The 288,358-nt window shown below is 46.6% G+C and overlaps 2 protein-coding genes and 2 pseudogenes across 2 annotated transcripts in view; 3 read left to right on the plus strand and 1 right to left on the minus strand.

The window, feature by feature from the left end:
• The window catches only part of Stx8 (syntaxin 8), a 243,616-nt gene extending 198,922 nt beyond the window's left edge, over positions 1-44,694 (plus strand). Inside the window, exon 8 of the mRNA XM_027427108.2 lies at positions 44,520-44,694. Within this exon, the coding sequence (XP_027282909.1) occupies positions 44,520-44,587 (68 nt within the window). The 3' untranslated portion in view covers positions 44,588-44,694. The remainder of the gene's footprint in view (positions 1-44,519) is intronic.
• Positions 44,695-53,110: 8,416 nt separating this feature from the next.
• Positions 53,111-225,610, minus strand: Ntn1 (netrin 1). The gene is made up of 6 exons (XM_035447480.1): positions 224,593-225,610; positions 115,149-115,337; positions 98,910-99,059; positions 95,547-95,600; positions 66,157-66,231; positions 53,111-53,530 (listed from the first exon to the last, which is right to left on the minus strand). The coding sequence occupies exons 1-6, from the start codon at positions 225,608-225,610 to the stop codon at positions 53,202-53,204; spliced, it is 1,815 nt and encodes a 604-aa protein (XP_035303371.1). The 3' UTR covers positions 53,111-53,201.
• A 50,891-nt stretch (positions 225,611-276,501) lies between these two features.
• LOC100750638 lies at positions 276,502-277,700 on the plus strand (annotated as a pseudogene).
• A 1,533-nt stretch (positions 277,701-279,233) lies between these two features.
• On the plus strand, positions 279,234-279,957 carry LOC118238267 (annotated as a pseudogene).
• The last annotated feature ends 8,401 nt before the right edge of the window (positions 279,958-288,358 follow it).

Below are 288,358 nucleotides of genomic sequence, written 5' to 3' on the forward strand. Positions count from 1 at the left end.
TATTTTTCTAAGATTTATTTTTATTTTTAATTACATGTATGTGTATGTTGTGCTCACTTGAGTATGTGCATGTGGAAGCAGTTATCCAAGCTGGCCAGAAGAGGGCATCAGATCCCCTGAAGCTGGAGTTATAGGTGATTGTGAGACTCCTGCCATTGATGCTGGGAACTGTACTTGGGTCCTCTGTAAGAGCAGCAAGCATTCTTAACTACTAAACATCTCTCTAGCCCCCTTTTCCATTTTGTTTTGTTTTGTTTGGATTTTGTGCTGGTCATCGCATTAGATGAGTGCCCTACATGTTCCATTTATGAAGCAATAGAGTAGTCTCCAAAAAAAAGGAGAAGTAGTCTGGTGTTTACTGTATCATTAAAAGGTGGAGGGGGTGTGTCTTAAAAGTAGAAATGGAGGACTGCACAAAATAGCTGGGTACAGAGCATGGAAGGGGGCTGTGGAGAGATAGACAGTGGTACTGTTTCCCATTAGCTGCCTGTTGGAGAGAACTGAGAAAGCTGAGACTGTAAACCATTTGATATTGCAAGACACTGTCATCTACAGCATTCATACCCATGAAATACACAACTGAGTTAAAGAAATGAGGGGAAACTAAACAAAAACTGATCATGTCTTAAGTAAATTTATTGTCTGAGGTTGGGCAGCATTCATAGCTATTCACGTGTAGCTAGGGACACATATACATATCAGTTTAGGGAGAGGAGCCCCCAAAGACCAGCACCTGCTGTTCATCCTCTCTGCTTGCCCAGTGTCCTGCTGGCCTTCAGATCTCAGCTCGAACATCACTTCCTCAGGGAAACCCTTCTCATCTCAGGGTCAGTGGGCTCTGATGTTCTCTTTCAATTACATTTGTACATTTGTAATTACTCATATTTTAATGATCATATAACCATCTTTCCCCAAAAGAGGCAAATCCCCTATGAGTGTTTGATGCACACCATTGTCTTTGCTATAACTGATAGGTTCTTTTTGTTAGTTAGTTAGTTTGTTTTTCTAGACAGGGTTTCTCTGTGTAGCTTTGGCTGTCCTGGAACTTGCTTTGTAGACCAGTCTGGCCTGGAACTAACAGATATCCGCCTGCCTCTGCCTCCCAAGTGCACCACCACATCCAGCTTGACTGATAAGTTCTTAAAAGTGTTTGCTGAATGGATAGATGAAGAAGTAATGAGAGAATTTTTTTTAATGACAGGTGAAGATGGAAGTGAGTTAATGTATAAATTGATGTCTTCATACATGGAATAGAGAAAGGAAAAGAAAGCAACCATAAGCCTCAAAAGTATAAAGATACATTGGGACCAAGCACAGTGGTTCACGCCTGTAATTCCAGCACTCCAGAGACTGAGGCAAGAGGTTCACCTCAAGTTTGAGGCCAGCCTGCACTGTAGAGTGAGTTCAAGGACAGCCTGGGCTACAGAATGAAATTCTGATACACACACACACACACACACACACACACACACACACACACACACACACACACACACACGCACAGTGAGTGAAAAACGGATGAGACTTGGAGAGGTTTTTCTAAGGATGGAGATGAGTGAGAAGCCTCTGGCTTCAGCAGCAAACAGAAAGTATATAGCCCTGGGACTTATAGAGCTGTCATCAGGCAGGAGGGATCCCACAAAGGGATACAGGGACACGTAAAGTAAAGGTGTAAAGGTTTGACCTCCCACCTGTGCAGACACAGCTGACACTCCAGGACAGGTAGGTTAACAAGAGAAAAGCGTAACAATTGTGGAGGAAACCCAGCCAGACCAACCTGTTAGGGCTCTTCTGCTTTCCCATGTAACACTCCTTTGCCCAGAGATAGGGTAGGACTCTCTGGAATAAGGATCTTGAAGGGTGAGTGGGTTCATGGCTGCCTTGGGGGGAAGGGATGGCACAAGAGTTCTAGTTCCTATGGCTGGAAGCATGAGGAATCCTGGTTTCTATGACTTGCTTCAAGGAGCAGAATAGGTAAAAGGCAGGAGGATGGGAGAAGACCAGAAAGGCCTTGCTTCTGGAGCTTCCTATCTCCAGTCCATGTACCCAGCAGACCAAAACACCATACTTTGGGGTAACACCTTCTGAGCCCCAGCAAACACCGAGGGTCCAGAGCTAGTAGTAAATGTACCCATTGCCTTTCTTCCAAGCCGGGAGACAGCAGAGTCCCTAGAGCTAACTAAGAGCATGAAGCAGAAGCACAAACAGAAGATAGAAGTTGGTGTTAGAGCACATGGCCCTTGCCGGAACTCGTACAAGGGGCCTCTTTTAGTAGAAGCACTATCCAGAAGGTAAGACAGCAGCATAGCCAAATGGCTATGACAGCATAAGGGCCACTGTCATGTGAGGTTGTTGTGACTCTTCAACACACATGCTGTGGCTGTATGGATGTAGCACTATATGAACTTCATCAGCACTTAGCAAGCACAGGCATTAGTATGTATGTGCCTGTGTGTGCCTGAAATCCCCAGAAGTGGACACTTGGGTTAGTGTTGCCAGATTGTCCTCTATGGGGCACACATGGTCTGTGGCCCATCTGCACTGTATGAGATGGTTTTTGCAGCTGGCCAAAATACAGTGCACAGCCTTTGGAATCTGGCCAATTTGATAGATGAATATTATTTCCTTGTTTTAGGTTAATCACATGAAATTTAAATTGGTATAGGTCAGAAATGGTAAGAAATATATAATTTTATGTGGCTTAATAATAACATTATTTTGTATTAAAATAAAATACCTTAAAAAAAAAGAAGGCTTTCACCAAACCCCAAGCTCTTACTGTGCCCCAGGCTGGCCTGGGAAAACCTGTCTTCTTCCATAGCCTCTCAGTGCAGACTGCACCACTGAGTCTAGAACCGCCTTTCTGCTTTATGTAGCTGCTCTAAAGTGAGCAGTCTAGGTAGGAAGGTAAGGTCTCCTCTCTGTGAAATTGTTTATTTTCTGGTTTTGTTTAAGCTGAATTTATTAAGTTGAATTTACATGTAGGTGACCAAGTCTAAACAGCGAGTAAGAAAACTGATCACTACCACCGCTCAGGGCATATCCTTTCTATATCTCTGTACCTCCTGTCACCTCCCTACCTTCCCTACTCCCAGCCCTGAAAGCCATGCATCTGATTTCTGGCGTTGTGATTCTCCATGGCACCTTTCCCGGCCCACTGTCTCTCTGTCTCGCTTCTCTGATGTGTGTGCATATCCTCATCCACTTGGTCAAAGGTGTATCCCGGGCTCGTCAAGGCGACATTTCAGGATGTTGAGAAGAGCTTCCTTCTCAACTGTGGCTTCCTGGGAAGCTTGCAGGAGGGCCTTGAACCTCACAGTCTCATCGCCTACTCTTGGAGACACAGTAGTAGCTTGTTTTCTCAACCCAGCAAGGCCCCACTTTTCTCATGCCAGTTCTGGGATGCGATCACTACTCTCCGGTACTGACTTGCTGGAAGCTAAAAAAAAAACTATCCCTACATACTTATTCTGTAAAGACTAACACATGTTCACTGTCTCTAAATGAATTGTAATTATTTTTAGAATTATGATTGTTTTTGTACTTTTTGTGTGTGTACACATGCCATGACATTCATGTTTAAATCAGAGAACAATCTGTAGGAATCAGCCCTTTCTTCTAACATGTGAGTCCAGGGATGGAACTCTCAGTCCATCAGGCTTGTTATCAAGTTCCTTTACTCATTTCACTGGCCCAATTTGGTTTTTGGGTTTTTTTTGGTTTGTTTTTTTTTAATTTTTAAGTGCTGAGATTGAACAAAGGGAGTCCCATATGCTAGGCAAGCACTCTAATACACACACACACACACACACACACACACACACACACACACACACACACACACACACACACACACACCTTCTCCCTGTCCTTGTGATGGTTTTTTAATAGAAAACTCTTTGTTAAGCAGTCTCCAATCACTAAATTTTCAGGATCAAGTTAGATAGCTAAGAATAAACTCCTTAAAGCACACATATAAATTCAAGCATCTCAACTGGTGCCATTTAAGAGCAGAAAGCAGCCTTGCCAGCTCTATTAATGAGGGCCAAGAGGTTCAGAGCGTCAGCAGGGAGGCAGAAGGGCATTACAGCGGCAGGGCGGCTGAGGACCAAGCCTGCCCCACTACTCCTGGGTTGTTTTTTCTTGGTTTGGAGATTTCTGTTAAAGCAAATGAGAGTTTACAACAAAGAAAATGTAAATGTTGCTGTCCTCAATCTGAGAGGCTCTTCAAGGAGGATGACCTTTAAGCTCAGTTATGAATTCAAACCATGCAAGGAATAGAAAAACATAAGCTGCCGAAAATGTGGTAGATAACCTGAGGGCTCCATTGAATGGATCAAATGAAACCAACTTCAGGAACAGAGCAAGGGCCTTATCTATACATATAAAGCTGTCCGCAAGACTTAAAACGGTATTAAACGAATGTGTCACATATAATTAGGAAAAACAGTGCTGTGTTAAAAATGAGGGGCTGAGCTTTAAACAAGGAGTGTTTGGGTGCAGCCCAGTGGTAGAACCCCTGCACGTTTAAGTTGACCCCCCAGCCCTGCAGAAGACATGGTGAGAGAATACTGTTTGTAGATCTGTTCTAATTTAGCTAATGCTCACTGAAGATGACACTCTAGAAGATGATGCACTCCAAAATAGTTTAATGAGTCACCATAAAACTTAGCCCGAACAGTAACTGAGAACTGGGAGATGTAGACAAAGACCGATCCTCCAATAATGAATGTGCTGCTGAGCAGTTTTATGGGTTCAAATTTTTCGACTTTCCAGGAAAAAATACTTTCCATGCCATATAAAATGCTTCAGAATACAAAAAGGAAAGAAAGTTTCTCGTTTTACTTCATGAAGCTAAAATAACCCTGATATCAGAGCCCAGCCAAGTTAACATAAACACCCAAGTCTGTAGGCCAGGCTCACTACAAATTGTTATCCTCCCCAGAAAAGTCCTAAATCAAATAGGAGCAAATTGAATCCAGTTTTCTATTAAAAGAATAAAGCATGGTGCCCAAAGTCAAATTAATTTCAAGAATTCAAAGAGAAGTTAGCATTTGGAGACATATTAGCATAATTCAGTTCATTAATAAGTGGATAAAAGCCCTGTGATCACCTTAATAGACACTCAGAAGATGTCTAATAGAACTCAGTGTCTGTGCTTAGACCTTTTTCCTTTAAAAAAAAAAAGTTCTTTAGAAACTAGAAATTAAAGGGCATTAATTATCATACTAAATAATAATTATCACAAACTAAATGCTTCCACTCTGTTTAATGATGAAAAATTAGAAGATCAGATCATGGACAAAGTAGGCTTGTCCCCTGTCATCACTAATACATATCATTAACTTGTCAAGCCAAGCCTCTGCCATATGCAGAATATTGAATAATAGAAGAAAGGAGACCAAAATGGTTGTTTGCAGATATTTGCAGTTGCCTCACTGGAAATGTCAAGGGAAGCAACTGAAAAAGTAAAAAAGACAGGCCCTTTGCCTGGTATAAAATAAAGTGTATGGAAATTATGTTCTCATATAGTATCCATAACTGCTTAGAAAAATGCCACCAAGAATGGATCACATCAGTGATAACTATAAAAACTCAAGAAGTATCAGGACCTATGAAGGAAACCCAGACATACCTATGGTTCAAAGCTGGGTACATACCAACTGAAGCAAGGTAAAAGGGAGAGTAGTTGTCAACATAATTGGGGAAGGATGGGCGGAGCTCTGGATGCAACATAAGTGACCGTACTACAAGGTACAGCTGCTGAGAGTATGCGCTAAGAAAGCTGGACGGGCATGTGGTCAAAATGCATTGCCACCGCAATCAAGTGTTTGCATGAATGTGCATGTGGGCATGTGTGTGCATGGGTTCGTGACTGTGTGTGTGTGGGGGGGGGGGTCTCACGGCTTGTTTCTAATTCCCATGAAGACACCATCATTTGGGATCGTGAATGGCACATCATTTCTGCCATGATCTTACTCTTCCAGCTAAACTTCTCTTTAGGGTGGGGAACATGGCCACTGCATATGGTAGGGAACATGGAGTCCTGTATACAAGTCTTTCTTATTCTGTGGAGATATTTCTTGTATAAAACATGGAGGAAGGCCTTGGTGAAGGTTTTTCTGGCCTGGCTGGGATCTTGTGTCTGTCTCTGGAAAAGGGGGATGAATTGCTGTGTTTGTTTTAGCCTGTGGCCAGATTTTATAAGGCCAACTTGGTTGGGATGACAGTTGCTAGGCAGAAAAATGTAATTTCTAAATAGATATTTGAATGATGTAAGGGTTACCATGCACACCACACTCCCAGATAAGCTGACTGAGTCTGTAGTGACCATGTTTTTTTTGTTTGTTTGTTTTTTTGTTTTTTTGTTTTTTTTTTTTTTTCCAACTTGACACAATCTGGAGTCATCTGAGAAGAGAACACCTCAATTGAGAAAATGCCCACCACAGGCAGTGCCACCGCTGGGCAGGTGTGGTACTGGATAATATAAGAAAGCAGGCCAAGCACACTCCCATAGGCAGCATTCCTCCATGGCCTCTGCTTCAGTCCCAGCCTGTGGATTCCTGCCTTAACTTCCCTCAGTGGTGGAATGTGTGACATAAGAGTTGTAAGATGAAAGAAACCCTTTCCTTCTCAAGTTTCTTTTGTCATGGTGTTTTATCACAGCAATAGAGACCCTAACCAAAGCCAGGCTGTGGTGGTGGTGCACACCTTTAATCCCAGCACTCGGGAGGCAGAGGCAGGCGGATCTCTGTGAGTTTGAAGCCAGTCTGGTCTACAGAGTGAGTTCCAGGACAGCCAGAGCTACACAGAGAAACCCTGTCTCAAAATAAATAAATAGTAAAAAAGAAATCCTAACCAAGACATGTAGAGATAGTTCTCCCCAAACTAATGTATACATTTCATACAATCTAATTCCGAAGGTGACTCCTTGACATTATAGTTCTGGCAGACTCATATGTAATGAAAGTATCTCAGAAAACTACCTAGCAAGAACCAGTGTGAGTGTGTGTGTGTGTGTGTGTGTGTGTGTGTGTGTGTGTGTGTGTGTGTTTTAAATCAGGGTGTGATCTTGCCATTTATCTCAGGCTTAAATTGTGATTATTTGTCCTCTCCAATATCAGCTCCTAATATTTGAAGCTTTTCTCTCTGAGTTATTTTTTTTAGAACCCAGAGAACTACTTGAATTCGATGTTCAGCATCCAGTGTCTGAACCCCTCTATCACTCAGTGTTTGAGCACTCACTGCACACAAGAGTGCTTCCCACTTATTACTATGTTTGGCTTTCTACCCTAAGGTGTATAGACACTGTAGGTTTGTCGCTCTTTCATTCTTGAATATGTTTGGGAGACCAAGTTTTCCAAAGTGAAAAGAGCAGAAAGAGGGTGTGAAAAAGACATGATCTGAAGCTAGAAGCGTGTGGAAGAATGGGGAGGTGAAGAAGCCTCCGCCAACTCTAGCTTGTTTTCAAAGGCAGCATCCGATGACGTGGGTCTTAAATGTGTGGTATTTGTGGAGTAGTAGAGAATACTGAATCTACACAGCAGTTTCAAATGCCAGAGATGCCCAGGCACAAGGGAGTCTGCTACATACACTAAAGAGGAATCCAGAGATGGACAGGAAACATCAGTGGGGGGGTGGGGGGGTTCTCCCAGGGAAGGAAAAGGTAGCATTCCTGATCTCACTTTTTGTTTACAAATGGCACATTCCTGGTACAATCCTTGTGTGCTTGCAAAGGAATGAGAATATGTGAGGCCTGACAGTGCTGTTGAAATATGTGCCACATCTAAATTCTTTGGCTCTTAAAACAGTTGGAGAGTTTTTAAATGTGGAAATTTGTAAAAGAAAAAAAAAAAAGTAGGTGAGGAGTATCTTGTCTGCTTCGTGTTTAGAGCATGCCTGGGTTTAAAGACTCAGCCAGTCACTCAACGCTGCTTCATCTGCAGGAGCTCGGAAAGCTGCTGGATGGAGGGGAATCCAAACTGAATGTAGCCAAGTTTGCATTGCATTCAGAGTGCCAGCGGGGAAGTGGGGGCAGCACCAAGGGAGAGAGGTAACTCTGCCCCATTGACCAGACCAGAGGCAAGAACTGGTGTGACCAAGTTTAAGTGAAGGAAGAAAAAGGTTACCGAAGTAGGCACCGCCCTTTCTTCTGACACAGTGGTATTCTCTCTGACGCTGACACAGTAGACTCCATTCTGGATAGGGAGTGTCTAGAATTCCTCCTGGAACCACATTTATACAGGTTGAAGTTGGAACTCACGTGCATGTGGGAACCTGTGGTGAGACGAGGCTCTGAGAGAAATGGTCACGCTGCCTGTGCACACTGGAGAAGGAGGGTCCTCATCCTCATCAGCAGTTCCTTGTGAGGACAGGAGCGTATGTGAACCCAAGATGGCCGTCAGACGGTGGTCCCCATCCTGAAGGCAAAGGGAAATGAACTGCTTCACAAGAAGGAGAGTGAATGAAGTGGTGGGGGCGGGGGCGCTACATAAGAGAAATGTCAGGTTGGTAAGTTTAGCACATCTGACTGACTGGTCACAGACTGGAAATCCCCCTCAAGCACCTTTCCCTCCTGCCACATCCGCTGTCACCACTTAGAAAGACCTGGATCTGCAGGCAGGGGAGTGTTAGCAGGACTGGGTGCCACTCAGGCCTAGTGGTCTCTAAAGTGTATCTGCTTACAGATACTTGAAGATGGCAAAGTAAGAGCGGCTGGCAGCAGGAGGAGACTGGAAGAGCATTCCGGGGAAAGCTGGGCTCATTTCTTTGTGCTGCCAGGAACTCTCTCCTATGCCCAGTGCCAGGCCTGGAGTAGGACTGCAGAGGCTGGAAAGTTTTGTCCCCTCCACCTCACAGGCTGCACTCCCACACACTGTCTCCAGGCCTTGGGGTTCTTAGCTGCCCAGTGTCTTCTGTCAGGAGCCCAGGACCCCAGGGAGTCCATTCCTCCAGGTGCTGGAGACCATGTTCTCCTGGCCAGCCACACTTCCAGTTTGGACAAGAACTAAGGATAAGGATAATCTTGACTCAACAGTGACGCACCTGTGGAAGGGCACACTGTGGTGGGCAAAGCCATAGTAGCAGAAAGGGCTTCTTTGTGTCATCAGGTCATCCTAGCCTAAGTGACTGCCCCAGCTGGCCTTGCTAAGTATACACAGGTGGCTTTGTTTCTGGCATGCTGCTTAATACACAGTGGGGTGTTCTCTCTCTCTCTCTCTCTCTCTCTCTCTCTCTCTCTCTCTCTCTCTCTCTCTCTCTCTCTCTCTCTCTCACACACACACACACACACACACACTCTTTTTTGAGACAAGGTATTGCTATGTAGCTCCAGCTGGACCAGAACTCACTGTATAGCCCAGGCTGGCCTTGCCTAAGTACATAGATTGCAAGCAATGTGCCTTCCTGTCCAGCCTCCTCTTTTTTTAAAAAAAAAAGTGCCTCTGACTGTGTCCCTGGATATTAGGCTGGCATTTATTGAGTACATGCTGGTGCCCAGTCCTGTAACTGTGACCTCTGCTTAACTTGTATGGGCAGTCACAGTCCTGAAATTGAAAATGTTCATGGTCGTTCTCTCAAAACTATCTGTCTCTGTCTCTCAGGTCCTCTCTGTATTCTTGGTTCTGTGGCCTCCCTTTAGTTTCTAATGTTACGCTTACTTGGCATTTGAAGTAGGTGAAGAATAGTTCCATTAAACAGAAGTCAGACTTCCATTTCCAGTTCTCAGGCTGAGTTTCCATAGCCATGTAACTGCTTTGGGAACAATATTCACTTTCTTTTGGTAAAAGTCTGTGCATATAGTACCAGGCTCTATGCAGAATGATAGGAAGTATGGATGAGGTTCAGACTTTGCAGTTAGGGTAGGCAAGTGTGAGGAGGCATAGTGAGTGCTGAACATCCTGCTGTAGGTTTCACAAAGTGCCATGTGAGGACCAGAAAACTGGCTGAGATTCTCTTCTTTCAACGAGTCCAAAGGCCAAAGCAGCAGACGGACTTAATGTTTTAAATTGTGTCTGTAAAGTGTTATGGATTCCAGGATAAGATGTTCTTCTGTTGAGTGTAAGGGGGAAGTGGCCATGGTGAGCGAGGGAAGCTTCATAGAAGAGGTGGCTGAAGGACTAGAGAAATAGATGTCTTCTGGATAAGACAGGAACACAGCATGCATGAACTCACAGCAGCAGTGGTTGACAGCAAACAGATCACACAGGCTCAAGCAGGTCAACATTCTGGTATAGAGGAGGGAAGGGCTCATGAGCTCCACCCCAACCAAGGAGCTATTGATACCTCATGGCTTCTTAGGAAGGAAGGTTCAGTTTTCTTTAAGGGCGTGGCCTCCGATAGGTCCAGCCAACCATGTTTATGTAGCTTCACACCATGAATATATGGGCTACATAAATTGGATTGGGTGGGTTATTTTTAAAAAGACACCATGTTGTGAGGGGTTCGAAGGTAGAGGGTGGGTCTTGGAAGAGTTGGGGGAAAGAATGGGGGTGAATATAATAAAAATACACAAAGTTCTTGAAGAAATAATAAAATATTGTATTTAAAACTATGTAAAAGAAATAGCTGAAATAGCTGAAATATCATTGTTAGATAAAGGCTAGTAAAGGGTGGTAAGACCACAGCTCATGATACTGGTCGGCTTGCACTCCTGTAAAATCCAGATAGTGTGGCTTAGAAACCAGACATGGGGGCTGGGGTGGTAACTCTACCATACTGTATGTACTGAGCTCACCCTTGGCACCTAAAGCCACCACAGAACACACAGGATTGTCTTCTCCCAAAGTCTCAGTGCCAGAAGGGTTGATTTCTGGTGAGGGCTCTCTAATGATGTCTCTTTGCTATGTTCTCTTTTCTACACACTCAGGAAAGGGAGACTCTCCCATCTGTCCTGTTGCCTTAGTGCCCCAACCTGCCTCGCTTAACCTTTCTCTCCCCAAGGACCCTGTCTCCAGACATGGGCTCACTAACAGACAGTACCTCATCATCTGATAGAGCAACGCACACAGGTGCACAGGTACCCGTTCCCTCCTGGTCCTCACAGCTGAGGTCCCTTTCTGCTTAAGAATCTTTTGTTCTGTGTTCTGCTTGCACCCAGGAAATCTTTAGTAACTCGGAGGAGTTTCCAGTTGGCCTCGTGCTGTCTAATTTAAAGTGGGTAAGGCTGCAAACATTCTTCTTCGTAAACTACCTGGTTTCAGACACTGTAGCGCCATCCAAAGTGGCCATTATGGAAAAGATTCTTCCTTCCATGAGGCGTCTTCTCTTCTTGTGACTCTGTTCTGTTTCCAGCCCTCCTAAATCAGAAGGGTCCAGCATGGAGTTCTGTGTGCACACACATAGCATGGGGGTAGGGGGTGGAGCTCAGAGGAGCAGCTTCTCCACAGGCATTGCTAGGCTTTTCAGCCCAGGGCTCCTGTTTAATCACACCCTGCCCCAATAGCCTTTTTTTTTTTTTTTTCCTGACCCCAGGGCCAAATTAGCAGAATGTGGTGGCAGACAGCACTGTGGGAGGTATTAGAATACCCAAACCCAAGTCCACCTGTGGGCCAGGACACTAGTCTTCATCATCTACTTTATCTGTAAAATGGAAAACAAATATGACTGTGACTGTAGATTGCAACCCATGAAAAAAGTTAAACATAAACCCCAAGTTACTCCAAAGTGTAAAGTGAATACTATATGTGAAGATGGTTTGCAGAGGATTGCCTCTTTATCCCAGTACTTTTTGTTGGTGGTGTTGTTACATCATCAGGCAGTCTCACTACCACCCCCTTTCTGTGCATATGTACCCAGAAGACCTTAATCAGATCCATGACAATTCTTCAAGAACTGCTTCAAGAAACTGAACTGTTCTTTTCCTATGCTCAAATTACAATAATTTAAAAAAGAAAAACACAAGCTCTAACATTCCAGACCTTCCTTGAGCCTTCCCATACAAGTAAGAGATGGCAATGACTTCCCTAGGATCAGGGTAATGTAACAGTCATGTGAGGCGTCTCAAGTCTGACTTTCTAAGTTAGAATTCAGTTCCTTCATGTACTAGCCATGTGAGCCTGGGCATTCCTTTGTTCTGTCTCTTTACCAATACCAAGGATGTTGATGGTAACTACCTAATACTGGACTTAGAAGGGTTAAATTGGCTGTAACACATAGAGCCTCAAGAATAACGCTTGGCACTCAGTATTTATATTTTCTTTATCTTCCAAGAATTATTTGATGTTTCAACCTGTATTAGTTAGTTCTCTCATTATTGTGATAAGATACCTGACAAGGACTTATGGAGGAAATGGCTTATTTCTGGCTTTGGTCTGAGAGGATACAGTGTAATATGGCAGGGAAGGCACAGACAGGAGTGTGAAGCCATTGGTCACATTGCATCTGGCTTGCTCCTCCCCCCCCTTTTATTGAGTCTAGCCGGTGGGATAATGCTACCCACATTCAGGGTGGGCTTTTACCTCTCAGTTAACCCTCTCTGGAAGCACTCCCACAGATACACACAAAGGTGTGTCTCACAGGAGATTCCAAATCCTGTCGAGCTGACAAAAAAAAAAAAAAAAAAAAAAAAAAAAAAAAAAAAGTGCATCTCTTGTCGACGTGATGCACAAACACATCAGCTCCATGCAATAACGTTCTACCCTTGACCCTCAAAGGTTCATGGCCGTCTCAGGATGCAAAAAGCATTTAAACATGATGCACAAACACATCAGCTCCATGCAATAACGTTCTACCCTTGACCCTCAAAGGTTCATGGCCATCTCAGGATGCAAAAAGCATTTAGTTCATCTCTAAGATTCCCCAAAGTTGTGAGAGGCTCAACAGTATTGAAAAGCTCCCCTAAAATGTCCAGAGTTTCTTTTGAGACCCAAGACAACCTCCTGACTTAGTCCCTGTAAAATAAGAAACAAAATTACATACCTTCAGTATACAGTGGTATATTTACCCATTCCAAAAGGGAGGAATGAGGACAAGGCAAAGAAAGATCATGCGAAGCAAGACAAGACCATGGAGGGAAACCACCAACCCTGCAGTTCTTTGTTTCTGGGCATCTGGAGCTTGTAATAGCATCATCTGGGTTTGCAGCCCCTCCTTTCCAGTTCTGCCACCTGTGGTCCATGCCTGGCATCTCTAACATACAGGGCTCCTTGTTTCACCTTCACAGCTTCATGCAGTGACCTCTTGGGGCCTCCTTTCAGGGAATCCCACAGTTCTGCCATATATTGTTTGGCTTCAGTGACTTTCTAGGACATTGGTACAAACTTCTATGACCTTGTAACCCTCATTGCTACAAACCCAACACTTTGTGGTCAACATTGCCCAGTTCTGCTGCCAGCTTGAAACATGCTCTAGACCTTCATTCTGTACCCCTTATGGCCTCTGTGTGCTTTGGCTGCTGAACCTGGGGAAACACTCCCTTAACCAGTTGTTTTCAGTCAGAGGCCCTATCAGTGTAATTCTCATTCCAGGCTCTCCCCGTTTAGATTAATTAGCATTTTCACAAGGTGGACCCTTCACCTGATGGAGCTTTAGGGCACCAGGCTTCTCTTTAATAGAGCTTATATCTTTGTAAAACAATTGTTTAAAGTTAATTTTGTGTGTATGCATATGTGTGGGGGTGCAGGCAGGCTTGTGCCCCAGCATGCATGTGGAGGTTCATGGACAGATTTGAAGAGTCAGTTCTCACCTTCCACCTTGTTCAAGCAGGGTCTCCCTGTCTCCACTGCTGTGCTGCACACTCCAAGGTGACTGGCCCATGGGCTTTCTGCCAGCTCTTCCGTCCCTGCCTCCTATCTGCCATAGGAGTGCTGGGATGAAAATGCCTACCACCACTTCCATCTTTTTAAAGCAGGTTCTGGGGCTTGGACTCAGGTTACCAGACTTATAAGGTAAGCACTTTCACCTCCTGTGCCATCTCAACGGCCCAGATATAGCAGATTTCTTTAACAATGGCAGCCACTTTCTCTATACCTTTAAACTCACCCACTTTCCCTGCCAAAGCTGCACATGCTCTGTGGCTTTGTGTTCCCTTTTTACTATAGATCTGACTAAGAATAGTGAGCCAGTCTTTGGTGGCACATGCCTCTAATCCCAGCCTGGTCTACATAGTTCTAAGGTAGCCAAAGTGAGATACTACCTCAGAGGGAGAGAGAAAGAGGAAGGGATGGGGGGAAGAAGGGGGAGAGAGAAGGAGGGGAGAGTTCAGATGTTACATTTTCTTGAGGTTTCTTCAACCAAACAGCATAGTCTTTTACTTTTGAATTCAGCCTCACTCGGTTCTTTCAGGACACAGCCAGGTTCTTTGCCAGAATGTAGTATGAATAGCCTCCCAGTGCCTCCCCACTCTGAAACTTCATGGGCTGGGCCTCCACTATTTGCATTTCTCTCAGCATTATGGTCTTCCAGACTCCCACCAGAATGGCCATTAAGCTCTGCTGACAGCATTCTAGGGCTTCTCTAGCCACAGCTCCAAACTCACACACACACACACACACACTTCTCCCCTAAACCTATGGCAAAAGCCTAGAACCACATGCACAGGCTCATCACGACGACACCCCGACTTCCGGAGCCAGAATTCTGCATTACTAACTTGTAAAGAGAATTTCTGTTCCACCAGTCCTGCAGTCTTTTAGTCCCAAGTAAGCACACTGAGGCTTATATTAATTAGAAACTGTTTGGCCAATGGCTCAGACTTCTTATTGGCTAGTGCTCTCTTAATTATTAACCCATTACTATTAGTCTGTGTTTTTCTACATGGCCTTATCTTACCAAAGAACGCCAGGCGCATCCTATCTTCCCCATAGCTACATGGTGTCTCCCTCGAGGCCTCTCTCTGCATCCTCTCCCCAGAATTCTCCTCATCTAGTAGCCCCACCTATACTACCTTCCTGGCTACTGGCCAATCAGTGTTTTATTCATCAACCAATAAGAGAAACATATATACAGAAGGACATCCTCCATCAGTTTCTTTTCTCACTGCTCTGATAAAATGTCTTACAAAAGCAACTTAGGAAGGGTTTATGGAGTTCATGGCTTATGGAGATACAACCCATCATGGCAGGGTAGACGTGGTGCCTGGAGTATGAGGTCACTGGTCACATTGCATCTGCAGTCAGGAAGTAGTACACCAGCATTTAGTGTAAGTCCACTCTTGTCAGTCAGACCTCTGGAAAAACCCTCATATAACCCATAGAGCCATGTCTCATTGGTGATGCAAATGGAATCATATTAATGATGTAGATTAACCATCACACGAACCAATTTCATAATTAAGTAGATTGAACTGAAATTTGCTTAACCAAGAACTATCCTGATGAAAGCCTTCATAAACTTCCTTGTTCTCCCTTCTCACTCAGTTACTTGAATTCATCTTGCAAGTGTCTCCGCTTGCTGACCAGATGTGAGCTCATGGGTTTTTGGGAGAGTGGACAGACAGGTCATGACATTTGGGTGGTTGCTTCTGACATTTAGGACACAAACTAAACAATAAGTTCTAGAACTAGCTCAAGGATAGTCAGGGAAGGGAAGGCTTGCTAGCTTAGTGGGAAAGTCTGTCATCTCCAGACTTGGTTAGGGGGAGTTGAAGGAAAAGATTTTGCAAGGACTGGTGAACCAGAGCTAAGAGCTGTACTGTGGAAGAAGGGGTCCAGGCCCAAGTGTAGAAGGGGCCTTCTTCTCAGTTAGAGGTGAGGAGAGGAAACGTGTTATAGGCCTCAAAATAAAGCATGCTGGGTTGCCTATTAGGGATCTAGGGGAAAGTATGATTGCACTCCCTTAGTTTGCTGGAAATCCATCTTTGTAAAGTCTGTTTTCTGTTATGAAAGAGTCAAGTTTAATAAACAGATTCTAATTTTGTTCCAGGCTCTGGCTTGGCAAGGCATTTTGAGTGTGTGAACCCAGACCCAGTTGGTTCTGTGTGCCTGTTACTCCTCCCACCACAGCCTACACAGGGTGGCATCCTAAAAGCTGCTGGAGTGGATCTCTACAGCCTGCAAACACCAAAGCTCCATGGTGGATGCTGCCAGTGGGATCGCATCAGTAACTTTTAAGGCATCCCATCACTAACTTTTATGGAATCCCTGCCTTCTGTGTCTTCTTGTCTGATGCTCTTCTTTGATGGGATAAAGGGTTTCTCCAGTGGGGAGGGACAGCAGCCATCCACCTGGGGGCCAGTTCTGTACCTCCTGGACTCAATGTGCCTCTGCACTCAACTCGAACACCTTATTCCTGGATTCTAGTTCTGCTCTGTTTAGTTGGCAGTACCACATCCAACACCCAGAAACACATAGGCACATGAGAAAAACAACCCTGATTCCCCTTAGTTCAACTAAGGCAAGGCTGGAGGGATTCAAAAAGTACTTTTCCTTGGAAACAGCAGCAAAATATACACAAAAGCATAAATAAAAGGCTAAGTTCATGGAGGTTAGCCGGCAGAGCAAGCCTTAGCAATGAACAAGGCCAGCAATGCTTGCAGACTAGCCAAAGTCCAAATTCTTCCCCCACCTCAGTCTCTAACAATCCTACAAAGCAGAGCTCCTCAAAGACAGCCCAACTTTTAGCCCAAGATAGATTTTATTTATAGTTGTAACCTATGTATTACAAAGAAGACACGAGGGAGCTTATAATGAAAAATGTGTATATATCCATAAAATCTCAAAGCTGTTAGGAAGACAGAGAAGATGTTTAAACGTGGAAGAGAACATAAATAAAACGTATCAAGTCCTCTAACTGATGCCTTCCCTGAACACTAAATATACTACCAAGAATAGACTCCTGGAAAACCAATGCAGAAAGGGAAATATGATGTGCACACAACGATAAAAGGAAGGGAGACATGCTTTTCCAAGAAAGGCAAGCTTTTTTCAGGTATTGACTATTTAGCACAATAAGGGAAGTATGTAATTCTATGGTGGCTTTACAGAATACAAATGAACTCTTTCCATTTGGTTAATGCCACATTGAGTTGGCCCTACTTTTTTTTTTTTTTTTGAGACAGGGTTTCTCTGTGTAACAGCCTTGGCTGTCCTGTAACTCACTTTGTAGACCAGGCTGGCCTCAAACTCACTGAGATCCACCTGCCTCTGCCTCCCAGAGGCAGGGATTAAAGGCTTGTGCCACCACTGCCAAGCTGACCCTACTTTTATTATATTATTATTATTATTATTATTTATTTATTTATTTTAAAGACAACATCACATGTAGCCCAGGCTGACCTTAGATTCACTATGTAGCCAAGTATGACCACCTGCATTTACATCCTAAGTGCTGGGATTATAGGTGTGTGCCACCACTCCAGGTTTCTGCCCCTACTCTTTTTTTTTTTTTTTAAGATTTTATTTATTTATTATGTATACAGTTTTCTGCCTGCATGCCAGCAGAGCTCATTCAAGGTGGTTGCTGGGAATTGAACTCAGGACCTCTGGAAGAACAGTCAGTTCTTTTAACCGCTGAGCCATCTCTCCAGCCCTCTGCCCCTACTCTTACAATCTAATGGTATCTTCATTTCTTCCCACAGTTAGTTCCCATGTGCCCCATAGCTGTGCCATACTCATTTTTTTGAAGCTACCCATAAAGTAAGGAGACCCTCCCCACCCTCTGCTCCCAACAGAGAAACATCCTTCTCAGTGGAGGACACTGAGCAGGAGGGGATCCTACCCTGCCCCAGGGAACAGCAAATGCAGCCTGGTTAGAATACTCTTGATTTATTAGTACCATTTGCTTTGCTGGTCCCAGTTTCCCAGGGTTGTTGAGGTTTTCATGGGTGAGCATTGCAGTGATTTGAATGAGAAATGTCTGCCACAGGCGCAGGCATTTCAACACCTGGTGTCCAGTTGATGGTGCTGTTTGAGGAGATTTAGGAGGTGAAGCCCTGATGGAGGAAGTGTGTCACCGGAGGCAACCTTTGAGTGTTTACAGCCTTGCCCCACTTCCTGCTCCTGCTGCCATGTCTTCCCGCCATGATGGACTCTTGTCCCTCTGGAACCTAAGCCAAAATAAGCTCCTCCTTCCACAAGTTACCTTTGGTCATGATGGATGTCTTATTACAGGAACAGAAAAGTGACCAAGAGAGAAACATATCAGATGTTTTGGAAAGAACTAAATTGTTTGCTCATAACGTGATTCAAGAGTGTTTCCACTAACCAGAAATGTGTGGAACAGAGCCATGTTGAACTAGAGTAAATTGGTCTACACCAGACAAACAATGGGTTTGGCCCTTAAAGGGGCCGTAACATATAGCCAACTAGTGATAACCTATCTTGATAAGCAAGCCTGACATGGATGTGCTTTTGTAATTAAGCAACTGAATTTACCCAATCCCAGGAATCTCAGGAGCTGAGCCCAGGCTGAAGGCTCTCAGATTATGCCCAAATAAGGCAAAAGCCCAGCCACACCAATCCAGTAATCTTTGTATATCTTTGTATGTCATTTCCTGTCTTTCTAGTTATAAAACATTGGTGGGGAGGGAGCATGCAGGACCATCTTTAGTCTAGAGTACAGTCCAGTTCTAGAACCTATTTCCTGCGCAATAAAACTTCATTAAGTTGAGCTAGTCTCAAACTTTTTCTTAGAAGACATGTTATCTCTATGTAGTAGCAATTTATGATTTGAGATTTCCCCTTTTTGGATAAGAAAGTCACTTTGGTTGCCCTGGGAGAGTTGTAGTATGATAGTTACTGTTATTGAGGTTTTGTTGTTGTTGTTCTGTTTGGGGGTTTATTTGGGAGGAGTGGGTGGGTGTGTATCCATGCACACATGTGAAATTCAGAATACATGTGGACGCTGGTTCTCTAGGCTGTATTCTTTAGCCTAACCTTCAGTTTTTAACCCAACCATCCTTCTATCCCTGAGCCTTTTCAGGGAACCAGTGCACCAGTCACTTCTTGGTTTAGATTCCAAACCTTACCCTCAGTCAGTTATTCAGGTCTTGTTGTCTTCTGAGAGTCACTGACTGCATAACCATCTACCTCTTATTTTCCTATAGTTCATTGCCATATCTGGTTAGTTACAGTTTTCATTCTGTTTTGGTTCTTAGATTTATGGCTTTGGGGAGGGGGCAGAGATAACTGTAGGTAGGCTGTCTGCCATGTTTAGGAACGTCATCACATGGCATACAGCCCCCTCCTCCATTACAACCCACTGGGTAGATAGTGTTGTATTTCCCCGTCACAGATAAAGACAACTCAGGGGTGAAGAACCTGTCCCCACGTCACATGGCTGAGGAGTGGAAGAGCAGCCATTTGAGCCCAAGCCTCTTTTTAAGTCAGGTTCTCCAGGATTGCTCAGGGATTCCTTCTTGCCATGACAGACAATAGTGATCAGAAATACATACAAACCACACACCGTCCCATGGGGCACGTAGTTCGCCTAACAGGGCTTTTTATGCTTGCCTTTGTTCCCTGAAGCAATTACTTCTTTATTTCATTTAAAGACTCACCCTCTGCAGCTGCTGTGGGCAGCTTAGTGTTGTCTGAAGTTAGAAGATGAGAATGGAAGCCATGAAAGATGTGTTGGGGTGAAATACCCTAGCCAGCCTCCCTCCCCCTAAATCTTTTGAGAGCACTTTTTCTTTCCAAAAGGAAAAGGAACGGCTTGTACTGAGCATGTCTGAAACTGATGGCTCTGGTGAGTTAAAGATGGTGTTTTTGTCTAACTGTGCACCCCACTGGAGCAGACAGTATAGGTTTCCAAAGCCAAAATAGCTGTGTGTTGTGCAGTGGTGTTTAGAAGTCGGGGGTCATGGGGGAAGGGAGCAAAGTGTGTGCCTTTCTTCTTTTTTGGAGAAGATGCCTGTGCTAACAGTTTAAACAGCTTTGTTTTCATACCGAATATGTAAGTTGCAAATTTGAGCCACATGGGCAGGGGTTCCAGATCAAGTCAGCCAAGGGCCGAGGTGCTTTGAGAGTTCATCCACTTGGGTGAAGCCTACACTGACTTCATGGGGAAGGATCCAAGTGTAGGTTTTCATCCTATTTATGACCTTGCCCCCCCTACACACACACACACACACACACACACACAAATCCTCAGCGGTCTGGTTATTTCCCTTGGCTTTTCCAAAAAGGTCCACATAGTCCTTGGCAAGTGTGAAGTGCTTAATATGGACGCTCCAGAAGTCTATGAGAGCTTTTCAGAAGTATTTAAATTCGTCACTTTGGAAGGGAAAAAGCAAGGTATTGTTTGTCTTTACAGTATTTGTTTGCCTAAGCACAAGTACCTTAGCAACTGTATGTGAAGACAGGTTTATTTCAGCAGGATTTGTAATAAACAGTGTGTTCGCTTAAGACCCGCAATGGACGCTGCATGTAATGGCATCATATGCAGGTTTCAGGCGAGATATCCAGACTGTAACTATTCCAGCAGACGTTTTGCCACTTGGTATTTGCTCAACTGAGGTGACCCCTGTTTTGAATTTCAACAGTCACAGCCATAGCCACTCTGAGTCTGCCCTATATGCCTGTGTGTGGTATCTTGTTCCTGGCCATGCACTGGGCTGGCCATAACCCTGAAAGCCCCAGAGAAATGGTCACTTTACCTCAGATCAGAACCTACTGTATCAAAGACAATGAGTTGTCCAGGGACGTGGGATCTATTGAGTTGCCTTAGCTATGTCTCCCTTTTTAAAATCAGGACTTCAAACCTCTCTGTTGCTTTCCTTGTGTTCTCTGCATTTTATAGCCAACACATGCAAAATGGAGCTTAGTGGTTTGTCAGCACCAAACAGTGTTTTTCTGCAAACCATATACTGCTGAAATCTTTATTTAAAATTCAGGTTCCTGGCTGAGAAGTGGTGGTGTATGCCTTTAATCCCAGCACACAGGAGGCAGAGGCAGGCAGATTCTGTGAGTTCAAGGGCAGCCTGGTCTACAGAGTGAGTTCCAGGACAGGTTCCAAGGCTACAGAGAAACCCTGCCAAAAAAAAAAAAAAAAAAAAAAAAAAAAAAAAAAAAAAAGAAAAGAAAATTCAGATTCCTGAGTGTTCTGTGGCACCTGGAGATAGGCTTCCCCATTTCTCTCCAAGCTCCTCTCTGACTTGTGATGAGTAGGTATGTCATATGTCCTAGTTAGAGTGTCTATTGTTGTGATGAAACACTATAACCAAAAGCAAGTTGAGGAAGAAAGAGTTTATTTGGCTTACATGTCCACCAATGAAGTCAGGACAGGAACTCACACAGGGCAGGAACCGGGAGGCAGGAGTTGATGCAGAGGACATGGAGGAGTGCTGCTTATTGCTTTCCCCACATGGCTTACCCAGCCTGCTTTCTTCTGAACCCAGGACCACTAGCCCAGGGATGGCCCCACCCACAATAGGCTGGACCCTCCCCCATCAATCACTAATTAAGAAAATGCCTTATGTAGCCAGGTCTTATGGAGACATTTTCCCAATAAGAGGTTCTGTCAAGTTAACATAAGACTAGCCACTGCATCATATTATCTAGGGCCTTGTTCTCAAACTTTCCTTGATGATAAAGCATGTTGTTCCTGCTAAAATTCCAATTCCTGGGCCCCATTCTGAACCAGTGAAGGAGAGTCTCTAGGGCTGGGGTCCTGGGAGCTGGAGAATAGAACCTAAAACCCTCAGGATTCTAAGGCCAAACGGCCTGCTCAAAAACGAGTCTCACCTGTAACTAAAACATAGGGGGAAAGACTACAAAGGACCCCAGGATCTTTATTTAGGTCCTAGCAAGTCAAATGAGAAATTGTTTGATGTTCATTTTGCCTGTTTACCAGTTACCTCTCTAAGAGCTTTCTCATTCCAGTAAGTTAAAGTGCAGATGTGGGGTCAGTCATTATTCTTTTGATGAAAGTCTACATTTATTTTCTTCTCATTAATTACTGCAGAAAGTATGTTTCAGCTGATGTTCTTGGCACATGCCATCTCAGTACTTAGGGAAGAAGGGGGGTGGGCCAGGTCTGTGAGTTTGAGACTAGCCTGGTGAGTTGCAGACCAGCCAGGGTTACATAGTGAGACCACGTCTGAAAAAAAAAAAAAAAAAAAAAACCCACAATAAAGTACTTTTCAGAGGCTGGGGGTGAAAAACATTATGCTTCAGCCTAACACGTGTCAGATCTGAGGTTTGATGCCTGGTTTTTAGACATGTATTTTTCATTTGTCTAGACTGTTCAAAAGCAAGAATAGCTTTATATGATTTTTAAAGAAAAAAATTCTTTAAACAACTGTCATTTCTAATGTCTTCTGGTGTTTCCTACATCATCTATATATAAACTACAAGCTTTTGAGGTCCAAAAATATGTATTGTTTATCTCCATTTCCCCAGGGGCAGATGGGGTGCCTGGCCTGTTAAACTGATGTGGCTTTGTGCATAGGGAGGGAAATATTTTATTTTGCCTCTGGATCTATTTTCTTTAGCTAATGTTATCAGAGTTGAACTTAACCTTTTTGTTTGTTTGTTTGCATTGGTGAGCCTTTCACTACATAGTTGAATGTTGGTTTATTAATTAAGATTTATGAGAAGCAAAATGCTGGTTAAAAAATAAGCATAAACCTGAGAGACAACCTATGTGGTTGTGACCCCCAAAAAGAGCTGTCCAAGTCCCTCACCCTACTGAGGAAATATCACTACACAAATGGGCCGCTGTTAGTTGATGGAAAAATTACATTAACTGGAATCCCCAGTTCCCCGATCATGCCAGTTAACTGAGGTATTAGTGTCCTGTTTAAACTCTCAGGGCTATTAAATTAAACGGTCATGACACGAAACCCCAGAAAAGTCTTATTGTTGTCTCCAAAGATTGTGTACAGGTGTTGCTCGTCTGTGTTAGAATAAAGAAGGCTTCAGTATTCTCAAAAATCATTTCCTCTCTCGAGGAAATGCACCACAGTAAAAATCACCTTCCCTGGTGCTGTAACTGCTGGCTCTCAGCTTTGGAAGAAAACCCTCAAGTACTATCTGGCTTATAGTTTCCACCAGACTTCTCTGAAGGGATTGTAATAAATTGGTGTTTGATTAACAAAATAATTCTTACAAAATGAAGCACTGTGTCCCATAGACACCCAAGGCATCAGAAACAACTGCTTTTAAACTCACTTTTCATTTCTTTCTTTTTTCTTTCTTTCTTTTTTTTTTTTTTTTTTTTTTTTTTAGTTTTTTGAGGCAGGGTTTCTCTCTGTAGCTTTGGAGCCTATCCTGGCACTCACTCTGGAGACCAGGCTGGCCTTGAACTCACAGAGATCCGCCTGCCTCTACCTCCGGAGTGCTGGGATTAAAGGTGTGTGTCACCGAAGCCCGGCTTAAACTCATTTTTATCCCAATAAGCCTATGTATGAATAAAATGTTTCTTCCACTATGGAGCTGCACAGTCCAGGTTGTCACAGGAAACATTTTTCCTGAGTTTCTGTTTTAATCTAGTGTCATGAAAACTCTGAAAAGTCTACTTTAAATATAGAAAATGGTAGATTATTTATAGAAAGAAAAAACTCAGTTGAGAAAAGACATTCTGTATGTCAGAGGGAGGGAATGCTGGGATGGAACCCAGGGCCTGGTGCATTCCAGATGTGTGAACTTCATCCTCTGCCCAAGAAAAGCAGTTTCTAAGTATCTCACACCAAGTGATATTCCTTGATGTCACAAGGTTCCAATGTCCTGTGAACAATGCCGTGAGCTCTGTGTGGTGGAATATCTTAGAGTCTAGTAAGCTGGGGTCACCTCCACCCAGGGTCTGTATCTGTGAATGGTTCATTTTTCCTTTTGTGGATACCTGTTGGGCTTCCTGGGCTCTCCCTGCCCTCAGCCCCCTGTCTAGGCTCTGCCATGACTGCATACCTCCCTTTCTTTATCTTATGACCGACCCTGCTCTCAGCCTGTGCCGGTGGAGTCGTGAGCGTCTGGAGGCTGGATATGTGCAGTTCTTCAGTTGGGTAACACAAGAGAGAAAACAAAGATGTGTCTCCATAATTCTCTTCTCTTGCCTAAATGTCTCTTCTCAGAATTTGTAAGTTGTATATGCTGTCACCAGGTGAGGGGCTTCTCTGGGCTTCTCTGGTCTCTTGGCAGTGTATGTTGGCCAGGGGCGTGTCTGTCTAACCAAGAAGCTTCCTCTTGGTCAGCACTGTGCTGAGTATTTAAGTGGAAGTACACGGAGATGTGATAGTTATAATTGATGACACAACAGAAGCAGCACCTGTGTTGCTCTCCACCTCTGACAAAAGCCCCTGAGAAAACTGGTGTCTCGGGAAGGATTTACTGTGGCTTCTGCTCTCGGAGGGTTTCAGCCTGTCACTGGTTGGCTCACTATGTGGGGGCTTATGGTTAAGACAGACAGAAGACTACCATAGGGAGCCTATGGTAGACCCAAGCTGCCTATCTCAAGACAAACAGGAAGCAGACAGGAGAGGGAGCCAGGGTCCTGGTGTCCTCTTTAAGGGCACATCCTTGTGACCTATCATTCCACCAGGACCCACTTCCTAAAGGTTTCTGCCACCTCCTAGTGGGGGGGGCATCTAAGACCCAAATGATACCCCAATGTTTCATGAGTGAAAAGGATGGCTTCTAGTTGCACGTTTCTGTTGAAAATATTTTTGCCATACTTTGAAACCCTATGTTTGAAAGAACAGATAGTGAAGGAATGCATCCCAAGATGTCAAAGAAAGAGGAATTACAGTAAGAAACCATCAACAGACCAACAACAACAAAAAAATTAGCTATATCAAAAATATTTATGGCTAAGAGTCTCGGGGTAGAGAGAAGAAAACAAGAATAGCATCTGCCTCAGCCATTGACTGAAAAGTGTGAGGTCCCAAGAGGACATTTCTAGGGGTCTTGTGCCAGCTGTCACTGCTAGACCTGAGCCCTTTCAACACCTTTGTGATGACTCAGGACCGAATAGGGTTCACATTAGGTGCTCACAGTAGATGTAGGTTTACACATGACCCCCCACCACGACATGAACACTGCCCCTAGTTACTCACTGCCCCAAACCAAGTTCTCTATAATCCTGGTGGGAGAAAAGCAAGCATTGTGCTGTCAAAACCTGCTTGTAATAATCCCAAGAAGTCAGAACTGGCCTCCTGTCATCTCCAGCCCCGCTTCTTTTTCTTATTTCCCATGCTGATGAGCTAGACCACCAACCACTCAGTCTCAAGCCAAATCCTCGACGTCATTCTTGATCCTGCTTGGCCCCCACATCCTATCTACTGCTAGTTCTTGTTGATTCCTCATCATTAGTGCCTGTGGAGTCCATACACTGCCGTCCCTGTGGCTGCCTTCCCTGCTCCTCAGCCTTCACCCACCCTCACTCTCCGTAGATTGCTCCTGTCTTGTCCTAACTTGTCTTCCGGCTCCACTTTGCTCCTTCCCATTTCTTGCACTAAAACTCAGGGAAGGGGTCTTTGCTTCTGTCTACCCTTCACCTCTCCCATCACTTGTTAAAACCTTTCATAGGCTCCCCATTGCCCACACTCAGCTTGACAGCACTCAGGCCCTGTGTATAGACACATACCTCTAAGTCTCTCATCCATGTCACTATTGCTATAGCGTACCTTACTCTGCCCTAGGCTAATCTTTTAGAATAGATTCCACACACTTAACCTCTCCAAGCCTTAGTTTTCCTTATCTGTAAAATGGGGAAATCTCTACTTGGCTTCACAAAAGTTCCTGAGAGACCCTATTTTGGTTTTTTATTATAATTAGATTGAATGTTTTGTTGTTGTTTTACTTTAGTTGCATGTTTTATACTGAATTTGTTTATGGGACATAGTTTTTGTTTGTTTGTTTGTTTGTTTTCTGTCTTCAGTTTTGTCTGGGTTATCGCTTTTTCTGTGTAGCCTTTTTTCATTTGTTTGTTTGGTTGGGTTTTTTGTTGTTGTTGTTGTTGCTTAGAGAGAACTTTTTCCTGTCAGGAGGGAATGCGACAGGAGGGACTCAGGTAAGTGTTCTGTGAATATGTAACACATTGGTTCCTCCTGTCCAGTCTTCATACAGTTGCACAGAAACCATGTAACATAAATGAGATCCTGCCACTCTTGCCTAACCCCCAGTGACTTCCCTGTCATCCTGGCCCCCAGGTACTGCAGGATGAGTTGACTCCAGATTTGCCTTGATGTCTCTGTTTCTCACAAGCTTTCCAAGGCTCTCTGGGGTCTATGAATGTCTGGGTGCTGGGTGCTCAGTGCTCAGTGTTCAGTGCTCCCTCCTGCTGGGATGACCTTTGTTCTGCCAGCTTCATTGCCTCATTTCTTCTCATAACGCCTTGCTTCCTGTTACCTCTTACCTAGTTACTTCACTGTGATTATTTGGATGTCTGTCTCCCAAGCTGCCTTGCAGATTCCTCGGGGAGCCTTGTTGATTCCCACTATCTAGCCTGATGCCTGCCTGGGACAAAATAGATTAGTGGTGGGTGGTGGCTGATGGCCTTCCCTCTCTACTCTGCCTTGACCCCATCCACAGTCATGGAAGTCCTGTTGTCACCAACCCTTGCCAGCTCTCATTTCCAGGTCCTTCTACCCACAGTCTGTCTCCATGGAGCCTCAAATCTTTTTTTTTGTTGTTGTTGTTGTTGTTTGAGAAATTGTGGTGGGTTCTGTAGCATCTCAGAGCCGCTAATGGGAAGAGAGTGTGCTGTGTGTACTTGGCTGAAGTCATGAAGATGTTTGTCCTAACCTCTTTCTGCTTAACTGAACTGTGATGGGGATGGATGGTGAAAGGTGACCCTGACTGCAAGTCATGTGATTTGTGTTTGGGGTATTTCACCAGTGGCCTAAATGTTCTCATTTCAGAGGGGCTGGGAAGGTCCCTTCCCCTGCTGATGGCCAAAAATCTTGCCGCTAGAAATTTATCCTTAGTCAGAATTTGTGCTTTAAGATATATGTGTATATAATTAAACATTTGCTATTTGACAATCTTTTCATGGGGGAGTCCCAAGAGAATCACATTTACACACACACACACACACACACACACACACACACACACACACACACACACGTTTATCATAAGGGTCACATTTGCTGTGAGGAGGCACATGGCTCAGCCGAGTAGAGTGCTGATTTCCCATCTGAATTATCCCTGCTCAGCCTTGTGTACTAGGCTACAGAGTGGCTGGTTTCACTTTGTATGCCCAAGTCACCATGGCTTGGTGTGTAAACCATGAGGCCTGTATCAACCACCATGACTTGCCTTTCTGCCAAAGTCTTGATCAGAACAGATCCCATTTGAAGGGCTGTGGGTATGCCATGTCACATAAATGACAAAGCCTTCACAGTGAGAAAGCGATTGTTTATTGAGGAGATTCTTAGTGATTGTGTATGTGTTGTAGTCACACCCATATACACTGCTATCCTGTTGTTTGGATAAGGTCAGGAGTTGAGCACAACAGTCCTCTTTAAAGTCACAGCTTGATTGTTTCTTACTGTCTGAGCAGAGAGATGACAGCATGCACATTTTAAGAGAGGGAAAAGTAGAATGCCATTGTCAGGGAGAGGGCATTAAGGTGGGGATCATAGGGCATCGATGGTCGCTGAAGCAGCTGGACAAGTTCTCTGTGTAAAAGTGATGGGGAAGGGAGAACGGAAGAGCACCACAGCTGAGGGAAAGGTGTTCTCAGAGATGGAGTGAGAGTAGAGGAAGGGGATCCAAGAGGTTTGGGGAACGTGCTCAGCCCTAGTAGGCTGCAGCCCAGAGGATGTAGTTTTATCAGAGCAAAAGAGATAGCAGATCGTCTACCCAGGCTTCAATCTTGAGGGCTCAGTAATGAAGACGTGGGTGTGTTCTGTGTCCTGATAGACACTGGGAAGGAGTTGCCGTGGTCTTGGCAGCTTTGTTCAAACAGATGTTGTGTATCACATTAACTGCTTTGGATATTTATTGGTAGAAGTGATGAGCAAAGCAAGTGTCAAATTCCTTCTAGAGGTTGCTTGACCCCAGCCAGCAAGCAGGTGGAGGTTCATGGCCAAGGATTGGTCACAGTCATTTCCCCCAAACCAGCATTAGACTCTATTTGTTAAATATGACTCTGGATGACTACTGGATGAATCTAATCTTACATTCAGTACATCCATCAAAACAAAAGAGAAGCAGCATCTAGTACCCCAGAAACTGACAAAAAGAGCCCCATGGAGTGGTCCCAGAATGCAGACAATAGGTCCCTGCAGCTGCCAGGACTATCCACGTAAACACAGGCCCGCTCCACGAGGCTTGGATTCCCTGTGTCCAAGTCCCACCCCAGCAGGAGCAGAACCCTCGGCAGAGAGCCCTCTGGCTGTGTGTGGCCCGGAGCAGCCCTCCCTGGCAGTGGGAGAAGAGTCCCCGCTCTGGATGGAGACTGGAGCCAGACCTGGGGACCAGCTTGTCCTAAACATGCTGCATGCCTCCTCACCCGCCCCCAACACCTCACTGAAAGCTGAGAGGACATTAATGAGCAGTGACAGCAGCTCCAGAAGGGGATGGGGTCTCTGATCACCCTCTGTTTGGAGAAGATGACCTCTGGGACTCAGCAAGGAGAGCTGGGCTCACTTGCTTGTCTTTGAGCAGCTCAGAGTGCTTCCCACGTATCTCATTTACTGTCACGACCCCCGGAGAGGTGAGCCTGTTTGAGGACTATACAAAGTTATGATTATGCCTATGGATTCCAGTTCCTGACTTCATGTCATCCTAAGCCCCAGGCTCATCCCCATCTCACTTTTGTGAACATAACGAAACCCTTTGGGTAATGAAACATCTCAGGCTCAAGCCTTGCCAAGGGTGCCCCCCCCCTTTTCCTTTTTGTTGTTGTTGTTGAATTTGATTTATTACTTAGCGTTCCAGCCAGCTCTCTGGATGTTCAGAATATTATAAATAATGTGGATTAGAAGATTGTGCTGAAATGTCTATTACATTCTTAGAAAGAGAACGAGGAATGGCTCTCAGAGTATGGCGGTGGGAAGGAGGGGCGCAAAGGGAAGAATGGCAAATCTCCTAGAATGCTTCAGTTTGCCCATAAGAAGTGCCCAGAGGGGATAAAATTCACGTTAAAGTCCCGCTATCAAGAATACAGACGTGTTCTGGGGGGTGCAGGCGATACATGTGAAGGATGTGGGGACCATGAGGAACTAATCATTGGACACTCCCTCACCCATTTCCTCAACCACACTACTCAAGAAGGCCTCATCTTAGAGTGGGGCTGCCTGCGCCTTCTGACGGGCTCCCGTGGGAGGCTAGCTGTGTGTGTCCTTTGGAGTAGCAGGCAACAGTGGCTAGCCCCACCAGAGTGAGAAGGGCTCTCCTCCTCTGACTAGTGTACAGTTAGAATCTTTAATGTGTCCTTTCAGGGCTTGAAAATACAAGTGTCATCCAAAATGAGAGTCCGATTTGAGAAATGACTGTCGCCTCAGCCCAGCCATCATGTTGGGAACTGAAGCCAGCCTACCCTCTTCTGTCCAAGCCTCTTCTCTGACCATCTTCTTTTAGGCCCTACCTTCTGCTCTGTGAGGAAGAGTGGAGACTCTGGGCAGTAGAGACATAGCTCCCTGGAGCTAGATGGAAAGAAAGTCTGGCAATCTGGTGGACATGTTTCTTGGAATCTCTTTGTTGTGAATAGGAACAGTCCTTTGGCCCCGTCAGCTGCTGCTCTGGGCCCTGCAGACCTCCTCAGGAGGAAATGAAGCTAAAGGAATGCTGTGGGGGTTGACTTGTGACAGTTTTGTGTGTCAGATGCATTTTTGTGTGTGTCAAATGCATATCCCATTTCTCATGAGGCTTTTTCATGAGCTGTTGGAGACTGGGTACCCGCCTCCCAGGCACAGGGACCTCCCTACTATCTAGGGCCCCTACCTTGTTACCATCTAGTGCCCAAGGAATACAGCCCTTCCTCTAATACTAGTATTTTGTTGTCAGCTTTTGATCCTAATCTCTGGACCAGTAGTTCTCAAACCTCAGAACCAGGAGAAATCTTGCAGTCAGACTCCTGGGTGTTTCTGGAAGTAGCATTTCTAGCAAGATCTTAGTTGAGCCACTGGACCTGGCCCCCATTACACTGAGTATAGCTACCTTCAACATAAACTCTTCCATTGCAAGTAATTTTCAGTTAACTTTTTTTCTTAAGAATGTCTTCAAAGAAAGGATAATAAAACAGTTCGGGGAGCAGATGAACTGTGAAGTGGGGCTGTCTAGTTCAATTCAGAAAAGGGTGTGAGTGGCTGGAAACCCTGCGTTTACATCATCTCAGGAGGAAACCCATGAGCAGCTGGTGTAGCCTTCCATTTTACTGAAAGCTAAGCCCAGGTATCAACTGGGCCTGCCTACACTTTCACACCTAGGTTGCTAGCCACAAACGTGGAATGTACTGATTTTGAATTTGGAAATTATTTTAGCCCCTTTGTAGTTTTTTTTTTTTTTAAACCAGAACTTCTTAAATACCTTAATGACATCTCTGTCTATAATTCAATTGCTCATTCATTCATTTATTCAACATATGTTTGTGAGCAGTTACTGTGTTCCAGGTACTGTTTAGTAACTGCCACTGAGTCAAAAAGTCATTGGAAGGCTATTCTGCTGGTATTCAAGAGAGTGAATCTAAGTTATGAACTTCTGCCCATTCAACCAAAGCAGAAAAAAACCAAAGCACTGTGAAATGACAGTTTAGTCAATGGTAGACCAAATGTATGACCTAGTCCCCAAAGATTTTGTCATGTAGTCATGTAGCCATGTTTAGTCTGTGCAAATGCACTATGTAATATTCACCCAGTGACCTAGTGATGGAGTCACACAATGATGAAATTCTCATTAAGGGCTACAGGATGGGATCATAGGACCTCTGTGTACACATGGAAACAGGCAAGACACAATCACAGAAATGCATGGCCTGCTGTCTCAAAGAATCCACAGACTATGAGGAATAGTAATTCACTGGCCCAATTGTTAATTTTATGAAGTTAATTTTTTGCAGTGCATACCATCTGTGCACAGAAGCATAGGAAAGGCAGGCCTAAGGCGTTGTGAGCTTAGGGAGAGGGGTCTGTAGGGAGGGGGGGTGTTCTTGAGCTGAGGCTGTGCCATTGTTGGGCATATGGAGGCTCTGAGCAGTGTGAATGGTGAAGATCCATGCCAGGTCTAGAGGTGCAAGCAAGCATGCCCAGAGGTGAAAGCAAGCATGACATATTGAGAGTGGGAGGCCAAGGTAGGAAACCTGATCATTTTAGGGATGTGACACGACTCACCTACTTAGTGTTCTAGGAATCGACATCTGACATAACTGACAGATTATGTTTAACATAAGCCAGCAAATATTTCAGACCCAGATATCATGTTCTGGATCATCTACTTCTCTTTCCAGAAGAGCAGAGACGTAAGCGTTGATGACACCATCTCCATATTATTCTCAAATGACTTTTTTTGTTGGCACCCACAACTTGCCCTCAGAAGGCACATATTTGTATTTTTCCCATGTCACATGACACATCCCTGGTATTGGCATGACAGTCATGTGTCCTTTACCAATGTGACTTGTGCTATAACAGTACATTTCTGACCTATTTCATCCTTTACACATCAAATGTCTACATTTATTAATTTGCTTAACCAGTATTGGGGTCCAAAACCAGGGCTTCACACATGCTAAGCACATATGCCACCAGGATCTGCAGCTCCTGCCCCCCCCCAAAAAAAACATCTTAAGTAGAGGAAAAGACTCCCACCTTGCTTATCAGGTCCTCTGAAGTCCCAAGCCCTATTCCTTGCTGTTCCCCCAGATATAGTTGTTCCCCCAGATACAGCTGTTCCCAGCCTTCCAGCTCTGATCCAGTGTGCCCTTCCACCTTAAATCCTCTTTGCTGGAAGAATCTCTGCTCAAGTGTTTAATCATATTCTAGATTAAACATCTTCTGTGTTTCTAGAAGGTTCAATAGAAACACTGTCCAGTCTGCTCATGATGCTTCCCTGAGGTGTGTATCTCAGGCCACAAAGGTGATTGGGGGTCCCCAGTTCTAGCCCTGAGGTTTCACTTTGCATTTGCTGCTACATTATTAAAAGCTTCCCTGCATGAAGGGCAAATTTTAGGGATCCCAGATGGCATGCTGTTGAGGTAGTGAAGAGTGTTTGAGGGTAGTAGTGAATGGAGGTAGCATCATTGCTAGTCCCCCATGATGCACCGGCAGGTTCCTTCAGTCTGTATTTGTGCCACATGCTTATGGGAGAGCTCTGCAGGTGGCTGTTCTATTGCTCCTGTGATCTCCTAGACTGGCCTGTAAACTCTAACACTGCTCTGTGTAAAGGACAGGTTTTCCCAGGAGCCGATGTAGAACACAGTTGGAATGTCTGTTCTTGTTCTCACTGTACCAATCGTGCTGGGTCCCACAGCACTCATGAAGCTCATAGCTTTCATCCTGCTAATGAAAAGTTAGCCAGATGTCGTTTTCACTGCATTCCTGCCATCAAGCTTCTCACTGTAGCTTGAGCATTAAAGTTGTGTTCCAAATCTTAGGGAGAAGAGCACTTGGGGCACTGTGCAGATTCACGTCCTTTTTATTAGTTATTTTTCCTGTTGCCGGGATGAGATGTCTCCCAGGAAGCAGCCTAAGGAAGAAGGACTTATTTTGGCTCATAGTTGAGAGGCTGCAGTCCACACTGGCCAGTCCAGTCCACATCTGGACAGATCACAAAGCGGAGAAAGGGGTGTGCCCATGCTTACCCAGTTTCTTCCTCTTTCCCCTTTCTGCATCCTAGACTACAGTCCATAGGATGCCACCACCCACTTCTGGGTGGGTCTTCCCATGTAATCATCTCTGGAAATGCTCAGGGAGATGTGTTTCCTAAGTGATTCTAAATCCAGTCATGAAGATGAAGATTAAACCATCATACCTCCCATAGACCAAATATGAACTCCACTGTATCTACAGGCTTTTTATTTAGTTACTTTTATACACATGCAGAGTGTTGGGTTTTGTGAACATACACTTTGGAATCTGTTTTCATGGTAGAGCCGAAGGGGGCGGGGGGGGGAGGGGAGAGAGAGAGAGAGAGAGAGAGAGAGAGAGAGAGAGAGAGAGAGAGAGTGTTTGAGAATAGCCTGGCAGCTAGCTCTGCTTTTGCTGAGAGTGGTCAGGCCCACAGTTGGGAGACTGGCTGATTAGTACTTGTTGGGGCTCACCCTGCTGCCTTGCTGCAAAGAGGGAGACCTGGCATTTATGCACATGCGCATCTTTCATGGGCCTCTCGTTCGTTTTGCTGCACACGTGGGAAGTGTAACATGCATGACAATAATGGGTGAGAGAGCTCCGACTGCCTCACGATGACCAGTTAAAAGCTATGGTGACCCTTTGAATTTTTCTCCTTCCATGATGGGAACAAGTCACAGCCACAATAAATAGTTACGACTTACACTCTAGTTACTTGAGAAAAGACTTGGCTTTTAACGTGAAAGATGTCTGGCTGTTCTCTTGCCAACCTTTATTTTTCTTTTCTCCCATACCCTTTAACAGTTGTCTTTCTTATATCCTTGCCACCGTGGCCCATGGTTCCCTATGTAATGCATGTTACCTTGGAGGCTAAAGGAACACTGAGACTAGTTGGGGCAGATGTGGCCTGCAGGATGACAAAGTGTCTTTCACCCTAGCTCTGGAAGTGGTGCTAGTTTCCCAACATTTCTGGAAGTGCATTTACCCTGGATCTTCCAAACATAAGGGGACATCTTGCACTTCATCTTGCTTCTACAACCTCAGCCTGGCTTCCTCTCAATTTCAGAGACCAGCTGGTGGCCAGCACTCTGCAGCTCCCCGCCAGTGCTGTGATGAAGTGAAACGGCCCCTAATAAAAGCAGCCATCAACTAAAGAAGTATAGTTTTCATTTAGGCATAGAACAGTCGAAGTGGGTCACTTGATGAATAGCAGCTACACAAGGAACAGCCCACTGCTTCCCGATTCATATGAGATCCCATGTCCCCCACAGACCAAGCAGGAACTAGCACCCCACCTGACTCCTCCCATCCTGGAAAGTGCTGAGACCCATTGATGAGGCCTTCCTCTCCAACTCGCCCTTTGCCGCATTCTATAATAAGTTCCCTGTCTGCTTCCAGTTGTCATTACATCACCCTTCATACCAAGAAACTCTCGTAATGTGTTCTTTCTTAGCTTCCATGCTGTTAACATTTAAGGTTGGAAATTTCCTGATGCCGCGCAGAAGGGCACCCTGGGAAGGGCACCCTGGGTTACCTGTGGTGTGCTCCCACATCTCATTGTCAGATGGTTAATTTCTAAAAATTATTAGCATATCAGCAAGTCCTCTCTGTGTGCCTCTCAGACCTGAAGAGAGGAGGCATGGCTCTGAGCCACTACCTAGATACCCACCAGGAAGAAAGAAGCTGCTTTTCTTCCTGGCTCTCAGCAGCTTCTGGGACATCAAGTTACCTACTTGTCTTTGTCTCCTCACTTCCCCTACCACACCCACCCACCCACCACTAAGTCATGGGGCAGCAGTTTGCTGGTCTCCTTTACTCATTGCTGTAGTTGCGAGATGCAGACTTCCAGAGACTAACAGTGCAGTTCTCACCTACCTAGCCATGTCGGGAGTGAGAGCTCTTGTCATTTCTTTGTTTAAATGTTTATTGAGTTTATAGTGTATACAGCATATACAAGGTGCATATAAAGCTCCCTGCACTATGAAGTTAATGGATATGGCCTTTGCTAAAAGCGCAGTAATGGCAGGGACCTCATGCAGTTGCTTGGGATCTACCTGAACCAGACACTCAGGCTGCTGAACATGGATCCCTGGAGAAGGTGGGATGTAAGCAATTAATCTGCTCATCCAGCATTTTCTTGTTGGCCTCATTTACAGAGACTGAGCTATAATGCCCTGATAGTTACTCCAAGTACCTGTTGCGTCCAAACTGGGGCCTATCTTTTTTACATCTTGACTTTTCCAAACAGCATCTATGGCGTCGATTAGAGAACACTTATAGGATGTGTGGCTGGAAGAAAAGGAGTTGTTGGTGGGGAAGGTGTCACTGTACCTGTGGTTTCTATTTGGAACCTGACTCATTCAGAGTCAGGGGATACAGCCCAGGCCACATGCTCCAAGGAGCAGCACTTCCCAACTGCCCATTTGAGACTAAACTGGTAACAAGAAACCACTCACATGCTGTGCTTAGATTTTTCCAAAGAAATTATTCTTGTTGATCCGTCAGCTGGAGGAGCTTGGTTGCAAGCAGGAGGAAATGGCTTTTATTCCTTTAGGTTCAAAACAAAGCAAGAAAAACCATGAAATTAATTTGAATGATTAGGGTTACTTGCAGAAGGGGTGGTTTGGCCAATCAGGTTTAAGGGAAGATCATAACCAAGGCAGGTGCTGGGACCTTCAGAGCTAAGTCTGTGTCCATTGTTGCTAGAATGTCACCAGGACTATATCCTGAGCCTTAGCCGTGCTCCATTCAGAGTACAGAATTCCTGGCAAAAGGTCCCTGATGATCTCTTATGGACACCATCGTGTCAGCTGGGTGTCAGAGGCAGAGTCATGGTGAAGAGGCAAGGCCCCTAGGCCACTCTCACATGTCACCCCAGGGTCTACGAACCCAGGGACTCACCTTAGATCTGGTAACCTTTGGCCCCTTGTCCAGGTGCTTTGCTTTTCACCACTGATGGGTGACAAATGCTGTGCTTCTGTCCTGAGTTAGGACGTCAGCAGCAGAGCTCTTGGGTCACCTTGCCAGTTGTCCCTAATTAATGCCAGGTGGCCCAGCTTCATCTAAGCAGGACAAATGAAGGAGTTTGTTATAGTGAATCCATAGCCTGGCTGGAACCATCCAGAAATCTTTTGACACACAGTCCAAAGGGAATTGTCAAAACAAGATATCTGTAACAGTGTTCCTGCCTGGCTTTTCTGAGACAGTTGGACTCCTGCCAGACAGATTTGCCTTCCCTGGGGGTAACAGGCAGCACGGCCAGGGGATGTTTCTTAGAGAGTATTGATGTGCCAGAGAATTGACTTTAAATTATTGCCCTGACAACTCATAATGTGCTGCTTTCGATTGCCGATACGAAGGATTATCTATTTGCAATTGGATTCTGCTGTTGAACTGCAGTGAGTACTGAGCCGAGCTTCTTTCAGAGGCAGGAAGTGAACACAGATAGGGCCTAGATGTCTCAGCACTTTGCTTACTCTCTCGAGGGAACACTGTCATCGAAAAGTTTGCTTTCTTTTAGGAGGTGGGTAGGATTGGGGTTGGTCTCCTCGGGGGTCTGTTGGTTTCCTGTTGCCCTTGTGAGACTGGCAGACCCATAAAGAGCCAACTATGCATCTTGGCATGTAGTAGGCACTCAGTGACTTTTGTTGTTAGGTTCTGATATGGATACATGTCACTCTCCTGGGTAAATCCTTTCTAGGTAGTACTTTTAGAATGCATAATGAAGTCTCCTGTGTAACCAAAGATAACCTCAAATTCATGATCTCCTGCCTCAACCTCCCCAGGCAGTGCTAGCACTCCAAGCATGTGCCATCACATCTGGCTTCTGGGCAGTACTCTCTCTCTCTCTCTCTCTCTCTCTCTCTCTCTCTCTCTATATATATATATATATATATATATATATAATTTTTTATTATATAATAAATAATTTTAATAAATAGTAAATAATTTTTTATTTGAATTAGAAACAAGATTGATTTACATGACAATCCTAATTCCCTTCTCCCTCCCTTCTCCTCCCCTACCATCCCCCCAACTAAAACCCTACCTATCACATACTTCTGGGCAGTACTCTTGTTCCACACTGGAACCACTTGACCAAACCTTACCTCTTGTGACCTAATTTGTTTTGGCCAGTGAGGCGAGTTCTCACACAGGGCCTCTGTTGACCAAGTGCTGGCCAGTCCACATCCCGGGGCCTAGACTGCTGCTCCACAGCTACCTGATGCTGGGCCAAGTGTCGGGCCCTGGATCCAGAGAGCCTGCCTTACGTTATTAGGCTGCCCTCCAGCTTCCCCAGCTCCACCTCCTTCACTGTCTTAATTCCTTTTAATTTCCTGTTCCTAGGCCAGTTCTCCTTCCCCCTCCCCTACTTCAGGTGGCCTCCTTGCCTCCCACTTCCTGCTGAGAATGCTTGCTCCCTCTGGCCCCCAGATGTGTCTTGGTAACTGCTGTCACCTCTTCCTCGGCTTCTCTTTCCATGTTGCCAGTGCTTTCTGTACTGTTGTCAGCATGGCTGCTGGGCTACTGCGGTGCCAGCCCTAGGGGCTTTTCTCCAGGTGGGGGCTGGACCTTCAAAAGAGAGGGCAAGGTGTCTCTGTGTTCTCAAAGTAGTCACCTCAGCACACCTCTAGCCCAGACACCCCTGGGTAGCGCTGGCCCGGCCTTTCTAAAGAACCACCTGGGGAAAGACCATGCTTCTTGCCTTCAGGGGCCAATGCTCTTCTGAAAGTCAAGTCACCATTAGTCAGCACCCACAGTGTGCCAGACCCTGGATCCTAGCAAAATCACGTGAAGCCCTCATGACCCTGACCCCGAAGAAGCATACAGAGGGATTGGGCAGTTGGCCTGCAGAGGGACCAGGGGAGTGTCTGAAGGCTGCCTTCTTTCCTCTACATGGTCTCCAGACCATGATGCCACCTAAAGGCAGGGCCCGTTTGTTTCCTCCACCCAGTGCAACATGACACAGGTAAAGTGAAGATCAAACAAATACTGTTTCACCCTAGTGTTGGTTTTCAGTCAGAACCGAAACAAAGGTAGGTCCCATATGCTGGCCAAATTTTTGCCTTGCCATGTGGTCCGTTGAGGAACCACATTGTCACTTACATGTCCCAGACCATGCTGTGCCACCTTCCTCCTCCAAGAACTCACATGACCAGTCCAGTCTGTCCTCTCCTGTTAGGACTTCCCAGCCGGCCTGAGCCTAGCTCCGTGACTTGCCCACCCAGAGATTTGGCCTTCTGCCCAAAGCCAGCTCTGCTGCTGGCCATGGAGAGACCTTCACGGAGCTCCCTTAGGGAGTGCAAGTCTTCATTCTTCCATCAATTATTACCCTTGATGTGGGTGGGAGTAGCAGGATTTGGACACTATAAAACATTATTTTCTCTTTTCTTTTTAGACAGGGTTTCAATGTATAGCCCTAGGTGACCTGGAACACACTATGTAGACCAGGCTGGCCTTGATCTTACAGAGATCTACCTGTCTCTGCCTCCTGAGTGTTGGGATTAAAGACATGGATACAGTTACTTATTATTCTTACATGTGCCTTCTCATGTAGCTATTGCCATTCTCAGTGTCACTGGTGTTAGTAATACTCCTGTTTCTACCCAAATAACCTCAACTCTCAGGTTCCCTAGTCCATGGCTTCTTCCTTGTACCTCCTCCCCAATGGCCCATAGTCGAACAGTAAGTCTCCTTTCGGTTCATTTTAACCTTTCTTCTCTTGCCATGACTCCATCCTCAGACTGTGCCCCGGCTCTGACCTCCACTTCCTCCAAGACTTTTACGTTTCAGCTTTTCACAGTTTCTCTCACCTGGCATCCACTTGGCTGAGCTCTGCCTGCCTTTTGACTCCAGCCAGCACCCAACTGGGCACAGCTGCCCTTCCTGTAGCTAATAACTGAGGCAGATGCTGCCAGATATTCCACTGTGAACTTCCAACCTTTCCTGGACGCCATCATTACGGCCCGGCCCAGCTAGAATTGGTCTCTGTTTCTACCAGATGCCACCCAGGTGTTTCTCTGCCTTTTCTCCTCTTCTTTGGAGTGAGTGACATGTCACACTGCTGTTACCCTGTCTTGTGGGACATTCACAGACATGGAGCATCTCCTATACATTGTTCTTGGCAGTGGGTAGACAGGAGTGCCCACTGTTTTCAACAAAGCTATCATTTACCGAGAACCAGTTACGTTCTGGAAACTCCATGTCCTTATGATGAAATTCTCATAATGTGTCTGTGGTGCTGGAGCTTTTTAGCTTCATTTTACAAGTGGTAGAACCAAACTCAGAGTTGAGACAGTTTCCCCAGGCATCTTAGCTACTCGGTGGTAGACTTGAAGTCCTGTGTCCTTGATTGTAAAACATCAGACAGTGCATAATCTCTTTTCTCAGAGATTCTGTGACCTGGGGAAGGGGATTCATAACATAAAAGCTAAAGATAAAGGACTGTCCTTCCTGAGCAGTGGCCTTGTATAGACGTGGCTTTGTAGATGTGTCTTGATTTCGAGGAGAGGAGGGTGTGTAGGGCTGAGCATCCTTCATGGAAGATAGCATTGAGCTCATGACTCTGAAGTTAGCTGAGAATGGAAGAAGGGGATAGGTAGAAGGAGCAGGTAGAGAGAGTGTTGTCCATGAAGAAGATAGAGGGTAGCTAAAGAGATAACTCAGTCGGTAAAACCTTGCAAGCACAAGAACATGAGTTGGATCCCCAGAGCCCAGAAGAATGCATGCCTGTAATCTTAACATAGGGGAAAGGGGCACACGAGAAGGACAAGTGAATCCCAGGAGGCTCACTAGTGAGGCTCACAGGCCAACCAGCCTAGCGTATCTGATCAGTCCCATTCCTGCAAGAAACCATGCCTCAAGAAATCAAAGTGGCTAGCTCCTGAAGAATGGCACTTGATGTTGTCCTCTGACCTGCACACATGTGATTGTATGCACGTAGACAGGCACGTGTGCTAAAGACGGAGAATAATCCTGCCATACCTCAAGCCGAAAGGAAAGCTCAAAGTGATGTCTGGATGCCAGACAAGAGCAAAGCCAAACTCGGGGGAGGCTTTTGCCTTTTTCCTGGTGTTTTAATGAAAACACCACTAGAGGCAGTTAGCAGGTATACCCGTGGGGTAAATTAGCCTTGTAAGACAGGTGAGACCAGGGCCAGGGAGGAGCTGCTCTGCCCACCAGTGTCTGGCTCTCTGTGAGGCTGCTTGATGGAAAGCTGTGGTGTCCACACCACGAGCAGGCTAGTAGCATAGACTGCGGCAGAGCAGGCTGCATTTCCCAGCTGTCGATAAATCCAAAAAGCAAAAGGCAAACACGTTCACCTTCTCCCACGGTCTTCTTTTTTTCTTGGCTTATTTACCTAGTAATGGGATTCAAGAGGACATTTACATGAACTTTGGAAAACAAATACCCCCATTCTGTCTTTTGTCCTGCTCAATCCCCACCTTGGCTCTGGAGTCTCCTGAAAAAGTAAAATAAAATATTTTTCAAAATCCATGTTTGAACTGCAAGAACCAACTGGTTAATACTTAAGCAAATGTCACCTTTGACAGCACAACTGTGAGGGGAAACTCACCCACTGCAGGCGTTAGTCATGGGTGTCTCCTCTTCACAGGTGGCTGGCTGTGTGGGGCTGGCCTATTGACCCGACTCTTTGCAGTGTGACACACAAAGCAGACCATGAGAATGTGTATTTTGGTTCAAAACAAGTATCAGGGAGTCAGGATGGCTTTCCTTGTGACAAATGTGGATAAAAAGAGCTTCTGGACAAGGTGCCTTGCATTTCCCTGCTGCCTCCCAACTCCACAATGCTCCCTAATACCCTGCCTCTACAGGGTAAAATGGCTGGTATTCCCTGGAAAGGCTGGCCTCCATATTTTCTGTGTCTTCTTATCCATGCAGTGAACATGAAGAACAGTTACCTGCACTCTGCCATGGCACAGGTGTGGGCAGCACAAGCCATCACTCATTGGTTTCCAGTGTTTCACTGGAAAAAGCATGGGCCAGTAATCCAGATGAACAATCTTCAGAGAACATGGCCCTGTTCCGAAGCCACAGTGTTAATGTCCCTGCCTAGTTTGTTTTCTTACATCTTTTTAAATCATGTGCTAGACTGCAAATATCCTAAGTGATGGGTACTCATCTGGTAAACTGACCAAAGGAAGTGGGCATTTTTCCCCTACTCTTGTAACCTTTCTTGTGCCTGGCCCTGAAAGGGACTCTGGGAGCTAACATCTGCCTGGCCAGGTGCCTGCAGCGCCATGGCAGGAGCTGAGTGAAATGCAGAGGAAGGACCTGACCTGGAGCAGGCGCCCCACAGGTGTTCTGAGCCTGGGCTGGGCCCAGAGTGCTCATTGTTTAGAAGTTGGCAGGCTCCCAGGAGTTCCACTGTCAGTTTCTTTCTGAAATGTCAAACATTTCCTTAGCTGGGGATGGATGGTGAGACCGCCCCCCCCCACAAGGCCTGAGCACTTTTAGGAGGGGGAAAACCCACCCCATTGTCTGTCTTTGACACTTGATTCGCTATGGCTCAGGTGGTTCCAGGAGCCATCCTGCAAGCCTAGACCCATTTTCCATGTCAGAAAGACTCTGACATGGGGCTCTGTTCTGCCTCTGTCAAGCTCGCTGTGGTTATGTGACAGTGCCCCATTTTCCGGTGACTCTTACTGCAAGTTTGTAGGCAAGATAGACCAGGGACCTACTGCTGGCCACAGGGGCAGGTGAAGGTGCAGAGGGAAGCAGGCTGCTGAGAACTGATCCTTGTTAAAGCCCAGGGTTTGTGACAGTCAGTGTTCCTGGTTTCTCTCTCTCTCTCTCTCTCTCTCTCTCTCTCTCTCTGTGTGTGTGTGTGGGGGGGGGTTGTTTAAATTTTTCTACCATAAAAAGTGGAGGGAGAACACAAAGAGAAGATGGAGAAAAGAAAGAAAAGAAATTGTATCCTAGTTCTTCAGCCCCAAAGAGTCTGGGCCTCTGCCTGGTAAGCCCTGTGTTCTGTGGGGTGTCAGACCCCTGAGTGAGCTGCCATGGGAAGGGGTTAAGAGCATACTCTGAGAGCAGACCCATCTGGATTCCCATGCAGCCTTCCAGAACCTCTGCTTCCTTGGATATAGAACAGAGAGGAGAATGACTAATTATGGAGCAGTGAGTCAGGTACTACACCCTTTACACAGTCCCAAACCTGGTGACTAGTGGGGTTCAGCTTCAGTGCCTTTGAAAGATACACTTCCAGGGCATCTCCAGAAAGGTGCTGGAGTTGTGATCTCACTTTGAAACAAGGTTGCTGTGATAAGGTCCCTAAGTTAAGTCTCCTTAGCCCAAAGGATCCCAAAGCTGCAGTTGGCTTTTGCTTATCACTTGTTTCTTCTCACCTAGAAATGACTTCCTTGATCCACCCAATGCTGTGTTTACTTAAGCCTGAAAATGACCTCTCAAAGGGCCTGTGTTTGCCTGAACACGTTTAAAATATAAAAGTATTATTTGTCTTTGCTGTTGAAGTTCCCTTTTCACCTTTGGACAAGCGCCTACTTTATCACATGCTATCAATGTGCCATCTAAGGTGTCAAAAGGGAAGTTCACTTCCTTGTGCGTGCATGCATATGTGTTTGTATGCGTGTGTGTGTGTGTGTGTGTGTGTGTGTGTGTGTGTGCGCGCGCGCGCGCGCGTGTTCTCCTGGCGTGATGCTGAGGTGGCTAACTTGGTTTCTATGATAGACACATCAGCACCTGTTTTACCCCCTCTGCTGAAACTCTGTCCCCTTCAAACCTTTAGAATCCAAGAAGCTGTCGTCCCTGGGTCCCTGTAATTTTTGTTGGTTGGTATGGACCACTTTTGAGTTTCCTATCTGACGCATCTTCCCAGCTTCTTCCTCCCTCTTCACTACTCTTCCTGTGTCTTCCTGTCTCTTCTTGCCCTTCCAGAGACTCGGTCTGCTTCTTCGTTTATTACATTTCTGTGGTGCCTCTGTGTGCCAGCTCTGTGTTGGGTCCTGCAGTTTTGGTGAAGGGGAAGGGGCAGTCCCTTCTGTTCACACCCACCTTCCAGGGAGGGTCAGAGGAGAGCTAGCACCTCAAAAGTGAAGCTACTAAATCCCGCCTAGAGATGTGGAGCTGTACAAAGCACCAATGCCTGCAGGTGACCAAGGAGACCAGCAGGAAGTAACCCCGGTGCTGACAGAGAGCCACCAGGTGAAAGGTTCAGAATGTGTGAAAGCAGAGGGGTGGCATGCTGGAGCAGGGAAGGGGCCGCAGAAACAGTGGAGTCAGGCAGATCATGCGCGGCCTTCTAGGCTACAGGGACCTCAGCTGAGTCAATGGACCTCGGCCGGAATAACTGGAGATCTTTGAGCAAAGAGGCAACCCGATCAAATTCAACGTCCAAAAAGACAGCCCCATCAGCTTTGTGAGGAACTGGCTGAGTCTGGAGCAAGGCGGGTTTAGTCAGGTATTGTAGTACTCCTAATCAGCTGGAGGCCCAAGGCCTGTTCCTGTAGTGCATACAAGGTAAAATCCATGGGTGTTTTTCAGTTCTCTCTCTGTGTTCCTTCCTTCCCATTGCTTATTCCACCATTTTCATCTTCACCATGGCTTGAACATTCAAGACTCATGGCATCTCTACTACTGTCATTGCAGCCTCTGGAGTTAGGGTGCTTGCCACTGGGAGCCTGCCTGAGCTGTAGTGACCAGGCCCCTCTCAGACTTGTCTACTTATTTCCGAAACAACCAGCCCCTCTTCCCAGGTGAACTCCAGGCCTTGGAGTCCCAAGAATGTACCCCATCATGGGCCCTGTCAGCCTGGCCACCGGCATCATGCCCACTGTCGTCTTCTGATACTGCCTGGTGTAACCCTCTTCCCCCAGCCAGGAGCAGAATCTCCATCACAAGCTGCACTCAAAGCAGTGGGACTCCTGCCCACAGGGAGCTCTCAGGCAACCTGGAAGTGCTCCCCAAGACAGAAATGAATGAAAAGATAATGATCTCCTGAGTCCCCAAGATATGATAATGTTAACATACATGTACACACCTCCTTACTACAAACATGTCGAAAAGGTAGCTGAACAATGTACTAGAACCCACCTTGAAATGTCGTGCCAAGCCAAGTTCACAAGGAAGAAAGAATTCCCTAGCTGAAATAAATGAAGACTGAAGGTCAGAATCCAATAACAAACCGGTAGGCAAACTTCTCCAAGGGGACAGATAAATAATATAGGCTTTAGAGGCCACAGACAGCGTGTCATATAGTCCCTCCTTTCACTTTTTTGTTGACTATTTAAAAATGTCCAAGTGGCCTGGGGGCCTAGCTCAGTTGGTAGAGTGCTTGCCTAGTATGTACAAGACCATGGATTACAGTCTCCAACACCACACAAACCACACGTGCACACATCTATAATGCTAGCACTTGGAAGGTGGAGGCAAAAAGATCAGAAGTTCAAAGTTATTCTTGGCTACAAAGTGAATTCAAGATCAGCCTGGGACACATGAGATCTTGCCTTACAAAATAAACTACCCTAACCATTCATAAGTTGCACAAAAATAGACCACAGCCAAAAGTGACTTACTAACATTAGGCATTTTGCTTTATGGGCACTTCAGCAGTGTTAAATTGTGTAACAGAGATGACCGAATCATCTACAGCTACCATGCTTGTCACCTCAGAGGCATTCTAAATCTGGAGCTAGCTCCTTGGTGTGCACAGGAGAGCCAAAGGCTGAGGCCTGGCCCTGGCCCTCCCAGGACCACCGGCACCACTCTCAAGGTGGCAGGGGCTGTTTACAGGCCCCCCCAGAGCCCTGCCTGCTGTGTCCAATGGCCTACAGAGCCAGTGCTATGCCCACTGCCCTTTCCAGGTACTTCTAGAGTTTGATCCTTTGTTCTGGTGTAGCTCATTAAAAGAGACATGTCTGCTTCTCTTTTGCAGGGATGATAATGGTGATTTTATTGCTGCTCGTGGCTATTGTGGTCGTTGCAGTGTGGCCAACCAACTGATATCAATAAAGGGACCACCCGCTGTGACACCTGCCAGTGATGAATGAAAGCCCAGCACCCTTTTGGTATACAACACCTGCTCTCAATAAATTTCCCACCACCCCAGGCTCTCGGTGTCCGTGGCTTCTGTAGAGGAGCAGAGATGAACAGTTCTGGAGATCTTTCTAGAGCTCTGGCCCAGTGTGGCCCTTCTCTTCTTTTGGTGGTTTTGTTGTTAGCCAGAAGTCCCTCAGGTGGTCACTGTCCCACAGCTTCCAGTGGATTCTAGTCACCCTCTGTGTGCTGGGCATCCCGAGGGATACCATGTTCATATGCAGTGTAACTTTGGTGGTTGGTTGCACAGGGGAAGTCATGTACTTGTGTGGGAATAAGGGCAGAAGTGAGGCAAGAGGCACACAGAAGGCATAGCCACGTGGACATATGTCAAGTATAGAACAACCACCCTGTCAGCCTGCCATGTTTAATTGCCCATGAAGCTCAGACTCCTGGTGGTGCCAGCTGTGCTCTCAAGAGTTTCTGTGCTGTCTTCATATCTAGACACGTACCCTTTTTCATTTTGCAGCAATGATAAACTCACCTTTCAATGTCAATGCCTTCCTAAAACAAAATCTGGGTGTGGTGGCTCACACATTTAATCCCATTACTTGGAGGCAGGTGGATCTCTGAGTTTCAGACCAATCCAGGCTTCATAGAAAGAGAGAGACTGCCTCAGAAAATAACAAAAAACAAATTTGACACCTAAGTAGTCACAAAGCCTTAGAGATTGGAGTGAGGAGCAGTCTGATGGAAGCATGGTTAGAAAGCTGGGCATTGCTGCCTCTTCCAGCCTCTCCACTGGCTCTGACATCCAAGTGTGTCCAGAGTGAGGGCATGTACACACAGATTTCAGCGAATGAACCAAGAGTAGAACTGACTCAGAAGATACAGGCCCACAGGTGGGTGAGTTGTGAATCAGAAGGGTGCAGAAGCCCAGGCAACATACCCTCTCTCCTCTCTGTAGGGAAAGCAAGATGGGCAGCTGGCCTTGCTTTTTCATGGTAGGAGGAGGAAAAGTTAAGCTAACGATAGAACTCTTGCTGTAGCATTGGCTTCAGTGAGGAGGAGATAGGCTGTGGTAGGGAACTGTGGGTGGAGAGGTCCTGTGACTTTCCTTGGGAGAACATAACACAAAGCCTTCTCTGAACAGAGTAGGGCACCAGGAAGAGAGCCCTGGTGTCACTGAGAGTGGGGCCCTTTCCTGGGACCCTGAGACCAATGATTCCAAATGTTCTGGGAGGTCTGGGGTCTCCAACTCACTCTACTACTGGGTCTCTGTGGCAAAGGAAAGGGTCTCTAGGAGCTTGTAGGCCAGCAGTCACCTTAAGTCACCTCAAGACCCCATTGCCTGAGCTCCCAGCTCTGCCTGACCAGTATACTTACTGGGCCCTGTTGTATCACCAGAGAATAGGAAGTCATAGGAAACAGAGTAAGAAACATACTGTGAATAGCCCCAAGGTTTTCCACACCACTTACCAGCTCTGTGACCATGGGCAGACTCCCTTTCTATGCCAGTGGCTGGAAAAAGGAGACTATCATGCCCTGCCCTACCCTGCCTCATGGGGCCGCTCTAACCCCAGGTGTCTGGTGGCTCAGGGTCTTGTTGCCTGCTTTCCACTGCACCAGGCAGAGACTTGGCAAATGATGCTTGAGTTCCTGAAATAGACTTAGCAGGATGACAGGGGTCATGGTATGCCAGAAGGTGGCAAATGACTTTGAGGTCATGAAGCAGGCTGTGAAGAACAGACTGAAGGAAAGAAGAGCAGGCTTGTGTCAGGGGCATGTGATTGGGAAGAAAGGGACTGTGCTGTACCGCAGGCCAAGGCTTTAGGATGCAGTGTGCCCTGGGACACATTTGTCAGGGCAGGGTGGTTGCTAATGGATCATCCAACATAAGAGCAAGAATCCGTAGAGCTCTATCATCCAGTGTTGTGGGAAACCCCAAATCTGTACAAACAGTGTCTCCTCAGAGCCCCCCACTTTGGATCTCAGAGGAGGCAGCATTGATAGTCTATTTGACTTTCTCACCTCCTCTTGACTTGCTCAGCACGAAGCCCCGGCAACTCACAGGGCACATTGAACCAGAGCCATGAAGGCCTGGCTCAGTTGCACTGAAAGCCCCTTTTCAGGAAGACACTGGCCCATGCCTACACACAGTTGCTTCTGTTCTTCTGGCTGAATGGGCATCACTAACAGCATGACCCCAGACAAGTTGCTTCACTCCTGTGTACCCATGGGCAGGGAAAAGTAGAGGGGAAGCTGCCTGGTAGGTCATAGCATAAGGACCCCATGTCCCAGCCATGGGCATTGCTGCAGGCAGGGACTCTCATCCCCTGTCAGTCTCCCTTAGGGACGGCTTTCTCACTCCATCAGACCAGAAGTAGCCAGGCATACCCAGCTGGGCTCGGTGTACCAGAGTTTGCTGCCTCAAAACCAACGTAACATGGCTCCTGTAGAGTGGCATTTGCCGGCTTGGTTTGCAAGGCCTGGTTTCCTAGCTTGAAAATGTCAGACCTACCTGCAGACCGGTGACCTGTAGCAAGCTTTTAGACTAAGTCTGTACCACTCCCAGAACACAGAGTGGCAAGGCAGCCAGAGTACCCACTCCTCCGGGGCTTTGTCAATAGAAATAAAGCTTATTAAAATAACAGCATGTGAACTGTTTAACTTAACCGATTATTAATTATATGCATTTTAAGTCTGGATACCATATAAAGAAATCCAGATACCTGGGCACAACCTGTACTTTTGTTCCATTTAAACTTTTTGATTATTAATAATTATACTGAACCTTAGCTGTCATTAGCCCCAGGACAACCTCCTCACCCGATCTGCAATGCCTGGGGGCTTAAGCACAGCATCCAATCCACTAGGCTGACACAGAGCTGACATGGAAACCCCTGTACCCTTTTAGTCTGCTGCCTGCAGCTGTCCACAAGCCTGCTGGGGTTGTGCACCATCTCCTTGAGTTTAGCTCCTTAGGGCTTTCTTACCATGGGGTGGGGGAGGCTTTTGCAGAATTCCCAACTGGTCCTTAGCTTCAAGAGCTGTCCATCCTGCTTGTCAGAACTGCCAGCAGCCAGCCAGATAGCTGTTCACCCAGCTCCCTCAGGTCCTTGTATTAGCAGCTTTTGTGTAGACCTTGCTGAAGTTAAGCAGATACCCTCCCACCACTTACTGTGAAGATAAAACTTAACTCGTTTATTCTCTTATTGTACCAGAGGATTTCTCAAGCTTCCTCCTAGCTACATGCCAACAACTAAAGGCCCGGACCTCCTTCCAGAATGCCTTGCTGTCCCGCCAAGGCTCCGAGTTGATAAAGCAAGGAGTTAAGCCATCCACGTTCGGTATTTCTCTCCCTGGCTGCTGTTCTTGTACTCCCGTTTTTCTTGGCAGAGTTCTTATGTGTCTTTATTTAGTCTGAGACCACAGGGTGTGTCTACCCTGGGTGGGCATCCCCATTCAAGGCACTGTCTCTGGGAGATGCAGAGATGGGATGGGTGAGCCTTGGCGATTTATGGGCCCTCCCCTCCCTGGTAGGTTCCTGTTGTTTGTACCAAACCATTCCCCGGGTACTGCTCAGCTTCCTTGGGAGCTTCCTCCCATCTTCCTCTACTTTTCCCACCACCTTGGGCCAGTGCTTAGTAGAGACCTTGCTTGTATTCTGTTTTCTTAGCACTGGACCGATATCAACACCTCGTCTCCCCAGCCAGGTGGAAGGCCCTAGGAGGCAAACGAGCTGTTCAGTCCATTCTCATGCCTCTGATCAACAGTGTGTTTCCTGCCAGAAGACAGCCCAGCTGTGAGGGGGTCAGAACACACTCAGACACAGACAGCTTTGTGGAGAGAGAAAAAGCTGTATCATAAAAAGTCCTTGAGAACTGAACTCTTGGCTTAAAATGACCAAACTGCCAAGTAGTCACAGAACTCTTAGCCCCAGCCCTGAAAGCCTGACACAGCAGATGAGGCTTGTTCTTCCTCGGCCTGGCCAGCCAACCAGGAACTGCTTTCTGTCCCAAACTGCCCACCACCAGGCATTGACATTCAACAAGGACCCACTTCTGAGATGGACACCATGTATGTTCCCTGCCTGCCCTGGCTTGGAACCCTGCTCCTCAGAGCTAGCTCCAGTGGAGGTTAACCCAACAGTGTCAGCCTCAAGCTGCTTATCTGCTCTACATCAGGGGAAGGCTTTTATGCCCTGAGAGCAAAGGCACCCAAAAATCCACATTGCTGAGGACCTGGACCAGACCAGCAGGTGAGTCTTGTCTTCAAAAATACTAGGTGCAGAAGGGTCATGTCCAAGGGCCATGGCAACATATCCTCCCAGGAGCTGGCTTGTTGTTCAGTAAAGAAATCACACCATTTGGAAGTTTAAACATAGCCTCTCTAAAACCACTGAGCTCAGCTCCTGGTGGCTGCGTGGTGCTGGCACAGACCCAGACCCTGCTCAGCACTAAGCCTCAGCAACAGGCTGGGGGGAAAATCTTTTTGCATGATCTCTTGAGTTTCATCAGTCTCCTAGATTTTCTCATCTCTACTTCATCTTAAATAGAAGAAAGCGATGGTATGAAAGCCCAAAAGGGCTTGCAGGCTCTGAATCTAGAAGGGAGGTCAAAGATACCCTATCCAATGCTGCTGGTGAGGGTAGGGCAAGTCAGGAGAAGCCTCCCTTCCCCAATCTATACTCCTGCCTGGGAGCTCCAGAGAGCGGGAGGAGGATCTGACCCAGTGGTGACTTGGGAATTGCAATACAGACTGTCCCATTTGATAGCCTGTTAGTACAAAACAGCGGTCAGGGCCAGCAAGCCCCCAGAACTTGCTAAGCAAGGCTCCACTTTTCCTGCCTTTTTTGGGTAGTTAGGGTTCTTTGTTTAAAACACACACAAGATTCTGTCTTGCTGGGGTGTTCTAGGGCAAGATGCCATATTCCTTAAGTTGCTGGAAGTCTCCACCCTTCTACCTCCCCACATGCTACCACCATAGCTCAGGCCAACAAGAAAGACTGGGACACAGAACAGTATACAAGAGTTTATTTAATGATATCTGAATTTAGTTCTATCATGTAGGGCCCATGTTACAAGTTCCATCTGGGTCCATTACAACTCTAACAACAACAACAACAAAAAACCTTAAAAAAAAAAAAAAAGAAAATCCACAACTTTCTCCATGTCATTAAATATATTCATATATAATAACCATAATATATTAGTATGCATTGGAAAGGAACACTGACCCAAACAATATGTCATGGTCACAACTAAACATTTACAATTCTGAGTGAGCAGAATCGGTACACAGAGGGAGGCCAGGGGTATCCAGAGCAGGAAAGGAGAAGGTGTCCACTGACACAGGTGAGGCTGGCTGAGTTTTTGGCAGGGGCAAGGCCCCACAAAGACAATTTTGATACCCCTGGGGTATGGCATGGCTCTGGTCCACAGGATGGTCTGTCTGTGAACCATGGCCCATCAGTGAGCCTAACTTGCCCACTCTCTAGGCTTCCTGGATGGAGGAGTCCTTAAAGTGTCAAGACCCTAAAGAAACTGCTTCTCAAGTCAGTCCCAAAGGGTCTCTTTTTTTTCAGTCTTGTTCCAGCTTGGGGCAATTCTAAGATGGTCTGTACTCATTGCCTGTATGTAGCTACTGAGGCAGAGTTCTAGAAAGTTCCTAAAGCCCCTAGGCCACTCCAGCCTCACAGGGCTTTGCCTCCCATCTGAAGGAGCCCGATGGTCCTGCCTCCTGCCCTGCTTTCCAGGACAAGAAGGTCTGACCCAGAGGCCACAGGAGTGTCCAGGAGCACGCCATTTCCTTTACTCCACACCACTGTGTGACTGTGTGTCAACAAAGGAGGCTTTCTGATGGCAGGGGCAGCAGACTACCCAGTTGGGAAGCGAAAAGACAGCTGGGGCATCTTGACTGGTAAGTGACTAACCGGTACGGCTTTCTTCAAAGACCTACATATCACAGCTCTGTTAATACACTCTCAAACTCAAAGACCTACTTCCATTTTTGCATCCCTTCCTAACTGTACAATAGGATGTCTCCTTCCCCCTTTCCATCTCCTCCCTAGGATGGGGCCAAGGACAGGAGGAAGACCGACAGCTGCTTCCCCAAGGCTGGCTCTCAGGCAGAGGAGAGGTGGGATGGATTCAAGCTAGTTACAGAGGTGGCAGCTGTGACCTCATCCATAACCTGGCTCATCTGACCAGGCAATCCGGGGGAGGCAGAGGGAGTGGGCAGGGCAGGATGCCTTGGTGGATTGATGTCTTGTTGCTTAGCTGGCCCTCGGCACTAGTTAAGGGGCTTCGGTGGACGCCAGGCGAGGCTAGGGTTTAAGACTCATAGGTCAAAGCTGGCCAGGGCAGAAGCTACACTGGTACAGAAACAGGACAGGGGCTGCACAGTGTGCTGCTGTTTGCTGAAGCTGGCACCCCAAACCACACTGGCTGTCTGAGCCTGGAGAATGGCCCTTGACCCCCAATCTCAGTCTTGGACCACAGAAGCCACATGACCCTTCCCAGGGTAGGTCTATATGCTCCCTGCCAGCCTCTCTGAAGCCTTACAGTCTTCCTTCCCACACTTGGAGCGGCCAAAGCACCTTTCTAGGCCCTCTCAGATGGCCAACATCTGTCTTCCCTGACCCTGGGACTTCCTGGGGCTGTCCTATAGGGAAACCATTCCTTGTCCCCGATCACTCTTGATGCCTCCTCCTGGAGGTGTTACTTTGTCCCAGACCTACTCCTCAACATTCATTCTCTAGGGACAAGCTGCCTGGGTCTTGGTGAAAACCCCCACCCACTGTGGGAGTGAGTGCCCAGTGGGCTAACAGAGCTGGTGTGCAACTATGGTGAGGCCAGGGTCTGAGTCCCAAAGCTGGTGTGAGCTCTGGCATGTGCACACATTTCTTGACTGGCAAAAATGAGGACCAGAATCCCTGTCTTGCGGGTTTGACAGGCCAGGAGCATATGCATAAAGTGCCTGGCACCAATCGGGTGCTCAGTAAATGGCAGTGGTGGCGTGGGCAGAAGTGGGAGAAGCAGGGGGAGTCATGTCACTAAGGGGCTGAGCTTCATTCCTGGTATGGCCCTTTGGGGCAGCCAAATGGGCAGGGGAAATGAAACCAATTTCCTGACTGAGAGGGAAGCCAGGCCTCTCATCCAGTGTGCGGGGCGTGAGGCTGGAGGCCCAAGTGCAGGGATTCAGGGAAAGGCAAAAGGGGGGCTGTGAAGCAACCACAAGAGAAGCTTGGAGCTGCCTGCCTGCGTGAGGACAGTAAGACTCCAAGAGAAAAAAGGGGTAGGCACACAGGAAGACCTGGCGACTGCCACAAAGGCAGCCAGAAAGGAATGGATGAGACCGCCCAGGCTAGATCAAGACAGCTATGGGCTACAGTGGACTTATTAACCCAGGAGCCTGTTCCTTCCCTTTGGGAGACAGCAGTGAGGGCAGCAACAATAAGTGGTCACAGCTTCCATGGACCTCTGCAACCTGACCTCTCCTGGCCTTCACTACTCGGGCACCTTGCTAAGCAGCAATCCCCAGACCTTACTTAAGCAAGCCCCTTCCCCCAAGCCTGGGCCAAATGGCCTCTACAGCCGCTGGCATTCCAGGCCTGACCAGGCCCTTTCCAGCTGTTGACATTGCTGTGAGGCCTTGTGGGAGTTGATGTCATTACACAAATAGTGTCATTGCCCTAAACCCTGCCAGTACCCCCTCCCCCTCCCCTGGAAAATGTCATAAAAGGGGCTGTTTCCAAGTTTCCAGAAAGGAAACTCTCTGGGAGGTTTTGGTTTGCAATGCCTCCTCCCACAGGCAGCTCCAGCAAAGGCAGTGACCACCCGGCTTGGGCTTCAGGGGTGTCCTTAGGCCCTAGGCCCTCTGATGGGCCAGGAGCCTGGGCCAGCCCCACTAGGGTAGGGCAGGTCCCAGGAGGGGCCTCCCCTCCCTACAGACGGTGAACTCCACCCAGGAGACCAGCCCAGCAGGTGGCAGTGGAGACCTGAAGCTGGCTGATCTCAGTGCCATCTGGCCCTTTGACATACAGACCTGTTGTCAAAGTCTGGAGTCCAGTGGGAATTCTTAGACAGCAGGTGATGGAGAAACGAAGGGGGCATGACTTGTGGTGGACTGGTTGCCCCTGCCCAGGCTGCAGGCCCGAAAATTCACATTCTCACATCCCCTTCAATAGCCATCAAACACAGTGACTGTGGTCCACTGTGCCATTCTGTGCCCAGGACCCAGAGTTGGGTGCCTCCAGCCCCTCTACAGCGACCCCCACCTTAGCCCTAGGGAAGCGCATCTCTGTTCTGGAAGGAGCGCTGTGAGGTAGCTATGTCTTGTCCTCATTTCTCCAGGGCCTGGCCTGTCAATACAGGGTACTTTCTGCCATGCGCACAAGGGCACAGCCAGGGGTGTGAGGGTGGGGCTGGGGCGGAGCCGCTGAGGGCCCCGCCCCACTCAGACTTCGCCCCTTCCCCACCCATCCCCCTCCCCGGGAAAACCCTGGCGGGCCAAGTCCAAGGCTGCCAGCCCCTGCCAGCACCCTACCCGCCCTCCTAGTGCCTGCGCCACCTCCGCGCTAGGCCTTCTTGCACTTGCCCTTCTTCTCCCGCTGCTGGAACTTGCGCAGCCGCCGTGCCCACGTGTCCCGCCACTGGATCACCAGGCTGCTCTTGTCTGCCACGATGCCACTCTGGTCAGGCGAGTCCTCAGCATTGCCCAGCAGCAGGTATTTCTTGAGGGGCTTGATTTTGGGGCACTTGCAGGCGATGTCGCGAGAGCGGATCCACAAGCTCTGGTCACCGCGGCGAATACGACTCGTTCCCTGCTTGTACACGGAGATGATGTTCACCGTGAACTTCCACCAGTCTCCTGCTTTGTCCGCTTTCAGGATGTGGATCTGGACCGCTACAAGGAAGCAAGCAGGGGTGTTGGGCCATGGCTGGGAAGAGCAGCCAGGTGCCCAGGTCCTGGGATGGGATGGACCCTATCTGCACCATGCCTTCTAAGAACCTGGAGAATAGAGTGTGCTCTGGAAAGTGACTGCAGAGGGCTCCCCAGTTGGCAATGGGCAAGGTGTAGCCAAGCAGATCCCAGAACTCCACCTGCCACTACTCCAAGAAGTGTTGCTCCTACCTTTGTTGAAGGTGCCACCTAATACTGCCTCTTGGGACAAGTACCATCTTGTGAGATGTTAAGGTCCACAAAGGAGACTTGGGGAGCGGGGCTAGATGAATTAAGCATACCTCTGGGTAAGATCCTGCCCCTGAGGACAGGTGGCCTCAATGACAGCAGTGCTGACCCCTCAGAGTCTGGAAAATGCTCCTATCACTTCACCCCAAGCTTTAGGATGCACTCACAACACCCCCCCCCCTTACTTCAACACCACTGAAAGCCCATGATGGGATCTCAGTGACCAGTAGCAAAAGAACCTGCTAGGTGGCCGGAGTGCTTTTCCAGGGTCACGAGTCAGCTACAATCCTCAAACCCTCCCCACCAGGCTGCTCATCTTCCTTGGAGCCTCTCAGGTTCAGCACTACCCCCCACCCCCACAAATCTGCCAGGATTTCCCCTGCACAGGGGTTCTCAAACCAGAGTGTTCCAGACTCCCCTGGAGAGCTTCTGAAAATACTGCTGGCTCTACCCCTGGGCTTCTGATTTAACATAACTGGGTGAAGCCCAGAGACCTCCATTTCACATACACTCCCCAGGATTGCCCATGCTGTTGGTCCCTAAGACTGAGGATAAATGCCTAGTATGTGAGGAGATGCTGCTACAGAAGGACAGTATGAGGCATTTTAAAGGAGAAGGGAATGTTGATAAGGAGAAGGCTGGGAGGTGGCTTAGTCAGTGAAGTATTTGCCAGACAAGCACCAGGGACATGAGTTCAGAACTCATGGGCAAAGCACCAAGTATGCCTATTAATTCCAGTGCTGGGGTGGGGGTGTGTGAAGGCAGGTGGGTCCTTGGGGCCTGGCCTGTTCCAGGTTGCGTGAAAGACTGTTCCAAAAGGTAGAGAACAACAAAGGAAGACACCCAAACCTAACATCTGGCCTACACATATGCACGTATACTGGTACACCCACAAGAAAGATGGAGGACCTTCATTCAAATAAGTTGATGCAGCACCAGGTTCCATTCAAGAGTTTCCTTGGTACAGGGGCTTTGGGGAGCCTGTAAGTGATGGTCATGTCTGCGTGTTGGCTTCCCAAACATTGCTGTCTGCAGAACCCTTTGGGTGGCCCATCTTAGAGCCTACTTGGAAATTGCTGGATAAAGAGGGACACATAGCCATTCTCCCTCTGCAGTCCAGGAGACTCCTAGAGAAAGCCTCAGCTATGCTCAGCCTCATTCAAGGGAAGCAACTATCTTTTCCATCCCCACAGTCAGGGTCTCTTTCCTGTGCTCACCCCCTATGTCACACCCTGTACACATCATCTCACAGGGCAGAGAAGCATTACTCCCTGAACTACAATGAAGATTACCCTACCACTAAATGTATTGAGCCCTCCCGAGAAAGAGCAGCAGCGGCTTCATGGCCCCAGAGAAGCCCAGCTCATCACCCTCACCTAGGTCCCTTCCTGTGGCCACACTGGCTGACCAAGGTACTAGGGCAGGGGAGCAGACGAGCACCGGATGCTCCAACTCACCCTCCTGGGTGAGGGAAGGAGTGGATTTTCCCATATTTTCATTTCGGCTTTTCCTGGGCATCCTGAACTTTGCACTTCAGTCTGAGGGCTCCAAAGAATGGCTGCCATGGCAACCGTTTCCATGTTTTTGTCACCAAGGGACTCAACACTCAGTGTGAACTCTGAGGGTGGGGGTAGGGAAGCCCTCCAACCTAGAGAAGTGACTCTGCAGACAGAGGTCACCGTGGCAACTGAGTGCCCCCTCAGCTAAGGGATCGAGAGAGTTACCGCCAGGGCCCTGGTTTCCTTTCCCGGGGACTGAGCTGAATACAGAATGAGCCTCTCTGGGGACACAGCAGTTTCCCTGTGTGGCAGTCCTCAGCCAGCCAGTGTTGTCCTGTCAGACATGGGCTGGATGTGTGGAGGTCCCTCTGGCTGGGTCCTTGGAGATGCAGCTAATCTCAGACTCAGAGCACTGGTACCCCAAGTCCCTCGGCTGGCGGCCTCATACCCCTGTATTTCTGAGAATGATTGGATCTAGAGAATGATTGGATCTAGATTGCCCCCTTTCTGGGGCAATCATGATGAGGTCATGAGGGCGACCCCATTCAAGTGTAACTGGTCCCTTAAGAGATTACGGCACACAGAGGGTCTGGGGCCTCAGGCTGATGAACTGTCTAGCTTAGAATGGGTCCCCACATTCCCCAAGATGAACATCGCTGGCCCACCCCTTACCTCAAGACCTACCCTTACCTCAGACCTTTCTCACCGAGTAAATTATTCTGGAAAGGCAGACTGCCTCTGCCTCGGCTCCCTAGAAACAACTAACACAGACCTCATGAGGACCTGTTTCATCTGAGCCTGAAGATCCCCACTGCACACTGCTATGTTCAAGAATTAAGAGGTTGAAGAAATGGCATTTGTGAGCCAGCAGATCTAGCTTCTTCTGGGGCAAGGACCTTCCTAGCTGCAGGCTGAGACAGCATAGGCCCAGGGGCAGGGGAGGGTGGCAGTAGGATTCATGTGATTATGCTGGAAAAAATCCACGTTTCCGCTGCCCTTGGCAACGCCTCTGCACATTACAAAGCCCACCAAGTATGAGCTGCACATGCAGCGCATGGGCCAAGTCCCCGCAGCGCACATACCACTGAAAAGATTCAAAATACACATTGCAACAGTGACCTCAAACAGACCTGCTCTGTGCGCTCAGGGAGCGTGAGCTCTGGCAGCCGCGTGGCACACACCAGGGCTGCTGTCACCTCTGACCGGCTGCTGGCAGCTGCCTCTGATCAGGAATGACCAAGGTCTCCAGACTATACCTAGATGTGTGTATCTGATAACACATGTCCAGGTGACTACACACAGTTCATCAGCAGCTCTGCCAGCCTTCGGGCCACACAGGGCTCTTAACACCCTGCTCTGATCTTCATATTGGTGGCCCTCCCAGATGTCAGTATTAGGAGTGGGAGGGTGTGGACCGAAGTTTCAAAAAAAAAATAGCAGCTCCACCCTCTTGAGCAGATCAGTCCCCCTCTCAGAGGCTTAAGAGAGCCCTTGCCTTTCTCATCATGTGATGCCACAGCAACAAGGTGGTATTCTGGAAGCAGGGAACAGCCCTTGCCAGATACTGGCTCTGCTGGCACCTTGATCTTAGAATTCTTCGCCACCCACACTACAATCCATAGGTTTCTATACAGTCAGCTGTACTTGTCAGAGCACTGCAAATGGCCACACAATGAAACCTGCCCCCACCTATTAACCCAAGTGCTAAGCTCCCATTTTTAGGCTAATATTCTGACATTGTCCTGTACAAGGCTTGGAACATGGGTTTTATCTGTGGTCTCCTCCATTCAGAAAGGAGATGATTCATAGAAAGGTGACCACAAACATGGGGAGCACCCTGGGAGCCCTTAAATTACAAGTTGCTGTTGGTGGGATGGAAGAAGGTCTCAGCTGTGAGCCAGAGTGGGGCAGCTCTGGGGCATACTGGAGGGCCCACGAGGCAGACACTGGCCTGTGCTTCAGGCCCTGCTGTATAGAAGGGACTCCACACCACAAACCTACCCTCTCTCCCTGAACTTCTCCAGTTCACTGGCACCAGCTGAGATGAGTGAATGTCCCCACCTCAGCATAATTGGCGCAGATAAAATCAGTGCTAGAAGAGCAACCCCAGATGAGCTCCTTGGGGAGGAACCAGCCATGGGATAGAGCAGAGAAAAATCTCATCACTAAGGAGACACTTTGAGAAAGTCTAATGGGGGGGGAGGGATTTGGGGGGCTGCCTAAAACTTGGACAGGAAGCCAAGCACTCTGCTATAGCAGCCCAGAACTTAGCACCTTATAGCTAGGTGAGGTAATTTCCCAGTTCACAGAAAGGACTTCCATGCTAAGCATATTTCTCAGCCACCAGGGTGGGGTAAGCCACAAAGCCCACCATCCCTTACCTGAGTTCTAGTCTACATCTCCAGCTAGCAGGGCACCTGTGTTCAGTCCCTTGGCAGAGCCCAGTTGTGGCTGGGGATGAGAACTCTGAGGCCCAGGCCTATGGGAGTCAGATTTGTGCTGCTCCTGGTATAGGGGATGGGTGGAAGGCCAAGGGTAGAGAAGAGTGTCTAAGGGGCAGGCCCAGGGCAGCCAGTATGCCTTGGAGCCATGTCACTCTTGGGCACAGGTGCAGAATCCAGCCTGCTGCCTACACATATCCTTAGCTGCAGTTCAAGGCTTGTCTTGCAGTTCATGGAAGTGAGGGAGTGGCCCCCCTTCACAAAGGCCTCCACTTCCTACAAGGTCCAGTGTCCAGGAAATTCCCAGGCCATTCAAGGCAATTTGGGGAGCCCCTGGCCATACTCTGAGCTTGGAGCCTCCATAGGGAAACTTGCCGTTCTCTCCCTAGAACCAGTTCACTCAAAACCCACCTCCTTTCCCACCCCACTCCAGCTCTGGACCAGGGGCAAGAGGGCCTGCAAGGAACTCTAGGCCTCCCAAGGGCCTGGCGTTTGCTGGAGGGAACAGGAATTGATAGCTCCACACAGAGGTCAAAGGTCCCCACCTAGGCTGTGTTCTAGGAAAGCTGTCTGGCCTATGAAGACAGGGCAGACACCTCTGTTGGCCAATTCATGGCTGGCTGAGAACCCGCAGCCAGACAGGAAGGCTCAGTACAGCAAAAGCCACCTGCTGGGCCAGAGACTCAGCAGGCAACAACTGTTCCCCTAGGCCACTCCCCTCTCTCCAGCACTGCTGTGGGGGAAGCTTCTTCCCTTCCAGAGCTTTCCAGGATTTATAGGCTGCTCAGAGTGGGCCTTAGGGGCCACCCACAGCTGCCCCTCCTAAGGGCCGCCCCTTGCTTCCCCCTCACCTCCCTACCCACCTATACTTTCCTGTTGGGCCAGTCTAGCTAAGGATGGATTGTCACCCGCCTGCCTCAGAGACTGCAGCCAGAAAAGATGGGGGAGGACACCAATCCCACAGAAACCATTAAAATCAAAAGCCCTGTTAAATCTCCAGGTGGAAAGAGCATGCCAGGAGCCTCCGCTGCTTCCAGGAAATGCAGCCTTGTCCGAACACTTCCAGGCCAGCATCAAGCCCTGCTCCCAGGGCTTCTAAATGTAGACAGTGGCACCTGTGGAGAGTGCAGCCTGGGACTAACACACATAAGATGTAGTAGGAGTCATGCCTACATCATGCATCAGTAAGGTAGGGACACACCCTGATGAGACCCAGCAGCCAGCCACACAGCCTTGAAACCCTGGCTGTTGCCTCCTGCTACTCCATTCTTGAGAGGGGAAAGACCATCTCCTAGAGTAAGCGACATCTGAGAACCATCTTAGAGGACGGCATTAGCCCTGGCCCTGAGCAAAAGGTAGCCTACCTGATGCAACCCACTGTGTCAATGACCTTTGTGTAACTGTGACAAAATAGCCGTGCAATCAATTTAGAGGAGACACTTTATCTGGGACCACAGATTGGGAGATTGTGGTGCATGTCCCCAGCGGGCTCCAGAGCTTAAGGCCCAATGGTAAAGCCAAAGATGGTGGCAAGAACATGCTGAGCACAGCTGCTTAGCTTCTGCCAGCCAGGAAGCAGACAGCAAGCAAGGGACAAGATGTGGGTTGCATGGGTACAGCCCCAGGACCCCACTTACTTCAACCAGGTGTCCCCTCCCAAGTTTCCAACCTTTGGGAAGCATTTCATATGCAAACCGTAACATCTACTGCACTCTAGTTCACAAGTGTGAAGCTGGGGTGGCCTTCTCTGCACGGAAACCCTGCTGGCCTGTGCCCCTCTGCTTGCCTCTCTGGATACATTGGGCTGCCAGAAGGACATCCTACCTCAGAACACCTTGAACAATCTCATGAGCTTCTCCAACCACCCAAACCTGTCTCCCACACTGGCTAGACCCAAAGCCTACCCAACTAGCCATATATCAAAGGGATACTGGAAAGAGCAAAACCTGCTGGGTGTTAATTCATAACCTTCCTATGGGAGAGTAGACGATGAATGGTCCCCAGGCCAGAGGACTTGGAAAGACAGGCTCTAGCCTCTGAAGGAGGGGAGGTGGCAAATAGCCTCTCCTGTGTGACTTAGGTCCAGGCCCTCATCACCCTCTAGGATTCACTGAAAGCCTAGTGCTGAAGGGGTTTCTGGACAGCTCAGGACAGCAGATTAATAACCCACTCTACAGAAGAGGGCAGTTCACACAGAAACCCCTCAAGTAAGTGTTGCTAACCTTCATTTCCCCCTTGAGGATCCAGCTCCAGGAAGCTACATAAGAACAAAGAGCATCTCATCCTTCCAGAGGCCTTGGCTGGAATGGCACTACCAAGCTGCCCCAAGATACCTACATCTGGAGTTTTGTCTCATGTTGGATCAAAACCACCATGCCTCATTCATAACAGGCTTGGCTTCTGAACACAAGTTCCTTAAAGTTAAACCACCCTCCAAACTTGCTTCTCCCAGGAGACACAAAGTTCCTGGGGCCCTATTCCAGGAACCATAGTACAAAGCTAGCCGTGCTATGTGCTGTTGACTGACAGCAGAGTTGGATTAAGCAGTTGGTGTGAGAGCTTAGAAGGTATGGTAACCTCAGGTCATGCTTCTCAAAGCCCCGAAGGCTGCTCAAGAGCATCCTCTGAGACTACAGGTAGGGAGAAACTGCTGTGTCTATAAAGACTTCTGGAAAGGAAGCCCGGGACCAGAGACTGGCATGCTGGGGTCCTTGCACCAGGGACTGCAACCCTGGGACGCCTACCCCAACTCTGCTCTGGCTCACTAGACTCAGGCTGGACCATTCACTCTGAATCTCTTTAAATGGGAAAAGACACCCTTTCCCAGATAACCTGTGGTTTCTCTAGGCCACCCTGAGCCATGTCTCCCTCCTACAAAACACAGGACACCACAAGGAGCAAAAAAAAAGACAGACGAGCACACAGGCAGATGAGGGCCTGGTGCTGTCCACAACCAGGACAGCCATCTCCCCTTTCTGGATTGGCTAGAGTGACAGTGGCAGGAGGCCAGCTCAAGGCTGGGAAGGGCTGCAGAGTCACCCTGCTTGTACCCACCCCCACCTGGCTCCCCAGGAGGCACTTTTTTGTGGGCACAGGGCCTTTGCTGTCCAGCTGTCACTGGGGCTGCCTGGCCTTTCCTGCCCAACCTGGTGGTCACCCACATTCCACAACCTCAGTCTGACTCATGCAGCTCCAGCCCCACATCTGGCATCCATATGTGGCTGGCACTCTTTGGGGGGGTCACATCTGGCTAGAGAAACAGGAGGATCCTCAGGGGGCCGGTGACCCCAGGGAGGGTCAGCAAGCCTCTGAAACACCATGCTGCATGCACCCCATTCTCTCAACCAGAGGATGTCCGGATGCCACAGCTCTTCCAGAAATCACTACCAGCAGCCTCTGGCTCACATGAGAGCCTTGCCTTGAAAAGACATCCCTGGGGCACTCTAATACCTGTGCCCATACCCAGTGTCACTGGCATAGATGCAGTAAGCTCATCTCCATGACATGGCTGCTGAGAAACACTTGATCCCAGAGTCACTGAGAAGGACAGGGAATGCTCATGAGATGGCAAAACTCCATGTCCGCAGGTAGGAGACCCCAATCCCTTATTTCCAGTCTGATCCAAGAGACAAGAGCTGGGCTAGCACTGGGCCCTGTTGTTCAAAGCCAAACTTCCACCACGACAACCCTCTTCTCCATTTCAGCACCCTGTAATCCACTCACTCCCACATCTGCCTCTTCCCTGCTCACCACCACAAATCCATCTCCTCATGGCCTTCCTCCATCTCTGCCATCCCTCCCTATGTTGTCATCTCTGCCCATCAGCTCAGGGGCTCCCCACCGTGGGAAGGACACCTTCTTCCTTGCCCATCAAGATGTTCCTGCAGCTTCTGAGCTGAGAGTCAGTGTTCCACTAGGATATGAACTCGTGAGCCTTCTAAGAGCTGTTATGTCTCCTCTAGGCTGCCAAAGGCTAAATCACCAGCATGGGGAAGGAGAAAGCTCAGGCCTGGGCTCCCAGAGCACCCAATATAGGGCTTGCTATTTTACCTCACTAGGACTTGGTGAACCACAAGAGTAAGAATTCCTCCCAAGTGACTGAAGAGCACTAGGATAAGGGTGAGGCAGGGCTAGCAGGTATTCCCAAGGGCCAGCGGGGGTGGGGGGGGAAGCCCAGTCCTGGCTCAGCTATCCTCACCCTACTACATTTTCACTGACTCCAAAGGTTCCTAGGCACAAAGTCATGCTGAGATACACCAGAGGTCTCCCTTGGCTCAGGCCACCTGGGCCACAGCACAAATGCCACACAGGGCCAAGGGATGCCTGCCCACAGCACTTCCCCTCAAGCTGCATCCTCTGAAACCACGGCATAGGCTGTCAGGTGGAACACTTGAAGCTCGTGTGAAAGCATCTTCAGTTTTCCATCTGGGAGTGCCAAAACGTCTTTCAACAAGGGGGTGACTAATAAACATTTCTGGGAATGAAGCACTTTTCCAAGAATTGGCAAGAGGAAGATGATCTCACCTTTCACAAGAAGAGCTGATGTGCATCCCAGGGAGAAGGAAGAGGACACTTGGGCTCCCTGGGAAGCTGCTAGGGGACAGGCGTCACCCTCAGTGGGGTCACAGTGGTTTCCGAACACAGATTTAAGCAGCCCAGCAGGCCAATTCTGATCCCCCCCCCCCCCCAACACACACACACACTTCCCTGCCCTCCTGATTCTCAGACCCTACCAGCCAGTTTCCAGCTTCTGGGCACAGGCACTTTCCCCACTACTAGGGATCCTGCTTTGTGGGTCCAGGCTATTCAGACTTCCTCCTCCATAAAGCCAAGCCAGGCCCTGGACACCCCCACTCAGGCTTCTTCTGGGGCTCTCATCGGGTATGTCTCTTCCAAATGTATACTCCCTGAGGGCCAAACCATGTGCCATGCAGATCTGCAGGGCCTAGAGCTCTCAGTGAATGTGTGTAGAGGGAATATCTTGAGGGTGGGAATGGGACAAAGTATTAGGACTCCCTAGGTCCCTATGACAGGGCCACCACATGTGTGTGTTGTGTTGCAGGTTGGTGGTGTCATGAGAAGTAGCTCAACGTAGTGGGGGTCACTGTAAAGGTAAAGGTAAAGGTGTGACACAAGTCAGAGGAACCGGAGAAAAGAGACACCCAGGAAGTGGAGGGCCACAGCCAGGGTCAAGCGGGCCAGAGGCCTCTAGAGCAATGGGACTCCAAGTGAAGGAGTCTCAGGGTAGGCAGCTCCTGACAGATTTGCTCCCTCTATGTCTGGGCTGGCAGAGGGATGCCGTTGTGGTGGTGAGGGGAAACACATGTGTACACACACACACCATCATCCCACAACAAAAAGGTCCTTCTAGAGTGAGGTTTTGAGACTTGCAAAGAATAAAAGCTGTCTTCGTGACAGGGGCTCTACACTTGGCTTGGCGCTGGCTTTTGAGCATCTGTAAGGTAAGCCAATTCCCCTAGAGGGCAACAGAGGACTGAGGTGCCTCAGCAGAGGTGGGGACAGGTGATGGATGACCTGATCTACATGGGCTAACAGCCCCCTTAGACATGGTGACTAGCACTTGGATATCATGTCCCCTTGATCCGAGGAAACAGAAGCCCAGACTGGGAAAGGAATGAACCATCTTCTCCATGGTGGGGGCCGGGGGTCGGGCCCTCTCCAGACTGGGACCAGCAGCCTGCTGAGGCCCTGTCATGAGGCTCTCCCTGATCCTGGTTTTTCTTGCCTTGCCTAGTATCCACACACCCAAGCTTGGTCTGACATACCTTGGGCTGCCCAGCCAGTCTCTTCCCATAGGCCTCCTCAGGCTGTAGATTTCTGCCCACTGGCTACCACCCAGGAATAGTGGAGCCTGAAAGAGCTGTCTCTAGCTGTCCCAGGTCAAGCCTCACTTGGTGGGGCTGGAGGAGAAAGGGGCTCTTCTCTCAGCAGGGGTGGCAAAACCCAGATTCTAATTAGCAGCTTCTGGAACATCCAAGTGCCCTGGATATGAAGGAAACCTGTTTCCTAATTGGCCCCCTGCCGGAGTGTCAGTCAGCAAACTAGCAGGGATTAGGCAGCCTCTGAGCCAGCTCCCTTGGCCTGGCCTCACCTCCTCTGTATCTAGGCAGGTTCTCTCCTGTCCTCCTCCAGTCCATATTCTCCCTGAGCTGGCCAGATCTTCCGAATAAAGAAGAGCTACCTCGACACACTTCTCGGGTCAATCAAGGATACATGGAAAATTCTCATAGCCCAGCAATTCCAATGAGAGGCCTTACCCCCTGCAGTACTCACCGGCCCACAACCCTGCCTAAGCCCTATCTTCTCAAACCAGGCTCCCGAGGCCATCCATATCCCTTGGTGCATGGTTCTTCTGAGCCCTCTGTGGAACTTATGTGACCCCATGGTAGACACTGGCCTGCACGGAGGAGACTACCCTTATTTCAAATGACCTTATTGCATAAGGGCAGCCCTGGCACCAGAAACCGCTGCAGTGCTTAGAACAAAGTATGTCTCTACCAGAACCTTGATGGATTGTAACACCCTAGCATAAGAGTGCTGAGAGGTGGGAAGGCACTTGGGGGTGGGGGGGTTATGCTGGGTCCATGCTCATGAAGGTCCCCATGAAAGGTAGTTAGGATTGTAAGAACAGGTTATGTAAGACACCTGGCTCCCTGAGTCCCCTTGTCTCTTCCATGGCTTGACACAGCACTTGTATCACTAAAAGCCAAGTGGCCGCAGGTGCCAAGCTCTTAGACATTATGAACCATGAGGCAAAAATATACCTCAGATATTTTGTTAGGGAAACAGAAAACAGACTAACTCAGAACCTCTCTGAGCTGTTGGGGAAGGAGAAAAGCAGAGCCAGAAAGTGACGCTAGGGGCACAGCACATTCAGGCCTTGTCAGCCCTGAGACAATGTACCAGAAAAGAGAGGCCATACCCAACCCTTCCCTAACCAAGAAGAATGCCTCCTGCTAGCTCCGGGAACACCCACTGCATGTGGAGTCAGGAAAGCCCCAGTCTTAAATCCATGAAGGAAAGTCACCACTAACCTGGCGAGGGCATTATCACAGGCCAGGGTGACCCTGGAATATTATGAGGAGAGCAAAACTAAGTCCAAAAGAGTCAGGTGGAACATGGGATCAATGTCAGTAACTTTAGTGTTTCCCCCTTTCCGTCTAAAGATCAGAATCGACACTGTGGATCAGAGATAGCTCCCTACCTCACCCCAGCCCACCCAGTCTTCCTCAAGTAGGCCTATCCTATTCCTGGCCCAGTGCCGGCAATGGGGTGGGAGTGGTAAGTTAGCCCTCACATTCCTGACTGCACCCAGCCTTCTGCTTTGCCAGGAGCAGTGATCAGGCTTCAAGGCCAAAGCTCAGGAGAGTACAAAAGCCATAGGTTCTTGGCCCACAGACTCTAGGACCTGCCTCTGTCAGTCTCTGGCAGAAATGGGGCTGGACTTGAGAGGTCAGATCCTCCTGTAGTCGCCACCCCAGCTTGAAGGAGGCAAATGCTTCCTTTCATTCTCAAGGATAGCCAGCTCGTGGAAAGCCGGGATTGTTCCTCAGGGGGCACTGCAAGCTTCTGCAGTGCTCTGGGCTGCCCATCTTTGAGAAGTTGGCCATGAACCCCTGGTAGAAGGTGGGGCTTGAATCTGGATACCCACAGCCTGGCAACTTGTGAATCTGAACCAAAACCCTGCATGTTGTTCTTGCTTGGTTCTGGGGAAAGCCACATGGCCTCTGACTAGTGGAGCTGTCTGGCTTCTAGCTTCATGTGAGGGGCATGTGTCTATGTATGCTCACAGTAAAATGAGGTTTCAGAAGGTCTCAAAATTCCTGTGTACCTAATCATGAATTCCTATGCTGAGAAGCCCTGGCTACTAGCCTGGTTAGGGAGAAAACCGTAAGTCTGGCTCAAGCAGCTGGTCCGGTGTGGACTCCCATGTGGCATGGGTTCCTTTTGAAAGCCTCAGGAACTGCTCAGGGCCCTCAGCGTTGGGGGATGGGGGTAGAATAGTTTACAGCACAAACTCCTCTTCTTGACACAGCCCAAGGGAATCCCTAAACACCCAGAGTTCTCACCCACTCTGCTGCTGGAGAACTTCACTCAAGCAAGTCTTGAGACAAAGGGCGGTGTATGAATGAGGACTCAGAAGAGCAGATGAGTGAGCCGTAGCCAGACAGCCCTTTGGAGCAAAGTTACCAGTCCAGGCTAGGGATCCCAACCTCGATGTCCCATACTGGTTTGGATGGACTTGTACAGGGCAATTGGGAAGGGTCCTGTGGCTTCTCAAGAGACAAGGCATTTTTGGGCCTGAGATTTCATGGATCCCAGGGATTCTGTGACACGAGTCATTTGCAAGCCACCCCAGAGAAGCCCCGCCCATACTCACCATAGTCTTTCCTGCAGTATTTCTTCATGTTCATCTTCAGCTTCCCTTTGGAGGCCTTGCAATAGGAGTCACAGTCTGCAGAGGAGGACATGGACAGAAACTCATTAGGCCACTAAAGAATGGGCTGATGGCCGAGTGGGCCACCTCCCTAGATACCCATGAGCCAGGCCAAGCGGCCCATTCAGGACAGGCTGGCTTTCTAAAGAGACCAGTGGGACAAAGGCCACCCCTCTCCCTTCAGCCTGGTGGACTATTTCAGCCTCCAGGAGAGCCTTGGGGATCACTGTATAATGCTACCCAGGGATTCAGAGTGCCACACCAATTCCTTCTGCCATAAGATTCAACTAGAACCTGATTAAAGCAGATAGAGGCCTCATTGTCACCAGGCTGCCGGGGTCTGTGTCAGGCGCTGGCTTTCATGGCATGAAGCCTCTGGCTGGGGTTAGGCCCCAACAAAAGAGGTCACAGGGGAAATTAGCAGCCCATGAAACATTTGAAAACCTCTTTGGTGTCCACTCCAGTGAAGTGTGCAAATAAAATGCCCACAAAAAGAGTTTAGCCCTAATGGGCCCCACCGCTGAGAGGCAGGCCTGCTGGCCACTGGCTGCTGGCCATACCTGCTGGCCACAGCTTTGGGGGTTCCTGGCTCTAAGAAATCCAGGCAAGCAGTAGATGCAAAGTTTATATCTCCTGTAGTGACTTTGTTGACCCTACCTCCAAATGCAGCCTAACCTTTCGCTCTCCTGCCAGTGATTGCTGCTTATTGGAAACAAGGTGATGTAATCTCTTCATGAGATCTGTATGATAGCCTGATGGGAAACCACCAGATACCTGCCCAACCTGCATAGCTGTACATGCTGCGTCTCCTGAAAAGTCTTACAGTTGGTCTCTCATGTAACCATGCTATTCCCATTAGGTAGTTAAAAAAAAAAGGCTCAAAGCTACCTACATGGGAAAAAGGAATGATGCATATGGAAACACAAAACAGGAGGATAGGTGTACTCCACTACCATCTGCCACCAGCCTGTGGCTAAGATCTGCAGGGGACATTCAGTGGCCATCTCTACAGAACCTGCCTCTAACCCCAGCAAACAGTTCTCTCAAGGCACCAGATGTCCTGACTGATGCCTGCCTTAACCAGTGCAACTGTGTCCTACCATCGGGAGCCATGGCCCAAATTCCACAATTGGGGGCCAGCCTGTTGGGGCCAAAATCCAGGAACCAGTTTCAAGAAATAGAAGAAAATCATGTTCTTTTCCTCCTTGCCCTGTGGCCTGTCCCTTTGGACCCACCTCAGAATGGCCTTGCCCAGGGACAGTGCCAGCTGGGGTAGGAAGATTTTGGAGTGCAAGGGCCAGGCTCTCCAGAGAGTGTGGACTTCACTCTGTATGGCAATGCCCCAAGTGAAGACAGGAATGGGTGTAGCCCCAATACAGACGTCCACTACACCATCATTCATCATGGATGTCCTTCCTATTTGGGAGCATCTGTGCCAAGTGTCTATGCTGTCAGACTGGCAGCAGCCACTCTGTGGATGAACCCAGGTTGTGCCTACATTCTAGTGTTTGCAAGTAGGTTTGGAACCCAGGTTGTACATACATCCTGGTGTTTGCATGCAGATTTGGTCAGTTTCCTGCCCTTCGCTCTTCACTTAGGGAGGTAAACTGAAATGCAAGTGGAGCCAAATGACGTCACTGCAGGGTCAGCTTAGAGTCTACTTGGAGCTTTTGTGTAAATTTTTGTGAAGTTGTTGGCCCAAGTGAGTGCGCTCATTTCCAAACAGGAAGAAATCATAATGCCTCGAGTCTTACACAGGCTCAGTAAGGCATACCCATACAACAACCCAGGTAGAGAGGACATTATTGGGTGTGTCAGTTTTGCAAGAGGGAGACATGGTGCCCAACTTAAAATACTGGAAAAGCTGAGCTTGGGCCCACCCAAGGGAAGCCCCATCCTGCAGGGTAGAAGGAAAACATTCAAGTCCCAGGAACAAGCCACGCTCAAACCTTCAGTATCACTACCCAGACCCTAGGAATAGTCAAAGTTCTAGAGCTAAATGTACACCCAGGACAGACATTATCCAAGGATGGGCAGCATCCACCATTTCCTAACAACATGGTGCTGTCAATCTAAGTGCCAGGGCCCAACCATCTCAGTATTTCTCAAAGGCTGCACACACCATGGTGGCACAGCCAGCTCTCAGGCGGCCTTGGCACTGTTCTGTGGCTTGACGAACTCCTCTCTACCTATAGCATGATCCACTGTACAAAAGATAATCTAAGGTTCAGAAAGTCTTACTGAGGCAGCCTGTGAGCCTAACCCCTGGTCCCTGGGACCAGCCCTGAAGTAGAAATACCTCAGAGTTTCAAATACAACTAAGGTCTGAGATCTGTCCACAACATGCTCTGATGTCCTTCACAGAAGAAGCAGCCTGCGTGTCTGGATTATGAATGCTTCCTGGTAGTTCCAGAAGGTGAGAGATGGTGTCTGCACCCAGCACCTGGCTCAGCAGAAGAAAGTCCAGACAGGTAGTTAACTCAAACTCAGAAAAAGACACCAGTCTCCTCTGCAAAATGTCCCTTACTCCTTCAGATTCCAATTCAGGGCTGAGCCAGGAAAACACACCTCACCCATTAGAGTGGTGTGTGAAATACAGGTACACAGGCTGGGAGGAACGGACTGAAGCAGTTTCCTCTGGAGAAAATGAATAACCTTCAGAACATGGACACATCAAGAGCTATCTGGCTGTCTGTGGACTCCACGTTGGGTCCAGATCGCTGAGGTCGCTGGACAAGTGGTCCCTGGGTAAGGAAAATGGCCTTGTACTTGCTTCCTTCATTACCATCACACACAACTATAAAGACAAATCCCTGATGAAAGCCCAGCTCTGACTCCTGCAACATGGTATCTACTTGGCAGCCACTCACAGGGCCTCTCTTGTTTTGTTCCAAAACAGCTATAAAGACGGTGAAAAAAAATGAAAATTCACACTAAGGCCAAGAATGAAACTGATAGATGACCCAATGCCGGAATCTGGGAGCAATCTCAATTAATTAAAGGCAGATGGTGGTGGATGAGGCAAAGCCTATCTGGGTTTTACCTCCAGAAACAGTTCTTTGTCTGATGAAAAGAAAGATCACAAAAAAAAAAGAGGAAGAGAAGGGGGAAGAAGAGGAGGAGGAGATGACAGCAAGACAATGAGCAGAAAACAAATGGATAGGAAGCATGGGCAGGGAGCAGGAGTTTCAGGAGGGCAGGACTGCAAGCCATTTGTACTGATGCTCCGAACTTGTATTTTACCTAAATAGTGGATGCGAAGAATCAGAAAAGGCATGGCGACAGGAGAAGATGCCAACTCCACAGAGCAAGAAATGAGCCCCACTAAAGGCCAGATAACAAGAGAACAGTGCTCCACCTGTCTGACATGGGGAATCCAGCCATCAGGGCTGTGCAGGGATCTGCAAAGGGCCAAACCATAAATATGCGATACGAGGCTATAAACCCTCGTATCTACTAACCTCTCCCACAGCAGCTCAGAAGCAATCACTTACAATGGGTAGAATGGGCCCAAGAACTTCTAAAAGGACACAGCTTCTTTGAAACTGGGGAGGAAACAGGGCCCAACGAAAAGGCCACAGAGTACATAAGAATTGGGAAAATAAAAACTGAAGTAACTCAGAAACACATTAAAACTCACTTCTGAAGCAGCAGGGAGAATGAAACTGTAGAAAGTGAGTCAGAACGCAGAAACTCTCCATATGTAGAAGGAAAGGCTCAAGATGGGAAGACTAGAGAGAATAAGGAGATATACAAGACAGGAGAGTTGACGTGTGACTGGGCTTCAACAGAGTCCAAAGAAAAATGGAAACAAGAATCAAGGGTAGGACTTCTGAGCCTAGGACAGAACCACATGTGCAGAAGCAAAGGGTTCAATGCATTCTTTTTCAAAAGCAAGGAAAACAGGCCAACACCCAGATATATCTTTGTAAAATACGTAGGAAATGCCACAGTAAGAAAAATATACAGACAGATTGAAAAACAACAATAAAAAGAAATGGGCAGATGATTACTTAGTGATGGCTATAATGTCTTCAGGGAGGAAACTTTCAACACAAGAATTTTATACCTAGCTGGACAGTCTTCTCATGCACACTAACCCACACAAAGCATTCTCAAGTGTGTAGAGCTCAGAAAATAATTCAGTATTTGCCATCCAACCATTTATAAAGTAAATTAAAAAAATGAGGACTTTAAGAGGGGAAAGTTATGCTATAAACACAGCGTGTCCCCTCAAGTCATTAAATATAAAAGTTTGAAATTTGGTTCTAAAACTTAAGGCAAATATAAAAATTGTTAAAATGCTTACAAAGGAACATTAAGAATATCTGATTATAAGAATTTAGTTGAAACTTCGGATCATATTAGCAAAAACCAGTAGAATAAGGCAGAGAATCAAACTGCTTAAATAAAAATGTCAAAGATGTTATTTTATGCTTGACTCTACCAAATAAGATATTCTTTTGAAATACCACAAAATGCCAGAGAACTCAAGAAATGAATTACAAATAAAATTGTGTCAAAAGATAATCCAGAGAAAATAGAAAGTATAAGAAGGCATTTTTGATACATTAAGATCATAAAAGGAGTGGGCAAGATGGGTTTGGTGTAATTTTTATAAAAGCTTTAGAAAAAATCATAGAGCTGGAAAGATGGCTTAGTGGTTAAGAGCACTGACTACTTGTCCAGAGGACCAGAATTCAATTCCCAGCACCCACATGGCAGCTCACACTGTCTGTAATTCCAGTTCCAAGAGACCCAATACAGGCCAAACACCAATGCACATGAAATAAAATAAAAACTAAAAAACAAACACACACACACACCAACTGACAATAAAATGATGAAAGTAAAACATCTATCACTCCTTTTCAAAAACTGATTCCACAATACCCTACTGCTTAAGAAGGTGTTGACAGTTATTCTTCATTGTTGTTTTTTTGTTTTTGTTTTTGTTTTCCAAGACAGGGTTTCTTAGTGGCTTTGGACCCTGTCCTAGAACTTGCTCTGTAGACTGGCTGTCCTGAAACTCTCAGAGATACATCTGTCTCTGCCTCCCAAGTGCTGGGATTAAAGGCGTGTGCTGCCACTGCTCAGCTACTCTTTGTTGTCAATTTAACTGCATTTAGAATCAACTAGGAGGGGTTACATCTGCTGAAGTTCTCAGTACCCACATGACAGCTCACAACCACTTATAACTCCTGCTCCAGGAGATCTGATACCCCCTACTGGCCTCCACAGGCACTGCACTCAGGCAGCACATGCTCAGAGACACACAGTCACTTCTCTAGGAATGCAGATGCTGGTGTTTCCAGAGAAGCAGCTGAGGGGAGAGGACCCAATATGAATGTATTAGCATCATCCAGCAGCCACAGGCTCAGACATGGCAAAAGGAGAAAAGGACAAAGTCAGAGAGTGGTCACCCCTCTCTCCTGACACTCCCTGGACCTCTCTGCCTCACCATACCTTGATAACTGACCCCACTGACGTCCTGAGCCAAAATAAATCCTACCTCCTTCCAAGTTGTTTTGTCAGGTTCTTTGTAATAATGACAAGAAAGGTCACTTATATACAAGGATATAAGTGAAAATTTAAAAGACAATTTAAATGGGGAAAAGGTTTTGTCTATCAGCAAATACAAAAAACAAAAATGAGGCAAGAAGAGGAAATGTTAATATCAGAAAAGGCAGGGTTCAAAACAAACATGCTCAAAATGAGTTCAAAAAGTTATCAAGTAAAAAAAAAAGTTATCAAGTAAAATCATTTTATGGGGCCAGCAAGATGGCTCAGGCTAAAGAAGGTTGCAACCAAGCCTGACAACCTGAGTTCAATGCCCAGAACCCACATGGTGGAAGGAGAGAACCAACTCCTACAAGCTGTCCTGTGACCTCCACACATGTACCATGACACACTTATACCCATACAGATGCATATAATAAATAAACAAATGTAAAAGTGTTTTGATTGTTTTATATGTGTAGTAAGATTTCACTGAAATATATTAAGCAGAAAGACAGGCAGGCAGACACACAGACACAGACACAGACACACACACACACAGACACACACACACACACACACACACACACACACACACACACACAGAAAAATGTTAAATTTAAGAGGCTAAATTTGTACAGGCCACACTTCCTGACCACAGTATAATTAATAATACTTGTTATGACGGAAGAAAGGATCATAATAAGTAAACCAGACTCAGCCCTAGAAACTTTTAAAAAATAAGTTAAACAAAACTCAAGGAGAGAGGAAGAATTAATAACAGCAGAAGCAGAAAAAAGTAGAATGGGGGGGGCTTAAAATTACAAATATACCCAAAGCTTGACTCTTTGAAATGCCTCCAAACAAACTTAAAAAAAAAGACCAGACAAAACATTGTCATGTCTAATTATGAATAAAAGAAAGAAAACAGACAGACTAAGAAGAATGAGAAAACCATGACCTAAAGAAATGCTGTAAATTAGAAGGCTATTGTACAATGACTCCAGGCAAAAATCCTGGAATCTGAATGAAATGCATATTTTCAGAATTTAAATGACCAAACTGAATAGACAGACTTGAGAGATGTCTAGAACTAGCCAGGTTCAGAGACATGGCCATGTCAGCCTGTGATGGGCATGGCCATTTTATGATACTTGATTCAGTTAGAAACAGAAAAAGATGGAACATTATTAAATGACCAACTGCATAAAAGCACTGAAATTGACCATTCACAATGTGAAGAAACAAAAACACCACCACACTTTCATATGTCTCAACCTTGATACATAAACTGCCATGCCAGACCCTGGACCAGACATGGGAGATCCTACAAGCCAATGATCATCGGCCTCATCTAGACACGCATGCACTCTACCTGGTGGTCTGAGCGCCCACCATCTCACTCACACCATCTCACTCCTATAGATCTCTGGCTGAGTGGTCAGGTAAACACTGGCGATCTTTAGGGGTACCTGCTCCAAGGTGCTCCTTCCACAGGCTCTCTTCCCCCACCAAAGACAAGGGCTGCCAGGGTTGACCCCAGGTGCCACCTGGTCTCCACTTGGACATTGTCAGTCCGGGGGAAGGCTGCTGGGACCCAGAAGGAGCCATCTGCCCAGCCTGCGAGGCTCATCCCGGCTGGCTGGCATCCCAGCCCCTCTTGGGAGCAGCCTACCTCCTTTTCATTCCTCCCACCTGCTCTCCTGACCAACCCACAGCTAAGAGCCAAGAGGTGCCCCGCAGGCTGGGCCCCTTCAGGCCTCTCCAGCACCTTGGGTAGCTGGCCCCCCTACTCTGCCTCCTGTGCCCAGGTGCCAAAACCCTGCTGGGGCAGCCTGCTCGATGCTCCAGGCTCATCTCCAAGCATATGGCAAGCAGAGCCTGGCGGACTGTGGTTGGAGCCTGGGGCACTGCAGCTGGCACCTCCCCTCAGAGCAGGGCGGGGAGCTGGCAGAGGTCTCCTTCTCATAGCCCTGGCCCACTCTTCAGCCATACCTCTGCCCCTGATCCTGTTGCCATTGGGAAGCTGTGGACTGGATAGGGTAAGTGAGGGACATTCACTCAAGGGATGGAAAATCCGAGGGAGTTGGGTGAGCTTTTGGCGCCAATGGCTAGGTACTGGGTAAGGGTTCTTGGTTCCCTCTGAACTGGAGGAAATGGCTCAAGGAGAGAAGGGAGTACATCCAGCTGACTGTCTGCCTTGGCCAGGTCGTTCTCCCCAGCAGGTGATAAAAGACAAGTGGACCCAGTTTGCCTGGCCCACAATTGTAGGTTGGTTGCATGGACTCTGCCCAGGCCAGCAAGCTCAACTTCAATGTGCTCAGAATTCAGGGTATCCAGGGGCGTTCACAACAGCTATTATGGGACAATGGGGAAAACACTCTCAAGTCTTCCTCGTGGTCATTGACTGCGGTGATTCCTTTCTGTCAGGCAAGACCACCTTCCCAACCCTCTCACCAACAAGCGCTTGTCTAAGCACTGAGCCACTCCTAAGATCTGAGCTTCATGCAGCTCCTTAACCTCCATGCAACCATATCTCTTTTTGTGTGCTGGTCTCACCCATTGGCTCATCACCCCTAAGTCCCACCAGCCTTAACAACAAAATGGCCACTTAACTTTGAGCTATAGAGCTCCTAAAAGGAAGTCACTTCTAGCAACAGGCTGATATAGGAGCTGAGTGTGCTGTGCTCTGCAACTTCTGTATCAATCAAGTCAAAGAAAGCCCCAGATGTGGGGCCAATAAGATGCTCAGGAGGTAAACAGTGCTTTCTGCCAAGCCCAATGACCTGAATTCAAACCCTGGTACCTACATGGTAGTAGGAAAGAACCAACTTCGGCATGTTCTCTGATCTACACACACACACACACACACACACCACCACCACCACCACCACCACCACCACCACCACCACCACCACCACCACCACACACTATGTAATAATTAAAAGGAGAAAGCCCCAAAATGTTTAAACAAAGAAAGCAAATGATTGGGTCTTTAACCCAAAAAAGAACTGTTGTAACTCAATAAAAAAGAGACTGGCAAAACTTCAAGGAGATGAACCTGTGATTCACAAGAAAGTAAACTCGAGCCGAGCAGTGGTGACACACTCCTTTAATCCCAGCACTTGGGAAGTAGAGACTTAGAGACAGCTGGATCTCTGTGAGCTGGAGGCCAGAATGGTCAACAGAGTGAATCCCAGGACAGCCAGGACTGTTACATAGTAGAACCCTGTCTCAAGAAACCAGAGAGAGAGAGAGGAAGAGAGAGGGGGAGGGGGAGAGGAAGAGAGGGCAGGGGAGGAGAGAGGAAGAGGGTGGAGAGAGCGAGGGAGTGAGAGAGAGAGAGGGTGGAGAGAGAGAGGGAGTGAGAGAGAGAGAGAGAGAGAGAGAGAGAGAGAGAGAGAGAGCCACTCTCCTCTGACACAGCCACACCATTTCTCTGGTTTTACCATTTGCTTTCCTTCTCCTGAGCACCTCCCTTCGTGGCTGACTCTGGGAAGTTCTAGGTGGGTCATGAGACAAACAGAACAGAAGCTGGCATGATGACGGGGGACGGGGGAGAGCAGGCCAGTCACATGAGTTCCACTGTGAGTGTCATGAAAGAATGAAACCCAGAAAGTGAAGTCAGTGAGCTGGGCACACTGGCAGAGATGGTCAGCAGGCAAGTGGAGGCCCACAGACATGAAGGTCATCCTGGTAAGCTGGACAGAGAGCCACTCAATATATAACCTTGTCACATATGGATCCCACAGATCTGCCACAGTCTCCCCAGGATCTAAGCTCCCCTCTTCCTAAAACCTGTGTTTCTAACAATAAAGCCTCCGCGTAGCACACATTGCCAAGTGCTCACTCTGGAGACCTCAGCTCTAAGTGGAAGCAACTGAGTGGGGGCACTAGCAAAAACCATTACTGTCAGTAAAAATGGATCCTACAAGTGTGTCCTTCTGGTATGTAGCAATGACCATTCTGAGCCTCCATGTCCCCTCCCACCCTCCATCGGTGAACTGGGGTAGAGCAATGATGGTGATAGCAACACATTGCAGGATTCAGGCAGGGATGATGGGGTGGAGGGCTAGGACAGACTGTTAGATATGACAGTTGGACTAGGGGTGGCCTGGGGTAGCAAGCACCCACACAACAGGCCATTCCCAGGTTTGGCAGCTCTATCTGGATCTCCAGTGCCTTTCCCTTTGGGACTCCATTGAGCCTCCATTGAGCCTGGTCCTCCTGGGCAGCCTCCCTCTGAGCTCGTTAAGAACCTTCTCTGTTCTTAGCATCTACAGTCTGGAACCGTCTGTTCCTCTTCCTCACAACCAGACCTTAGTGTCCCCAAACTTGGTATGGGGTTCATTATCAATGATCCTGGGGACCTCAGGACAGTGTAAAATAAGCTAGGGGCAGTGACCAAGTCTGTCCAGACAAGCAGGGCCACAAATACAGGCTCCATTGCACTGACAGTGGCTGGCTGCTCATGAGGTAACCTGGCTAGTGAGTTCTTCAACCTTCTCTACACTCTGACCGTAGAATGTGCACACTGGCACTGGGTGGAGCTTGGGGACGGGCATAGGAGTAAGAAGGCCAAGATGCTTTCAGAAGCACAGGCTGCTGTCTAGAAAGGGCACCTGCAGCCCCTGCACCGGGCAGTGAGCTGTCTTTAGGGTGTGGGGTGCTGGTGGGCAGATCCTTTAGAATCTAGAAGGCAACTGCTCACTTTGGTGGGGATGGCAAGTCTTAGAGCTGAGGACCCTGCAGGGGACAGGGTGTTGGGGAGTGTGAAGGACCTGACAGCCTGGATGGTGGGGAGGCTACCGAGGCATAGAGGTGCTGGCACTGGGGCCACACACAACCGTGCGTCCTTGAGCACAGCACTGTGCCTTACAGCTCTGGATTCCTGACTTAGGTCACTGGAGATATGGCTGTCATCTTTTACAATCCTGCTAAGATGAGGCCTGACATGTAATCAGCACTAGGGTCATCGAAGCCCTCATTATTCTTACTCTAACATAAAGAACCGTGAGAGAAAACCAATGTTACTGTATTTCTGTCACATCCAATTTCTACTTAACCCCAGAGATAATTCGAGCTCAACTATGTCCTTGGTTCTCTGAGTTATGGCTAACCTCTGCCTGTCCTGCTGTCTTTAGAGGATTTGTTTCCTCGGGGCACGCCTCACACTGCAGTGAAAGGACTATCAGTTTATTTGTGTATTGTCTCCTTTCCTAGTTGAAGTCAGAGGCTGTGTGCTGGGTCCCCAGAGACCAGGACACTCATCAGGCCCTTAGCAGATATTTGCCGAAGAGGCCAGGCTGCCGCTGCATGTGGTAGGCCAAGACCCTAGGCCCCACTTGCCTTAGTCCAAGGGCGGAAGTCACTAGGCTCAGTATCAGAACCCACAGGAAGCAGCCAGTCTGGGTCAGCGTAGAAAAGTAAAGGCTGGAAGCAAGATTCCAAAGGATGGAAAAAGGCAATTTGGGAAACACCGCAATACATAAAAAGTGAGGCTTGGCACACACAGGACCCTGCCTGAGGAGGAGGGTGGGAGCCGATAAATCTTCCCTCTCCCGGGAGCTTGGATGGGCTTTGGTGTTTTATTTGGACTTTAATAACATGGATCCAAAATCCACCACCTTATTATGAAAATGTATTTGCAGATTTTAAATAGCAGCCCTTGGACTCTGCAGGCAGCTCTCATCCAGAGATGGGAGGTCTGTGCAGGGGAAGTCCCTAGGGATAAGCAACCCCAGTCCCACGCTACCTGGCCTCGGGACCCGTCCTGCTCCAGTCTTTCCTAACACACTGGGACCCCCAAAGAGAAAGACAGAGGTATGCTGGGCTTCAGGAAGTGGTACAAACAGCCAGGCCCTTCCGCCTTGGCTGATGTGTGTCAGAGCGGCCTCAGGCTTCTTCTCCCTCTAAGTTCTATGGCCTAACTGGGGGTGGGGTTCCAGGCTGGAAGAGGTCAGGGGCTGTACTGACCACAGGAGGGAGCAGCCCCTCTTTCCCCCTTGGAACAAGAGGGTGCAAATGAGTCCTCAGCATGCTCTTTCTTCTTGCTGAACAAGATGGATTGGAAAACAAATTGGCTCAAATAAAGCATGTAATTAGATTAGAGCCTCTTGCCCAGAGCCTCTGGGGCTGCAAAACGCCCTCCTGACTGCAGAAAGGACACCTTGGCTGGCTGAACCAGCTCCCAGACATCTAGAATTTTCTCTTGACCCTCAGCTGCCCTCCTGCAGGTCCCCAGCCAATGTCAATTATGTAAAGGGGATAGCATGCAGACCACCCCAGACTTTAGGATTGCCCCGCACCCCACGGGAAGATACCACCTCAGTCTTGGAGGGCAATGATGTCCAATCCAAGTAGTACGAACACCTGGATATGGTAGGGAAAACCAGGATGGCCCTTGCCAATGCGCTCTGCACACCTAGCTGGCTTGTGTGACCTGTGCCACTGAGAAGTAGGACCAGTATTGACTGCCACCCATGAGAAGACAGAGACCCAAAAAGCTGTGCTAGTAACTTTCTGGAGCTCCTAAGATAGGCCTCTCTGTCCAAAGACATGGACACTCTGAGCACTAAGCCCTAGGTGTCCCTGTCCAGTGCAAGGGCTGTCTCTTCTTAAAGCACCTGTGCAAGAACCTCTCTGTGGCTGCTGTCGTATCATTCATCCCTCTGTCACTCCCTCCCTTTCCCGCATACTGCCTCCTGTGTGCATGGGGCCCTTGCGCTTTGGACCACCAGCCACGCAGTTGGGAAATTGAGCCACATTCACAGCCTGCCATATTCGAAGTGTTGTTGGACCCAGAGAAGAATTCCTTTTCCCCAAACTATTTCTAAAATCCTCCATCAAAATGACAGATGAGTTCTGGCACCGGCACTGAATAAGAACTCAGACAGGAAAAAGAAAATCACAGAAAGAAAGAAGGGAGAATGACAAGACACTTGGGGCTCAAGGCTTGTGATAAACAACTTATCTCCAGAAAGTAAAATGAGGGCTGACAGAGGAAGCCCTATTAATAAATATCATCCTGACCACCCAGCTTCTTGGCCAACCACAGGACAGACTTCACCAGCACCCACAGCACCATCTGGGGCCTAGAACTTGCTAAGGAACTCCTAGATGTTTAAGGGATAAGCAGATATATTCTTTGCCATCAACAGCCCATTCTGTATCTTTCCATGGACTGCTAGAATGACACAGGCCACAGAACTCACTGTGGCAGAGCTCCAGGAATTCTCATGACCCCAGCAGCAGGCCCATCCTAGCTTTCCTGCTGCCTCTGGACCTAGCTGAATGAAGTTCTCTTCCCTTTGGCCCAAGGGTAGAATAGGACTGTTCTTGGCTGAGCTCACCTGACTTCCGTAATCCTCCATAGGCCTTAGGTCCACCTTCTGGAACAGCCTACACCAGCCCAACCATTGAGCCAACAGAAGAGTCCTCCAAAATTCTACAGGAAAAGCCCTCTCTCTCAGCTCCTGGTACCACTGACTCAGCTAGTGTGGTGTGTAGAACCCACGTTGTCTGCCCATCCAGTCTCCCTGTTCCTCAGCTGTTGCTGTGAGAATGGCACAGGACCCTCCTCCTCTCCACTTTGTGGCTAACTGTGCTGAGTGAGAAACAGCTCCAGATCCCCTGGAAAGCGTGACGGGAAGCCAGTGCACACTGGGAGCCACTGAGCTGTTTTTCTCAGTTCTCTGGGGAGAAGCAGTGCACAGTGAAAGCTTTCTAAGAAGCAGAACTGCTACTCTCAGGGGAAGCCCCTCAGGCTGTCACTCACAGCTTAATTATTCTTTGTTTACAAACCCTGAAAATAAAATTTACTGCCACATTATGAACATAGTATCCTGGGGTCTATACACAGTCACCCAGTATCCAGGGGAGATTCACAGGTACCAAGATTCACAGATGCTCAAGACCCTCATTAAAAAAATATCCATTCATATTATCCCCCCCCCCCAATTCTGTCTCATCAAACTCAGGATCTCACATGCACTAGGAAAGTACTCTACCACAAAACTATGGCCAAACCCTTTGATATTTCATCTTAAGATGGGGTTTTACCCAGGTTGGATTAATTTTTGTGATGGCCATGACTACACTTGAACTACCTGCTGAGAAGTTCCTGGTCAGGCCTCTTAGAGAGAATCCAAGAACACCTCTGGTGGACAAAACACCAATCAGCTTTCACTTACATCAGGGGCATGTGTAGCAGACATTTGTGGTACCCACAAACTCCAGAAGCCAGGAAGCAGCAACAAAGGCCCCCTGGGGTTTGTTCAGAGGGCTAACTCAGAGCTTCCTCCTTGGTAGCTGAGCTTTCTGGTGGCTGTCATCCTATTTCTTCCTGGCAGAGACGCTCACAAGTTCTGAAAGCTTTCATCAGCATTAAAGTTCAAAACTCTCACCACCCCCAAGAGTTCCGAAAACCCTGGAAAGTACAGCCTGAGCTTCTGTCTACTTGTGATGAGCTACTCAGCTGGCAAGGGGTATCTTGGAGATATGGGGAGATGGGGATAGGTACCCATCCCAGGATGGAAAGATGCAGAGACAAGAACTACATCCAAACTAAGAGGCCTCAGGTAGCATCCTAAGACTTCCCCAAGATACCTCCTAAGATCAGTCTTTTAGAGCTTTTGCTTGAAGATCCAAATTTCCAATTCTATCACAGACACCAAGTTCAGTCAGCCCTCCACAATGACAGCTCTGCTTGAGCAAATTCAACAAACTGTAAACAATGTTTTAGAAAAAAAAAAAAAGGCATGTGTATTAAACATGAACATCTTATCATTATTCTCTAACGAAAACCATTGTCTGAAGAGATGGCTCAGTGGTTAAGAGTGCTTGTGGCTATTCCAGAGGACCTAAGCTTAATTCCCAGCACCCACCTCAGCTATTAACTCTAGCTCCAGAGAATCTAATGCCCTCTTCTGGTGTTTACAAGTACTGCACTCACATGTGCATATACCTAGATACACACAAACACAGGCACCCACACACAGTTATAAATAAATAATTGAATTGAAAAATTATGCTATATATACATAGCATTGTGTCATTTTAGGCATGTGCAGTCAAGAGATGAATTAAAGTATATGTAAAGATTAGGACAATTGCATGCATACACTGCATTCATTTATGGAAAGGACTTAAGCATCTGCAGACTCTAGTCCTCTGAGGTCCTGGAATCAATCCTTGTGAATACTCAGGGACTACTGGATCATCCTCTTATCTGCCATCTGTGCTGTTAGGAAACAGCAGCCCATCTGGAAGATCAGCAAGTCACCTTGGACTTGAGGCTTCATTCATTAAGCAGCAAGGACCCAGTAGGCTCTCAGCAATGCCAGTTGGGCCACAGGTGACATCCATGTCTGTGGATCTGGCGTTTGGTTAACAGTTAAAAATGGAATTAGAACCACCTACTGTACTTACACATCTTTCTCACACAGTACACCTTGAAGGGTCCCTGGAAGGCACGGTACTGTCTATTCAGCACGGTCACCCCAGCACCCACAACAGGCCCTAAAAATGCACAGTGGATGAACGAATGGGCAGAAAATGAATAGCGGACAAGTGCACAACTTCCTCAGAATTCCCAAGGAATTCTGGGAGTTGGTGAAGGAACAAGGGGAACATAAAAAAAAAAAAAACTACTCCCAAGCCTGGCTGAACAAGAAACCCCCACTTTCAGCCTGTCGCCCAAACGAGGCCAAGAGAAGGATTCACAGCACAGGCTCTGTCTTCTCTAAGCCTTTCCAAATTGCAGAAAAGGCCGCACCTGCCTCCGTCCGTCTGCGGCCGCTAATCCACTGTAACAGCTCTGTGCCCCCATTCTATCTCCCACTTGGCGGGCAGAGTTATCCCGTGTATTCGCCTTTAATAAGCTGAAGCTATTTGGGCCGCTGTATTCACTGGTATCTGCTCCCACCGGCCTGCCCCACAGGGTCTCCTTGTCAGATTTCCCAGTGAACAGGGGATTTTGTGTTCAGCAGGGAAAACAAAGCTGTCCCAACAGGGATCCAGTTGGCTCTCTGCATACTTCTCCAGCCAGAGCCAACAGTGGACACAAGCTGGAATTGCTGTCAGCACCAAAGGGGGATTCAGATGAGCTGAGCTGGGCTCCCTGGGAAGCCGTGAAAGAAGGGGATGGTCATAGCCCTGGCGCATCACCTCTGCTGGCTGCCTGGTTGGCTCGGTTGGTTAAGCCAGTGTTGATGAGGTCATACCTTGGAACCCAGTGGCACCCTTGCTCAGTTTGCCTGTACCTCAAACCCAGGCAGCTGTCAGGCAGGAAGCACACTCCTGGCTAATACCGGGCTAAACTGCTTCCTATACAGAAAAAAATGGCCTTGCTTTCTGATGCCAATTGCTACACCATCTCAGTGACAGGTGGCCACAGATATGCCAGAAGTCAGTAGAGTGGTCCAGATGATTTATGTGCAAACTATTCGTGGAAACCAACCACTGTGTCATTCTCCATGTATGCATACATATGGCTTGCATTACCCAGCACCTCCTGCTGTTAGGTATGGTCATGTGACTGGGTTCAAACAAAAGAGACATGAACACAAGTGATACCGAACAATTCTAGTCTAAGCCTATAGAATTCACCCAGGGGCTTCCCAGCAGTGACTCTGTGGCTCCAGGGGATGGCAGAGCCATACGATGGACTCATTGCCTATAGAAGAGCATCCAATCGGGGACTGATGACTGTTGTGTGAGCAAACAATGACTGGACTACAAGACATGTTTATTACAGCACATGCCTGACCAATACAGGATCGTAAGAAGTTACATGATTCTGCATAAAGACAGCAGCAGTGGTGGCATGCATGGCAAAGAAGAGGTGTGAGATTAGCAAGACTGAGTGACCAGCTAGCTGTGAGAAAGGCATGAGGGCCCCAGGGAACAGCCAAGACTTTCTACAGTGGAGAACCGCCAGAGAGTGGGCAAAGAGAAACCCACACGTGGCCCCTAACAAAACCTTCTCAATTACTTACTACCATTGTCCCTCAAAATTGGAGGGGTCCAGGACCCCTGACAGGGACCAAAAACTAAGGGTACTCTATAGGTAGAGAACCTATCCCCATCCTCCCACGTACTTAAAATCATTGTACCTGATACAATGACAATGTTAAACAGTTACTGTATTCTTCATGGAAGGAGAAGGGACAGTGTTGGTACAAGTTCAGCATAGAGAAGGTTTGGGGGTTTTGTTTGTTTTTGTTTCTTTTTTACTATGATTGATTGAAACCATATACTCCAAACTCACGGTTACAGAGGACTGAGGTAGCAAATGCAGTGGGTGTCCTGCCCTGCCCTCCTTTCTGGACCACCATGTCCAGCTGCTGCAGGTGCTGGCTGCTGATCACACATGCTTGCAGCCTTTGGCTGATGCACACTGCTTTGCTGGGCAGTATCTGGACAGTCACAAGTTTCGGTCTAGTTCCAGTAGGGAGTCCACAGCCAATCGTCAACTGATACTGGCAAGTGTAATGTCATGGCTTCTGCCTTTATCTAGAGCAGCTCTCCCCCATGGCTGCCTCCTCAGAGCTGTGACTAGTCTGGAAGCTATGTGTTTTTTAGCCCTACATTCCCGTGCCTAGGAGCACCCCTCAGTAAACCTCATCCACAACAACCCCTGTCATAGGTCCCCAAGGTTCCAGGAAGACTAACTTAAGACACTTGATTCCAAATAACGTGGACAAATGGCTGGCACCGTATTGCCTCTTGAACATACAGCAAAACTGACGCATACAGGAAGAAGGGCAGGCGTGGCATTCAGCGTGAAGACAATGCAGGATTGTCTGGCCCCCAAGGGAGAGCTCGAGGTTTCTCTGGTGATGATGGAGACCACTGTGGAACTTTAGAAGCTCAGCGTGCTTCACCCCTCCCTGCAGCTAAAGGAGGTGGCCTCCTGGGACAGTACAAATATTTAGCCAGGAAACTATGGGCTCAGGTGCCACCTGCTCAGGTGAGTGAGGAAGAAGCACCTGCTTTGGTGTGCCCAGCCCAGTTTGGACTTTTAAGAAAACCTTAAAGTATAAGCTAGAGAGATGACTCGGCAGTCACGAACACTGGCTGCTCTTGCAGCAGAGGACCTGGGTTCAGTTCCCAGCACCCACAGGGCAGCTCACAACCATCTGTTAACTCCAGTTCCAGGGGAGCTGATGCCCTCTTCTGACCTCCAGAGCACCAGGCATGTGGCAATGCACATTCATACATGCAAGCAAAACACTCATATGTATAAAATAAAAGTTAAAAATATAAATGAAAGTAAAATTTAAAAAGAAAATCTTCACATGGTTTCTTAGAAATCCATTGTCTCAAATAGTCCGGATCTCCCTCCAGTGGGAGGGAAACAAATTCAGGATCCACAGATGGTATCCAAAAGGGCCCCGGGATCTTGATATATAGCCTAGGCTTGCCTGAATCTCATGGTGCAGCCCAGCCTGGCCTCAAACTGGAATTCCCAATCTTCCTACCATGGCCCCTCAAGTGCTGAGATAACAGGTGTATGCCACCATGTCTGATACTGGCCCTGGGATTTTGAGCTGAAAGGGTACTTAAAGGGGTCATTTAGCCAAATCCATGGCTCCTATGAGGACTGGGCCCAAGGCTCTGGAGTGGCTTGCAGGATCTTCCACAGGGCTGGGGCAAGTATTCATGGCCAGGTTCTAAAGGGTGGAATTGATGGATCTAGCGGTGGTTGTTATAATCATCAAGTATGGCACCTGACAGCATGTTTAATCAAAGAAGCTACCATGGGTGCTCCAGTCTCAGGGTAGGAGGGATTTTAGTCACTCATCCCACTTCACTGGCTGCTGGGGTACTAAAGGGCAACACTGACAGCAACAGCCTAGCCCAGTACTCATTAGGAGTTTAGGGGTTCAAGGCAGAGGTATGGGCTGGCACGGCCCAAGACACCCTGTCATCTTCCCTGCCTCGGCCAAGCTCTGAAGCCTGAACCCTACCCCCACAGCCTCTGCCAGTGAGATCCCTGGGATGTGGGATGTGGGGTGTGGCACCAGGGTTCCCTATCCTCTTTATTTCCCTGGCACCTGTCATTTGCCCCATCATGCATCCCCCCCATCAAGTCCTAGAGAGAAGAACGCCCATGAAGGGCTAAACAGTCCACTCCACTTGCTCCTCTGACTGTCCAGCTCATCCCTTTGTCCTCTCCACCTGCAAAGGCCCAGAAACAGAAGAACAATGTGGTGACTTGATTTGTGCTGCTTGGGGAGACAGGGATCCCTGGCAGCAGGGGTGGGGACAGATGCTTTCTAGCCTTGCTTGCACCCAGCCTGCCCTCTGCCCTGCCCTCTGTGCAGGCCTAGGAAGGGGAGAGCTAGGAGGGTGGGGGAGGGGAACCAAAGAAAGCAAAGAGAACAAGGAAGGTAGTGGGCAGGGATGCAGGGGAGGGAGGGGGACAGGAGAAAGAGATGGAGGGATGGAGCAAGGGAAGATAGAGCAAAGGAGAATTAGAGAGGGAATACAGAGAGGGAGAATGAAAGAGAAAAGGATCCATCCAGGCTGCCCAAGAGCAGTCACACCACATCAAAGTGGCACTTGGGGATCCACAGCAGTGACCTGTAGGTATAATTCTACACAGTTCAACCTAATGCAGAACACATCCCATAATACATATGGGATGAGCCTGGCCTCAAGCCAGTGGGACCAGCTAGTGGAGGAGGCCGTATTCCTTGGCTCTATCTCTGGTTTCCTTTCCTGAGGGTTCTGGCAGCTGAGCTGATGTCAAGACATCTGATCTGGGTTTAACCCAGTGCTGCTCCACAGCGGCTGCTTTGTCCCATGGGGACACCCAATTATCATCACTTGCCTGAGACACTCCACACCTTCCAGTGGGGACAGCCCCACCACTACCACAAGCACCCCAGCCCAAGGACAGTTTGTGCTGAGGGTGGAAACCCTGGGTTAGAGAACTTGCCTAGAATGTGAAGAACACTGGGATCTACCCCCAGCACCTCAAAACAAAACAAAACCAAAGCAAAAGGAACAAACAAACAAACAAAAAACCACCCATGGCTGATACCCTTTTAAAAAAAATCGAGCGTAGTCTTTCAGCTTCCGTACCCTCTACACGCACCAAGACACAAGACGATTCTGGGTATTTCTCTCTGAGGTACCCCTGTGAGGGAAACTCAGAGCTCACACATCCACAAAGCCAGGGGCTGACCTGAACCCAGGCTGGACACAGCATGGCCTCCTCCTCAAGGGCGCACAAGGTTACCAGTGACAGCAGGGACCACATAGTCAGCACTATTCACTTTCGGTGACACTTCCCATTCATCATGTTCTCAAAAGCAGCCCAGGATCCTTCTTAAATACAATGCTTAGTGGATCACATCATCACAGAATTGCTTAATGAATAAGCCACAAGCGACCCAGCTGCACAACACATTGGGGAGGGGTACCAAGAAATTCCTGATCATGGACTGTGTGTCAAGACACTTTTCAGAGGTGCATTCTGAAACATCTACCGATGGACTGTCATAATGTCTAAATTTTTCTTTCAAGGTATTTAGGTAAGGCTGAGGATGTATCCCATGGGGAAGTGCACTTGCTTGACCTGCACAAGACCCCAGGTCTGATTCCAGAATTAAAAGTATTTTTTTCAAAGCAAAGAGAGGCTGACACAAACACAGCAAAACCAAATTGTTAGGTTGGTCTAAGCAATGAGCATGCTGCTGTTAGCCATTCCTGCTACTTCAGTGAAATTTCTCAGAACAAAAAATAAATAAACAAGAAATTAAAAATTAACAAAGGCTAGTGAGAGTATACAGGCACTTGCTGCCAAGCCTGATGACCTGAGTTTAATCCCCAGCACCCATCTGGTAGAAAGAGAGACCCAACTCCTGCAAACTCCCCTCCAACCTCCACACACACGCCATGGCAAATAAATAAATGTAAAAGATATTTACGGAGTTAAATTACATTATTGTGGGATTCATCAATTTATAGTGAAACTCAAGACACCTTTTGTTTGTTTTTTTTTGTTTTTGTTTTTGTTTTTCAAGACAGGGTTTCTCTATAGCTTTGGAGGCTGCCCTGGAACTTGCTCAGTAGACGAGGCTGGCCTGGAACTCACAGTGATCTTCCTGTCTCTGCCTCCTGAGTCCTGGGACTAAAGGCTTAAAGACAACTTTTTTTTTTTTTTTAAACTACAGCATCAGTGCTCAGAAGACTATTCATTTCTAGGACAATATATGCAACTAATAATATGCTTTCTCTCTCCCTTTGTCTCTCTCTCCCTTCCCGCCTCTCTCTCTCTGGCCCTCCACCCTCTCTCTCACACACACACTACGCCATTCCTTCCACTTATAGAATTGTGTACAGATTCTTTTCAGAAAACAAAGATGTCCAATACCTATGTATACTTATTTATAGAAATAATGAGACTGTTTCTTGGGATATTCTTTGGAAAGCCCCAAATTCAGGTGAGAAAAATCAGCCAAGGCCAAAAGTGCCTGATGCTACATAATTAAGTCGGGACCGAGTTTTATCATCATGCAAGGAGTCAAAGTCTTTTTGCAGCCAGGCGTTGGTGACACATGCCTTTAATCCCAGCACTCGGGAGGCAGAGCCGGTGGATCTCTGTGAGTTCGAGGCCAGCCTGGTCTCCAGAGCGAGTGCCAGGATAGGTTCCAAAGCTACACAGAGAAACCCTATCTCGAAAAACCAAAAAAAAAAAAAAAAGTCTTTTGCTTCCTATCAGATTAAATCTCAGGGTTTGTTGTTTGTTTGTAGGTTTATATTTTGTTTTGGTGTTGTGAATTAAGCACAGGACCTTATTCCTACAAAATATCTGCCTGACTATTGACCATAGTCCACTAGTTGTGGCCACATGGAAGGCATGGATATGTGTGCCTGTCTACATGCATGCAAGACATGAGGTTGGATATGACGTCATCCCTGTTTTGACAGCCATGTCAGAGAATCATTGAACACACAGATTACCCTGTATGTTTAGTCTTTACCTCCACCAGGATATTTTAATGATTAAAACTTCAAGACGACTTTTTAAAAGATGAATTTTAAGCATGGAAAAAAGTAGAGCAGGCAAGCAGTTAAACACAACCCCACAGAAACACCAGCGGGTTTAACGGCTGAGGGCTTTCTGACTCCTCAGCGCCATCCATGCAGTGGGCTGTATAGCTAATGAGCAAGCGGTCCATCCAGGAAGACTGGCCTCTCAGCAACTGTGCAGAGAACACATGGGTCTGTACTGTATAAATACACTAGGATTTCTGACAGCCTGGTACTGTCAGCCTTGAGGGGCGGCTAACTCTTTGTTGTGGGGCTGTCCTACGCATGTGGGGTGTCTGGCGGCCTCCACCCATGAGATGCCTGTGGCGCCCTACACCCAGTCGTGACAATTGAAAATGTCTGCAGACAGTGCCATATGTCCCCAGGGGAACAGAAGAGCCCCTGGTTGAGAAGCAGTGAAACACACAGACATAATGAAACGATTTCATCAAAAATGCTCCATAAATGCGTCTCTGCAGCGAAGATGCTCTCTACATGCAATCTGCTGTGCAGCCTGCTCTGTCACTGGCTGTGTACAGTATCGCTCCAGTCACATATCCTACAAGCAAACCACACCAAGTAGCAGCTAGCTGCTTCAAGCTGGGTGTGCTGGTACACAGCTACTAGGTCCCAGTGCTAGGAAGGCAGACACAGGAGGACCACTCCAAGTCCAAGGCCCACCCGATGTACATATGGAGTTAAGTTCTAGCCCAGTCAGGGCTACACAGCAAAACCCATCTAAAAAATAAAATAAATAAAATAATGAAAGGCTGTTCTTTGATGGCTAAAAACAAAGTGGTAATCATCATCTTTGGTGCCAAATCCCATTAAACACCACTATTTCCTTAGGCAGAGGCCAGCCCGAGGCTCATAGGTGTGTCTGGATATGGTGACCAATCTCTCTTCCTAAAAGGTACCAGTTACTCCCCCAGTAGTAAGTATGCAAGTGTCTGTCTCTCCAAGCCTTTTCAACACTTTTTTTTTTCTTTTTCTTCTAAATAGTGTCAGATCTCCCAAATCTGGTGGCTTGGGCCTGTAATCCCAGCTATTCAGATGGTGGAGGCAGGAGAATAAAAAGTTTAAGGCCAGCCTGGGCAATTTAGTGAGACCCTCTCTCAAACTAAACAGGGGTTGGTGGCTGGAGATGACACAGTAGTTAAGCATACTTGCTGCTCTTGTAGGGGGCCAGGAAACCAGCACCCACACGGTGGCTAGCAACCACCTGTCACTCCAGTTCCAGGGGCTCTGATGCCCTCTTCTGTCTTCAGGGGGTTCCTGCACATACTTGGTGTACATAAACTCACACAGACTCACACAAACACACACATGCATAAATAATTTTAAAAATTAAATCTTAAAGTTCTTGAAAAAATGTCTAGGGAGATAGCTTATTGGTGGAGTGCTTGCCTCACATATGAAAGGTCTCAGTTTCAATCCCCAATATCATATGTACAAAAAGTACCAAAACTAATAAGTTTAAGTTGTTAACATTGTCATGGTTACTAATAAGCCTAATACCTCCTGTATTCATTGCCATTTGTTCAAACTCGCTGAGTTTCTAATTCACTTCAACTTGATTTTATATTAGGATCTTTTATTGAGTTGCAAATGCTTTTTATTTATTGAGGATTTTGACCTTTGGTCAGCCACATCACAATAGCTTTCTCAGCTTTGGGTTTGCCTTTTATTTTGCTTAGAGAGATTTCTAAAGTACAGGAGTTTTCCACTTATATTTACAAAACCTTTCCCTTTATGATTTTTGGGTTTTTATGTCCCATCAAGGAGGACTTTTTTTTTTTGCCCGGAGATCACATGGATGGACATGAACGTGTGTGTGTGTGTGTGTGTGTGTGTGTGTGTGTGTGTGTGTGTGTGTGTGTGTGTGTGTATGTGTGTGTGTGTGACACATACATATTATTTTAGAATATTCATTTCGTCAATGATTTGCAGCTCTATCCCTCTGGTGATATACTACAGGAAGCAGGACTCTAAGCTTGTTGGTAAGTTAGGAACCAGTTTTCCCAGCACCATTTGCTGGCTGCCTCCCTCATTTGCAGCCACACACTGCCTGGTACCAAACCCTTCTTGGCCCCTCTCCATTCCTATGCCACACTCATTTAAATGCCCTGCTTACACTATTTTTAAATATCCAGTAGAGCTAATTACCCTCACTAGTCACCTTTTAAAAAATCTTGAGGTGGAAGGGGAGAGGGGAGGAAGGAAGGGGAGTAGAGAAATGTATAGCTCAATAAAAGAAAATAGAAGTTCAAAAAAAAAAATCATGGCTTTTCTTACTACGCACTCATTTTTCTGACTGAACTTTAGAACCCTGCCCCATCTAACGGAGACATTGACCAGAATTATGCTAAATCTATGGAACACTTCCGGGAGAACTGGTATTTTGACAGTTTGAGTCTTGCTCTCCCTAACATGGCATGTGCTTCCATTTCCTTTTGTTCTTTGGTGTGTATTCAATTTTGAGGATAAAACAAAACATTCATCACATACTTTTATTGCTTCACTTATTTTTGCTTAGCATTTTGTTGCTATTCTAATTAAAATTTTGCTTCAGTATTACAAAAAATGATGTGTGCTTTGCTCCAATCCCACCATCCTGGACAGAAGAGTAGACAGAAGCTGGGCACTTCACCTCAACCCCCTTGCCCTGTGCTGGATTTTGTTTGTTTTCTGTACTGGCAAAGGAACTCAGGACCTTGTGTGTACCAAGCAAGCATCCTACCACTGAGCTTTATGCTCAGCCTTCCTTTCATTTTTTTTTTTTACCTTGAGATAGGGGTCTCACTAATTTGTTCAAGATTGCTTTAACCTTGCTTTACAGATAGACCACAAGAGTCTTGAGTTTGTGATCCTCCTGCCTCAGGCTCCCAAGTATCAGGATTACAGGCCTGTGCCTCCAAGCCCAGCTGTTCTTGTGGTTTTATTAATTCCTGCTGGGGGCATCCATCCCTGAATCAACTGTTCTTGCATTAGAATCCCACCACAGCCCCTCACACACAGGATTCTCATTATAAGTTACACAGAGAAAGAAATGGCAAGCTCAGATCAGCAGGGCTCTGGGGATCTCAGAGCCCAGGCTAGCCCACACTGCAAATCTCTATAAACTCATTTTCTTTAGCAGAAAGCTGGGGAACTCGGCACACACTCCCTACCCTGCCCCCACTCCCACCCCCATGCATACCTGTTGGCATTGAAGGTAGCATCCCCAACACACCAGCTGTAAAGTCTTCTCTCTGGGCTCTCCTGAAAGGCTACATAGCACCCTAGAAAGACACTGCTGCTCCACCCCAGGGCCACTGAGGCAGTAGTAAAAAGCCCACCAAAGACTCTATATGGGGTGACAGCTATGAAAAAGGCAAGGCTGGGGAAGAACCCAAGACCACTGTTGAGAGGTGGAGAACCTAGAAGGTGGCTTGCTGCTCACTCCTGGACCTTAACCCAGATCTAGTATCCACAAGGAAGAAGAGCCTTGGAAATGAGGGGAACCAGCAAAGGCTACCCTTCCCTGTTTTGGGTTTTGCCGGCTCTGGAGGGAAGTCCGTATCCCAGGTCAGGTGGGGTGGGCTCTTAGTCCTTGCCACAGGGCTCTTGATGCAGCCTGTGTGTCTCTTTCCTACTCAACCCTCAAGGAATTTACATGGGGTGTTCTGAAGCTAGCTGCAGGTAGGATGGTCCTCCAAAGAAAGCGATGCACGCTGCAAATGAGCCAAGGTTGCGAGTGAGCCAAGCTGAGGCATGTCTACCATCATGGCCCACGTGCCTCAGGAAGGATTACAGGTGAAACTGATTGTCAGGGGAGGAGAGGAGTGAGCGGGTATTTCTGCAGAGGCGGAAGCTCTAGTAGGAGCAAAGGGTCCTTCCTGCCCAGGGACACCAGGGTAAGAGCACCAGGCTCCACCTCTTACTGTTTCAAGTAGAGGGGAGAAGCTGTGGCAGCAGCAATACCCTCAGAGCCAGCCAAACCTGAGCTCCTCTCACTCACTCAAGTGTCCATAAAAGCAAACCACTGCAGATCAAGAGCTGCCTAGAGCTGCCACGGGGCAGGTGTTTCTTTTGAAGCCACAGGAGTGGTGGTCCCCCTACCCAGTCACTAGATGTGTCCCAGGCAGCCTTGGTCATAATACCCTTTTTGAGTGGGGGCTTCCTCTCTCCCTGGCCTTCTCTGCTGCAGACCTCTTAGTCCTTGCCACCCTCCCAGCATGAGAGCAGAAAAGAACATTCTCCAAGGAAACTGGCTCTTCAAGGGCTTGTGTTCAGGGTGAAGTCTCGACTCCTGGCTTAGTAAATAAATCCATGGCTTATTAATTCCCCTCTAGTATGTGAATGCAGCAGTTTCCACAGGTGACCTCACTCAAGGGTCCTCACTCACTGTGGGAGTGTGCAGTTTGGAAGCGCCAGGACCCACTTCCCGGGTGCCTCCCAGTCTCCAGCTCAATGTCTCAGCCAGGCTCTCTGTGATAGGACATCCCAAAGGCCAGCCCCAGAGCCTCAGCTATGGCTCCCGCTTTGCAGAGCTCACCAAGGCAGGCTGCAAAGATTGGGCTGAAGCCCCAGGCACTGCTCCAAGCTCCAAACCTGATTTCCCACTCCCTCTTTGAGCAAAGCCCTGGAATGGTTCACTTTCAGTCATATTCACTAAGGTTCTAAATGAAGAAACCACAGTCACAGAATCAAGAGGAGTAAGAAAAGGTAATTAGCTAACCAAAGACTGCTCAAACTACTACCAGAGTTTAGGAGTGGGTGTGGCTCAGAGGAGGCTGGAGCCAAGTGGAGCATTCCCATAGCCTCAGGCTTGGTTCCCCAGCACAGCAGCTATTTTAGACTTGTCCATTAAAGCTGAGAACCATCCGATGCTTCACATGGGCTTCTTGGAGTCTGTGCAGACATGTCAGCAGTGCCTCTACCCCCTTCATCCCTTCAATTGCCCATTTCTATCAGAAGGTAAAAAGCCAAAAATAACTACAAGGAACACAAAGTCAAGTTGCAAGGTCTGCAAAAACCTCCAGGAGACAGACAGACCATTGAAGTCTATCTTGTCCTAGGGCAACCTGTGTATCCTACCCCTGTACAGCCCTGGGCAGCCCAAAAGCCATCCAGGTGAGTCTGTCTATACAGGTGTATCACTGTCACCTTTGACTAGTCACATGACCACCAAGTATCAACAATCAAGTCTGGGGGCTTAAGAAATAAATGCTTCGGAGGTTAAAAGTGTTTTCTGCCCTTCCAGAGGACCCAAGTTCAATGCCTAGTACCCACATCAGGCAGTTCGCAACCAATCCCAAAGGGTCTAACACCCTGTTCTGGACTCAGGGGGCGTCTGCACATACCCACACACAGACACAAATCTTAAAAAGAGAGAAAGAGAAAGAGGGGGGAAGGGAGGGATGGAGGGAGAAAAGAAGGAAAGAAGGAAGAAAAGAAGGAAGAAAAGAAGGAAGAAAAGATTGAAATTCTGGAGCTGAGGAAATGGCTCGACAGGTAACAAACGCCCTTAAGAGTTTAGAAACCCAGAACCATGTATAAGCTGGGCAAGCATGGCAGCTGCCTGTCATGTCAGCCCTCAGAAGATAGAGATGGGGGATGCTCAGCCAAGGTGGCTTAATAGACTAGCCAGAAGTGGAAAGGACAGAGTGTAGCAAGAGACCCTGCCTCAATAAATAAAGTGGAGAGCAATTGAGAAAGATGCCCGTGGCCAACTTTGGGCCTTAGGCATGTAATAGCACACACACACACACACACACACACACGGACACACACGGACACACACACACACACACGGACACACACACACACACACACGGACACACACACAGACACACAGACACACACAGACACACAGACACACACAGACACACAGACACACAGACACACACACACACACACACACACACACACACACACACACGGACACACACACACGGACACATAAAAAATTGTCCAAGTTCCACTTTAACATCTTCTTACTTCAAAACTACTGTCCCCTAATTTTTGTTTTAATTAATTAATTGATGGTAGAGATTAAACCTCCATGCTGAGCTTGTGCTCAACTGAACTACACCCTCAGCCTCTGACTTAATTTTTAATTTTAAAAACAACAACAAAACTGTGTTTTAAAAAAATATCTGTGTCCTCAGCAAGAGAGAACAGTTTTTTTTTGTTTTTGTTTTTGTTTTTTTTGGTTTGTGTTTGTGGTTTTCATGAGACAGGTTCTCACTGTGTTACCCATCTTGGCCTCAAACTTGTGAACACAAGTGATCTTCCTGTGTTAGCCTCTCAAGAAGCTAGGAAGAACAGCCTTTAATTTTAAAACACCAGTTTAGAAAATAAGCAGCTTCTGTCCTCTGAACCTGGCCTCTGTTGGGACAATGGAGATTCCACTGTGGCAGCTGGCACCCAGGCACCCTGTGATAGGAGTCCCCAGCCTCTGTCATTACCCTTCCCCTGCCAGGGGGTTCAGGTGAACCTGAGTGTGTAAGCTCACAGCTCCCTACAGAGCCACCTAAAAAAGCAAAGTTCCCAGAATACTAGGAGCCCTCCTGTCAATCTGCCACTCACACCACTCCTACCCCAGGACCAGGGTCTCCGGGTGTGGCCCTGTACAGACCTCACAAGGCACAGCATCCTGTGGGGCTCTAAGCTCCCTGTGTACCCAAACCTAGGATGTGAAACCCCTCCCGTACCAAGAAGCCCTTTCTTATAGTAGGGGTTTTTTGACACTAAAATAGTCTAGATTTACTACAGTGTGAAAACAGCATTCTTGAGTAAAAGCCATGCTTTCAATTTGTGTCTTCCTTGGGCTGACCACATGGGGTAGAGCTTTCTTTCTCTTGTGATGCTGGGCAGCATCGGGGAGCTGTACCCACCCACCCTGAGACCGGTACAACACTCACCCTTTGTTCATTGCTCAGCTGGTTGAGGATGCTCTGCTGAGGGTGGGGCATCATATTGACTGCATTTTACAGTATTTTTCACTTACAATAATCTTATCAGGAAGTCACGCCATCCTAAGGCTAGGAGCATCTATCTGTACCTAGGAAAATACTATTGAAGTCCAGTTGTCTGATCTCTCCCGAGTTGATGGTGCAGCCATGTTATATATGTGCTTCCTCAATGACAGCAGATGAGCAAGCATCTGGCTGTGGGACTGGGAACTCGTGTAAGCAGCCAGGGACACACATGGTGTCTCGTGGCATCTGCATCAAGTCTGTAATGTGAACACAGCTATGGTTGCTATGGTGAGCATGTGACAGACACTGCGGGCAGCTGTGGTACGGACCTGCCTTTGTCATGAAGGAAAGGCTGCATCTTCAGGTAACAGGTGGATGTGAAAATGGGATTATCTTCCCATCTTGGATGGCAGAGCTCCTGAATTGTGACCATGAACCTGTGCCCAGGTACTCCTTCCTCTCAGTCTCTGGCTGGGCCCCTGCAACCCCAAGGAAGGAGAGGAATCCTTGGCCCCAGTATTTCTGAGGTTCTGGCAACTTCTTAGCCTCCAAGGGTCAGAAGGAAGATTGTTCCACTTTCAGGGTTCTTGGCCCTTGGCTCTGGTAAAACATCCTCTAACTTTATTCTTAGGAGGAAGTTATGACAAAGTGTCCAGCAGCTCCTTCTTCCGAGCAGCTGAGGGGACCGCTCACACAAAACCCAGAGCCCAGGTGACAGGGGTGGGGCACAGAAGGGTCTGAGCCTCTAGTCCCCACCCCATCTCCCCACTCATGTCCTACCACACAGTCAATATAACAACCAAAAATCTATAAGGGATGTCTCACCTTCCGGTTCCTCCACACTGCTGGCTGCGGTGGTGGGCGGCGCTACAGGAATCTCTTCATGAGGTTCAGAAAAGAGAGGAGGAAAGGCAAGGTTAAAAAAAAAAAAAGACATTAGTTTTGTTCTTGGAAAGAAAAGGGTTTCAGCACAGACCCCTCCCAACCTTCTAGCCTCCTTCCCCCATGCCCACTCTATAGCTCAACTGAAAGGAACAAAAAGTCAGGGAGAGAAAGGGAGCTGGCAGCAGGGTCCCAGGGGTCCTAGCCACATGAGTGTCTTCCCCTGTCTTCACTGGGAAGGGAAATCATGAATCCCATCTGCTAAGGAGGGGCTGGCAGTCCACGGGGCTGATGCTGTACCCAGGACCTGACATACATGCCCAGCTCACTCCTACTCCTCTCCTTCCTGTTCATCATGATATGACTACCTGGGCCTTGCCCATCTACAATGTTAACTCACAGGTGGGAGGAAGGAACTAGAAGCAGTGATGGTGTGTGGGGGGCAGGGAACCTGCCCTTGGGGGCACCTCTCACAGACGCATCTGCAGCCTGGCTCTCGTTCTCCTAGGCTCCCCTCACATTGGCTAAGGCCTTCTATTAGCTGGTAGACTGGGATGTTGACTGCAGGAGGCAGGGCTCATAAAGGTGTGGCCTTTGTGTTGAGTGTCCCCTTCTACCTGGAGTAACAGCTTCGCCCTCTACTTCCTGGATCCATCCCTGTGCTCCCACAGGTGAAGAAGTTCAGCCAGTCAACTTCATTGATTCAGCCACTAGCTGTCAAAAGTCTGACCTTCCTCTTTCTAGGCAAGACCAAACCATGGAGCGAAAAGTCCCTCTAGGACAGTGGTTCTTAACCTGTGGGTCTCAACCCCTTTGAGGAATGAACAACCCTTTCACCGGGTTTGCATATCAGATACCCTGCATATCGGATATCTACATTATGATTCGTAACAGTAGCAAAATTACAGTTCTGAAGTAGCAATGAAATAATTTTACGCTTGAGGTCACCACAACACGAGGAACTGCATTAAAGGGCCACAGCATTAGGAAGGTTGAGAACCACTGGGCTAGAAGGAGCACACAACTTCGGGTCAGCAACCTCTGATCTGTCTGTCTGTAGCCACCATCTAACTCCGCGGTAAGACTTTCCTCTGACCTCACATTCTAGACACCTCAAACCCGAGGCTTCACCTAAGACCTGTCTGTGTCTCCTAGAGGAACCATGCTTTGTGCCTTTCGGAGGTAAAGACGGCAGACACGGCCCACAGCCCACGGGCAGATTTACTCTCAGTGACTTTATTCACACATCTCTTTGGTGTCTGGTCACAGCAGCTCATTAGGAAGCTGGACGGAAGCCAGGCCCTTTCTTAGTCCTGCAAAGCTAGGTTGGTCCCAGCAAAAACTCTTTGGAAACAATGTCCAAATGGCCCAGTCTAATGCTGCAGGTCTACAAAGGGGGGGGGGGTTCACACCAATGGCCACGGGGCATATTGGCCACCCAAACTCAGTGTCTAAAACAGGGATGTACACACAAGGCCTGTGGTTCCCTGGGCTTGAGCCCTCCCCCTTCAAAAGCAAGTCAGAAAGTATACAGCATGTGGGAAGGGCACTTGAAATATTAGTTATTGTCATTCTGTGTAACCTGACAACTCCTCTCCCTCTTAAAAAAAAAAGTGACTATGCAGTGGCAAAATACGTTTCCAGAGGCCCAGATATACTTGGCTTTCTAAAATTGTTCCTCTCATAGCTTTGGGATGTGCAGTTTCTATGGACCATGAGAGTGGTGCTTAGATGCCATCATGGGAAGGATTTCTTTCCATCCCTTCCTTTGAATGCTAGGGGTGAACCCAAGGCCTGGGGCATACAAGGCATGTTCCCTTCCACTGAGTGACAGCCAGCCTAAGCACCCTTTCCATCTCCTGTACCCTGGAAGGACACCTCAATCTAGTCCCTTGGGCTAGTACTAGGTCATCTGCTGTTAGTGGACCTGCAGGGACACCCTGGCAGAAACTCTTGATTCATGGACTGGTCAAAATTGTCATTGGAACCAACAGAACTGACTTGTTCTGGAAGCAAAGGCCACGTGTAGTGGGGCAGGTTAGAACATGTAAGTGACATGTGGACTGTGGAAGGCTCCCACCTGCTTGCGGTGGGATGTTGACAATAACTTCTGTGAGGAACAACTCTAGGACTTGGTGGGTGGCTCCTGGCATAAAGAGACTCCAGGCACCGGCTCCAAGACTCTCGGGCTATTCTGAATCCCCATCGCTAACCAGACCTGGGAGCCCACTGGGGTCTCTGAGAACCTCAGCAGTCAGACTGACTGACATCTGAAAGGGGCCAAGCAGTAGTATTTCAGGCTCTGTAGGATATATCTGCTGCAGCTATGCTGTTTCATGTCTTTTTCATTTCCTTTTTCTCTTTTTAAAAACACGGTCTCACTATGTAGCCCAGCCTAGCCTCAAACCTGCACTCTTCTCGCCTCTGTCCCCCAAGTACTGGGATTACAAGCTCACACCACCATGCCCGGTGACTTTGCATGGTTTTTATTGTGTCTTGAAAGAGTATCCCTACTTTGATTTTTGTTTAAATCATTAAAAAGGTTCGAGGCACTGTGCCATTCAAAAGCAGGCAGCAGCCAGCTCCCTGGGCGGAGCTCGCCAAGCCCACTCTCTAGAGTCCACTTGGTTCCCTGGGCTCTGGCCTGTTTGCTGAGACTCTCCTGCTCCTCTGCGCCAGGCATCCCTTCTTGGCATGGTCAGCCCTAGCCCAGGAATAACCAGGAGGAGGCTGGGCCTCTCCAGGTTAAGCTTCAGTTGCCAGCCAGAGCCCATTCTGCCCATGGTCACAGCAGCATGACCTACAAGTTGTGCAATGCAGAGACCCTTGAGAGCCGAGGCCAGGATGACCCACCCTGTCCACGGAATGCCTCTCTGAGACCCCCGACTCCAGCTCTCTATTAATCCTTCACAGGGACCACAGGGCCACAAACAAGAGCCTGAGTAACTTTTCTCAAAGGCCCAAGGCTTTTGGTCTGCTCTCTCTGAATCTGCACCTGTGGCAGGCCTCTATCCCCCACAGGGTCTGAGGTCCAAGTACAATGGAAGAATGGGACTCATGTTGGTCTCGCTGCCCCCTAGAGCAGGTGACTCAGTGTTTGTCAGTACTGAGGGCTATGGACAGGCTGGCTCTAAGGCACACAGCCACTTCTGAAGGAATTCCCAGGCCTAGAGTCTCTCACAGGATCTCACTGAGCACAGGTGAATAAAGACATGCCCATTGGTGATAGCTAAACCCACAGATATCAGCAACCAGCCCCCACAGGGTCCCCCCACCCAAGCAGAGGGGAGGAGGAAATACACATACTGATGCAGGGGGCTATGGGGGAGCGGCTCTGCTGGTAGCCTTTGGCACAGCGGTTGCAGGTGATGCCTGTCACGCCGTCCTTGCAGGGACACTGGCCAGTGGTTTGATTGCAGGTCTTGCCAGCAGCACCCACAGGGTGGCAATCACAGGCTGTGAAGAACACAAAAGAGAAGGGTCAGGGGAAACAAAATCCAAATGGGCCTACTTCAAAGATTTACTTGAGGAACAGGAGAAGGGAACCAGGAGCACCTTCAAAGTCCAGGAGGAGGGCTGATACTCAAATATGATGTCAAGGGATGGAGGTGAGGGACACTGGAGTGTAGAAGTACTGGCTTCTCCCCCAGGTTTCTCTGTGGATTCCCTGGGTGGAGTAGGGTCTCGAGCGGATGAAGTTCAGGGATGCTGGTCAGAGGGAGGCACAAGAAGGAGGCACCTAAGATGCTACCCCCACTTGCTCAGCGGCCAGATGCCCAGAACCCAGACTTCTGGGTCACAGTAACACTTTACCATAAAACCCCAACTAAATGGGTAACTAGTGAACTGGTGAACCACCTAGGGGCCTCCCAGGAATGGAACAGTCAAGCTGAAAGTGAAACAAGGCCAATGATTTTCAGGTCAGAGGCCATTGTGTGAACTTTGTAAACCCCCCCCCCCCAATTCCAACTGCATTCAGAAACTTCCTCACTGTGTTCCTGCAGTGATGCAGCCAGAACTTTGGGGGAGATCTCTGCCACCGTCATGAGGCTCTAAGCAACATTCACCCCCACCCCCAAAGGCAGAGGCTGCCAAGGCTTCTTGCTAAGTTCTGCCCACCTGTGCCTGAGCAGTGTCCTCACTGGTAAAGGGATGGAGTAAAAAGGAGGCCATGCTGTGCCTGTTCCCGCTGCAGGAAGCCCAGGAGGGCAGTGTGCACCAGTAACGTATCTGCAGCCATTTCAATTCATGCCACATGCTGCTGTGTTTCTGTCCCCAAAGGGGACAAAAATATCCAGGAAAATAAATGAGAACTGAGATTCCAAAAGAGCTAAAGTAAAATTCTCTCCTCAGTGGGCCCTGAAAAGGCAGCCTCTCCCGTAGGCCTCCAGCTTGGGAGTGCAGTGAGGAGCATCTGGGAGATTAGAGCCAGCCTGTCCACAGCAATCACAAAGGAGAACAATGTGAGCATACCTTGTGCTAGTGATGTCAGGACACACAAGAACTTCTGGAAGCACTAGGGTGAGAAAGCCCTGGGCCCCACAGGATAGAGGATAGAAGGTCTGCAGGGCCGGCTGCTTGCTGGCTCCTATGACACAGCATCTCTGAGAAGCACTGGGATCATTCCCACCTTGCCCCTTTCTTAGATTTGACTCTGAAATTCCCCTCATAGCTCTCCCACATTTTAATTATTTGTTATGTGGCTTGTGGTGCGATTTTGAAGGCTGTGGATGGTGAAAGTAGGTCACTAGGGGTGGGCCTTTGATGGCTATATCTGCTCCTGATTCCAGTTCTCTCCTCTTCCTGGCTCATTCCACATATAGAAGCTGCCTTGAGTTCAAGCATACCATGCACAGAGTGGTCACCTTTGCCTCTGAGATTGTGAGCCAAACTTAACCTGTCTCCCCTGGAGCTGCTTTCTGTCACTACCAGAATGAAAGTAACCACTGTAGTTAGGACAGTGTCTCTGGTGAGACGTTGTCTTCATCAGTGTACCCTAAATTCAAGTCTGTGGGAAGGAATAACAGTGAAGAGATGGTTCAACCTTTCCCTGCAGTAGGAACGGTGAGTGATACGGTGCACGATTGGCCATGTGAAAGTAGAGGGCCACAGTACAGGATCTCACAGTCATGAGACACAGATGTGGGCTTGGGCATAGACATATGGGGACACCAGGTTCTTGTGCCAGCTGACCTCTCTTGGCCTGCTCTGGAAGCCCATTGGCAATCCTTCAATTCATACTTTGGGTGCCAATGGAATTCCACTGTGTGTCAGTAACTCCTGGATCCTTAGAAGGTCACAAAAGGTTACTTGGATCACTGAAGATTCCAAGCCACGTCACACCTAGGCACCAGCACTGGGCCAGAGTGTCTTTAGTTTGGCAGGAGCTGACCCAAGACAAGCTCTGGGTGGAGGAACACTGAAGACTATGCATTAAGTCCTGCAAAGCTGGTGACCTCAGCTGCCTTGGCTGGCCCACTGCTGGGAAGGGCGGGGACCAGAATTCTGCTGCAGCGAAGGAGGACCGTTGTTAGCAAGTATTTTGTATGGTCAGCTCATCCTAAAGGTTCACCCTTAGATGAGATGTAAGCTAATGCATGCTGCTGGGTTTCCAAATCTTTCTCCCAAGATTCTATAGGAAGCAAAACCATGCATCTGGTCTAACTGGGGCAGCAGTATGTAGTACACTTCCACACCAAGTCATTATCTATGCACGAAAGACACTAAAGGGTCACATCCAGGCCACTGTGACCATCACCAGGCTGCATCACGCCACCAACAGAGCATCTGACAGCAGAAGTATACCCACCAAGACTCCTACAGAGACATCAGCAACCTACATTCCCTTACATGACATCTCGGTCCCCACAACAACCCTGTGAAAACAGTATTACAAGGGAAGAGGCTGGTGAGGAGTCGCAATAGAAATGAGACATGGAAAGGACTTGCAAACCTGAGGAGAGGGAATACCCCCCACTCTCTCAGGACACCCTTTGTTTCTTCCATGGAGAAATAAGCTCTGGCCTGTTTCAACCACTGTGAGGCAGGTTTGCTGTTACTTGCAGCCAAATGCCCCTGGATGGAGCCTCACCCAGCACTCATTCCCAATTCCCAGGCAAATGGCCCCAGAGTAAGGCCTTTCCCCATAGACATGGGAAGTGGGATGGCCTAAATTATACCCTCTGAGCAAAGAAGGGTGGGTTTTAGGTGTGATAAGAAAAGCCAACAAAGGGCTGTGTTCCGTGGTAAGGTCCTCTATAGTGGTGGGATGGCTGTTCTTGGTTGTCAACTTGACTACATCAGGGATTAAAATCCAGGTGGCTGGGCATATCTGTGAGGGATTCTTTTTTTTCTTAATTAAATCATTTAAAGTGGGAAGACCCACTTCTAATCCAGTTGTTTGAGGTGGGAAGATCTGCCTTTAATCTGGGCCACACCTTCTGCTGGCAGCTTATGTAAAGGACACAGAAGAAGAAAGGTAGCTCTCTCATTGCCTGCTTGCCCCCACTCTCACTGGTCAGTCCATTCCTTCACTGGCATTAGAAACTACTTCTTCAGGATCTGGAGTATGCTGGAGATCAGCTGAGACATCCAGCCTTGTGGAATGAACAAATACTGGATTCTTGGACCTTCCCTTGGCAGACCGTACAGCTATTGTTAGACTAGCTGGACCACAGCCTGATAGCCAATCTAACAAATCCTGTATGTATGTATGTATGTATGTATGTATGTATGTATGTATGTATGTATGAGTGTGTGTGTGTGTGTGTGTGTGTGTGTGTGTGTGTGTGTGTGTATTCATTCTATAAGTTCTGTTCCTCTAGAGAACCCTGGATAATATAAGTGGGAAAAGCAGAATTCCAACAGACTTTATCAAAGAAAGTGAGAGCCAGGGAAGCCTCAGGACCCAGCCTTAGGAAGAGAAAGTCAGAGGCTCCTGCTGTAGTCCCTTAGCCTGTAAACACACAGAAAGACACATGGGTACATACATACATACAGAGATTCACATATACAGCCACACAGTGACCAGCTCACAGCAGGATGGTTACATGGGGAATGAGGCAAGGGGAGGGGGGTTTTACTTTATAGGGGCTCCAATGAGGGGCCTTTACTCTGTAAGGGCTCCAATGAGGTGATGGCCAGAGAGCTTCCCTAATTCTTCTGAGAACAGGGCCCAGGCTGGAACACCCTCTGTCACAGGAAGCCCTCCTGGTGACTTCCATTTCCCTGGAAGCCAGCCATGGTTTTTGGAGGGAAGTCAACCCCTTTCATACAGGTCGCCAGTCTGCATGGGGCAGGCAGCACCTGCTCATGGGAAATAGGCTACCAGAGGTTTTTCCATGAAGAGAGAATGTGAGGCCAGAAGGAAGTGCGGGTCCCTGAGAACATGGCAGGATCAGGTTTCCCACGAATGTGGCTGGCTTCAGGGAACCCTGCCTGTGTTTGCACTGGGTCACCAGACAGGGACAGACTGCTCAAGAGACCCAAGTGGTTTCAGACAGATGACAGAGGATCCAGGCCTGACCTGGCCCTGTCACTGAAGTAGTGTACCCCCTTCTCCCTGGATTGCAGGTGACTTCTCAGTAAGGACAAAGATCTACACTCCACTAAAGGTTTTTGTCTCATGGATCCAGAGTGTAGACTCTAACCCTATGGCTGCTGTTTATCACTGTGACCTGGGCCAGGGCGGGGGAGGGGCTTGTGTTGCAGGGTGCCATGCTCAGGCAGTCACTAGTACTGTGCCTGAACCTTGTCAATGGAAGGGACTTCTAGAACTCTGGTATAGTGGGTGGTGCTGACCACAGGCTTCCCACACCCAAGCTTGACCCTTCCCTTCTACTGGGTGAGCATACGCAGAGGTCAGGCCCTTCCAGCAGCTCACAGGGCCAGCTGGAAACCTCCTGGGTCTCCTATGGGAAATCTGGCTACTTCTCCTGAGCGCCCTGGCTCCAGGGACTGAGATCAAATGGAACCCGCAAGAGGCAGCAATCTAGAACTCGGGCTTGTAGGAAAGGTGAAGCTCAGCATTAGTCCCTTTGAAAGTGGGAGACAGAACAGACACAGACTCGGTCCTCAATCCAGATACCATCTGGCTACCCCCTAGGCCTCCAGAAGCCATGGAGACTCATTGCATTGGCCTCCTGTTAAGGACTGGCTCACATGCCAAACCTTCAGCATGCACACCCTGAAGTCCTACTCCCAAGTGCATGAGATGAATATGAATTCTTTAGAGGTACTTGGGTAAAAATAGGTCATTGGAGTAGGTACTAATCAGTGACTGGTGTCCTTGCCCAAGACGGGGCTGAGGTACAAGGCGGCTACAGAAGAAGGGCCATGTGAACACACAGGATAATGGTGACCATCTGTACTCCCGGGAGAAAGGCCTGCAGCAGATCCCTCCCTTCTGGCCCGCAAAAGCAATCTGCCCAGCTGGTACCTTGACCTTGAATGTCCAGTCTCCAGAGTTGGGAGGGACTAACTATCTGTTGTCTCAGTCAGCAGGTGCACACTACTTTTTTTAAATGGCACCCCAAGCTGGCACTCCCATGCCTTACCCTAGATAAGCTACCTCTTTCCTAAGGGCTCTCCCAGGCCAGTCTCCAGACTTTATGGGGAGATTGTCCTGCCTTACATCAGCCCATGGGGTTTCTCATGGCCTAGCTTTCCTGGGAAAATCACCAGCCACATTTGCTGAGGGAAAGAAACCTTCTCTATGGTAGGTCACATCCCTGGGAGATCTGAGACTCCAGCAAGCTGGCTGGGCACCTGCTAGGGCTTCTGTGATCCCTAGAATCCCTCCCAACTTTGATCTCCCACCAGCCTCAGGATGTTGGCAGCCATTTCTGAAAGGATGGCCAGCAAAGGCCTGAATGGGGAATGGAGTTGGGGTCAACGCTCATCAGAGACCAGCTGGAGTCAGGAAGTCAAATTTCAAGCTAGAGATTCTTCTGCGGCCTTCCCCAGAAGGGATCCCACCCTTCACACACATGCTTGCACTTGTGAATATGTGTGTGTGTGTGTGTGTGTGGTGGTGGTGGTGGTAGCAGTACCCTTTACTCTTGTCCTTGAAATAGAAAGTGCTGGAAAGCCAAGCGCTAGTAGCACATCTCACCAGTCTGAGGAGGTGGGGAGGCGGGGATTCTTCCATCTCTGAAGCCTCCCAGAGCATAAAGGAATGTGCTAGGCGGGGAAGCCACCTTACCTGAAATATCAGGACCCTGCCCCATCAGAGAACATGAGGATCTTTCAAGGTTCCCCAGCAATGGTTGATGGTAGAACCAATCAGGAAGCCATGTGGCTTCCAAGGCCTGCAAGGCTCATTCACAACGACTGCCTGCCCCTGCCCTCCTAGGAAAGGGGGCAGTGCTGATTTGGTTTTTGTCAGCCTTAGTATAAACTAGGGTCATTTGGGAAGAGGGAACTTTAATTGAGAAAATGCCTCCATCAGTTAGCCTGTAGGCAAACCTTGGGACATTTTTATTATTGATGTGGGAGGGTCCAGTCCAATGTGATTGGTGCCAACCCTGGGCAAGTACTCCTGGGTTGTATAAAAAAGCAAGCTGAGCAAGCCTCAGAGAGTAAGCTAGTAGACAGCACTTCTCCATGGTCTCTACTTTAGTCCCTGCCTCCAGGTTCCTGACCTGCTTGCATTTCTGCCTGACTCTCCTTCATGAGGACTGCAAACTGTAAGATGAAATAAACTCTTCCCCAAGTTGCTTTTTTCATAGTGTTTATTACAACAATAGAAATGTGACCAGGACAGGGGACATCCTTCTGTTCTTGGAACAAGACTGGGCTGTATACCTCAATGGGGTTCATAAAGAACACAGACAGGAAGGGTTCTGTGGAGATATGGGCCACCTGACTCAAGGTCAGGAAGAAGAATGGCTCATGGAAACAGACAGGGCCAGTGTCTTCTGATAAAACAAGGGCCAAAGGCTTCCTCTGTCCCCATACCTCTTGTTTATGTGTCCGGCCTGATGGACACCCTGCCCCCTACTGCTTAGAGGCTGCATAAGGGAAAGGCAGATGTCAGCCACAAAGGGATGTGGCTGACACTCAGTCCTCAAGTTCCCCAAAGGAGGCTGTGGAGCAACCAAGAGAAGAAACGCAAGAGATAGCCAAGGTTGCCTGGGCCTCTGCAACGGATGGAGCCTGAAGTGGAAGCAAGACAGGGGACTAGCAGAACAAGCTGGCAGGGACCCTGAAGGGCCAGGGAGAGGGATTAAATGCTGAAAGCAGGTTAGGGTAGCTCTTAATGATTTCAGAGCTGTGAAGGAGACAGGATCAAAAAGACACTGGAACAGTGTCATAGGTTCTTAGTCGATTTTCTGTTGCTGTTACAAAAACACCCTGAAACTGGTTGCTTTAAAGCATGCAGGGCATGAAAGCACATGCATTTAATCCCAGAACTGAGGGAGCTGTGACAGGAAAAGTCAGGAGTTCGAGGCCAACTTTGTTTCAAAAAGCACAATAAGAATGAAGAGAAAAGAAAAGAAAAAGTATATTTAACTCATTATTTTAAAGACTGTAAGTCTAAGATTGGGTGGCCCCATCTATTTGGTGTCCAGTATAAGGGAACACTTGTTTAGACCACAGCATGGTGGAGAGGAAGAAAGCAGCAGAACAGCTTCATGTACGAGCTCACGTATTAGGAGATGTGGAACTTTCTTGTTTTGTTTTTGTTTCTCTGGCCAGAATAGGAGCCAGAGAAATGCAAGAAAGCCAGGGCTACCCTGTGTTTCCCTGTTTGCTAGTGCTGATCTGAACCCAGTGCTGAGCTGGGTACCCTCAGCCCTAAGGGCCAGACTCACTCTCAACTGTCTGAAGATCAAAGGTTGCAGCATGCGCTCAAAGATGAACTGTAATCCGTGATGGTAAAATCTCTTTATTCAAGAAAGCACCAGGGCAAAACGCAGGCCAGAGCGAGGTCACAGGAACCCAGCAAGCGCGGCCAGAAAGAGGGGCTAGGGTTTCCACGTGCAGTCTTTAAGAAGCTTCCCTCCTTCACCACGCCCTTATGGGCGAGTCCCGGTCCACCTGGTACCTGTCCCAGGACTATTGGGCGGGGCTAGGGTGTCTCCCTACAACTGTCACAGGAGAAGAGTCACATGAGACTGTCATCAAGCCTCTCCCAGGATGATGGCCCTGCTGACATTATCATCTACTAGGCCTAACCTCTTTTTTAAAAGAACTATTTATGTGCATTTGCATGTGCCCGAATGAGTTTACGGTCCATTATATGCACACAGGTGCCTGCAGAAGCCCAAGGGTGTCAGATCCCCTGAACCTGGCACTGCAGGCAGCTGTGAACTGCCTGCTGTAGGTGCTGGAAACTAACCCTCTGGAAGAGCAGCGAGTTCTCTTAGCCACTGGGCCAGCTCTCCAGTCCTAGGGTCCCACCTACTAAAAGCTCCACACCTTCAAGCCAGGCAATGGCGGCTGGTGACACAGGCCTTTAATCCCAGCACCCGAAACAGGCAGATCTCTGAATTCAAGCCCACCCTGGTCTAGAGTGAGATCCAGGCCAGGGCTACACAGAGAAACCCTGTCTTGAAAAACAAAAACAAAACAAGAAAGTTCCACATCTCCTAACCTTGCTACATTGGGGATCACACCCAAGCTACAGCTCTAGGGAAGGATTCTTGTCCAACGGTGCTGTAATTTGCACAGAGTAAAATTCACTCTTCTTGGCTGTACGGGTCTACCGATTCCTATCACAGATGCAGGTTCTTCTAATCACGACCTCAGTCAGGGTTCAGAAGCCTCTAGCTCTCTCGGGAATTCCTTCCTCTGCAGTCAGCCTCCACTCCTTCCTTTCTAGTTTCACCTTCTGCAAAATGTCTTACCCTGGAATTATACAGCATTTACACGTGCAAATGGGATTGCCAGGTAGGTCATCTGTTGAGCCCAACCTTTTGCACTTAGCCATGCATTTGAGGCTTGTCTGTGGCGGCATGAGAATCAGTTCATTTTTCACTAATGCTGAGCAGTCTTCTTGAGTGGGCATGTGTCCACTTTGTCTGTGCAGATACTGACATACCCTTAGGTTGTCTCTAGTTTGGGGCAATTACAAATAAGACTGCTACAGATTTTTTTTTTTTGGACTTAGTTTTCATTTCTCTTGGAGAAATACCTGTGAGCAGGCTCCCAGTTTTACAACAGATCCCGGTCTCACTTTTCAGGGATGTGCTGGGCTAGTTTCCAGAGCAGCTATGCCATGTGGAATTCCCACCAACAGTGTATAATGGCTCTAGTAGGTCCTTGTCCTCGCCAAGCATTTGGAATTTTTAAATGGCTAATATTTTTTTTTTTATTTTCAATGAGTGGGATCTCATTGTGATTTTCATTTGCATTTCCCCAACGTCAGCTAATGTTTCGTGTATTTATGTGCCATCTGTCCACCCTTGAGGAAGTGTCTGTTCAAATATTTTGCCCATTTTTAATTGGATCATTTGCCTTCTCATTGTTGAGCTTAGAGGGTTCTTTCCACCCTGGATTCACACTCCTGGTGGGATATGGAATGTCTCTCCACTATGGCTTGTCTTTCAGAAGAAGCTTCTGTAAATGCAAGCACACCCCTCGTCACTCTTGTCCTTGGTCTTACACTGGCCTCCATGCTTTGGTGACAGGACCTGGCTCCTCTCCAGATGCCAGCAAGATGGCCCTGTCCTGCATATATCCTTAGGTTGTCTCTTGTTTGGGGCAATTACAAATAAGACTGCTAAAGATTTTTTTTTTTGGACTTAGTTTTCATTTCTCTTGGAGAAATACCTGTGAGCAGGCTCCCAGTTTTACAACAGATCCCCGTCTCACTTTTCAGGGACGTGCCAAGCCCTCTGCTGCTTCCTGACTTTTTACTTTCCCTCACATCCTAGGTCTCCTCTCAAATGCCCCATCTTCAAGGGCTTCCCCTCGGTGACTTTGTCCTCCAGCTGTTTATTGCCTCCACATAACTCACCTCATTCCATAATTAGCTTCTTTTATTTTTTCATTGTTGTCAACCTGCCACCAGTAGGAAGCTCCAAAGACCAGTCAAGCACTCAACAAACACTTGCAAACCCAATGAACAAATGATCTCACTACCAGACAGTAAAGTAACTCAGGGCCCAATCTGCTACCTTCTCCTCTGTCTTGTGCATCTGGAGGAAAGAATGAGGCAGGGTATGGGAATGCCAATGCCCTCACATCCTGGGTCACAGCAAGCTCAAAGGCCACACTCTCCGGTCTAATGGGGTGTGGGGAGCCGATTGTGGATATCAACAGATAATCCCCAGTCTTCGCTTCAGCTGTCCGTGTCAACCTTCTCCAAGCCAGGCCTTCCTCTCCCCCCACCCCCAACAGTTGCTAACAAGGCAAGGAAGAATAAATGTTTTCAGTTGCACGGCCTCGCCTTTCCTCTGACACTCAGATCAAGGTGCTGACAGCAGGAAGCGCAGGGGGAGGGGAGCCAGCCCATAATTCCAAACTGGATTATGTGACCCGCTGTGATCTAGTGAACTGTAGTCTCCCTGCACCTGTTCTGCAGTTGAGGAGGAAAACCCCCGTGTCCTAAGCATGTTCCCAGAGTAACACTGTTGCTGCAAGTGTGCACCATGCACTTGGACTGAGAGTGGTTAATGGAAGGACCTTAGAACTTGATCCAGCCCAAGCACCTGACCTAGTACAGGTCCAGCAGGATGGTGAGAATCAGCCCAAGCTTTGGTGGACTTCGTGCCAGAATGTGGTCAGGCAGACAGCCCTCAGATGCAGTCAAGTCTTGAGTGGCGCTTTTCAGCCCCGTGTTTGGCTGTATACAGCTGTCCCCACCTTTGCACTGAGCCTCCACAAGCAGCTGCCGCCCACTCCACCACTCGGCCCATTCATCATTTCTGCTCCCGAAGCATGCAAATCCTTTATGGACAGTGTACAATAGTACCGGTAAAATCCCTAGTTCCCTGCCCAATCCTGTGGGAATTGCCCACAGAATCTAACAGGGGATGAGCCCTTTGAGTGAGGCCAGTCACCGAGTGCTACATTCCACACTAAGAGCTCAGCAAGCCTAAATGGATGGGACATGCCCGTCAAATCACCACCTAAATAATTATATTTATACCCATAAGTTAGGCAGCTTTGGTCAGAGACGCAGAGACGATTTTTTTTTTTTTTTTTTTTTTTTTTTTTTGCAGATGGTAGTGAGAACTGCAGAGACTCATATCTGGTCTAAGTGCTGAGAATTAGAACTGTTAAATCCTCAGCCATGAATGGGATTTCTCTACTACCCTTTCCATGACTCAGGGATCACCTTCAAAGATGGGGCAGAAAGCATCTAAGAGCTGGAGGAAGGAACCAGTGAGACAAAATACTAGAGACTGTTTCCCCAAGTCAGATGTCCTCAACACTCTGACTGCCAGGCCCAGAAGCACCATGAACTTGGGGAACTCAGAGATCAGGGGTCTTTTCTACTCAAGCACTGAGGACCCCTTCAATGTCCTTGTGGAGTCCAGGAGTGAGAATAGGCCAGAGGGGTAAGGACAGTCACACCCAGGAAGGTAGAGCTAGGAAAGATTCCCAGGGAGCTTGCTCCAGGGCTCGGAATACTGTTTCCCCACAGTGTTACCACACAAGGTAAGGTGTGTCACAGGATCAAGGACACTTGTCATCTGTCTGAAGATGTCTGAATAGAATCACCCTACCTTATTTCTGGGTTCTTCCTAATCACAAACACACTGCTCTAAAGAATGGCCCCTGCTGAATCAGGGGGAGGGAAGATTTTTGACTCCTGAAGAATGGCAGGTAGAATGTGGAATATCAAAGCTGAAAGGGAGCCATACCTGTAGCTGGAGCTTTGACTCTCATTCCCACTCCGAGAAAGCACAGCAAAGCTATTGCAACAGGGTCACACTAAGGTAAGCTCTTGGAGTCTTCTCTGCTGGCTGCTGGATCTGAGCTACCTCTTCCTCTCCTTGCAAACAGGAGGCCACTTCCATGGATAGGGATCTTTGTGCTCAAGACTGGAGCTGCAATGAACAGTCACTGGCTACCTACCTACTTGCCTCAGGTAAAAATTCTTCTCCCTGAACCACCCAAATTAGGGCATTGGGCTAATCTCACAGCACCTTAAATCTCAGTCATTTACATGTGAAATGAAATTATCTTCAGGTTTCTGGTTATGGAGTCCCTTTCAGCTTTGACATTCCACATTCTACCTGCCATTCTTCAGGAGTGAGGCAGGTGCATTACTAGGGCAGAAAATGGACCTGTCACAAGGGGTACCCGGAAAGTGGGAGAGTATACTCCTGAGGCTTTTATGGGGTGAGTGGAACCGGTCAGAGAGTCAGGAGGAGGGGTGTGGGAGGGACTTAAGACTTCTGAGACTCAACTAACTGAAGACTAAATCTAAGCACATGCACACCCAAATGATGCACCTGCCTCACCCAGAAAGATTTCAAATGAAAATAATTTTAAGCGCCTCCTCCAAATGTTCACCAAAAGAATCTTTAAAACACTTCAATTCATCAATTAGTAATCTCTCCCTTCAAAGGAATTAACTGTAGGGCCTAGGCCACCCCAGGAGACTTTCCTAAATCTACACTAAGAGCAACCTGCCATCTTTATTTCTTATACCCAATCCCCACCTCAGCGGTTCTCAGCCGTGGGGAGCTTTTCCAAGGCCAGGTGTCTACCTCTCATCTGGGCCCACTGATTAAACCAGAATCTCTGGGGTGGGACCCAAGCAGCATTTTTGCAACATCCCAGATAATTCTCACACACAACCAAGAATGACAAGTTGGGAAAGATATGCTTATGATGCCAGGAAGGGAAAGTACAAAATTCAAAAGAAAAACAGCTGTGGATGGGGTCGGTGGGGGCATGGTGGAGACAGTTCCACATGGTGGCCCCAAGAAACCAGAGTGGGCTGGACTGGGGTGCTCACTTCTCCCCCTCCCCCAACCCTTGGCAGAGCTGCAGGAAGAAATCAAGGGTGCACTGCAGAGCCGTTGAGCGCTGTCTCAGGCTTCTGCCCTGCTAACGATTGCATCTTCCTAAGGCTCGGGCACCTTCTTAGCAGCCTTCTTTCAGCCACATTCAGTGCCGAAGGGAAGGGGGCAGGGCAGTGAGTGAGCGGGAGAACAGGCTGCTGCTCAGTGAGATGGAACGAGGGGCCCTTTGTGATGGGGAAGCTGGATGTGGTGGTTAATTTCTTAATTCTCATCACAATTCGGTTCACGGGAGCCTCCTGGAATGTCTTTATCCATCACAGATGGTTTGGGAAAATGATAAATTAATATTGCTATCAATGGAGGCATGGCTGAGATGGTTAAATGGCAACGTCTTCTTTGCAGGCTATAAAAAGAAAGTGCCTCCGCAGTCCATAAAGAAGTCAAATGGTAAACAAAAACTCCTATCTTTTGACAGATTCCAGGACGAGTATCATTCACAAACCATTCTGCAGAGAAAAGGGGAGAAATTCATCTCATCTGACTTTGTATAGGACAACAGCCCACACCATAATGAGGCTGGCCCGGCGCTGTGAAATCGTGCTGAATAGCTGAGAGTGCAGCGGCCTGTTCCCTGGGCATGTTTATTACAGCCCTTTGTATGCACCAACCCTGCCAGTCCCGGTTTGCTCCTAAGCTAGGGGAGGGGAGAAAGACCCCAACAAATTTGTTGCTATGAAACTTCCCAAATGGGGAGACTGCATAGTAATGTTTGGAATCAAATGCCCTTGCTCCAAGCTGTTCTTGTCTGGGTCCACCCCTGCTCGACACTGAACAAGGTCTTGAGCCAGCCAATCACCAACAGTGTATGGGTGGCCTCGGCCCCCTGCCCGGGCCCCTCCCAGGCCCTGAGAAGTCAGGGGGTAAAGAGGGCCCCACGGCCATTCGTGAGCCAACTTGGGAGTTGAGAGCCAGTTGTCCCAATTCCTCTGTGAAATTAGGGTAAAGCAAAGAAGTGGAGCCTTCCTGTGAGGACATAGGATGGGGCTCCCCAGGGGCACTCTCAGAGGCTAGGGCAAGGGACAGAATGTTACCCACAAGATCTGGACTCCCCAGAGAACAAGCTGCCGAAAGAGGACAAAACTGGGGGCCAACAAGCTTGCATGCAAGGAACTACTGCTTAAACTGTATGGCCCTAGAGGACAGGCAAAAGGGTCCCACATGGTGGCAGAGAGAGGTGGGTGTTTTGACCAGGAGACTCAGAGGCACACATCTCCCCACCCAGCATGCAAGCTGCTCCTAAATCCTAAAGCTGCTTCCTGCCATGATCACCAGGCTAATTTTTGGCAAGAAGTATCCACAAAGGTATTCAAAGTTCCCACATCCCCTAAGGAGGAGATCCTGGGAAAGGGAAGAGCTGGAGGTAGAGAGTGAGAACTCTCAAGGGATTCCTTCTCCATCCATCAGATGGCTAGTGTTGTCACATTTCTGCCCCTGGGTTGGAAAGCAGCCTCTTCTTGCCAATCATGAAGCAGGGTCTCTTTTCAGACTATACTTTTCCTGGCCAATCATGATGCAGGATCGGGGAGCGCTCTCTTTCCTTACCAAGGTGTGGGGCTCCGCAATCACACTGCCTTTCTTCCAGACACCCTTTGCTGTCTCCCCCTGACCAGGATCCATCCTTAGCTTCTCCCCACCCCAAGTTGTTCTTGGGTTCCCACCAAGGCTGGGGACAGGACTACAACTGAAGACAGCCACCTGGGTTGGCTACAGCATTTGAAGTTACAGAACAGAAACACCCCCTCCTCTGTCTGTACCTGCCCCACTCCCAGCCCCAGCTGGCAAAGGAAGATGAGTATCTCTGCCCCAGTAGGAAAACCCAGCAGGGTAGGAGGTAGCCAGCATCTTTCCTCATGATGAACATGGACCTTCCTGCTCTAGGGCACAGCACTACCCACTGAAGTGGCTGTCCCTGGTTAAACTTCTTGGCCAAATGACCAATAAATCTGTGTCAGCCGATTGTTTACAAGATCCTAGCTTCCATCTCTTCTATAAAAAAGAGACAGCAGACTCTTTGCATCTAGGCAAAGGAGTTGTGTATGTTCCAACTCTGTTTTCTGAAGTCTCTAAACCATCTCTCCAGTCCACGCCTGCTCACACCTTCCTGACAGTGTAGAACTTCCTTGGGCCTCACTCTGGGCCACCTGCCCATTCTCAGTTTCTCTGGGCATTCTCTCCCGAATCTGTTGTCTCTCTGATTTGGAAATAGCCCTGGCACCTTTGTGCTCAAATTCTCTTGACAACCAACAAAGGTAGTCAATGGCCACAGATATGGAATGAGAGCTTGTCTACATCTCGAGAGAGACCTTACTCATCTGTACATGTGGAGTCCAGGAGTTCTCTCTCAAGAGGAGAGAGTCTGCAAAGCCAGTGGGTTTTGTGTTGCAGTTTGGTTATCAAGGAAGTGTTCTCTGTACACGCAGACATGATCAGAAGGGCACACTCCTGGTTGAAGGTCTGCCATTGTTTTTTGAAATTCATCATCATCTTTGCATAAAGAACCCTGTATTTTCATTTTGCATTGGATCCCTGGAGTTCTATAGTCGTTCTTCACATAGGCGTCCCAACATCTGGTGTTTTTCCCTTTATGAAGACAGCACCTCTCCTTCATTCAGAGACTGAGAAGTATCCAGGACGGGTCATTCACTGTAGTTGCTCACCCAAGCTATCTGCCATGCTTTACACCCTCCTGGATCGGGGTCCCTAAAGGAGCCCTCAGATGTAAACATGCTCAGACATGCTCTAGGCCCAGTCCCCAACATCAGAGAAAGAATTCCCAAAAACTAATGGTGTGTGTGTGGGGGGGGGGGGGGCGTTGCTACTTTTCACCCCACCTCATTCAGTTCCCTGGCATTTCATCAGCTCCTCTGAGTCCTCTGACCATTGCTTGCTTCATTTTTGTTGGTGAGAGAAAAACAAACAGCAGAAAGTTAAAACATTAATGCTTGCTTCGGTGAACAAAAATAGTTGCCCGTCTCCTTTTAATTTTTTTGTCCTAAAAAGTAAAGCTATTTGCAGATGGATTAAATGTTCCTTCTGAGACCCTGATCCTGAAACTGCCAACCTCACTGCAACTGAGTATGTGTCTCTGTGTGATGGGGGTGGAGGCAGTACACACACATCCAAAGGAGTGTGTCTGCGAGGGATTGGAAAAAGAGGGTCCTTTGTCCCAACAACGGTAAGCCTGGTGAACATGACTCTCTTTCCTCTGGTATGCAGCACACCTGTGCTGAGGAGAAGCTGAGGAGGAGGGAGGCAAAGGGGGAAGCGTTGGGAGCCCTGCCCTGCACCCTCATAAGGCATTGCACCTTCTACTTTCTTCTTTGAGCTGTGTCTCCATTGCCCTGTTGTTTTGGCTTACACCTCCAAATACCAGGGAGGCCTAGAGAGAAACAAGAGAAAGAGACTGTGTGTGTGTGTGTGTGTGTGTGTGTGTGTACACCCCTGGATGCTTTGGTCTACTCCACTTTGTAAGGGATCTAGAAAAAAATTAAAAAGGAGAAGGGGAAGAGAGGGAACCCAGTGTCCCTGAAAAATCCCTGCTCCCTGACCCAAGACAACCTACCTTTGCAAGCCTTCCGGTGGGTGATGGGCTTGCCCATGTCTCGGTAGAAGCCCTCCTTGCAGTAGTGGCAGTGGCGGCCTGCAGTATTGTGGCGACAGTTGAGACAGACACCCCCACTCTTGCGCCCTGACAGCTTGTAGAGCTCCATGTTGAATCTGCAGCGCCTAGCGTGGAGGTTGCAGTTGCAGGCTGCAGGGGAAAACAGAAAGAAGCCATCAGCACAAGGGGATGGGAAGGCCAACACCCTAGAAAGAGGTCCATCCCAGGTCTCCCTCCATCTCCTGGCAGGACAGTCCTATGTTCTGGGAGCCTTTCCTTAGCTTCCTCATGGCCACAGTACCACACTGAGGCCTCCTGAAATCCATGTGTTAAAGTCTTCCCCACACCATGATCTTGAACTTTCAACTTCCAGAGCTGGGAGAAATAAATGTGTTTAAGTCCCTCAGTGGGAACAGTGGGAACAGACCATTCCTCTGCCACCAGGGACTCTGGAGTCAACTGCCCCTCTCCACCCCACCATCCAGCACCACAGAAGACCCCCCCCCAGTTTTCCTCTCTATGGTTCTTCCCTGCCCGTTCCACTTCCTTTCACTTCCCAGGTCTGTGCACTAGCTCGGAAGTCAGCACCTCACGCTGCCTGCCCTGATGTCCTTGGGACCTACCTCCTGCATCTCATACCACCTCTCCGCTCATGAGCCACAAACCCTCACTTACAGCTCCAAGTCTGGGGTCTCTACTTGGACCCAGAAGTGTTGCCCTCCCTTGCCGCCCCCCCCCACGCCTGCCCCGGCACATCTGCCCCTTCCTCTCCATCCTGCCTCTGTCAGCCTGTATCTGCAGAATTCAATCAACCACGTGGAACCAAAATATCTGGGGGGAAATTGCATCTATACTGAAATGTACAATTTTTACATTTTACTGGGCAGTATAAGCCACCTAGAGATTAGTTCTAATAAGGAGTTTCATTTACACAGCCATAGGAGGATGGGTGTACGCTATGTGCAAACACAATGCCACTTTACAGAGGGGATTCCATGATGGAATTCCTGTGTCTTCAGGGAGTTCTATGGTGACTTCACAGAGACAACTGCGACCAGAACGGGGTTTCTAAGCACCAACCTGAGGGTGTCCATAAGGACAAAGTCAAAATCATTTAGCACAGCCTTGGTGCTCTTAACAGGCAAGACCTACTCACTGTATCTTCAGGCTCCCACTCTGTCCTACTTCATTTATTCATTTTCCAGACCATGACAAGTGTGGGGGTGTCCCTCCCCCTCCAAGGCCAGCATGTATTCCTTTCCTCTAGGACGACCCTTCTTCATGTGGCTACAGCTGCGTTACCATCCAGGGGGTACAAACTCAGTGTCATTTCCAAGCTCAGCTCTAGCCCTTGCTTGGCAGAGACCCCCAGCATGTTCCCCAAAGGGCTCTCTCTACTTCACGCTAAGATCAACCCCTCCCCCACAGCTGCTTTCTCTGGGCTTCAGACTCTAGGATACTGCCAGCTGCAAGCCAACCACACTGGATCACTCTCAGACACACCTTACCCTCCGTTTTTTAAACTTACATAACGGCAAGCATCATCATGACATTTTTGCACGTGGCACACGGCATGCTTTAATCATATTCACTCTGTCCTGTTCTATGCACATTTTATGGAATTTCTAAAGAAATGTGTAATGTCATACACTGCAAAGCAAAAGCAAAAAGGGAAAAGTTCACTCACGTTTCCACAAACCACAGTGAGCACAACGGCTTTATGTTGGCCCCAGCCATGGGACTATTTCATATTTTCTAGAAATAAGGGTCATACCTGTCTGCATCTAGCCTTGTAGCCTTTTTTTCCCCAGGATGAACAATCGTTAGTGTCAAATATGGCTTAATATGGGTCTTCAGTGAGAGATGGATGGACTCGCTGAGCAAGCTGTTCCCTGCAGCTCAGGGTTAATCCCTGAGCCACCTTTGAACATGCACATCTACTGATGGACAGTGCATTCCTCAAGGCAGAGTGCCGAGTTAAAGTTTGGATCTCCGTATTTTTAACATTGGATCGAAAACTCCAAGTTGCCCTCAAGGAAGGCTGAACTGGCTTTGCCTCTTTCTAGCAGGAAGTGACAGCTCTTATTTCACCACACCCTTGAAAAGAAGAACAACACACATTTGGTGTCAGCATTAAAAAAAAAAAGTTTACAAACTGTCTGGGGAAAAGGCCGAACATGATATTTACTTGTGTCTATGATTACAGAAGAGGGGGTATTATCTTCTTGTGTCTCCACCATGGCCCAATTTTCTGCTCTCTATGGTTGGCTTAAAACATTTGCCTTTTCTACTATATAAGCTGTAAATGGTTTTACTGGATGCTATTTTTACTTGTGATTTTTTTTTTTCTTTACAACTGTGCCACTTTGATTTTGCTCTCTGGTGTTACAGGCGTCCTTAAATGTTCTTCCAAGAGCCATTCCCCAAATCATGTGCCCATTAGTCACTCAAATGGGTGACTAATAGTCAAGCAGAGGTAGAGGAGGGCTTTGGTGGGGGTATCAAGGTACCACCTGTCCTTTAGTCCAAAAGCAGCTGGAATCCGGTTTGGACTGGAGAACAACTCTGACTTCCAAGAACTGAAGTGTTCTTGAGCAGGTATCCCCAAGGGATGATCTGAAACAGACACACAGAAGCTGCATCTCCACCCCACACTCAGTTAGACAAGAGATAGGACTTACTCAGAGACATGTGGGAACCAACCAGCCAGCACTTAGAAGTCAGTGAGTAGAGCCCTGGCCTGCAGCAGGTTGGTCTTCCTGCTGTTAGACTGCCTCAGAGAAGATGACCAGCATCACCATACAGGACGGGTGAACCTGAACTCAGGCCAGAACTTGGATCTTTCCTGCAAGAACAGAAACTCCAAGACCTGGTGTACCTGCCCAGGACCAGGAATCTGCAAGGATCCTGGGTCTCACTCCCCTTAGGCCTCCCCTGTATACAGAAAGGTCTCATAGCAGCATCTTTTGGTCCTTCTTGGGGGCACACACATCCCCATGCCCCGCTCTAGCTGTCCAGCATCCCACAGGCCTTCTAGGAGTATGAGGCTGCCTTCCATAACCCTTGGGAAAGCTCAAGCTATCCTTCCATGAACACCTCACACCAACAAAAGGTTCTTTCCAAACAACTGGTCATACAAAAGAAAACTCCAAGGCTAACATCAAAAAGCACCCCCTACCCCCCCTTGGGGCTGTCAGGGGACATCAAGTGATAATTACCCATGCTCAGACTTCTGCAAAGTATTTTACAGCTTGTTTTCTTTTCTCTTTGTTTTATTTTCTCTACGCAAACGGAAAAATGCATTGGACAAAGTGGCTCACATCTGGATCCCTCAGGTCCACAAAGAGGTGTCACCCAACTCTCACCAACCGCAGGCCTTGCCTCAGAGAGACACCCTAATCCCTCATGCTTTCCTGTTTATCTCCTCCTTCTCTCCCAAGCAAAAATATTGGGTATTAGTTTCATTATCAGATTTCAAGGCGGGAAGGAAAGGGCAGCCTTGTAAGAACAGAGGTCAACCCAGGAGAGACGGGGTAGGGGGGAGCAGAGACCCTCCTGGGGGACCAGCCTGGCCCAGATCAAGGAGCCCTGCACCACTGGTATGACTTAGTAGTTTATCTGGGTATCCAGATAAACTCAGCTATGTCCCTGCTAGCTAGCATGTTGAGATAAGTCAGATTCATCTTGCGTAGCTGTTATCTCGGGGTCCCAAGGAAAGGCAGGAAGGAGTAAGAAGAGCAAGGACTCCCCAGCTTCACCCCCCCCCAACCAGAAACCCAACAGAAAGAGAAAGGGAACCAAGAGCCAAACATCCTCTGAGTCCTTAACTTCCAACTTGAAGCCATTTCATGCATCTCTCCTGTCAACTGAACTTACCCAGCCCCTGGACACCTGCAGCTGAGTTATATTCAACACACATACATATACACTAGCTGCATGCTAGTCCATGCATGAACTGTGTGAGATACAGAGGCAGGGGCTGGAGAACTGCCCAAGGGGGCTCCTCTCTTAACAGATGAAATGGTCGAACAGAGGAGCACACATTGATCAAGTGGGACGGATGCTCTTAATCAACTTTGTTGCTTCACTGGGGACAAGGAGAGGGTTTGATCTACTAAGCCCACAGCAAGCCTTGATTACATTTTTGCTGTACAACTGAGAGAAAGCAAACACTCAAGAGAGAAGATGCATGCAGGGACGGATAATGAATGGGTATGGGTGGGAGAATTAATTGATGGGTGAGTAGATGGATGGATGGGGTAGATGGGGAGATAGATGAACAGGTTGATGGATGGACCCATGGGACGAATGAGTGAGATGAATTGGTGGATGAAATGGATGGATGGAAAGGTGGATGGGGTGGCTGAATGAATGGGTATGTGGATGGTGAGGCAAGCAGGAAGGTCAGAAAGTAGATAGGTAGGACCAAGAAGATTTGCTGCCTAGCCCTCGTCCCAAAGGCATAGTCTTGTAATTTTCCTGTAGTCTTGCTTTGAACTAATTTAAACTAATCTTTGTACTTTGATATAACAATTTAATTCCACTTAGATAGACTTCAGTAGTTTAGCGAAAAGAACCTTTATTTATATGCCATGGACTTTCTCTAGGGCTCTGAATACAGGGAAGTGAGTCTCAGCTATTTGATGAGTTTACAAAAAAAAAAAAAATAGGTGTATTGATTCTCTCCACAAAACACCTGATAAATTAAGACACATGCCTACCAAGACTATCCCAGGTCCAGAAAGCACCCAGCAGCATTGTTAATTCATAATGTGACCCTGACTCTCCAAAATTCGCATGGCTGTTTGTCAATGGAAACAGGAAGACCATCTGGTCATGGGCCTGCTCAGAGGCTCTGGTCTTGGACCCAGAGCCCCTTCTCTGTCCTCCTAACACACAGAACCATGGATGGGTGGGTGGGTGGGTGGGTGGATGGATGGGCAGTTGGCTTCATTTCATCCTTCCTCTCTGGAGCAGTTCTTTTGAGAAACTTGTCTGTGTTCTTTATACAATTGGTAATAGAATTCTGGGCTTACCTGCCTGCCTCTGGGCTGACAAAAATAACCCACAAAACACTATCCGCAGGCTGAGTGCTTTCTTTCCATTTACTTATTCTTGTTTTTGTTTTTGTTTTTGAGGCAGGGTCTCACTATGCAGTTCAGCTCTAGCTGTCCCATAACTCACTATGTAGATCAGGCTGGCCTTGAACTCACAGAAATCCACCTGCCTCTGCCTCCCAAGTGCAGGGATTAAGGGCATGAGCCACCACCAGATTAGGTATTTTCTATAAAAGAAACTGCTCCCCACCCTGAGCTCTCTGTGATCCCTCAGAGGCACATTTCAAAGCATATATATCAGTCAAACATGGTCAGCACTTCTGGGTTCCCTCATTGTTCCTGGGCATGCTATGTAAAGAAAAAGAAACCTACTCTGGCTTGATTTTAGGAGGTCCAGAAGCAAGCAAGACAGAGTCCTGCCTCGTAGTGCGTCTATTCCCAGAGGGAAGACAGGTCCATGAAAGACCGGGGATCTCTCAGCTATAGGCAGAGCTGCTGGGATAGTCAGTCAGGAGATAGTCATCTTCCTGGGTCCATCTGGGACCAGGACAGGACCTGGAAGGAGAGCCAGAGACTGGCCAGGACGCTCTACCTTCACGGTTCCCACTGCCTCTGCATACCAGTCCAGCTGGGGATGCATGCAGATGCTTCTCTTTCTCTGAGATAAAGTATAACTGTCTATCCCAGGCTGGCCTTGAATTTGTGGTGATCTCCAGCCTCAGCCCTCCAAGTGCTGGGATTGTAAGTATGCATCCCTATGCCAAGTTCCAGATGTAGCCCCCTTTCTCTCTGGCTTCAAACTCACTATGTAGCCAAGGGTGGTGTCCTTCCACCTTCTGATCCTCCTGCCTCTTCTTCTAGGATTATAGGCTGGTGTCTGCCACCATACACAGTGTATGCAGTGCTGGGGACAGAACCCAAAGCTGTCTGCATGCTGGACAAGCACTCACTCTACAAACTGAACAACAGCCCCAGTTCCTGCAGATGTATGTCTGACAAACTCCCAGGCCACGCTGCTGCCTCTGGCCTGTGGATTTGTGTTGACTGATGGAACCAAACAGGTAAAGAAACCAGTTGGACTGTCGCCCTGTGGAGAAAGTGCCTTGTAGCAAGGTGAGGGTGGTGCTTACAGCAGGGGTCCTGTGAGGAGGCAGTGGACAGAGCTCTAGCTTCATTTAAAAAACAAACAAACAAAAAACAAAAACAAAACAACAAAAAAACCTTCTTAATTAATTGGTGCAGTCATAAAAATATTTGAGAACTATTTTAAGAATTGGAGGCTACTCCTATTCTCTTTTATTTATGACCTTGCTACTCTATTTACTTAGAAATTGGCTGTTCCTTGTTTATGAATTGTAACCATTCCTCCTACAGTAAGTGTCTTCTGAGCCTAGTTTGTGGCAACTCCTAAAAGGTCCGGCTGAGCAACCCTGACTGCACACACCTGGCACCTGTCTGTACCCAGCAATGGTGCTGAGCTGAGCTCTCCCAGGCCTCTCTTTGGAAGAGAGGCTGATGCAAGATGGGCCCAAACCACTGATACAGTAATTTGTGTTTGGTGCTAAGCTAGATCAAGGTAACCCTGATGGCCCATACATTTACGTGGGAGACTCTAGGTGTTGCTTTATAATTGGGAAGTTCAGTTGCAGGCCCCACTGGCGGTCAACAAATATTTATCGAATGCTACTATAACTCAGGAGCTACACAAGGAACTGGGATGCATCAGTGAGCAGGACAGAGCCTCCAGAGACAGCCAGGTGTGGTCAGTTAATACTGTTGCCTCAGCCCAAGGTTCACTATTAACACAAGGATTATAGATTGTAACCAGAGATGCCGAATGGCCAGAGACAGTGCAGTGAAGACCAGTCAAAGAGAACCCAAGGGCACAGGCAACCACTAAGAGGACACAGTGGGCATGACACAAGAGGAGTCTGGTCCCAGTCGAGTTCTTAAGAGTGCAATCATTGAAGCTTCCTCTTTTTAACTTCAACTTAATAAAACCACTGGCAAACATGGTCCCCATACATGGCTAAGAGAACTCATTTATCTAAGTGAAGAATCAGGCAACAAGTCCCTTCCACAGGGGCAGGACAGAGCCCACACTAGGCAGTACATGGGGATCCTAGTGAACGTGAAAGTCAGGGAAGGCACCTTAAGACTGGAGAGGGGGACTCTGAATGATGCCTCCCACCTTACCCCTCTGGCATGACTAACCCATTCATTTCTTCAGGTGTTAGCGGAATTCCTTGGAGGGACCTGATTAGGAGGTAGCCACTGTAGGGTCAACCCTACCTCCCTTCCCCTCTCTCAAGACAGCAGCACCCTCCTCCTTCTCTCCAGCTATGGTTTTCAATTGAAATAGCCCTGAATAATCTTTCAAGGCCACCCACTCCAGGGCTCAGGGGAGGAGAGCTGAAAATGTGTACATCTAACAAGGTCCCAGGTAGTGGGGATGCTGCCCATCTGAGGGCCACACTCCAAAAGCCACTGCTCTAAAGAGAAAGTGGGGAAAAGAAGAATGTCTGAGGCCCCACGTCCTGGGAGCTCACAGAGAGCAGGGTACATGGGACTATAACTTACATATATTTAAAAAGTCACACTGCATGCAGCCATCCACCCATCACTAAGAAAGAGCAAGACACCAAGTGAAAGCCTCTTCATCTGCTTGGCCCCACTGAGCCTGTATGTTCTCGTCTGAAAAAGGAGCTCATTCAGTCTGACCTTGTCTCTGTATTGTGGGCCCCCTCCCTCTCCATAATGTGTAGACACATTGTACTACAGACTTGCTGATCAGCAGCAGCAGATACGGAGCCCCATCTGTGAGATCAGGACAGGGGTATCTCAGGATGCAGTGAGGACTCTGGGCATAGCACAGGTTGGGCTGCACACAGCGAGCAACAGGGAAAGGGGAAGATGCAGGCAGACCATGGCTCTCAGGAAGGAGTCCTGCAGGTAGAGGTGGCAAGTCTTGGCAGGGTAATGATACCAGAAATGGTGTGGCAAATGGCAATGGTAAATGTCTGGGTCTTCCAAAGAGGGAGAGCATGGGAATGGGGTACCACTCTTTAGGGTCCTGGACCAAGGAAACTATTGGGACAAACAGCAAAGTGAGTGGTCCCCACTGCTTGGAGCTTTCCCATCAGCCTGTCCTGGGTCAGTGACCTGAGAAGATGCGGTCCTTCTGACTCGTTGTTGGGTCAACAGTAATCCAACCATACATCACAGCACCTGAGGCCACTCAGCTCACAGCTTCCCACACCACCGAGATAGGGAGAGCATGGCATGGCGCTAAGCTATTTTAAGACAGCGGCCACATAACTTTCATTATAGTCTATTGTTACAATCGATCTGTTTAACAATCAGTTATTACTAATCTCCTACAGACACAGGAAAAGTATGCACAGGGCCTGTTACCATGACTGGTTCAGTGTAGCCCATGACATATTGGAAATCATCACACACACACACACACACACACACACACACACACTCTGGGGGCGGGGGCACGGCAGTATGCTGTAGTATCCTCTGAGGCTGGAGCAGACTGAAGGGCTCTAACAGAAGACTGAAGAACAGTGAGTGAATGGCGTTCTATTCTTATCAGCCCAGAAACCCTGAAGCCAAATTCTCCCAATGCAGCCCCTTCCCTCTCAGTGTGTCCTCTTGGAAGGCAGGCTTAAAGAGCCCTTTATCCCAAAGTTCCCATTTGAAAATAAACCCGACTACCTCTTCCTTACCAAGGCTTTATTCTGATACCAGGGATGCTGTGGGTGGTAGGAGAAAGGAAAAAAAAATATGTGGGAAGTGCTTTGGAAATGCAATGTCCCAAGTGAGTGGGTCAGGGAGGCCTGCCTGCCAAAGAACGGCTTAGATGGTTTCTGATAAAGTCTCTCAGATAAGTGGCCGATGTTTGTTGAGGGCTTAGGGAGCCTTAGCCAAGTCTGATCACAAAGCAGACCTCTGTCAACAGTCCTTCAGGCCACTAATAGGGCAGAGCAAACACTACAGTAACAAGTTCTTCACACCTGTGTAGGGCTTGGGAAAGGTTCGGCCCCTTTGTCCACAGGCAGACAAAGAAGCTGCCAAGAAAGCCGGGGCCCCCACCCAGCCTAGCCTCTGGGCATCTGGAGAAAGGCCTTGGGTCAAGACAGACAGCTTGAAGTCTGGCCAGCCCCGTCTCCCTCTGTGAGCAGAGACAGCTCCCAGCGGACAGGGAGACCCTCCAATGAACAGAGTCCCTGAGAATGGGCAGCAGAGGACATTTCTGAAGCTGGGCCCGGGGCCACGGGAAGTATTAAGGCCCTGGAGTCGGAGTGTCCCCAGAGTACAGCCAAGGCTTAGAGGCGCATTCTCCCCCCTGTGTAAGGCCACTGTCCCCTCCCCTCTGTTGACTGCAGGGCCATCTCCCAAATCTCCTTGACCTCGCCGTCATTTTTTCCACTGACTCCTTTCTCTGTAAACATCTTAGCCTTTTCTTTCCCCTGCCCTTTTTTGGCTGCTCCGCCTTCCCCTAAGGCTTTGAAATGCTCCTTTCCTAACTGTCCCGGGCCTTCCCTGCACAGGAAGACTCAGGGTTCACACTGCACAAACACCCTCCTCCCCAGCCCTCTCTGTGGAGGAAATGCCGAGGTCTGGATAAGCCAGGAGCAGTCATCAATTCTTTGTCTGCAGCCCTCCTCACATCCACCAGCTCCAGAGCCTGGACCCAGGCAGCTGGAGGGTGGGCCTCCATCTGCCCTGTCACCTCCCCCAGGGAGGTCATCCCTGACCCACTATGTACCATTCCCAATTCCAGGCCTTCCCCACCTCCAAGCAATCCTTCACTCCAAGTCTCACTTCAAACATTCCTCTCAACTCGTCGCCGCCCTGCTCTGGAACCTTCCACAGCTGCCCATTTCTGAAGAGATGCAAAGTCCATTATTCTCAAGGGCATTTAAGAAAGGTTTCAAAATGGAGGTCCAGGGAATTGGAAAGGTGGATCGGTGGTTAACAGCACCAGCTGCTCTTCCAGAGGACCCAGGTTCAATTCCCAGCACCCACACAGGAGCTCACAGACAGTCTGTGACTCCTGTTACAGAACCCAATGCCCTCTTCTCGACTCTGTGGTGATAAGGTGGTGCACACACATGATGCACAGACATACATGCTGACAGACCACCCACACATGTTTTTAATGGAGGTCCAGAGAGTGACTTATACAAGAAACACCTCACCCCACTCCCACTCATGACTGAGCTCCATCAGCCAAACAGGAAAGGAGATGTTGTTCACCCAGGGCAACACAGAACTTGGGACAGGAGTGGCCTTCCAAGGTTCCCTAGCTTACCCTCTTATGGGAGAGAGGGGAAGAATGTGGCAGAGACTTTGCCAACGACCTGGCAATAGTTAGTGATGGTTAACTCTTCACCTAACTAGTCCAGGGCACTCTCTAGACCTCTTTCCCCAGGGAAGAGTTGCATGGTCCTTCCCCCTGGCTGTTGGAATTCCTTCCTAAAGGCAGATAATATTCAAAGCAAAGGAGCATGTCTGAGAAGAGCTCATCCCCCCCTTCCCTAGAGGAGAAGGCACTGCCATGAAATCCTCTGCCTTGTGACTCACATGCCCTGCCAGATGCCTGCTTGAAGCATGGGGGCTTCCTTCCAATCGCTTTCCCCAGAGGTGGTGCACAGGCTCCATGAGCTGGACGGATGCGAGCTGACTTGCCAGGGGAACGAGCCAAGCCTGGCTCCCAGCTCCCTGGAGTCATTTCCCATCTGTAATGGGTCCCATCACCAAGGCTGGCGCATGTGCGACTCCAGTAGTGATGGGGGGGGTGGCTGGCATAGAGGGCTTAATGACTTGAAGCTACTCCATTCTATACCAAAGAGGAGGATATGCAATTCCAGGATGAAGCTGTCCTTTGACCGCAGCTGAGGCTGCATTTCTCTCTACCTGATCAGCTAGCTAACCCAACCCTCTGGCTAACTCTGACTTGGGTCTTCAGCTCCAGAGACAAGTCAGCCTACACTGATACAGGAACTCCACACTGCACATAGCCAAGAGCCTCACTGACACAGGTCCCTGACCATGAAGGAGGCAGGCTGACACCAGGGTTCTGGTGAGTCATTCTACACTAACATTCGATCTCCTAATTCATTTGATGACCAGAGTTGCTAGATTTTACCAGTCAAGGGACAAGATGCATACTTCAACATGAACTGCAGGAAGTGACGCTTAGTATCTCACACACCCTAAGGCCTGCACAGCAGTCCTCTATCACCCACAGGTCCCCTATCCTCATAAGCCCAATCCTTGCCTTGTTGTGTGGTTCCACGTGGCAGTTTTGTGGGTTTGTTTTGTTTTGTTTTGTTTTTTTCCAAAGGCAACTCTACTGGTCTTAGCACTGGTGGGTCCCAGAAGTCAAAGGGATCCCACAGAACAAGGCAGTCCTGCTGTGCTTTATAGAAATTAAAGGGTTGTCTGGTTCCGTAGTGCTTGCTTGCTCTTTGCCAACTTGTCCTTCCCTGTACTAAAACACAACAGAAATCCTGTGACCTCTTTTTGTTTGTCCTCAAACCAGGGTCTCCCTATGTAGCTCTGGCTGTCCTGGAACTCACTATGTAAACCAGAATGGCCTCCAACTCATAAAGATCTGCCTGCCTCTGCCTCCCAAATGCTGGGATTAAAACGTGTGCCACTTGCCTGGAGATATACCAGAAAAGGGAAGGTACTGCCCATTGGACAGCTTCCCTGATGTGTGACATACAGAAATAATGAGCATGCCACTCTGCCCCACCCAGGTACCCAGGAAGCTTACTTATTCCTAGAATGCCTTAACTTCGAGTGCAAAGATCTCCCTATTATGGGGCAGGGTGTACGAAAGCAAGTGTGTCCTAAGTGGCTCAGAATAAGTAACAAAAGAGCTTTTCATCAGGGCATGCTTTGTGAAGGACCTCGTCAAAATCTGAGCCCCAATTCTGGATCTGGTTATTTTAATCAACTCAGAAGGTAAAATTTATTTAGAGATCAGTAAAGGGCTTATGGGATTATAATTAAAGACTTTAATTAAAAATCATGTCCTGGAAGAGAATGTGGGTGACCCACCACACATACAGAATGACAGGGGACAGCAGATTTCAGCTGACCAAGGGAGCTGGAATAGGCCACCCCTGGAATTGAGTGACCTAGCCATCCCTGGAGACATTCAAGTAGAGGGACAAGATAACAGGTTCCAGATATGGAGAGGAGGTAAAACCTTCCAACTCAGAGGACCTCAAACAGATAGCCTTGTGGGTGAGAGACAGTTACAGGCTTGCCACTAGGTCTGGCCCAATGAATATTTTTGCTCAAAAGTTAGAACTGGGGTCAATTCCACAAGTAGCCTGGCTCCTTACAGTGAGCACTGTGCCTATGAGGAAGAGACGGAAGATGTACAAGCAAACCTTGGGCTTTTCTGTAGAAAATAGATCCAAACAGCTCTTCTGGAATGGTGTTGTCATTATGGCAGCACACAGCCCACAGAAGCCTGTAACTCTTCCTCCTGGAGATACCAATGGCAGCTCTGTGCTGAGTTGGCTTATGAATGCAGAGAAGCAACAGAGACACAGGAATGATAAAGGAACTTGCTGTCAGGCCCAACAATCTGAGTTTGATCCCTGGAACTCACATGGTTCCATGGTAGAGAGACCCAACGCCTGCACGTTGCTCTCTGTCCTCCACACACATGCTCTGGCACACACATGCAACAAACAAACAAATAAATTCAGCCACATTTGGGGGTTTCAAAGGCAACGGGATTGACTGGCCTTCCGAAGAAATGCACCAATATGACTGTCTACTACAGCTGAACATTTCCCCCAGGTTTAAGGATGATATATCCTAGAGTCTAGACAAGAGCCCCTAAATGGACAGACCCTTACCGGAAAGGGGAGCCTGTGTCAAGAAATAGAAGGTGCCTAACTCCTTTGATGCTTGCTTTAGGTATAGGTCCCGTGTGTGTCAAGAAGAAAGGCTATTCCTTTCTTGAGGCCTTGTCCCCAAGGGGAAGGGAGCTACAAGCTAGAACTCATGCGTGTCCAAAAGGAGCAGGGAGCTTATGGAAGTCTAGGAAAGAGGAGACATAGAACACAGGAAATCGCAGAAACACCAGAAATCATAGTCTGAAGAATGTGGTAGACAACAGAGAGCTCGAGGTGGCACTTCTGATCAGTACTCACAGACAGGGCAGCTGACACTTGCCACTGCTGCTAACTCTCTCTGTAAACAGGTGATGTGCCCAGAGTGGCTCTGTGCACCCTGGGGCCATTTAATCTTCACAGCCTCAAGAGGCTTGCCTCTAGAGTCCTCACCCTGCACCTTATAAGAGCCCCCACTCCATCTGCTGTTTCCTGTGTATTCCCATGGGGAATAGGTTCCAAGACAACCCTGAACCCCATGGATACCAAAATCCAAGGATGCTCAAGTCCCTTGTAAGTCCCTAGCACCTACCCATCCTCCTATATACCTTATATAATCATGCCTGGATTAATTCCAATACCAGTTACAACACAAACAGTGACTATATTGGATAGTTAAGGAAATGCTAGGAAGGAAAAAAATCTATAGAACTTTTAATGCAGATGTAAATGCCTTTTGGATATTTTTGATCTGAGGCTGGTTGATTCTTCCAATGTGGAACACAAGCATATGAAGGTCCAACCAGATTGTCACTCCAATAAAAGAAGCCACAAATCTTTTTTTTTTTTTGGATCTGCATGCATTTCTTTTTTGTTGCAGATTTTTATTTGAATTAGAAACAAGATTGTTTTACATGACAATCTCAGTTCCTTGTCTCTCCCATCCTCCCCTACCACTCTCCCCCCCAACTACAACCCTACCTATCTGCCTTCCACGGGGTGTCATCAGAGTCTATGGTATCCTTTGGGATAGGGCTTAGGCCCACCCCCGTGTGTCTTGGCTCAGGGAGTATTCTTCTATGTGGAATGAGCTCCCAAAGTCCACACCTATGCTAGGGATAAGTACTGAACTACTACAGGAGGTCCCGTAGATCTCTGAGGTTTCCTTACTGAAACCCATGTTCCTGGGGTCTGGATCAATCCCATGCTGATAACCCAGCTATCAGTCTGGGGAGCAAAAGTTCCCCGATGTTCAGGTCAGCTATTTCTGTGGGTTTCACCAGCCTGGTCTGGACCCCTTTGCTCATCACTCGTCCTTCTCTGCATCTGGATTCCAGTTCAGTTCAGTGATTAGTTGTGGGTGTCTGCTTCTACTTCCACCAGCTGCTGGATGAGGGCTATCGGGTCAGTCATATAAGGGCATATAAGTCAGTCATCAATCTCATTATCAGGGGAGGGCATTTAAGGTAGCCTCTCCTCTGTTGGTTAGATTGTTAGCTGGTGTCATCTTTGTAGATCTCTAGACATTTCCCTAGTGCCTGATTTCTCTGTAAACCTAAAATGTCTCCCTCTATTATGGTATCTCCATTCTTGTTATCTTCTATTCTTCCCCTGACTCAACCTTTCTGCTCTGTCATGTCCTCTGCATCCCTCCTCTTCTCCCCTTCTTATTCTCCTAGCTCCCTCCCCCTCTTCCCATGCTCCCAATTTGTTCAGGAGATCTTGACCCTTTCCCCTTCTCCAGGGGACCATGTATGTCTCTCTTAGGGTCCTCCTTGTTTACTAGCTTCTCTGGCAGTGTGGATTGTAGGCTGAAGCCACAAATCTTAAAAAGATGGAGAGTCTGGGGCCTGATTTTTATATACTTTGCCCATCTAACACGCTCATAGGCACCAGGTGGGGAAGGTCTAACTGCCTCCTCCCATCTTACAGCTAAAGATGTTGAGGCCCCAGCAGTTCACATGACTCACAGCAGTAAAGGGACTGGAAGCCACTCAGAGACATCTCCCAGTCCCTATGGGCAAGCGGAAAAGTAGAATTGTCCTTACTAGACTTAACTCAGTGACCTGGTTGGTTCTCTAACATGAACAGAAGTACTAGGGGCACAAGCTAGGCTGGGCAGGGCTATCTTCTGACTACCCTCAGGTAGTCTTTGCAAATGTTTTCCCAGGGTTTGAAAACCAGACAGGTCCCTTGTACAAGTCTGGGGGAGAGGAGCCCTGTGTGATCGCCCCACATTTCTTGGCTTTGGCACTCCTGGCTGCTTTGCATGTGGCTAATTCCCCCGGCGTCCTCTGTAATTCCACAGTAATGTGGTTTTAATTGTCCCCAAAGTGGGCCATTCTTCCTTTATTGTGCAGTAAATTTCCCTCCAGAGTTCAGATTTCATGCGCCAGCACCAGCTGAGGAGCAGGCCGGCCTCAGGGGGAGGCAGTGCTAGCCTCATCGCTGGCCCCTGGCCCTGGCCTGCCTGGCTGCTTCTCACTCTGACCCTCCCTTGGCCAGCAGCTCCATACTGGGAGCCATGGGGCAAACATTAGGACCCTTAAGGGAGGGGCATACTTGAGGAGGCAGGGACGCTGGTCTGTGGTTCTGTCTGGAAAGCAAATTAATTCGACAAATGCAAACAAGCTGCAAAGCAGATTCACTGGGCTAGAGTATGGGCCAGCTCGCTGCTGTGTGTTCATTTGTATCACTGGCAAATGCCACTGAGGCAAGGTAGCAGGTGCAAAGAAAGCTAGGCACTCAGCCTTTCTCACTTCCCACCTGTGGCCTGGGCCAGTCACCTGAGCTGTTTCTTCCTCCTTACTGGAACAGAAAAGAGAAGTAATTATGCCCCCCCCTCTTAATCAGATGAGCAGAGGTCCTTAGCCCCAGCTTCATCCTAAAGAGTCAAGGAAGAGGGTGAATCTGGGGCCAGACATGCAGGTTCAGATCCTATCTGCCACAGGCTAGCACAAGACACTTGAACTTGGCTGTCTGTTAACTTCTCATCCATTGGCTTCCTTATCTAGGAATGAGAGCAGCGATGATACCCACCTGCCAACAGTGGCTGACATTACAATGACCATGACTGACAAGACTTGTTCCAGGCATTCCCGGCATATCTACTAGAGATGTCAGAGACACTGGACTCAGAGGTGGTCCGTGTACTAGAGTCCATCACGGGAGGATGAATAAAAAGCAAATGGCAGTGTTCTTAGGTTACCAGTGAGTCTCAGGGCCTCTCAGGTGAGGCCAGCTTGTCTCCAAGGGCTCCTGGTTTAACATATGATGGTCCTTACACTGGCCTGATGTGGTTTGTGCCCATACTCATAAGTTTAAGGGTCTGTCACTGTCACAACCTCTCCTTCCCAGAACCCAAAGCATCTGAACACAAGTGAGAGCAATACTGAAGCCATGCCAACTCTCCAAGTACACAAAAGACTTTCCCTAGTAGCCTGCTAGTCGTTTACACAGAATTGAATGCCTTTAGAGAGGGGCGAGCCATGACTTATCAGCAAGGAGGAAGACGGCAGCTAATCCAAGGACCAAAAGGAACACGGTGGTGTGAGGTACAGAAAGGGGCATATCAACCAACACACACCTCAATGTTCTCTGTTGCTGATATGAGAACTGAATGGCATCTGAACAAGGGGCTGACAGAGTCCCCAGGGAGGGTGTTGTGTGCCCCTCAAGCTCCAGTGATGTAAAACACTTTCGGGGGAAATGTCTTCCTGAGCTGTAGTCTACCACCCGCTCCCAGTTTCCTGGCCATAACTGTCTTTCTCTACTCCAGGCCTGGCTGCCATCCCTGAGCCATGCCTACTTTAGGAAAGAAGTCACAGCCCTGGGCCCTTAGTCCCTGAGCAATTCTCCACGACCTCCTCCCCTATCTGCTCCACGCCTTGCCAGCCCTTCTGCACAAAACCCGCCCCAGGAAGACGGACACATGAATCAGTTCATGACTACCTGTTTCCACAGACAGCCTCCTTCTACTCTCTTTCCACCTTAAGTCTTAACTCAGCTTCCCCCTCCTCAGCATCCTCCCTACTTACAACCCCGAACCCACGACCCCAGTCCTCTAAATCCATGCCTGGCACTCTTCCTCCAAAGCACACATAACCTTAGAGAGACATGTGCTTACATGTTATCTAGAAGCAGCCATGCGCTGACTTTATTTTCAGCTCAGCACATCCACGCGCTTTACTTAACAACTTTATTGGTTGTTACCTTATAGCATATGCAATCATCCCTCCGTATCTACGGGGGATCAGTGCCAAGACCCTGGCAACAACAAAAGCTAAAGCTGTTCCAGTCAAAGTCTCCTAAGAGGGCATAGGATTGCAACAGAATTCCCACACGGCCTTTTGTATCATACCCTATTGTCTGGGAAATCATGAAGAGAAAACTTTGTCCACACCTGTTCACTACAGTCCTAATTTTCCTTTTGTTGAGACAGAATCTCACTATGTAGTTGTAGCTGACCAGGACCTCACTATGTAGACCAGGCTAGCCTTGAAATCACAGAGCTCTGCTGCTTCTGCCCCCTAGCACTGGAATCAAAGGCATGTACCACTACATCCAACCCATGCATATAGGTTTTGTTGTTGTTATTGTTGGCACGGAGGGTGGCATTGCCCTGGGGATTGAGCCCACAACTTTGCTCATGCTAAGGACATGCTCTACCACTGACCTACATACTTTCCCCCAGCCTGTAATTTTCTTCAAAACCATTTCAATCTGCAGTTGGTTCCATCTATGGATGCAGAGCCCCTGGACATAAAAGGCCAACCACACGTTCCATACAGATTCATTGGCTCTGCTTCCTGACCTAGCTCAAAGCTCCACTGACTTTCTCATCTGTTTTGTTGTCTTCGCTGATATCTACCTGGGATCTGGAATACAGTCTGGAACTCAGTAGGTACACAGTGACACCTGTGAGTCAGTGAATAAATGAAAGAATCTGTCCCGGGATACATCAACTTTCTCTCCCATTCCTAGAAATACTTCCTAGGTCAACCCTTCTCTCTCTGCTCCTTATCAAGTCCCTCCTGGGAATGTGTGCCCTCACCTTTTGTTCTCAGGGAAAACGGAAGCCCTAATATTAAGTGGCCAGTCAACCCCAAGGTCACATCCATTAAGGATAATAATATCCTCCTTCTTATCCTTACAGCCAGTTGTCAGCTGTGCCTTAGACCAATCTCTTCCCCTTGGTCCCAACTCTCCTCCTACTTAGATGCTCAGGCTGTTCTCCTTACAAAACACCTTTCTTCACTGACAATCTCAGCCCTCCACTGTCTCACCCCAATCCACGACACGCAACCTTCCTTGCTCCCAAGCTCAGGCCACCTGCACCTACCATACAGTAAGTCACCAGATAGCTTCATTTCTCTTTCTAGACCATTAGCAGTTTAGACAATGTTGCTCATCTCTCCAGCAATGCAGTCAGTCCGCTCTTTGTTCTCTGTTGTTCTGCATTCCAATACAACAGCCTCATCAGACTGAAATTATTGAGGAAAAAAAATTGCGCCTGTACTGAGCCTACACAGACGAGTGCTCAAATAACTGTATTCGGTGTTAGAAGTCATCTGGGGATGATGCAAAACACACAGGAGGATGTGCAGAGCAGTATTATGCAAACCTGGTGCCATTTTATGTAATGGACTTGAGCATGAGACGTTTATTGCCCACAGGGGTGTTGGAATCAGTCCCTCGGGTGCCCAGGGATGACCTTACTCTCTTCCTTTGATTTTCCTATTAGCACATAAGCCTTGTTCCCCCATAGTACTGACTCCCTTTTGGGCTCAACCTGCTCTATCCTGTAGCTAATGCTGAACTGCTTCTAGGAGAAGTGGGGCCTCCTCTTCTCTCAGTTCACTATCTTCCTTGGTAATCTCACCCAACTCAATTATTATCTTCTTGAGGAGTGATGACTCCCAAGTTTATGTATCCGGTCCAGATATCTTTGAGCTTCTGGCATGTTTATCCCAAATTCCTTCTCCATATCTCAGATCGCTCAAAGACACTTGCAACTTTTCACAGTCCAAGATCAAAGTCATGATATTTCCTCCCAAATCCAGTGGTCTTCCACCATTGTCTCTTATCTACCCACACATTCGAACTAGAAATCTGCAGGTCACCTTTGCCACATCCTCCTTACCCCCAGCCCAATGACCTGGTCCCCCATTAAGTCCAGTTCAACTGTAGTTCACCTGTAGTCTCTCCTGGATTCCACTTGTCTCTAGGCCAAGTCACCAGCAGCCCTTACTGCCACAAATTCAGGCTTTTGATCCTCTGCCAGCTAGCCCAAGAGTCAAAACAGACTGGGATGTTTGCGCCCTCTCTGTGCCAGGTCTATTCCTCATCTGCCCTTACATAGAGGGGGACTGGCTACCTGAAGGAACCTTGCCTTTTCCCCCTGTCCTCAGAGTCCTGCAGAGCTGGCAAACCCGACCTCAAGGTTATGGGTATTGACCAATACTCGCATTTGCAAACCTGGTTGAGGTCAGGCCATCTCTGTGAGCTCTGCTACAGGACGGGGGACCCCAACACTAGCCTGCACAGTGGTACCTTTTCAAATTCCAAGCTTTTATTTGATTTTAAAAGCAAAATCCCTCTGTAGTTGGTTTCTGTTGTTTCCAAAGTCAGGGCATCCACTCTGCTGCATGGCCAGAGCAGGACAAGGAGTGGCTGAGAGAGGGCAATCCACTCTTGCTCCTGAGCCCCTTATGTGACTACAGTCCAAGCAAGGATCTGGCCTTTTCCTGGTGATCCAGGGCACACACAGCCCCTACCTCCGACATGGTCTTTCAGAAACACCCCTAAGCCAGCAGCTAACTTTCCACTGTGACTACTACTTACCAATCCGTAGGTCACAAGTCACTAGCAGGTTATTGGACCAGCTTAGTGAATTATGTACAATATTTAAAAAAGAAGCAAATTAAGGTACCAAAATGTATCACATATAATAAGCATGAAGTAAACTCATTCTTGATGGATGGGTAGATGGACAGGTAGGTGGATCTTGGAAGGAGGGAGGGAGAGAGGGAGGGAGGGAGGGAAGGAAGGAGGGAGGAGGGAGGGAGGGAGGGAGGGAGGGAGGGAGGGAGGGAGGGGTGCATATATGAGTGGGTGGGTAGACTGACAGAGACAAAGTCATAATGCATCGGGACACAGTATGAAAGTGTTTCATTTGAATACTACTACAGGTAGTTATGGTCTCCTCTACTCACTGGGCAGAGAAACACACTGGAGATCACAGTGGCAAACTCCATGAGACACTGGTCTGACTGAGACTAGAGAAGGGGATATTGAAAAAACAACACCCTGTGGGGCAGCATGGACCCTCTGGCTTATCATGAAGCTGGTGAGGGCTATGTGACTTCTAGATGGAGCCTGCCAGCTAAAGGCCGAGCCCATCCTCCCTCAGCCTGGCCTGTGACCTTAAAGGCAGGGCTCCATGTTCGATGTGTGGTGTGGATCAGGCTACCTGCTGGGGCATCCATCCATCTGCCCACTTTTTGCTTGCAGACTCAGGCCTGAGCTCCTAGCCCACTCCTTCCTCCAACACTCACTTCGCTCTCTCATTTCTCAGGTCCCTCAATCAATCACCAACACATTCTGGCCCCAGATCCTAAAAGTCATATATCTTAGCTTGATATATGAGGTACCTACAACCTTCCCAAACACCCCTGAATTTTCCCCAGAGTTAAAAACCTGGGTTCCGGTTCACCCACTCAATCACTTGGTTCTCTTTGGTCAAGCCCCTCCTCCATGGCACTGATAAATGTGTCCCGCTCAGCTTTCCCAACCTTCATTTGCTACTCCCCATGTTAAGAAATGGAAATATTTGAACCACAAGAGTTACCACCCAAGGGAACACGGGAGTCCTGCATGTGTCTGTTCCCAGCATCCCCCAGAGCACACCTTGTGCAAAGCTCAGTTCTAGAGGAGGGCTCCAAACAGCCCCCGTGACCCTCTATAGATCCCCATCCTCAGCCCACAGGCCCTGAGTTCCCCTCCCACAGCCAGGCCCCTTGCCTGTACTCATATAGCTGCCTCATCTTATGCCCTCCTGTCTTTGGCAGCTCAAACTGCCCCTTTCCTACACATGTCATCCAGCCCCTTGCCCAATGAGGAGGTGCAGATAGATTGACTGACGGCAAGAGATGCTGAATCCCAGGTGGAAGCAGGAGTCCATCTGGCCTCTGTCTCCTAACCACCTGGGGTCCTTGGTGACAAGGTGCAGAGAGAGGGGGACAGGCTGAGGTCAGGGAAAGGCAGGGTCTGGGGTGCAGCTGTGGAGCCCCGCGCTGGCCTCCTGTAAGCAGAACATTCTCGTCTCCTCCAGAGTGCACAGTTGTCAGAGTTCTGGTCAGGGACAGTCTACAAAAATTGCAGACGCATGTGCTGGGGCAAGACTACATCCCCGCCACTGGTCTCGACTGCCCCATTAAGAGGTCTATTTGAGCTACCTAGGCCTGGAGCAGTATCTCACCACTAAAATTTATGCAAATGAAATAATGAGCAATTTGGGGAAAGGAATGAAATGCTCAACAGTGATCCAAACCACCCCAGACACCAGCCTGAAGGGGTTTTCAAGTTGAGCAATCATTTAAACACAGTTTAAGAGTCACTGGCTGGAATACACACACACACACACACACACACACACACACACACACACACACACACACACACACGAGGAGGGAGGGAAGGATGGAGGGAAGGAAGGAGGGAAAAGAGAGAGAGAGGAGTTCATGCAAGCCAGAGGTCTTGTTGGACTCCTAGTAGGGAAAGGTGAGGCAGGGCAGGGAAGGAAACATGAGCAAATCTGGTTGTATGTGTCCTGCGAGAGATTAGTGACTTCAATAGAGCCTGCCCAACTCACTGCAAGGATGTGGGCATCCAGAAACATCTATCTCACTCCCCCAATCAGACACTGAGAATGCTGGAGATGCTGACCAACTCTTAATGGTAGAGACATTCCAGCCCCAGGAATAGTGTGCTCCACATGCTTGTTTGTTCATTCATTCATTATTCGTTCCCTTGAAAAGTCTCTCCAGTGCCTACCACAAGGCAGCTCCACCTAGGTACTGGGAACACAGCCAGAAACTGTCCTCTCTCGGCCAGCGCTGCTCAGTGGCATCACATAACTGACCTAGGAGGGCAGGTGAGGAGGCAAAAGCAAACAGCAACAGCGCTGTAGGATTCCAGAGTCTGAGTCTGGCAGGGGGAGAAGGGCAATGCATGAGTTAATTCCAAATCCCAGCCCTCAACAATGTGGAAGAAAACAGGCCCCTGCTATGTGGTATCTGAGGGGTCTTCTTGGAGAAGGTGTCATTTGACAGTGGCCCTGAAGAACAGATGGAAAATGGGTGGCAGAGGACCAGAAAGTCCAGGTGGAAAAAATGGCACAGGAAAAACACAGTCTGTGGGAAAACTGTGCGCTGTGGGACTCTGCAGACCTCAGAGGGGGCAAGTTTGGTGGGAGTTACTGGATGTTTTCTTACATCCTCATACATTCCTTGCCTCCCTCTCTGTGCCACAGTGGGGGTGACAGAGGAGTCAGAGAATGTGTCTTAAGTTCCAGGAAGAGCATAGCCTTGACTCCCCGGAATTTTCCCATCTCAGAGTGAGTGTTCCCTGTTTTCAAGACAATGGCAGGAAGAAGGGGCATCCAGGTTAATTGATTTCCTTTCCATTTTCTTTTTATTAACATGGAGTCTCACATAACCCAGTCCATGGGCTTGTGAACTGGCCTTGAAACTGAACTCACTATGCAGCCAAGGATAACCTTGAACTTCTGATCCCCCACCACCACCTCTTGAGTGCTGGGATTAGAGGTGAATATCTCTACACACTGTTGAGAGATTGAACCCAGGATTTCAGGCATGTTAGGCCAGCCCCTTACTGACTGCACTGCGTCCTCAGCCAAGACTAATGTCTTTGAAAACAAACCAAGGGATGTGAAGACATACATACACCTGGAATGTCAGCATCGGGGAGGCTGAAGCAGGAAGACTCCCATAGGTTTGAGGCTGGCCTAAACTAGAGTGTGAGATGGTCTCAAAAATGGGGGAAGGTTGATTGACTCTAGGAGGATTCCAGAACACAGGATGAACTGGACACCAGGGGGGAGGTGAGGAAGATGATTAGAACACCCCAGAGGAGCTGAGGACAGGTGCCACAGGTGACAGCCATAGGACGGTGGGTAAGCACAAGCATCTCAAGATAGGAGTGTACAGGACCCAGGAACATTCTTGCTGCTTTCAGAGTATAGCTTTGTCTCAGTGCATAGGTGTGAGATGGTGCTCAGAAGGAATGGTGGGCCCACCCTGGACCTCTGGTCCCCTACATGCCGTGTAAATGGTAGAAGCAGACACATTTGACAGGACAGGGCTCTAAGGGCAGATACTGAACTGTGTCCTGTGGCAGGAGCCCTGGGCCTCAATAGCTCCAAAAGAAATGAAAGCCCAATCCCTGCCAAAAGAATGCTTCTCCATGCACAGACTAATGCAACCAGGTTGGGCCATCAATGTGGGAAGAAACTGTGAGGTTTGGGGGGTACTGCTCTTGAGCAGGGGCTGGAAGAGCCTGGAGGTGGGTAACCATGACAGTGTCTACGGAACTGCTGCTGAGCCCAAGTCCTCCAAGAATAGTGGGGGGGGGGGAGATGTACACAGACCCAAAGACGTGAAGGAGTGGCCCATGAGAACACAGGTGCAGTCTCACTGGCTGGGAGGCTGCACAGGAAACATCTGGATACAGGTGAGGAGTGAGCAGAGGAGGAACGGATGGCAAACACATTCAGAGAGGACAGTGGCCTTCCCTAGAGATTGACAACAGGATCAGGAAGAGATGAGGGTGAGTGTGCAAAAACCTGGCAAAAGTGAATGAATGAGCACTGAGGACGGAGGCAAGAAGCCACTCACTCTGGGGCAGAAGAACTTCATTAGAGATCCCCTGAGTAAAGGGGTGTTACCTCGCAACCAGTTCAGAGAGAGACTATATCCATTCCCAAGCTTGCTGGGGTTTTTCAACTTCTATTTTTTAAAAAAAAAAAAGGTTTATTTTTATTTATGCGTTGTATGTGTGTCTAAGCAAACATGCAGACAGCTACAGAGAGCAGAACAGGGTATCTGGTTCCCTGGAAACGGAGCTATAGGCAGGAGGTTGTGAGCCACCTGACGTGAATGCTGGGAACTAAGCTCAGGTCCCCTGGAAGGACAGGACACTCTCTTAACTGCTCAGAAAACCTGAGGCCTGGACTCATCATCATGAAGTCACCCAAGGAGCCAGGCGAGGTGGCTCTGATGACTGCTCAGAACCTACAAGACAAACCCTTCAGATGGACACCCAACCAGACTTGGCAGACTTGGCAGGTCCAAATCACCTCTCCAGGTGAAACAGGAGAGCCGTGGCATTGCCTTTCTAGAGGCCTCTATGGAGTTCTTAACAGGTCCAGGCAATGAGCTACAAGTCCCTTGGACTTGTTCATGAGCAGCTGATCTTTCTGCTGTTTGTCTTGGGTGGGAGGAGAAGATTAAACATTTGTGCAGGGTTTGGGAGAAGTTGGCACAGCACTTGGGAGTCCATGATCAGCAATGATGACAGGTTGATGAGACCTCACATCCAACCTTCAGTGTGCCCAGGTTTAGCCAGAACTCTTAACCAGAGGCATTTAAAACACACCAGGGAAGCTGGGTTTGACTGTACACACCTGTAATCTCCACACTCTGGATGGAGGCTGTGGCAGGATGATGGTGAGTTCAAAACCAGTCTACTGTGGTGATAGCTTGCTTGTACAAATAAAGCCTGTGGGGGGGGGGTAAGAGAATGGAGGCTGCCACTAGCTAACCATAGATGTCTGGAGGTCTGTACAGACAGACAGGAAGTGAGGTAGCTGGGCAGAAACAGGATATACTCAGGAAGAAACAGGAAATCAATCTCTTGTCTGCTGAGACGCTAAGGAAGTAAGGTGTGCTAGGACTTGCTCCTTCTCTCTGATCTCTCTGTGTTTCCCTCTATATCTGACTCCAGCTTTTTTATTATCTAGACCAATTAAGAACCCCATTTACAGTCTGTGCTACATAAGGAGTTCTAGGCAAGCCAGAGGTACTTAGACCCTTTCTAAAAAAAAAAAAAAAAAAAAAAAAAAAAAGGAGTCAGACTGGTTCACACTCATCTGACCCTGCAGCAGAATGGAGACACACATTATCAATGATGTGGACATGTTCTTAGCTGTCTTGCTGGCTTACTCAATATATAGGACAGCCTGGTGTCAAACATGGTGGTAAGCAGGTCCAAGGGACAGGCACAGAGACTGGCATTGTGTTTGAGGACTCATATTCTAACACAAGAGGAGGGCATGATAGGGGAAGGAGGCCCCTCCTTGGGAGCCACACATTTAGTATGCGCATCAAGAAGAATGGTTGAAAGCAGCTGAGGGGTCATAGGCAAGGGCGTTCCTGGCAGTCAGAACAGCAAGCACACAAGTCTGCAGCTGGAAGTGCACTATGTTCGTGGAAGTGCATGGCTGATTAACAATCAAAGGGAGAGAAGGAGGGGCCCAGAGCATGGGCTGCTGAGAACCCAAAACTGCAGGCAATGCCTAGCAGATAGAGACAGGAAGGAAGCCAGCCACCCCTAACCCAGGAATGACCAGACTACCACCACAGGTACTTGAGCAAACTCTCAATGGCTTGCAGGCACCAAAATATAACATCTCAAGGACCATGAGTACCAACATTCCAGGTGCTTGCCTACACATGACATCTTCCAGATCCAGTGTCCAGGCAAGTGGCTAGTAGAGGAGGTCTGGACACTGTCACTCACCCTGTGAGGTCACACCCTTTCAACTCCTCCATTACAGCCAGATTTCCTATATTTCATCAACGTTGAGATGCAGACCTTCCCCTATTGTGTCAGCAGGATGCTCACAAATGCCCCATCTGCATAATGGGATATGGCAGTCAGAGGGTTCAGAGAGAATAGACTCCAAAATGTCCAGGAAGTGGCAGTATGGGGAACACCACAGGCATGGGCAACAGTGTCAAACAGAGATTTAGGGTCAAAGACACTGAATTTGATGTACTTTTCATTTATATTTTTTCTCTTGACACATGCAATCAGCCTAAGTCCCAATAGAACCTTAAGACAGAAGAAATGCAATACGTCACTTAGAATGCTAGACGTTCCTTCCAAAGAGAAGCAAGCATCTAGCAAATGAACAAGCCAGTGCTCATACCGGAAGCCAGTCCTGAGACCTTCTGCAGCACCCTCCTCCATATCCAGCTCAGGGTCCCCACCTCCGGCTGCTCCTCCCTCCTCCCTGGCTCTCTGGAGCCTTTAGGTTAAATGTCTGGATTTCATGAGGCTTGAACTCCCTGGCCACTTACCAGAGTGGAGTCTTTTAAGTGTTGAACCCCTGGATGGGGTGTTACAAATTGTGATGCATTGGATGGTGACCCCGAAAGTCCTGCGGTAAGCCTACCCACACTGGCTGGGTGCTCTTCACATTCCCAAATCTAAATTCTGCAACAATGAAACAAAGGTGTTCATTGGTGCCCTGCATTTTTGTATCATCCTCACATCCAGGAGTGTTACTGCAGGAAGGGACTTGGGGGATCATGCAACACCCCTTGTCTTGCAAGCAGAGGGGGGAAGGCATTAGCCAGTAAGGCAATGTTGCTGCAAGCTCCTTGATTCATTCTTTGACCTGCTTTCTTCCGTCCCACAACACTGTGGATGAATGAACAGTCAGTGGGCTTTTTGCCTAACTAGCTTCTATTCTGTCCTATTAATCCCTGAAGCTCCTCAGCTATTCTGATTTTGTCACTCCGTAATTGGGTTAAGTGAACTCCAGCCAGATGGCCCTGTGAACTGGGCTGGGAAAGAATACTCTATGAGGCCCCACAAAATGAGTAAGGTCTTCCTGTGGACACTAAAAGACCAGGCAAGAAGGCAAGAGATTTCCTCCTCCCACAGCTTGAATCAACAGAAACCATCTACTCGCTGTGCCTTAGGTTCCGATGGAGAAATTTAGCTACAGGAGCCTGAGACAAGGAAGGGATGTGGAAAGGATGGTGACATTCTTATTGCTCTAGACTGCAAGGAGCTCATGGGCTAAAGATGGCTGCCAGCTTTAGGGACATCATCATGTCTTCCATCGTGTCAGCTGGCTCCTAGGCCCAAGGCTGTATGTCACAAGCACCATTGTCATCACCTACCACCCCACCCTTTCACCCCCTCACTTCCCACACCCTCCATACTTCCCTGATGAACCAAAGAAACAGCAGAGGCTTACGTTAGGGGGTGCCCTTGGATGAACTTGAACTCCCCCCCCCCAGACCCTAGAAGTCACAAGCTACTTCAGGTCACTGGCAATGGACCACATTTTCTCAGATGACTTTTCAGATCCCAAAGGAGGCTGCAGGAGGCTTGAGGTGTCTGATCCTGGCTTCCTCTGGCCCTCTTGCCTGCAAAGTTTCCCAAGATCAAGAATATCTAAGGAACTGAGGACATCCAAGGATCCCAGCCAGAGTCTGGTCCCTTATCTACCTCTGTCATTCCTATGCCATGCTCCCCTGTGCCACTAAGAGGGGACAAAATAGCCCTCACCTTCATCCTGTGTCCTTGAACCAGAGATATCAAACTCCAGATTCATACCAATACTTGAGAGGAACTTGTGTCACAGCTCTCTTCCCTTTCTTTGCAGCAACAACTCATCAAGCCCTGGTGGCAGCACCTACCACACAGATACACTGTGCCCAGGGGCCACCACAGTCCACCCAAGCCCCCGCCAGCTCTTCTAAGAACCTCCCATAGCTCTCTGGCCATTCTCTGTCTTTGCTTTCCACAAAGCAATGAGGGTGATCTCACTAAAACACAGCCCAAATCATAGCACCCATGCTTTCAACATACACCCTATCTCCCTTTCACATATACTGTCTCTCTCACTTGCCCACTCTAGGCTCCTACCCACTGAGTAGATTCTATCTCCCCCAGACCTCCCTCTCCATCACTAGGGTTCTTCTCTGAGAAGGACATGGGACACAGGGTGGACTGTCACACATTGCTCCTCGGAGCTGAAACAGAGCTCCCGAGTCTCTCCTTCACAAGATTGCCTCTTGGATCCCCATGGCCTACTCTGCCTAGACTCCTACCCCAAACTCTTGTCCCCAACAGCTGACCTTCTACGCTGTTTGTCCCAAGGCCTGTGCCTGGTGTGTCTTTAGTTTGGGCTATGGTTACCACATAACCTCTTTGCCCAGTGCTATCAGCCATCAGAACTGAACTCCAAGCCATCCATCTCCAGGGACCATCCTTAGCAGGTCCCAGCCTTACTGAGCCAAGATAGAAGGGGCTCGACCATAGCACTAGTATGTTGGGGTCCACCTGGAATATTTAAGCTTCTTCCTCAGGCAAAACAGCCTTATACTCCACCCCTGTCTTTTCATTTCCTTACAAACGAAATGTCAGTGAGTTCGAGCTGTGTCACCCACACCATGGACCGTGTTCAGTTTGTGGAATCTATACTGTCTCAAAAGGCTCTCTCTTCTCATCAATTCACCCATTCACCTCATCTACTCTTCTCAACTCTGCTTTGTAGGAAGCCTGTGTGTGTGTGTGAGGGGGGTCTTGATCCTGCCACCTATATAAGCCACACAATGCTGTCAAGTAGCTTAGAAGTCCAAAGCTTCATGCTTGCCTATAACATAACACCTCATTTAAAGACTTTGTGTAGGTTAGAGTCAGTGATGCAGTAAAAAGTCTAGAACAGAATGCAGGAGGCATACTAAAGCTCCATTCTGGGGAAGGCTGTGTAATGATAAACACAAAGCAGAAAAAAAAATGCCCCAGATGAACTTCCAGGGTATGCTATAAGAAGAAAACAGGCACATTAGCCAGTCAAGGTGGTTGATACTTGTTATCTCCACAACCAGAAGGCTAAATGAGATATATTGAGACCATGTTTCAAAAAAAGAAAAAAGAAAAAAGGCAGGGAGAGTTGGGGGTTGGAGCAGGGGAGAGAACTCAGTTGAAAGAGCACTTGACCAACACACTCAAAACTCTGAGCTTGGTCTCCAGTGTTGCATAAACTGGGTATTACCCAGTTTATGTCTGTAATCCTTGCACACAGTTGGTAGAGGCAGGAAGAGATTCATATCTGTAATCCCTGCACACAGTAGGCACAGGCAGGAAGAGGTTCATAGCTGTAATCCCTGCACACAGTAGGCAGAGGCAGGAAGAGACTCATGTCTGTAATCCATGCACATAGTAGGTAGAGGCAGGAAGATCATAACTTCAAGGTCATTTTTTGCTATATAGCAAGCTATCATTAAAAAAAAAAAAGTTAGGCAGCACGCCAGGGCACACCTGTAATCCTGGGACTTGGGAAGCTGAGGCAGGAGGATCGCATATTCAAGGCCAACCTAATTGGCCTAGTAAGACTCTGATTCTGACTTAAAATAAAAAAGACACATGTACATGACAAACACAGCAACAGTGACTATGAACACACATATGTGCCAGGCACTGTAAAGTGCATGCAAATAATTACATAATCATTTACTAACTCCTTATGTTGAACCTATTAATTATTATCTCCATTTGAAAGGAAACTAAGGTGTAGAAAAAGTTCCATAATTTGTTCAAATACCCTAGTAGGTGCATGGGCAGTGTTCAAAGCCAGGCAGTCAGGCCTTGGTGTGTGGAAACTCAGCCATTTGACTCTACTACCGTGGCCAATAGGACAAAAAGAGCACTACACACACACACACACACTCTCTCCCTCTCTCTTTTAGGGCAGGAAGTAGTTGGCACTCAGTCATGGGAGGAGGCCTGCGTAGGATTTCCAGCTCATCATCCGGCTGCTGTCTGGTCATGATGGGAACTGTTCATTCTCCATCCTCGTCACCACCATCATCGTCAGCATCATTGGAAAAGAAAGCACAGCTGAGTGTGGTCTGAGCCTAGCCTGGGTCCATATTAGGCAGTGTACAAGGTGTGGCCACCAATCTCTTGGAAATCTGGGCAGACCACCCACCAGGTTTCCCACCCACAAGCTCACTCGGAGGGCAGGAAGTGGAATTCAGAGAGAAGCTGAAGGAAGGGGGGCCCAAGAGAGACATGTCTGTCCACTTCGCTGCCATGGCAACAACCCAGGGATGCACCGAAGAAAGGGTGACCCAGTCAGATTAGTGTCCCCCTTACAGTCCTTGCCTCAGGGAGGGAAAGCTAAGAACTGGGCTTGACAAACCCAGTAAAGAAAGAAAGCATCCTGGAGAGGAAGATGGCTGGCAGAGCAGGGCTGCTGGCTTCTTGGGTTTTTTTGTTTGTTTGTTTTTTTGTTTTGTTTTTGTTTTTTGTGGGTTTTTTTTTTGTTTTGTTTTAAGAAAAAATGGACATGAATGAGATTGGGTCCTGGGACTAAGGGACGTGGCTGCTACAGACCTGGCGTTTCCTGGCAGATATGCACTTAGCAAAGCTTGGGGTCAGGAGACAAGTAGACCTGAGTGTTCTTCCATGCAAAGATGAAGTCACCGTGTTCCACACTGCTGGAGAACTGCTCTAAAAAGTACAGACTGACCCTCATCACAGAGGCCAGGGGTCCAAGTGTTTCCCAACGGTTAAGCCTGACAAGGAGAACAGCTCTTCGCCTCTGCTGGTGGGCCATTCAGAAGGCTTCCCAAAGCCCTCCTTCACCTCACCCAAGGCTGGGATAGAACCTAGGGCTTGAACATTCTAGGGAAATCTTCTACCACCAAACTACATGCCTAGTTAGTTTTTTGAAAAAGGATCTTGCTCTATAGTTCAGTTTGGCCTCAAACTCACTGATCTACCTGTTTCTGCCTCCCACATGCTAGGATCATAGATGTGAATCACCATGCCCAGCTCCAAAATCCTAAAATGTATCCTGAGGCTGGTGTGGTAGCACACACCTTCAATCCCAGCACTTAGAAGGCAGAAGCAGTTGGATCTCTAAGTTCAAGACCTGCCTGGTCTACAGAGTTCCAGGTCAGCCAGGGTTTCACAGTGAGATTGTTTTTAAATAAATAAACAGAAAAAGAAACAGGAGATCACAAATGGAGTCATTGTGACAAGAACAGAGAAAACCTATGTAAATGTTTATATCATCTTGGGACTAAGTGTAAAGGATGACACCACCAGCAGAAACCACTAAACACATAGACAAGGCAGGCTGGAGAGATGGCTCCCCAGTTAAGAGCATTGGCTGTTCTTCCAGAGGACCTGGGCTCAATTCCCAGCACCCACATGATGGCTCACAACCATCCCTAATCTCCAGGGTTACCAGGCACAGTAACAGGGATGCATACAGTACACATACATGCATGCAAGTAAACACCCATACAAAAAATATTTTTTAAAGGGCATTCTATTTGGTCCCCAATTCCATCTGAGGGGTTTTATTCTAAGGGAACTCTGAGATTATCACAAAGACCCAACAAAGCTTGTAGTAGAAAAAAAAAATCTGAAAACTCATTCTACTCCAAATATGACCAGCTAAGTTGTACAAGAATACTTCCACAAACAAAATGCTACACAGCCCCCAGCGATCTGCAGAGAGTTCAGCAAGATGAAACACAGCGTGTGTGCACTAAGAACAGAGTAGGAGATCTGCACAGGCTGGAAGCACACAGAAACGGAACATCCTGGCAATAGACAGGCCAGGGATATTAACAGAGTCAAGACCTTGTCCTTTACCCTATTTTACCTTCCCCAGTTTCTACCCAGAACAGCTTTGTCTTTGCAACATATGAGATACAACATAACAGTTTGATGAGAAACAAAAGCTCAATTCTGGGGTTCTAGAATATCACCCAATCTTGGTATCTAATGCCTGTCCCTCAGATCCAATCTCCCCAGGTCAAACCCCCCACTACCCCTTTTTACTGCTCAGGGGTGTCACCAGGAAATAAAAGCCACTTGTCCGATCCCCGAGATTCCAACACAAGTCACTCTTTTAACCAAACTGTTCAGAACTTGAGGATTTGAAAGTAGAGAAGTTGCTTTAAAACCATTATCCTGGGACTGGTAATGCAGTTCAGTTCATAGAATGCTTGCCTAGCATGTTCAAACCTTGGGTCCCATCCCTGGAACTGCAGAAAACCAAGTTTGATGGTGCACATGCATGATGCCAGCACTAGAAAGGTAGTGACTGGAGGATCGAAAGTCAAACATTACTTAAGGATAAAGAGTGAGTTCATGTCCGCTGACATTATGAGACCCATCTCAAAAGATGATTGATAGGTGATCCATAAGACAGATAAAGATAGATTGTATAACGAGCTTCCTAAACCTCAAAACTCATGCAGACAGAGAAGGATAATATCCCCCTTGTGGTGATATATTGTCTCTGGATCTTTTATTTATCATGCTACACCCCCTGGCACCAACTGTATCATATTTCAGCCATTTCACACATAGAGGGACACTGACAAACTGGAGGGTGTCAAGGGAGGTGACTACAGCAGTGAGCTATCTGCAAAGAGGTCAGAGGAGGACTGACCTGAGGGAGTAGGTGTGAGGTCGCCTAGGGAAGAAAGGACGTCCGTCCGGGGCTGGTGGGTGAAAGGGAAGCTGGTCCCTAGCACCCAGGGAGTTACCATTGCCAGGGAAAAAATGAGTTGATGACCAGAGCTGCCTGCCCTGGGCTGGGGCCTTGGTGTGGCTAGCCAGCTGGAGCACTCTGCCGACCACATTCCTTTGGGATGGGGTGGGGGATGGCTGGATGGCTTACAGACACAAAAAGGGGTGGAAGGAAGCAGCGGGGCCTCAGCAGAGTACGTGAGCAAGCACAAATTATCACAGCGCCAGAATAATAACAACCCAGGTATGCAGAGAACTGCAGAGAGGTCCCAGGGAAAAAAATGAGCATAGGGTTGGAACCACATGCCTGGAGGTACACCGATGAGCAGTGAAGATGGGGAAAGAAATAAAAAGCCAGATGAGGCTCAATTGCCAGACATTCTGCTGAAGGAAACATGAACTTCCCCTGCATGTGAGGAGAGTATCGTGGAGGGGTTCCTGACAAGGGGAAACCCAGCAGAACCACCAGGACTAGTACTTGGATACAATGGCCCAGGAAAAGAGCTGCCCACGAGGAGCAAATGGGAGTGTATAACCAGTGGGAGAGCTTAATTGACAACTGGCTGTGGAGCAGGTTCCCTCTAGAACCAGCTCAGCCTTTGTGGGGATTTTAACTGACATCCAGGTCTCCACCCACATAGGTACTGGACCATTTGCTTCCTTCCTTCCTCCTGTCCTTCCCTTCCTTTCCTTTCTTTCTTTTCTCTTTTTTTCTTTTCTTTTCTGTAACCACATCATCAGGATGGAGGTCCAGCCCCTCTCCTCCCAAACTTGGGTTAGCTACTTTGAGATGACCTTTCAAACCCCCTATAGCTTTCTCCAGAATTTGAGAAGGGTCTTGAGGGACAGCAAAGGCTCACATGAAACCTAAGTATCAAGCTGGATCTATAGGTATTCATCACCAAAGACTGAGGCCACCTTTGGAAATACCAGGAGACTTGGTTTGGTTATAAAAAAAGTAAGTGGAAAACAAAGCTCAAGCCCAGCCTGAGCACCACCTAATGTTACGTGACAGTGACAGAGGACCAAAGGCATCACTGTGATACCTTGGGGGTTGTGCTAGGAGGATGTGAGCTGGGCAGAACTTGTTGAGTCTAGATGTCCCCAAGCAATGAATGTATCAGCCAACACTCTCTGGAGCAGCTTCTTGGGAGTACTTGCAGGTGACCAGAATCCAAATCTAGTCTGTGTACAAAATAATGTATAAGTCAATAGTACAACACATATGTGGTGGCAGTCCCTGTGTATGAGGATTTGGGTGTCAATAAACATATTCCACTCTAGCTGTATAAAGAAAAAGCACATACTCGTGTGCATATGGCAGTTAATGGCATAAGTAACAAATATGGGGCTCTTAGGTGTCCACACCTTTTATCACTATTTTAAGAGTAACTCCTTCTACTTATTAAAAACAAGGAGTTTACTGTATTGTGCTGTGTTGTGCAGGTGGCAACCCAACATTCAGTGTTTACTGTCTCTTGACTGTGTAGTGTTGACCTATGCTGTCCACATCTGGGCAAGTACAGTGTACAGTGTCAATACCGGAGAGAAACGGCCTCACCCTGTGAGTCTCAGCTGTCCTTGTTGTTAATCCATACCTGGCTATTGAGCAGCACTGGAGTGGCCCTCTGTGGCCAGGTATGCACTGCAGGTGTGCCCCACTTTGGGAATTTGGAAAAGCACTAAAAAGGGTCAGATGGGAGTCAGCCATCTGACTAAGGTAGGATGGCTAATGATCTATCCTCCCCCTCCAAATGGACTATTTGAGGAAAGCTAAAAAAAAAAATGTAGCCACCCCCATATCTGGCCACTTTCAAAGGTCACTTTCAAAGGTCCTTCACTCAGAAAGGAGAGGCTGGTCTTCCAATCCCAGGGAGTCTACAAGCAACTTGCAGAATATCATGTGTGAGCTCTGCTCTCAAGCATATCTAAGACCTACTTAGACAACTGGAATGGGCAAGGCTCTGTCCAGATACTTCTTCAAGGAAGACACCCGAATGACCCCAAAGAGTAAGACAATGTGTTTAACCTCTGCAACAGGTGGAGGCCATTACAGAAAACCACAACCAATCAAAATGCAGAGTTGTAGAGCCCAGTCCCAACTGATACATTCAAAACACGAGCCCCGCCCCTAGGGTTCAGGGATCATTGCAGAAGAGGGAACTCAAAGATGGAAAGGGTCAACAGAACAGGAAGTGTACTGTGAGAGTGTGTCTCCTAGAAATGTCAGGGTACACCCAGGAGGTCTCAATAACATGGCTGCCTAAACATAACCTGAATAAGGATGACACCAATAGTCACGCTAAAGTGGATGGGGCCGGGTGTGCCTCACAAAGCTTCCATCTTAGACAAAGAACTACTGGCAACTAATAGTCTCTCCCAGAGAAGAACACATCAATTAGTTACCCAGTACCAAATGGTCAGCACTGAAAACACTCAAACAAGCAACACTGTACAAACAGAACAGGTTATATTTATGTATTCAGCAATATGTTATATATACACATATTGTATAACAACAATTAAAGAAAAAGAGGCTATTAATTTGAAAGAGAACAAGGAGGAGGGAACATGGGAGAATTTGGAGGGAGGAAACGGAGGAGGAAATGATGTAACTATAGGTTTAGTCTCCTTTGCCAACAGGGAAATGCAAATCAGAATGACAGTGATACTATTTCACCTTGCGTAATGGTGAGAGGAAAGTAAACCAGCCACAGTGCTGATGAGGGTGTAGAGACACTGGATCCTCGTGCATTACCGGTAGGAATATAAAATGGTTAAACTACTTTGGAGAGCAGTCTGGTAGTTCCTCATAAGGTTAAATAAAAAAGCCAAGTGATCCTGGATGAATCCCCAGGAAAACTGAAAACAAAAAAAAGTGTCTGCACAAAGGCATGTACACAAATGTTCAGAGCAGACTCACTCAGCCAATAGAAATGATGCAAATGCTCCTTGACTGATAAATAAATAAAAACAATGGTATATCCCTACAATAGAATATTACTGTGCCATAAAAATGAATAAAGTACTGGTATGTTCAATGTAGACAAACCTTGAAAACATGATGTTAAAAGTCACCAGTCACAGAAGATCACATTGTTATGAAATGTCATAATCCATAAAGACAGAAGTACATTAATGGTTGCCAAGGGTTGGGACAGAGCAGCAGTGATGGGGAATGACTGTTAATATATACAAGGCTTGTTTGAGGGTGACAGAAGCTGGGTGCATAATTCTGAATATAGGCAATGCCACTGAACTGTGTGCTTTACATGGTTAATTATATAGCATACAACTTGTAAGTCTTTCCCCTTTTATAGGTAAGGAAACTGTGGCCTCAGTAACTGACCCAAATCACATACTTGGAGAGTACAGTGGCCAGGTAGTGTGGTCCTATGGTCCCTTTCAGCTTCCACCATGCAAGACTCATAAAGAGGCAGACCTCAGCCCTCCCATCCTTTTCCAAAGGGACACAGACAAGACAGCTCCCTCTTTCCTACTGTGAACTTTGGGTAGAGACCATGGGGACATAGCCCCACACTGATGGGACATCCAGGAAACAATTCACTTAGCTGTCCAAAGGCAAGGCCAGGGACTGGTGGCTCAGTGCCAGCATGAATGTCCTTGTGCTTCTGTGGCTCACAGCATCACCCCAATACCGCCACCCCAATGCTCCAATGCCTGGCCCTTCCCTTGGATACAAACATCCTTCATCATCTTCCTTCCCACTCCTGGAGCCTCCCAGGCAGCATCTAGCTTAACCCCTGATGACAATCTACTTTATGTCCTCAGCCTCCCCGCCCCGTCCCCTCGGCTTTCTCTCTATCCGCATGCTATTTCCTCAGCCACGGCATATTTTCCTATAACATCATGTCTGATCCGGGAGGTCCTAAAAGCACTCCTTCACTCTGCAGGGCTTCCCTCCTCCACCCAGCCCCAGCTAGGCCATCTCAACCCCTCCCAGCCCCCATTCACAGGGGGTCACAATGCACAGTTTCACAGCCACATTCCCACCCAGTTCCTCAGCCACAGATCCTCCCTGACGGCAGACAAGACATCCACATCAGATGGATAGGAGATGCTCACTACTTAAAAATATTTGAACCCCATATGTGTACCTGAAGAGCAAGACTGCTCCTACCTTCTACTTCTTGGCTGCCTTCAGAATACCTTTCTCGGTGTATTTTCTGGGAAAGGGCAGTCAGGCCCCAAACAGTCCAGTGCAGACAGTGTTGAGAAGCCATTGGAAGATGACCTCCTGGAGTCTTCCAGAGTGACAATGAGAACGTGATAGGTGTGGCGGTATGCTGGCCATGGTGTCCTAGTGGAGGCATGCACTGGCAGCCCATACTCCCCAGCAAGTTTGGAAACGCTTTGTAAATGAGACAGGGAGCAATCAGCAAGATGTGAGGAGAGAATGGGAGGGAGATGAGGGGGTGGGGGTAGGGAGGAAACCCCCACCATCGCTGCTCTCTCATCAGCTTGTGAACAGCTAACAGGGCCTCCAGAAGCCTGGCTGGCAGGGTGCAGGCCAAAACTGCACTCCTTATGGTAGTGAGGGCTCAGCCCATACCACCCTGCCTGCCTACCAAGGAGGAGCGTCTGCCCCCTTGGGTGTTCTGCAGAGCCACCTGCCCCCTGGATGTGGGTTTAAACGGTTTGCCATTCCACAGCAACAGAACGCTGGCCAGCAACAAGAGACGATGTGCTCAGTTAACCAAACATGATGACGAAGGCTCACAGGAGGCTTTCCGGCCTCTCAGAAGCTTCCACAATCTGCCCCATGGAGAAACAAACGCAGAGGTTGAAGGACAGGGCCACCCAGCCTTCCCCGAGGGCCGCCACCCCTCTAGCTCATCTTTGTTTTGTTTATGAGAGGAAAATTCTCCCACTCTTCATGGAGATGGGGTCACACAGTCCTTCCTCCCAAGCTTGGAGGATGGTGAGCATTAGATTCTGATAGCCTCGCAGGCTCCGAGTACACTAGGGCAGACCAAGAACAGTAAGCTTCATGCAGGGCAGACAGACCTCAGCTCGGGCCTGTTCGTTGTTTCTGGGTGCTGTGGCTTCAGGAAATGTCAGAGGTTTGTGTCACCAGCCCCGGGTGGAAGAATGAGTCAGTGGTTGCTTTCCTTCTGAGGCCACAGAAGCATGTCTGAAGCTGACTTTGAAGTCATGGCACACAGGAGTGACAGCACCCACAGCACTGATAGATCCCTCTTCCTGGCTGGGATCTGTCCAGCTCTTGGGGCCTCATGTGGATAGGGGAGCAAACTATGCAGACAAGAAGCTCTGGGATGGAAAACAGACAACTGGTTCATGTTATGTTATGCCCACATACCCTGGGAGCGCTGGGGGTGTGCACCATGCAATATGAAGTTTGGAGAACACCTCAAGATGACCCCCTATTTCCAACTGGCCCACCCTAAACTTGGTCTCTGAATGGCCTTGAACTTGTAGAATGAGCCTCAAGTTGCTTCCTGAAGTGCTGTGATGAATGTGTCCCGAGTTCTTTCTCCACCTTCAGGGGACCGCAAGCTTGGCAGAGGGGTCTCAAGTCGGCACACCATTATAGAGCACAGGGCTCCAGTTCTACACTCCACACTCACAGCTCATCTACCCAAGGAAAATGCAGGGAGCATCTCCCACACACTTCTAACAATGTCAAGTTCTGGAAAATGCAAAGAATACCTTCAGGAGCCCTGCAGGGGCTTTAATTTTTAAAACTGCAACACAGGGGAGGCCAGTAACTATGAGAGAACTGGGGAGGAAGAAGGGTCCTAGGAGATCATCGTTTGTCTCCACTTGATTTTTCTTTGACTTAAAACACCAGACACTGTCCAAACAGATGCATTTGTATTTTTAATTAGAAATATTTGGTGTGTGTAGGTATCATGTGCACGTGCCACCATGCACATGCTGAGGTCAGTGAACAATTTATGAGTCAGCTCTCTCCTTCCATCATATGGATCCCGGGGATCAAACTCACGTTGTCAGGCTTAGTGGCAAGTCCTTTACCTACTGAGCCACCTCAGAGGGCCCATTTTTATATATCCAAAGCAACTTTCTTACCCCCACACCCAAGCTAGGGATTGAACCCCTGGCCTTATACATGCTAAGCAAGCACTCTACCAGTGAGCCGCATCCCCAATCCTTAGAGTGACTTTCATTCCATCCGTAAATGCCTTACTAGAGTCACACATATCTCTTCTAAATAAATACATATGCATTTTTTAAAAGAAATAAAAAGCACTATTTTAAATCCTGCCTTTCCTGTCTTACTCCTTTTAAGTCAAAAAAATAATTCACAACATCTGAATAGCTGAATCACACATATTTCATTTTATGGCTACATTAGAGTCGCCTTAACTACGTCCCCATTGTTGGACACTTTTGCTGTTACATAAACCATGCCTCAGTGAATATTCTTTTCTTCTTTATGTTACCAGGGATGGAACACAAGGTCTCACGTCCACTAGGCAAGCACTCAACCACTAAGCCACCCAGCCCAATATCCCCGAAGATCCACCCCTTGCTGTATGTGCTACAGGCTTTTCACTGGGCATTTCCCATCGTAAATTCTCAGTGTTCTTAGTTCATCTCTCCTGCCATCTTGCCCCCACTGCCTTTCATCTTGGGCCTCTACAGAGCAACCTTTGCTTCTATTGCACAAGGTTTCTTCATGTGACGTGAGGCTGCCAATCTCAGGACATTTTCTCCCCAGTCCTGCTCTCTAATCATTTTCAGAAGTGGGTTCCTTCAGATACAGCTGGCTCTCATTATTTGCTGTAGTGACAGTCCATAAAGTTGCTGTGAACACGGAGTTACAGAATACCCACCATTGCTCTGAAGGGAAACACCGGGTTAAGTTCTTGCAAGCCTCCGGTTGCAACATTCTTGCAGATTGATACACAATCTTGTCCCCTGAGCTTGTATTAAAAGACGCCTGCTTAACACACATAGCTGATTCCCTCAGCACTGAATTCACCACCCTCAGCGCTGCAAGTTATGCCTAAGACGAAGTGAGATCCAACACCTACACTTACTCTGAAAGACACACCACTTCAGGACACTAGACAGCATGTCAGCGCCGTGCTCAAGTGCCATCTAAAACAACAAAACCACCAAGGGGAAAAGGGGCACCAAAATGTGAAAACACAGCAGCAAGGAGACTGTGAAGAGAACACTTGTTTACAGTCTGAGGGCTCAAACTTGTTTACAGTATGAGCTGGAGACAAGAGCATCTCCTCATTTGACCTCGCCTGGGAACGTGAACATGCCATGACTCAAATCTTTCACCTCTTGGCACACATTGTTGTAAATAAGCATGAGGAGGCATATTTATTTGGGAGGGGGTTACAAATAAATTTAGCAAGTAGATGAGTATGCCTATGTGGTACTCACAGATGGTGAAAGTCAATGGTCGTCTTCCTGCCCTTGGTCCTGCTGGTTTCTATGGGTCTTACAAACTGACTTACTTGCTCATCAACAACCAGCCTTTGATCCTGCTGAGATTACCTTTTCCCAAGGACATCAAATGCACAGCTCCACAAGAGGATACAGGTTCGTGTCCATAAGGAGGCTACTGCCCGATTCCTCAAGAGATGGACTTGATTTTTAAAAATATGAAAAATCACAATGTCCAACATGAACAAGCTTTCATCTCTGGGGACCTGAGAATATACTGCCCTTCCCAGAATTCATTCTCCGTCATCTACAGCTCATGCCCACCCCCCAGTATACACGTTAGGCTTTCATTTCGCTGCCCCTGAGACATGCAGTGTTTGGTATAAGAATATGCCCCTTCATTCTCCCCCAAAAGTGGGACCACGACCTAACACCATTTCCTATACATGTGACTTTCTTTAGATATAACATCTTTATAGAGATAAGTATGGCTCTTGATGGAAGCTAATCTTAGGTTTCAAGTGGACATTAAACCAATAACCAGTGGCAGAGGAGGTGGTGTGACAGTCAGAGCAGGAGGCAGAATCCATAATAATCCATAATGCCCTGCCATCCAGCCAATGCTGTTAGCAACTGGAAGTGAAGACTCCCTCACAGCCTAATACCTTGTTATGGCTGAAAGCCTCCCAAGCTGAGAAATTAAAACTGCTGTTGCTCTAAAAGGCCACCCAGTTTGTGGTAATTTGTTGTCATAGTCCTAGAAAGTAAACACACCTAGGTAGGCAAAGGAAGTTCTGTTCTTCACACCTGAAAACACCTATGGGGTTTCACCAGCACAGACCTAAGGGTCTGAGTCCGGCTGTACCCGACGGCGAGCCGTCCTCTGCCTCCCTTAAGCAGTTGCATGAAGCAAAGCACATGTCAGAGGATGTGAATAACCACAGGGAAAGGACTCAGACAGACTGGGAGAAAACACTAGCATCACATTTAACAGGATTTTTAAACAGAGTATATGCAGAGACTTCCAACAATAACAGCAACAAAAATAAGACATACAACTAAATAGAAGACACAGACATGCATATATACAGAGAGAGAGAAAGAAATGTGATATTTAACAACTCAATGAAAGGCCTAAATCCCTGGACAATATAAATCATTCTGAGGATGCAGATGACAGGTGACAATTCCACCTTGGGAAGGCTTCCCAGAGAAGGTAATTGTGTAACCTTAGGGGATAATGGACAGATATTAAAGACAAGTCTGGGAAGGTCTCCCATACCACCACTTTCTTGGCCATCTTAATCAAGCTCATTGGTTATGCTTACAAAGTAATGTTTAAGTATTCAAAATTAATGTGAAATAAATGAGTTGAACATTTTATATCTATCTCTCAAGACAAACTATCAGGGAAGCAGTTGTGAATTATTTTGTTAACACCCATGAGTTAGAAGATGGAAAAATCTTTTCCAGACTCCCTTGCAGCTAGGGTCTATATGGTTTAGAGTTAGAGTTTTGAGGTGGCTCAGTCCAGAGACCGCTAAGATGTGAGTTATCCTTTTGTGGAGAGGGTGATGCATTAGGAGCCAGGGTTCTGGAGCTGTAAACCATTGCCTATAATCTTCTGGCTTTGCAGTCCTTGGTGTTCTAGAGTAATTCGAAATGTTTGTTTCTGAAATACCAGCCCAGTGTCTCTGCTTCAGTCTTTCAAGCAATTCTCAGAATTATCTAAACTCTTTTTTGAGACAGGGTTTCTCTGTGTAACCACCCTGGCTATCCTGGAACTCACTCTGTAGACTAGACAGGGCTCAAACTCACGGAGATTTGCCCACCACCCAGCAAACTATATAAACTCTTAATCACAGCGCTTTCACTCTGAATCAGCAGACTCTGTTATTTGCAGCCAAGACCCCATATCTGTAGTTCCTTGAAGGTGTGTACCAAGCCCACAATCTTCCATTACATTCTTTTCCACATGGGTCCATAACTCCTGAGCTAAGATACCCTGCCACAATGATGAAACCATATTTGACAAGTGAATACACAAGTGAATTAATAAGTTTCAACTGTTTACAACATGCAAAAAATTTAGGGAGCATTATCCAGAGATAGTAAGCCAGTCTATCAAGTGTTTCCCCCTAAAGGACCAGATAGATATTTTCAGCTTTGAGGACACATACAAGTTTGTCACAGTGTCTCAATACTGCATAGTACTATGAGTTGGGTGTGGCTGCGTATCAATAAAGTATCATTAACAAAAAGCAGGTAACTGACTTGACTTTGTTCATGACCCAGAGTTTGCCACCTTCTACCCACCCTAGGCTAAAGGTATAATAAACTAACCACCAAATGACCTCCACCTAAGAAGACCTTCAAAGAGGTCAAATACATGCTGAGTAGCCATGCCCAGTTCTAAGCTGGATGAGTTGGGGTTCTAATGTAGAGGCTCCATGTTCAAATGTAGTTTCTCTCCTTGGTTTGCTCTTGGTCCTAACTGGGGAGTGAGCACCCACATTTATTTTGCAGCAGCAAAAAATCACATTTTACCAGCCCATCTAAAATTCTTTTCTATCAACTGGCTGAGAAAAAGAGTTTCCATTTCAGTCTTTAATTAAAATATAATGAAAATGCATATGGAAACTTAAATGCACACAGATTCTAGTGTTTGTGTTGTTAAGTGCCTTGAAATGCTTTGACATGTGGTAATAATAGCTAAACAAATCTGGCACTTAAAAGATAACTTCTGTAGCAAACGTCATGTGGCCATCTTCCCAAATGCCGTCCTTTCTTTCATTTGCGAAGTGACCAGCACTTATCTTCCCATGTCTCCATCTCCTTAGCTTTAAGGAACTGATGTATGGTGGTAAGAAAAATGACATGATGTGGGTGTTTGGGGCATGATCTCCTCACAGGATCAGCACTGTGATGATGGCAACACAACAAATGATTAGAACTATGAGGGAGCTGCTCTGTGTTAAGAACCAAACCTATGGGCGGGAGAGATGGTTCAGTGGTTAAGAGCACTGGCCACTCTGGATGCTTCTAAAGGGACCAGGATTAAATTCTCAGCACCCACATGGCAGCTCACAACTGTCTATAACTCCTGTTCCAAGGGATATGGCACCCTCTCAGACATACATGCAGGCAAAATCCCACTGTACAGAGAGAGAGAGTGAGAGAGAGAGAGAGAGAGAGAGAGAGAGAACAAAGAACCAAACTCAGAGCCTTTATGCTATTGAGCTCACTTAGCCAGCTCCGAGGCAAGGTTACTCCACAGTTCTACCATCTATCTATGAAAAACATCCTTTGTTTGTTAGTGTTTTGTCACTTGGCACAAGCTAGGGCCATCCTGGAAGAGGGGTTCTTAATTGAGAAAATGCCTCCATAGGCCTGGCCTATAGCCAAGCCTATAGGCCATTTTCTTTATTGATGATTAATGTGGGAGGGCCCAGATCACTGTGGGTGGTGCCATTCCTGGGTTGGAGGTCTTAAGTGCTGCAAGAAAGCAGGCTGAAGCTGAGTAGTGGTGGTGCACACCTTTAATCCCAGCACTCAGGAGGCAAAGGCAGGGGAATCTCTGTGAGTTTGAGGCCAGCATGATCTACAGAACAAGTTTCAGGATAACCAAGGCTACACAGAGAAACCTTGTGTCAAAAAAAGAAAGGAAGGGAGGGAGGGAATGAAGAAAGGAAGGAGGGAAGGAGGGAGGGAAGGAGGGAGAGAGGGAAGGAGGGAGGGAGGGAGGGAGGGAGGGAGGGAGGGAGGGAGGGAGGGAGGGAGGGAGGGAGGGAGGGAGAGAGGACAGGTTGAGCAATAAGCAGCACTTATCATGGCCTCTGTATCAGCTCCTGTTTCCAGGTTCCTACCCTGCTTGAGTTCCTGCCCTGACATCCCTGGATGATAAACTACAAGCTGTCAGATGAAATAAACCCTTTCATCCCCAGATTGGTTTTTGTCACGGTGTTTTGTCTTAGCAATCAAAATCCTAAGACATTCCCCAAAGATAACAAAATGCAAATAAAATTCACCCAGGCATAAATCCACAGGCCAGGTGAGACAGTGTGCTAAGAGTTCCACCTGTTCAATGAGCCACCTACATGACCACAGGTAAGTCACGTGCAGCTCTGGATCAGGAATGGTGGCCCACTCAGGCCTCTTCCAGCTTCAAAGCCCACAGAAATCAATGGAAAACCCTGCTGAGATGCAGGAGCTGGCACAGGCTGGGGTAGACCAAAGAATCCACACGGTCGGCAAGTTCCAGGTGGTGCTGTCCTAGTCGGTCCAGCAGACCACACTTTGGATTGAGATGATCTGTTTGGCACCTCACTCCCACTGGAAGAGCCTGATGTGATCAAAGCAGGACGTTTGAGTCATGTGCCTGCCTCTTCCTTCTCACTCCCAGCCCCCACTGCCTCCATCTTTGAGCTGTCTCTTTTTCTATCCTACTGCAAGTTAGGGAAGGAGAAGTTTCTCAGTTCCAGAGATAAGCTGGCCACTCTCTATCAACAGCACGAGAGATAGCACAAGAAAAGGTAAGATAGAGTGATCAGCTCCCCAGAAACCAAGTTCCTTTTTTTGAGCAAACCCACCTCTCAGCATGGCATCATCAGCCCACGTCTGCTCTTCCCACAGAAACCAGGCATAATATTATCACAAACACCGAAGAACTCCCATACCTCCATAGTTGTCTAAATCATCTCAACAGGAAGGATTAATGCCTCCTGTGATATCCACCTGGGAACTTTAACTTTTCCCCAGTTCCTAAATGCCCCCAAGTTTCCAGGGCCACCATTCACAAAACACCAAGCTCCAAATGCCTTTATAAAAAAAAAAAAAAAAATCATGGTGGGTGTGGGGAGAGGGGCTGGGAATGTAGCTCAGTGGACAAAGTATTTGCATAGCATGCACAAAGCGCTGGGTTCAATCCCCATCACCACATACGTAAATGTGATGGCACACAACTGCAATCCCAGCACTCAGGAGGTGGAGGCAGAAGGACCAGGAGTTCAAGGGCATCCTCAGAAGCACTGCCAGTCTGAATTCAGCTTGGACTATATGAGACCCTGGGGAGAAACTGGGGGTGGGGAGAGGGAGAAGGAGAGAGAATGGGCACACAGAGGCAACTGACTGCCCAAAGGAACAAGCAGTGAATGGCCTACATAGTGAGGAAGAAAGCCAGATTTCCTAGGACAGGGCAGCCAGAGTGGCCAGAGCTGACCCAATGGCTGGCCCTGGAAGCCTGGGTTGAGGTGTAGTGCTGTCTTTTAGGCTCTCCCTAAAGGTTAGGTCCTGAGGGCAGCTCTCTGGGCATGTCCCTGACGGCCAAAGAAAATCATCAGCCTTCCCTCTTGCAATATGGTCTCTGGTTGACCCCACAAAGCCAGAGAACTTCTGTGCCCATAGTCACCCCACCCTCCCCACTTGGAGGCCTGGCACAAGAATGCCCTCAGTATACAGGAATTCAACTCTGCAATGTCCAGCAGGCAGCAAGCCCTGGCTGCCAGCTCAGGGCTGTGGTCCCAGCCTCTCACCAAGCAAGACAAAGCCCAGGGGGGTGTCCTGCCCTCCCACTAGCCAAGTCCCCTCCCCAGCTCCAGCAGCTGGCAGTAGTGTTGTTAGAGACCAGAACATGGGCAGAGCTAAATGTCCTAGTGTTAAGCATCCAGGCAGCCAGAGAGGCCAGGCTCTTTCAACTCCAAAGTCAGGGTTATACACATTCATTTTGTACGGCATTTCACACCAAAGCACCAAGGCTCTGCATGCCAGTTCATTGACCTAGTAGGTCTGGCTAAATGGTTACCTCCCAGGCCATTAGCGGGTCTCTCCTCTTCAGGGCTTCTGTCCTGGGCTCCCTGGTGGCACTTTTTGTTGGAGCTTCTCTTTGTTCTGTGTTGTCCTATATCCAACTCTGTGTACATTATCATTTGCCATCGTGGATATTTTATTATGGTCAAATATATACAAGAACATTCACCATCTTAACCATTTCTAAGTGTCCAGTTCAGTGGCATTACACACACCGACACTTCAGTGTGGTCACCTGCATCGGTCCATGCAAAGAGTTTTTGTCTTCCTGAAAATAAGACCCTGTCCCCATTTTCCCACCCCACCAGTACCCCCGGCAACCACCTAATATGTCTACTTTACATCTTTGGAAGATCTCATGAAGGTGAACTCCCAAGGCTGCTGTTCTCTTGTGACCAGCTTCTTTCACTTAGCAGAATGCTTTGTGTTTCATTCCTATTATAGCATATGTCAGGACCTTCTTCCATCTACAGTTGTAAACACACTGGGTATTGGTATCACATTCTGATTATTTGTTCACTGTTACTTCTGCTTCCGGTATGTGAATAAGGTGCTATGGGCATACGGGTATATAAGTATGTAGCTTTTGCTTTGGGAAGAGCATAGACCTTTGTCTTTCAATTCTTTTTAAGTGTGCAAAGGAGAGAGGAAGGGGGAGAGGAGGAGACAGACAGACAGAGAGAGAGAGAGAGAGAGAGAGAGAGAGAGAGACAGAGAGAGAGAGAGAGAGCAGGTACCCACAGAAGCCAGAATAGGGCATCAGAGCCCTTGGAGCTGTAGTTTCAGGTGGCTGTGTCTGATGAGGATGAACTCAGATCCTCTCTAGAACCTGTATATGCTCTCAACCAATGACGCATGTCTCCAGCCTCCATCTTTCAACTTTTTATTGGCATATAAATTTGTCAGGAAATTACTCATAAAGTGTACCACTCAGGGACCTTTCACCAATGGAACACATCCACAGGAATTAGCATCAGATAAGAACCAGAACCCTATACTGAGGGAGAAGTGTAGCTCAGTGATACAGCACTCGCCTGTATGTACAAGGCCCTGAGTTAACGATCCACCATCCAGCCAGAGTAACAGCATACTCCTACAGCATACACAAGCTTTGCCTGTCTTCACGCTTTATATGATGGAAACACACAGTCTATGTCTGGCTTCTTTTACTCCACATGGCTAGGTTAATGAGGTATGGCATGTCTTGTAGATTATACACTCTGGCTCATTCTGTATGGCATCCCTATATGGTAGGCTACCACTTATTTTCCTGTGGCATTGTTAAAGGACTTTTACACCTAGTGTCACACATAGTATTGCAATCTGCACTGCAGTACATGCCTCTGAAAAGCATACATCAGCATTCCTGACAGACACATCGAGGAGTGGGTATTAGAAGACAGTATCATGCTATTTGCCAAAAATGACTGGCCACTTTATACTCCCCCCCCCCTTTAATGCATTTCACTAGCACTTGATACCCTCAATCTTTTTTCATTTCAGGCACTCTGGTATGCCTTGTGGCTTTAATTTGAGTTTCCCAGATGACTAGTGAACCTGTGCACTTGGTGAGGTTTGTAATTCTCTTCTATGATTTAGGCACAGGTTGCAAAATCCCAACAAGATTGCAAAGAGCGGGGGATTCAATGTCTTCTACAGCTGTGACACCCCAAACGTGCCCAGCTAGGGTTCTGGGTGATATCAGGACTAAGCTGTTACATAAGATGAGGCTATTCTCCATCCACCTGGCCAGGTTGCTGTCAGGGTCCCTGGAGAGGATCAGACACAGCCATCCTGCTCCTCAGTCACTGTGTCTGCTTACAACAGTGTCTCGGGGATCAGGCCTTTCGCCAAGAGTGTCAGATGTCACCAGGTTGGCAATGACTGATGCAAAAAGCCAGCAATGCCATAAATACAAATGTGCAATTCTTTAGAACAACAAGTTCTTCTTCAGGACACACCACAAACAATTCAGAGAATTCCGCTGTCAGTAAAAGAAAAGTCACCCATGTCTGGTCTTGTTCTGCGGCTCCTCAATCAACTCCTGAACGAGACCCAATCCTTTAGTCCACTCAAACTCAACTGGACTCCATCCAGCAATACCTACTGAGGTCCTACTATGTGTCATGTATTGAGATAAATTCTCACAGTCTTACAAAGTCAGTTCTAGACCTCAGATGGCTTGCATAGTCTATCAACAGAGTAAGTCAGCATGCTACAAACACCTTCAGTAAGATCTGAACACAATGCAGGCAGTTCACAACATACTTATGGAGAGAAAATGCCTAGTTATAGGGGATCCAGGAAGCTTCACAGATGATGAAGAGCTTGATGTGGGTTCCAAGAAATAGCTAGCAGTCAGCAGCTGGTAGGGGGCCTCCACAAAGAGCAAATGAACTGAAAAGAACTGTCTGGAAAAGTTGCAGCCTAGCAACAGAACAACAAAAGAAAAGGCTATGGAGAAAGGTGCTAACTCATAAGATGACAGAAAAAAAATCAACCACTGGATTTAAAAACAATAATACTCTTTAGGTTAAAACAAAACAAAATAAGACTACCAAGTATGGTGGTATATGCTTGTATCCTAGTAGCTGGAGATAGAGGCAGGAGGCCTTTGGGAGCTGCTGCTCATACTTAGTTACAGAGAAGAATTTGGAGTGGTGATCTGAGTCAGAATCAAACCCGTGGGCTCAGATGTTTGAAAGCTTGGTTCCCAGTTACTGCAACTGTTAGGGAAGGGTTAGGAGGAGTGGTCTTACTGAAGAAGGTGTGTCACAGGGGGTGGTTTTGATGTTTCAAAAGCCCAGTCCAGGCCCAATCTCTCTCTCTGTCTCTCTGTCTTTGTCTCTCTCTCTCTCTCTCTCTCTCACTCTTTCTCTCACTCTCTCTCTCTCCCTCCCTCCCTCCTCCCCCCTCTCGCCCCCCCTCCCTACAACATGCAGGACAGATGTGAGCTCTAGCTACTTCTGCATTATGCCTATCTGCCTGCCTGCTGCTATGCTCCCCACCATGATGGAAATGGACTAAACCTCTGGAACTGTAAGCCAGTCCCCAGTTAAATATTTGCTTTCTTTTATAAGTCATGATGTTTCATCACACCAACTGAACAGTAACTAAGATACCTGGATTACATGAGATCCTGCCTCACAAAATAAAAATAAATAAAACTGAAATCCAGGTGCGGAGGCACATGCCTTAATATCAGCACTTAGGAGAATCATTTGTGGGGAGTTAGAGGTCAACCTCGTTTACAAGAGATCCTGTCTCCAAAAAGTAAACAAAACCTAAGACACCAAAACCTATAAATATAATAAAAAAGGCAAACACCACATTGGGGGAAAAACAACACACACAATACCCAACTGATGGTGAATGGAATTATGAATATTAAGCTTCAGGATACAAGGAGAATGATATGCATTAAATAGACACACTTTGCATTCTGATTTCAGATTTTTTTCCCTAGGCTAGTAAGGATGATAAAAAAAATAATGTGTATAATTCCATTTAAGAACTCATGTAGGAAAAAATACTACAAGAATATATGCTGGAATATTATCAAAATTTTCTGAGAGGAAAGATTTCAGATTTATTCTTTTCTTTCTGCATTTTCTTAAACTCCAAAGATCAACACATTGCTTTTAGAGTGAGAAAGAAATGACTATCAAAGGTTAAAAGCAAAGGGTGCCGTGCCTGAGGGAAAAGACAGAGATTGCTCATCTATAAACCCATCAATCTCAATGGTGCTCTTCAGCTGCATTTTGCTAGCCTCTCTCATCCAAATCCCAGTCTCTGTGTTGGGGTGTCTGAGAAGGCTCAGCCTCCTCCCACAAAGTCCCATCCATCCCCATCCCCCCTACACACACACACACACACACACACACACACACACACACACACACACACACACACACCGTGTAGCCCAGGTCCTTTGAAGATAGCTGCTCACTGAGTCGCATGCCATGGAACCTGGAGAATAAGGCTCCTGCCTGAGACTGTAGCCCCACCAGCTTGTTCCCACCTTCTGCATTGTGTAGCACACACTACAGTAAGTCCTCCTCCTCCCTACCCTTCGTGGTCCCCTCTCATCCCCTACGGTCTTCCATTTACTGTGGGAGGAATGCGGTTCTGCTTGTACAGGTGTATCTCAGGACACCTGGGACAGCATCCCCAAGGGTTCTGTGGCTCCATAAACCTCCACAGGATGCTGAGATTAAACCAAGATAGTAAGTAATTGCAGTGGATACAGGCCACAGACAAGTACTATCAACATCATCTCTACAACTGCAATGAGGGGGACCCACAAAACCTATTCTCAGTTCTCAATCAATCTTAGAAAGCACCTCTATTTTCCTGTCTGAAGGAGATCATGGCAGGCAGATTAAGCAAGTCAGAAAACTGGAAAAGGAGAACAAAAACCAAATAATCCCTTGGAGTTAATTCTGTTATAACAAAGGCCTGGAAAAACCAAGGTACATACAGGAACTGTTTAAATGCATTTTGTTATATGTAGACATGGCACAGTACTGAAGCACTGACGTGGGCAAAGGGGGTACTTATTCTGCAAATAGTAAAAGTATGCAAAGATAGGTGACTCCATTCTGCCCTGTGTATGCACAGAACACAGCTGAAAGAAGGCAAAAGGTTGCTTTTTCCAGGGTGAAAAACACATGGCACATAAGGACTTACATTGTGCAGCAGTGTTCAGAGTTTGGGCTCCTGCGTTTTCACTTCTGTAGCGTTTGAAATGTTTTCCACGTCTGTGAATTATGGCTTCAATTAACACAAGAGTTTAGAAAAGAAAAGGGGGGAAGGATAACTCTTGGAAGTAGAAGTAATTGATAACAGACAGCTTGGGAGTGAGAGAAGAGACACAAGGATGTGTCAGTCAACGATGCAAATGAAACTAAAGAGGATGAAAGAAAAAGAGAGGTCTGGGGCTCACAAATCAAACGCATGTGGCAAACCCGCTGGTTCCTGACCATATGACTGTAAGCCAGAATTAGATGATGTGTTAATAATGCCTCTGAAATATCAATGTAAGCTTGAGAAAAAATTCTTTATGCAGAAAAAAATTGGAAACATTGGAAATACTACAGTTAAAATCAAAATTAAGACAAGGAGGGCTGGTATCATCCGTTACTGAAAATTGTTCTAGATGATGTAGACAATGCAATAAGACAAGAAAAGATAATGTGTAGCAGAAAGGTTGGAAAGGCAGAGACAGAATTGACACTGCTGAATATGAAACTCAAGACAGCCCCTAATTCAGGCAAGCAGACTAGTTACTAAATAAATACAACAGCAACTTCTTTCTGCCTATGTTGCAGACTAGTTACTAAATAAATACAATAGCAACTTCTTTCTGCCTATGTTTACATCAGAAACACACCACTCCTCAAATGAGACAGCATCAAAGCATAAAGAAGCCAACCTCAGAAAATCATGTGGACACCGACTCTCTGGAGAAAACTGAAAATCGTAAATATTCCATTCCTTCAACATTCTTATGTAAACAATGCAATTTCAATCAGAATCATGACGGATTTTTTTAAATTAACTAAATCATTTTTAACTTCATTTGGAAATAAAATGCAAGAAGCCAAGCCAAGAAATTTTGTAATCATGGGATTCATGCCATGATTATTCATAACTAATTAAAATATTAAAACAGTGTGGTACTGGCGAAAGAACAAAGATTTCTATCATTAGACAGAAAGAACTCCAGAAACAGACCCAAGTATACGGCAGAAGGGAAGAGCAGATAAGGATATGGAAAGGGCAGGTTGGACTCCAGCCCATAATAGGTTTTAGATCATTTTAGGATTGGATTTAAGATATAAGTATGAGAAATGAAGAACAGTGTCTAGAATAAACTAAAATGTTGACGCATGCCCATAGCGTCATTCAGAAGTATGCTAAGGATGACACCAAAGGTAGAAGTTTAAAGGGAAACTTAGAAAAGACTAAAAACTAAGAATACTTGTCTTCTGGAATGTTGTTTGTTTTTGAGATAGAGTCTCATATAGCCCACAATGGCCTAGAACATGCTATGTAGCTGAAAGTGGCCTTGAACACCTGATCCTCCTACCTTTGTCTCTCCATTTTGGTACGTATCAACACATCTGACTGGTAAAATGTATTTTTATATCAACAAACACAACAATCAAAGTGCAGAGGCAAAGGATAAATTGGGAAGTCATTTCTATCCACTATAGGAAAACAATTCACACAAATGAACAACAACAACAACAAAAAAAAATAATTAACCCTTCCATGGAAAAAAAAAGCGTGAAGATTGTAAGTAAGCAACCCCTGCCAAAGGAACACAAATGGTTAAGAGATTTTGGTTTTGTTTGTTTGCTTGCTTGCGTATGTGTTTGAGACAGGGTCTCACTATGTAGCTCTGGCTGTCCTGGAACTCGCTCTGTAGACCAATTCTTAGAGATCTGCCTGTCTCTGCCTGCCAAGGGCTGGAAGTAAAGGCGTAAGCCACTATGTCTAGCTTGTTAAGAGTTATTCTGAGGTGTGTTATACTTGTTTAAATTCAAAGAAATTCACACCATGGCACCATTTCTTACTATATCAATTAACAGGGTTTTTTTTTTTTGCATGATAATACACAATACCAACCAGAGGTTAACAGGAAACCCTGATATCCTCTGTTGTTGCAGACAAAGATGGAAACCTAGACACCCAGCAATTCACCAACACATGTAAGTCTCAAAAGATGTTGCCTGGTGTAGCCTGTAACTGTATTCCTAGAGCTTGGGAGGGAGAGGCAGGAATACTATTGAGAATTCGAGGCCAACTTGGGCTAATCAGTGAGTTTCAAGCCAACAAAGGATAAGGAATGAGAATCTCTCTTTAAAAGGAGGGGAGAAAGAGGTGTCGGGATGGTAAAAGGTACACCCACAGACTCGCCAACTGTGGTTCTGAGAATCTATCCCAAGGAAAGAGCTAACTGCTGAACACAATGGTCCAGTTCTGAGGATGTGCCTCCATGAACTGTCAGTAATTAGTAAACCAGAACCAATCTTCAGACCCAGCACATCTTAAAATCTGTAATACATTTATGTACTAAAATGCTGGGAAATCAGAAAAGCTAAGAAACGGCAAAAGAAGGAAGTCAAGGTTTTTAAAAGGCAGGTTACAGTTCCAGCATATGGGAAGTTCGTCCAGGAGTTCAAGACCAGTCTTGGCTACACACAGAGAACTTTAAAAAAAGTTACCTGGTAATATGTATCCAAATTACATACATGTATTTTTAAAAATGAAACAAAGTGAGCCGTGTGGGGTGGTGCATCCCTTTAATCCCAGTACTCTAGAGGCAGAGGCAGGCAATCTCTGTGAGTTCAAGGCCAGCCTGGTCTCCAAAGCGAGTTCCAGGACAGGCAGGGCTCTTACACAGAGAAACCCTGTCCCTAAAAATAAAAGAGAGAGTGCTCATGTATATACAGACAGGTATCCTATATTCAAAATTCTTGGGGCTAAAAGTGATTCATATTTTAGAATGTTTGCAAATACATGATGAACTATCTCAAGAATGAGACTCAAGTCTAAATATAAAAATGATTTTTCTTTCACATATACATCATCTTATCAAGTACTGAACATAATTTCATACAACATATTTAGTGTACCTGCATTTTGTCTTGTTATGGTTTGATTTCTTTCTTTTTTATTTTGTTTTTTTGAGACAGGGTTTCTCTGTGTAGCTTTGTAGATCAGGCTGGCCTCGAACTCAGAGAGATCTGCCTGTCTATGCCTCCCGAGTGCTGGGACTAAAGCGTGTGCCACCACTGCCCGGATTTGATTTCTTTTTTTTTTTAAATTTTGTTTTTACTTCTATACATATGCATATAAGGCAAGAGGAAGGTGTTGGATCCACTCAAGATGAAATTGCAGGCATCCAGAGTGAATGCTGGGAACTGAACTCGGATCCTAAGCAAGAACAGCAAGCGCTCTTAACCGCCGACCCAGCTTTCCAGCTCCTTGGTTTGATTTTTTTCAGATAGGGTTGCCCAGGCTGGCTTCCAATTCACTAAGTAGTTGAGGATGATCTTGAACTCCTGGTCCTCCTGCCTCTGCCTCTCAAAGGGCTGATATTATGGAACCACACCACCACCATGCCCACACACCTGCATTTGGACCTTGACCTGTAGAGTGAAGTCAGGTGTGGAATTTTCCACTTGTGGAGGCATGTCAACATTCAAACAACTGCAGACAGGGGAGCATGGCAGATTTCAGATTTTTGGAATGTTCAATCTGTTTACCAAAATGTCAACAGAATATATATTATGTGTCTCCAAGTAATGGGATAAGGTGTGATTTTTTTTCTTTTAACTTGCCCACATTTCTGAATGTTTTCAATGAATACACTTCTGAAACAAGAAAATATTTCTTAAAAGTTATTTTTAAAAGAAAGTCTGGGTACATCTATATTCATAGCTGCATTGCTCACAGTAGTGAATGGCCACAGACAGATGAATGAATAAACAAAATATGGGTTATCCGCACAGTTACATAGTATTTAGCTTTAAAAAGGAAATTCTGACACATCCCACTCATAACACAGATGAGCCACGAAGAAACTGTGCTCAGTGAAATAAGCCAGTCTCTGAAGGGTAAATACTGTACATCCATTTAAGGCGGTACCTGGAATAGTCAGACTCACAGACAGGGAGAGTAGGAAGGTGCCTGTAGCTGCTGGGGCTGGGGGGTGGGGAGCTAGTGTTTGTTGGGGGATAGGGTTCTGCTTTGTGAAGATAAAAGACTCTGGTGGCAGATGGCAATGGTGGCCACACAACCATGTCAAAGTACTGACGCTGAGCTGCGCAGTCAAGAACGGAGGTGTAAAATCATGCACGCGCACGTGCGTGCGTGCGTGTGTGTGTGTGTGTGTGTGTGTGTGTGTGTGTGTGTGTGTGTGTGTGAGTGTGTGTGTGTGTGTGTGTGTGTGTGTGTGTGTGTGTGTGTGTGTGTGTGTGTTACCACAATTAAAATAAATTCAAGCTGGGCATGGTGGTGCATGCCTTTAATCCCGGCACTCAGGAGGCAGAAGCAGGTGTATCTCTGTGAGTTCCAGGCCAGCCAGGCCTTACATAGTAAGATCTTCTCTCAAACCAAGCTAAAACAAAAACCATTAACAGACTAGAGAGACAGCTCAGCCCACAGGGCCAGAGTTTGGTTCCCAGCACCCACATCCAGCAGCTCCCAACCACCCATGTAACTCCAGCTCCAGCGGATCCAACACCCTCTTCTAATTTCTACAGACAGACAGACAGACAGACAGACACAAAGAGCTCTGCTTTGCAGGTCCAAGAATGCTCCAGGTCAGGTTACTTATGAGAAGTAGCTCATTCTCTGGTGAGGTGCTATTACAGAAAGTGAGACATTACCTCTACTCTGGGGACCTTGAATTTGGCCCAGTTATTACCACCTGGCATACAGAGCTCTTTTCGGGCTGGCTCTTTTTCAGCCATCTCCCTCTGGTCAGCTTGACATACCCCAGGCTCATGACAGACTGGGACAGAAGGTTCCGTCCTGCAGGAGAAGCAGAAGGGGCAGAGAGGCTGCCCAGCTCCCAGCCACCCTTTTCCTGGCCCACAGCAGTCTCAGGATGGGCAAGACCCCAAAGCACAGCTGAGCCTCCTCAGGTACCCAGCTCCCTGCTCCCTTCTCTTGGCTCCCACATGCCAGCAGAATTTGACTTTCTAATTCTCCCCTCCTCACAACAAAAAGTGAAATGTTCCCCAGGCACTTGGCCTGGTTTCTGTACCAGGACAGAGAGAGGGCCAGCAAAGGCAGGCCACAGGAAGCCAGCCACACCAACGTCCCCAGAAAGCTGCTTTGGGCACGATGAGAAGGGGATGTTCTCATCCTTTCACTTACAAATTACCAGAGGCATTAAATGTCTTTCCTTGCTCAGTGAGTCCTCGGGCCTGGCTGTGAAAGGGAGATGAGACCTTTGCTTAGACAGAGATGGTGTCAAGTGCATGGCCTGCAACTGAGAACACAAGACCCATCTCCAGTGCTGCAGGATTCAGGCTGGAGTGCAGCAGAAGGCTCTAGAGAAGCCAAGAACACGGAGTGGAGGTGCAGAATAGTTCTCAGAAGAGGTGACTGACATACGTTCAGTCCAGCGGTAAGAAACTCAGCAGGGGCCAAGAAAAGGGGCCAATCGGGAGCATCTTCTGGCAAAAGCCTGCTGTGTCTTATTAACAAGAAACGGGTCATTTGGGACATCGCTCTAATGGGTGTATAAAGGTATAAAGAGGTGGGAACTGGAAAGCAGCCAAAATGCATGCTGTTAAATTAATGATAAAGGTAACATATAATGTGAGCTCCTCAGCCTGGTCTCTCGGCTCCCCACTCCAAAGACTGTCACCGCCGCACTAATGATCCAGGATGATGCTGGGAAAAATTAATCAGTAAAGGCAACCATTTAAATGGTCCAGACACATCATGCTTCGCAGGGTGAACAGGTGCACCGGTTTCGTGGTGCCTCGCCATAAGGAACTCGGAGTGCGCCTGTTTCTTCTCTGTACTTGGAACCATTCAAACTCTTGATACTGGAAGGGAAAGGACAGATTTTTCCACCCCGAGGTCCTCCGCTCTGTGTCTCCAGCCAGCTCGGAAATGGTTACTGTGGCTCAGCCAAGCTGCCAGTCCTGTCTGAAAACCCACAACCCACAAAGAAGATAATTGATGCAGAAAAATCCCCCATCTGTGACATCTGAACTTGTTCCAGGCTTCCGGGTCTGCCCAAGGTCTCAGTCCTCAAATGTACAACCTACCGAGGAGTGGTGCCGAGGTCATCCACCCATCTGCCTGGGGCCCCCATGAAGTGTGTGCCACTGGGGTGCTAGGTGCCTCAGGAAATACTAACCAACCAAAGGGAGAATGAGACCCAAAGACAGAAAAGGGCTAGTCCAGTGCTGCCGGGTGAGCTGGTACTCCTGCTGGGTCCAGGACCGAGAACTCTGTGTTCATTAGGAAACCCTCAAAACTGTCAAGAGTAAAATGCTAAATCACACAAGTGGCCAAAAGACCCTGGAGGCTGGCCTAGAGGTGGATGCTCAATCAGGCACCCCCGGGCCCTCCTAAGCTATTTCTTATTCTTCCCCGCTCCTGCCCTTCCTACCAAGTAGTCTGTTCTCAACCACCACCAGTTTGGAGGATCTGCAATTCTGGCCTACTCGCTGCACACTATTGTGTCCCGTCCTGTCCCTGTTGATCACCCTCACCCATTCATCATCCCCCCCACCCCCACCCTAAGCACTGAATATGGAAGGCTCACCCTTCTGAATCCTCTGTAGAGGCAGACAACAACAGAAAGCCTAGGACAAATGGCTTCACTTGGTCTACTACTGGTAGAGCCAAGACTTTGTCATGACTAACACGCAAGCTCCCTGGGGGCAGGGTTCACAAGGAGCCATCTCTGCAGCCCTGAGCTATTAGACTCAGAGCCTTTAGAGGCACGCTCAGATAAACTGTGCTACCCCTGGACCCTAAGCCTGGGTTTGGTGGACACAGGCTAGGAACACTCGAGGAAGGACCCGGACTACAACCATCTTGATCTACAATCTACATCACTGTCTTCAAATGTAGTTGACTGGTCTGGATGCCTAAATCTGGTTCAACATGGAAGGTATCTGCTATAGTTTAGACCCAGGATTCCTCAGAGTTCCATGTTCTGAAGGCCTTCAGCAGTAGTGGGAGGTGGAGGAACCTTCTGAAAATAGTCCCTAGTGGAAGGCAGCTATAGGATACTTTCCCCTTGCTGTCCTTGTAACGTGAGCAGGACCCCTTTACCATGAGCTCCTGCCACGATGTGCTACACTGTAACAGACCCAAAGAAGCAGGCCCAAGTGGTCACAGACTGAAGCTCTGCAACCATGAACAAACCCACAAACCTCCCCCCTTATAAGTTCATTAACTCAGGTGCTGTCTTACGGTGTCAGAAAACTAACTAAAACCCTATTTTTAGAAAGCTACTTGGCAAATCAGCACAAACCCAGAATCCCAAGAAGAGGCTGCTGTCCTCCAAAACCAGAGTGTGAAATCTGCCTCCCCAGCTTGACTTTATCCTCTGGGTGTTTCTCAAAATGAACACATGGAGGGAGCTTTAAGGATGGCGCCACCTACGTAGGGACGGGAGCATGCTTCCTCCTCTCAGCCCCACCCAGGACTCCCACACACAGAAGGCAATAGATACTTTAGATCCACTGTCCCAAATGCTCTAACTAGTGTCTCCTGCTTCAGTCTCTGTATGCTCAGCTCCACTGTCCACTGAGTAACCAGGTTGATCCTTCAGCAGTGAAAACCTTTCAGTAGCTTCTTCCTGTTGTCATCAAGATGGATCTAAAATGCCAACCTGGCTTGAAGGATCAGACCCAGCCCACCCTCGCTTCCACCACACAGACGTCTAACAGGACAAGGCCCTGTTCACCCCTCTAGCTTCATCTCTTTACCTCTTACTTCGGCCACACTGAGATGGTCACTGTATGACTTTGGTCAAATTGCCTAACCTTTACAAGCCTCATCCTCATCCACACTTCCCTAAGGTCAAGGCGACGACTAAAGGAGGTAGTGCCCAGCATTAGAAAGTGGCCACACTGATGATCACAGTGGTGGCACTGATAACAGTGATAACAACAACAGTCATCAAATGACACTAATGTTGACGGTGATGGCAGTGGTGCATGTGACAACGACAATGTGTAACAACGTGGCCATGTTGCCGGAAGTTGGTGGCGCACGCCTTTAATCCCAGCACTCGGGAGGCAGAGGCAGGTGGATCTCTGTAAGTTCGAGACCAGCCTGGTCTCCAGAGCGAGTTCCAGGACAGCCTCCAAAGCTACACAGAGAAACCCTGTCTCGAAAAACAAAAACAAAACAAACAAACAAACAAAAAACCCAACGTGGCCATGTTGATAATAATGCCACTTCCTCTAGGGAGCCTCTTGATTGTACACAATGACTTACTGGTTTCTCTTTCTCCAGCTCCCCAGCACCTGTCTGAGTCCCTCCTGGGGGACCTGTCCCCCTCCACTGTAATTGCTGGCAAGTGTCCCCTCTATACTGGATTCCTTTGAGGACTGCGGTGATCTCCACTATATTCCTATAATGTACCATGGACGCTAACATCAGACGGATGCTTAAGAAATAGTCATGTATTGCTTAACCAGAGAGGATGCTTTTGGAGAATTACTTCATTAGTCAATGTACAAACATCAGGGGGGAACCTCGGCATACTAAGATGGTTGCACCATCACTAAATGACACGACCTCCTGAGACCATCGTGACACACATGGCCTATGACCAACACATTATTGACTAGCTGAATGTCTTTAATATTTATTTGTTAGGTTTTTAAATTTGTATATTTATGTGTGGACTTTGCCTGCATGCATTATGTGTGTGCCTCGAGTCTGCAGAGTCCAGAAGGGGGTGCCCTCTGCAACTGGAGTTATGAATGATTGTGAGTCAACACATGGGTTGCAGAACCCGGGTCTTCTGCAAGAGCAACAAGTGATCTTAACCACTGAGTTATCTCTCCAGGCCCTACATGTTAGTTTTATTTATGGCATGACATTTTATCTGCCTTCACCTACTTTCAGTTACAGACACACACAGACACACAGACACACAGACACACAGACACACAGACACATAGACACACAGACACAGACACACAGACACACACAGACACACACACACACACACACAAAATCCATAGAGAAAACAAGTGACTTTTTGATGAGTAATGACTGGGATGCTACCTGATTTTTATTCTGTTACCTTTATAAATTAGCAGCTAGGGAAGATGGGGACCTTATTTTGGCACTAATACTTCCTGCAAGAGCCCTTTGCTTCTTACAGAGACCTGGCTTGACACCCCATAGGCATCAAGAGAGACAGCCAGGGACAAGAGGTTAGATGGGAAGGGCTAGTCCTTGTGTCCCAGGATGGAGGCTTCAGCTGTTCCATGCTGTCTCCAGCACCCTGAACAATCTGACATACAGTAGGCACTCAAAATCTATTTATTCATTGGATGACTGACAGCTATCATTTGAGGGCCCATCTCTGCCAGGCACCATGCAGAGCCCTTGCCTGTGTGTCGCTGTGATAAGCATTTTAACTATTTCCACTATATAGATGAAAACTCTGAGGCTTAGTGGGGGCAGGGTATGACTAAGGAACTGTTAGGGACCTGGGGACCTTGTTCCATAGAGGCAGGAACCAAGGCTCTGTGACAAAGAGGCTACCTGTCATCACTATCCATTCTCAGTTATCCGGACACACGACCATGCAGGTAGGACACTCTACAGCTGGCTTCAGCCACGTGCTAAAGTTTGAAGTAATGGAAGCTAAGCTGAAGTGATGCATGCCACTGCCACTTCTGCTCTCTGGAGAAAAACTGCTCTCCACTCCTTTCTCTTGCCTCTGGCAGGCAGGAGTTAAGGACCAGCCAAAAGTGGATGAGCTACCAGGAAGAGGAAGATCACATCCCAGAGGATGGATGAACAGTAGGAAAAGGGGATCCCTGCCTTTGGGAGGATAGAGGGCCTGTCGTGGACGGCATCATGGAACACAGCTGACTGAGTCCACCTCCTACCTCCCTGTCACATCCTCTCCTTGAATAACAGTAATTAAGCTGCAGCTGACCCAGGCGCCTGGCTTGTATTTGTTTCTGTAGCATTCTGGTCAAGGCTGTGGAGCTGAGTGCTCCATCCCATTGCTTGGAGCACCAGATCTGCTAAGAACAAAATTGAAGCTGAAGAACCCAAAAGGCAGGTCACACCACAAGCTGCAATGTCCAAAGGCCTCCCCGGAGCCTGGCAGAGCAAACAAGGCACTGATCTCAGAATATTGCTCCCCAGATGGAAAGCTCCTTTGACAGCTTCCCACACCCTCCAAGGACAAGACTTGTTTCTAAAGTGGAATGATGACAGTTTGGAGCTCGGGTTTCCCTCTCACAAAGTGACTAGACCAAACAGCTATATTGAGTTTTGTTGTTGTTTAAGTCTGTTTGGTTTTTGTTTATTGTTGCTGCTGTTTCCTTTCAAACCATCCTATGCTTTTGAGAAAGCATTCTCTCCTTATCCCGGTACATCTGAGGAGGCTGTGCACGTGTTTTTCTCACGCGATACACCTGCTCCTAACAGCTGACAAGTCTTCAGCGCCACGTTTATTTTTTTAGAATACGCAGGGAACTTGCTGCTTAAAGGAATATAGCCATAAAAGAACCGTCATCCTGATCCCAGGTCTTCTGACCCTGGTTTCTGTGTACTCCAACCCGGAGGGTCTGGATGAGCAACCCAGCAGTGGTTCAATGAGCTTCTCAAAGCACAGGGCCCAGAAGCACATGAAATCATTCCAGGCAGACCCATCTTCTACCCATCATCCCAGACAGGTGTCCCTTGTGGACAAGAGGAATGCCACAGTCTCAGGCTCTAGACCCATAAAAGAGCAAGATGGAGAGCTGGCTTCCAGAATCCTCCCACACCTACAAGAGTTATTTTACAAAAGCCTACTGCCAATGTCCCCTCATGCTTCGTCATACCAAATTGGGGCCCATCCATTCCCATATCAGTTTCTGTAGGCAAAAAAGGGCTGTGTTATATCCCAGGGAACATGACCCATTTTGACTGGAGTATACAAATCAATGACACCTCTCCCAAGGCCAACAGCAGGATACACAGGAAGAGGGGTGGGACCAAATCTAATGCCCTCTCCCTCTTCTGGCCTCTGATGGCACCATGCACACATGCAGTACACAAATACACATGCAGGCAAAACATTCATATATGTAAAACAAAATAAATAAACCCTCAAAAAAGTTAAAACAGTGTCAAGTCAGGCGTGATGGTACTTGCCCCTGTGACCTAAAATCCTAGCATTTGGAAGGTGAAGGCAGGAGGATCATGAAATTGGGGGAGGGGATTTCTTTGCTTTCTTTGACTGACCTGAAGCTTACTATGTAGACCAGTCTGGTCTCAAACTCACAAAGATCCATCTTCTGCCTTCCAAATGCTTGGATGAAAGGACTGTGCCACTATGCCCAGCTTGAAAAAGATCATGAAATTAAGGCCAGCCTGGGCTACCTGAAGATGATAATAATAGAATGTTTGCATGCTGTGAGTTCTATCCCCAGCACTCAACACACACACACATACACATACAAACTCACACACGCATTTGGGAGGCAAAGACAGACAGATCTCTGTAAGTTCTAGGCCAGCCTGGTCTACATAGTGAGCTCCAGGCCAGCCAGGGCTACAGAGTGAGACCCTGTCTCAAAAACAAACACAAAACAAAAACAGGATGGAAAGCTCCGTCATTCCCATGAAAACTCATCAGGAAAGACAACATGGAAGTGTTGTCAGATGCGTTGCAGAGGCAAGGATGGGGTGCAGAGGCAGGGATGGGGTGCAGAGACAGGGTTTAGAAAAAGACTGGAGGGTTGTAAAAGCAAATACATAGAACATTCTGGACTCAGAAACTGCCTGAGTTTTTTTCTACGGAATCATTTCACTTTAACAAAGTAAATTGGAGATGGGAGAGACAACACAGACCCTGGTCACCAGACCCAAGGGGAAAGAAAAAGCCTGGCCCTGAATCAAAAGTCTAGCAAATGGGTATCCACTTCTAGGCCTGAAGTTAAAAACTGAATATTCAAATGTTTACCTAACTTATTCAATTATCTAACCAGTTACTGCTTTCAACTGGGGGCATAAAAGTGGCTCCCCTATAGGCAGCTAGCCCATGCACACTCCAGCTTCCTGTCATCCCTAAGTCTATCTTCTGCCATCACCCCCCTCCGCCCCCAAAGGAGTAAATACGTTGAGAGAGGCGGGCCTGACACCAGAGCTCTGCACCAATCAGCGGGCTTGCTTCCTTATTGTCATTTGCCCTGATTTAAATTGCCCCCCTCAAGTTCTTACATTAGAAACTTAATCCCCAAATTCGCATGCTAATGGTGTGTGAAGGCAAGCCTTTGAGGGGTGATTAAGATTATACGAGGCTGTGAGAGTGGAGGCATTAGTGGCTTTAGAAGGTCGGAAGGCTTGCTGGGTCTTGCCATGGCGGGCTGCTTTCCACCATGCTATGTAATGTAGTAAGAAGGTCCTCATCAGACTCCAAGCACATGCAGGCACCATGCTTTTAAACTTCCCAGGATCCTAAGTATGAGCTAAAGCAGTGCCTATTTGGAGGCTGGGAATCCAGCTGAGTAGCAGCACACTCTTTATAAACTATACAAACTATCCAGCCCCAGGTATTATCTTCATGGCAGCAGCAACAGCAGCAGCAAACATGTTACACTGGCACCTATAACAGTAAATGTGGATCTGAAGGCACATGGGTCTGGGAGGTGGGGTACAGAGTGACCAGGGAGAAGAGTAACTGGAAGGTGTATGACCTATCTGAATGGTGTGCTTGGGAATTAGCAAATTAAATGGAAAGGTGCAAAGGAGACATGACAAAGGGTTAATGAATAAACACTAGGCAATGGATTGAGATGTCAAATCAGGCCAAGAGGGGACTCGTTGGTTTACTCTCATGGGTATATGGAGAGAAGAGTTCAGAGGAAGTATGTTTTGGTTAATGAGATGAAATTGTAAGGGTTCTAAGTTAAAGATAACAACGTTTCATCTTCTAAGAAAGACTAGAACATGGGTGGATGACTGGCACCACTCACGGATGAACTGAGTCACATGGACCAAACGGAGGACTTGCATATGGCAGAGTTCACTTCGAAAACTCCCATTCCAGGAGTGAGAAAGAGTGGACACACCAAAGAAGAGGAGAGTTGAGGCCTCAGCAAAGACATGGAGAAAGGGGACGTTCCTCAAACCCCAGAGGAGAGAAGTTCAGAGAGGGAGGAGAGGCAGCGGGACAATGGATTAGCTGTGAAGGTCACTGGATATCTCAGATAAACAGTGAACTGTGGAGAGACTGAGGATGGGGTGGAGCCCAGAAAACATGGCTACCCAGGGGACTATTCCTTTTAGAAGCCATAAGAGCCAGAAGGTACCAGAGGAAGAAAAGGGTTCCCAAAGGGGCTTGGGAAGGATGTTTAGTGAGGTATGGAGCCTAAAGCAAAATTATAATAAGTTCCAAGACAAACTGAGTTACATGGGGAATTCTGTCTCAAAAAAAAAAAAAATCAAAGAAACAGTGCTCACAGTTGACACTATCTGTAAGGTGGGGATCAACTCCATCTCACTGTGCAAGACATTTTTGAAGAGAAATGGGGGGACTCCAAAATTGAGGGAGAAAACTACAATGTAATCAGAGCAGAGTAGAAACGATACCCCACCAGTCACCACCCTGCACGCCTGTGGCTCCACCATCCTCTAGATCATCCTCCAGCAAGCTCATCCCATAGCCCTTACACCATGACCTCAGCCCTGAGCTGCACAAGGCTTAATTAGCATGGAGCTTCAGCATGGAGCTGCTTCCTGTCAGAGCACTCCCCTCCGCCCCAGAAGCCATGAATGAGTTGTAGGAAGCACTAGAGCCAGGGAAGTCACCAGAAGCATCCCTCTGCTCCATTCCTTCCCATTAGTTAGTCACAGGGCCCCTAAATCAGCTCCTGTGGACCCCAAAAAAAGATTCAACACGGCTGGAACTTAGACCTCCTGATGTCACTGGAGCACACCAAGTGGCTTTTTTCTATTTGACTGACTGATTCTAAACACCAAGAATAGAGTATTTGTACAATATTCTGAACCACGGTTTCTTATCTGCAAAAGGTGGGAATCCAGCTCATTATTCCCTGAGGTTTCTGCTAGCCCAGGGCTGATATTACCCAGACACTCCAGTCCGTGCTATGTGTGCTCAGGCTTGGGCTCCAGGAAGAGTAGGGAGCAGCCACTGCTCTGGTTTGGGGGGGCCAGAGCAGGGGTGATGCTGATATAGAATGGATGAATTGCTAAATACACACCCCAGCTCAGCTCTTGCTCCATATATTTGGCTAAAAATTAGGATCAAGCTATATTCTGTTCTAATAATATGATCTATCTAATGATGGGGCGTGGTAACCTTATTGCAGCAATGAGTAGCCCCCACACTGCATTCCCAACACTTGAGGGGTTTTACTCAAAAGGAATGTACGGCTATGGAATGTTCTGGATTGTTAAAAAAAAGTCAGTTCTCCGTGCCTACTGTGGTCAGGCCTAGTTGTGTGCTCCACGGGATCTCCTTAAGAGGCAGTGTAGCACAATGGCCAGGGTCACAGACTTCAGCCAACAAGCCAAGTCTCATCTTGTTTTTACAACCACCTTGTGAGCTTCCGAGCTGAGAATGAAATGTCTGCCATTTCCCAGGCAAGGACAGGAGGCTCTCAAAGCTGACAGGATTTTCTCAGAGTGCTACAATGAGCTGATGGTATGGTATGAATGGAAACCGGGTCTTTTGACTCTGCCCACTGCCCCGCCTCCGCTATCCTGTTGCTCCTGGCCGCCCTCCCTTTCACCCCCCCATTTATCTGAACTCCTGTTCTTCTGGGTTGGGTCCTCAAAAAACACGTAGCCCCAACCTTGTCCGTCTTTCTGGCCAAAATCTACATTGTTATTTCCATTTCTTTCCTGTCTTTTGAATCTTTCCATTTCCATCTGGAGATGTGGAGTGGGTTGTCTGTACTTTGGAGACACTGTACCTCCAGCCGTTGTCAATCCCTTCCTCTTCTCATCTTTGTTAATTCCGAGATGTCCCACAAAGGAAAGAAGTGGAGAGAATACAGCCAGGCCGACCTTCACCCGACTGCCCAACCACACCTTCCACTGAAAAGAGCAATGAGCAGAGAGGGAGGTACTGTGTGGCCACAGCTTCACCTCAAAGCACAGTCCCCTCCCCTCCAGCTGCTACATGGGGCGGGTGACACAACACCAGTGACTCTAAACTGGGAGCCAAGACACTCCAAACAGACAGCCAAGTTCAGGAAGGTGAGGACTGTCTATACCGGCTCTCCTCAGAAAGAAAAAAGTGCAAGGGAAGTCACCTAGCAAAAGGATACCTATGACAACATGGAACCCTGACACAGGACAGGAGTTCTCAGGGACACCCCACTCTGGATGGTGGCAGGTAAGTTATACACAGGAGGTGATTATCAAAACCACGCCACCAATAAGAGTAGAGTGTGCTGCAGACTCACGCTGGGTACACAGGCAACCAGGCCCAATCCCAGCAAGGTGGGGCTGGCTCGTTAACGAGCCAGATCATAACAGGCCACTTGCACACCTAGACAACTCTCTAGGGAAGGTCCGTGTGTGTTGAGAAGGCAGAGCAAGGACTGTTTGCCGATGCCAACAGAGCCATTGCAGCCCAAAGCATTTCTAAGACTTGTTTTGGGGAGCTGCCCTCGGGGACTTCTGAATGTTCCAGATGGTGGCTGCTTCTGGGCCCTGGACCTGAACAGGACTTTAACATCCAGCTTCAACCCTTGGGTGTCAAATCTGGTGAGCAGACTCTGGGATCAGGCTTGGGTGATGTTGTTTTTGGATTAAAATGAACTTCGACTATAAAGTAACAAGACTAGCTTTCCCCAGGGAGCTGGTAAAACAGTTATCCAGGCCAGTGGAAGAAGTGTTTCGGCTCCCAAGGTGGCTACTAACGTGGATAAGATGCTCATCTGGACCTATCCCTTAGGGTTTGTCTTGTGAAAAACAAAAACCAAAATAAAAGTCAGCTCCATCCTTCACAGTCACACCTCTGAAGCCAACAACTCATGAACTTGGGAGTTGTTTTTCCAACGGCGGAGATGAGTTTCCACTGATGTGCACGCTCGCTCACCCGCTCCACGGCTCTGCCTCGCAAGGAATGACACACATTTTCGAGAAGGCTGGCCAGGTGAGGAGTTCAGCCCAAGGCCAAGTGCAGAAAGATGCTCGGTGACCCTTGATGAGGATGAGTCACAGTGCTCAGCTCCAAACGGAGCTGGCCATGTCCCATCCTGAAACCCTCAGAAATATGCACTTGCTGAACTTTTCATAGGAAGCCACCCCGCCGGTGTCAAGTCTCCTTCCTATGCCTGTTAAGTTTCTAATGCAAGTGACCAACTCAACAGCCTCTTCAGATGTTCACCTCACTGCCTATGGTAAGCAGTGGCTATTGCTACCAGCAGATCAGATCCCTCAATCTTTACTACCAGATCCACCGAGTCGTAGCCTCCTGAGATGTGCCCTATTCCCCTAGATCTCAGGGTGCTGGGTCAGCAGCAGAGAGAATTGAGTATCCTTTGGGGTCCTGTTTCTCAGGAATATCATTCTTTCGTGTTCCCCTTTGCAAAACTGACCCAAAAGTTGGGGAGGGGATCTCAGACCCACTGTACCCATTGTGAGGAGCTCCACAGGATACCCATATATCAAAGCCATACTCACAGTCAGAACTTCCCAATCCAGCCACTGCCCAAGCCAACCACTGTTGAGGTAAAACATGGATTATCTGGTATAATTCCCAGAATCTCTCCAAGAAATGGACTTTTGGGAAGAATGTATACTCAGAGGGCAAGGAGCGGAAGCTGGGTATTATTTAGGGTGCAAAGTTATACAGAAGATTAATGAATGTACTTCATGAGAAGTCGGATGCTGGGTGATCTGCAGCAGCCTCTCAAGCCTTAAGACTTGGTGAGCCCAGGACATCTGAGGATAAAGGGAAGATGCCTGCCCCAGCTACCTCTGTGGTCAGTGCTTTGCCTGCAAAGGCTAAGGTTCGTTTGCAGGTTCTTCTGGTAGGAAAGCTGTCCTTAAATTCATGCTGTGACTCCATGAATCCCCAGGATAGGAGGTAACAGAGAAATCTCTAGGGTATTTAGAGTTTTTTCTCCCACGACTCATCCTTCAGGTTCCTCTCCCTGGATCTTTTGTCCCCACAGTCATCCCCAGCTCTGATTCTCACCTCCCACCCCCAAGACCCTGCACTTGGGAGACAGGTGTCTAGGGCACAGGTGGGTGATCCAAGGCCTCAGAGTCACTGTTGGCAAACCCAGCCCCCATGTGTGGCTGCCCTGGCTCTCTTGGCCTCTGCTGTGCAGAGCTCCAGGCAGCTGCCAGCCTGCTTTCAATATCCGCTCGCCCCTCACTGGCCTACCAGCCAGACAGTCCCCTCCCCAACCCCTTTCTCTTTGAAGAAAAGTGATTTAATTTCATGAGACTTTAGGGTAATCATGTTATGATCTTCAACATTAACCAGAACCAACTCCCTGCTACAGGAGGGTGGGGAAGGAAAGGGAAGGAAAAAGTAAGCAGGCTCATTTGGGACTGCCAGAAAAGACGGAAGAAAATCACAGCAGCTGCTTTGCTGGGTCCTCTGATGAGGGTGGGCCTCTGCCAGAGAGGGAGCCGTTGTGCCAAGGTTTCTGGGAACAAGGAAGTTGGGCTTGGCAGGATCTCTATTCTACAGGTTAACCTGCAGTTCTGAGGGAAATACTGGTTTTCATTCTTCGGCCTACCTTCTCTGCCCTCTTCCACCACACTCCACCTCCCACCCAAGCATCCCATCAGCTGCACACATGTACACACACCTACTAGAGTACCTGCCCAGGCTCCTTTGTCATAGCTCAGGGGCCTCCCTACCTCCTCTCCAAGGTCCGGACACGAAGAGCTGCCATGGAGACCAGGTCAGCGGCCTCTTTGATGATAGCTCAGTTACTGAAGCCCCACCCACTTCTCAAAGCTTTTTAGACAATAAGATGAAACTTGCTGAGAAGATTGGGTTCAGGAAAGGCAAGAATAAGTGAGGGGAGTGTTGGGAGACTTTTTAAAAAGAAGAGAGAGAAGAGTAATGCAGGACCACAAGCCTAGAATAGTGCATCGAAGGGTTAGCTGGAGCCAGGGAGGAATTCTCACGAACAATGGTCCTTCTTGGCAGACAGTTCAAGGGTGTGGTGTACACTTGAAAAAACAGCAAATAACCCAGGCTCCAGGGCCACCAGGGCGGGTGCTGGCATGAAGCTAGAAAGTCAGGGTGAGGGACTACATAGGGACCCCTAGAGAATGATGGCTTACTCAGGGAAGGAGCTCCCCGTGAATGTCTGGGCTCAGCAGGATCATGCCAGTCCTCAGCTATGAGAAGGGCAGAGCTGTTTCCCAGCCCAGATTCCTCCCCATCTCACAGGCCTGACTGTTTCTCAGATGTCCTGAAGGCTTGCAGCTTCTCCTGCCCCGTGCAGGAAGCTGATTTTGGACAATATAAAGGGCTGGAACACATAGGTACCATGGTACTTTATAAGGAAACTTATCATGCCCTCATCCCCTGGCCACACCCCAGCATTCATTCAGATTTCAAGCTGGGACTCAAGTGTCTCAGGAACTCTGGAGGGAAACAGACCCTGAATGTGACTTTAATCCATTTCTAAGGCATGGGGGAAAACACTATGTGGCATTGGCCAACGCATAGCATTACTCTCCTCTTCCTTCCATTCAAGGCCGTGGCCAGAAGGCTTATGGGTGGTTTCTGCACTGCTCTGGGCAGGCAAGTTGGGTACATTAGTTATCTGAAGCTACACAACCTACCCAAAGCTTGTATGAACCAGTCTGAGACTCAGAAACTATAATTCCTTTTAATACACTGTTTTTCTCTGCAAACACGTCTTGTGAGATCCTTTTAAAGTCAATTTATTTAAAAAAAATTTTAATTTAAGATAAAGGTCAAACAGTGTCGAATGAGGGGATTACAGAGTCTAATTATGAAGAATGTGAAGAAATATCATTAGATGGGAAAGTGATCAAAACAGGCTTAGAGCAAGCCTTGGACCGTGGCAGAGGTTTAACATGTGGTTCCAGGGACTGCCTTCAGATGCCTGAGAAATTCTAAAGAAATTCACTCCGACCCAGGGTGTCAGTGCTCAGTCCACCGTGGCATATCAAAAATAGATCTGTGTCCCCAAAGATCTCAAGCAGTTTACCCTCAAATAACTGAAAGAAGCGAGCGGGAGCTGGGCCCTCCATACCACAGCCTTCTGTGGCTGTTCTCAGATTAAGGGAGAAATAAGTAAGGGAGAGCCAGGGCCACAGAAAAGCCTTGCAGGAACCAACATGGACAGGGACAGAATGAGGCAAAGTAGCTATTTCAAAAATCTTGGTAGGATCAAATTTAGGGATCAGCTGCCAGACTCAACAAAAGGGCAGTTTTTCAGCATGAAGTACATTTCCCTTTAAAGGTGCGATCCAGGGGCTGGGGATGGGACTTGGGGATGGAGCACTGGTCTTAAAAACTCAAGGCCCTGGACTCTCTATCTCCAGCAACACACGTGTGTGCACACATACATGCATGCACGCACGCACGCACGCGTGCACACACACACACACACACACACACACACACAAATAAATACTAAACTGCCAAATCAGTGGCAGCTCAGCCCTATGCTAACGCTGGAAGGAGGAGGCAGGCGATGAGTCCTAACTTCCTCTTTCCATCACACTTTACAAGGAAACTACCCACCCCCACAGGGCTCAGAGCTAACATTTACCACACTCACTCAGTCCCCTGCTGCTCCAGGCACTTGAATGTTAGCTCAGTTACCAACGACCACAAGACTGAATAATATGATAAAAGTCATTCCAAACAGCTAGGAGAAACTGAGTCACAGAGTGGCTGAGACACTTGCCCAGAGTCACAGAGTTAAATTAAGGTGAAGGAATACTAGGGCTTCAACATAGACTGGGGTACAGAGCCAACCTTTGACCCCACCAGACTTTAGAACCTCTTAAGAGGAAGGGTGCTTAGTACCCCTGACTCACCTCCCAGAGTTCCTGGGAGATGGTTTGATCTGACTTATGGACAGGTTGTTTGGTCTGTAGAGAGACACTGGGTCTTGCTACGATCACCCAGAGAAGCAAAGGCAGGACATAGCGGGCTATAAGAAAGACAGTACTCAATCTTTGGGTAAATGGAGGCCCACCTCGCCAGCCCTTTCCTTGGAAGCACCTGAGAATCATCAAGTCTCCTGTTTTTCACATTCTTTTTATTTGTTTGCGCTCTCTCTCTCTCTCTCTCTCTCTCTCTCTCTCTCTCTCTCTGTGTGTGTGTGTGTGTGTGCGCGCGCGTGTGTGCGCGCGCGAGAGCGCACATGCGTGCATATTACCTGCATGCAGGTGTCTGAGGAGGCCAGAAGAGGGTGTCAGAAGAACCCCTGGACCTGGAATTACAGGCTGTGTAAGCTGCCCAAGGTGGATGCTGGGATCCAAACCCAGATTCTCTGCTGATGCACCAGTACTCTTAGCCACTGAGCCATCTCTCAAGCCTCAATCTCCATGTTATTATTTCAAGTTGCTTCTGCTTTTTGGATAGATCCCATCCTCAAACCCCAGTAGGGGGCCAAGACGCACTGGATCTATGGGATGAACTCGGGGCCAGGCTTCTGAGGTGAAGTCTATGGGAAGTAGAAGGGAGGAGGACGTTCAGAATTCAAACGCCTCGGAAAGGAAATGACCTCGCTGGCTCCACTGTTTTGTTTATAACACAGTGAAAGTGATTAATCCACAGCCACCAAAATAGCTCGTGCGCAGAGACTGTTGAGGTTTCCTAATTACGAAATCGGAAGGAGGAAAAGTGTTCCTTCTTCTGCTTTAGAATAATGAGACGCCAATAAAGTGGGAATTGAACTAGTCATTACAGAAGACCAAAAAGAAATGTCCTTGAAACTTAATTTCCATTCACTTTTTAAAATTCCCCTAACTATAAACTAGTAGAAGAGACCTTTCCAATGCTTTAGTAGGAAAATCCCTAGCAGGGGAAGTGAGATGTTGGTGCCTAGGTTCCAAGTCAATAGCTGAGTAAAGTGCTTTAGCGGGCCCTGGTCCCACGGGATTGTAAAAGTCATCCACACATCCCCCAGGAACAGAGTAGCACACAGGCTGGAGGAAGCCGCTGGAAAGCCAGAAGCTATCTGCAAGGAGAAGAAAATTCAGCTTCCGGCTTATTCATATAAGCATAGAGGGCTAGAAAAGCGGCCAGTCTAAGGCATAACCATAAAGAGGGTAAGGGGTCCACCTGACCTGCTTGGAGACCAGCCACTCTCTTCCTGTGCCTTAGGTCCAGCTAATCTGAGGGTGATGCACAGTTCCTTCCCTGAGGTCTGAAATGAGAGAAAGCCTATAAAAACAGAACCTAGCCTGACCCTCCAGTCACACCAAAGAAGGACAAACCATTTTCAACTTGTCTACTTACTCACACAGTTAATAAACATTTATGAAGTGTCTCCAATGAGCTAGAAGTCCTGGGAGGCACTGGAGAATTGTGACATGGTCCAAGCTCCAGAGGGGGGCAACTGGGTGGCTTCAGTACCTGAGCAATAAGGACCTATGGCACTGGTGAGGGACCAGACAAACAGAGATGCCTTGAAAAACTCTAGACCAGGACCCTTGGGCAACACTAACTTAAAAGGGGGTGGCTGGAGGCATACACCAAGAAAATTCGTAACTTCCAAGCCAAAGAACTTGGGCTTGAACCCATAAGAGTAAGAATCACAAAGATGGTGGCAGAGTATATACATAATGGGTGTGCAGATGGATGCATCTAGAATGTATTTAAAGAAAAAGTACCTTATCTTACTGACAAATGCTTTTAGCACAATGGCAACTGTTACCTCCTGGTAACAGAGGCTCAAAGAAACTAAGATGCAAACTTCTCAGCATCCTTCTACATCTCTCTCTAAAACTCAATACACCTTACTCCTTTTTCCAGAGACAGGGTTTTTCTGTGTAGTCCTGGCTATAGAACTCTGTAGACCAGGCTGGGATTAAAGGCATGCATCAATACCACCCAGCTTCAATTCTACACAGTAACCTGAATGGCCATTATCATGAGGTACATCCAACCATCCATGACATTAAAACACTACTACTTCTGCCATCCGTGGGCTCAGTTCTTCCATTCCGTACATCTGTTACAGAGATTCTTGTTTTACACAGAAAGGCATCAATACAAGGAGTTCCACCCTGGAACTTCAGTATTCTCCTACACATTACACTCTTGGCTGCATTTAAACCTTCCTCTAGACACCTGAGTACACTCCCAGCTGAAGGTGCACTCTAGCAGAGATTCTAGGATTAGCAAAAGGATGGATAAAGAGTGTGCGAATTTATGGGCAGTTCTGATAATTATAATCATTTATATAAATTAAGTTTTCCTAGCAATTAGCGCTCTATTTCCAGCACTCAGGAAGCCAAAGGCAGGAGAACTGCCATGAGCTCCAGGATGGTCTGCAGTCCTGTCTCAGATAAATAAATAGGCTTTCCTACTTTTCTTTGAACTGACAATAAAAGGTAAAAAAAAAAAAAAATGATGTTCCCACACACACCCTTATACTTGCACACATGTGCAAGTGTCAGGGACAGGACAGTCTCTGGCTATCTTATCTTTCTGAGAATCAACTGAGCTGCAGGTTCAGTGAGAGACCCTGTCTCCAAAAACAAGGTAGAAGGGTCGACATGATAGCATGCATACACCTTTAATCCCAGGCTCTCTTTGAGTTCAAAGCCAGCCAATCTAGTTTATTTCAAGTTCCAAGCCAGCCAGGGGTTACATGGAGACCCTGTCGATAAGCAAATAAACACGGAACTCAATAGAGAAAGACACCCAATGTTAACCCTGGCCTCCTCAAGCATGGTGTACATACACCTGAACTCACATGAGCATACTTGAACATTTAGTGTACACACACACACACACACACACACACCAGCTATGAATATAGCAGTTGTGGGGTCAGAGGAGGCCTGTCTACGTGAGGCATTTGAATCAAAACCTAGGGAACAAAAAAGAATCAGCCACAGAAAGAGAGAGAGGCACAGGCAGAAGCTCGGTGGGTGGGGAGAACAGAAGGGTAGTATGGCTACAAGCTTGGCAGGATAGGAGTTAGGGGCAGGTACAGGTGCTATTGTTTTCATCTCAGTGTATCGCTGTCTTCTGGAAAAGGACCAAACCAGGGTGCAAGTGGACACAGGACCCCAGGGGGCCCCCCCACAGTGGTACAGGAGAAAAGTAATGGTGGCAGTTTGAGATGACATGAAACAGACTGAGAAGGAAAGTACCAATCACACTCAGAAGTGAGCTGATGGGAGGTGGAGGTGGAATTAGACGAACTCTCCTAGAGCTGGTCTGGGCAGCTTGAGGTGCCCATTAGACAGACATCCAAAAGAAGGTGAGAGGTAGTGACCGGTGGGGTCCTGCCCAAGAGAGAGACTAGGACCAGAAGTAAAACTGTGAGCCTTTGCATGGTTGCATGTAAAGTGAAAGGAGTGGATTAGATAGCCACAGAGTGAAAGATTCAAAAGAACCCTAGGGAGAGTCTTAACAGGTAGAGGTCACATAGAAGAGGACCAGGTCACAGAGGAAGCTGTGAAGGAGGCAGATAAAAGAATAGTTGGTAGGTGAATAGGTAGATAAGAGGGCAGACGGCTAGATGGGGAGATGAATGGATGGCTAGCTAGATGGATGAGTGGGTGGGTGGATGGATGGATGGATGGATGGATGAGTAGATGGATACATGGGGAGGTGGATGGATGGGTGAGTGGATGGACAGAGAAATGGACACACACATTGTGAGACCAAGACAGAAAAAAATATACCTTGCAGGTTAAGAGTTCTGCTTGCAGTTAAGAATAAGTTCTTATTTGTCCTGTGTTTGTTTGACCCATCTGCTTGCTCACATATGAGCAGGAGGAATGTGGATGGGAAGTATGTTAAGATGTATGCTTGCCCCTGATTGAATCTGATGGGAAATGCGATGAATTGTAGGGTTTGTTTTGTTTTTTATTAAGCCCCTAAAAAACGTGACTTGTGGTTACTGCCTGGGAACCTGGATATGGACCTGACCAGAGTCCATCCTTCCTGGCCAGTATGTAATTAAAGCTTGCTCCAAATCTGGCTTTAAACTGTGGTAGTGGTCTTAAGTCTTCACTGGTGGGATTAACAACATACAAGCACATAAGGATTTATATGCAAACAGCTCTAACCAACTGCTTAAATCAGCAAATAGGACTGTTTACTCAATATATGCACATGGTCCACGTAGCTGACAGGTTTCTATATACCTAATATGTAACATAATCCTCTTCGCCACTGCTCTAAGGTGAAAAATCAACTATGATTGACCTTGAGTGGCTAAGAAACACAGGAGAGCCCTAGCGACCAGGATCTTCTGTACTTCTTAATGACTGAAGGAATAAGTAGGACCCAAACCAAAACCCAGTGTGGAAACTGATCAAGGGGGACTTTCTTCATTCCCGTACACATCTGGCTTGTCAATGACTCTTTCTTCAAGGCATGCATCAGCTGCATTTGTTACTCTAACTAGCTTCGCATAGCTGAGTGTGAACTTTTGGAACAAGGACCAAATCCTGCTGTCACTCTGGACCAAAAAGAAATGCCATTCTGTGCTTATCGTGGCAAAAAATACAAAGCTTTACAAGTGATTCCTATAAAAAGATGAATGAAAGGCTAAGGGTGTAGTTCAGTAGGAGAACACTCATCTGGCAAGTACAGGGCCCTGGTTACACACACACACACACACACACACACACACACACACACACACACACACACACACACACACACGGTAGAGGAGGGGAAGCATGGTTCTGATGGTTTCAGATCTGGGACAGGATTTCTCAGTGAAAAATAAGTAGCCGAGATGAGCTTTCAGATTCCACATAGGCTTATAACAAATCCTGGAAACCTTCGAAGTAATCCTGCTCTTTCTTTTCCATTTTTTTTTTTTTTTTTTTTGAGCATAAGGACAAGCTAGTGAATGCTGTTAAATTCCTACTACCAGCTGACGCTGTCACACCTTCAGATGCACTGAGTGTCACCTCACCCCATCTCATGATACATGAAATGTAGTAACCCTGGAGTGCAATTTTATGTGCTATTTTCCCGAGCTTTCTCTTGAAAAGCAGGTGACTTCTTGGATAGCAGCAATTTACCTTTCACGCCGGGTAATCATCGAGGTGCCTGATTGCCCTGAATAACATTCCGGGCTGTCAGAATACTTCAAGATTGAGAATTAGCATTTCAAAACCCTTTCAAATGAGGGTAGGAGGGCTCCTTCTCTTCCTGGAAGGTTCCCCAGGCTGCAAAGAAGCCTGAGTTAAGTGCACACCTGGGGAAGCCATAGCTCGGCAGCAGGGTCTCAAACAATGTGTCCCAATGCCTGAGAAACAGCCCGGCTCAATAATCACATAGCCTAAAATTCCCAGGAAGGATCTAAGGATCTAAGGTCAAACATTTTTGCGCAGAGTCCCTGAACTCATCTCGGCATCTGGGAGATCCCGAATTGTTGGGTTCCACACAGAAACAACATTCTTCTAGATTGTTGCTGCAGCCAGGAAGAAGTATATAAAAGTCTTTTGTTGGGCCATGACCTTTCATTTGGAGTTGGGACAACTTCATTCCAAGAAAAGCCTGGGGTTATCAAAACACAAAGCCAACTTTAAAAAAGTTCTTTGTGAACAATCAGTATCAGGGCCTAAAACTCCACTGAGATACAAGATTGATGACGGAACAAAACCACCTGACTTACCGCTCTCATAGCCATATGCCATGGCCACTGTGCTCCACCTCTTTCTAAGACTGAAAGCTGCTTCTGGATCCCACCAACAAGCAGTGAGGTCCAGACCTTCATGGGCCACCAGGGAAACTTTTAGACAAGTAAATTCTGGGGCTCTCCCCCAGACTACAAGTCTCTACAAAAATGCTCAGCAATCTATGCCTCTGGTAAACCACTTGCCTAGACACAGTGGACATGCCCCACCTGCCTGCCATCTGTCCCAACACTCCTGCTCCATCCCCCAGACCTCAAGCCCAACTTCTAGCCAAAGTGTCCCCTGGACGAATGTTCCCTAGAAAGACCAGCTTCACCAGCCCCTTTAGGTGGTCATCACTCATTCCGTGCACATGCCTAGAATCAGGTCCCTCTCCTACCAGTTCTCTACTTCAAGGAAAGGTGTTGGGAATAATGCCTCCTGCACGGAGGAGCTGTGGGCAATGCTGGGGCACCGGAGTGTTCTACCATTCCAGAAGAACACAGCACAACAAAGCAAGTAACATTCGATTGAGTCTATTGTGGTGGGGTTATTTTTCTCCATTTTATCATTCTTAAATTATATTTTCTCCCCAAACCTCTGTTGGATATTCCTTATTATCCGTCTTGAAGCCTGGATGGTTACTTATGACATGGACAGACTATCTGGCATTCTGCTAAAAGTGTTATAACTTCATGAACTGTCTATTGCCCATGCCCATGGTATATTCATGTGGCCGTTAATACAGCCACCCCAGACTGTTGGTTTTCTTCAGTTATAGTCTTTTATCTTAAAATAATCTATACTAATAAAAATTGATGGTTTGTATCAATATGCACACACATTTGCATATATACACTGTATGGCATATGCAGACACTCCCCTCTTCATCCTTGAGCACAAATATGCTCATACTACCATGTGTAGCTTGGCAGTTGGACTTGCCCTCTGTGTTCTTTACTGAGATATTAATATGAGATCTTGAGGATAAACAAGAAATGGCGTTGTATAGGTGTGTCAAGTTAACAAGGGGTCAATTATCCTGGTTACTTTGTCAACTTGACACAAGCTAGAATTATCTGAGAAGAGGAATCACAATTCAGAAAATGCCTCTACAAGACTCACTTGTAGGCAAGCCTGTGAGATGTTTTCTTAATGGTGATTGATATGAGAGGGCCTCAGTCCACTGAGGGTGGTGCTGACCCCAGGCAGGTGGTCCTGAGGTGTGTAAGAACGCTGGGCTGAGCAAGCCCTGAGGAGCAAGCCGTAAAACAGCACTGCTCATGTGATCCCTCTGCATCAGCTCCTGCCTCTAGGTTCCTTCCTTGAATTCCTGCCCTGACTTCCCTCAGAGACAGATGTAACCTGCGATTTGTAAAATGAAATAAATTCTTTTCTCTCCATGTAGTTTTTGGTCATGGTGCTTTATCACAGCAACAGAAACCTAAGATACTCCCATACATCTTCTCATCTACACAAGCCCCTTCTAAGCCATTGTAAAATTTGTCTAACATAAAGATTACCATTCAAGAAATATTCAGTGACATTTAGGACATTCACAATATCCCACAACTACCTACCACCTCTGTCCAAAACATTTTCATCCCTCCCCAAGAATAACTTGTACTCATTTTCCTCTTCCTCTGATCCCTGGCAACCACGCAACTTCGCCTATTCTGGACACTTCGCATAAATATAAAAGGCTACATGTGTAGCCTTTTGTGCTGGTTTCATTGCTTAGTATAGTGTTTTTGTAGTTCATCCATCTTGTAGCTGGATATTTTGCTGTGGCTACATTACCTTTTTCTTTTTCTTTCCTTTTTTTTGGGGGGGGGTAGACATTTGAGTTATTTCCACTTTTAGCTACTCTGAATAGTGTGCACTAATGAAATTATTGGGCAAGTTACTTGTTTGCATTATCAGCTTTCAGTTCTTTGGGGTATAAAGCTAGGAGTGGCATTGCTGGATCATATGACCATTCTATGTTTAATTTGGGTTTTTTGTTGTTGCTGTTGTTTGAAAAGTCTCTTGAGCCCAGGCTAGCCTTTAACTTCTGACTCTCCTGCCTCCACTTCTTGAGTGCTGGGTTAACCCAGAGCTTCATAAGCTAGGCAAGCATTTTATCAACTGAGCTATATCCATATCCCTAATTTGGTTTTCCTTTAACACCTTTATTTTATATTTACACAATTGGGTTTATTATGATATTCTATACTTGCATATAGTAAACTTTGACTATAATGGCTTTTTGGGGACATATCTAAACTCAATTCATACCTATTCTGTTCCCCCCCCCTCCAGGGTTATTTGTGAGGAGAACTGCACCTCAGACCGCATCATAACCAACTCAGCATTGTGCATGCACAAGCTCAGGCAATCTGGCTCCAAGATGTGGGAGCTTCAGAGGCTATATCGTCATCTCCTATCTGTCTCCCTCACTCCTAAACACCAACACTAAGTGGGAGACTTACTAACACCTGCACCTGCTCCCAAAGCATACTGGTCAGACCCAGGAGAAGAATTCATGATGGAAAACACCCAATCTCTTTCAACCTACTGTCATTATTTCCAAGTTTTTCCTTATGGGTATTTTTGGAGGGCTTAAAAAAAAACCTCTTCCATGAACCAGGTATCTTATATAGGCTCTGATGCTTATAAAAATCCTGTAAGCAGATTTGACTATCCCTCCTTATGGATAAGAAAAGTAAGGCAATGCTAACTCTTAAAATTCAGCTACCTAGGGCCATTCAGGGCCAGAACAAGGGCCCTACATATTCCCATATACTGCCATATTCAATAAACAAGGGCTAGAACAGGCATGCTGGTACATAGCTTTAATCTCAGTACTCAAAAAGCAGAGACAGGAGGATCACGGTGAGTTAGAGGCCAGTCTAGTATACACAACAAGTTCCATGCCAGCCAAGGCTGCATAGTGAGATCTTGCCTCGATGGTTAATATTTACATGATGACATGAGTCACTGAGAAAAGGCTGGAGTCAGTCTCAGACACTCTGTATTAAAAGGCAGGCAGGTAAAAAAGTGCAGTTTTCAGTGAAGCCATTATTTAAAATGATTGAGATGACGTAAATGCTGTACTTCAGAGGCTGGTAGCATGCATCAGTGGAGGAGCATGGCCAACATGCATGAATTCCACCTTTAGCACAGCTACCAAATAAAAAGGTTATTCACTTCAAGGAATCAGGTAGAACTTTCTGGAAAATATATTTCCTTACATGGACTCTCAAATCCGGTCATGAGGCTTCAATGTGGGTCAACAATTCAGCCTTCCCACTGAAGATTTAATGGAGATTTTTGATAAACATGAATACACAGAGCCATTATAAAAACAAGGAAGAAATCACAGCCAAAGCATTGCAGGATGGAAAATACCTGAGAATGCAATGAAAACAGGGGTGTGTTGGGCATGCTGACCTGACAGCAAGAGGGGTAGCCAAGAGGCAGCCCAGGCAGACCACTACCCCTGGAAAGCAGATCACCAATAAGAGTAGGAAGCACCCCAGGACAGCTAACCAGCAGACTCTGGGGGTCACAGATCTGTGTGCAGTTACAAGTTACAAGTAAAACTGAGGATTACACGGTGGAGCTATTCCAGTGGACACTCCCATTGTCTACTGTTGATGGGGTATATTCAGGGATGTCAAAAACTAGGTTGCATAAGTTGGTCTTGGGGAACCTTGGGGTCCTCTGGTCATGTCAGAGGTGGAGTAAGGAGAAGTAGCAGATAGCAGAGTCCCATGGATGGAAACAAGGATGACTACAGGCCTCGCCCCCTTCACTATCACCTTCAGCCGGAGCAGCTCGCTCAAGCTCTTCCTGATTTACCCGATGTGTTTCCATATGACAGTCTGTATATAGAAATAACCCTGCAGCTAGGAGGCACTGGAAAACCAAGTGAGGCCAGAAGGCTGTCCACACACTACCACAGAGGGGTCTCTGCCTTGCTGATTGGATCGTGGAGCTCTCGAGTGGGCCGTAAGACATTCCTGGCATTCTCTTTACTCTTTCTTGTCTCCAGGTCTCTTCAACCTTGCACTGAACCCAGCCCCAAGCTTCTCCCTTACCCCTTCAAAGGATGACACACCCGTCTTCTGCCAAACCCAGGCCAGAGAGCCCCTCTCCTGAACTACAATAACCTTCCACTTGGTTTCCTGATGTCAGCTTTGTACAACCCCCATCCGCACCCCTGCCAGAGGTTTGTCCACACTGCTCACCCATCAACTAAAAGCTGGAAGCGTTCTCTCTGGACTCAAGAATTATCTCAGGGCCCGCTGACTCAGCTCTTACTCATTAGCAGCTCTATAGGAGTCCAGTCCACATTACCATAATTCGAATTACCATAATGAGATAACTGGGTCTAGACACTTTTGAAAGGATGAGGCTGATTTAGATCATGGTTCTAGTGGTTAAATATTCAAACAAGCCCAGTTGGCCTCATTGGTTGGCTTTTGGTGAGGCCATCACTTCTCAAAACAGCATGCCAGAGAGGAGCCAGGGTCCTAAACCCCTTCTAAGGACATACATCCAAAGAACTAAGGACCTTGCATGGGTATCTTCCCAGAACTGCCATTACCCATGAATCTTGGGGGGACACATCCAAACTATACCCAAGCCACAGCAAGCCTTCTGGGCTTACAAAGAGGAGAGGTGCTTCTGAATCCCCCACCTCAGTGACCTTGCTGTTACATTTCTCTTAGTCCCCTGCCGTATCTGGTTAAACCCAAGTCACAAACTGAGACTTCACTTGTTGCTCCTATTGCTCCTAGTGCCCACACAAGAGGTGTCCTGTAGGGTAGGGTGATTATTGATTTAGTGTGGACATACCCAAAGGAAACGTATAGGGCTAGAGCTAGCTGCAAGGGGTGAACACCCTTCCTATCACCTTCAGCAAAAGGCTCCCCTCCATCAATGCCAAGTTGTCCCTATGGGCTCTGGGTCATCTGTCCTCAACACATCTCAGAGGGTAGGCATAGACAAGCTGGGCCAAATGCTCACATGTTGCACTCCAGGGCCACAAACATGTCCCCAAAGAGCTGCATTAATGCCTGTGTTCATCCTAGACCACCAGTGGCCCACACCACAGCAGTGCCTACTGCAGACTGGACTTGTTCTAAGCCATCCTTAGCTCAGCGTCACACACTCTCCCGGGGGTGGCCAATGTGAACTAAAGTTCCTGGAAGGCTGGTTAGCTGATTAGAATTGCAATGATTGTCAAGAGTAGGAATGCTTCGGATCCAGAGCCTGATTGTCATTAATCTTGAACTATTTTTAGCCCCCTTATTAGCCAGCCAGTCCTTGCTCACCTCTATGGCTGACCTAACTTTAGGCAAAACTTTTAGAGTGTCTTTAACTTAACAGATCACTAGCTGCCACCAACCAACAGGCTCAGAGAGTCATCAGACAGCACCTGTGACCTACAGCAAGATTTCTCTGCTTCACTATAGCCCACCTACCTGATGGTCCCACCAGTGTATTTGAAAAATGTCTCAATTTGTGTCTTTCCTTGTTCTATTAGTATAAAACTTGACAGAACTATTACAGTGCTGTAACATAAAATTTTGGGTGACCTGAATCTGTGTTCCAAGGCCATGGTCACTCATATTTGGCTCCAGGATAAATGACCTCTTACCCTTTTTGGTGAGAGTTGTATTTTGGCTGACACCAGCCTCCAGGTAGAGCCAGTGGCACTAGGCCAGATCTTTGGGGCAGGATCTCAGATCATCCAACCCAGAGATCCTTCCCTGCTTTTCCTTGGTTCCCATTATCTTTTGGACGCCAGATGACCTGAAAACCTCTAACAATTCTCTGCAGTCCTCAGAATCAAATCTTAGCTCCTCCTGGTGCCCACAGGAGCCTTCCTCTCTCCGACTCCCCCTTCCTCCCCATTCTACTGTTTATCGATGACAGCAAGCTCCTTCCTACCTCTGGACTCCCACACTTCTAACTTGGAAATGGTCTTGTCTCTAATATCTACGGATACGGTCTCTTGGGCAAGGCCATCTCTACCAGCCTCTGATCACTGACATGAGCTCAGTCCCTCCTTTCTTCCCTCCTTCCATCCCTCCCTCCCTCCTTCCTTCCTTTCTTCACACTTGTTCTCTACATGGAGCATAAACTCCATGATAATGGAGACCCTGCTTGTCCTCTGTTGTGTTTGTACCTTCTGGAACCTCCAGGGCACAGTGACTGAAGGTTGAGTAGATGAGTGAGTGAGTGAGTGAGTGAGTGAGTGAGTGAGTGAATGAATGAATGAATGAATGAATGAATGCAGCAAAGGGAGCAGAGTGGCTCCTATCACCTGGGTACCAGCAGGGGTCCTCAAATCAACTGGCTGCGCTTAAACATGGAGCCTAAACCTAAGCTGACTGACCCACCCTGGTAGCCATTTAACCCCACCAGGAAGCTGCCAAGGCAGCAAGCGTGCCCAATTCCCCTTTATCACAACAGATAAAACTTTACACTGTCCATTTAAATCACCATTGTCTGGCCTCCGCCTAAGGAAACTTCAGAACCAAAATTCCTTTCTGCCCCTCATTTCTCCCCTTTGTAGTGACAGAAATGCTCCATTGAGCATCCCCAAAGATCCGTTAGCATCCCAAAGTCCTGGTTGTGCTGCCCTGCTGGAGGCTTGTGTTTCTGATGGACAGCTGGGCTCTGCAGAGACATGGGGAGCTGAACCCATCCCCTCCATGCCCCTGACACTTGGCATGGTGGCCTTCCTAGCTGGCCAAACTTGAGCTGCTCCCTCACTGCAGACACTCAGCATGTATTCTCTTTCTCCAACTCTCGTTCTTGTAAAGCCCGCCACCACCTCCTATGGGCATCTGTCCATAAATGTTGCATGGGAGGAAGTTTTTCATCCCAAAGGCTTGTTGAGCCTCCCACCCCTCAACAAGACAAGATGAATATCCCCATTACAGAACAAACAGGGAAATCAATCCTTCCCTCACATCCCTGTTCCATCACCCTCTTTACCTCTGTTCAACGATAAGTCAGAAGCCATGATCCCAATGGAACAGGTTGGGCAAACCTGGGCAGGCAGCTGGTCATGTCTGGGCTCTCATGCTCTAGAGAGACTTAAGGACTACCCTGAAAGATAACATTTCAACTCACAGGGAATCCACTCTGCATGTACCATGGCTCTTAACCAGTGCTTCTCAACCTGTAGGTCATGACCCCTTTGGGACCACATATCACATATTTAAGTATGATTCATAACTGTAGCAAAACTGCAGTTATGAAGTAGCAATGAAAATAATCTTATGGTTGGGGTCAGCACAGCTGTATTAAAAAGTCACAGCATTAGGAAGGTTGAGAACCACTAGCCTAAACGACCATATCGCTGCCATCATCAGCCTAGAGTCCGACAGAAAACCCTCTCTGGAAATACTGACACTGTTGTTAGGCTTTTTTTCTGGGAGAGGCAATTCGATTTACTGTCCGCCCTTCATTCCCAACACACTGTGGTGTCCTCTTTTTCATGGCAACCTAAAACAGCATGTGCCAGGCACCCATTGGGAGCTCCGCCAAGCTAACATGAGGCTACCTAGTCATTGGCTCTTCACACATCTGGTGATTTCACTGGTTACTAGCCTTCCTTAGTCTCTTAGTGAGCATTCTCCAGACTGTCCGGGAACTTTTCCATTATGTATGTGCCTGAGGTGTATGTACTGAACGTCTAGTCTGGGAAAAGGGATTTAAAAATTACAGCCAGAAAACCTATGTTTAAAAGCTGAAAAAAAGTTTAACTATCTATTTTGTCTTATTTGAAAATGCTCAATAATATATGAAGGGCTAGAGATGTATCACATCAACAAAGCACTTGCCTAGTGAGAGGCCTGACTTTACAGAAATAATGATGATAATATTTAGAATACTTGAAAAATGCTATGAGACCAGGTGCGGCTGTGTACTCAGGAGGCAGAGGCAGGCCAATGTCTGTGAATTCAAGGTCAGTCTGGTCGACATAGTGAGTTCTAGCACAGCCAGAGCTACATAGTGAGACCCTGTCCAGAAATAAAATAAAAATAAATAAATAAAAATGAAAACCGCTATGACTGAAGACCTTAAATGTTCTCACCACATGCAAAAAAATAATTATGTAAGGTAATGGATATGCTAACCACTAGGCTGTGGTAATAATCACTACACAATATATTTATTTATTTCTCAAAATAACATTTTGTATATCTTAACTATATACAATTTTTATTTGTTATTTTTATCTCAGTAAAGCTTAGGAAAACAAATACAATGGATCCCCTCAGTGCTCCTGAGGTACTAGGTCTGTGATTCCCTTGGGTACCCCTCAGATGTGCACATGCCTTGTGCAGATTGGTGAAGTGTGTGTGTGTGTGTGTGTGTGTGTGTGTGTGTGTGTGTGTGTGTAAGCTACACACATCCCCCCAGTACTTGAAATCATAACTAGATTACACAGACCTAACAACATGAATGCTGAATATAGACATCTGGTATACTGGTTTGTTTAGGGCACAATGACAGGAGAAAACTCATCTCTGCATGCTCATTCATCTTAAGTACAAAAGAAGGGAGAGGCTGTATCTAGGACAGGTGCAAGGACCACCACCCCAGGCCTGCAGCCCAGGCTCTGTGGTCAGCAAAATCTGCACCCCAGGGGCTGGCTCCAATCTACCTCTGATGAAAGAGACCCAGGTCAGCAATGGAGCAGGTTTCTGGCAATCCTGAGTGGGGGCAGGAGAGCTCCCAGGATGGCCTGGGCTGTCTGTGAGCTCTGACAAGTTGGATTTCTGAACTCAAATGCCAAGCCAGGCCTGGCAGTGGCCAGGTTGAGCCTTCCTTTGTGTCTAAAAACTCTTTTTGTTTGGAAGCTGGTGTAACATTAAGCAGCCTGCCAAGCACAGCCTGTGAGAAAGCCTCTAGACCAGGCCACTTTCCCGAGTCCCCCATGGTTCTCTCTGCCCTTGCCAGGGCCACTTCACCATCTAAACCCCAGGCAAAATCCCACCTCTCCCAGGATGTACCTTTTGTCAGATACCAGGCCAGGATGTTGGGAGGGCTCCTTGCCAGGCTGAAACAGCACCAAAGATATCTCTCATCTCTCTCTCTCTCTCTCTCTCTCTATATATATATATATATATATATATATATATATGCACTGGTGAGGCAGATATAGTTGGATCTCTGGAGTGTGCTGGCCAGTTAGCCTAGACTATTCAAGCAAACTCCAATAAGTGAATTTTTATTGGCCAATAAGAGATCCTATCTTAAAAATCAAGGTGGTTGGCCCCTGAAGAATGACACCTGAGGCTAATTTCTGGCCTCCATATATCGTGACATTATCTTACCTTCAAAGATGTTCTGGGACTCGAACCTAGGCCTTGTGTGCGCTGGGCGAGCATTCTACCACCAGCTTAACCCTGAATTTTTTTTTAATTCTGTGCCAGTTCTGTACTCAGGTCTCCTTTTCATTCCAAATGATATTTATTTTTCTCTTCTTTTTTTTTTCTCTGACTACTCTTCCCAGATATTTGTTTATTTTTATTACTCTTTCCAAACCACCCTCTTTTGGCTTTGGTTGACCCTCTCTGTTGAATAGTTGTTTTCTCGTTCATTGACTTCTGCTCTTATTTGTATCTCTTCCTTTTCCCCCCTCCCCTTTTTTCTGCCTTATTCTGTTTGATTCTTTTCTAATTTCTTAAATTAGATACTTAGCTCATTAATTTTCGGTCCTTTTCATGCTTGTGCTCAGTGAAGCACACTCCTCTCTTTCGCAGCCCATCTTTCCCATGAGTTAATCACCCCTTGGCAAGAGGATGAGGAGAAATAGAGGCAGGCATGGAATCTGTTCATTCCGCAGAAAGCTGTCTGTGGATACACTCTTCCGTAGAGCTGAGAGCCCCAGGGACTAACACTTCCATAGCCAAACCAAACCATTGGAAGACGTATTTGACTCCGGGAGGTGGCATCCCATGACGGTGAGTCCTAGTGGCTTAGCCATCCTGTCCTTTGCAGAATGGCTTCGAGCTGCCAGGCTGAAAGGCAAACGGGGCAGATACTCATGTAAAGTCAGGAGCAAGCCAAAGCAGTGAACTCTGCCAGCTGTCGGTTCAGATGGCTCCAGCTTCGGCTTCAGCCTGGGAATCATCTTGTCTTTGTCTTTTGCTTCCAGCCCTCACTCCCAGTTCACTGCAGCCCTGGAAGCATGTAGCAGTCAGTCTGAAAAACCATCATGGTAGAATGAAGAACTAAAAGGGGCAGAGGGACCATCTGCCCAACTCCACCTCATCAGGGAGCAGTCCTTCAGTTGGTCAGTTGGTCAGGCTACACGGAAGCTCAAGATAAAGCACATTTTCATGGTGTGGGCAGGAAATAACCAGCTTTGGACTGGGGTGAAAATCAGTGGTGGAGTACACACAAAAGTGTGAGTCCCAGGGTTCGATCCCCAGCACCCTAGCCATGTTTCCACGGGATGCATTGTGCTTTGAACTCTCCCTTCTGGCACTACTCTGTGTTTTCCCTTTGTGGTAGGTAAACGCCTTTTGCACAGCTCTGAATTTTTCAAAGGTCAAAGGATTCTGTCAACTAATTTGTAAAATATTGTGAGTTAATATATGTCAGAGTCTTCCACTACAAGTGTTTTGGACCTGGTCCACGAAAAGAAAAGTTATAGGGTGTGTGAAGAATACATCACAGTATGACTGATCTAATCTGAACTACTGAACTACTACCACACCAAATCCAGTTCTTTGGTTCCCATGGACACAGACAAAGTAATCATATACACTCATGAGATTATTCTGGGGACAGAGACCTTCCAAGAGGCCAGAAAGGTGGCTCAGTGGTTAAGAGCACTTGCTGCTCTTGCAGAGGGCCCAGGGTCAGTTCCCAGAACATGGTGACTTACAACTTCCTGCAACTCCAGTTTTGGGGACCTTGTACCTCTTCTAACCTCTACGGGCACCAGCACAAACATGGTCCACATACACATGCCAGCAAAATACCCATGCACATCAAATATAATACATAAATCTAAGAGAAACTCTGTCCAAGTAAAAGTAAAAAAGGGGCTAGGATACAGCTCAACATATGCTTGTCTGGCATGTGTTTGGACCTGTGTTCAAACCTCAGTTCCTCAAAAAAAAATCTCTATCAGCTTCGATAAAGCAATTTGGAACCAGTGTAGTGATACACACTTATAATTTCAGCAGAAAAAGGAGGATTGGAGTTCAAGGCCAGACTAGAATACAGAGGCCCTATTTGAAAAAGAAAAAAAACATTATTTAATGTTTAATAATAAACATTATTTATTTAAATAAATAACCCCAGAAACAAAAAGAATATCAAGATCACAATAACATCATCTTTGTAAAAAAAACAGTGTCAATAAGAACAATATGAACCAAAATGTATATATCTAAAGTGGTCACTGACACGGTAGAAAGGAAAAGTGATTGCTTTAAATGGTATACTGAAAGACACAAGTAAGAAAATAATATTAATTGAGCTGAGAATTAAACCAAAATTAGGAGGACTACAAGTAGCCAAAGTAACAAATTATCAAAGATAAAATGAGAATTAGAAAACAAAAAAATGTGTTTAAATGTAAGTGGCAGGGATGACAAGATGGTTCAACAGGGAAAGGTACTTGCTGCCTAGCCTGATGACCTGAGTTCTGTCCCCAGGACACACATGGTGAAAGGCCAGATCCAGCTCCCCTACGCTGTTCTCTGACCTTCACAAGCACACAGGGACATGCATGTGGACACCCACAAACACAAATGCAATCAATCACTAACTGTAGTAAAATTTGAAAAATAGTAAGTAGCAGCCTAGAATAGTGAGCTTGGAAGAACACTGGCTCTGAAAACAGACAGTCCTATTGGAATTCCAGATCTAGGCTTTGTAGCTGTGTGGCTTCAGACAAATTCCATGTCTTGACTACCCAACCATCTGTAACATGGGAAACACCACTGATTTTCAGAGTTGTAAAGAGTGGTTGAATTGTGCATTCACGGGGACCCAGCACACAGGACAACATACTCAAGAGTGTGATCTGATGCCACCATTACCACGCTCACAAACGTCAGGAAAGCAAACAAACCCAGGCAAAGAGTGAGAGTAAATGTTTCTATCTGACATAGATGACAGAGCCACATATGGAAATTTTTAATATATTTTTGTGATTACTATATATAACTGTGCTTTAAAAAAAAAAAAAGGAAATCTGAGTAAGGATTATTTTCTTGGAAAATAAATGACCAGATTTGACTCAAAGGGCTGTTGAAAATTCCTGAATCAACATTGAAGTATGGAATAAATTGAAATGGTTATCAAATAACTACTTCCAAAAATGGAAGGGCCCAGATGGGCTCACTCTACCAAACCGACCAGGACCAGCTGTTTCCGTGCCAATCACACCATCAGAGGGCAGGGAACTCCGGCTTTGTTTCATAAAGTTAGAACAGCCTTGATACAAAAGAAAGTTCAGCTATATCTCACTTTCAAACACAGATCTAAAAATACAAAACAAAATATTAGCAAAGAATAACGCGATTTGAACTGGAATAATTCAAACTTGGGCAATCACACAACCACAATAAGATGTCAGGATGGCTATGAAAAGATACACGGTGAGAAGTGAGGAACCAACATCCTGTATGATGCAGGTGGGTTGGGGAACATTGCAGCTGTGGAGAAATAGGTTTGGCTGTTCTTCAAAAAGTTGTGTTTTTTTATGACCGAGAAATTCCACTCTTGGGTACATAAAGAAATAAATACACGTGTGCTAGTTGCCTGCTGCTGTGAACATCCTGGCAAAAGCAACTTTGGGGAGAAAGGGTTAAGTCGGGCTTGCAGTTTCGGATGAGACATGGTGGCAAGAAAACATGGACGCCCGAGTGTGACAGCAGCCTGGTAATCATGGAGCAGTTGATCACATTTCATCCCCACTGTATTCCTCCGTCAAGGTTCCACCTCCTAAAGGATCTATAATGTTCCCCCAAAAGTGTCATCAGCTGGGGACCAAGTGTTCCCTACAGGGGCCTTTACTCTTCCAAACCACAATTCCACTCAAAAGAAAACTTCACACCAGTGTTTGCAGCAGACAGAAGCATTCCTCATTACAACCCAAACCTAAAAACAACTCAAAAAAAAAAACGAATAAATAAGATTCTATACATTATTTAGCCATAAAAAAGCAGTGAAACATAGACATAGGCTAAAACACAGGTGAACCGTGAAAAATAATGCAGATTGAAAGAAGTCACTTATAAACCTACATATGAAGTATGAACTATATTTCAGAAGGTAATTAATACAACCCATTGGATTAGCAGTCAAAAAAGGGAACTGTGATTATTTTTGATAGACCTCTAAACAATTAATATGCTAGCTAAGAATGGTGGCACAAGCCTAGAGCCTCAGCACTTTGAAGACAGGAGCAAGAAGGTCAGGAATTCTAGGCTAGTCTCGGGTCCATAGCAAACTCGCGGAGGGCTTCCTAGGCTACATGAAACCTGTCTCAAAAACAAAACAAAATGGAGAGATGGGAAATACCCTACATATTCTTGAATTCTAAAAAAGGCCAACCCTCGGGGGCTGGAGAGATGGCTCAGAGGTTAAGAACACAGGCTGTTTTTCCAGAGAACCTGAGTTCAATTCCCAGCAACCATATGGTGGCTCACAACCACCTATGATGAGATCTGGTGCCCTCTTCTGGCATGCAAGAAGAACACTATATACGTAATAAAATAAAAATAATAATAATAATAAAAAAAAAGGCCAACCCTCCTGGTAGACCAGGAACAGAATATCTAACTCCAAGTAACATCACATAGCACAGTCCATGATGTAAGTCCAGAAACAGAAACATTCAGGGTCAAAGAAATGTACACTTACAACATTGTTATATACTGTCAGTTTGAAGTTCTAGCCAGTGCAGTAAGACAAAAAAACAGTAAATTAAAGATACAAGTATTAGAAAAGAAGGGCTACAGTACTCCTGGCTTTTGCATTATATAGTGAATAGCTCAAGAGAAGTCAACAGCAACACCATGGAAACTAACTTTAAATGAATTCAGTAGAGCTGCAGGTTGTGACATATTAATAGAAAAATCACTGGGGCACTGACAGGGTAGCTCAACGACACAGCAGTTATCCAGCATCACTAGACCCTGACTTCAATCCCCAACCCTGAAAAAAGAGATCAACAGCTTTCTATGCATAATTACATCATTAATATCCTTTAAGTTGAATGAGAAAGAAAACTTTCTTTCATAATCAAAAACAAATGTATTACTAAGAGAGGAACAAGGTTTTTTGGATTTGGGGGGAGGGCTGTTTTTGTTTTTGAGACAGAGTTTTGTTGTGTAGCTCTGGATAGCCTTGAACTCACTAGGTAGACCACACTGGCCTTGAACTCATAGAGATCCACCTTCCTCTGCTTCCAAAGTGCGGGGATTAAAGGCTAGTGCTACCATGCCCAGCCAGGTACAAACTTCTTTTAAAAATGTATGATTCTATTATAAAGAAATTCATCAACTCTCTTGAGAGGTATATAAAAGACACAGATAAATGTCTTTGTTCCATGCTTCCATGCTTCTGTTTTAAGACAAAATTGTAAAGCCATCTACTGCACAACTATAGGAATGACTCAAATTAGTAGAACTGGTTGTTACAAATACTGCTAGAAAGTGGGACTGAAGAAACTAGATAGAACTCTGCTGGTTTAGCATCTAGAAAGTATTTTGGCAACTTCTTTTTAAAAAGCTAAACATACATCTGTTGCATCAGTGAGCCATCCCACCTGTGGGCACTTGAAAGCGTACATCCACAGAACAGTTTGTACAGGAATGTCCACTGCTGCTGTATCCATGTAAATAGCCAAACTGCAAACAACTTAGATGGTTGTTGGGAGGTCAGCGTGCAGACTGTAGTATAGCCATATTCTGTATTATCCATGCACATACGTCAGCGATGAAGAAGTAACCAACCACTAACCACACGGGGTGAAAGAACAGTCCAGGATAACAAAGTAGGGCTGGAGATGGCCCAAGCACAAGCATGAAGACCTGAGTGTGAGTAGCCAACACCCACATCAAAAACCAGTCCACATGCTGAGAGTACAGGTGAGGAGGTGAGGGAGAAAGGGAGGAAGGAAGAGAATTATCAACACACACACACACACACACACACACACACACACACACACACACCTCTACCTACCTATGGAATATATGATTCCATTTATGTAAATCTTAAGAAAAGGCAAACTGGGCCAGCAAGATGACTGACTCCCTGGGTTAAAGGACTCACCAACAAACCTAGGGATCCAAGTCAAATCCCAGAACCCACATAAAGGGAGAAGAGAACCAAGTCCTTGGAGTCAGCCTCTGGCCCCCACACATGTGTCATGCCATGAGTGCCCCACCGCCACACACACAGTATGAACACCAACATAACTAATGCATTCTTTAATTTGTAAGAAAAGGCAAAAACAACAAAACGCCCAATAGTAGGAAAAGGAAGGAGGAACACCAGTAAATGTTTTGGGCTGACTGATTCCATTGTCTCAATTATGGTATACACACAGGCCAAACTTATCAAATTACACCCTCTAAATATGTGTGATTCACTGAACACCAGTTACATCTCAGTAAATCTGTTTTAAAATTCCACGGTGGAATTTTAAAAGGGGGGGGTAATCCAAGCAGCAGTTTGTGATTTTTCCTAGACCCTAACTCCATCCGTTTTGAAACTCTAACAACCCCAATGGAGACATTCAAATGACTGAATCATTATATACAATTGTTCTGTGGATGCAGTGTCAGCTTAAAATTATAAAGTTATCGACTATAACCACATTCATTTTAGCAACACCACCATCAAATTATCAGTGGTGCTTGTAATATAACTTGACAAATGCATCAAGCCAACAAACAAATAGGCCACCAAAGTCAAACAAGAACAACAGCAGCTAAAAAATAATAAATGGAAAACTCATCTGAGGCCAATGAAGGAACAAACAAAAGCCAAGACAGGGGCTGGAGAGATGGCTCAGCTGCAAAGAACACTAACTGCTCTTGCAGAGGACTAGGGATCAGTTCCCAGCACCCACATGGCAACTCACTCCAATTCTAAAGGTTCCAATACCTTCTTTTGGTCTCCCTGGGTACTACATGCACACGGTGCACATGCATGTAGGCAAACCACTCAGGTACATAATTTATTTGTTTGTTTCAAGACAAGGTCCCACTATGTAGCTCTGGCCTCAAACTCACAGACATTCACCTGCCTCTGCTTCCTAAATGCTGAGATTAAAGGCATGCATCACTATGCCTGGATTTTTTTTTTTTTTTTTTTTTAGAGAGGGTGGTAATTTTTCTTATTTTTTAAGACAGGATTTCTCTGTGCAGCTCTGGAGCCTGTCCTGGAACACATTCTGCAGAGCAGGCTGTCCTCGAACTCACAGAGACCTGCCTGCCTCAGCTTCCCAAGTGCTGGGATTAAGGCATGCACCACCACCGCCAGGCTGGTAAAATTTTTTTTAATAAATTGTTTGTTTGTTTGTTTTAAGCCAAGCAAAAAGCAAGAGATTCAAGATGACTCAGTGGGGTAAAAGCACTTGCTGATAAATCTAAGAACTCAAGTCTGGTCCCAGAGACCCACATGGTAGAAGGAAAGATCCAGCTCTGTCCTTCAGTGTCCTTCAGTCACTGGAAAGGACAGCCAGGGATACAACATCACTTCTGTGAGATTTTGGCTAAAAATGTATTATTTGAATCGGATCATGAAGAAACATCAGACAATCTCAAGAAAGAGACACTCTAAGAAATAACTGGCCAGTCAATTCTCTTTAAATGATATGAAGGACTTTAAGGGCTGAAAGCTGCCCTAGTTGAAGAAGTCTGAGGATACAGGAGCCCTGTGTACAGCAGGTACATGGGCCAAAAGAGGACATGAAAAGAATGGTCACTGAGAGCCAAAGAAGGTCTGCAGGTTAGATGCTAGTGTCAACACCAATATTCTTGGTTTTAATCAGTGTGGGATGGATACATAAGATAATTAACATTTGGTAAACTGAGTAAATCTGTCTGACTTCCACACACCCACTGAGACATGCATTCGTGCACGCACATGCATGCACATACAAATAAATAGATGAATGCAAAACAGTTTAAATAGTAACAGTGAGAACAACTAGGAAAGAACGAATGACCACCGAGCCAGATACTGAAATGCATTGTCCAGATAGAAAGTGACAGGAAAATAGATAGAGCTGTCAAACAAAATGGAAAGTCCAGAAAACAGATCCAAGTTTATATAATACTTCACCATTTAATAAATGCAGCATCTCCAGTCAGTGACAAAGAACGTTTTTCAAGAGCTGTCACGGAACAGCTGGCTAAATATCTGACGAAAACAATAGACATCCTTACCTCACACCGCATGTCATAAATAACTCCAGATGCAGAAGAGATGAAAATATATGATCTTAGACTCTGGCAACAAAGTAGACTGAGGTAATCCAGAACCCCAACCACTGCAAGCATCTAGAAATACTAAACGGAATGTAATTTCAAAATACATGTGATGCATGGCAGATCTCATAATAATAAAATAAGAGGAAATCCTCAGAGGGTAGAGGCAAAGAGAACCTGAACGCCTAAATATTCAGAGAATCACTGACTCCCCAGAGGTCAGGAGGAGCAGATGAGTAGCTGGGAAGAGGAAGGAGGGAAACTTGGGAAAGAACAGTTATTAGATAGGCCTTAAATGCTTTGGGACTTGAGCTTTAGCATGCAAACAAGGTAGGAAAGGCAGCCTTGCAAATGAGAGAGGCCCTGCATATTCTCTCTCTCTCTTTGGTGCTTTCATGTGTGTGTGTGTGTGTGTGTGTGTGTGTGTGTGTGTGTGTGTGTGTGTGAGAGAGAGAGAGAGAGAGAGAGAGAGAGAGAGAGAGAGAGAGACTCTGAAGCCCAGACTAGTCTAGCCTGGAACTCACTATGTTGCCCAGGTTGTCCTCCAACTTACAACAATCCTCCTGCCTCACCTTCACAAGTGCTAGAATTACCTGGTGACACTGTTAGGCCCCTCATAAATTAAACAGCCAAGGATTTCTGGTCTCATGTAAATTTACACTCATATGTTAGAATGGAGTAAGTGGTGGTCTGGAGATGCAGCTTGGCAGTTAAGAACACTCACTGCTCTTCCAGAGGACCTGAGTTCAGTTCCCAGGACCTGGGCAGGGAGCTCACAAATGCCTGTAACTCCAGTTCCAGAGAACCCAATACCCTTGGCCTCTATAGGTGCCTGCAATCACATCACAAAACCACAGGGAAACATACAAATAGATACATAATTAAAAATTGAAAATCTGCCCAAAGTGGTGGCACATTCCTTTAGCCCCAGGACTCAGGAGGCAGAAGCAGGATTATCTACTATGAGTTCAAGGCCAGACTGGTCTATACAACTTCCAGGCCATCCTAGGCTTTATAGTGAGATTCTATCTCAAAAACAGGTAGGCAGAGGGAATAAGTAGGGACAGGTGAGGGGGCTAAAGAGTGCTTACTGCACAATCATGACGACTGAGTTCAGATCCCAGCACCCACATAACAAGTCGGACACCCAGAAAATGTTTTTAGGATCACTAGGGCTGGCTGGCCCCCAAACCAGTCAAGAAAATGTGAGGCCCAGATTCAGGGAGAGATCCTGCCTCAAAAGAATAGGCAGAGAGGTATGGAGGATACCTGATGCCTTCTGGCTTCAGTGCTCCTCTATGCACATGCTGTCTCTGTGTGGTATGTACACACACCTGCACATACATGTGCACAGATACATGTGGACATACGTACCTATATGCATATTTAAAGAAAGAGTCAATGGAAGGATTGGAATACAGTTAAGAGTCATGATGAGTAAATTAACTTGTATGTTCGAAGGTGATATAAGTGTTATAGGAAAAAGGAGAGCAGGATAAAGGTGATACGGGGCAGGGATAAACAGACAGCCGTGGACAGGGGCCCCGCTGTTGGCAATACTAAGATGGGAGCATGCCACTGAAAGGTGCTAGTTGGCTGAAGGTACGATATTGTGTACACCTAATAATGCCCGCAGAAATGTGCCAATGACAGGGCTGTAAGGAGTCTAGCACATTAAGAGTCTGGCTGGAAGAGAACAGAAGCGTAGGAGAGAAGCAGGGGGCGAAGCAGGTAGGACTCTACAGCCACTGCCAGCGCTCCGGGTACTCCCCGAAACAGGCATGCAACTGACACACAGGCAACAGTTACTGTTGACTAGGGTTGGAACTAGGCTGGGATGGTGGTGAGTAGGCAACCATAGCAATAACCCAGGTGACAAATATCCGGACCTTCCAAACGCACTATGAGTATAGGATGCTAAAGGTCCTTATCCCTCAAAGTTTCTGTGTTGCCAAAGCTCTTCCTTCATAAAGGGAGAAATTAAACAGCAGGCCTAAGCAAGCTTAGAGATTACATGCATACTCTTCCTGTTTGAAATAATAATTTTCAAGGTGATTAATTAATGAATGAATCAAAAATTTGGTCCCAGTCCAGTTTTGGGCAGAATCAATGCAAAAAAACCACTGGATCATTTTCATAACTGAGACCAGAGGGATTTCCACAAAATCTGAAATAAAAATAAGCTCACAGTCAGAAAGTACAAAACACATACGGAAATCATTCACCATGAGCAAAGGTCAGCAGACAAAACGAGGAGGAGAATCCGTGCTCCCAAGAACCTGAGATCATCCATCAAACTAACCAGGACCATAGGAGAAGCCACGCTGGAGGCATTTACAGGAAAAACGCTGAGCAAAAGGCATCAATATTAAAGAGAACACACAGTATGATTTCACTTATATAAAGTTTAAAAGCAGGCAAAACACAAGAACCTGGCATGGCAGTGCATGCCTATAATCCCAGCACTAGAAAGGCTAAGGCAAGAAGATCTGGAGTTTGAGGAGAGCCTGAGCTACCTATCAAGTGAGACACTATGGTGTGACAAGTCAAAGCTCTGGTCACACTGGAATATCGGTGGTCTGGAGGGAACTAAGGGCCTTTTGGAAATATCTTATTTCCTGATTTCAGACAGATACTCAGGTGTATTCGCTTTGGGAAAATTAAGCCAGCTGAACACACATGATCTGGAGAGATGTCAGGCTAGCCAACACATGTGAGGGCAAAGAAGGAACAGGCCCATGTCATAGCCAACGAGAACTGGGAGGCACTTGGGGGCTGAATCTCAGGAAAGGAAACTACTTTGGAGGAAAGACCAGAGGAGGTCCTCCCAACAGGGCTGCAACCCCAGTGGGAGTGGACAGAAAATGCATTACAATGCAGAGCTACCGCTGGTGGGTGAGGAGAGAGGAAGGCTGCAAACACTAGAGAGGTGGGTGGTGTGGCTCAGAGCACTGTACCTACCACATATGCAGTGTCAGAGCTAAACAGGGTCTGAGCAGTCCAACAGCTCACTCCACAAGACAAGGAATCGAAGTCCAAAAGTAGGAGAGCCCTAGCAAGTCTCCTACATTTCCCAGTGTGAACATTTTCTCCTGCCAGGCTGGACACAGAATAAAGATGAGGGGCCTCTACGTACAGTCAGGGAAAGTAAGACTCCAGAGCCATGAGGCCAGGTTTCTAAATCCCATAAGCTGTATAACCTTGGACACGGTGCCTAGCCTTGTCCTCTTTACCTGGGAAATGGCTGCAAGGACACAACGCAGTCAAGCTGCTCTCCACCAAAAGCACCACCATTGTCTACGAAAGCTAACCAGGCACTCATGCTCTAGGGCCCAGCAGTTCCAAGTTTTCATATATCCCAGGGAGAAATTCATTCCCACATGTTTCAAAAGACATGGAGAAGTATGGTCACAGCTGTGCATTTTTTTAAGAGGCCAAACTCAGAGAAACAAACATACACCGTTCTATGTAGAATGGAGAGACACACCCTGATACCCTTACATCACAAAACTCTGGGAAGTAAGAAACTCAAGAATCATTGCCACACATGGATAGCCACCTCAATGACCATATCAGGTTAAAAATTCAGAAAGCAATCCTATCTACACAAAGTTACAAACTAAAACCCAATCTTTGTGGGCTTCGAGGGGCATGGTGCCCTGCAGGGATTATAGACCAGCTTTCCAGTGTGCAGGTATGTTCCTGATGGGGGCACTGGTTATGCAAGTGCGAGCATGGGTGTGACAGGTCACTGAGCTGAGCACTGAGGGGTCATGTGCTATACCGCCACAGAGTAGATTACTTATTAATTACAGAGCCAGCCTCATAGGGTTGGTATAGCACTCTCTGAGGTGTTTATTTACAAAGCACTTAGAACAGGTCATAGTGACCGTGCCCTGAGTCTGCAATCAACACCTGCCTCGATTATACCCCTCCTCTGTGCCCCTCTAAAGGCTCAGCACGAAGTGGTCTCTAGCTGGAGCTCCAAGTTACCAGGCAATCCACATGGAGAGCTGAAGGTCCTAGTACTGGCTGGGATCTAGATCCAAGCACCCAAAGCCAGAAAGGGGTTCTTTTATCATAATCCCCACATCTATCTTAGACCTCGTACATTATTAAATGGCACGCTGTGTTCCCTGACCTTGGGTCAGAACAGGAAAGTTCTGTGGATCATGAAAGGACAGAGCTTTGCTTTTCCAGCAGGTATCTTTCATTTAGAAAGCGGGCCTCTACCCTTGATTCAGACAGTAAACTAAGCTAAGAAACACAGGAGGAACACTCAGCCTTGCTCTTCCCTAACATATCTGAGTACCATGATGGCTAATCTGCCTGAAACTGTGGTTTTCCAAGGGTTGATTTCTGTGGCTTGGAAAGAGGTGCAATTTCCTTCCTCGTGGCAGCTTGAGAGGCTGAGCTCTTTCTCACAATGAGTTTTTCTCCAGGACTGAGCCATGAAGTGAGACAGGGTTGTGTCTGGGAAGAAGGAGCTGGCTATCAATTTGCCCACCTCTGAGGGCTGTGGGCAAGGGGCCTGTGTCCAACAGCCCTGGCCGGAGGCCGCCCAACTCTAAGGTACTTTCATGCTTCCAATGCCAAATTCTGTATCTGTAAACACAATGTGTTTCCTTTTTCATGCTGAGTTTGGAGCTTTATTGTTCAGTGCTTTCTGCACTGGCCTGAATGTGAGCAAAGAGCTGAGACTGGGGCTTCTCAAGAGTCCTTGCTTCTGGCATCTCTCAGACTTGGTTCTGACTACTGGGAACAACTTTCGGGAGATGCTCTGGAAGGCCCTAACCTCACTGAACTGTCAGTCACTTGTCACTACAAGCTTTTGTCCAAAAACATCCTCCATCCACAGCGGGGAGCACCTGCTTGGTATAGACATTCTGGGAAGACCACACTTTCAGGGAACTGTGGTTTCTCAAATTCTTGGCATGATAAAATAAAAAATAAAAACACTACATCGGAACAAATTCAAATGAAAACATTACTCGGACATATATCCGATCTTTCCCTGGTAGGGGAGCCAAACCTGAACTCTGTTTCCCCTCAAGACCCTCAGTGCCCCCCCTGTGCCCTGGATGGGGCGGAGCACCTCACTCTGAGGGAGGCCATCCATGTGGACAAGTGTTTCCCTCTCTATGTACACAGTCTCAATAATGAAAGGAACATCTTCCTTTATATTTCCTTAATTGCCCAGACCCAACAGACCCACCTCAACAGTAAATGCTCCCAAAACACCAACTTGTCTGTAGGAGTGTGGGGGGTGTCAGGGAAAATATTCTATAATGAAAAATGGCAAGTAGTTTTTTTCATCTCATGTAGTTCTGGTACTAAAAAGTCATTTCTGGACTCAGAAGGAGAGCATGCTGTAAATTATTAGTAATACCTGCACTGGCTCCATTTAGGTTGGAGGGGATGCATGTCCCATCCCCCAAGGTTTGCTTTCTGGAGTTTCAGTCCCAAATGATTAAATGGAAGATTCCAGAAATAAGCAATTGTTGCATTTGAACCAGGTGCTATGATGAGATGTTAGGCTGTCCTGTTCCATACTGCTGATAATGTGAACCAGGTCTCTATCTGTGCGTCCAGGCTGTATATTCCACCCCTCTGTTGGTCACTTGACCATATATATATCTCAGTTATCAGATCTGCTGTCAATACCACAGTGTGCATGTTCAAGTACTTGCTCTACCAAAGTACAAGAAGTGATGGCCGCAGTCCAGATATGTCCAGATGTCTTGAAACATTTCCTTTACATTAAAAGGAGGGAAGTTTTTCGAATATAGAAGGAAAAAAATTACAAGATGAGAATAAGACCCACAGTACAATATTTTGATGGTGAGAGAGCATATTAACTTTAATTGTAGTATAGTTATAAATGCACCCTACTTTTCATGCCTAGTTTATACACTGAACTTCAGAATAGGCATGGTCGATATATAAAAAGAAAACATTATACATGGGGTTCAGTACTATCCACAATTGCAGACATCCAAAATGGGTACCTTGGAACATATTCCCTGTGGATACAGGACACAACCATACTCACCACAGGCGCTCCAAATGGGAAAAAGAGAAACCAGAAGCCTGACGATGGCAATCTAGCATGCAGGAAGTGTTCATCACTTGGGGACTTCAAATATGGAATGCCTCACAGCACATGGGGCCTCAGGAAATGATGAGATCTGTCTCATTTCCTTATTTAGAACTCAGTTATCCAAAGCCAGCCTTTTCAAGATGCCTGTGGTCCTACAGATTGTCTAACTTAAGTGTGGAGCCTCTGGAATGTGTGAAAATTGAACGTGACAATTAATAATCTCTCTTATCTGTGACAGAAAAAAAATCTCAATAGGAAAAAAAATCTAGAAACTTCATCAACATCCAGGAGGGGGCAGAAATGGACAACCCCCAACTAAAATGTGGCCATATACACAAAGAGCTGAGAGCTCACACAGGCTGGTTCTGCATCCTCCTCAGACAGACTCACAGAGCAGCCTTCCAGCGGGACACTGCCAATGTTAAAAGTTTCTCACCCAACAAATCTACTTTGACTTCTGAAAAGTCAATCCTCTGTGAAACCTAGACATACCCTCTATTTATGAGTCTTCTTCCTCCTGGGTCTTCATTACAAGCCTATGTGCACTGCAAGGTGAATTCACTTCAACCTGCCTAACCAGTGCATGCATACCAAAGGGAGATGACCCAGCAACTTCCAGGGAGGATTTCACACAGGACATGGCAAAAGGTCGTTTTCTGCTACTTGGTGGTATTCCTGTCCTCTCATATAGCATTTCCTTTTATGCTTGAAGTGCCAGCAGCTGCCTCAAAATAAATATCCATCATGAAGGAGGCTTGGAGTAATAGTTTATATAGAGAGAAAAAGGCTCCAACAAGAGACATCCTACATCAATCCATGGCCATAAGCTGATGGAGGAATGTCCTTCTGTATATATGTTTCTCTTACTGGTTGATGAATAAAACACTGTTTGGCAGGAAGACAGGCAGGTCTAGGAGACAGGAGAATTCTGGGAAAGGTAGGCAGAGAGAGATGGGGGTGGGGGACACACACCATGTAGACTGGGAGGACAGGAGACATCAGGTGTTCTCTGGTAAGATAAGGCCATGTCGAAATACATAGATTAGTAGTTATGGGTTAATAATTAAGACAGAGCTAGCCAATAAGAAGCCCTAGACATCCTCCAATAGTTTTATGATTTATATAAGTCTTTGTGTGCTTATTTGGGGCTGAAAATGGCAGCGGGACCTGGTGGGACAAGAGAAACTCCAGCAACAATAAGCCCTTTTCTCCATCAGAAGGCAGAACTGCCAAAAGCAATGTGTGCAGGTTTGAACCTACACCCAAGCCAGCACCTCCCAGGAGCTGAAAATAGAAAAGGATTGATATTTCCTTGTGAGTGAGTGAGTGAGTGAGTGAGTGAGTGAGTGAGAGAGGGAGGGAGGGAGAGGGAGGGGGAGGGAGAGGGAGAGGGAGAGGTGTGTGCTGCAGGCACACATATCCCACAGCACATGGATGGAGGTCAGAGGACAACCTTCCAGTTTTCTTGAGGTAGGGTATCTCTGTTTTGCTCACCACTTTATATGGTGGGCTTCCCTGTCTCTATCTTCCACCTCCTCAGGGGTGCTCTGTCATTAGTAGAGACCTGTTCTTCTGCAACTATCTAAATGTGGGTTCTGGGGATCCGACCTCAAGTTAGCAGACTTATACAGCAAGTGCTGTACCCAGTGAAATGTCGCCCCAACCCAGAACCGATATTTCTACAGACAAAAACTGACCATCAGGCTTGTAGAGGAGTAGAGCATTTGCCTAATGTGCCCAAAGTCAGAGGTTTGACTCACAGAACTTCCTCCCCGACAAAATAACAAAATAAAAAGCAGTGTATGGGTTTCTGACTCTGGACATGGGGGAAATTTACATAAAACTCTTTTGGTTTATTGCAGGTCTAGGATTCAAACCCAGGACTGTGCATATTAATCAAAATTTCCCTCTAAATTACAAGCCTATCCCGAGCATAAACTATAAATATGCATGTCATATGTATATAGACTTGTTTGCACAGTGTGTGCACATGTACAAATATTCTGGGTGTCATTCTCAATCATTCTTCACCTGTTTTTCAGACTGGACCTGGAGCTTACCAAGCCTAATAGACTGGCTGGTCGGTGAACTCTAGGGATCCTCCTGTCTCCACCCCCCAAGTCCAGGAACACAAGTGTTCCCATGCTTAGCTTTGTTATACGGATCTGAACACAAGTCCTCAATTCATATAGGAAGGATCTTACCAACTTACCCTTCTCCCAAACCCCCAAAGTAGGTGTGTGTGTGTGTGTGTGTGTGTGTGTGTGTAAGAGACAGAGACAGAGACAGAGACACAGAGACACAGAGAGAGACAGGGAGAGAGAGAGAGAGAGAGAGAGAGAGAGAGAGAGAGAGAGAGAGAGAGAGAGAGAGAGAGAGAGAATGCCACATGTGTGTGGGTGACCATGGAGGCCAGAAGAGGGCATCAGATCCCCTGAGCTAGAGTTACAGAGCGCTGTGAGCCACTTGGTGTGAGTGCTGGAAATGAAACACCAGTCCTCTGGGGGAGCAGCAAATGCTCTTAACCCCCGAGTCACTTCTCCAGCCCCACAAACTTTTTAAAAGCAAATTAAGGGGGCTGAAGAGATGCACAAATGCCTCATGTAGAGAACCCAAGTTTAACTCCCAGCATGTATATTCCCAAGCAGCTCAAAATCACCTGTAACTCTAGTTCCAAGGAGATCCAATGCCTCTGGCCTCTACAGGCACATGTACATGCCATACACACACACACACACACACACACACACACACACACACACACAGAGAGAGAGAGAGAGAGAGAGACACAGAGAGAGAGAGAGAGAGAGAGAGAGGGAAAGAGAGAATTCAAAAAGAACAGAAACAAATTAAAATCCACTTCTGATCCAGGTATGGCTGGTTCATGCCTATAACCCCAGCACTCAGAAGGCATATGTTTGGAGTAAGACTAAGAACAATAAGAATATGGGAACACTAAAGTCACTCCAACCCAGCAGTCCAATCTCATGACAGCAGACAACTTAGAGGCGAATGGCCCTGTCCAGCAGACTGGCCTGGGCAGCTCACTTATTCCAAGCTCTATTCACAGCAACAGTCCCTGGGAGTCAGTTATAATAGGACACGGCTTTTATGTGATCAGTCTCAGAAACAAATGCCTCTGATACCCCCTGCTCTCTCCGATGTGCCCTGCAGACGAGTCCCCACTTGGTCCCTGTGTATACAAACTGCCCTTTGGTGGCAGCAACATCTGTTTTTGAAAGGCTTCTGTTCCTTGTGGCAATCTGATTAATTGAACAAAGCGCACAGAAAGTACCTCATACAATGCCTGGTTCTCGGTGGGGGTTTGTGGTCTGTCTTCAGGACTCAACCTGACAACTACCTGTGAATGGGTCTAAACTGTGGTTCCCGGGCCACCCAAACCAATGCTTGCCTTCCGAGGCTTCTAGAAGACATGCAGAATGATGTGTGCTACTCTCTTAAGTATTAGGCTTAAGTCCTGAACATTTCAAAAGCCCCCCAAGACCTCTTGTCTCCCCATAATGAAAGGCACTACAGAAACCCAAGGCTTGGTAGTCGCTTCTGAAAAGAAGGGAAAAAAAATTCTGGCCCACAAGATATCCATCCTTGTGCATCCACAGATAAGGCTCTTTTATAATCCAGTTCCCCAGAGAGCCATTTATTTTGGTGCAGTCAGTGTGCATAGCAGACACTGTAGAAGCCATCAAGATAACACCAATAACAACCCAGTGGACTTTTGAAGTGTAAACATAAAAGTCTATTAAGAATACAATGTTGGTTTAATCCCAAGACAAAAAATTTACTTAATGAAAAGCACAACTCATCTCAAGAAGGAATTATCGATACCAGCTGTGGGCAGCAAACGAGGGGATTCCTTCCAGGGAACATCTGAATTGCAACCCACTGCCTTTCCAATATTTACTCTGGACATAAAGTCTCAAATACCTTTCCGAGGATCTCATTTTTCTCCAGGAGGAGGAGGTCAGAGGAGCCTGGGCAGGGCTAAAAGGAGAGCTTGGCAGAGCCTGAAAACACAGGCCTGCTGGCCCCAGAGGGTTGGCCCTGACTTCATGCCTCCCTTCCCTGCACAGAGCTGGGAACAGCCCACTCTCTCACAGGCGCTAATGAGGACCCCAGCTGAGACCTCACTCCAGCTGCCTCGGGCCTAGAGAGATCAGTGACAGTGACAGCCTTGTGCTGCTGACTGTCCTAACAGTATCTAACTGACAACTGGAACACTGAATTCTCCAACAAACTCCACTTTTTAGCAACATCTTCAGCCACTTCCTAGGGTTTTGTTTTGTTTTTTGTTTTTACTATGTTACAGAGAAGCAATAGGGTGATGAGCCCTGGGGTATGAAAAGCACAGCTTCTTAAAAAGGATTTTTAGACTACCAGCTCAGCTTCACCTGGACCTCTGAGAACTACTACAGGCCTGAGACCAAGACTTGACCATCTGAGGGTATGGTGACACACAAGTTGTGGCATCCCAGCTGGCTGGGACAGGGAAATGAAAAGTTCTAGGCCATGGCACTGCAGAGATGGTTAAAAACACTTGTTCTTGCAGAGGACAAGGGTTCGATTCCCAGCACCCAGATGTTCCAAAAGCATCTATAAACATGCAAGCAAGGCACTCATAGACATAAAAATAAATAAAATATTTTTAAAAGTCATTTGTTTATTTGGTTTATTTGGTTTTGGTTTTTGTTTGAAGTTTAAAGTCAACTTGAACAAGTTAGCAAAACTTTGTCTCAAAAAAAAAAAATAGGCCAGACATAGTGTCGGATGCCTTTCTCAGAGCTTGGAAAGCAGAGGCAGGCAGATCTCCGAGTTAGAGGTCAGCCTAGTATACAGAGCGAGTTCCAGTACAGCAAGAGCTACAAAGAAAAGAGGGACCTGTCCAAAAAAACAAACAAACAAACAAACAAAAAAACAACACATCAACAAAAAATTATCGACAGTCAGGACATGGCTAAGAGAGTAGAGGATACTGCCACCTATCCTGACAATCTTAAAGGAAACTAACAAACCAGGAAACACATCATGGAAAGAGAATCAACTCAGCAAGTTGTTCCCTGACCCCCACACAAATCAACATAAGCTGAGAGGCATAGATGGTAATGAGGTGTTTATCCAGCATGCACTAAGACACAGGTTCAACAAATACAAACAAATACCAAAAAAAAAAAAAAAGACCTTCTTCAATTATATTTCTCCCTGTTCCCACCAGGCCTACTGGTGATGAGAGAGTGGTCATCTGCAACTTCATGGTTAAGTATCCATTAATACAACACAGGGTGGTATATTTGACAAGCCAACATACCTAAGGAAACTGCCTCCCATTCTAGCAAGAAGTAACAGGTTGCTCCTCCACCTTTCCTCCTGTGTATAAGTAGCACGCAGTTGTTCACTCTGTCAGTCATCTAGCCAGTCACCCCATCACTCCACGTGGAAGGAGCACGTGCAATAAAATGAAGCGTGATCAGGGGGCCCGGAGGCCCAGCTTTGCCACCTACCAGCTCTGGGCTTTGAGTAAACCATGCAATGAATGTCTTTAGGCCATGGTTTCCTCATCTCTGAAATAAGGACAATAATAGTGCCCATTATTTGCAGAGTCACAACAATTAAATAACTAAATTAATGTGAGTGCTTGGCAAAGAATAAGCCCTCAAGAGTTAATCATCATAATGACAGTAATTATAATAATTACTGTGAGTATTAAAAACATACACTCATTCACAGATAGGTGCCAGGCTCTGGACGAGCCAGCAAATATTTTTGGCCTTTTGATATAGTAAGGATCTTTAGCAGGGCATAGGATTCTTTTTTTCATGGCAACTCCTCCAAAGTAACCTCCCTTGCTTGACAAAAGATAAGGGTGTCCCAAGCACCAGGGCATACCTGCAGCATTTGGACTGCACCTCTCCTCACAGCCATGTTTAAACAATTATGAGCATTATGTTCCAGGTACCCATGACCATAGGAGGCCAGCCCAGCACAGCGCTCATCTTGCAGAGGCGCCTTTTGTGTGGGTTTAAGGTTACAGCTAGGCAATGCAAAGCCATAGAGTGAGTCGCAAAACGAGTTTTCATAATCTCAACCTGTCACAAACCAAGCAGAGGCTCACGCTGACATCCCCACAGTAAGATTAAACATCATGCTTCAGCAGGCACTAAATACTAACACAGCTCCCATGTCAGGGGAACACTGATTAAAACTGATGTCAATAACTTATGAAACACAATATGGTCTTCAGATGCTCTTTTGAAAGAAAGAAAAAAAGAGGAAGAGGGGGAAGGGTGGCCCAGTCATCCAGGTGGTTTAAAACTGTTCGTGTATCTTCCCTTCAATGTACACCCCTCCCATACACCATGCATGGGTGCTTCTTTACACAGTCAGTGTAAATGCACATGTGTACAAAAGCGTGTGAACGCTGCTGATACATATGGTCAGAAGAAAGGATTTGGTTATTCCACTGAGAGCTGTCCAAGATGGAAGGGTAGACATAGTCTTCTCTTTCATATTACTTCAAGAGCTCTTTCTGTCCAGAAAAAATCCAAAATTGCATTTAAAACATTGGCCCTCACAACAGTTCACATTTGCTCTGTAGAGAAACTTGCCTTGAAGCAATACTGAAATGAAAGCTCCACCTAAGAAAACACATGAGCTATCTTCACTGCTTAGGAATCTCTAAGTGCCTGGTCCTCCTTGGAGGATATTCAGTAGTCTAAATTCTTAGGGATTTTTGTTGAGGAGGGAGTGGAGGCTAATCTAGGGAATTGTCCCATTTGGGCCTATTATAAATCATATATTATTACTTCTTAAAGAAAAACCAAAATGGCATGGTGACGCTGCTTGATTTTTGTCAAGACTGGTATTTTTTTTTTAATTAAAAAAAATGCAATCCGTTGCCTTAGTTGTAAATAGTCTAACAGTCAGGGCAGCTTTACTTCATATGTCAACAGTGTGAAATTCACAAAATGGGATTATGTTGGGGGGGGGATTCGAGTTGCTGAAGGTATAAAGTTAGTATCTGAAGGATTTATTAATGTTTCTCCCAGCACAGTGCCTTCCAGGGTCTCAGAGCACCTGTCAAATACTAATTCATTCACATATCTCCACTACAGGGCCTTTTCATAAAAAGCTGGACCTTTAACTGTAAATCACTCCTAAATTGTCCTTGTTGGCTTTCTTTCTAACAGAATGATGGAAAAATCACTAAGACTTCAATTAAGATTTTATGGGAACTTCAATCTGATGTTCCCAGTCCTATCTACAAGGTATCAGAACATCTATTCAAAAAGGAAACTATAAATAACTTCAGTGGAATTGAGTCGGCTTGACTTTTATGAAATGACTGAATAATTGGCAAGATTTAAAGATGCTTTAACTACGAAGAATTAAAATAACTTCAGTAAAACCCTGAAAAAATATTGTTAGCCGATCATTTGTCATGTAGATTATGTACTTACTAGGCCTAATTAAACTTTTTGAACAAAAACCACTTGCTAATTACATTAGTTAATATGTTGATTGCTCAACTTGGCACAAAAAAAGGAGGGGGGGTCAATCCAATTTGTGTGTAGTTAGTGCTTTGGTAGAAAGAGAAAAATCCTAAACTGGAGAGATTATTTCATGTCTAAGACCATCATTATAACAAATAACAGGTTGTGTCTTCACAGACTAAGTGACAGAGAGAGATGGGAGTGAGGAGTGACCAATACTAAGGGTAGGAGGAACCCTCAAGCTAGTAATATTTTTGCCACAAATCCATATTATTCACCTCAATGTATCCACTCAGGTTTGTCCAATTAAAGCCCCAATGGTGGCCATACAAAGTCACCGTTCATATGCACATACAAACTTAAACTGATAGCAAAACCCTGGGAATCCCTTTAAATGCCAATAAAGGGCTTTTCCACACAAAAGGAAGAAAAGAAAAGAGGAGAGGCAAAGAGGAGAAGAGATGGGGAAAACTAACATTTCCCAGGGACCTGAACAGATCAAAGGCACTTTATTCTCCAAGACCACTAAGTCTGGGTGCGACTACTTTACAGAGGCCTGAAAAGTCTCACACTGGAAGCTAGTTCTTCTGTCTCTTGAAGGTTAGGGGATGTTCAATTAGGTCTGCCAAAGCTGGGACCCACCGCCTTTTTAAATGGGAGGCCCTGCAGAGCAACAGGAGGCGCAGGCGTCTGCAGACCAGGGCTCTTGCCTGGGCCTCTGTGCATCGACCCTCCGAGACATGTTTTCCATTCGCTTGCTCAAAAGTCTGCATCCACAGTCATGAGGCACAAACTATTCGACAACAATATGACACAATTAATCAGAACCAGACTTCAAAACGTGTGTTTGTGGGGACCAGCAAACTCTGCAATGTGCCTCCGAGGGCGAAGCGATTGAAGAGACTTGCACTGGCTCTCTGGGGTTGGGGGGGGGGGATCTGTACGTTCACAAAAGATGCACACCAAATGGTACATTATGGACTAAATGATTTTCATAAATGATTTAGACATTTACATCTAAAGCTGAAAAAGTCCTCTCTCTCTCTCTTCTCTCTCTCTCTCTCTCTCTCTCTCTCTCTCTCTCTCTCTCTCTCTCTCTCTCTCTCAAAACTGATGTCTGGGAGTTTCTTCACCAACAAAGTCGTACAATTCAGAAGTAGAACATACCCTTTCTTAGCTTCCTTTCTGACCCCGGCGTATTCACTAGCACCGGGTTTGTCAGATTTCTCTTTCAAGAATTGAAACTCCATTAAAAATCGAGACGAAGGGCCCTTAGTTAATTCAAAACTGTTCAATTTCACCAAACCCCGGAGCTAACAAAAAATCTGTTAGACTTCTTTTTTTGGACCAGGATTGAATTAGTTTAAAATAGTTACTGAGGCCTCCTTTGTAATCTGTAGATAGTAATTAATTGAAATCACATCACTCTCCTTTTGCTAACACGAACACGCTGTTCAAAAGGGGGAAAAAAGAAAAAGATCAAACCATAAAAAGACAAATGCAGGGTGCAAAAGTGACATTTGCTGGGTACCCAACTGGTCCCAAGCTGCAAAGAGTTTTTTGCCATCTCCCAAGGGATTCGCGATTGTGGTCGGTCCCCAACCGCGCGCCCAGCTGCAGCCTTAGGAAAGGGTGGGGGGAGGTGAAACTCAGGCACTGAGCAAACTAAGAGGAAGGCAGTGAATATGTTTCCGTTTGGATCTGGGATTAGAAAGACCTGTCCGCAAATTTCCTCCAAACCACTCCCTCCACCCCGACCTCCTGTGGCACTTCACCAGCCGCTTCTTGGTTTCGAAGAAGCGCACACCCCGGGCATCCACACCCAGTGCTGCCAGAGTGGGCAAACCACTCTGCTCTCAATCCTCCTAAGTCCCACACGTCTCGGAACGTGGTGCGTCCCACAGCAATTGTAACGATCCCGCAACCCACAATCCCGCGATTCTCGGACGCTTGGCGCCCGCGCTCCGGAAAACCCGCCGCTGCGAGGTCCAGGAGCCCCAGCCCGCGTCTCCACCCACCGCCCGCGGCGCCGCGGCGCCCCACTCACCCACGCACTCGTTGGCCTCGCGGGCCGTGGCGCGTTGCCAGGGCCGGTCGTAGTGGAAGGGCTTGCAACGGTCGCATTCGGGGCCGGCTGTGTTGTGTCTGCAGTCACACACCAGACTGTCGTCTCGGTCGCGCACGCAACGTGCCGCGTGACCGTTGCACTTGCAGCGGCCGCCAACCTGCAGGTCAGACACTGCGTAGAAATAGGAGTCGCGCGCCAGCTCCGAGTCATCTTCATTCTCGTCGCCAAACGTGTGCAGGCGGCTGAAGGCCACGCGGATGTCGGTGGCCGTAACCCAGTCCTGCAGCACCGGCGAGTTGTCGAAGTCGTGCGCCGAGGGCCGTCCGTCCAGCGTGCTGAAGGCGATCAGGCCTCCGGAGAGCGGGCGCATGTCGGTGTGCGAGTCGGTGCACACGGCCTCCTGCTCGTTCTGCTTGGTGATGGGCGCGCGGTGCGGCCGGTTGTACATCTTTCGACACTGCGTGGAATAGAACTGGAAGGGCACCCACGTGCGCCCATAGTCCATGGACTTGTAGATGGCCATGGACTCCGGCCGTGGCGAGCAGAACTGCAGGCTCACGTAGGTCACCTCAAACTTCTTGCCGAGCGACAGCGTGAGCGTCACGTTGTGCGGGAACTGCAGGTAGTTCTCGGACTGCCAGCACGTCAGGTTGTGCGGGTTGTTGAGGTCGGTGAGGAAGGCAGGCGGGTGCGCTTTCTTGGGGTCCGATGAGTTGCAGAGGTGGCACGAGCGCAGCCGCTCCTCGCCACGCTCGCTCACCACGCAGTAGCGCGCCGGGGGCCGGCCACAGGTGCTGGACACGCGCACGTCCTTGCCGAAGGCCGCGTTGACAAAGTCCGGGATGCAGCGGCGCGGGTGGCCGTTCTCATCCGAGCAGGGATCGGGCTGCGCCGCCTGGCCGGCGAACATGCTGAGCCCGGGCCCGCCGCGCACCGCGCCCACCAGGCACGCCACCGCCGCCAGCGCCGCCAGCGCCTCCCACACAGCGCGCATCATGCCGTGGCCAGCTTGCCCCGGCTCCGCTGCACCGAGGAGTCGGTCCGCCTGCCGCACCAGGCGCCTGCGGAGAGAGGGGAGCCGCGCTCAGCCAGCCAGCAGCCAGCCTGCCCCGCGCCCTACAGCCCTCCGCGGAGTGGCGGGCGACGACTGCCCGGCACCCCCGGGCACCAACCCCGGAGCTGCCTGTTTCACTCCTCCAAAGTCCCAGGAGCTCCCCGAGCGCGGGGGGCCTCCAAGCCTGAACAGCCCGCTCCCCTTCCTCCCGGCTACCCCGGCCTCCCCACAGCCTCCCCGCCAACCGAGGGGCATGCCCGCGCCCGTCTGCCCATCCGCAGCCATGCCCGCCTTGCTCCTTAAATCTCTCGGGCGCAGCAGGGCTCTGGGTTCCCCAATCCCGCAGGGCTAGCGTCCCTTTCCTCCCGCCACTTGGGGTCCCTTCTCATATGCCCCCTCCCGGTCGCGTCCCCAGTGAGGGACTCCGCGTAGGGGACTTTACCTCTAAGTGATGGCAAAAGAGAAAGAAAAGTTTGCCTGGCCCCAGCCGGGGAGCCCGCGCGCCGGACCGCAGAGAGACTCTGGCTGGCGGCTAGCAGGAGCGTCCTGTCTCAGCGCGGGCTTGCCAGCTCCATGCCCAGCGCGGCCGCCGCTGCCCCAGCCCCGGCCCCGGCCCCGGCCGCCTCCGCCTCTTCCTCCCGAGTGACTACGCGGCCGCCCGGCTCCCGCTGCGGTCGGAGTGTTGCCCTGCCCGCGCCCGGGGCGCAACACAACTTCAGGCTCGGCTGGCGCGGCACTCACACACGCACGCACGCCCCCGAAAGGCTCCGCCGCCACCGCCACCGCCCCCGCCGCCCGCCGCCGCACTCGCGCTGGGAAGTGGGGGCGGGGGGAGCGCGGGGGGCGGGGCCCGCCGGCGGGGGCGCCGGGCCAATAACGTCGGCAAGCAGCCGCCCGCTCGGGAGCAAAGTTTTAACCCCGGGAAAGAAGAAAGTTAAAGCCAACCGGCCCGGGATGCTCCAGAGGGCGAGAGCGAGCGGGTGGGAACCTGGGAGCCCAAGAAAGAACAGCAGAGACAAAGAGAAAGCGAGAGGAGCGCCCGGGGAAACCCCGGAGAGGGGGCAGGGCCCGCGCGCACCCTGTGGGGGTGGGGTGGGGGCGAGGACGGCTTTCTCCCTCCGAGTCCCAGCCAAACACATCTGTGTTTGTTTTCTTTTCTGCGCCGAGGTCCCTCCTTCCTCTAACCCAGCCTGGTGGCCCCGGGTGGCACCGGGCACAGGGCCGTGCCCCTATGGGCACTCAGCCCCAGAGGTGTGAGGAAGGGGAACAGGAAGGGGACATAAACTCTACCTGCTCCTTACTCCTGCCCCGAGGCCCTAGGGTATGGCGACAAGAGACAGCGCCTAAACCTCCCAGAGTTGTCACTCACTGCCTTAGGCCTATCTGTAAAGAACAAAATTTCCTTGCAGGCCTGGAAGCTGTGGTGGACTGGAGGCTAAGGGCCAAGAAGCTAGGACGCACCTGGATGGTGGCCTATTCAGGTCTGCCCAGAACCTCAGAGGTGGGGCCAGGTCAGTCCTCCCCGAAGTCCCCTGAAGCTGGGCTTCTTGGCACTTCCTTGCTACTGTTTTTTAAAGTGTCCCTATGGAGATTCCCACAATAGATTTGCAGAGTAACAGTTGACAACATTTTTCAGCTGAAGACATTGAGGTCTCAGGAGTTAGGGATAATTTGCCCCAAGTGTTCAGGCTAGTAAAAATCAAACCTGGATACAGTAACCTGGGCTCCCAGCCTGGGATGGTGGTGTTCTCCTGCGGGTGGTATGTTCCTGTCACTCCAGCTACTCTGGAGACTGAAGCTTCAGAGCTACTTAAGCCGAGGGGTTCAAGGCCAGCCTGGGCAACGGGCAGAGCTTTCTCTCCACATTTGTCAAATGGATAATCTCACCCAATTATAATCTCCTGAGGTATCCCCAGGCCACCCAGCTTCTGGCCTCATTCTCTGACACCTTAACAAAGGGACCTTGGACAAGAATAGTAACCTTTGACTGCCTTGCAGCCACAGCCAAAGAGTTCAGAGGTGAGACTCTGCAGAGCTGTGAATTTGAAACATGATTTCTGTTCAATTTATTTCTCATTTAAAATGTGTGATCCAGTAACAGACCTGGATGGAAAGCGCCAACCCTGGTTCTGGCCCAAGGGCTTCCTTGCTCTATGCACTAGCTCTATTGCCTGCTTCTTCTTCTTCTTTTTTTTTTTTTCCCTGTCATTTTCATAAACTCTTGAGAATCTAAGAAAGGGCCTCAAGGCTGGGCTGGCCCGTTCATTCTCCTTGGAAGGAGGCCTTCTGGTCTTCCTGAGAGCTGGCTACCCTTCCAGAGAGGGGAGCTAGCCACAGCCCGAGGAAATAAATCCATGTCATTGCAGGGACAGCCTGGACTCACCCAGAGTCTCTGGGGTTGTGTTTAGCTTTGCCTGCTTATGTCGTTTACCACTTTGTGCTGTTTATTTATGTCTTGGCTTGTGGTAGAAAGGACCACAGGTGACTTACAAGGGTACTTAAAACTTGGCAAAATAACATAAATTAGAAACGAAGTGAAAGGAAATAAAGAAATGTTTAACCATGGTGGACTTTGAAATCTCAGTGGTATGCTGGAAGGCGACAGAGCACTTGGGAGAACACAGTTTGGAGCCAGAGTGCCTGGATCCAACTCCTGCCTCTGCTGTGTGACTCTGGCAAGTATTTGCATCTCTCTCTTAGCCTTGGCTTCCTCACCTATAAAGGGGGAATACCAATATCTCTATCTCATAGGATCATAAGCACCAAATAAGCTGACACACACATACAGTTTGTTAATACATATGCATACGTAGTGTAATTACACAAAAACTGTCATATATATGCCTATGAAAATACACACAAAAAAACAAGGCTGCACATGTAACTTGCTGGTAGAATGCTTGCCTAGCATACAGAAGGCACTTGATTCAATCATTAATACTCCAACTAGGTGAACAAATAAATACATATTCAGAAATCCAGCCATGTGGTAGACAAAGAGATATGAGTTATCAGTATTAAATTGCTGAAGCTATGTCAAAAATTTTAATTATTTCAAGAGCATTTAATTATGTCAAGTTTCATGACATTGGAAAAAGAAAATTGAAAAAACGTGCATAATATAGGGTCATTTCTATTTTTCAAAAGTGTCCATTAGAAGACATTGTTAATAGTAATTATGCCCTGAAAGGGAAATGGCCAGTGATTTTGACTTATCTTTGCTGATACGTTCTCAATTTTCTATAATACAATAGGAAGGAAAGCTAAGAAAGAAAAAGCAAGGGGAAGACAAAGTAGACATGGGAATAATGCCAACTTGCACTCTGGGATGGCCTATTCGCCTCCTGTGGGTGGGCTACCAATTTGTTCCTAAGCTTTCCCGCAGCCAAAGTGAAAAGGAGACCATGTCCCTTACACAATTCCCAGTGTCCATGAGATAAAAACAGACCTATTGCTCAAGAGAATTACAACTCTTCTTGGTACTAAAATCAGACAGGAATTTCTCCTGGGGGGCCTCATAAAGGGAACACAGTGTGAGGTAATGAGCAAGCATCCCCATAATACTCACAACAGTGAGTTCCATGGGGCAGACCATGTGATCAGCCCTCCACATAAGGGGGATGGCATCGCAGCAGAACAAGTCAGGAAAACACATTTCTGCCAACGAGGGGTCTGAAAGAGACAAATTGGGGTACTCAGTTCCCTGACCTCGGTACATCTTGGAGTAGTTAAAAGACAGGACAGCAGAGTTTTTGCCATGCTGCTTCTGCTGGGAGCTTTCAATGAATCTTATGTGACAAATTTGAGAGACAGTGAGTTTGAAAGTGCCCTCCATGGCTTGTGTTTTTTTCTGCACTGCTAGTGGCTTAAACCAATGGGCTTTAGCAGGGGATGGGGGATAGCACTTTCCACTTTCATTACCTTCTCTTAAGATCTAACTTGATTTCCTTTAGCTCTTCCTGTTAGGCAGGACAGTCTAACCTTGCAATATAAGAAGCCTGAGTCTTCTGGAATATGCTAGAACTTCTCTACCTCCACTCAAAACCATCTTTTGCCACTTTTACATTTGGTCCATTTTGACCCTGCCCAGTAGTCCAGGCCTGTCACCTGTCTCTTTGGAGTTTGGAAATGAACCTCTTTTTTTCCCTCTCTTCTAGGCAAAATGGTCCCATTTCTTTCTTTTGATGGTTTTTATGGGACGTGCATTTGTGACCAGCCTGCAGTCTCTCCCAGTACACTTTTCGGTTGTCAATGCCCCTTCCTAAAGCCTGCTGCCTTTTGAGCAGACAAATGAACAAAACAGATGTCCAAGTGTTTCTTCTCAAAGTGGGGGTTATAAATACACCCCATGAAGGCATGTCGGTCTCCGAGCAGCGGGATCCAGGGTACAAATGAGTTCAAAACAACAGTAGAGTTCTTGGGTGAGAAAGCAAATTCCCAGGTGTTTCTGCAAGGAATGCATTGGGAGGGAGGAGTCATCATTCTGGGCTTACAGCCCTTCTTAACCTGCAAAGCTCAAGAACAAAACATGCGAGGGAGGGGAGAATGGGTCAGTGTGAAAACTTGGGAGTGGCCTGAAGAGAAGAATCTGGGGAGTCAGGTGTCCTAGCAACTGATGAGCAGGGGTGTTTCAAAGGCAATGATCACTGGCACATGCCTTAAAGGTCAAGATAAGATCTGAAGGGAGAAAGCCATTGGTGGTGACCTTGACAGGCTGTTGCTGTAGAGTGGTGGGGGACACAAGCCAGTCTGCCTTAGGTTGTGGAGTGAAAGCGAGGTGAGAAAGTAAAGATAGCAAGTGCAGACAGCTTCCAGTAAGTGCGATGACAAGCGGTAGGAAAGAGAGCAGGGCCTAAGCAGGAAGGTGATACGGGAGGAGGGCAGGCCCTGGCTTTCCATTGTTTATAAGATAAGGCTATTTGAACATGTCTTACGTGATAGGAAGGAGCCTGCAAGAGAGAGAGAGAGGTGGCAATGTGATCAGTCAGGTGGCCTGAAAGCGTCCCAGGTTTCAATGGAAATAGGAAGTGACACGATCAGCAGAGAGTGGGGGAGGGGCTGTTACACTGGAGGTTTGAGGGTACCACCTCTGCATTCATCCTTGTCCCTGAGATAAAGGCAATGCCTGCTGGGAAGAATAAAGGCCTCACTGCGCTTGAGGATCTACGTAAGAAAGACAGTGTGTAGTAACCCCACCCTCATGGGACACACACGTAAACACAGAACCTCTGCAGCCCCCGGAAAGCCTAGAAAGACAGCTGTGCTGCACAATAATTTGACCAGGAGCCATATGCAGTTATTTTAATTGCAGCATCAAGAAATTCAAATCAATGACATCTAAAGCTCAGTTACCCCTGCTTTGGACAATGCTGCTAAGGTGCATTGCTATGCTCTATGAAACTTCTTCCCGACAGACCTAATGAGAGAATCCAGGAAGACCAAAGAAGAAACATGGTGGGAGGTTACTGAGGAGGCTGTGACCCAAAACTGGATGCCAGAGATCAGGATTCCACAGGTGGAGCACACAAGGCCTGTGAGGACCAGTAGAGGGGGAAGGGTTCCTGAAGGAACAATGGCTTAAAGGAGGCCAAGGTGCTGTTTGTGTTGTTACCCAGGTGTTGAGGACACCTATGGGCAGCATCAGGCTGAGGGAGAGAGTCTCTGATCAGACCTAAGTGTCTGCAAAATGGGGAAAGAGTGGAACATGCCCAGAGTGGTTGAAGGGAAGTGTAAGAAGCAGAGCAGCCTTGTGGTGATGCTGGTCTTAAAGAAGCAGGACTCTTCGGGGGGGGGGTTGTTCCTGCTGTTGCTCTAATAAAGATGGAAGGATTACAATAATATCTATTAGGTACAGATAAAACCTTCCATATTAACTCATTTTAAGATAATTTCTTCTGGAACACTTTAATTTTTTATTCAACTTTAATTTAGCATCGAATGTCCATAAACTTTTATTTTAAAGAGCTATATAATAATTACGTCATACTTTTCAGGCCAGATGGTTCACTGCAATTATTCATCGCTGTATTGGCTTGACATACAAAAGCAACTAATGGGTACAGCTATGTCTGAATAAAACTTTATGGACACTAATTAATAAAAATCAAGATGGAGGGAACGTGGGTGGACTAGAGAGGGTGGCAGGCCCTGCCTTGAGCATCAGGGGTATGTAGTGTAGAGCAGAAAGAGCACTGTAGGAGGTTTGGGGGGGATGTTCCCCCTCCTCCCCCCCCCCCGGAAGGGTGGGCTGTGTGCAGCATGAGGGAGGGAAGAGCAGTCAATGAGGAGGATGAGGATTCAAAGGAGGATGTACCCAAGAGATGGGGCCTAAAGGGCTAAGAGCTTGGGAGGAAGAGGATAAGAAGACAGTACAGACCTGAGGGATGTGAGGTGGGTGTTGTCCATTTTATAAATAACCAAGAACCCTCTCTACCTTATGTATTTATCAATTGATTTTAGGGTTATTTTTAAAGATTTTATTTAACTTTGTTTTATGTGCATTGGTATTTTGTCTGCATTCATGTGCGTGTGAGGCTGGTGGTTGCATCCCCTGGAGCTGAAGTTACAGACAGTTGTGAGCTGCCATGTGGGTGCTGGAAATTGAACCCCAGGTCCTCTGGAAGAGCAGCCAGTGCTCTTAACTGCTGATCTATCTCTCCAGGCCCCCATTTTAGTTTTTATTTCAGTGTTTGGGATGGAACCCAGTGTCTTGTTCATGCTAAGTAAGTGCTCTACCCCTGAGCTATACACCCCAGCACACAGGTCATATTGTTTTGGTTTTTGAGACAAGGTCTCACTAGGCTGGCCTTGAACTTAAGATCCTCCTACTTCTGTTTTCCAAGTCCTGGGATGACAGTTATATGCCACTGCTGCCAGTATGGTTTTTACTTTTGAAACCAAACAGGTGCTGGGCCTACTGGGTGCATAGTCCTCTTGTGATCACTTTAACAGTCACAAGCTTGTCATCTTCGTAAGATTGAGTTAGGATTTTATTATTTCTATTTTACAGGGAGATCATTAACCCATTGCTGCTAAGAAGAACAGATGTTAGAACTCAAATAGTTTTATGGGGGCTAGAGAGATGGCTCAGTGGTTAAGAGTACTTGATATTCTCCCAGAGAACCCAATTTTGATTCTCAGCACCCACAAGATAGCTCACAACCATCAGTAACTCCAACTCCAGGAGATCCATCTCCCTCTCCTGAACTCCATTAGGCACCCGGCACACACAAGGCACATAGACAGACATGCAGGCAAAACCCTTATACACATAAAATAAAGTCAATCAATTTTAACTTTTAAAAAGAAGTCTGATGCCAGAGTTCAGAGGTCTTAGCACCTATGAACAAGGTGGGCTTGGCAAGGCTTGGTTCTTGGAGAGGAAGGGGTTCTTGAGGTCTGCCAGGGGTGTGAGCTGTGGCCTGAACCCACTACACTTCTGAGCACCTCTCTGCTGCAGTTAAGAAGACAGACCTAGAGGACTTAGTTCCTAGGACTCCAACAACATGGACTAGAAACTGTAACCAGAGGTGACATGCAGTCATCTGGCCTCCCTCAATTGACCATGTCCCCTTGAGAAATAGAAAGAAGTTGGTTTATACTAAGCCTTGATGCCTGTTTACTGCTTGCACTTGCTGTGGCTTTAATCACTTTAATCATTTTGAAATGGAAGTAACCACACCCACTTTATAGGTCTGTTATCAAGATTTGAAAAGAGTGGGTGTTCCATATATGATAGACTTTTGTTTGGTGTGTGTGTGTGTGTGTGTGTGTGTGTGTGTGTGTGTGTGTGTGTGTGTGTAGGGATCTAATGTAGGGATTCATGCATGCTAGGATAGTGCTTATACCACCGAGATGCATCCCAAGTCCCAGCCTGTTTTGTTTTTAATAATTACAGTCCTCAGATCTACTTGCCAGATCTCTCAGCCTGGAAGAATTGGGGTTGTCCTTTCATTCCAAGCCTTCTAGAGTCTGGCTCACTAGACTGGCTACATGGGGTACTGCTCAAGGGACTTATAGGTACCTGGAGGGTTCTGGAAAGGAAACTAAAACATAAGGAACAGGCCTGTCCTCTGTCCTGTGTTCAGGGTTTCTAGAGATTACTCCTTTACTCCAGGCCGGGCCATTCATCTGCATCTTCAGGTCAGGCCTCCCCTGGCACAGGCTTCTTGGTTGAGGATTCCTGAGTGGAGTTGAGCATAGACATGGCTACAAATCCCAAATCTACCCAGTCCTTTCATCTACCAGGGCTCTTTGAAGGAGGGAAAATGCACATGGATAAGAGAAGCCAGCAGATGTAATTTATTTTCATTTGCAAAAACACTTTTGACAAGATCCCACCCTAAGTACTCCTAAAGTAAAGAAACTGGGTCACAGTGGGGGAGGCTTTGTCATGGATGGAAGATCCTCCCCGAGGAAAGAAACAAAGGGTATAAATGAAAGGATGGGTATCTGGGTAGAGAAACTTGTGGGGGCCCCCTGAGAGCAGGGCTGGGATTCCACTCATTAACATTTACAACGGAAGGAGAGGATGCCCTGACTGAAACTGGCTGGCTTAGAGAGGACCCTGGAGTGATGCCACCTCACAGAGGATGCCTAGAAAAACATCTTGTGTGGGTGGACACAGAACACAGGCAGGTGTATCTGGGCAGAAAGGATTTGAAAAAGAACAGAAGGTTCTTAGCTAAGATTGGGAAATTAGTCCTTCAAGACTCAATACAAACTCCCTAAGACCAGATTCTACCAACGTGCCCCTTGGCATCATTCCAACCTGAGCAGCAACAGGACAGACCTGCCTTCTACAGAATACCGAGTGTCTCTGGCCCATGACCTCTAAACACCAGGTGGTTCCCTCCACACATGCATACACATATACTACATTGCTACTCCTATTTATTAATTGCCCTTAGAAAAGCCACTCCCACCCCTATTCTCATCCACTTGAAATTTAGACCAATGTGACATAAACACTGCCCCCCAATTAAAAAAAAAAAAGCAAGGTTTGTGGTGAATATAAGAAACAAAGAGAAACTGGTAACACTCAGGTCTTAACAAGTTACTTAAATTCTCCTTTGGGTCCTCTTTTTATAGGCAGTGACCCCCCTCCCCTTACTGCTTCCTACCTCCTCAAAATGCCGAGTTCTGAGCTTTTGAAGTGTTGCTGTTTATATTTAGGTATTGTAAACCCCTTGGCTAGAGTCCAGTTGGAAGCACCCTTCATGATCCAGAACCCAGTCCCAAGTGAATAATGAATTTGGTATGAGAAAGAACCACAGGATCTCGAACTGCCAGTCACGACCCTCCAACATGAGGAACTGTATTAAAGGGAGGCAGCATTAGGAAGGTTAAGATCCATTGCTGTAAGGGAACTCTGGTCAACCAGGACCTTGAGAGTTCTTCGCTCAAAGGTGTTTATAACCTGAGGTCAGAAATCTTCCATTCTACCACAGGACCAGAAAATTCCCAGATGAGGCTCCATGGTGGGAAAGTAACTGCTGGATTGGGGATACACCAAGCAAAGAGGTGAATCTATCGATGCCCATGCTGGGGATGCAGGTCAGTAATCCCCAGGGGTATTACCGTGTAAAGGTAGTGGCAGGCCTGAGTGCCTCATCTTGTGTCCCCTCAGACTGCAAAGAAGGAAACTAAGGCAGTGGAGACTAAATGGCCTCAACACGGAACGGCTTGTGGGCCATCCATCAACTCCACCCAGAGAACACCTGCTGCATTCTACTCTGCTAATTTGGGAGGGGTCATGATTTTGATGGGGGAAAATAGTTCTTTTATTGAAAAATGATGCATTAGAACATTTCTATGCTTAAAGGCGTGAGCTTCTGTTAACCACAAAATTCAATTATATCGAACAGCTTACTTTCCCCAAATGTCAGTAAAATGAGGTATTACGGGTTTATATGTCACATGGAGAAAATCTAGAGACTTGACTCCAAGAGGCAATACAGGAGAACAGACACGGATCACTGATTCCAAACAGATTGGGTAAGTGCATGGACATTTCAACCATAATAAGGTGTCAAAGGAAACTAGGATTTGGGAGGCAGGAGGGAGCCCTTTCCTCACTACAGAAGCTGACATCAGTTAGTAGGGCCACCATGCCAGTCCCACAATGATGCCAGAGACTACATACAGCTGATGTATATAGCTCAGTCTAGGGGGCCATTGCCATGCCTGAGGCTAAGCACCTGGATTATGGGGTCTCACGGGGAACTCCTTGGGTGGTCAGCAGGCCCAAGATTGTGCACCTGCATTAACGTCCTGTGATTCTGGGCAAAGCACTTCAGCCCTTGAGCACAGACTTTCTCTTGTGAAAAACAGGGTTTCTACCCTCTCTTCCTTCCTCCCCTTCCTCTTCCCTTCCTTCTATGGACATCAAGAGGCTGGGGGTGAAGCTTGGTGATAAAGTTCTGGCCTAGAAAGATTAGTCCCAATTGTCATCTTGATGAGAACTAGAATCACCTGGGAAAGGGATTCTGGGCATGGTATATGAGGGGTTGTCTTGATAAATGGAGGTGGAAAGACCTGCCCACTGTGAGTGGCACCATTCCCTAAGTATTTTAAAAAGTGAGCTGAGCACAAGTCTCTCTCTGTGTGTGTTTCTTGACTATGACCAGCTTCCTCAAGCTCCTACTGTTGTGATATCCCCCAAACTCTGATGAATTTTGAGCAAAAAAAACCCCCTTTCTCCCTTAAATTATTTTTGTTAGGATATTTTGTCACAGCAACAGAAGAAGAAACTAAGATACCTAGCAAGCCCAAAGGCATTGGACTTGATCCCTGACCCTATAAAGCAAAATCATATTCAAAAGACCTTGAAGCACTTAACCAATTTCAATTCATGAAGAACCAGTTAGCTAGGCACTACTACTACCATCCGCCAGGGGATCACTCTCTTAAGAGGGATTCATACTACCATGGACAAATGGAAATTATGTATGGGGAAATGGTAGCAGACGTCGCAGAAATATTGGACCACATTATTAGTAAAATATTATTAATTAATAAGACAATGAGCCTACGTGATAACAATAATAAAAATGTCCTCTTTAGCTGGGAACTGGTGAAGTCATGCCAACACAACCATCAACTACAATGGCAGCTAACACTTTTGGAACACTTTGGTGCTCACCGTCGAAGGACCTGGGTGCTTGGAAGGCCCTGGTGGTGGAGAAATCAGCTGTGAAATTGTCTTTAGGGAAGACAGAAGTGGAGACCATAAATTGGACTTGTATGAGCAGCTGCAGGAATGGCTGCTCATTCCTGTATCCTAAACACCTAGCACAGAACTTTGGAGAGTGGCCACCAGAAACACTATTTGGTAAGTGAACCAAGAAGGGCCTGGCTAGAATGTCTAAATGTCAAATGTATAGAACAAGGACTTTCTGGTGTCCAGTACCATGTCTGGGGTCAAGCTTATTGGGTCCAATTCAGTTCTTCCTCTAGGAGCTACTTTTCCATCAGTTCTTCACTCACATGACAAATCTTGTCTTTGCCCTAGAACCTGGACAATCTTTGGCAATCCCATCATCTGTGATGTGCACAGATATGCCCAGTATCCTCTGGCTCCAGGGTAGGATCCAAGCCTTTTCACCAGGAGCCAAGGCCCCTTCTTGTACCGCGTAGCATCACCCAGCATACCAAGGGCTCAGGAGGCCACTGCCTCCTGCCTGGGCCCCCTCCCCTAAGATCTGATTTTCTCATCATCTGGTTAGTCTCAGCAACTCACAGCAAAGGGATGAACCAAGCTGACCTTTCTGGAGGTTTGTTTAAAGCAGAACAATGTTTGTCTTGTCCAAACACTATGAATTACTCCTGAGGATCCTGCCCGGTTTTACAATCCACAGCTACAAATGGCTTACATAAATAGGGACGTGTCCCTCCCCTGCCCCCTCTCCACTCCTAACGGTTTTCCTCCCCCTGTCTACTGTCTCCCACTCTTTCTGTTCTTCTTTCTGCCTCTTCACACCTCCTCCTAGCCTGTGTCTTTCTAGCCCAGTGTAGTAGAGGGTCAGGTGCTGGGTTTTTCTAGGCCAGAGCTCACACCTGGGTTATTGCTGCCACATGACCCACTGTGGCTAGCTGACCTGCCCTTGCTATGGACAGGTTTCCCTGGCTAAGGGAACCTCTGAATACTACTGTACCATCTGTGCAGTGCTGGCAGTGTGCAAGGCTAGGTCCAACTATGGAAACATGCTGGTTTGGGGGACTCAGTGTCCAGTCAGCCTATAGCCCTCTTAAGCCATCCCTCATCTGACCGGATGCTGAGCTCATCTACACTGCTCTGATTGGCTGAAAATTCTTGGTACTTGATTGTAGTTTCTAGAAATAGGCTCCACTCATTATTCTACCAGTCTGCTTGTCTGCTTCTGCTGATCAAATAAGAGATATGGAGAACAACCAAAGATTGGGAAACTGGGAGAGTGGGGTCTTCTGGGAAATGTGGGCTGCATTTCTTTAATATGGTCCCTGTAGCACTGGCATCAATGTTTGGGGAAGTTCATTTAAAATGTTGTGTCCTGGGCCAGTGAGATGGCTCAGTGGATAAAAACACTTGCCACCACCAACCCCAAATGACCTAAATTTGATTCCCAGAACCTACATAGTGGGGAGAACCGCCCCCTCCAAGTTGTCCTCTAACCTCTGCATGCACTGGGTCAGGGTGTTTGGAGTACACAGTAAAATAAACAAAAAAATGTAAAAACACAAACTGTATAAAATTGAAACAAATTAATATGGTGTTCTGACTATCTAGAGACACTTGGGAAGCAGTTTCTAGGAGAGTTGGATTTAGTACTCAGTTGCAGCAAGGTGGGTGGAGCCACCCTGAGAGAAAATGCGGGGTTGCTAACACTCTAAGGAGGTGAAGACCTGGGAAGATGCCAGGGGTGTGTGCTCTCGGGGCTGGTGGCTGGAGGTGTGAGTAGTGTGTGGGATCCTTCTACCCAGAGCCTCCAGCACTTGGGGCCAAATGTGATCTCATTTTACCCTTGTTTTGCAAACGAGGAAACTGAGCCTCAGAAGGGAGGAGTGACTTCCAGTCAGAAGTTGGTGAGTGGCATGGAATTCCATCTCCCGGGCACACCCTGGCATTTCCAGAACCTCCCCTTCCTCCCAGCACTCTTTTCAGGTCCAACCTCTGAAGAAGCCAGCACTTGAGGGCCAAATCTGCCAAGCCAGGTGGACACACAACAAGCCCTGTCCTTAGGGAAGAAGTCCCAGGAACCTCACTCTGGATGGAGCGAAGCCAGCTCAGCCCATTCGCCCTCTCCAGAGCCCTGCTTGTGGGCATTAGTGCTGTGGCTGGAGCGCAGGATCCCGTTCCACCAGAAGGCAGGGGGCGCCACCAGGGAAGGGCTCCAAGCATTCAGACCAGTAGGCTTTGGGGGGTCAAAGTGGGAGCTGTTCTGAATTAAGGAACTATTTAAGCAAAAAGCCTCCAGCCCCGAGAGGACCCATGGTCCAGGCAGAAGTGCCACGTGAATTCCTGCGCCCCCGGGTCGAAGGACAGGATATAGCAAAAAAAAAACCCCAATAAAGTCTGACTCTGGTCTGGGTTGCACCAGCCCGGCCCTGTTTCTACAGTCTTTTCATTCCACTCGCAATTTAGGACACCTAGGATCTCGTGGTGTGACCTCGGGCACCCACCGACGCTTTTGCGAACGGGTTTTAGACCGGTGATCCTAGAGCCCCGGCTTTAACATCCTTGTGTTAAATTAGCTGCTCCTCCTTCTAGCTCCACACTTGATTCTTCTAATCTAGCTCTTTGTCCCCAGTGCCCTTAACCCCTGCTTCCTGTTTCCCGAGCCGCCTCGGCCTGAGCCTGGGTCCAGCTCTCGCTCGACTTTCCCGTCGAAGGCCCTCGGCGAGTGATTCCCGGGCGCACAGGCGGAGGCCGGCGGGTCCGAGGCGCGGGCCGGGGCTGTATGGAAATGGGCAGAGGAGCCGGCGGGCGCGGCGGCGATTTATTCTGGGAGTGACAGCCCCTTTGAGCGCTCGGCGAATGGCATTTTCTGTCTGTGAAAGCCTTTCTTCCCACCTCTGTTCAGATTAGCCCGGGGTATGAATGCGCCCATTATCCAGCCCGCTGACCATTCTGAAACGCCAAATTAATTACTAAGCACTGAATCAGGCGCCCAGGCCGGGCCACTGGGAGGTGTGAAAATAGCGAGCGGCCGGAGATGGGGACTGCGAGGGGCGCAGCGCGGAGAGGGCCGGGCGGGGTGGCCCGAGGGGCGGGCGGGCGCGGCGGGACTCGGGCAGGCTTGGCCAGACGCCGAGCGCGACTGCCGCGTGACCGTGAGCGACCGGGGGGCGAGCGGGCGGGCGGGCAGGCGTAGAGCCGGGGTCGCGGCCCGGAGCAGACTGAGGCTGGTGGGCATCGCTGCTGCCAGAGCGCACCAAGTGCACCAGGTTGGGGCTGGGGCGTGCTTCCTGCTGCAGGCGAGCGGCTAAATCCGTGCACCGCCCCGGGTGGCCGCCTCCAGACGGCCCCAGCCCCGGGCCACCCCATCAAAGCCCGCGCCGGCAAGCAGTGCACACCGAAGCTGCCCTCCGAGGCCTTCCAAAACTTGGGCGCCACCCTCCGACCGCAACCCCAGCCAGAGCTATCGAGCGCGGGACAGTCGCTAAACTGCCCCCACTGCCGTGACACTTACCTGCGGGGGCGGGGGCGGGGGGAGACGGGGACACGCAGGGCAGTGGAGGGAAGCGAGTTCTCGGTGGATCCTGCTGGATTGCGCCGGGAGCAGAGGAGCGCCCTCTCTTAAGACTCTTCCCCCAGGTTCCGCCAGGTGGTGTCACGCCTGCCCGGCCCTTGCGGCTCTTCACTCACCGACCGGGTCACGCTGGTACCGGGTCTGCGCTGCCAGAATCTCAATGACTCTCTCGCGTCCTGCGGCCTGTTGCGTTGGCTTCAGTGACACTGGGGACTATGGAGGAACTCGGATAGTCAAGGAGGACGGGATGAATGCAATTAGAGGTAGACTAATTACCCAAGAGAAAGCCAGCCATTCACCTTAGCGTCAAGTTGGTCTGCGAATTGAATTGGAGAAATCTGGTGTCTGGCCAGAAGCTGCGGATGAGCTTGGGCTGGCTGACGGGCTTGTCCCAGGGACGTGCACTTTACGTTCCCAGCCCTTGCTTCAAGTCAAGCTAACTGCACCTTTGATGCAATGTGGCTAGCTGGTCTGCCTTCGGTAATTACCATTTAAATGACTAAAGAGATGGAGAATTGTCGCCATTGACTCTTGGAAAAGGGTCCTTTATACCTCTGAAAGAGAGGAATTTAAGATCACCTGAGAGGAGGAAGTAGGCGCTCCACATTGCTCTGGAGAGCACTACACCGTTCCACTGACCATTCTCAAAGCTTGGGTTGGGTACCTCAGGCGGTTCACACCAGACACTAGCACCCGAAAAACAGGGGCCAGAGCTCAACTAGAATTTGAGTTTCAGGCCATTATTAAACTTTTACACTGTAGGCCTTCTATATCAATAATTACTCACTGAGACTTTGAACTGCTTTATTAACTTTTCTTTTTGTCTTCGTTATTTACTGCATACCAGCCTTCAGCGTCCCGAGTTCTGTATTGTGATTAGTTTCTTGTGCCCTTGAAATGCTCCTGTGATAACCTTCACAGAAGGGAGTTTGCATAGTGAACTTTCTGTTGTTTGAGACAGGGGCTCACTATGTAACCCTGGCTGGCTTGGAGTGCCCTAAGTATGTAAATCACGGAGATCTTCAAACTCATGGGAGATCCACCTGCCTCTGCTTCCCCCAGTGCTGGGATTAAAGGTGTGCTTCTCTGGGAACAAGACTGGTCTTGCTTTGTAGCTCCACTCTGACCTGTAACCCCAGGATCCTGCACCTGCCTCCTTTCCCAGAGTTCGGGAATTAGAGGTGTGTACCACTGTACCTCTGTGACCTTTTGAGTCTTTACACTTCTCTGTTAACAGGTCCCTAGTTAGATACAGGGCTAGAGAGAGTCTAGGCCTTTCACTCACTGTAAAACAGGGACGTTGCTAGCAACAAATCAGAAAGAAATTGAAGTCCTTGCTTTCCACAGTGACTTAAACACAGCAGGGGACCAGGAGGCTTAACAAGGCATGGTTGTATGTTACTACTCACTGAGTCACTGTCATCAAGTTTTAGTTGTAGACATTTCTTTCAGGTTTTAGATTAGACTCTTTTAAATTTTGGGATAGAGTCTTGCTATGGAAGCCTGGCTAGCATTAAATTTACTATGTAGTCCAGGCTGGCCTCAAATTTGTGGGTGACATTGCCACTGTCTCTCAAGGGCTGGTGCTGGGACCAGGCATTCTCTACCATACTCACTGGTCATGCTCTTTATCCCCTTTCCCCCTGGGGAGTCACTGAGGCTTCAGGGTGCTACACATGTGCTCTGCTGCTTAACTGAACCCCCAGACTCCCAGTTTCTTCCCACCTCTTTCATCCCCTTATTCTTTTATTTAAGACAGTCTCACTGTATATCCCAGGTAGTCCTAGAATCCCCTGCTTCAGGATCCTGAGTACTGAGCTTATACTGTGTGCCACCATACCCAGCTTACTTACTTTCTTTCCTAATCTGTCTATCAAATGTCTCTCCTTGTCTGGAACTCATCATGTAGCCCAAGTTGCCTCAAACACACACACACACACACACACACACACACACACACACACAGTCAGAAATATAGTCAGAAGACAACTTTGGAAGTTGGTTCTAACCTGTGTGGCTCTCAGGGACTATTTATGTATATCCCCAGTTGTCCTGGAACTTTATCTGTAGACCAGGCTGGCCTCAAGCTCACAGAGATCTGCCTGCCTCTGCCTTCCAAGTGCTGGGATTAAAGACATGGACTACCATGACCAACTATTTATTTTTATTTATGTATTATGTGAGGATGCCTGCTTGTCCTTGGAGGACAGAAGAGGGCATTGGATCCCCTAAAGCTGGTGTCACAGCAGTTGTCAACTGCTCAAATGTGAGTGCTGGGCAGCATACCCGAGGGCTGTGCAAGAGAACTAACCATTCTTAAGTACTGAGCCACCTCTCCAACCCTCACATTGTTTGCTTTTCCTTTTAAAAATTACTATTTTGTTTTATGTGTATGGGTGTTTTGCCTGCATGTATGTCTGTGCACCATGTATGTGCTTGCTGCCAATGGGAGCCAGAAGAGGGCATCATATCCCCTGGAACTGGAGTTACAGATGGTTGTGAGCCACCATGTGGGTGCTGGGAATTGAACCTAGGCCCTCTTCAAGAGCAACAAGTGCCCTCAACCACTGAGCCATGTCTCCAGCCCCAAGACAGACTATGTCCAAAAAAAGAAAAAAGCAGAGTATGTTGGTACACATACCCATCACCCAGGAGGTAGAATTAGGGGGAATCTCTGTGGGTTTGAGACCAGCCTGACTACATAGTAAGTTCCCGGCCAATCAAGGTCTACATAATGAGATCTAGTCTTAAGACAAACAAAAGCTTTCTAGGTTGTGTTGTTGCTGCCACCACTCCCAATGACTGCCTTGCTGAGTCCCTTGTTATCCCTTCACCTTCACTCTTCTCTGTGGTTGCAGTGGTCCTGCTCGGCCCCCACTGTCTAGGAATCTGTACATTGCTATTAAGAAGCAACAACAGGCAGTAAAACGTGTTGGAAAGGATGTGGAGAAATCTGAATCCTGTGACGAGCGCTAAGAGGACAAAACAGTCCAGCAGTTTCTCAGAAAACCCAGCAGTATCTATCCCACGTCACAGCAATTCTAGTCTTAACGTCGTTACCTGTCTTACCCAAGAGAGACAAGAACATATCCACACAGACGTGTACACAAATGTTTGTAACAGCATTGTTCATGGGCTGTACACAACCCAGACATCCAGCAAGAAAATATTGGAGTGAAGGCATGATATAACCGTATAATGGCATATTATTCCACCATGAAATGAAATGATTGATGTATGCTCCATGAAATGTTTACGCTAAGTGGAAGAAGCCGATCACAGAAGACCATACATATATTACATGGTCCCATTTATATATAATGAGATGCTCAGAATAGATGAACCAACAGAGACAGAACATAGACTAGTGGTTGCTCAGGCAAGGAGCTGACGGAAGGAAAAGGGAAGGAACACTAATGGGCATGACAATTGCTCAGAAGCAATGAGAGGCAGTTTTTATGATGGTTGCACAACTCTATGAATTTACTGAACACCAATGAATTGTACACTTTCAGTGAATGAGCTGGGTGGTTTATTAATTACATCTCAATATAAATGTTAAATAATACTTATTCCATTTAATCCATACCAGGTCCTAAGATAAGCACTGGCTACACAGAAGTGATTCATGGTCTGTACCCATAAACCTTACAGCATAATCGGTGGATTTTGTCATCCCAGAGTCCCGAGATCTTCTAGAAGAATGCAATACCCTCCTTGCACCTTAGTGCAAAGATTTTCAAGGCCAACGGATGGCCTCTCTACAGACTCAGTGTGATCTTTGAATCAGAATAGTGTTTCCTGTGATAGCAGCCATGTGCAAGATCATAGCAGTGTTTGAGGCGAGCAACTTGCCACGCGCCACGAGGCTTCAAATCCAAGCCTTGCCTCTCACTAGCTCCTTGAACCACTCAAGCCACTCGTTTTCTTTGTGCCTTAGTTTCCTCACATGCTATATGGGGATAAGAGGGTCTATGTCCTAAAGATTTTGTAGTGCACGAATTAATGTATATAAAATCATAGTGTGGGGTAATTGTCTGCAAAGACTACAGGCTGCTTCCCCACAGTCCACTAGGTGGCGCAGGTGCACCACGTCGGGCAACAAAGATGCCCTGCTCCTCCCACCCCACCCTCCCACCCCGGACCTCCAGCACAGTAAGCTCTGGGTTTTAATAGATGATGTGTATGGTTCACCAGTGCTGTATCTATGGTTCATCTGTGAGTTATATATGGCAACATCATTTCTAATGCAGTAACATTTTCTCACTGGGAAAAGTTGTCTTTAATGCAGAGAAAACCAGTCTACAGTTGAAGGTCTTACAGCCTGAGCAGCGCTCAGCTCCGTGGCTGCTTTGTACTACCACCTGAGCACCATGCAACTGTCCACACAGCAGATCTCCCGTAGCCACCCTTCATTTTTACAAATAGATACCGTGATCATCCTGAAATGACATTTATAGATGATATAGCCGTCTGACATTCATACCGTCCTCTTCCAGGTCAACCAAAATGTCTTACTAGGGATAGAAGAAAAAGCCACACACAGTGAAATCTTATGTAAGTGTCTGGGCACAAGGACATAAGATGGCATAAGGAAGTGGGTAAGTACTTTTGTCTGTGTGTGGGATGACCAGGGAGACCACAATAACAAAGACTGATGGAGGTGTGATCCAAAACCCTTGCGTAGCATTGCCATAAGCAACATGGTTTTCCAAAGTGGACACAGTGTTTGGTCAAATTGCTTTGTTGGAAATGTTAATGTGCATTAACATTGTGAGAATAAAACAAAATTGCGTTCCAAGACAAAGTAAAGCTGAGCTTAGCCTACCAGTTTAGTGTAGCATTTTAAAAGATACAGGAAAAGAGACAGCTCTGTTGTGCATGACTGTCCCCTACATGCCATACACTTCTTGTCCCTGGCTACTAAATAGAAGTGGTGACCCCACCACCACCACCACCACTGTGGCAGCCAAAACCACTTCCACACAAATTTCCAACTGAACAATAGACTCTCCATTGGGCACTAGTAGTTCAGGATCAAAATTGCTTGGGCATTCTTAGCAAGGGTGCCGTTTGCTCTGCTTGGAGTTGGACTTATAAAAGACATTTAGTATCTCTCTAGCCTACACAAACACACTTGTCCGGGGCTAGAGCTGGCAACCAAAGAGGGGTCCAGAAGAAGGAGGGCCTCTTAAACTGAATTTCTTCCTTCATGTTTGCCTTGTGTCGAGAAGGGAGACCCAAAGGAGACTAGGCTCCATGTCAATCTCATGCACAATCTGGTGGGAAGTAAATTGGCACAGACATAATCCCAATTTTAGCAACGGGGGCCGGGGCCCTGGCCTGGAAGACTTTCCTGAACTCTATGTGCTCGGCATGTCAATCACGAGCTATTCTTTTGGTGTCTTCTCAGAAGCAAGGCTAGTGAGCCCAGAGCTCCCTAGGACAAGGTTTCTGACATGCTGGCAGGTATAGGCTTGTTCATGGGGCTCAGTTCATTATACTCATCTCCACCTGCACTGAGGCATTTTCCGGTCTGTACATCTGGCCCTCCTTTTCTCATGCAGTTGTGGTATATCCCTGCCCACTGCCCCCACCTCAATTTGTGGCTTGTTTGTCTTGCAAGGCAGGTATGACATGGCCTGATCCCCTCACTGGTATTCCTGGAATTTATCTGTGCTAGTAGACCCAGCCCTGAGTGTCTCTCATCCTCCTTACACATTCTGTCACTTTAGCCAGTTGACATCTCTGGGCCATCTGGTCACCCACAGCAAGAATTCAGACGTTCAAGAATTCTCTCCCAGACCCTCTGATCTAAAAAGGGCAGCAGAGGGACCAAAGCCTATCAACAAGCAAAAGGCATCCACCCATGCACTAGCAATTTGTTAGCCTGCATGGTTTCTTTAGTGTGTAGACATTTATTGACTCCTCCAGTATGTCAGGCTCGATGGGCACAGAAGCAGGCAAGCACAGTTGTGTGCTCATCAAGCTACAAGCCTAGAGGGAAAGGCAGACATTTAATAAACAATAGCATAAACATCTCTGTGACTGCAACTCAGATAACTAGTACAAGAAACATACATACAGCCGGGCAGTGGTATCACACACCTTTAAACCCAGCACTCCGGAGGCTGAGGCAGTAGGATCTCTGTGAGTTCGAGGCCAGCCTGGTCTCAAGAGCAAGTGCCAGGATAGACTCCAAAGCTACACAGAGAAACCCTGTCTCGAACCGCCCCCCCCCCCAAAAAAAAGATATCTAGAAACCATAGGGACTGAGATTCTGGTCACAACTGAGGAAGTGCCATTTAAGTTGAAACTTGAGGTTTGAGGAAGTATTAGTTGGGTGAAGGGAAAGAACAATTTCTCCAGTGGCTGGGGCAAAGCAGGTGAAGGCGATGATCCAGAGGCAGCCTGGTGTGGTCAAGAAGCCATAGGAGCAGTTAGCACTTGTTGATCACTTGCTATGTGTCCAGCCTGTTCTAAGAGCTGGACCAGGACAGTGCTTCTAATGCCTACCATTCTCATTTCACAAACGAGAAAACTGAGTCATAGGGCAATTAAGTGTCCCCCTGAAGTCACAGAGCTACCGTGCTTCAGAGCCAGCATTCGGACACAGGGAATCTGGCTTCAGGACTGTGCCCCTCAGCCCTATAGCAGAGCCCTCAAAGAGATAAAAAGAAAAAAGTTGCCCGGCGTTGGTGGCACATGCCTTTAATCCCAGCACTTGGGAGGCAGAGGCAGGAGGATCTCTGTGAGTTCGAGACCAGACTGGTCTACAAGAGCTAGTTCCAGGACAGCCTCCAAAAGCCACAGAGAAACCCTGTCTTGAAAAACCAAACCAACCAACCAAACAAACAAAAAGTCATGGCGTCCATGGTAACATGGTGTTGGGTGCATGTAAAAAGACAAAGTCACTTTCCCACCACACCTGTTGAGCCTGGAAGGGCAAGAGATGGTCACAAAAAAGTGTTTTCTTTGTCAACTGTTTTGGATGCTTCTGTTCTGCCTGCGATGAGACCTGGCTTGCTGCATTCCAGCATATACTCTTCCACTGAGCTACATGCCCAGCCAGAGTACAGACTTTAAAAAAGAGGAAAAGAGGAAAAGAGGCTAACTTCTTAGATAAAAACAGAGAGTCATGAAAAAAGGAAGTGGGAGCAAGGAGGCCAGGATGGCGTAAGGCTTTTCTCATTTTCCTCCATTTGTGCCAACGGTTGACAGCGGTAGATCCTCATTTGGTACTTCCTATGGGCTGGGCAGTCGACTGAGTGCATTTTGTCCTCCGAGTCATGTCTACATAACAATCTCCTAAAAGTTGGGGCTGTCCCTCTCTCCGTTTTACAGAGGCAAAGGGGTTCCATGATTTGCTGGCCTTGTGTTAAGGAGTTGGTTAGGCTGGGTTTCCTGTGTAGCTTGTCAGGGCTCTGTTTTGGTGAAGAAACATTGTGCATTCAGCCATGGGGGTCATGATTGTAGCCATCCTATCACACTGCCTCTTGAGTGCTTTCAAAGTTGCTCCTTTGCAAGTAGGAAGGGAAGTGGTGGTGGGAGGGACTGGGGGCCTGGCGTGGTAGGGCTGGGGTGAGTGGGAATGACTGACCTGGGCTCACTCTGCCCGCTCAGTCCTCTTCTATCCTGAGAGGCCTCGGGGCTCTGACTGTCACATCAACACACACATGAAGGCTGGAAGCAACTTGCCAACAATTGACTCCGGTGAGGAAAATACTGGAAAAACTTTGCAGAAGGCTGGTGGCTTTCCTCAGATTTCATCAGAGGTCATCCTATGAGACTTGGCTCTCCATCAGTCAAAGAAAGATGTGAGCACAGCCTGGGCTCAGAACTAGAGTCGTGGGTGCTCTTCTGTGATTTGGTTACCCCAATTGGCCCAGGCGGGGCTGTTAGTACAGCAAAGTCTAACTTTCCCTCCGGATTGTGGAAAGGCCCTGAATTGGTGGAAGGGAAGAGGTGGCCTGGAGCTGGGTCTGAGGTCAGCCAGATACTTCTCTTTCTAAAATACTGGCACCCCCTAGTGGAGACAGTCTCTATTTACACTCCATTACACTGCATTCACACTAAGGTTCTGCACCTTAGCATTGCACTCCGCTCCAAAGGATTTTTTTTTTTTTTTTTTCGAGACAGGGTTTCTTTGTATAGCTCTGGCTATCCTGGAACTCATTCTGTAGACCAGGCTGGCCTCAAACTCGGAGATCCTCCTGCCTCTTCCTCCTGAGTGCTGGGACTAAAGGTGTGCACCACTGGGTCTGGCCACTCCATCTGAAATTCAACGTGCCCCTGAATAATGAATTTATTATTCACTAGTCAAAAACACTACTTGTTATTTCTGCCCCCGATATATTAGCATTTTTTAAAAAAATATCATAAACATTGTTGGAGACAACAGGCAATATCATTTATTTCTATTACTATTGGCTATTAGACCGGCCATTCAATCACATAATTAAATACATTAACAAAGAAGTGTATTGTGTATGATGGTGCATGGCTCTCATCCCAGTACTCAGTTTCCTGAAGCATGAGGATCCTGAGTTTGAACCAGCCTGTGGGATTCAGGCCAGTGACAGTCAAGGGGAGTGGAGTGGAGGGTGACGCACCGGTCCTTGCCTTAGTCTGATGCACTGTTGTTTCCATGGTTTGATGTGAATATCTGAGGTCTCCAAATCCTGCTGGCCATGAGCAAGACAGCAGTGGGACACTTCCCAATGCCAACAAATGCTGATGACATTGTCATTAGGACCACCCAGTCTCCCCAATGACTGCCTAATTGGCACTGGGGAGGCTGGCATTGGCTGAGTTCACTCAGCAGGGGGAAGGTCCTTGTCTCCATCTACAGGGTGCCCCAAGGTCTCTGCTAGTCCCCAGAAGCCAGGCCACTCTCTGCTTGCCAAGTCCCTCCCCAATCACTGCCCTAAATTGGGGTTTATCGGAAGTCCTGGGCCTGCCTTTTTTGGCCTTTCCCCTCTGAAACATTTAACTTCCTGATTTGTGAGGTATCTTACACATTCTAAATGTTAAATGACTGTTGTACACATGTTCTCCAAGGTTGAAGTCTTTCCACAATAGCACCTTTTAAACAATAATTTTTAAAGATTTATTTATTATGTGTACAGTGTTTTGCAGGCACACCAGAAGAGGGCACCAGATCTCATTATAGATGGTTGTGAGCCACCTATGGTTGCTAGGAATTGAACTCAGGACCTCTGGTGGAGCAGCCAGTGTTCTCAACCTCTGAGCCATGTCTCCAGCTCCTTAGAAAGTATTCTAACTGGCCTGGAGAGATGGCTTTGTGGTTAAGAATGCTTACACTTTTCTTGCAGAGAACCGTAGCTTCTACTCTCAGCACCTACATAGGGTGGCTCACAACTCCAGAGAGATCCAACTCTCCCGGCCTCCATGGGCACTGCATTCATGTTTACACTCTCACACACATAATTTAAAAAAGAAAAATTTTTGAGACAGGGCTCTCTACATAGCCCTGACTGTCCTGGAACTCACTTTGTAGACCAGGCGGATCTCCAACTCATAAGAGATTGGCCTGCCTCTGCCTCCCAAGTGTTGGGATTAAAGGAGTACACCACCACGTACCACCTAACATAATTTTAAAATATTACATTTATTTAATGTGTAGAGCCACTGAGCCTTTCGACAGACCTATAGTGTTTTTAATTAGTAGAAATCATTAGGTTTTGTTGTGTATTTGTTTTGTGTTGTTTTTTGTTTTTTGTTTGGTTTTGGGGGAGTTGTTTTGTTTCATTTTGTTTTGTTGTGTGTTTTGGGGGTTTGGGGATTTTGGGTTTTTTTTTTGTTTTTGTTTGTTTGTTTTTGGTTATTTGAGACAGGGTTTCTCTGTCTAACAGTCCTGGCTGTTCTGGAACTCACTTTGTAGTCCAGGCTGGTCTCGAACTCACAGAGATTGGCCTGCCTCTGCCTCCCATGTGCACTTAAAGGTGTGCGCCACCACAGCCAGGTCAGAAACCATTAGTTTTAAAGTGCTTTAAATGGTTGTGTCTTGTTTTAGCATGAAGGCTTGTGCATCCTGTTTAAGAAATTTCTCCTTGCTGGGCATGGTGTTGCATACCTTCAGTCTCAGCACTTGGGCCTTTGAGTTTGAGGCTAATCTGGTCCGCATAAGAAGTTCCAGGCCAACTTGTCTCAAAAACTGAAAAAAAGAAAGCAATGAACTCTTTCCTTGGCTAGGAGTGGTGACCCACATGTGTAATCACAGTGTTCGGGAGAATGAAGCAGGAAGACAACAGGTAAGGTCAACTTGGGCTACATAGTGAGACCCTGTCTTCAAACAAACAAGTTCATATCTGACTTTAAACTCATGGTCACAAAAACATTCTACATTGGTATTTTAAAGTTTTAAGGTTTGTTTTCTGAAATAACTGTTTAGTCTCTCTGACTTAGCCACTGTTCTATTGCTGTGAAGAAACACCATTGCCAAGGCAATGCTTATGAAAGAAAGCATTCAGTTGGGGGCTTGCTTTCTGAGGCTTAGTCCACTATCATCAGGTGGGGAGCATGACAGCATGGTGCTGGAGAAGCAGCTGAGGGTTCGACACCCTGATCAATAGGCAGGAGGGAGGGATAAGAGACTGGGCTTGGCATGAGCTTTTGAAAGCTCAAAGCCCATCCCCAGTGACACACTTCCTCCAACAAGCCACACACCTCCTAGTCCTTCTCAAATAGTGCCACTCCCTGGTGACTACGTATTCAAATATATGAGCTTATAGAGGACCTTCCTATTCAAACCACCAACCATCTGAGGGACTCCTTCCAAATAGAATGTAGTAAGAAGTGGGAGGTTTCTGTTGCAACAATGTAAAACATTTGGATAAGTCACAGTGTGTGTGTGTGTGTGTGTGTGTGTGTGTGTGTGTGTGTGTGTGTGTGTGTGTGTCTGTGTGTGTGTGTGTGTGTGTGTGTGTGTGTGTGTGTCTGTGTCTGTGTGTGTGTGTGTGTGTGTGTTGCTAGGGATTACACCCTGTATGTATGGTAGACAAATGCTCTATGACTGAGCTACCTGCCCTGCCCACTCCAACAAGATCTCACAGCAGAGGTGTGGCAACAGTCACATATACTCCTGGATTAGAAAAATATTTGGACAGACATTTAACAAAAGACATACGGATGGCAAATAAACATAGGAAAATATGTCTAATACTATTAGTCACTGGAGAAGTATGAATTAAACCCATAATTAGATAATATTACAAACATAGTATATTTTAGATTGGTTTGTTTTGTTTTTTAGAGACAGGATCTCACCATGTAGCTCTGGCTGTCCTGGCACTCACTCTGTAGACCAGGCTGGCCTTGAACTCAGCCTCGAAAGTGCTGGATTAAAGGTGTGCACCACTATGCTCAGCTCTTTTTAGATTATTATTTATTTTTTATGTATGGGTGTTTTGCTTGCCTGTCTGTCTGTGCACCACTTGCACACAGTGTCTGCATAACGCAGAAGAGGGCATCGTATCCTCTGGTACTGGAATTATGGAGCAGGATTCATTTTCCAGCACCTCATGGTGGCTCACAACATTTCTGACCAGTTCCCTGGGGATCTGACCATCTTTTCTGGTCTCCAGTGGCACTAGGCACACAAGGGGTGGTGTGTAGACATACATGCAGGCAAAAACCCATACACATAAAAATTATTCTTTAAAAAAACATTGGCAAATTAGCTCTGTACAAGTTTAGATTTGTTTTATCTGTTGGTGAATTGTGTCTTGAAATACCCAGAAACACCTTGGCATATTTCATTTATAATAATGTTGGACTCTTTCTTGGGTTGCATTTGTTGTTGTCTTATTTTAGCTTTGAGACAGGGCCTCACTGGAGATTGAACCTAGGGCCTTATTTTTGATAGTCCAGCACTCTATCATGGAGACACAGCAGTTGATTTAAAGTCAGTCTAGTAAGCACAACATCTCAACTACTGGATTTCCTCAGGCCACTTATATTGACTGTTTCATTTCTCACAGAAGGGGCCTACTATCCTATTTCTTAGAGTGTCTCATAACAGGGCTTCTTTTGTTGTTGTTTTGAGATAGGGTCTTATCTCAAAGACCCAGTCTGGCTTCTCACTCCCCATGTAGTCAAGGATGACCTTGAACTCCTAATCCTCCATCTTCATCTCCAAAATTCTGGGATTACAGGTACCACCGCCACACCCAGTTTTAAGTGCTGCTGAGAATTGAGCCTACGGCTTCCAACATGCTAGATAAACACTCTGTCAACTAAACCACATTTCCCAGCCCTCACTATAGGACACTTACAGTTGGAAATGAGAAGGTCTGGAGAAAAGGCTCAGTGATTAAAAGCACTGGCTGCTCTTCCAGAGGACCTGGTTCAATTCCAGCACCTACATGGTGATTCACAACTGTCTACAGCTCTAGTTCTGAAGGGGTTAAACTCTCCCACTCTCACAACTGCATTTAGTTTTCAGTTCTCTGAGAAGAGCAAACCAGGTGTCTCCCCCAGCAAAGGGCCCTTTATCCACAATGCCCTTACATTCAGGGACAAGAGCAGAGCCAGCCTCACCATGTCTCAAAGACAAACCCAGCAGCCTCTTCTGAGTCACGTCTGAACTTGCCCAAGTTTGTTCGAGTATGTCCAAAAATGATAAGACTAAACCTCAGCCAATTAAAAGTATACTAATGTAACTGCTGCTTGCTTAACCAATTATATATGCGATCACCTAACTGTCCCTGAAACTCCTCTTAGCTGTGCTTAAAAGGAGCCTGCACACTCCTCTCCGGGTCATCACCATTTTGTTGAGGTAAATCACCCCAGGAACATGCTTGTATAATAAATGCTCTTTGCTTTTACATTACTATTTGAGTCTGGGGTCTTCCTCCAGTGTTTTCTAGGACCCCACAGTTCTAGGGGATCTGACACCCTCTTTTAACTTTCATGGGCACCATGCATGAATGACCTGTATGGACATACAAACAGGCAAAGCAAATCATACACAAAATAAAAGTAAACTTTAAAAAGAGTTTTATAAAAAAAATTAGTCATGCCTCTTTCAGTCTATATCATTTGTTGTTGTTGTAGAAACAATAGAACTGCTTGTTCTATGACTTTCCTCTATCGTCTATCTATCTATCTATCTATCCATCTATCTTCTATCTACCCATGTGCATATCTATCATCTTTCTATTCGTCTATCATCTATCTATCCATGAACATATCTATCTATCATCTTTCTATTCATCTATAATCTATCTATCAATCATCTATCTAGTGAGACAAGGTCTCATCATGTAACTCTGGCTGTTCTGGAACTTACTATGTCCAGGCTGGCCTTGAGCACACTGAGATCAGACTACCTCTGCCTCCTCAAGTGCTGGGATTAAGGTTATGCGCTGCCCCACTAATTCTAGGTGTCTAAGGAAGTATCTGCTCAGTTAGTGTAGAGGTCAGCTGATGACTAACTAAAAGGCACTGTCCTTCCGTGCTTGGGAATTCTCTCAAAGCTCTGATAGTTTGCCCCTCTGCCTCACCTCTGTCCTCACATGTGAGGACAACTTTGGTGGGTGAGAGAGATTAGGACCACGTTGTGATGGCTAATCTTTGCTGCCAACTGTGGCTGGTTTAAAATCACTTAGGAGGCACAGCTCTGAGTATGTTTGTTCAAGTGTCACCACAAGGGAGACAGACCTGGTATGTGATTGGAATGTGGCTGGCACTCTCCCATGGGCTGGGGTCCTGATCTGAATGCAAAGGGGAAAGTGAGATAACACCATTCCTTTCACCCTGCCTACTGCCTTGGATACAGAGTGACCAGCTGCTTGACTACCCTGCCCTCATGACTTCCTCCACGATGGACCAATCGACATCAGCCCAGACACAGCCTTTCTTCCTCAAGTTACTTCTTGTAAGTATGTGTTCACTGCAAGGAGAGAATAGTTCACATGTGGGGTCTTTTCCGGGCTTGCACACGGCCTACCATGTGTGTACAGCCTTCTGGGTGTCCCTATGACAGTGCACTCCCCGGATTTCCCAGGCCTTTCTGGGTTCCAGCTGCTTTTGCTGCCTGGGGCAGTTGCACTGTTAAACAATTACCTCTGATGGCTTCCCACTGAAACCCCAGGAGTAGGGTTTAGCTCAGAGCAAACTTCCAGTCAGGTCAAATCAAAATAAAACCTAAAAAGTACACATAAGAAGTGAAGGAAAACAAACAAACAAAAACCCCCAAGATCTATGAATGGGGCTTTTCCAGGGAGCTGCCAGACAGGTCAAATGGTGCCAGTTTTATAGGAAGGGGCTTTCCTGCTCTTCAAGTCTGAGCCAGAGATGGGGAGAGAGATATGGGGGAGCTAAAACCTCACAAAATTCAATGTTCTGGAAGTCAGCTATGACTCCAGTCATTGAAATCTTTTGGCTAACTAAATTCCATAGGTTTGGGTTTGTTATTATTGTTGGTTTTTTTTTCTTTCTTTCTTTCTTTCTTTCTTTCTTTCTTTCTTTCTTTCTTTCTTTTTGCTATTGTTCCCATTGCTTTCGTGGAGGAACACATTTTGGACATTCTGACCATTTTAGAAGTGCTTGAATCTTGCCTATCCATTTGGATAGATCTGCCATTTTCATAATACAGCTTATCCATGAAAATGGAATGCCTTGCCAATTCCATTTAAATGTTTTCTGGTGAAGTTTTACATATTTAATTATGCATATTTCCTTGTACATGTTTTATTATATATATATATATAATATATATTATATATATATATATATTGTATTGGGTTGTTAAAAATTTTTGGAATATTTATTAGCTGCTGGTACATGACAATGGACTCTGTTGTCCAGGGATCCTTCCTGCAGCCAGCCATCTTGTTAATTTCTATTTTTATTTTATTTATTTATGTATTTAATAATTGTTTTTGTTTTTTTGAGACAGGGGTTCTCTGGGTATCCTTGGCCATCCTAGAACTCGCTCTGTAGATCAGGCTGGCTGGGATTAAAGGAGAACACCACCACCACGCAGCTTCTGTTGTGGTATATTTGTATATTGTGTGAGGATGCATTGTTGTGATTGGTTTAATAAAGAGCTGAATGGCCATTAGCTAGCCAGGGGAGGATAGGTGGGACTTCCAGGCAGAGAGAAGAACTGAGGGCAGAATCTGCTGTGGCAGGAGACCCCAGTGAGACACAAGCAAGTTGGACACACAGAATGGAGGAGAGGTAAAAGGCCACAGGGCAGAGTGTAGGTTAATAGAAACAGGTTAATTGAAGTTATAAGAGCTAGTTAGGAACAAGCCTAAGCTAAAGGCCAAGCTTTCATAATTAATAAAAGTATCCATGTCATTATTTGGGGACTGGTGGTCCAAAGAAAGTCTGACAAAAAGAGACTTGCCACAGGCTTCTGTTTTTATTTTTAATACTTTCCCTGCCTCTTTTTTTTCCTCTGCAGGCAATCATATAATAACAAATAATAACCTTTTAATTCTTTCTTTTCAGTGCCTTTAAAATGTACTGTTTTGCTGCCTTGGTGTTCCCACTGTGATCTCTAATGCAATGTGAATAAAAGAGTAACTATTGAAATGTCCTTATCATGTGTCTGGTGTGTGCGTCTGTGTGTGTGCGTACTCATGTACTCATGTGCATGTGCGTGTGTGTGTGTGTGTGTGTGTGTGTGTGTGTGCGCGCGCGCGCGCACACACACACACACACACACACACACACACGGAAGCCAGAAGTGGATGTCAGTTGTCTTCCTCCATCATTCTTTAACTTATTCTCTTGAGACAGGGTCTCTCACTGAACAATAAGCTCATTGTTCAGCGAGGCTGGATGGCCAGTGAACTACTTTCATCCACCAGTTTGTCTCCCAACACTGGGGTTAGAGGCACACACAGCCATGCACAGCTCTTTATGTGGTTCCTTGGAATTCAAGCTCAAATCCTCATGTGCCTGGCTGTCTTGAATCTCTATGTTTGATTACAGATTCAGTGTTCTTGGCAACACACTACAGCTCACCTGTTTTTTCAAGAATACCTTCATGGAAATAAAATTCCCACCTCCCACAATTCACTCAATTATATCATGTTACTCAGTGGGTTTTGTTCTATTTAGACTTGTGCAGCCAAAATCAACATTTTCAACAACTCAAGTAGAAATCCCATATCTACCAGCAGCCAAATCACACCATTTCCTTCTAATTGACCCTGCCCCCAGCAAGCATCACTGACTCTCTGTCTTTTTGAATTTGGATATCCTGAACATTTTACCCAAGTGGAATTCTACAATATGTGCTATATTGTGGTCTTTGAGGGTGGGTCTTTATTTCACTTAGAATAAATTGTAAGGTTCATTTATGTTGTATCTTGTTCCTGGTTTTGCTTTTGAATATTTTATTTTATTGTTATTTTTAAATTATTTAAATTTTTTTATGTATATGAGTTTTATGTGTACTATGCCTGGTGACCACAGAAGCCAGAGGGTATTGGATCCCTGGAAGTGGATTTACAGATAGTAATAAGCTGACATGTGGGTGCTGGGAATTGAACCTGTATCCTCTGGAAGAACAATCATTGCTCTTAACCACTAAGCCTGTTGTTTTGATTTGAATGTTTTGCTTGTAAGACAGGGTCTCATATAGCCCAGACTGGCCACAAACTCTCAGTGGAGCTGACTGATAGTGAACTTGTGCTCCTCCTGCCTCCACTTCCCAAGTGCTGGTATTACAGGTGTGTGCCACCGTGCCAGTTTATGGGGTGTTGGGGATTGAACCCAGTGCTTTGTTCATTCTAGGCAAGCACTCTACCACTTGTGCTACGTTTCCATCTTAAAGTCTTCTTGTGAAGTTGTTTGTTATGGGTGTTTTTAGATACCTTATTTGTGGTTAATGGAGTTCCAGGGTTTGTTTTCTAAGAGGTCTTTGCTGTTTCACAAACTGATAATTTTATAAATGCCTCCTCAGCATTCAATCAAGTAATTACATGGTATATTTCCTTTCACACGGTATGCTGAATGACACCATGGACTTTTCTCCTGTCAAATTACCCTTGTATTCCTGGGATAAACCTGAGTGGTCAAATTGTGTCATCATTTTGGTTTTCCTAGTATCTTTGCATGTAGGCTGACAAATCGCTTGACCTGAAATTTTTCTCACATGATTTTCTTTCTTTTTCTTTCTTTCTTTCTTTCTTTCTTTCTTTCTTTCTTTCTTTCTTTTTCTTTTAAGATAGGGTCTTTCCAAGTAGCCCTGTCTTGCCTGGAACTCTGTGTGATGATTTGACAGAAAATAGCCCTCAAAGGGAGTAGCACTACTAGGAGTTGTGATTTTGTTAGAGAAGGTGTGTCCTTGTTGAAGGAAGTGTTACTGGGGAGGCAGGTGTGGTCTCAAATGTGCTCAAGCCACACCCAGTGTCTCAGTTCACTTCCTGTTGCCTGCAAGTCAAGATGTAGGACTCTCGGCTACTTCTCCAGCACCATGTTGCACCACGATGATAACGGGCTAAACTTTTCAAAATGTAAGCCACCCCAATTAAATGTTTTTCCTTTAGAGGAGTTGCCATGGTCATGGTGTCTCTTTACAGCAATAGAAGCCCTAACTAAGACACTCCGTGGCCTCAACTCACAGAGATACACCTACCTCCTGAATGCTGGGTGCCATTATGTCCAGCTCTTCCATTATCTTTGTCTAGTTTAGATATCAAGGTTATAATGAGCTGGGGATGGCTTGGTGTGGTTGCACATGCCTTTAATCCTAGCTCTTGGAAGGCATGGGCAGACAGATATCCAATTTCCAAATCAAAAAAAAAAAAAAAAAAAGCAAGAAAGCAAAAAGGCTGGGGGCTGTAACTTCTCTTAAAGGGTGGTTTGAGCATTCTTGGAAGTTTGGTCTAAGCCGCTTTTAAAAAAAGATTTAAAATTGCTATGAAAGTTTGTTTTGAGTCAGTCTCTGGCCTCAGATGCCCATTGTAGCAGAGGATGACCTTGAACTTCTTAAGATCTTTCCACCTCCCAAGTGCTGGTATGAGCCTGCACCCCTGTTTGAGCTGTGCTGGCATTGGCACCCAGGCTTCCTGCTAGGCAAGCTTCTAGCCACTGAGCCACAGCCTCAGTCCATGCATATTCTGACATTTTGAACAACGTACATCGACACGCTCTATTTCTTCACGGTCTTGGTTCGTCTTCTTTTTTTAAATCCCCACTTCACTTAAGTTTTGAGATTTATTGCTGTGAAGTTAATTACAGCACTTCTGGGAGCTGTTGAAGTCCTGAGTGAATGCGTTCTGTTGACATGAGTGTGGCTATGTCAAGAACCGAAATCCCTAACCCAAGGGAATTGGTAAAGCCTTCCCCTGGTCCATGCGCGGACACTGACAGTGCGTGCAAAAAGTAGCAACCACAGCTTCCTGCTCCCAGATGACTGCAACCTAAGACTACTCCCCCACCCCACCCGCCCTACTTCCCACCCCCCCCACAAAGACCTCCCACTGAGACTGACTAACCCGCCTCCCGGTGGGTGCATAGCAACTATCCTCCACCAGAGGGAGTACTGCCCACCCAATGCCAGTTTTTCTGCATGTAGGTTCTTCATTCCCATTCATGGCCTCCACTTCATCTGTAGTCTTGTCGTCTTCCTCAGCTGTAATGTAATTCACTTGTGCTTCCTACTTCTTATCAGTCTTCCCAGATAAATGATTGTGTCTTCAAATAACCACCTTCTGCCTCTGTTTGGTTCTTAGGAGGTCAGCCTAGGGTGGCAAGCACCCTTACCCACTAAGCCATGGTGAAGGCCCCTTTTTTTGTTTTTAGGAGAATTTGCTTGTTTGTTTGTTTTGGAGAAGGTTGTTTGTTTTGGGGAAAAGGTCTCACTATGTAGCCCTGGCTGACCTAATACTTGCTATGTATACCAAGCTGCCCTTGAACTCACAGAGAGCCTCCTGCCTCTGTCTCCCAAGTGCTGGGATTAAAGACCACCACCACCCAGCCCCTTTGTATGTTTTTAAATGTAGTGTTAGGGATTGAATTTAGAACCTTGGGCGTGCTACATATGGGTTCTACCACTGAGCTGCATTCTAGCCCTATTGTGTCTTTTGTGGGAGGTGGGGACTTTTTCAACTTTTCCTGTGTCCTACAGTTTTGATATATAATGTTTTCATTAGCATTTAGTTTTCATTAGCATTTAGAAAAACGTACTTACATTTTTCCCCATTGTGTTTTTAAATCTCTTTGACAGGGAACTATTAAGGAGTGTCCAGGGTTGTGGGATTTTGAAATTTTTTGGTTTTTGTTTTTGACACTTAATTTTAACGGCACTGTGGTCAGAAATGCAGTCTACATGATACCAGTTCTCTGAAAGGGCTTGAAATGTTCCTTGTGGTTTGTACATGATTCATCTCAGTAAATGTTCTGTGTGTGCTTGAGAGGAATATGATTTGTTAATTATTGTGTTCAGGGTTCTCTCCATCTATCTATTTATATATATCCATCAAATCCAGATTAGTTAAAAAATCAAATCTATAGTGTTACTATTTTTCTTTTCTTCTTCCCTTTCTGTTTTTGGAGACAGGACCCACTAGGTAGCCCTGGTAGATCTGGAGCTCCTAATGTACCCTCTGTAGACCAGGCGAGCCCCAAAGTTATAGAGATCTGCTTGTGCTCTCTGACTTCCGAGTGCTGGGATTAAAGGCATACGCTATTATGATGCCCGGGTGGTTATTCTTATGAGGAATAAATAACTCAGTGATGTTTATTGAAAACACCCACAATGGTGGTGAACTTCATTTTGCCATATAGGGCTATTAATTATTGTTTTAGATGAGAAAACAGTTGTATAAAAATGTAGATTTAGTTTATCCATTGGTGAATTATGAGTGCATTGCTACATAATATGTCTTTGTGTGTGTGTGTGTGTGTGTGTGTGTGTGTGTGTGTGTGTGTGTGTGTGCATTTGTGTGTATGTGAGAGAAAAAGAGAGAGAGATAGAGAGACAGACAGACAGACAGACAGAGACAGAGATGGGGGAGGTGCTTGCTATGCTTCCCAGGTGGGCTTTGAACTCCTGACCAGCAATCTTCTGCCTCAGCCTTTGGAGTGTCTTGAACTACAGGCAGCATGCCACTGTGCCAACCCTATCTCTGCCTCTCATAATGCTTACTGAACTTGTCACTTTCCCCTCACTGTGACTAAAACACTAGGAAGAACAACTTAGAGGAACAATTGGGTTATAGTTTTAGAGTCCAGCCCACAGTCCTTGGCTCCGTTGATTCAGGCACTACGGTGAGTTCAGTAGAGGCTATTCACCTCACTGTGGGCAGGGAGCAGAGAACATGGAAGGGACCAAGGAACAGGTAGAACCTAGAAAGCTGTGCCCCAGTGCTATAGTTCCTCCGGTTAGGACTGCCTCCGAAGTTCCACATGTCCCAAAGACGTGCCATTAACTGGGACCAAGTGTTCAACACCTGAGTCTGTAGGGGCATTTCACATTCAAACCGAGACGCTCTTTTCTATCTGAATCTGAAATCGACTTGAGTCATCATCAAGTTAGAATCTGCAGTGTTCCCTTTTTTCCATCCTTTTACTTTCAGTCTGTCTGTCTGTGTTTTCGCGCCTAAGATGCACCTCTCTGTCCTAGTTAGCTTTAACTGTCAATTTGACACAAACAGAGTCACCAGAGGAGGGAGCCTCAGATGAGAGATTGTCCAAATCAGACTGGCCTGTGGGCGTGTCCATGGGGGATTATCCTGGTAATTGATGTGGGAGGGTTGAGCTCACCTTGGATGGCTCCATTCCCTGAGCAGGTAGATAGATGGTCCTGAGCTAGCTAAGCATGCGGCTGTGAGCCAGCTAGCACACAGCAACCCTCCATGGTTTCTGCCATACTTTCTTGGCACTGTAGAATGGCAAGCAGACCTGCCTTCAAATTCCTACCCTGACTTTCCCGAATGATAAGGTGAAATAAGACCTTTGCTCCCCAAGTTCCTTTTGGTCATGGTTTTTGGTCACAGAAACAGAGTGAAACTTACAAACTTGTAAACTGCAACTAACACTTTTTCAGTTATTTTTTCCTCTTGTCTTTATGATCTTTATGATGTTTTTGTTTTTGTTCATTTGCTTGTTTTGTTTTCAGTTTAGCCTGTACTTGATACCGGTCACTGAACAGGATTACCCTTTCTTAAATTTCAGTTTCTCTTTTCATTTAAACTGTTTACCGTTGCATTTTACCTAGTATATTATTAAGATTGAAGGAAGGCCAGATGATTTGGTACATACCTTTAATCCTAGCACTCAGGAGAATGTCTGAGTTTAAGGACAGCCTGATCTACATAGACAGCTCCAGGACAGCCAGGGCTACATAGAGACCCTCCCTCAAAAAAGAAAAAAAATAAGATTGAAGGAATTGTTTCTTTTATCAGCAATGACTGCCATTTAAACTACAAACCTTTGTGTGTATGTGCATGTGTGTGTGTTTGTGTGTGTGTGTGTGTGTGTGTGTGTGTGCGCGCGCGCGCGCGTGTGTGTGCGTGCGTGTGCGTGTACGTGTGCGTGTACGTGTGCACTCGAGCACACGTGCACGCATATGCTGCTGTTAGAAGTTTTAAAAAATGATTCCTAGTAACAGAATTTCTAGGTTAGGGGCTGGAGAGAGGGTTTAGCAGTTAAGAACAATTGCTGCTCTGGGCGTTGGTGGCACACACCTTTAATCCCAGCCCTCGGAGGCAGACGGATCTCTGTGAATTTGAGGCCAGGTCTACAGAGAGAGTGCCAGGATAGGCTCCAAAATTACACAGAGAAACCCTGTCTCGAAAAACAAAAAACAAACAAACAAAAAACCAAAAACCAAAAACCAAAAACCAATTGCTGCTCTTGCTGAGAACATAGGTTCAATTCCCAGCACTCACAGCACTCACAGAGTGGTTCACAACCATCTGTAACTACAGTTTAGGGAACTCAATATTCTCTTCTGACCTCCACAGGAACCTGACATGTATGTGGTGCATATACATACATTCAGGTAAAATACTCATACACAGAAATAAGCAAATAAATCACACTAAACAAAGAACCTCACAAAATTTCTATAAAGAAAGAATTTCTAGGTTAGAAAGGTATGTTCTGACTTTTTTTTCAAGAAAGGGGAAAATTGTATTGGGAATGTTCCACAAGTCCTCCCCACGGGGCTGGTTTTCTGGTCTCTAGGCTGTCTTGAAAGTATACTTATTTTTATCTTTATAAATTACATTTTCATAATGTTCTACAATTCTATAGATTAACAATATTTTTAAATTCAATTTAAATATTTACTTATTTAAATATAAAACAGAGAGGGTTTCTCTGTTATGCAGTTATGCAGTCCTGGCACTGATAGAATCTATGAAGATCAGGTTGGCCTCAAACTTATAGAAATCCACCTGCCTCTGCCTCCCAAGTGCTAGATTACAGAAGTACACCACCATGTCTGTCTTAAACTCAATTTTCAAACACTGATGTTCTTTACATTTTTCACAGCTTATAATAATAATGAAACTGGCAATTAGGTTCTTGAAGTGGGAACAATGCCTCTGCAGTTAAAAATGCTCTCTGCTCTCTCCGAGTAGCAAAGTTCAGCTCCTGTCTCGGGTGGCTCCAGATTGTCTATAACTCTAGTTTCAGGAGATCTCACACCCTCTTTTATCCACCAAGGGTAACTGCTGTCATGTGCACATAGACACACACATACATATAAGCACACACACACACACACACACACACACACACACACACACACACAATTAAAACTAAAATAAATACTTAAAAGAATGATAAATAAAAAAATTAAAAAGTTTGTGTGCATTCAAGAATATTTTTTCTCCTTCACAGAAGTTCCTAACAGCAGAGTGACTAGACTCAAGGTTGTAGATACTGAGTTTATATATGCAACCCCAAAGTTATGCTTCTTGTAACCACTGGGAAACTTCAGATCCTACATGTTTGGAAAGTCAGCATAATATAATTCCTCTTTTCATTGCCTATTGTCAGGTGGAAGTTTACATCCATTGTTCTGTTTTACACTATTCCTCTTAGCATTAACCTTCTCTACATTTTCCCACACTTACTACTTGAATACCTATGATGAACTATCTACTTAAATATTCATTTTTATTTTGTATAAGTAAATTTAATGTCAATGCACTATGTATTAAGGCTGGAAACTGTTGTTATGCATTGTGAGGATTTGCCACAGAATGTCCTCTGCCTTCTAATGTAATGTTTATGGCTATTTCAATACACACATATGCAAATCATTCTTTTCCTTCTTATTTCTGAGTTTGGTGTCAGCCACCATTCCAATATCATATACACGTTTCCTCCTTTTTCTTTAAGACTTTGCTCATTTCAGTTTAATTTTGATCTATAGAATTTTCAGTCATGGATTTTTAGTAGTATAAGATGTGAGATACTGCCCAGACTGGTTTTTCCTCCTAATGATTTGTTAGTTGTCAACCTGGACCATTTATTGAACAATGGATCTTATTCTCTTTAACGTGTTTTGACTTCATTCAGATGCTCATCTTTGCTTCTGACAGATAAACTTTCTTTCATTGATCTATTGCACGATTGACACTAGAGCTATGGCACTTTGTTCATCCACTGAGTAATTCCATTATTTTGTGGGTTTCTTTTGGTTTATTTAAATGTTTTCATACAATATATACTTTGATCATAATTTCTTCCTAGATCCTTCCTACCCAGCTGACTACATGTTCCCCCCACCTCCAAAAAGAAAACTAACAAAAAGTCCCAGAAACATAAAGGGAATCAGACAAGAATGATGCCAAAACATTTTGAGACAGGAGCTTGCTCTGTAGCCCTAGGCTGTCCACAAACCTGAACCCCTTCTGCCTTGGCCTTCCTCTTGTTGGGATTATACCTGATACTACAGTACTTAAATTCTGAGGCTTTCTAGAACATTTTCATCTCAGACTGCAACTTCTGCCTCCTTTGTAAAACTCTGGGAGCTTCTTAACCATCCTTATATAATTGCTTTTCATGGTGAAGTATAAAATTGCCTAGCCACCTTGATCCCCTAATCCTTAGATGGCTTTTGAGTGTACCATTTTATATTTATACACTCATTTGAGAAAGACTAGCATACTTCATAACATCACTTTGCAATTCAGAATAAAATGTCTTTTTGCTGGGCTTGGTGACACAGGCCTTTAATCTCAGTACTTAGGAGACAGAAGCAGGTAGATCTCTGTGGATTTGAGGCTGACCTGATCTACACAATGAGTTCCAGGCCAACCAGGGTTACTTTGTCTGTCTGTGTGTCATAAAGAAAAAAAAAATCTTACGTATCTTATGTACCCAGGCTGGCCTCAATCTCACTATGTAGATGAGGGTCACTGTGAAGTTTCAATCTTCCTGCCTCCATGTCCTGAGTGCTGGGAATGTGTCTTATTTCATGAAGTCCTGGGGATTGAACCCAGGATATACTAGGTACCTGCTAGTAAGTACTCTACCAATCAGCCCAAATTTATTATTTTATAAAAGTTTTATGGAGATATATCTCACATATCGTATAACTCACCCATTTAAAATTTCCAGACAGGCCTGGTGACACAAGACCTTCTTTGGTTACAGAGGGAGTTCAAGGTCTGGGAGTTCAAGCCTGGGAATTTAGTGAGACCGTATCTCAGAGGGGTGGGAGAGTAGAGAGCAAGAGAGCAAGTGAACTCAAGGATAGACCACTAGCCTAGAGTACACTAGGCCCAGTCACACTCCCGTGAACACACACACACACACACACACACACACACACACACACACAGTACATTTATCTACTTATCAATTGATGGACATATGTATTACTTCTGTCTTTGTCATGAACAAAGCTGTTATGAACATTCATGTGCAAGGTTTAGTGTGGACATGTGTTTTTATTTCCCTTCAGTTTATATCTACGCTTAGAATTGCTAAGTTCTGTGGGAACTCTATTTTTAATATTTTGAGGGATTACCTGACTATTTTCCAAGCTGTCTGTGCCAGTAGTAGTATAAGTCTGGGTTCTACTTTTTCCTGTCCTTGTCAACATCTGTTAGTCTTTTCAGTAATAGTGTGTAATAGTTCACTGCAATTTTCATTTGCAGCTTTCTGATAACGTTGGGCATTTTTCACATGCTTGACTTTCCACACATTCTCTTTGGAGAAATGTCCATTTGGACTCTTTACACATTTTAAAATTACTTATTATTGAGTAGTAGGAATTCTTTTGTTGTTGTTGCTGGTTTGTGGTTTGTTTTTTGTTTTTTTGATTTTTTTTTTTAGACGGGGGTTTCTCTGTGTAGCCCTGGCTGTCCTGGAACAGGACCAGGCTGGCCTCAAACTTGCAGAGATCTGCCTGCCTCTGAGTGCTGGGATGGAGGTGTGTGCCACCACTGCCTGGTAGTTGTAAGCATTCTTGATCTATTCCATATTCAAATTATCTTTTCCTACCATGACTTGGAAAAATCTCTCATTCTGTATTACCTTTTCAATTTCTTATGGTATTCTTTTTCTCAAAAAAAAAAAGATTTAAAAATCTAATTATGGGACCCCTACTGAGAGCCCTCATCTAGTGGCTGATGGAAGCAGAGGCAGACACCCACAGATATACACTGAACTGAACTCTGGAACCCAGTTGCAGAAAGGGAGGAATGAAGATGGAAGGGCTCGGTACTAGGCTGGTGAAACCCACAGAAACAGCTGGCCTGAACAAGGGGGAGCACATCGACCCCAGACTGTCTGGGAGGCCAGCACAGGACTGATCCAGATCCCTGAACATGGATGTCAATGAGGAGGCCTTCACACTCTATGGGGCCCCTGGTAGTGTATTAGTATTTTTCCCTGGTATAAGAAGGGACTTTGAGAGCCCATCCCATGTGAAGGGATGCTCTCTCGGCCTGGACACGGGGGAGGGCCTAGGCCCGGCCCAGGATGATGTGGTGGACTTTGGGGAACCCATTGAGGGTCCTACCCTGCCTGGGGAGTGGAGGGGGGATGGGTGAGGGGGCAGGTGAGGTGGGGGGAGTGTTGGAGGGAGGGAGGGATGGAGAGGGAGAAGGGATTGACATGTGAAGAAAGCTTGTTGCTAATTTGAACTAATAAAAAAAATAATAAATCTAATTATCTGTGTGTTGGAGACAGGGTGTGTGTGTGTGTGTGTGTGTGTGTGTGTGTATGTGCTCATGTATGCAGGTACCTGAGGAGGCTAGAATAGGGGATCAGATCCCCTAAGAGTGGCATTACAGTCCACTGTGAGCTACTGTGTGGGTACAAGGAACCAATCCTGACCCTCTGTAAGCGTGCAGCAAGTGTTCTTAAGCACTGAGCCATCTCCGCAGTCTCCCTCCTTCTCTCCCTCCCTCCCTCCCTCCCTCTCTCCCTCCTTTCTTTCTTTCTTCCTTCCTTCCTTCCTTCCTTCCTTCCTTCCTTCCTTCCTTCCTTCCTTCCTCTTTTCTTTCTTCTGTTTTTGTTTGGTTGCTTTTGTTTTTACAAGACAGAGTTTCTCTATGAAGCATTGGCTGTCCTGGAACTCCCTCTGTAGACCAGTGTGGCCTTTAACTCACAGAGATCTACCTGCCTCTGCCTCTCTAGTGCTGGGATTAAAGGCATTAGTTACCACACTTTATGGTGTTCCTGAAGCTCACAAGTTTTCATTTTTCGTGATGCCTACGTAATTTCTCACTTCCATTGCTTTTGCTTTTGATAATTTCTAACCCAATCTAATCTAACCCAGTCACCAAAATCTATAGCCATGTTTTCTTCTGTGAGTTTTGTGGTCTTAGCTCTGATAGGTCTTTCAACTGTTTTGAATTAAGTTTTGTGTGTGGTGTGTGCCAGCTTTGCCACTTTGCATATGGATATCCAACGGCGTCAGCACTATTTGTGGAAAAGATAATTCATTTCCTTTCCAAATGGTTCTGGCACTTGTGTCAAAAAAAATAACTGACTGAAAAGTGAGGGTTTAAATGTTGACTTTCCATCTTATCCCTCTTATCTGTCACTCATGCCAGAACCTCAATGTCGTGACTGCTGTAGCTTTTCTGTCTGTCTTGGAACCAGGAAACGTGAGTCCTCTAACCTTTCACCTTTCCCCAGATTGTTTTGGCTATTCTGAGCTCCTTGCCTGTTTCATTCCCAGGTGCCTTTGTTGCTGGGGTGGATAAAATAAGCTATTTTTTATATATATTATATTTTCTACTTCATCCCTGCTGGTGTGTAGAGAACAACTGAATGTCATATGTTTGTTTTGTATACAGTTCCTTTACTGAATTCCCTTATTAGTTATAAACATTTTTCAGCCCATTAGTTGTGGTTTCTTAGGTAGTCATATATATATATATATATATGACTAATATATATATTAGATTATCCAAATGTATGCCTGTTTTCTTCTCCCATTATTTTCTCCTACTCACAATTATAAAAGTCCTTGTTTTCACAGAGATGATTTTATTATTAAAGACCATATCTCTTCTTCACCCTTCCTCATCATCAAGCATCACATTGCAGTTTGATTGAGACAAATGCCATTTATCATGTCACCAAAGTCACCTTGTATTTCTAGTCACTGAGTTCCCATCAGGGGACATCTTATCAGGGTAATTATATTGCTGGGTCTCCTGAGTCCTATTCATGTGATGAACAACATTAATAAACTTTTATATTGATTCTCCCTTTTATAAACTAATTGTCTCCCCTCCAGTGGGAACAAATGAGCTCACATTAACAGAAATAACTCAGGTTTCACAGGCACATGGTCCCACCTGTATAATACAGAACAGATGTCACAGCTGAATGCCAGTGGGTCGTATCTAGTTAGCTTATAAGGAAGGGGTTTTAAAATACTGTTTTGAATTAGTTGCCAGCATTTAAAGATTAGGGAATTTCAGATAAGAATTCCAATTTCCTTTTTGTCTTTAAATCTCTTAAGATCTGGCCCTTCTGGTTCCTGAATTTCCACATGGTCACAGCAGGCCGAGGCTGGGCCCCAGGGGCCTTCTTTAGAGGTCTCTTCATTTACCTCACTAGCATTCTATCTGCTCCCCATTGTCTCCATATCCAATTGTTTCCCAGACATCAGGTTCAAGGGTCAGTTACCAGTTTTCGTATTTGTGCAATTGCTTTTTGTATTATGGAATTAGGTGAAAGTGAAATATTTCTTCTAATGGTGTCTCTAGAAAATGTAGAGGAAATAAAAGAGGGCAAGGGGGCTGTGTGCATCAAGGGAAATGGGGCAGCATATATCTTAGTGGATGTGAAGACTATTCCTAGAGGTTTAATACACAGTGGGTGTTTGCCTAGAGAATTAGATGTAAAGTGCCACCAGAAAATAAAACATTACAAGAAAAATATGTAAAAGCTGCATGGATGTGGGAACACACACGTATACATCACACACACACACACACACACACACACACACACACACACACACACACGAGAGAGAGAGAGAGAGAGAGAGAGAGAGAGAGAGAGAGAGAGAGAGAGAGAGAGAGAGAGATGTTTCCACAAGTTCCATTTGATGAGGCTTTAAAGCATAAACCAGACTGTTATGGAATGTCAAGATGTGTTAAGGAATCTCCATCTCCCAAGTCTATCCCTGACTTTGAACTGCCTGGTTTGTAGAGATATTTATGTTTCTGATCTATGCTCAGGTCTTCTTGGTTATTTCTGAGGAGTTTCCCAGCAGTAAATGTCCTGGGGTCAGTCTCTCTGGGTAGACTAGGGTACAAAACATTGAAATTTCAAAGCCACATGAAATTTCCTCTCATTTTTAAGAGACCAGAGCCAGGACATGTTCCTCTTTAGCCATCTTGGACCCTTGCTCTGTGGTGGCCCCCTCAGTGACCCCAAGGAAAACATCTTTTTTCCTTCCCCTGAAATTCTTTGTCCATAAGGCTCAGATATCAACCTGTGAGGCTGACCTGGGATAGGGGTCACACCTTTATAGAAAGCAACACCAAGGGACTGATTTTGGGGTGGGGGAGATGTGGTTTGGCCCCACTGTCAGTTTCTCAATGTCCAATCTGAATTTTAAAATGGTGACACATTGGTCAAACCCTGAGTTTCTCCTCATCTCATACCCCAGGGCCAACAATAAGCTCATCTTTGCAAGTCCTTGCCTCAGCCAGACGAAGGTTCATGATGGTAGTTCATGTGTTCCTAATCCACTTGATTTTGCTGTTTGTTTTTTGACACAGAGTCTTACTGTGTAGTCCTTCCTGACCTGAGTTTACAGAGACATGCCTGTCTCTGCATCCTGAGTGCTGGGATTAAAGGCGTGAGCCACCAATGCCCAGCAGGGTCATAACTTTTATTAGTTCCTTTATTTCTTTGTTAGGTTTCTGTCTTGTGATACTGTCTAGTGGTGAGAGCAGGGTGTTGAAGTCTCCCACTGTAATTGTGTGTGGTTTTATGTGTGATTTGAGTTTTAGTAATGCTTCTTTTATGATCATGGATGCCTTTGTATTTGGGGCATAGATGTTCAGAATTGAGACTTCATCTTGATGAATATGAAATGACCTTCATCTCTTTTGATTTATTTTACTTTAAAGTCTAGTTTGTTAGATGTTAGGATTGCTACCCCCAATTGTTTCTTGGGTTTGTTTGATTGAAAAATGTTTTCCTAACCCTTGACTCTGAGATACCATCTGGCTTTGAAGTTGAGGTGTGTTTCTTATATGCAGCAGAAGGATCGATTCTGTTTTCGTATCCATTCTGTTACCCTGTGACATTTTACAGGCGAGTTAAGACCATTAATATTGAGGGATGTTAATGACCATTGATTGTTGATTCTTGTTTGTTTTGGATTTGGTGGTGATGGTGGAATTATGTGTGGATTGCCTTCCCTTTTTTTCTATTGGCTGCTGGTAAAGTGGGATTATCTATAGCCTATGTTTTTCTGGTTGTAGTTAACTTCCTGGGATTGGAGTTTGCCTTGCAGTACTTTCTGTAGGGCTGGATTAGTGGTTATGCATTGATTAAATCTGATATTGATTGAAAGCTTTGCTGGGTATAATAGTCTGTGGTAGAATATCTATCCAGGACCTTCTGGCTTTCAGGGTTTCCATGGAGAAGTCAGGTGTAATTCTGATAGGTTTGCCTTTATGTTACTTGACGTTTTTCCTTAGCTGCTCTTAATATTCTTCCCTTATTCTGTGTGTTTGGGATTTTGATTATTACGTGCTGAGGGAACATTTTGTGGTTCACTCTATTTGGTATTCTGTAGACTTTTTATACTTTCACTGGCATGTCTTTGTTTAGGTTGGGAAAGTTTTCGATAATTTTGTTGAAAATGTTTTCTGCACCTTTGAGTTGGGTTTCTTCACCTTCTTCTATACCTATTATTCTTAGGTTTGGTCTTTTCGCAGTATCCCATATTTCCTGGATATTTTGTGTTAGGGATTTGCTGGACTTAAGATTTTCTTTGGTTGATGAATTTATTTCTCCTAGTGTATCCTCAATGCCTGAGATTCTCTCTTCCATCTCTTGTATTCTGTTGGTTATGCTTGCATCTGTAGTTCCTGACCCTTTACCCAGTTTTTCTAATTCCAGCTTTCTCTCAGCGTGTGTTTTCTTTATTGTCCCTATTTCAGTTTTCAGGTCTTGGATTGTTTGAACTGTTTTTTTTTTTCTTGGCTTTCCTTAAGAGTTTTGTTGATTTCTTGTATTTTTGGTTTGTTTATTCTTGCATTTGTTTAAGGCATTTTCTCATATCCTTTTTGAGGGCCTCTATCATTTTCATGAAGTAGTTTTCAAGGTCATCCTCTTCTGTTTCATCTCCTTTGGGATGTTCAGGTCTTACTGGTGTAGACTCTGGTGGTATCATATTCATTTTTCTGTTGTTGCATATGTTTTTATATTGTCTTCTTCCCATCCCTTCTTCCAATCAGTGCAGAAAGAGTCTCTTCCTCTCCTGGTGGGTATGGGACCAAGCTTCCCTTCTGGCGTGTATAAGCATGTCTAATACTCTGACCGCTCTCCTCTTCCTCTTCCCATTGGCAGACAAAGGGACTAGGTCGCTGGCAGTCTCTGGCTGGGCAGGACCCCGCCGGAATGGGATCCACAGTCCCCAGGCCTCAGGTGGCTCCAAGCAGGGTACTGGAGGGCAGGCAGTATACAGGCTCAAGATTATCTCATCCTGTGGGCAGAGAAAAGGACTATGGTGCTTGCTGGAAGTCTCTGGCTGGGCTCTTGAGTTCTTTATATATTTTAGATATTAGCCCTCTGTCAGATGTCAAGTTTGTAAAAAATTTTCCCCACTCTGCAGGCTGCCTTTTTGTCCTATTTATGGTGTCATTAGCTTTACAGAGGTTTTCGGTTTCAGGAGGTCCAATTTATTAATTGTTGACATTAGTGTCTGCACTATTGGTGTTCTCTTCAGGAAGTTGTCTCTTGTGCCAATGCGTTAAAGTTTATTCCCCACTTTCTTTTCTATCAAGTTCAGTGTATCTGGTTTTATGTTGAGGTCTTTGATCAAGTAACCTCTGAAGCATGAATCTAGTTAATCTTAATTAAAAAAATCAGGAGACAAATATTAGGGGGAAACCTGAAACATCTGAGAACTGGGAAGAGCTGCCAGTTGCTTCCTACCCATCTTTGTTCCTCTATTCAAAAGGGGACTGAGATCCTGTTTCTGCCCCACTTTATCACTTCCTCTCTCTCTGCCTTCCAAGTGAGCCTTGATAGGGAGTGTTGGGATTAAGGACATACGCCACCACTGCCCAACTTCTATGTTCAACTAGTGGCTAGCTCTGCCCTCGGATGTCCAGGCAAGACTTATTTGTCAGAAAACAAACAAAATATCACACAACATAACCCAAGCAAAAACTCCTAGTAATGGGGGATGCAGAGAGCCTAAACTGGTCATCTTCTGTAACCAGACAAGGTTTGAAGTCAAGGGATTAGGACACCAACCCATCCACAAAACCTTTGACTTACAGTTTTTCCTTCCTGTGAGGTTCTGGGTCCAGAGCCTCTCAAAATCTTCATTAAAGAGACAATAAAGACTTCATCCAGCAGCTGACCAACTGATGGGAGCAGATGGAGAGTCTCACAGTCAAACAGTAAGCAGAGTTTGGGGAGTCCGTGGAGGAACCAGATGGGTCAGGGACACCATGAGAACACAGCCCACAGAATGACTTGACTAGGACTCACAGATGCTCTCAGAGATCAGGAAGTCTGTTGTAGTCTAGCCTAGGTACTCTGCATATATGTTATAGCTAAGTAGCTTATTGTTCTTGTGGGATTCCTAAAAGTGGTAGCAGGGGTGGTCAATGACTCTTTTGCCTACTTATGGGACCCTTTTCCTCCTATTGGATTGCCTTGAGCAGTTTTGATGTGATAGTATGTGTCTGGTCTTATAGGAGCATATTATGCCATGTTTGGTTGATATCCCTGGAGGCCTGCTCTTTTCTGAGGGAAGATGGAGGGTGGATATTGGGGAGGGGGAGATGGGCATGGAAAGAAGAATTTTTAAAAAGCCAAATGAAAACTGGTATATGGAGAGTGACACACAGTGGCAGAATCTAGGAAAACTGGCAAAATCTCAATCAATAAGTCTATCATAGCATGCTCCCCTTTGAGAGAACAAGACAAAACAGAAACATCAGTGACAAAATAAAAAAAAATCAAAGAAACAACTTTCTGGGCCAAGCTTTCTCAGCATTCAGTCATTCACACAGTTCACCCCATTCATTCAAGCAAAAGCAAAACCAAATCTCTCAGGAGAAGCATAACCAGACTACAGAGTTCCTCACTACTGATGTCCCAATTTAGCTTGAAAAGGCTAGGGAAAAGTTTCTCATCAGAATTTTCTTCCTACACAGTGAGGAGGGTCTTCAATATCTCCCTTCTCCAAAAGAAAATGTTTCACCGGAATTTGACCTATGCCTTTGGGGCTCATCCTCCTTAACAAGAACCTGAAACTAGAACCAGAAGTGAATATACAGATTTACCTCATAGAAGTGTTAGAAGGTCTTCCTTTGTTTTCATGTTCTGGAAAACAGCTGTCATTCTAGACCTGTCTAGACTCAGTGAGAGGATTGGGAACCTGAAACATTTATCAGGAGACGCTTCCTCTGCAACCTCTCCTTGAATGAGAAGGCTAGGAACAAGGCTGAGTTCCATGGTGTGTGAGAGACCTTTCTGGGACCACCAATGAAATAATCCAAGTGGGATTGTTATTTAAAGCCATGCTGATTATGTCAATTAAAGGTTGAAGTCCTTTTTATTGACAGACAGATAGGGGATTTGGGCTGAGACCATCTAAAGAAAACACAAAGTGGAGTTAGAACAGGGTGGTATTACCTTGATTACTTCAAAGCAACTTCACTGAATTAGTGGTAACAGACCAATGAAAGCAAATTACAACTCCTTTTCTCAGCACAATCAAATAAAACAAACTACATTTATTTTTTCTTGTAGCAAAAAAAAAAATGGTGGAAATGCATAGGACAAAGTTTTGCAGCCACTGGTTATCAGGCATCAGAGATTGATCCTTATTAAAACAGAAAATGGTTATAAATAAATAAAGAGCCCCACAAATGTCTCAATTTACTGTATTTCTTCAAAAAAATCTAGCTAGTAGTGGTGTATGCCTTTGATCCCAGCACTCAGGAGGCAGAGGCAGGTAGATCTTTGTAGGCCAGCCTGATCTACAATGCAAGTTCTAGTTCCAGTACAGCCAGGACTGTTATACAGAGAATCCCTGTCTCAAAAACTAAAACAAAAACAATTCAGCTGACCTGAACAAGGGGTTGCTCATGAACCCCAGTCTGATACCTGGGAAGCCAGCATAAGACTGTTCCAGAACCCCTGAACATGGGTGTCAGTTAGGAGGTCTGGACAACCTATGGGGCCACTGGTAGTGGATCAGTATTTATCCCTAGTGCACAAATGGACTTTTGGATCCCAGTCCACATAGAGAGATAGTTTCTCAGCCTACACACACGGGGGAGGGCCTAGGCCCTGCTCCAAATGATATGACAGACTTTGAAGATCCCCTATGGAAGGCCTCACCCTTCCTGGGAAGCAAAAAGGGGTTGGGATAGAGGTCAGTGGGGGTCAGAGGAGGAGGGAAGGGAGAGGGAACTGGGATTGACATGTAAAAGAAGCTTGTTTCTAATTTAAAGAAAAAGAAAAAGAAAAAAGTTCAAGAAAGAGGAACAGAGGCAGATACTTGTGCTAGCACTTAAGTTAAAGATACTCAGGTAAGTAACTTGATCCAGAAAAAAACACCATGTAGAAATGGCAGGTATCATTGTATCCACACCATGCCTGGCCAAATAGAGAAAATGATGGCTTTGGTAAAAAAGTAAACAAAATGGAGAGTATCATCAGACTACCCACCAAAACCACTGCAAGTCAGAAAGCAATGGGACCGCCTGTTCAAAGCACTACCAGCAATTAACACAGAGTTTATTAGAGATAAAAACATACACAATTTACACATTGCAAAACTTATCCATTACTCAGGAGGCTGAAGCAGGAGTTTGCATTGATTGAGGCCATCTTAAGTTACATAAGAAGTTCCAATCTTGTGCTGTAGTCAGATGACCCCATGTTCTTCCCATACACAGGAAAAAATTCATCAGTAGCAAATAAGACCTTCAGCAGAATACATTTTCCCTCCACCTAAACACATTCTCAATACAACTCATTGTACCACAGATGTGGAATATTTAAGAAAAAGCTAGAGAAAAAAATAAGTGATAGACATATACCCCATAAGACAAAATAATGTTAACAAAAGAAGAAAAACATATACACAAATGGAGATATACCTGTTTCATAGGTCAGAAGATCCTAAACAGTTAACATGTCAATTATCCTTATTAATCCATCTAACCAACAGAAACCTCATCAAAATCAAAATGAGATCCTTTGCAGACATTAAGTAAACAGTGCTAAAAGTTCTCACAAAAATTCAAAGGTTCCAGCAAAACAACAGCCACAAAAGCCTTGGAAGGAAAAACCACAGTTGGCTAAATTAACAGCTCCATTTCAAGGCTGTAATTCTATAGGAAGCAGCAGGACAGAATTGCTTGCTGAAAATACTAAAAAAATCATGATATCAGAAAGAACACAGAAAAAAGTACAGTCAGTGAGTAACAGCTTACCCTTTGCCACAAAAGCTTTTCAGATATCTAATCATAGGTTAAAAAAAAAGAAAGAAATTTTAATCCTTATCTTCATGATCCAAAAACATTAAATTTCAATAGGTAATTTGCAAAACCTAGAAATAAATATTAGATTAAAAAAAAACTTAAAATGCAGGCTGGACACTGGTGGCGCACGCCTTTAGTCCCAGAACTCAGGAGGCAGAGGCAGGCAGATCTTTATGAGTTCGAGGCCAGCCTGGTCTACAAAGTGAGTGCCAGGACAGGCTCCAAAGCTACACAGAGAAACCCTGTCTCTAAAAACCAGAAAAGGAAGAACCTAAAATGTGTGAACTTTACAAAGGAAAAAATTCTTTAATGTCATTTCAAAACAATACTTTATTAAAGAACTAACTGAGTGAAGGGAGCTTCGGCAAGGTTGGGTACTCTGCTCTTTGAAACAGACTAATGTGAGGACAAATGATGGGGGTGGGGGCAGAAGAAAGTTTACAAGTGATGTATTTGATAAAGCAATTCAATCCAGAATACAAACAACTGTCAAAATTCAGTGAAATGTATCTTACAATCACTATAAACTAAAGAGGTTAAAAAAACTGGATATACACTTTGCCAGTGGAGAAATATGAATGAGAAGTCAGCCAATGGACACATTCAGTATCATTGGCTATATAAAAAGGCAAATAAAAACCATAATGACATATCACTGCACCAACATTAACATATTCCCAAACTGAAAGATCTAACCATACCACATACTAGGAATGTGTGGAAAAATTGAAAATTATCCTAAGTTTCTGGTGGGTTTAAAAGTCCAGTCTATCCATAGTGGGTATTGTTTTCACATGATGTAGAATAGAATTGGAGGAACTGGGGCCTGGGCACTCCATCTTGTTCATCAATGTAGAATCTAAAGTTTCCTAGCAACCAAGCATCCTCAGGGAAACAATAACTAATTCTGAGCAGTGGCCTCAGAGCCAGAGATACCATGGGGGACCAGAGGCTGCCAGAGAACCAACCTGGTCAGGTGACCAGGCACAACTGTGTCTTGAAGCAAAAGAAGGAGCAACTGGCATTGCCTCTTTTCATGGAGGGCAAACACTGGCTGTTTTCTCATGAAAAGCAGGAAGACTTTGCTAGAGACTATGTCCCATGTGAAGAGATACTGTCACAAACCATGCAGGAAACCTTGTTCCCCAGAATTTGTCGTGAACCACCCAGTACTGTCACCAATAAAAGACGGAGAAAGCTGTCCCGGGATTTGGGACTGCTTTGCTCAATGTCAGCGGATCAGAAAGGAAGCAGAAGGACCCAATACAATCTGGATCATTTGTTTCAGATGGAAGATGATGCTGAAAACCACTTCATAAATTTGCTGCAGATGCCAAAACATGACTGGAATCTGAATAAGTGGCCCAACTTGGAAAATCAAAGGGAAGCAAACAAGAACAGCAAGAATGGAAAATGCCTTCACAGAAAATTCAATCTGGGAATTGCTGAGAATTCCAGGTTATGTCAAGGAAATTTTCTTTCTAGAAACACATCCAGAAATCAGAATTTGCTTGACTCTCTTAAGCATAGATTCCCACAAAGAAGAGGTAATGTTATCTATGAATGGAATGAAGTGCTGGGAAACTTGGGTGTGTTGCAACAACTTGAGATGAACCGTGCTTACCAACCAAGTTGCAAGGAATCCTCAGACAAGAAAGTCTGTCATCCTCCTTCCAAGCTCAAGTACTTCAGAGGATTAAGCAAAGAGAAGGACATCAGATTCTCCAAACCGGCATCATCAATATTTGAGATGGAACTCCAAAAACCACATGATCGTGTTAAGTCCACCAAGGAGAAGTTTAAATATGGGCCATCATATCAAAAACCCAAACAGTTGAAATCAATAGCCAGTAAAGAGCCTATAACTGACCCTAAGAATTTGCTTGAAATTCAAGGTAGAAGCTTTTACAAACCAGATGTACTTTAAAATCTCTATGGAACAATTGCCTTTAAGGATTTCATTGTACACAAGGGCTATGCTATGCCAAATATACTCAAGAAGTTTTTATGAGGAAAGGATGGAATTACAACTCTGTTAATATGCCTATACTAAGAATATTAAAAAATCATGAAATGATAATGCAAAAACAAGAAGATGTAGATAATGAGAAAAAGAGAGGGAAGGAACTTGACTAAAAGATTTTCCTATTGCAACCTACTTGACTGTGACATGCTCTCACTTGACATTTGGGTCATATTGGGTGGACACCCTTTGGCACCAAAACCACAATTTTAACACCTAGCATTCAGAAATATTTCTCAATGAAGTAATGCTTTGTCTTCACCAAAATTTTTGATACTTTATACAGTGTGAAATCAACATTAGAATTTACTTTTCTCACATATTTTTCATTGACACTATTATATCAGTCATTTGTAAACTACTAAAACTATTAATTAAAAACAGTATTACTCTGAACAAAAGACACAGTGTTATCATTTGCAACCTGGGTGAATCTCAAAATACTGTAATTGTACTGAATGAAAAGAAGGATACATAGCTCCCTGTAAATTTAAATATTAATGAAATAATTTTTATTCAAATTCTTTAATTACCACTCATATTTACATATCCATCCACCCCCATTCCCTCACCCTCCCAACCTCCCATGTTCCCCACCAACCCCCCCAACCCATCCCCCAACTCCTCCCCAGGGACAGTGAGGCCCTCCACCAGGGACCTTTAAAGTCTGTCATATTGTTTGGGGGAGGGCCTAGTCCCTCCTTGCTGTATCTGGGCTGCAATAATATCCCTCCATAGGAAATGGGAAACCAAAGTCCATTTGTACTCTAGGGTTAAAGACTGTTTTGAGTCCCATAGACTGTCTTGGACTCCTAGCTGGCACCCACATTCAGAGGGCTTAGCTCAGTCCAATGCTGTTTCCCCAGCTTTATGACTAGGGTCTCCATGTTCTCACTCGGTCAGGTCAGCTGTTCTGGGGGTTTCTGAAGGACCCTCTTGGCTTCTTTGCTCATCCCTCCTCCCTCTCCACAATTGGATTCCAGGGGTATTCAGTGCTGTGGGTGCATGTTTCTGCTTCAAACAGCTACTGGATGAAGGTTCTAGGAATGGTAAGCAAGGTAGACACCAATCTCATTATAGGGGAAGGGCATCAATGGTATTTTCTCTACCACTGCTTGGATTCATAGGTGGGGTCATCCCTGTGGATCCCCTAACATTTCCTCTGTGCCAGATCTCTCTCCATACCTGTACTGTCTCCCTCTATCTCCTTTCTTGCTCTCCTCTATTCCTCCCTGTCTCAGTCCTCTTGTTCTCCGCCCCATTCCCCCCTTTTCCCTTCCCACATCCTTCTTCCCCACCCAGGCCCCATGCTCCCACTTTGTTCAGGGGTTCTTGTCCCCCTCCCCTGCATAGTCCTTTTCTTTCTTCTAACACACTTTCCCCTATGCTCATGCTCGCAAATAGCTCAGGAGATCTTCTCCCTTTCCGCTTTGCTAGGGGAACATGTATGTCACTCTTATGGACCTACTTCCACCAAAACCTATCATAGAGAGATCTTCTGTTATATTCAAGGAGTTTACGGCTTCTTCTACTCCTGTCTGTAGAATGTTGAACCCTAACATGCAGATAGACTACTTAAACACAACTATGTGACAGCAGGGACAAGGTAGGAGAGCTCTGTAAAACACAACTTATTTTGATTTCCCATGTTACTTTGTTTTTCTGACTTGACAATAGCTGCATTAAATATCATCTTCAGATTTACCAACACCATGGAGTGCATCTTCAAGCTGAGAGGACTCCATAGAAGTTTATCAGCTTTGGTGTTTGAAATAGACATTGCAAACAGCTAATGCTGGTACCTGTGGGAATTCGACAACAAGTTTGTTCAATTTGTGTCCTTTGGACCATGGGAACCTTATTACCCTCAACTATTTAATGTCTCAGGGACTGCAGTTAAGATGCTGGTGCATACCCCTATCAATTCCACCTGGACCATTTCAACTGAATGTCAGTATGCACAAACCCTGAGTCTGTGGGCAATTTAATGAACCCTGTAGTTCTGTTTTTTTGGTGCAATCCCATTAAAATCAGCCACATGAAATTGCCATTCATAGAGTTGGAGTTTTATTGTTACAAGGACTGTGCCTTAGTTTTGTGTGTTAGCAGCCTCTTCACATTTGTTTCCATGAGCTGGAACCACTTTGTAAATCATTGGGCCAAACCTCTCTTGACTTTCCACCTGACTTCCCAGTTAAATAAGAAGCCTTAATATACAAACACTATTCTGCTGTGTTCCCAATAGGGGTTCTGACAACTACCACATCATTCTTTGGTTTGATCTTCTTTCTCCCTGAGATAAGCTCTTTGAAACTATATAGTCAGTTGAAGGCCCAGCCTGCTTGCATAGTGGCTGATCAAGAGACCTGAAGTGAGGGCTCCTGCATTTGCAGCATCAGTCAGAAGGTTCCTTGAAGAAATTTCCTATTCATGCACAGAAATACTGTAGTTATCAACTTGTTCTAAATAAAGCATCAACTTGATTCTCTGGGCCTTTCTAAATTACTTCCTCCTGTATCTGTCTAAAGTGTCCTTTTCTTGGAATGTTTTCATATGTTAAAATCTGAAGGCCATAGGTATGTGTTTAGATATTTCACATCTGTCTGTCCCTCACCAACCTCTCCATGTCTTCTACCTTCCTACCTTGTACTCTTATCCCAATCATGCCCAATCACCAAAATCCAGGCATCTTGGATGAGTCATACATGGTAGTTGGTTTAGTACTGCCCACCTCAGCCATAAGGAATGGCTTGGAGATGTTTCCTTTCCTCTCTCCTGTGCCTGTGCCCACAGAACTAGAGGAGTCCTTGGCATGATGGTACCTCCGGCACTGGGTGAGATCCTACTTAATTGTGGTTTCTGCAGCTCTAACAGTCTTGGGAGGCACCATCTGTATCCACAGCCAATTCCGGTCTGACTCATTTTTCTTGTTTTACCTTCTGAATCACTAGGTTCCAATTTCCATTATGTTTGCTAGCAAACATACATACCCACTGCACACTCCCACTAACTCCAATCATACTACCTGTTCATGCTTGGTATCAATAGAATGAAGGCAATTTCAAAGAGAAAAAGAAATTTATGCCATCTCTAAAATTATCCATAGTCATTAACAGTCACAAATTTGTTCAAAAGTCCAATGTCTCTTGAGACTCAGGCCAGTTTTTCAAGTATGAAAACTTGGACACTCATAAATCTACTGCATACTTCTAACATAAGATGATAGAGAGTAAATAATACGGTTATGAAAGCGAGGACTTGGGACATATCAAGGCAAGGGCTCACAAAAAAAAAAAAAAAGTAAATCCATGAGAGCAATCCCCAAATCCAGCAGCTCCATATCTCCACATCACATAATAATATGAGGAAGTCATTTTGCCTTCAAAGGGCCTAATCCCCTTCATCTCTGTTGACTGTAGCATACTGTCTCTTTCTTGAGCTGTCTATATTACACACATGCAATTTTCCACCAAGAGGCATGTCATGATTCTTGCATCCTCACCACCCTGGGTGCCTACTGCAGCATGGACTTCGTTACATCTTCATGCAAGAGCCTTTCTAGACCCCCTTGCCAAACTTCAGCTCTGACACACTTTGCCTGGTTCCATAATATTTGATCTTCCCTTGCCACAAATTCAATACCATGTGGATCATGGTACAGGGAACAAGTCCTTTCTTCAGGTTGCTGTGGAGTCTGGCTGTGATTTATTTTTGACAACTTAGAGCTATCTGAGAAGAGGTAAATCTTAGTTAAGAAAATGCCTTCAAGGAATTCGCCTACTGTAGAAATATATGTAGAGCAGCCTCTTGAAAAATAATTGATCAAAGAGGACCCAGGGCTCTGTGGGTGGTGCCACACTTGTAAATGTGGTTCTGGGTTATAAAGTAATTGCAGTATCTACACAGAGCAAGCCAGTCACCAGAGTTCCTCCATGGTCTCAGCATTTGGTCCCGCCTCAGGATTCTCCATTGATTCCTGTCCTATGTTCCTTCAATGATCGACACGTAAGCTAATTATATGACTGTCTCTAGTGAGCAAACCCCTGACCCAAATCAAGTTCAACTGTTCCATCTCCACTTTAAAGGGCATAGCATGAAATGTATCGCTCATGCATGTTATTTGCTAGGTGATCTCCTCAGAACCACCTGGAACCACCTCCATTTGTACCTGGACTAATTTAGGAAAGTAAGTTCCCCCTCAGTTTTCTTGGTTAGTCTGCACCAGAGTCAAGCTGGCCTTTGCTATCACACTCCCAATAGTACCCTGGTTGCCTGTTGATAATTACAGAAACCCATCTTCTAGCAGTGTTCCTACCTCTGCCTTGCTTTGGTAGTGAATTTTGAGTGTTGGCTTACCTTTTAAATAGTGCAGGAAGTGACCGTGACTGTGCCATAGCAATAATCCTGCCCTACCTCTGAATGCTTAAATGGCATACCAATATTGTCCAGTAAAGTTCCCAGAACTAGGCCTGTAATCATCATTCATCACCAGACTTAGCACTGAACATATAGTTCCTGAAGAATACCCACCCAACCCCAACAACTTATGTGTACCTTCTCTGTACTCTCAGGTTTAGATTTGGTTATTTACCTCAGGCTCCAGATTTCCCTAATGAGTTCTCATAGAATACATCCTACATGAGCTTTCTCCATGCTATCACACAGAGTTGTGGCTATGGCCATACTTGTTTTTTCATTTTCCTGGTTAGACACACAGAAATTGATCCTCCATGGACATTCATATACACAAAGACATATTGACCCTGTCACTTCTAAATAGACTGCCCACTGGGTTCCTTTAATGCCAGCCCTACCAGAAAACTCTGCACACTGCATGGCCTGATGATCAGAGCCATCATCAGATTTACATGGTGTTCTCGACTACATCTGATCCACGTTTAGAAAGCTAACACTCCCAATAGTAACGCTGGTCATACAGTTTCTCTACCAGCATTCCAGGGTGACGCCATAAGAATGAAGCATGTATGTGTTGTATCCACACTCCCTAGTGCATTCTGTAGGAGCATTGATCAAGTAATCATTGCTTGATGTGCCCCAGATTCTCTTCTTTCCGGTGCCATTCCCATACTTCCTGTCTTTGTTCTTGTGACACAAGTTCCTTCACTGATGTTGTCTGTTGTCTACCATGACAACTGGTTCTGCCCTATGCTTTGCATATGCTGATACCAACCTGTGGATGCACACATTTGCTTAGCCAATTTAACTTCTTCAAAGACTCTAAGCTGTCAGAACTATCTCCATTTTCCCAGGCCTACTTTAATCACACAGCCACATAACTGCTTTGTCTGGTGAGTGTCCCTCAAACCACATACTGCTGCATAATCTCCACAGTCCAGTTCCTAAACCTGGGTGCAGAATCACACAACAGCTTACCTTATGACAGTCAACTGACTTCAACCACATCTGAATAGACAAATCATACAATAGCATTGCCTGGGGGATTCCCCAAGAATGTCATGTTTTAGCCTCAAAACTGCAATTGCAATCCTGTGTCGAATCATGCAACTCCTACAACAGATTACACTGTTGAGCATCACCAAATCCAAGCCCACCCTATTCATCTCCATGCTTCAATTCCACACAGTGCATTCAGGAATCTAACACTTGCTTGGCCTGGTGTGCCCTGCCAGTCTTGTGTACCAGTGCCTTCACCACACTCTCGAGTCTAGGTGTGGAGATGAAGTTCCTGCAATAGATTCCCCTGTTGACTTCCTCAGAAAGAAGTCCTGCAACATTTCTACTATCCAATGCCTACCTGCAGATGCAGAGAAAGCATATTAGCTATGCCTGATGGAACTCCCCAGAATCTGTCATGCTCTCTTGTCTAATGCTCTAGCCCTGGGTTTGCAGACTGCATAACATATTTGCTCTCTGAGTACCAAAAGGTTTCCTGGAAGCAGCTTTGTCAGAATCCAGAGCTAGCCCACCTAATGTAGGTTCCCCCAGAGGACATACCTTATAAAGATCCCCAGAATAGAGCTTGCACATGTTAAAAACGCAACCCCAGGTATAACTCATGATTCTCAATTCAGATAGAAACATGTAGTGTTCTCATCAGATCCCTTGAACCTTTTCAGCCCCTGTCACTCCCCCCCTTCTAGTTTTAGATCTGGTCATCCATATCTTGCTGTTTCATTTCATACCACATTAATCCAGAATCAAGATGATCTGTACCATGTATACAAGTAGGCTTAACTGTAGTCACACAGCTCACTTTTCTTCCAAGTGATGCCTTTCCCGTACCACCCAGACAACAGCTTCCATGCTTCAACTTCAAAAATGAATGCCTGGACAAACATGAGAAATGGCTCTTTGTTTTCCTTGCATGAGAGCCACAGAACTTGCTCATAAAGGGACATTCCCACACTAGGACTTCTATCTCTGGTCATTCAACTGTTACTCTGGATTTACCTGGGAAGTACCTTCATAGACACACCTGGGCTGCATTACAATTCTCTTGTTTAGCTCTGGAAATGTGGATCTATCACTAGGTGTGCCTGATGGGATCTCAGGAGTTTGAGTGCAGCATGCTGAAACCCGGAACTACCGAGTCTACTCCTATACCAGATTTCCCTGATTGTTTCCCAGGACCCAGACTGTTCAAATCACAGCTTCTCTTGCAGGTACAGCTCCATTTCATTGCTTACAAAAATTTTGCAACCTGATTTTTTAAGGGAACAAGCTTATATTTGACTAATGGATCCATCGAGGGGATACAGTCCATTAGGGAAGAAAAGTTATAGTGGCAGCAGTATGAGGTGGCTGGTCACATCATCAGGAAACAGAGAACAGACAGGATGTGGGGCCTACCTATAGATCCTTAAGTCCCATCCCATGTCTCTCTGACCCCCAGTGACTCAACTTCCCCATAAGTGATCTGTCTGCTAAAGTTGCCACAAACTTCCAAAACAGGAACAGTGGGAGGAGACAAAGCATTCAAGCATATTAGTCTGTCAGTGAAATTTCATAGTCCAACCCCAACATCTTGCACACAGAAAATACCAGTCCCTCCTTGAGGTACCCTTGGACCGACACCTTTTGTCTGTGTAGCAACATGAGTGTGGCCAGAACTGGCCAGACCTATGTATTAGAATTCATCCACCTCATGCAGTGAGTAGTCAAGGTCTGATACTGGAACTTGAAGTATGTTGCGATAAATCTTTCTGCCAAAAGCCGCCTGAGCCCCACCGCCACGTGTGCTCTTTACGTCAGCCGCCCGCCCGAGTTAGGCCCAAATGAATACACAGAAACTTGTAGTAGGTTCAAAGCTACTTGGCCAATGACTAGGACTTCTCATCTGTTAGCTCAGTCTTAATTATCATAAATCTATATATTTTATAAGACTTATCTTATGGGACGCCTTATTGGTGTCCCTCCTTGCCGGTGGATCACATTGTGCCACTGGAGCAGGAGCAGAGGGGAAAAGAGGCACACTTCCTGTTTCCTCGCTTAGATATGAGTCTCCTTGCCATGTCACTTCCTGCCTGGATCATCACTTCTCTACTACATTTCCCAGAATCCTCTTTGACTCCTAGTCCTTGCTTGCCATTGGCCAAACAGTATTTTATTCAACAATCAATAAGATAAACATACAAAGAAGTACATTCCCCATCATCTCCTCTTTTCTGTCTAAATAAAAAGAAGGGTAACTGATCTTTTATAATAACTGAAGAAAACTATAACCATAATTATCTGTCTTTAACTCTATCAAAGACCATAGAAGGATAATATATAAACTCTAGAATTGACAGAGACATCCACTACCTGGACAGTCATCCAAAGTTCCTCTGTAACATTGGGGCATCCATCTTTAGCCCATAGGCCACAGTGTGTCTGGCACACTTCTCCATTTCACTTTCTTGTGGGTCCTGCACGTCAACAGGAACCCTTCAGTACTGTCTTGTTTTGTAAGTTCAGCATTCACTTTCTTGTGGGTCCTGTATGTCCAGTTTATACAGCAACAAACAGTCCAGGGAAGAGCAGTTTCTTGCCCAATTGGCTAATCTTGCCATGTTGAAAGCAAACTCCATAACGAGTTTCTTCGATGCCCATCCTCCTTTCTGATGCAATTGGTGTTTCAGGAGCAGTTGTGTCTCACTGCCAAGAAAAACCCTAAACCATTTAAATGCCATATTTCTGTAGGTCTTTAAAAGGTTTGAAGAATACCTAACCATCTCAAATACATCTCTGTAAATCTAGAAAACATAACTAACCTAATTATAAGTTCTGACTATTATAGGTAACTATATAACCTGTATTTAATTATGTATATCATTTTAAAAGATCTGTATAAACACAATACCTAAACAAGAGGAGACATATACATATCACAAAATTAACCTTAAAGTTGTATCAATAAATGAAAATCTATACCAATGCAAAGTATTCATTCCTATATCCTATTCCCCTTTTTTTCTTTAAAAAAAAATTGACTATGCTCATTATCATTTATAACCAACCCCATTTAAATGAAAAAAAACATTTATAAACAATATTTGGGAATATGGGTGTTGTTCTTTCTAAACTGCTTCCCGATGATTGGGGGGCGATGTTCATATCATTGGGATCATGATAAAACATAGAAACCTGACCAAGTCCTTGTTTCTGTAGTCTGTAAGGCTGTATCATCTCAGCTTCAGGGGGTCTTGCTTGATCAAACCCTATTAGTCCGGAAGGAATCCACAGCTTTTCATTTTCTGTGGAAATACAAGCAAAACCTTTATTTCTAAGTAGCCTGTCCTTAAACTTAAATTTTGAAGTTAGAGCATTTTTAAAATGTATAAGTTGGATTAATTTAGCAGCATTCATAATCAAATGTATTTTAGCAGCAGTCTTTCCTGGGCAATCAATTTAAAGACAACAGTATGGCATTTAGTATCCAGATTCTTTGTGTATTTTTCATCTCTAGGTGGCTTTTTACTATTATACTTTTATTTCCTTTTGTTTCTTTTTTTTTTTTTTGAAAGAGGGTTTCTCTGTGGAAGTCCGCCTGCCTTTGCTTCCTTCAGCAAATCCTACCGGCGCTGGCCACCACAACCACCAACTACTCTATTTCTTCCTGTTACTTTTTCTCTCACAAGCCTACATATATTTTTAAATGTAGTGTAAACCTTTAGAGGTTGTTTTTATCTGGATCTGTCTTTATCATCTTAGAAGTGCCGAGTCTAAACTCCAGAAGTGCCAGGATGGTGAGAGCATATGGAAGCTGCTTCGATGCCTCTCAGCTGCCCAATAGGGCAGGCTGTGGCGGCAGGTTTCCCTCTTTCTCTGGGAACCTTGGGGTGTGGAGTCATCCTGCTCACTGACACCATTCTGTTACAATAAATCTTTCCACCAAAAGCCGCCTGAGCCCCACCGCCACGTGTGAGCTTTACGCCAGCTGCCTGCCCAAGTTAGGCCCAAATGAATACACAGAAATACACAGAAACTTGTATTAGGTTCAAAGCTGCTTGGCCAATGACTAGGACTTCTCATCTGCTAGCTCAGTCTTAATTATCATAAATCTATATATTTTATAAGACTTATCTTATGGAATGCCTTATTGGTGTCCCTCCTTGCCGGTGGATCACATTGTGCCACTGGAGCAAGAGCAGAGGGGAAAAGAGGCACACTTCCTGTTTCCTCGCTTAGATATGAGTCTCCTTGCCATGTCACTTCCTGCCTGGATCATCACTTCTCTACTACATTTCCCAGAATCCTCTTTGACTCCTAGTCCTTGCTTGCCATTGGCCAAACAGTATTTTATTCAACAATCAATAAGATAAACATACAAAGAAGTACATTCCCCATCAGAAGTACCCACAGAACTTCTTTGAACAAGTTGCTGTCATCAGTCCATATGTCTGCAAAGGGGATCTAGTCCATTTAAAACCACTGAGGGTGCATTTTTCATTCTCTGTGGGCATCCCATGCACATGGAGAGTAGAGAAGATATGTACATCCATCAGCTTGGAGGAACCCACAAATTCAAATGAGATGTTGCTTACCTTGTGTAGGTCATCCACTGTCAGACCACTCTCTTCCTGAAGATGCCTTTCAGCACTCTCCTCAATGGTGTCTGCTTCCTGCACTTTGACACCAAAGTCATCCCAGTGGCCAGCATCAAAGCCTATCTTCCTTATACCCAGGAAAACTTGTTGAGTTTGCAGCACCATCAACAGGGTGTAGAGCCTGGAGGTGCCCATGGACTCCCAGGTCTTCTGCACCCTATGGAGCAGAATTTCAAAATAAGCTTTTATGCCATCTTCCTCCTCACAGTCCCAGGCACAGCTTGACTTACAGTTACTTTGATTAATCTCCCTTCAGCGTCCTCCAGATACATGGCTCCCTGTACCAGCTGAACACACCACGTGTTTATTTGCAGGTCCTATATCAGACTTTACTGGTGATCTTGACCTCTTTTCACTAGCCACGTTCATCACTTCACTCCACAGAATAACTGTGATCAAATAGTCCCTGTACCATATGTTCCTAGTTCTTTCTTCCGAAACAGGTCTGCCTTTCCAACCCCATACTTCTAAATAGTAGTGCAGTAAACTCAGATCATGTTCCAGTTGATAATATGGTCTGCAGTACCTCCCCTGCCAGCATGATTCTGATACTCCTTGATCTATAATTACAGCACTAAATGCACATCCTTATAATAGATTTGTTCTGTTCTCCAAATAATCCCATCTAACAACATCATCCCTTCACTCACATATGAGCTCCTGCCTAGGAGCTCACACACTTTTCCCCTGCTGAATCCCCT

Source organism: Cricetulus griseus, chromosome 7 (assembly GCF_003668045.3).
Source record: "Cricetulus griseus strain 17A/GY chromosome 7, alternate assembly CriGri-PICRH-1.0, whole genome shotgun sequence".
NCBI classification, from domain to species: Eukaryota; Metazoa; Chordata; class Mammalia; order Rodentia; family Cricetidae; genus Cricetulus; species Cricetulus griseus.

Coding starts and splice junctions, on each gene's coding strand:
- Ntn1 (XM_035447480.1), bottom strand. CDS start 225,610: ATGATGCGCGCTGTGTGGGAGGCGCTGGCGGCGCTGGCGGCGGTGGCG. Junction 99,060..115,148: donor CCACCGGAAGGCTTGCAAAG/GTAGGTTGTCTT, acceptor TGTTCTTCACAG/CCTGTGATTGCCACCCTGTG. Junction 53,531..66,156: donor ATACTGCAGGAAAGACTATG/GTGAGTATGGGC, acceptor GCTTCCTTGTAG/CGGTCCAGATCCACATCCTG.